Consider the following 284209-nt stretch of genomic DNA (forward strand, 5'->3'; position numbering starts at 1 on the left):
AAGGATGAGCACGCAGCCAGCCACTCTGTGCTGCCACACCACTCTGCTCTTGGAGCGTCCTGTGTGGCCCCCTCTTCACTCTGCACCACTGTCACGGGGACGGACATCAGCCACATTCCAGCCATGTGATGCATTGCGCAGAACAGCCACTATCTCATTTAGTCGAAGAGGGCTTCCCACGTTCTTATCTCCTGGGATGATACCCCACCCTCTCTTCCAGTCACAGCGGACTTGTTCCATTTAGGCTGATCCAGACAGCAGCAGTAACAAGGCCATTCATCCTAACCCAAATCAGACCATCACACCGAGGGGACATGGCTGTATGAAAGGTCAGCAAGAAGCCCGAGCAGAAGAAATGGCCTGAGGGGTCCAGAATCTGCCAAACAGCTGACCAGTGAAATCTAAATTGGCAATGTGGCTCAGTCCTCATTTCAAAGGGGAAATTAAAACCAGGCTTCTTGGGAGGGCAGGTCCCAGTCAGAAGGGAGGTGATGCTTATAGCCATAGCAACCTGCAAACACTAACTTTTCCCCTTTTCCTCCCCAGTGGCCCACTTCCAAACAGCCCTCCTACACTCTCATGCTTTGGAGAGAGGTGTCAAGAGAGGAGGAAGACATCTGACCATTCCCTGAGAAAATCTGAAAGGATCAGGGTGCTCCCACCAAAAAAAGGAAAACAATACCCCCCAAAACAAACCCCAAAAGCCCAAGTTGCTCTGTCAGCAAAGCATACAATAATATCGGAGACCATGTAAGTCCTCCTAGAATGTAGCTACAAAGATCCTTCCTTTAAAATTCAAAATAATGTTCTATAAAAATAGCCGGTGATATCTTACGTTTCCTTGTGGAGTGCTTTACAGACATTACTCTGGGGAAGAGATCAGGGTGAGCAGAATAAAGCCAGACAGCTGGACCCATCCAAGAAGCACCAAACCTCCGACAGAGCCAGCGGTTGTCAGTGCTTATTAAGTGAAGGAACCCAGACCATGCCAGAACCGACCTTGAACCCAGGGCTTCTGAGCCCACGCTCCATTTCCAGCTGTCTTGCTTCATCGAGCGGTGCTGGGTTCCTGCGGGAGCTCACTTCTTTCGCTCCTCAATCCTGTGAGCCTTCGGGGAGGCCCGTTGTGCCAGGCCCCATGTGGACAGCAGACCCACCCAGGACAGAGGTCATTGAGACTGTGTAAATGTCTCAGGCATAATCAGAGTGAAAGGTCAGGCAGTAACCAGGCAAAGGTGAGGAAGGGTGATGCACGGGGTTATGAGGGGTCGCTGTTGAGGGTTGAGATCGTGCCTACAGCAGCGTCTATTAACTAGCATTTCCGGCTGTTATCAGCTTCAGTTTAAGAGCCTGTTAGAGGACTTAGTTTACTATTAAAATACTCCATGGATGGGAAATTTTAACAAAGAATGCACATTTCTCCCACTCTGTTAAGCATGCCAGTGAAGAGAGGGCTTCTTAGTCATGTTAAATGATGGTTTGATTATAATTTTTTAGTCTGTCAACTCTTATTTCTTAGTAAAACAGCATGAGTAGAGCTACCCTCATATTTCTAATTCACCCTGAGCGATGGCCTAGAAAGAACGAACTGCTGACACATTAAACTCTTGGCAAACACTGTTTTCAATTATTCCTATGGGGAAGGAGGACGAGATGAAGGAGGGGAAACAGCAGTAGCAAATCCTTTATTTTTTGAGCAAATTAATTAAGAGCATACAACTAGTTAGTAACGGAACCGAGACTAGAACCCTCCGTCTCAACCAAGTTCAAGGCTTTTCTAATACAGACCACAAGAATTTGCTCAGTCTCACCTGGGCATGGTGAAACATGTCTACAGCCCCACCTCTGGGAGGCTCAGGCAGGAGGATTTCCAGTTCAAATCCAGCCTGAACAGCTAGTGACTTAGTAAGATTTTGCCTCAAAATTTAAAAGGGCTGCGGATGTAGTTCAGTGTGAAGGTCTTGGGTTCAATTTACAGTACTGAAAGAAAAAAAAAAAAAAGAATCGGTTTGGTCTCAGTAGTCTCAGAGCTCATCCATAAGAAGAAGAATTCCCTAAATGGTCTGAGGTTCTTTCGGGCTTTACACATCTATGGTGGAAAACTTTCACTTCTAGCCAGGCTGAGAAACGGCCGTCCGTTCCCTCGGAGGAAGCAGACAGGCGCGCCTCCATCCCAGACTCCGGCCCACCCCAGGCGGCCCTCCCGAACGCACCGAAGCTACAGAAACGCCTGCTGGGTTCAAACTCTGGGACACAGATGCAGACTGAGGGGGCTTTCAGGGTCCAGGGACTTCTGCTCCCCACGCTGTCTCCCCGCCCAGCAACTCCTCAGCCCCAAACCAGCCAATCAGGAGAGACTGTGAGCCCTCAACCAGCCAATGAGGAGAAAGCTCAGGGCTTCCCATGCTCCAGGGCTGAAATCCCCACTTCCAGTTCAGCGCGCCTGCTGCCTCCTGTCTGAGTGCACCCGCCCCCTTCTGCAGAAGTAAACTTTAATCTCTGCTTTGTCCAGTCCTCTTGCTTGCCCACCTGAGCGCATTCTTTCTGGCACAGACAATTTGAGTCTGTGGCCTTATTTACAACACTAAGATGCAGGAACAGAAACTGATCCACTCTCCTATCAGAAAAAAAAGAAAAAGAAAAAGAAAAATACCGAAATTGCCTGGCAAAAGGTATGAAACAGGATTCTTCAAGACAACAGGCATCAGTCAATGAAGAATAAATGGAAAACAAAGAAGGCGAAGTAATGATGCCCCTGGCTGTCGTGACCTCGTGTAAGGCAGGGAAACCCATCTGTCAAGGGGAGGAAGAAATTGAGAAAGATTGCTACTAGATACAGCTCTCTTTGGGGTGACAAAAACACGTTCTAAAGTTAGATTGTGGCTGATTAACTCTGAAAATACTAAAAAGCTGTTGAACTCTACACTCTGAAGGAAGTGTATGATGTGTGAATAATATCTCAGCAAACTGCTTTTATTTTTAAAAGCAAAATAAACTTTCTAAGGGGTGAAAAAAATTATTTCCAACAGAGTTGCACTTCAGGCAATGTTGAAGGAAGTCCTTTTCAGGTGGAAAGAAAATGAGACCGGACAGAAACACAGATGAACACAAAGGAACGCAAAGCCCTGGAGGTGGGAAGTCCATGGGAGTAGCGTGGGCAGTGTCCCCAGTCAGTGATCTTCTCAGCTGAGTGTCTGTCCGCAGCAGAGTTCTGCACCCTAAGTGTCCACCACCGTTACTTACAGCTAGGGAGAATCAAGGCCTGAGTGAGGAGCTCATGTCGAGAGTGAGGAACAACCAGGGAAGTGCAGGTACTGATGGCTGCAGGAGCAATTTTCTCTCCTTTTCTTGGACCACGAGGAAGGAGGAAAGGGGGTGTATGTGGCTGTGTCTTGATGTCTCCCCAAAGCCTCAGTCATAGGTGGGCTTTTTCAGAGGTGGCTGGATGTAGAGTGTGTGACTGATTCCTGGTGCAGTGCTAGACTCAAGGGCAGTAGGATTAAGGGTGTGAGGGCTCCCACCCTAAGTAGTCTGGATGAGATAAACAGGGCAGAGAGACGCAAAGAAGATCCCTTGTTGCCTTTGCTGTCTTCCACCGCCATGAGCTGTTGCCCCTCTGCCATGTGCCACCCTGCCCTGGAGCCAGCCGGTTATGGACTGAACCTCTACAAACTATAAGCCAAATAAACTTTCCTCCTTTAACTTCGTGTGTTGGGTATTTTGTCCTAGTAATGAGAGAAAATTAATTAAGACAGGTGGCAAAGCAGAATGTAGTCAGATCTTCCTTTCTAGATTCAAATTTTTAAAAAACCAAACTGTCAGCAGTCTGCAAGGAGGTTTGTGGGCAAACCTCATCTGAAGTCTTCGAGTCATGAATAAACTAAAGAGAAAAATGTTCTACTCAAGACTGCAGATAAAGTTGGATGTGATGAAAGTAGCAGTTTAGAGCAGTTAGAGTAAGTGAAGGATTTAATTGGACCTAAGTGTTTGCATATCTTTTAGTGGAGGAGCAAGTGATGGAGGTCAGGACAACCAGAAATGAGACACCATGACCTCATGTACCACCCGACGTAACGCAGGGAGAAAAGCACATCACTTCATGAAGCTCACTGAAATGAGTGACTCCCGTATAATTATGAGAAAGTATCAGACAAACTCGAGTTGAGAAGCAGCCTGAGATATAACAGGTCTAGCATCATGGAGGATGAGGGAGAGTGGAGGCTCGCTATGGGCTCGAGCAGAGTAAGGAGGCCCAATGCCCGAGTTCGTTAGGGGACCGTGACTCTGATCCTACACGAGAAGAAAAAAGCATTATGAGAAAAATGGTCCAATTTGGATTGGATCTGTATCTTAGTCTGGTTGTTTCAGTACTAATTTCTTGCTTTTGGTCATTGCGCTGTAGATGTAAGATGTTAAGTAGGAGAAACTGGAAGAAAGTATACAGGGAGTCCATATTATTTTTTGCAAATTTTGTGTAAAAGAAAAATAATTTCCTCATAAAAAGTTTTTTTAAAACTTTGTTATGTATCAAGCAATCAGACAGTCAGTCCCCCAGCCACATGGAACAGAGAAGAGCTCCTGAGTTGAAGTAGGAAGCCTCTGAAGGCTGGAAAATTGGCACTGGCCAAGCCAGGCACGGATAATAACCCCACACACAAAGTTGCTGTGGAGCCTGGACAACATCAGGAGCGGAACCGGCCTTCCCGCCCTGGGCTGGGTTCTTACACCTGGCAGGTGTCCATTTCTCAGCCTTCTCTTACAGGTGGCCCTTGTCCAAAGGGCACAGCGTTAAAGCGCACCAGGAAGTAAAAGCTGCTTTGTATCCTTTCGTCCTCATTCATCCTCTCAGCAAGTGTTTCCTGAGCACCTACTCGTGATCACCTCCAGCCAGGGATGTGATTCGTGTATGTGATTTCCCTGGGATATTTACTTCGAGTCCTTCTAAACTAAAAGTTGGCAAATTTATTCTGCAAAGGGCTAGAAAATAAATATTTTGGGCTTCACAGCCCATGGAGTCTTTGGTTATCCACCCAGTTCCGCTGTTCTAGCACAAACACAGCCATAGGAAACACAGAAGAAAGTGGGCAGGGCTACATTCAAATAAAATGTATGTGTTTTTTTTTTGCTGTTGTTGTTGTTGTTTTTGGGGGGTTTTTTTGGTACCGGGGATCGAACTTGGGACCTTGCACTTGCGAGGCAGGCGCCGGAACCACTGAGCTAAATCCCCAGCCCAAAATGTATGTGTTTTTTTTAAAAAAGATGCTGGAGAAATTTTGCCTATGGGTTGCAGTTTGCTGGCCCCGGTCTTGAACAGTCAGGAAATATGTGATGATTTCTATTTGTCCGGACAAAATGATTCAAAAAGTTCGAAGCAAGCTTGTCCAAAATAAAATAAAAATAATTTAGGTTTCAAACTAGGTCAAATGCTTTATCACACACGTGTGCTTCAGAGTTTCACATTTTCGGATGACCACTAGCCTTGAGAAGTTTCTTTGACACATGAATGTATTGAGTTGACCTCAACCACCTGCTGAAGGAATGCGTGCAACCAGAAGTGAGCCTCAGAGGGCCTCCCTGCCCTCCGACCCTTTGCTGGGCTGAAACTGGCATGCAAGTGACTGGGCTTTGTTCTTAGACATGGCGCTTTGGATGTAATTCAGGAAAGCCACAATTACAGAGTCCGGACCTACTTGACCGGGGCACTTAGGAGTGTGCAGTTATTCTGCAAATAGACAGAGAAGGCCACACGTGGCAATCTGATGTCTGCACTTCCTCACTCGGGAGAGTCACTTGGGAAACCAGCCTCAATGCCACCCCCAGTAGCACTCCTTGCCTGGAGTTTCCTGCCCAGAGAGAGTTTACAGTGCTCCTGTCTCAGAAACATGGGGCTGCCCTCCTCTACAGAGCCAAGGTGCTCAAGGTGGAAGCAACCGCCCCTCAGCCTCCTCCATCTCTAAGGCACCCAGCACCCGACAGTTTCACCTCGGTTTCTTCCCCCAGCCTTTGCCATAGTTTCTTACTCAAGGAAGCATAGCTGCCTCCTGAGAGACTGACAGCAAGTGTTAAGAGGCAGGCAGGGGAGCGCTGCTTCGGAGCCAAGAGCCTCCTCCGATACACTCCTCGCTCTTCAGGACATAGATCTTTTGGTGCTATTTCAGCACCTGTGGTCTTTTTACCCTGAACATCTGCTTCTAGACGGTGTTTCACACATTTGAATTTTACAGACCAATGTTCCTTGACAAGCTATCAATTTATCATGATATACACTTTTTACTTTGCTTTGATGCCATCCACTAAAGAAGAGAGGCAACTCATGGTCTAGTGATGTAAGCAGCATGGAAAAGGAGCACAGTTCACCTAAATTTGGGAGCCTGTCCATTCCAGGGTGCATTCTAAATGTTAAGGCCCATCCTGTCTGTGGTTTAGGACTAGGACCTTCCCAAAGGTGAAGGAAGCTTTGTTCTGGGCTGAAAGTGCACTGAGCAGACATCTGTTTCCTGTTGTCCAGAACTTCTGTCCATGCACTGGACATCAAGTTTAGATGGAGACACGCCCGGAAGAAGACCACAGGGCGAGTTTCCCCAAGGTGGCACATTCTGCAAGACCTTAGTAGTTGCGTGGAGGAGCAGTGTGATGTTCTTGACTGCATTTCACAAACTGCCAGCTATCTGTAGCTGAAAAGTGGCCTTGTTTTTATGCCTTAGGACAAGAATCCCAATGTAGCAGATGATCCAAAGAGACACAGTCCAGGACCATGTGTCTCTGGATCCAGAGCCACCGCAGATCCAAGACCCTTCTTTCCTCGTAGCCACACTTAGCCTGTTGGTTTTCCACTGCAAGGTGATGATTCAGCTGCTGGAGCTCCGAGCCTTACGTGCATATTCCAAGCAAGAAGAAGAAAGGGAATAAAGACGCTTTCCTGAAATGGCTTTTTCCTTTCATTGAGGAGAACTACCCTGGAACCCCCCAGTACCCATAACACCCCATGCACACTTCTCTGGTTTGCATTCTCGCCTGCTAAACATTCATGCTGACGTGGTTTCCCGATGGTTAGCAGTAAGACAACTGGGAAAGTGAACGTGTCAGCTGTCCAACCACTACAATAGAGTGTGACAAAGAAGAAAGGGGTGAGTAGGTGCCAGATTAGCCAACCCAATTGATCTACACAACAGGTTGTATGTATTTTCGGAGTTGTATTTTTGTCTGTTCTGTTGTTGATAAGTGTTTCTTTTATTGTGAAAACAGAATAATTTTAAAAATTTGTTGTTATGATAACTTGATTGTGATTAAAGTCACTTCTTCTAACCCAACCTTTAAATAAATGCCATTAGTTTACAATGTTCCTTCCAATAGCAGTTGGCAAACTATGGCCACAGGCTAAATCGCCCCTAACTACTGGTCCTAGTTTTACTGGGACACAGCCGTGCTTTGTCACTTGCTATGTGCATGCCTGCTTTGGGACCACCTCAGCACAGTTAAGAGGCTGCTACAGAGACCATCTGCCTCTGTGCCTAAGATAGTTATTCTCTGGCCCTCTGCAGGAAACGGTTGCAAACCCTTGGTGGGCAGGACCAGCCCTGGGTGAAGCCAGGTCATCCCGCAGAACCCCGCATTCTCTCTGGGGTCCCCAGGACTGGTGGGATATTTCTCATGAACACTGCATCCCCGCTGTGCTCTTGGTGACACCTGCTTTGCCCTCCCCAGAGGCTGCCGTGGTTCTGCTGTGCTGCACTGGGGTCCCAAGTTTCCCTTTGTTTTCAGTAAGCTCGTCCTAGTGTCCCAGTCAGTAGACGGGCTCAGGTGTAAGCCACCACTTGGAGAGGAGGGTCGCGGAGCGATTTTCAGAATCCCAAAAGCAGTTCATTCACTGGGCTTACCATCATCACTGAACAATAATAAGCCTTCCTGCTTTCATAGACTTTGCAAATAAAAACTTTCTAAGAAAAAATAAATCTCTCCTCAAGCAGGACATAGAGGACACATCCAACAAAGCCAGCTCCGTCTCCCTCAGGAACAGGACCCAGCGCCCTCCGGGCCGGGCGGTGACTCACTTCGCACGTGAGCTCAGCGAATGGCAGTCCTTCCCAGGTTATTCTTGCAACTATCAGCTGAGGCTTATCTCACACTCTGGCTCTGGATAAAATAAAAAATAACCCAGTAAACATGGGTATGAGATTGCAGAATGTTGGGCAGCTGATGCCAACCCCCCAGGTAGAAGCCCAGGAAGGCCCATCCTCGGCCCTCCTGTGCTCCCCGCTCTGCCTACCACGTCAGCTGCCAGGTCCCAGTTCAGAGCTGTGACTGCAGGGCGGGCTTCAAGGTGGTCAGCAGTTGTGGACAGTTTGGCCTCTGCTGCTACTAATTACAGGGGCCATACTTACCTAGAAAGAATGGGTGCTTTCCAGCCATGATGTATGAATTTATTTCTTCAAAGTAACCCAGCGTATGGAGTCTTCCTTTTTTTCTTTTTTGACATTGGATGCTACCCTTCCCTCAAAGCAATGCATTCATGCCAAAAAACAATCTTTGGGGTGAAAGAAGAAAGCAAATCCTGTTTGTGCCTTTCTTTGTTGCTTGCCTGGTGCTTTCCAGACAGTAGCTCAGGCATCTGCCCTGCAGCCGTGAGATCCTCCTCATTTATTTCTTGACTGAGAAACCTGGGAAGTCAAACAACTTGTCCGACGCTCCAAAGATGCTTGGCTGAACTGAGCCTGCATGCAGGCTTGTCCTGCTCCAAAGCCACACTAGGATCCTGAGATGCAAGGGCAGAGAGCCAACCTGTTCAAAAGTGGAAAAGTACAAAGAACTTGATCCTTGATACAAAACTGAACAGAACAGCCATCTGCCTACATCTGCACTTCTTGGTATACAAGAAAAGCAATGCTTCATTTACGAAGTACTCTGAGTTGTGCGTGCTGCTGCTTGTAGCTAGACAAATCCCCAGTTGATATGGTACCTCCGGGCAGGGGCGAATGATCCCCCCCTTTGGAAATGTCCCGTCACCCCTGCCTTGACATCCCTCACAAGCTCCAAGACATCACCACTCGTCCTTAAGACACAGCATAGAGCCCAGTTCGCTCTTCAGCTGACTCTGAGGCCTCTCCCCCTGTACCCGGGCACTTGGTGTTTGTCTGCCTCCCTTGTCACCCTGGGCTCCAGTTGGGAGCCTGTCTGTCCTCCCCGCAGCAGCAGATGCATTCCCTGTCCTGGCCCTGCAGCAGGAACCCCGTGAAATGTGGGAGAAAAGAAGAGAAAGGAGGAGAGAGGGTAAAGGTGAGGGCGAAGGAAGGAAAGGAGGAAGGAAGAAAGCGAGGGCAGAAAAGTAGAGGACCCTGCCATCTGAATGCTGCGCCAGGAAGTAAACTGTCGGAAAGGGCGAGCCTGGCTTCTGGCCTTGCCCTGCTATTCCTGCCACACAGCCTCCCACTGTGGGAAACCCACGGCCATGAGACCCCCCAGCCGCCTTCGCATGAGCCGCCTGATCCTAACTTTCAGCCTCCCAGGCCCTGAGCTGAATAAACGTCTTTCCTCTGTATATAATCTGGCCTCAGGAATTTTGTTCTAGCAACAAAAAATACACTAACACACTTCTCAGAGCAGCTCTGTTTTGATTTGTATGTCTCTCTCCCAGCTTCCATGTGCTTGACTTCTATCTACTTTTGCCTACGACCTTCAGAGAAGCATACTAGGCCACTGAGCCAGCTTTTCCTGTGTGCAGGGCTGGGGTTAAATCCTCTCAGAACAGTGCACAGCCCACAGCTGCCTGGTGCACGCTCCCTTGACTTGAGGACAAACTCTGGGGACATAACTCACTCTCTAGCTCCCCCCAGGCCCAGACTGAGGCTGAAACTGAGCCTGAGCTTGATGGCCCTCTTTCCCTTCCCTGGAGTGCTTTCCTCCTCTCTTTACAGTTTCTCCTGGGAGCGCAGCCTTCACCCATTGCTCAGCACCCGGGCTTTCAGTGCAGGGTCAGCTCCTGAGGAACCCATCCCAAGAACCAGGCCTGCAGGTTACTTCCTGTGATTCTGCATCCTCACCTCCCTATGAATCTGATGAAGGCGATCAGGCTGCACCTCCTCTTTCACTCCTGGTTTCACATCTTCTCCTGTTCTTTCCTCCTTCTCTACCTTTATGTTACTGATTCTTTGTGACAAAGAAAAAGGAAGAGGAAGAGGAAAAGGAGGGGGAGGATAAAGAGGAAGAGGAGAAAGAAAAGGAGAAGGAGGAAGAAGAGGAGAAACACAAAGAGGAGGAAGAGGAAGAGGAGAAGGAGGAAGAAGAGTCACACATTTACTACTAATAAAAGCCAAAATCCAAACCCAGTCTTGATTCTAAGTTCACACTCGGAACCCTTAGAATGCCTACTCTGTAAGTCTACAAGGTAGCTGACTTCTCGTATCCTGACTCTAGAATATCACTTAGAACTCTAATTTGGATTCACTTCTTGGAACTTCCCCCGTTCAAACTCTCCTAAGTCTCCTGATTCCTACCTTCTGGCAACTTAGAACCTAGTGCTTAGGTTCTGTCCTTAGAATCTGTCCCAGCCAGTGTCCCCAGATGGAAAACGTGGTGTCTCACAACTTCATCCTTGCACATGGTATAGAAACACCAAATGCATTCTCTGCATGAGACTATTTGAAACGCTAGAAATAGTGATTATTAAATTGGGGCAAGGAGAGAAGGATACGAAAGGTTCTTATTCTCTTTTCTGACTTTCTTTTTAATTCCTTTTTCCAAACTCTACCAAAAGTTAACATGATACAGCACTTACCTAGCATGCTCAAGGCCCTGGGCTTAATCCTCCCACTATAAAACAAAAACAAAACAAAACAAAAAGCTGTAGGGCTGGGGATTTAGCTCAGCGGCACCGTGCCTGCCTTGCAAGCGCAAGCTCCTGAGTTCCATCCCCAGTACCAAAGAAAACCCCCCAAAACTGTATAATATAAAAACAATGAGCTTTGGAAAGGACAGAAAAGAACTTGGGCTTAAAAGTTCTCCAAGCAAAATACTACCTGCGGGTGACTGGGTAGATGTGTGTGAGGTGACTGCACCACAGCGATTCTCAGCCCAGAGGTGTCCAGGAGACACCTGACGGTGTCTAGAAGCCCGTTTTGGTTATCACAACTGGGGAATGAGGTCCTGTGCTGGTGGGCAGAGGCCAGGTCCTGTGGTTTATATCACAACACCTCTGCAAAGCCTCACGAACTCAGAGGCAGCTATTACAGAAGGTGACTGGACCACGGGGCACCATAGCTGACTTGCTATGGGAGCTTTGCCCTGACCAGAGGCAGCAGGTCACCGAGGCTGTGACCCGGAAGGGCTCATCTTCCTCGTGGCTCCTCCCTTCTCTCTGCTTCCTGTCCCCCATGCCTCCTCCGCCAGGCCCCTCTGCCATGCCTTCCTGCCTTGGAGCCAGCTGGCTATGGACCGAAAACATGAGCCAAAATAAACCTCTCCTCCCCTAAATTATGGGTGCCAAGTATTGTGTGCCAGTGGCAAGGAACGTGACTGACATACCAGGGGTGCTGCCCCCCACAGCACAGAAATGTTTGCCTAAAATATCAGTAGAGCTGCGGTTGAGGAACTCTGCCTCCTGGTGACCATGCCAAGCTCACAAGGCTGAGGTAGAGACATATGAGGCAAGTCTGAAAATCCTTAGTCTGCATCTGAGGCCCCTGCCCTCCTCCCGTGGTCCAGAGAGCCCACATTCTCAGGCCGGGATTCTGCTGGGAAACAGGGGGCCAGAGCTCACGTGGCTCCGCTCCCTAAGGATTCGCTGAAATTGACAAAGCAACTTTTCTCACTTCAAAGGAAACATTCTGTTCTTGCAGTGACAGAGATTAAATAGGTGCCTATCATCCCAGCACATGTGGGGAGGCTGGGGGGTTTTTTCTTGTTTTAAGAAGATGGAAGCCACAAAAAGATCATATAGCAAAGCATAATGGTAACCAGATTTCCTCCTGTGCTGTACTGTGAAGACCACACTGCAGGCTTTGTCCGAGTGAAGAGTGCCAGCAGGACCCAGGTAGGCTGGGTTTGAGGGGCTCTGGGCCCAATCCCGTGCTGTCTGTTCCTGAAGCCAATGGGTCCTTAGCCAAATTCACCTCCTGATGCATCAAGATTTAGAACCTGTCCAGACTAGGAACCTCGAGGCACAGTCGGCCATGCCTGATTAGCGTCTCTGGGTAGCACCAGTCCTGCACGGTGTGGTGGGGCATCCAGCAGCCACAAACGGCTGCTCAGATTCAAGTGAGCACAGGCCGGGAGCCCACCTCCGGGTACAGGATGTGCCTAGTACATGCAAGGCCCTTGCTTTGTTCTTCAGCACACCTGCACACACACACTAATTAAGTTAATTTCCAGATTATAAAAATTTGAAAGTCAGTGTCTCGATCACTAAGCACATCTCCAGGGCTCATCAGCCTCATGGGCTAAGGACCAGCACACTGCTCAGCGGAAATGCAGAAGGGCCTCCTCACTGGACAAGGCTGGATTGGGCAACACCGTAAAAGTCGTGATGTAGTCAACCACACCTAACTTATCTGCACCCTGATTTCTTCAGCATTCAATGGGGACCACATTTCTGCACTCATTCCCTTCCCAGAATTATTAGGAAAGTGAGCTAATGCAGGGCTTGTTTTGTAAAGGTATAAAACAGTGCACAAATGTAAGGACCGTGAAAAGAGCCCAAATCATTCTAACCGAAGACAACCAACCTGGCTTCATTGCCAAGGAAGACAGGAATGCTTTTGTCTGGAGCTCTTCTTTTTTTCTGAATTGATAAATTATTGCTCAGGGTGAATAACTTTCAGATGAGGACCTTTGCTGGGTGCCCGCTTCCCCTTTCTAACTAAAGTCTCTGCTGCTGCATGTGTAGCAAATCCATCAGCCCAGTGAAAGAATTTTGCCACTCACAAATTTTCCTTTTGCCCATTTGAAGCGCTCACTTTTATTTTGCATCTTTTTCTTCTGAAAACATCAACACAGATCCTCAACCCCCGTAGAACGTTCTAGCAAACTCGATGTCCGAGCCTGCGAGAGTCGGAATTTGTCTGACACGGTGTCTTCCAGAGCGAACAGTTCTTTAATGGTCCTCTTAGGCCCCAAGTAGTCTTCGGTGTGAGCTCCGCTGTCAGCTGGGCCGAGTCCACTGAGGGCCGAATCTTGGCTTGTCTCTTGCTTAGACTTGTCCTTATCCGCTGTTGGTTGTAACTCAATGAAAGTGTAAGGCAGTGAGAGGACGCGTGTCGAGAGACGGCCAGAACTGCGTCCAAGCAGGGCACACGGGGCGTCCAGCGGGTCCACAGCCTGGGGAACCATGCCAGTCCCAGGCCTGGCGGAGACCGCTTTTGTCTGGTGGGGCTGCTCAGCCTGGACACGATGACCGGAAATGGGATTGGTGGGCCTGGCTGGCCCCAAGGAAGGCCTGGGCACCGCCTCGTCAGTGTCCCCACATCAGGTCTGTTACTGAACGCCAGGCAGGTGCACGTTTTAAGGAGAGGACTGAAGAGAGGGAGACCGAAAATAACAGTGAACCAACAGAATGCAGCCCATGGATGAGGGGTGCTGGAGACGGGAGGGATACTGGCATTCTCATGAGAGCACACTGAGTGACATTTCAGCAGAAAGCTGCAGGAAATGAGAATGCAAGTCCCGAGAAAGTGCTCCCAGGGCAGAGGAAAGTGCCAAGTACAAAGGCCCTGAGGCAGACATGTGCGTCAGCTCTGACAAACAGCAGCGTACTAGAGTAACGGATGCAAAGTGAGTGCAGAGAACAGCACTGCAGTGGGAGATGAGCTCACAGAGATGGCACCGGCCAGGGACTCTTTGCGGGCTGGGGCAGAGGAGAGACACTGACTTTGGTTATCAAAGCATCTTTCCGGGCACTGTGTGAGAGGTGGAGAGTAGACCAGGAGAGAGGACAGAAAAGCAGGGATGAGAGCAGCTGTGACCCCAGCATCCCAGGCTTCCCGGGGCCCCGCCCTCTGCCAGTTCTTCCCAAGGCCTCCCTTCTGACCCCTCTAAACCGTCCACCACCACCTCCGCCATTTCGTTTGCTATCCAGATGTCCCTGAGAGGCCGCATGCTCTCGGAGACTCCGATTCCAAAGGTAACTGACTCGAAAGAGCTCCTAGCTGACTTGCTGTTAGGCAGAGGGGCTCGGTCAGAAGAGGCGGTCACTGGGGCATGGCCTGGAAGGTCCGGCTCCCGGCTCCCTCCAGGCTCCTGCCTTCTCCCAGCCTCCTGTCCGCCAGGCCCCTCTGCCAGGCCGCCCCGCCTTGGAGCCAGCTGACCACGGACTGAAAACGTGAGGCAAAGCAAACCTGACCTCCTCTGAGATGTGGTGTCAGTGATGTGACTGAGGCATCACCAGGGCCCTCACACAGACTGCAGTCAACTGTGACGGCAGATTCATTCCACCCTTCCGGCCCCACCCACCAGCCCCGTAATGCTGGAGATCGTCATTGTTCCAAAGAACCTGGACCATGACATGGATCAACTGCTTATTTTTAAAAATCGAACACATGTACAGAATAATTAATCATGATGACAGGGCAAGTCCTCGTGTACCTGTATCCAGGGTAAGCACACGGACATCACCCCTCCCTGAGGCATCTACATGTCCCTTCCCAGTCTACTCGCCTTACCCCACCCCAAGAGCTCTCACCCCACTTCTTATGTAAAACACGCCCCGCACCAGCTCTTCCTTGGGTCTCCCCGCTGCACAGAAGGAGCTAAGCAATGCTGAGTTTGGGGCAATGAGGTAGCGGCACAAATGCCACGCTAGACAGGCCCACAGGGAAGCCAGGCTCAGCAGCATAACTAGGTCCTGGTCTGGTCCCAGCTTCCCTGAGGGTTTCCAAGAGCCCTGAGGGGGAGTCACCGGTGAGGTCACAGTGAGTCCTCGGATGCCTGGAGCACTCAGGAAACAACACGCTGTCTGGCAAGGATGGAGCATGCACCGAGCACTAGTCGGACAGAAGGGCTGTACCGGGAGGGCAGCTGCTCCCCGTTCCCCATTTACGTGGCCTGAGTCCATCTCTCAGGATATTTCTGTGGGTGCGGTGAGGGTCCTCAGCTTTCCCCACCAGCGGGGTGTGGGGAGAGAGCAGAGCTTCCCCGGTATCGAGTTAGGACGAGCCAGCCGAACCGTGCAGGGTCCAGGCCAGGCTCTCTAGGACGTCCTGCCCTCAGCCTGGACGGGAGTGTGGCCGACAGTGCACAGTGAGTCAGGTCTGCTGGGATCAGGCTGCCTTTCAGCTGCAGACACAGCCAGCAGCCCGTGGTAACCCTTCCTGTCCTGCCAGGGACTCCTGTCCCTCTCCTCCTGAGCTCCTGAGCCCTGAGCTCCACTACATCCTGTCTTGTCTTTCTCAATTGATGCTTTCCTTTTATGTCCTCCAGTAGTTTTGTGAGAAAATTTTGAGGACTTGAATATCTGGAAATGCCACTGTGGTACCTGAATTATGGCAAATTGCTTTACCAGGTTGATCGTCGCTGGCTGTACATTACGGACCAATTGAACCTTTGAAGATGCTGCCATTGAAAAACCTGAAACCACTGTGATACTCGGTCTTTGTATGTGTCCTATTTTTTCTCCCCTAGAAACTCGTAGTCTTTTCATTTTTGTCTTCAATATTCAGAAATCGCTTGATAGTCCTAGAGCGGATCCTTTTAGGCACCCACTGTGCACAAGGAGGTGACTCTTGGTCAAACTTTGTCCTCCTGTCCTAGGAAATTTTCTGTGATACTGTTTTAACGTCTTTTTTGTTTTTATTTCTAATTTTTTGATCAATTTTTGGCGACTTTTTTCAAATTTATCTTCCAGTCCTTGTATGGAGATTTTCATTTCTGTTCTCACATTTTTAATTCCCAAAACCTTTGCTCCTCTCATTATTGTGGGCCATCCATTCCTAATCTTCATTCATGCCCTCGCTTATCATTCTCAAAAAGAGTAATGAAAGTACTCCAACAACCCAACAAAAGTCAGGTTTCCTCTGAGTTACATTCCTTCCCTTTGCCTGTCGTGGTCTCTGTGGACCCTATTAGACCCCTCCTTACCATCTGGTAATCACTGAGGTTTGTGATTCATAAAACTGGAGAACAGAAAACTCAGTTAGAATGGACTTCATCCGGCCGTGTGGCAAGAGACCCCACCATCAGCCCCTCTCTGTCTTTCTTCTCGGCTCGAGGTCAGAGTCTGAGAGAAGATTCTTGCTACCTCCGGCCTAGAAGCTGAAGATCTTGACAGACTCCACGGTCAAAGTGGGGGAGCAGCCTGCAGATCTCGGCACACAACTGAGCCCTGTGCATGCCGTCACCAGGTCACTGTGGCTGACGCGACGTCTACACTTTAAGCCTGAGACTCTCTTCTCAAAATAAGCCTGCACACTTACGTAAGATAAGTCAAACCTCAAGCAGTAAAACAAATCCCCAAATCCCAGTGGCTTGATGTGATTTTAAAAACAGACTATGGTAAATGTTTAAGTAAAAAAATTTAAAATTTTATTACAGTAAAAGCACATTGTCATTAATCCCCCTTAAAATACTCCTCACTTCCAACACACTTATCCCATTGTTCTTGCCACTTTCTGAGGCGGTTCTGGAAGTCCTCTTTCCTGCGGGTCTTTTCATGCTGCCTATTTTGAACTGATTCAAAATATGTGTGGTAATTTCTGTCAAATGAAAACGTGATGCTGTGTCCCCATGCAGCTTTTTCACCAGATCTGGCACCGTGTGACTTCTGGCTGTTCCCCAAAGTCAAAATGACCCTGAAGGGAAGCATTTTGAACCCATTCAGGACAACAGCTCAACTAAAGACCCTCAGGAATGAGGACTCCAGAGCTGCAGCTAGAAATGTTAAGAACAATGGGACGAGTGTGTTTGAAGTGAGTATTTTAAGGGGGATTAATGACAATGTGCTTTTACTATAATATTGTTTTAATTTCAACAAACACAGTGGTTTCTGGTCACACCTCTTAGCTGTTCTACCTAGGAACAGTTCCCAGGTGGCCGTGCAGAGCACCTTCGGTCTTGGCTCCACCAGAAGTCAGAATGGCTCTGTTTATCTCCAACGTGGGGAAGGAAGGAGGGGATTGGGTTTGAGATATGGATGAGCCAACCCTGACAGTGACACACGTTACTGTGTGCATACAGCCTTGGCAACGGAGCGGTCACATGGCCACATCTAACTGCCAGATGTCCAGGAAGTGTATACAGCTGTGTCCCAGAAGAAGGAAATGAGTTCTGGTGAATGGAGCATTTGCCCCGTGTTACTGTATCTCCAAAGCTTCCATGTTTTGGCCTGAAAGACGGTTACATTGGACAATACCACTCGTCTTACACTGTTACAGAGAAGATAACTTTCACAAAGTGCTTGATCTGGTGCCAGGCATACCATAAACCCTGAGGGAATAATTGTTGTTGTTATTATGTTTTTCTTTTCCACCATTTGTTTATCTTACTAAAACTAGGTATCCACTGAACAAAATCAAATTTTTCATCATTCAGGGAAGGGAAGGAATTAAAAGAACAAATAACAGTATGCAGGAGGAAGACATCACAGCTCCCTCACTTAAACCTCAGCTGTTTTCTGATGGCTACTATGGTTCAGGCCTCATGTTAAAGATGCAGAAATATGGAGATGAGGGAGATAAAGCCCCTGTACTTGAAGTATCGCAGTCTGGCGAACATCAACTTTGTCATTCCTTTGAATGCTTTGGCCCAGTTTCCAAGGGGAAGTTGAAAGATATCCCAGAAATTAAAATAATCTGAAATAATTTTCCATTTGAGTGATGAAATCTCGGACAATTCAAGGTTATCACTCACCTCCACTTGCTTCACCCGGTAGTTAAATCTCAGTCCTTATCCTACTGGACTTGCAGTTGTTTGTGACCTCGTTCTTGAAAGAGCTTCTTCACATGGCTTCTAGGCAACACACAGTCCTGGCTGAGCTTTTACTTCAGCGGCTGCTACAGCTTCATCCCTGGTACTAGTCCTTCTCTACCCACCCTCATCTTTGTACTGGGGTGTCCCAGGGCTCAGTCACTGTACCTCTTCCTGTTACATCTTCTCCCAGAGCAGTCTTGTCCTGGCTAATATCTCTCAGTGCCAACTGAAGTTTCCTCGAATTGCTCGCTCTACTCAGGCCTCCCTGAGCTCCAGATTCATAAATCCAATTGTCCACTCAACTTCTGCACTCGGAGACCTACTAGCTCAGTAATCTTCTAGGCCTTTTTCATACCACATTCAACCCATTTGTTAGCAGTGTTGACACCACTTTCAAAATACATTCAGAACCCAAATCCTTCTAACCATGTCCACTAGCACAGTCCTATTTAATCTACCTTCATATCTCATTGGATTGAGCTTCCTGTTTTTACTATGCTTCTGATCGCCACTGCCATCATTATGCACATGCACGCGAGCACACACGTGCACACACACACTGTCTCTGTAACTAGAATGGAAGCTGTAAGAAAACACTTATCGCCACTGTTACAGCCCCAGGCGCTAGAACATTGTCTGACCTTTAGTAGGTGCTGGGAAAGGCAGACTTCTACAGACAGGTTCTTGACTCCACTGAGCCATGCAGGAATGGTCCATGGGCACGGAATACCCACTTCCTTACTGGCAGACAGAGCCCTGGCAGCTGGAACTGGGCCTCTCACCTTGTGTGGAAATACATTGCCTGTTTCAGACTCAGCGCGTACTCCTTTGTCCTTTGTGGGTAGTACTGGACACTTGGTCGCCTCCACGGCTACATCTGTCCCTATGAAGAGGGAACAGGTTCCCTGGGCTGCAGCACAAGAGGGGCGACCGCTTGTTTTGCATCAGCTTCCAGGAGGAACCTGCTAGCCAGGGAGGCCCCACCCTCACCCCTGAGGCTGGCAGCTCTCTTTTTTTCTCCATATGAGTGGTCCATTATCCCTCCGGTTCTTGGCTATGCTGTTTTCCTTGGCGACTCTAAAACCAGGATGTAGTGGGCAGAAGCAGTTGAACTTCTGCCCCTGATAATTGGCAACAGATGCTCTTGCCCAATAGCATATATCCAATCTATTTGGAATAAATGAAGAGAGGAATGTGGGCACTACCTTCCACTGATCTGGGGAAATTCAGAATCGCCCCTTCCAGCCCGAAAGAAATCAAAGAGCCGGTTTAACAGGCTGTGAGCGCTTCCGCTGCCTTTGCTCCTTTTGAGTTTGATCACGTTTGCGGAAGCCGGGGCAGGAGCTGGGGCTGGCTCCAAGCGAGAAGGGGAAAGCTCAGAAGACTGCAGGCTGCACGCCTGGCCTCAGCAGGCATGGCACCGCCCACTGCTGTTAGGAAAGCAACATCCACACAGCGGCTCCACCTTTGCCACGGAGACTTGCTTTGTCCCCGCCAAGAAAGCGAGCAGACTCGAGGTTTTCATTTCTTGAGTTTAGCCGAATTTTTGGTTCTTTTTTTTTTTTTCTAAAGATAATTTTTCTTTATCCTGGGTTTATCTCAGGCTCTAAGTAAGATTAGTCAAGGTCATCTTATTCTTTTTTTTTTGGTAGGGGATCGAACTCAGGACCTTGCACTTGTGAGGCAGGCGGAGGCACCACTGAGCTAAATCCCTTGCCCTGGTTTTTTGGTTCTTGCAGCAGGTAATGCTGTTGCTCTTACCCCCTTCACATTCCCAGCACCCAGTGAGATCGGCAAGCTCATCCAGCTTTAATGGGCACTGTCCCAGTTTCAAAATTAAGAGATCTGCATCCAGGGAGCCCTGTCAGTCCTGGGCAACCCAAAAGACAGTCACTGCATAGGCAGCACAGCCCCTGTCACCTAGGAAAGCACAATAAATAAGTGTTACGTGCAGCTGGTCGTGTTCCAATCGTGTGCGTGCATCCATCCCACTCTAGTGACGTGTGGCAAGTGTCAGGCCCATATTCTGTTGCTTTAACTGAATAGCCGAGACTGGATAATTTATAAAGAAGTTTATTTTCCACATTGGCAGATGTGGGGGGGAAAGTACGCTACCAGCATGCTCCGTGAGGCCCATCTCTGTGTTTGCCTACACAGCGTGACAGAGTAGGCATGTCACCTCTTCCTCTTCCTAAAGCCACTGTCACCCTTGGGAATTCATCCTCCTCGTCTCATCCAATCCTAATTGTTTCCCAGAGGCCCAACCTTCAGATGCCATTGACATGTACTTCAGGACCGAGGGTCCCACGTGGGAGCTTTTGGGGGGCACATTCAGTACAGTATTATCTGTTATAATGGGGGGAAGGAGAAAATCCTGGGCTATCACTAACCCCTGGGGAATAAAGAAAAGGGAAGTCTACACTGCACGCTGATGGCCACGGCTTATGGCCGCTGAGTTCACCGTCCTGGCTCCTGCAGTCAGGGTGTGTCACGATGCATCTCCCTAGCCTGCCACAGTGCTTAGCCATGTCGTAGCCCCACTGCAGCTGTGGGGTCAGATGTGGTGTCTTTGCTAGACTGGAATTAATAGTCTCCAGTATGGTTCGTGACTATTGAAGTGGCTGATGCATTCCTTTCAATAACCATGAAGAAGGAGACTCAGGAACAGCTCTTATTTACATGGGACAGTTCATGCGTGTGCACATGGGCTTCCCCCAGGGATCGTTAATTACCCTTTGTCTGTCACAATGCAGTGTGAATCATCTGGACATTGTGCAGCAGGCCAGGCGGCTGTGCTGTCTTGATCATATCACACTAACTGCTCCTGACGGACCAGATGCGGTAAGTGCTCTGGATGCCTTGGTGAGGCACATGTGCTCCAGAGAGTGGGAAAGAAACCTACAAAATACTAGTAAGGTTTTGAGACCTCAGGTGCTCTTGGGCATCCCATGGCGCCCTTCCAAAGCACAGACCAACTTACTGCATCTTGCACCTTCTACCACTGAGGGCAGAGCACACTTGGTTGCCCTTTGGGTTTAAAAGCCAGCATAGTTTTTGTTGGTGGTGGTAGTGGCAGTGTTATTATTTTCCTGGAATATTTTTCTGGACCCATTTACCTGGTGAGATGCTGCAGGAGAGGTATCTGCAAGCAGGTCAGCCTTCAAAATAAACGGTCTTGATGAGTGGGCCATGTGATTACTACATCCCCAGACACCGAAGTCATTTTGGTAGACAGAGGCTACATGGAGTCGCCAGCAAGGCCCAGTAGCAAAGCTGCAGGATGGGCTACAAGGTTCTACAGCAAATCCGTGCCTTCCGGGGCAGAAAACTGTACCCATGCAAGAGGTATTTCCTAGCACCAATACCAGGCCCTGAGACTGCAAGAGCCTCCGATCCTGGGACAGCAAGGGGCCATGTAGTCACAAGCCGGCACTGTCAAGTCCACCAAGGTGAGGTAGGTGCAGAGCTCTCCATGGAGGAGATCAGTAAGATTTGAGATTGGACTGCAGCAGTTCCAGAGGGCAGAAGTCCCTGCACACAAACAGCGGGCCTAGCAATTTGCTAATGCTTCCCTCTTCCTTCCCTTTCAGCTCACACCCATGGCCTCATGGAAATTCTTTATGACCCGCTAATACAGGAGAGGAAAACGCCCAAGCTGGGTTATGGGCAGATCTGCTCAGTATGTTGGTGCAGTGACCACTGTCCCTATGCCCTAGCCCCACTCACGGATGCCCCTGAAAGGTCCTGAGGAGAGGTGAAGTCATTCACCTTGGCCATTCACTTTGTGTGTAGAGAGAAGTGGCCCAAGATTACAATATACACAGACTCGGGGGCAGTGCCGATGCCTTAGCTGACTGGTCAGGAGCCTAGGAAGAGAACAACTGAAAGACAGGGGACAAGGAAGTCTGCAGAGGGTGCGTTTGGACGTATGGTGGGAGTGCACACATTTCTGAGGGTCACTGTGCCCCTGTGTAGTGGAGAGCTCCCACCACTAATTGAAGAGATGCTGACAAACAAACAGGTGGACAAAATAACTCAACCAGGAGATGCCAGCCAGCCTTTGCCCTTGGTTGTTCAGAGATCACGTAACAGGTCACAATCCGAGTGGCCTCGTGGCAGAGATGAAGGCTGTGCAGAGGTTCAGAAGCTCAGCCTCCTGCTCCCAAAGGCCGATCTAGCTATTTCCACACTGGATGCCCACGTTGCAGCCAGGAGTGCACAAGGACAGATTCTCAGCGGTTCTGGCCAACCAGCACCCCCGGCCCTGCTTGTAGTTCTCAGGGTCACTACAGACTGCAGGAGAATGCAATGTCCTGAGATGATGAGGAATGTTCTGGAACAGCCCAGGCTATGTCCTCACTCCTCTCAGAACCATGGAAAGAACAATCATTCTTTCCAACTGGGGTTGACATGTGGCCTAAGTATGGGATTGCCTTCCCGGTCAGCAGAGCCTCAGATAACATCACCGTCCAAGGGCTCACAGGTTACCTGACTTACTGACATGGGACCCTGCACTGACTTCAGCAGAGGTGTGGTAGTGAGCAGAGCCTTGGGATACACCACACGCTGCACATCCCAGCACTTCAGGCCTTATCCAGCACTGGAGAAACTCAGGAAGCTCCTCCATCCAAAAGCCATGACTTGGTGCTGTCCTCCACAGTTAAATCCATGGGTCCTAGAGAGGGAGGGGAAGGAAAGATGGTCCTAGGAATCACACTGGGAATTTATGCTTCTCATTCCCATCACTTTAGGCTCTAGGGATCTGAAAGTTCTGATTCCCCCAAGGGACACAGACAGTCGAAGGCCCATTAAACTTCAAGCGTCTGATAACTTTGGGACCTCTTGTGAGGAGCCCAGCAGGAACGTGATTCTGATCTCAAGGAGGAGATGGGGTTGTGCTACAGAACAGAAGCAGGAGGAATGTGTTGTGTGCTCAGATGGTTGGTTGGGTGAGTCCTTTGCTATTCCTGTGCTCAGTTTTGACTGCAAATAGGAAAGTAATCCTGTTCCGATAAAAGCAAGCTGACATACACTTAAGACCCCTCAGAGATAAAGATCATCTGACTACAAAGAGGCGATGGAAGGAGGGGAATTTGTACTGAGTGGTGGAGAAGGGGCTTATGAGCATCAATCATGGCTCCATCTCTCTCCATCACTTCCCTTGCTGGTATTTCCAAGCTCCTCATGACCTAATAGAATCTTGGAGAAGCTGTACTTGGATAGACAGGCACAGTATGAAAGCCACCTGTGTTAGCACCCTGCAAGAGTCCCTTTTCCGAGCTAATAGACCTGTTCTCTGGCAATTGCATGTGTTAGCCACTAAGAACTCACAGTCATGTTCATCTCCAGAGAACTGCTCTTAAACGAGAAGGAACTTCCTGCTCCCCCAAGCCCTGGGCGGCAGCTGGAAGCCAAAGTGATTGATAAATCTGTACAAAAACCCAAAGCCCTGCCTCAAGGACAGGCAGTAAAGTGGTGCTGTTTATACTCCAGCTCCTCACCCTACCCCAGGATCTGGCTGAGGCTACATTTCAGGGGAAATGTCACCTGGGCTTTTACTTTTTCTCCTCTCTATCATTTCCTCCTTTCTTCTTTATAGGTTTCTCTTGAGAGTTGACCTTTAATAAGTCACTTTCCCCGGAATCCATCCATCTTGGTCTCTGCCTTTAGAAATCTGACCTAAGACATGGGGAAAAGATTCCCACGAAGTGACAGATTATGCTCTTCTGTCCCCAGCTGCGTGTTCTCCCTAGTACGGGTATTACACCTTCTTACCTGTATTCCTGGGACCTGGCCTTGGATCATTCAGGAGGAGTAATTGTCCTCCCTTGCCAACTTTGGGCTTGGCCAGGTGGCATGCATGGCCAATGGATAGGAACAGATGCGTCATTTGCAGTATCGGAGCAGAGAACTGTGCATGTGAGTGTGAGGCTAGCTCGGGATTTTATATTTCCACCATTGGCAGTGAACACTGTGTTCCCGACATGGGCACGTCTCCTGCAAGGACTTGGAAGACTCCTGGAGCAGCGCCAAATCCTCCTGAACGAAGCAGAGGCTCAAATCCCACAGCTTACGAACAGATCAATGAGGGAGAAAAATATATGTATTGTTCTGAACTACTGAGATTTTCAAGGGCTGTTTGTTATTGCAGCAAGAAGCTGACTAATACGCATGTTCAAATAAGTTTTTAAAATTTTAAAATAGATTCTTTTCTTGTGACATTGTTCAAATACCTTGTCAGGCTCAGGTGTGCTGTGAGCCTCTAAGACAGGGTTCACAAACTCATTGGCCAGGAAAATTCTGTTTTTAAAGAATCTCTGTGAGATTAATGTTTTACACCATAGTGATGTTACATACTTCATTACCCAAAATATTTACGGATATATTCACATATGCATTGTTCCTTCGAAAAAGTCCACATAATCATTGGGCTCCAGAGGCCCCAGCATGATTCTGTTGCTTTCCTCCTGGAGGAAAATAAGGAAAGCAGTGGTGTACTAATGAGACTATGTCTGCGAATGGAACAGCCAGACCTCGGACTCAGCCCGAGGGCAGTCAGCACGATGAGGCTCACATGCCCTCGCCAGCAGTACTTACAAAGCAGCACAGCGAGGCAAATGAAGTTGGAGAAATAAATGGAACAGTGTATAAAAAGGAAAAGAGTCAGTAATGAAACTGGTCCAATTTAAACAGCCTGGGCCAGGAACACAGGGCAAAACTTATTTTACCTTACATTCCTCTCTGCAAATAAGTCCTTGTGATTTGCTTAGCATTCCAGATGATAAAGAGCAATAAACAGTCGCGTTAAGTGCGCAACACCATTGTTAAGGTCATGTGCCCTGGGATTCATGCTGGGCATGATGTATCAGCAGCTCACAACAAGCTCTGTTCCTTTGGTCTCACTGCCCACAGGATCGGATCGCATCAACAGAAAGGCTCCAACAGCCATGGTAGGTAACCTCCCTTCAATCACTAGGCAAATTAGAAAGGGAATAAATCCAGCATCAGCATTAGTTCCAGAAGAAAGACATTCATTTTTCACTAGCTGATGTTTCCCGCCCCAGGCTTATGTTGTTCAGAAACAATGTCTACTCTGTTCCCTGGAAGACATCTCTTTCACTCTGCCTCCATCTAACCCTTGCTTGTCAGGCACCCTGACTCACACCTGGAAGGGCCAACTGCTTCCTCTCCAGTCTCACTATTACCCAAAGCAGACTTTTCATCAAACTGCTGCAAGAGACTCTTAATTAGTCACCGAACCAACTCACTTGCTATTGGCACTCTCCACACCTCTCCTGGCATTTCTTGTTCAAAAGCCACCAGCAATAGAGTGTGCTACTACCACATAAAGCCACTGCTAATGGCCCCTGTGGGGAGACCCAAGACGGAGTGAGGATATTGCTAACTTCCATGTCACACAGACTTATCCCACACTGTCATTCCCTGCTTGGCCTTCTTGGGAAAGTGATTCACCTTCTTGGGTCTTAGCTGCCTTGACAGAATGAAAATCAGCCTTGACACGCTCGGACTTTGAGAATGCATGGAGGGCACTGGACACCTTCTCCAACATGGTGGATGCTGTAAAAGGTGAGTGTTCCATGCATAACTCCCTCTCACCTTGCCCTGTCTCATGCAGCTCTCTCCTACATCAACCCAACTTTCCTGGCAGATTGAGCTGCCTGCAGGACACATCTGGTCCAAAAATCAGTTTCTTTCTCTATGTCAGCTTCACCAGTTGGTAGTGGCCACCATGGACTCTGAATTCTGAACAGTGACAATGGATTTGTTGTTAAGTGCCGTGACTGACTGATCCATGACAAGGGAGCTGGGAGTGGTGGAGAGAGGCAGACACAGCTCACATTTGATCCAGACATCCACCCACGGGCCCAAAGGCGTATCAGCACTTTCAACACCTGTTTAGACTAGAAGTTTGGTAACTTGCTCTGAAACCACATTTGCATAAAAACTGCCTTGATTTTGCTTAGGTTACAAAGATGTTTTCACATAATTTAGAGGGATGGTGCTGATGGTGAGAGAACTTTAATTCTCCTGCCACTGCCCTTAGAAGCAGAAATATTATGCAGCAATAAGGAGCATTGAATTCAGTGTCTATTCAGCAATGTGACTTGTCATAAACGTTTAATGTTTAGTGAACAAAGAAAACAAAGTGACACATAAACACATGTTTTTATGAAAATAAAAATTGGTGCACAAACACAATAAATTATTATCACATTCCTACTAGAATGGCTTAATTCCACAAAACCATACAACAAACAAAAATCAAAACAAAAACAAACACAACAATACCAACCGCTGGTAAGGATACAAAGCAACAGGAACTCCATTCGTTACTGGCAGGAATTCAAAATGATACAGCAACTTTGGCAGAGTTTGGAAGTTTCTGGTTTTTATTAAAAATTTAAAAATGAAAATTATGTATATTTATAGTGTATAACATAATGTTTTGCTGTATGCATACACTGTGGAATGACTAAATCAAGCCAAATGCAGTTTTGCTCTATGATTCAACAATTATACATCCAGAAGATTTTAAAATGTTCATCCATTCTGTAAATGAATGTTTACAGGAGATTTAACAATAATAAGACAAATCTGGAAGCAGCCAAAAGGTCCTTTAATGGGTGAATGGGTAAACCAACTGGCATATCTGTACGATGGAATTTTATTGGACTACAAAAAGGAACAAACTATCAAATCACACAGACTTGTAGGAATCTGAAATTCCTATGGCTGAGTGAAAGAATCCAGTCTGAAATGACTACATACTTCATGATTCCCTTTATCGAACCCTCTGGAAAAAGCAAAACTATAGTCAGTAAACCAGTAAATGGTTGCCAGGAGTTCGGGGTGGAGAAAAGTTGAATAGATAAGAAACAAGTTTTTCTGAGGGTGCCAGCTCTATCCTATGTGATACTCTAGTAGTAAAAAGATGGTATTATCCATTTATACAGTGCATAGAATATTTTACCGCACAGAGGTAAATCTTTTTTTCTGGTACCGGGGATCGAACTCTAGACCTTGCGCCTGTGCCACAGGCGGCGGAACCACTGAGCTAAATCCCCGGCCCTGGTGAATCTTAATATATACACACTTAAAAAATAATCCGAAGATTGGGATAGAATGCAGAATCTGACAAAATAATCTCTACGTATTTCATTATAATAGATAACCCCACTGAAGGAGGTGAAAGAATAGAATCTGACCAAAGTAACTTTGGAAATTAGTTGAATCTGCAAGGAACTGTATGTGAGGACTGGATTCCCACTGGTAAAGTACTTTCCCTCGGGGGCGTGGGTTAAAAGTTCTGGAATCACTGTCCATTGCCCTGGAATTGGCCATGGAGCAAATGGATGGGAGATGAGGGATCTATGCTTCTTGCTCTCAGAGTGGAGCTGACGGATGAGCAAAGACAGGCCCTGTGATGAGCCATGTGCTCACAGGTGAGAGGTGGACATCAGGATTGACTCATGCTTACCTCACTATCGTTAAGGATTATTACCTATAAGAGTATTGATGGATATCTACATACACGCAGGTCAGTGTGAAAACGTACTTTTCCTTGCTCTGGCTGAGGGGCCATAGAAACAATGACACCAACTGCAGAGTCATGTTGACAGCAGGGCCCTTAGTATGATGAGGTGAGAATGGCGATTCATCCCCTCAAAACACTTTGCCATAGTCTAAGCGTGAGACACAGCAAACTGAGGCACATTCTACAAAATATCTGACTGGCACTCCTCAAATCTGTCAAGATCGTCACAGACAGAGAAGCCTGAGGAGCTGGCTGCAGCAAGCAGAGCATGAGGAGGCCTGACAGCTAAATATCATTTGGTGTCCCAGATGAGATCCTGCAGTGGGAAAAAGAGGCATTACCTGGGCATTAGTTAATTACGAGGTGTCGATACTGGGTCACTGACTGTGGCGAAAGTGTCACATTAATGTAAGCAGTTACGAATGGGGAAACAAGGATTAGGGCAGCATGTGTGGGAAGCTCGCAATTTTTCTGTAAATCTAAGACTTTCCTGAAGTTTTATTCTAACATAAAATGAAACTGAGAAACAAAGCCAAACAGTGCATGCAGAGAAGTAAAGACAGCACACGAAAAATAACACATTTAGAAAGAAACACAACAAACCCAACAGTTGTTTCTGGGGAAGAGAATGAGAATGGAGAATGCAGATAAAAAAGAACATTGGTGAAGGAACAACAGGCTTTACCTGCACCAGATAATCGTCAGTAAGCTAGCGTCTGGGGTACAGCCGGGCTTGCAGCATTACACCCACATTTGCACTGTACCTGCTTACCGTTCCTTGCTTGGAAAGAGTCGCTATGGAGCCAGGACTTCTGGTGCTTGCTTTCTGCACCATGCCCAAGCGTGTTGCTCATGTCAGGTAAGCAGCTGGACAAACACTCTGCATCCTTGCAAACCAAGAGCACAGTTTATGGATGGCCAAGCAGTTTATAAGTACGCACATGAACATGTAAGCACGGACTTTATTTCTCCTAAATTCCTCTATTTTCATTTCCTTGCAGTTTTTGTGGTCTTTATGATACTTGGGGGGGAAAAACTATTGATAAAGGGAAAAAAACCTCATTACTTTTGAATCACTAAGATCTGGGTTCAAATCCAGAGTAGCAGTTAGAGCTGAGCCGACGCCTTGCGTTGTTGCTTCTGTTCCCTTCTAGGTGAAGAGCAATGGTGATAACACTTGGTAGGTACCCAGATGAGCTCTTTGCCCGACAGCAAGCCGAAGCTATCCTGGGGGAGGGGACGTTCTGGACACAGCCACGCTGCGCCTGCTTTGCCAGTGTGGCTCTGGCACTTGGTTGTCTCAGGTAAAGACTACCTTCCTGGGGGCGACTTGGAGGCTGGGTGCTCTGCTCTGTGCATCAGGAGACAAGGTCCTGATTTCAGTTTCATCACTGGCTGTCTCTAGGACCCAGGGCACTCACCTCTCTCCTCTGTGCCTCAGTTTCCCTTCCTCTAAATGTCTTCCTAGTTGGTCCTATGAGGAGACCCTCTGGAGAAAGCAGGTCAAAGCTGTTCTTTGTGTTTTGGGAGCACTCAACTGTGAGTTCGGAGCTGTACCCCTCCTTGAGATTTGGCCCACACAACCCTGAAAGCTGGTGCGGCCATTTGTACCTTCACTCTGTGCCCTTGGGTCAAATTATGAGGAACCCAGAGCTCTATGTTGTAGAGCCTGCTGAAGCTAAAAACCTAGCTTCCAACATTTCTTCCTGTTACTACATTCCATTTTCTTTTATTGGAATGTGCATATTTTTCCAGGCGACCTCCAAGTCACCAGAAACACAATTCAGGTGAAAGTGTCTTCCAAAATGAAACAAAGCACTTCACCTGAGTCTGAGGGTAAAAAGAGTCCTCAGGACAAAGCCATTTTTAAGTGTTCTCAAAATAGATATTTCACAGTTTCATATGAAGGTTCAAGGCTATTTAATTCCAGAAATTTCTACTAAATATCCACCATGAGCCAGACCCGATTCTCAGTCGCAGAGATAGCAGGGGGGCGTTAATAGCTGGAAAGGGACTTAAAAGATCAGATTTGTATTTGAGGGAGAGCACTGTGGGAATGGATTTGGTGGGGAAGATGGGAAGGCAAGGAGACAGGGGAATGTGGAGTTTCATTGAAGAAGCCCAAGTAAAATCGCAGAACGATACTGAGCGGTGAAAGGAAATGGTCAGTGTGGAGAGACTTTTAGTGGTGGCTTGGTTCAAAGAGACAAACGGTGGATGTCCATGTGTCGATGTGTGCACAACCCTGTGGTGTACAGCGTGGGGAGCAGGCTGGAATGCAAACCATCAGATGTCTTGTGCCAGGAGCAGCTGAGGAGCGGGGCTTTTCCACGCATCCTCCTCATAAATCTGTACCGGAGAAAGCAAGAGGCCAAGGAAGAAGGTGCACGTCTGAGTAAGAGGAAAACATGTTTGATCCTAGTAGGGTTGTGGCTGAGGGTGGAGAGGGGAGGAGCTGTTCTGGAGCCACCTGCCCCAGGTAAGGACCGGCTGTGAGGCTGCCTGTCCTGTCTGCAGGAAGATGTTAACGGGGGTGATCAGCTGGCCCTGGAGCAGAGGCAGAAATATGCTGGCAAGGAGCCCAGCACAGCACCGTGTGTGCGCCTGTGTGCACGTGTGCGTGTACCTGCCCCAGAAGAAACACAAGGGTCACTGAATGCAGACATCCTCACGGGGACAAACGTCTGGCCTTGAGATTTGCAAACACCATTGCACAAGACAGACCCCGCGACAGAGTCTGACATTTCTCACCCTGGACCATTTGCATAGAGCTGCCTTCCTCTTTTTCATCTCTGCTGGAAAGAGATCTCTTTCATCTTAAAGGGAAGCCCCTTCCCCAAAAGAAATGACCCACCCCAAACCAATGCACACCCAGGCACACCTGCAGGTGGGCTCAGGCCCTTCTCTGCTGGGAAGGGCTGTGGAGCTTCAGTTTTTCCCTGACCACTACTGGCTGGTCTGTACTTACCCTCTGCAGGGGACAGGGGCTGAGTGCAGTGGCTTGAGCATGTGCTTGGCATGCATGAGGGGCTGGGTTGAACCTCAGCACCACAAGCAATAACCAAACATATTTACACACCTGGCCTATATGTAAGCACGTTCCTTTTTATGGACTAATCCCATGAATAGTGTTCTAGAATATGCTCTACAAGTGTGTCTAGAGCAAGATAGTAAATGGTAGAGGCCAGTGACATCTCTCAGGAGACATTTTACTCTGCTTGGCATTCTTAGTTCGTGTTCTGTTGCTGTAACAGAACACCAGACACTGGGTAACTTACAAAAGGAAGAAGTTTATTTATCTGGTGGTTCTGGAATCAAGGAAGCTGAAGGTCAGGCAAGGGCCTCACGCTCTGCGTCATAATGTGGTGGACAGCGTCACACGGCAGGTGCACAAAGGCGAGAGAAGGAGACAAACAGCTCCATACGCTTTGTAACAAAGCACTGTTCAGGAACTAATCCCTTCCTCTGAGGACCAATCCAGCCTCCGAAGAAAGACACGAGTCCCCATTCAGGCTCCACCTTCCACCACCACCTTTTTGATAACCACACTTCAACCTGAGCTTTAACAGGGCAAATACAGCTGAACCATAGCAGACACCATTGTCCAAGGAGCAAGGAACAGCCTCAGTGTACAGATGGCCTGGAAAATAACCCAGCTTCTAGAAAGCTGAATACCAAGGCCAGACTTGACCTGAGCCCCAGCTTTCCCACTGACCACGACCTGAGACCTCGTCTCTCTGCTGTGTTTCTCATCTGCAACCTGGGAATAACAACCCTGACAGGTACTACTGTGATCTCCATCTACAGATGGAGCAAGCTGAGGCACAAGGAAGTTGTTTCTGGATGAACCAAGCAGTGAGCTGCAGAGTTGAACTCTGAACCCATGAAATCTGCTCCCTCCCTGCCCATAGCCACTATGAGCCTGCAGTATGACACAGAATCTCTTCTTTGGTTCTCTGCTAAGGGGAACTTAGTTACTTAATTCTCTAAACCTCAGCTGCCTCAAGAGAAATAGGCTTTTGTTATTGTTATGAAGGACGTTCGGGGGAAGAGCTGAGGAATCCAAGTGGTGGCATTGGCAGAGTACCTGAGCATGGCGGTCAGGGTAACACCCCATGCTTGCTGCAGTGGTGACACCGATCGTGTCCTTAGAGCTGGAATTATTAGTCCTGGTGCTCAGAATTATTTGATAATGTTTGTGATTTCCTTGAACTACATGTTCCATGAGAATAGAAACTGTCTCTTCTTCATTTTCATTTGGCAACCTAACCCCAGTGGAACATACTCAGGAACATACTCTGCTTCTAATGATATTTATTGTTGAAGCATAGATGGCTTTCTGTTGGATCGTTCTCTCTGGGATTGCTGTGGTGATTAAGAGATAATGTATGTGGGCCGGGGATTTAGCTCAGTGGTTTCGCCGCCTGCTGCACAAGCGCAAGGACCCGAGTTCGATCCCCAGTACCAAAAAAAAAAAGAGATAATGTATGTGAAACGGCTGGTACAGTGATTCCTTGAGAATTCTGCTCAGGTAGCATCTGTCCTTTCCCTTCCACAACAGAACACACTGAGACAAACACTCGAGAATTGCATGGCTTGGAGATTTAAAGATAAATTAAAATAAAATAAGATAAAAGGGATACCTGTGTCTTCTGAGGAACACAGACCTCCCAGCCAGAAATCACGCCCATGTGATCTGGGCACATGCAGCGCAGGGGAGCCGAGCTGGAATCCACAGTGGTGGGCAGCACTGGCCAGCATCCCGGAGAACCAGGCAGCAGCGTGTCTGGAAGTCTCAGGAGCAGCAAAGGGAAGGCACTGGATGTACTGATCAGTTAAAGCTGCTAATGAGGCCCCTGCCTGGTACACACGCCGGCAGCCCTCACGGACTGGCATAACAAGAAGAGTTTGGCAGAGAGACACAAAGCTGTGGCCAAGCCACCCCTAAGGCTGCGTCTGTAAAGGGATCCAGCCACTGGATGGACATCCTAGGACACCCCCAGGATGATATCTGAAAACTCTAAGTAGAAATAGTTGTTCAGAAACTCTAAATAGAAATATAATGGATAGGAAGACAAAAAATCTTCTTGCTTGAAACCAAGTACAGGCAATGGGCAGTAGGAAAAGCATGGCCTTGGACACTTCCCTTCCAGTCTCTGCTCCACCACCTATGACCTGAGGAGTCACCTGACCCTTCTGAGCTTCCATTTCTTCATCTGCAAAACAGGAAATATCCACTTGGCATCCAATGTGGGAACTTACATAAGCAATCTGTATGCTGGGACTGCAAATAACAGATCACCTGCCATCACCAGCACAGTCACCTGAAGGCAACTGTTGCAATTGGTGACCAGGGGCCCACACCAGCTGGAGTCAGGGCATTCCTACCTCCATTCCCAAGTGCTCTGGGGCTGTATGACTGTGTGGTCCGTGTGAGTCGCCATCTATTAGTACAGTATAATCCACCCAGGACTTGTAGCAGAAGTGATGAATAAGGCTTCTGAGAGGGAGGGGACCTGGATCATCCTCAAGTAAGATAAGCCACTCCATAAATAAATACTAGGGCACTGGTGAGTTGGGGGAAGGGGTGGGGATGAGGGGCTGGAATGGACCCAGGAAGCTGGGAGAGGGTGAAGTCTAAGAAAAGAGGGACAGAGAAGAGGAGAGCACGATGGCCAGCCCTGGCTCAGAGCGAGTGAGAGGCAACTGAGAAATGCAACATCATCCATTTTGGTGATTTTCTGCAGGGATCCCACCCATCCCAGCTATGGGAAATTAGCCAATGATAGAGTCAGTAGTCAATAAGCAGCAGCCAAGGGTATTGACAGAGAAAGCAACCAATGAAGAGCACTCAAGGGTGTATTGGCAGAGACAGGAGCCAATGAGAGGCAAGCCAGTTCATGCCTAGAGCCCTGAAGGTTCCCAGGAAATAGAAAGTGGAGGAGTCAGAAAGTGAGCCTAGACCGGAAATGGGGCTGGCAGGGCATCCATGGAAAAGGAGCTCTGGATACTGGAGTCACTACCTACCCTCTGTCCTGTGAGTGGAAGCAGTGAGCACCAGCTCTTGTAAAACTGAACCAGAGAGCTTCTAGACTACCTTCCTAACCCTTGAAATAATTTTCAGGCCTCAAAGAACCTAAAAAGTATTATGTCTGCAATTCCTGGTATATTTGCATAATTAGTAACTTGTAGATCTCAGAGTCCAATAATAATTTGTTGTCATTGCTATTTGGAGGTAGAATATTTTCTGTGACTCTGTTTTGTTGCTGTTGATTCTATTCCATTTTCTGTTTGACCTACCTATTTGTCTTAGTTATTTTTCTCTCATTGCTGAGACAAAATATCCAACACCCAAAGTTAAAGGGGGAAAGGTTTATTTAGCTCACAGTGTTTAGAGGTTTCAGTCCATAACCAGCTGGCTCCAAGGCAGGGCGGTATGGCAGAGGGGCATTGCAGAAGAGAAACAGTTCATGGTAGGCAGAAGGCACCAAAGCAACAAGGACAACTACAGCTCTTTCTATCCCTTATATTTTATCCAGGCTATTTAGGGCAGGTAACACTCACACCCTTATTCCTAGTGCCCTTGATGCTACCATTGCACCATGAATCAGTTCCAGCATCACACACTCTAGATCCAGCCACCTCTGAAAAAGCCCCACCTATGACCACATGAGACTCTGGGGGGACATCTGGACACAAACCCTAACACTATTAATCCTCTCCTGAGATTCCTCCCTTTCCATAAAGAATATCAATTCTAATGCAGGTCAGGAGTATAGTTATTTAGAAATTTTAATCTCTCCTCTTTTTTAACTTTCCATTTAAATTTTTAATTTATTTAAGCAATACTAAAATTCTTAAATTTCTACTACACAAGATATTAATAGTGTGTGCTATATGACATATACAAGAGTAGGGATTTAATTTTCCTCATTTAAAACTAAAAATCCTATTTCTAGTCATACTTTATTGAATTACACTTACATGTTGGCATTAATTTTTCCTTTCCATTGATTTTTAAAACTCATAAGGAAATCACAATACATTTCTGTTAAGCATCGGCCTCAAGACAAAATGAAATTTAATTTTTCTAAAGGTAGGCTTGCTATATTTAATTTAAATAAAAGTTGTAAATTATACTTTTGGGTGCTACTTAAAGCATAAAAATGTACTGATGCTGTTGAATACTTGAAATGTTGATGTTGAAATCATCAACCAAAGCAAGAAAAATTAAAATGTACCCTATAGCGAGTTATACAAGACTTTAGAAAATAAGTTTCTCACTGACATAATCAGGCTAAACTATACACTTACAGTATCAAAAATAATAGAAGTGTGTTGGTTTCTTGATTTCTTATAGGCCTGTGTGTGTGCATTTAAAATGTTATTTATGAAATATAAAGTAAAACTTATCTTTTATAGGTGATTCTATGTTTTTTCCCTCCCTTCCTCTCTCCTTTATTTTCCAGCACAGATACTTAATTCTTGGTCAAACCTGAGATAAACAGAGCTTTTATTTTAATTTTTACTTTATTAGTACCTCTTTGCAGTGTGAGGTTTGCATTCAACTTAGGGAGTGGGTACATATGCATCGCAAACTTGTTTCTTTTTTTAACCTCTTCCCTTCCCCACCTCCTCCTTCCCTTGATTTGTAGTTTAAAGTCTAAATCTCTTCTTCCTGTTTTCATTTTTGTTACTGTTATTCTCAGCTCATGTTTATGACACATAATGTTTGTAATGTTCATGGTGGGTATTTGGTACCTGTACACACATATCTTAAATCTTTCTTCCCCTGCTTCTCTCCTCTCCCTTTGCTGTTGGTCTCCTGGACCCTTTCCCATTTGATCCTCTTGTTTTCTTCTACTCATCTTTTATTTTGCTGTTTATTTGTGCTTTGCCTTACTCACATGAGAGCTATCGTATGGTATTTAAGCTTGTGTGTCTGATTTATTTCACTCAACATTGTATTTTCAAGGGATATCGATTTTCCTAAGAAAGTCTCAAGTTTATCCTTCCTTATAGCTGAGTAGTATTCCATTACATAGAGATTTTTATATCCAACTGAAGTGAGACCATTTCGGCTCTTGACTCTGATGGATGTTGAAGGAATGTTTGATCACATGTGTAGGGAACTGAACACCACAGCACAATCCCTTGCACAAGACTGTTCCACATGGACCACAGAGCCCACCGGGTGCTAAGCAGAGACCCTCATCCTGAGTGTGCAGTCCGACTGCACCTCACCCAATTCTTCCTCTTCTCTCAGAGTCAAGTTCTCGGGGTGAGCAGAAGTTTGAGAAAAGGGATTACTTGCTCTGTCTTTCACACACATCAAGAAGGAAGGGAAGCAGCCCTGCAGACTCTAAGCAGTTTACCGGAGGACTTCAGGCTCCCCTGTCTCCCCCAGACCACGCCACGGTGGAACCATGTCAAGATTTCCTTTTGCAACATGATTTTTTCCAAGGATTTTGTTATTGAAGTGCAGATGTTCTTTCTGAGCCTTGCAGAGATTGTGCCCCAGGCCCTGTGATGGCAGATGCCATCTGGAGGCCACACCAGACCTTCAAAGGTCTCTGCAAATCTTGTGCAGTTTTCTTCAAAGCCTCCCCGCCATTTGCCTCTGCACAAACACCTGTCGAGGACTCCCCTGTGCCCCTGTCCCCAGATCCCTGCGTGAAGTCGGATCGTAGGCTTCTTAATTGTGTGACATGAAGTATGTCACTCAGCCTCTTCGATGCTGCAAAGTGAGAAAAATAATGGCACCCACAAGTGGTGTGAGCATTGAAGAAGAAATTGCAGCATAGTGCTTCATAAATACTAGCTAGGATAATCACATCAGCATCTAAGATACGCACATGGCGGCAACCAAAACTTCCGAACAGTCAGTCAGATGCTGTTCCATGCTAGGATGCGGGGCCGTGGCTGTGTTTTGTGTTCTTTTATTTTTTTGGTACCTGGGATCGAACTCGGGTCCTGGAGCTTGCGCAGCAGGTGACGAAACCACTGAGCTAAATCCCAGGCCTTGTGTTCTTTACTGCTCTTGCTCAGGTCCCCTGTGGTCTGGAGATGGGCAGGCATGGTGCCATCTTGGGGTCCAAACATTTCTACCTCCTACAGTACAAGTCTCATCGCTCCTCACTCTCAACCCGACACTGCTTAGTTAGGAATCAATAGTTATCTGTCGGTCTCTGCTTTCAAAAGGCTTCCACTCCAAATAGAGAAACAGCAGAAAGTGAAACAAAGCTCTGTAGAAGTACAAGCAGACTACAGTGCTCTATTGCAAAATGCTGGTGTGGGTGCAGTCACCATCGTCCCTGAGAAAATGCCAAGAGGAGAAAGAGCCAAGAGGAATCAAATCAACACCTTGGCTCTGGCTGGCCCCATGCTGGGGTACTGGAGTGGCTGAAGGGTGAGGTGGATGGGAACAGTAACAGGCCATTCTTACACCATGTTTACTATGGACCAGACACAACTACCCAAGCGCAGTACATAGGTCTTCCCTTCGACCCCCACAACAGTATGCAGAATGCAGTTGGTTCGGTTCATTATCTGACATTATTATGTTTTCAGGGTACAGAGAAGCGAAGTAACGTACCCCAAGTCACACAGCCAATTAGCGGAAGTTGTGAACTTAGCCTTATTCCGAAGGCTTCTGTAAACCTCGACACAGGACTTCCTGTGGGAGGAAGGCAAGCAGACTGTGCTGGTTCAGTGTCAAGGATGGCACATGCTGGAGCAGACAGCCCAGCTCCCCAAGAGGGACACAGGGAGGTTACTGCTGTCACCCATGTCACCGTTCTGCATGGAGATGTGGAAACCCAGGCCCTTCCTAACGTGGACCCCACGACTCCCCGGCCCTCGGGTCCCCACGTGGTCACCCATGCAGAGGGACCCAGCATCTGAAGCAGAGAAGCCCGGGCTGTGGCTTGGGACACAGAGCACCACACACGGAAGCTTTTCCTTCTGCCCTACGAAGAACAAACTGACCATGTACAGCAAGGCCTTTGCCACAGATCCAGGAGCAGAGGCCCCAGGCTGGAGGCTGCAGGTTTGACCCTGGGAAAGTTGGCCCAGAGAGAAAGGGGTGAGGAGGGGAAAGAGCAGATCTGCCCCGGGGGGTCTGGCACATCACTGCTTCCCAGCAGAGCAGCCGGAGAAGCTGCAGGAGGAGCGACTGGACCACAGGCTCCTGGACCCAGAAGACCCCAAACCACCCCGTGTTCCACGTCCTGCTCCACCACCAAGCTGCCCGAGTCAGACCGCACAGGGACCCAGGTTCAGCTCTGTGCCCTGATCCAGTTTCCCCGCCTCCAGTGTCCCTCGAGGCCTCTGGCAAACGTCTCTGAGCGCTTCGGCAGATGCAAGTGCATTCGCACCATTCTTCACCTCTCTCCCCACCAGCAGAATCCCAGTTTGCTTCGGAAAGTACTGAGCGCCATGAATGCCTCTCCTCCCCAGGCTTCTCGGGAACAGGGCTGACCAGAGGCAGATGTCTGCAGGCACAGTCTCTCTCCTTGAGAGGGAAAGGAAGGAAAGGAGACAAATTCGTTTCCTTGGCTTCTCCAGCTTCTGGTGGTCACCTGTGCTCCTCCACTGTGGCCTTGGCCACCTCCTTAGAATGGACCCAGGCTTCTGCTTCAGCATGTGGGTCCGTGGCTGAGTCACCTGATTGGTGACCTCCTGTGTTTGTTTCCTCAATGCACCAAAAATGCATCGCTCCAGTCTCTGCTTCTACCGCCACGCACCTCCTCCCTGCTTCTTTCCTTTAGAGGCCCAGGGAGTGCATCCAGCCACCTAGGATATATCAGAGCATTCGGTATAATCCCTCCTCATTATCTCAAGGCCCTTAACCTAATCCCATCTGCAAAGTCTCTTCCACCATGCCACGTAACATAATCTCCAGTTACTGGGCTGAAATTGGCCAAGGTAAAGGTGAGGCCACCAGTGTAGGAGCGGCCACTGTCCGGAGGGCCCTCAGTAGACTGGACTCCCAAAGCCAGGTGACATTTGTCCTGGCAGAAAGGGACATAGAAATATTCTCCACTCACCCCAAAGGTGGTTTGATTTGTTCCAAAAGGCACAAGCACGTACATCTATGCATTCAGAGGAGAAGCAGTAAGTAGGACTCCCCGAGGCGTTTCTCTGAAATGTCCCTGGCGAGGTAAAGGCAGCCATACCCCGATCCCAGCCTGCCTGCCATTTCCGGTCACCTCCAGCCTGATGCCGGCCAGAGCGCGAGGCTCTAATCTCCTCCACGAGGTCCCTGGGCAGCTTCCTCTAGTGTGTCACAGGAAGCCGCCTGGCCATCCTCCCTAAGACAGTTTCCACTCCTGCCTCCACTTAGCTCCAGGAAGGCCCCAGCCCAGTCCCAAACCTGTCCAGATCTCCTCCACCAGGGCTTCGTATCTACTATGCGACACTTGTCTGTGCAATGACAACGCTCAGCACAAGGCTGAAGATCCTCTTCTGCAGTTTCCAAGTTGAGATCCATAGAAACATGGAGTTGTTAGGGTCACCCCGGGGACGCTGACACAGACCCGGGCAGCTTTTACCGTCTATGCACTGGATTCCACAAAAGCATGTTCACCTCCACGAAAGAATCCATTTGTATTCCATAGAAATAATTCTTTTATAAATTTGAACCACATCCGCTTTGTCATGCTTTTAGATTTAAAAAGGGGGAAACTGAGGACCAGAGAAGGAAAGTAGCTGCCCAAGGATGTAGAGCAAAATAAAAGCAAACTTAGGAAAGACTGCGGGCCTCCCAGCCCACAATAAAACCTTGTTTCCATCTCACCACAAGCTCCAGGAGTGGGTGGCACCAGACCAGCATAAAACATTGAGACACAACCTTTGAGAGATGTGCTTGTGTTCCAAATTCCCCAAAATTACATACCATCGAGGAGGGATTTGCTTCTATGGGATATAAAAATGGTAAAATGGACTTTAAAAAATAAAATTGGATTATAACAAGGAGCATATTCTTAAAGGAACGCCGAAGGGGCTCGATTCAGTAAACAATCTCCCTTATCATTCCTCTATCCGAAGTCCTGCTGACCGCCAAATGCGTTTTAGTCTGGGTGTCTCCTGCATCCTTCAGCCCTCCCAACCCCATCCACTCTCCTTTCTCACCAGCCTCCTCTTCTTTCTCCAGCAACACCTCTAAAACCAAGGAAAGAAAATGATTCCTGACCCGAGAAGACACAGGACAGCCCTGTACACAAATATCCCCAACTAATGAGGCCCAGCCCAGCCCACAGAAAGTAGGTGGCATCCCATCTTCCTCCCCACCATCCCCAGTGGAAGCAAATCGATCGGCAGAGGGGCCTTGCTGGACTTCTCAGAGGACAGAATCAAGGCTCTGCATCTGCATCTGCGTCTGCGCGCTTAAAACCCTCTGCTCACCAGTTTGAGAGTTGGTGTCAGAAAAGCTGCACGACGTTAGACAGGATACTGGGGCTCCTCATGCTCAGTACGGCACAGCCCCCTCCCGTTTCTTCCCTAAACGAAGCGCTTGCCTTCGGGGAAGCATCCTCCCTTGGCACTGGCACTACAGCCCTACACAGAGCGAGCGTCCACAGTCCAAGATGGCTCAGGGACCTGTTCAGAGTGCCCAAGTCCACATTCACATCGAGGCTTCCAAATCCAGTGCTCCAGTTTCTCCCGCTGGGGCCTGAGCCCACAAAACGTGTAATGTGAAAAAACATGGTCTGATATTTACTGGAGGCTGGCTCCATGCCGGGCACAGTGTAAACGGCTGTCTTTGCCAAGGTGTTAAACACACTCCAGCAAGGAACAGGAGTGGCTTAGGGTCTCAGCCTCTCTCTGTACCACATCCGAGACACAAGAGAAAGGATTCTCCATCTCCAAAGCTCATAACTGATTGGTGTAAGATCCACAGACCCAGACATCCAGCTGAGTGGTCATCTTTCCAGCCCAGCCCCTAGCATTTGGGGCAGAGATGAGACCCCCTTAATTCTTCAGATGACTCCCAGGAATGTCACCTCCCACGCTCTTGCCAGGTCACAGAAACAGATGATAATGTCACATCTACATCACCAGTCTGAAGGTTGACTGTGGGCCACACAGTCATTATCACCCACTAACACGCAAGTATTTGAGGACAGTTCCAGGTGCAGTCTCTGTCCGGTGAAGAAGTGGCCTGTGAAGCCATGCGGGAACCATATGAAAACCCCACAGATCCACCCACAGAACCAGCAGGAGCCTCAGGTCCTCCACACCAGCCTTTCAGCATGAGCTTGAGCCTGAGCCTGCCCTGGAATTGCCGAGTTCTGGCCATTTCAGAGAGCCGGTTCTCCAGCTGCTCCGAGTGAGGCATGCACTCCCTCCCCATCAGAGAGAGTGGTTTCGGGAATCAAAGATCCCCAAGACCGAAGTGTCATCTGTGTCTTGTGAGCCAGCATCTACATAATCACCCAGTGCCTGAGGGGATTGCAGAAGAATTGTTTTCCCAGTTGGCGATAAATATCTAATTTTCCAACCTGGGCCTGCCAAGGCATCTGACTCAGCGCTCTGCAGACCTAAGAACAAGACAAAAGGTGTGCTGAGAAACGGTGGGGAAGCTGAGGACATCCCAGGTTCTGTTCTCTTATACACCTCACCCCCACCCCCATTTGCTACCATCATCACCAAGGACACCACCCACCCTTCAGAGGCCAGCTCTTTCCCAGGGTGCCAGACCTTGGTGTGTTCACGGAGGCGGCTCATGGGAGAGCCAGCTGGAGGAAAGGGGCCACACGTTCTCGCCAGCTCGAACCCCCATGGTATCGGCAAGATTGTCCCACCATCAGCGACTCGTACCACAAGTGTAGAAGTGGGACAATCACGCATGGGACAGTCATGCAGGTGCCCGCAGGCTCAAGCTGCCTGGTGGTGAGAATACAAATGACAGCTCCACTGTGAACATGTTAAAGAGAGGCTGGGACACAGTGAAGGAAGAGCCAAGAGCGAATCAGAGGAGGCTGAGGAGAAGCTCCTTCAGTGTTTCTCATCCCAATCCTGCTACACAGGGCTCTAGGGCTCTGTCCCCCCCACCGTCCTTCTGCCTTCCTGGAGTTACCAGGGGATCGCAAGTCCGCTCAAGAACAGATCCTCCGCACTCTTCACTTCTGCCCCATTCTCTCTGATGCCCCTAAAGCCACCTCGAGACCCCTGCCCTATCACCATCAGCCATGGTCTCCCACCACTGTCAGACACAACTCCCTCCTCTTTATCGCTAGTGCTTGTTTCCCAAGGACCAGAGAACACGTGCTACGTACACACTACACATCTGCCCTCTTACAGCTCTCCCATGCCTGAGTCAAACCTCTGCACCTCTACTCTTTCTTTAAGTGAATCCTAACCCAGAAGTTTCTGTGGTTTCCCTTATAACCCACCCTCTGTCCTTCCCTGTTCATCAGCATGGTGTTTCCATTAGTTCCTCTAATCACCATAGCAACAGCACACAATAGATTGTATAAGCCTTCCTTCCTGATCCTTGGGACCAGACCAAGATTCAACTGTGTCCCTCCAGTTCCAGCCCCTTCCTCTCGTAAGGCTTCAAGCCTTCCTGAGAGTTCGCTCTTCCTAAAGGACCACTTCTCCTAGCTCAAAGTTTCACCTTCTTCCAATTTGCCAGGCTTCTACCACCCTTGAGCCCAACTTAGAGAACCAGCTTTATTGAGTAGAGGAGTAACAGAAAAGACACTTACTTATCACTTCTGCCTGCACTGCTGTCTTTATTCCCTCTTCCTGCATTCCCTCCCACATGCTATTAATGTCCACCATGGCCATCAAAATCACTACCACCCCACAGAGTTGGCCTTCAAGAAATCATGACCAAAGTGTCCAGGATTCTTAGGGTTGCAAGTGACAGACACTCGAGTCAAGGTGAATAAGTGCAGGGGGAAATGTATTAGCTCGTGTAACTGAAGATATTAAAGGTATGAGGATTCAGGAGGCTCAGGGTCTCTCTCCCTCTTGCTCTCTTCTGCTCACCTTTGTGCCAGCTGTGTTCCCAGACTCCTTATAGTAGATGGAATGGTCACTGGGCCCCTCAGCTCCAAACTGATGTCTGTGCATAACAGGAGGAGGGAGAATACAGACACTTGGTATCCATGGGAACTGAATCCAGGACCCTGCATGGATGCTAAAATCTACAGACACTCGAGCCCTTCATATAAAATGCTATAGTATTTGTGTATGATTATGCTTATCCTCCTATGTACTTTAAATCATTTCTGTAATTATAATACCTAATACAATGTAAATGCTATGCAAACTGTTGTTTGACTACTGTTTAGAGAAAAAGTCTATACGTGTTCAGGAAAGATGGAATTTTTTCCAAATGTTTTTTATCTGTGCTTGTTGGATTCACAGGTGCACAGGACAAACTATGAGCTTTTCCGCCCATTGGCCACACAGCAAAACTCCTGGCAAGGCCTCTGGTTGGCTCCGTTTGTGCCATGTGCTCATCCTGCAACCCATCCCTGTGATCAGAGAGGCACTAACTTCAGGTCATGGCCATGCATGGGGACAGGAGAGCATATTTTTGAGGAAACTAAATGGATCATGTCCACAAAGGGAAAAAGGATTCTTTCATCAAAATGAAGGGAAGAATTGCCAGGAATCAAAAGCAACATGGTCCTAAATGGACTTTGTGCTAAGATCTCCATCTCTCTTCGCTCCTTTAGGGTTTCCTCAGAAACTGGGCTAAGAGAGATTTGCCAGGTCATCGACGGACTGTGGCATGAAGAGCCGGACCTGGGAGGCTGTGCCAAGACAAGAGGTGCAGCTGTTGATTCCAGCTCAAACTGGTCTGGGCCAGTCCCCAGTCTACCTGGGAACCTGATCTTCAGTCACCCGCAGGTTGACCTAGAACCCAGAACATCGTTCTTAACTCCTGGCCTCTGGGCTCACCAAGCCTTCACAACTGCCATATGGTCTACCTCAGCATGGAGTATTAGCGATATATTTCCATGATTCCCTTCTTGAATAAGCCCAGATATGAACATTTTAGCAGCTTAAAGGCAGTGCCAGTATTCTCTCTGACAGTTTTCTACTAAAAGGACTGGCCATCTATGCTAAAAGACACGGACCATCTCTTGGAACTAATAAAACCGATCTCCTTTTCAAAGATATGTCTGCACACATGCACACTCCATACAACTGTACAACTTCTCTGAGTTGGACATGATGCACAAAAGTTGCTTCCACTGAACAAGATAACATCAAATCTTTTTCTTCTCTAAAAGCATATGTCTTTATGATTCTGTTAGAAAAAAAGTTTTACATTCCTTTTCTCACTAATACATTTATGGGAAAACTGGTTTGATCATGAATGACAATGAACATATCAATCTATCCAATGCCAGTTTTATGGAATTAAAAGTATGCTGCCTCCTCTTCATACCCACTAGAGCAGCTATAACTAAAAACATAGATCGTACCAAGCACTGGGGAGGGTTGGAACCCACATCTACTGCTGGTGAGACTCCAAAGTAGTGTAGCCACTTTGGAAAATAATCTGGCAATTCCTCAAAATGCCACACCCAGAATTATTGTACCACCCTGAAATGTGACATATGTACATGGAGAATTGAACAGGGATGTTCAGACCAGTATTATTCACAACAGCGTAATGACCTCCTGTTGATGAGCAGATAAATAAATGTGGTGATCCATACAATGGAATATTATTGGTCCATAAAAATGAATGAAGCCCTGATACACACTATCACATATTTTCAGGGTCTTTTGAAAACATTGTGTTAAGTGAAAGAAACCAGCCACAAAATGTCACTTCTGTGAATTGTGCGGAATAGGAAAATCTATAACAAGCAGATTAATTGTTCCAGGGGTTTATGGGAAAGGGGTAAATGACAGTAATGGAATGGGGGCTGGGGGTAAAAGGGCAGCGTGATGAACATGTTCGAAGATGTTTTGTGTTGATGGCTGCATAAAACATCTGTTTGTGAGTGTAATAAAAACCATTCATCTTCACACTTTCAAGGGTGAGTTGTATACAATGTGAACTACAGCTGGAGAAAGCTATTTTAAAGAAAACCACGGGCCGAAGATGAGACTGGCAAACAAATTAATATTCTCGGTTACATTTAGTCACTCAGAGGGCATGTGTCGCCTTTCTTGCAGTTTCCTCTTTCCCTTCTGGCGAAACAGCTGAGATGTGATTGTCCCAGAAGAACAAAGTGCACACCGTTTCTCCATTTGTGCATTTGCTGGGAAGCTGCCTCCATTAATATACCCCTCCCTACTCCAGAGAGGGGACACAGGACCAGGATGAGCCAATCAGCACATGGCTCCCTCGGCAATAGTGATTGGTTCAGAGATCAGCACATGAGTGCCTTGCTGATGGTGATTGGCTGGAAGATCAGCTTTCAGAGAACCAGCCCAGCCCGGAGCTGAAATCAGGAGACTTGCATGGGCTGCTATGAGTGAGTCATCTTTCTGCTGGGTATTTAGTTGCACTTCGAGGGCTGATTCCCTCAATACAAGGCGGAGCATTAGTAACACCTATGAATGTACTCCCCTTATGAGAAGATTTATATTAAGCTAAATATCCGAAGCATTCATGATATTGTAAAAGCCAAAGTCTACAAATGAACAACTGAGGTTTATAGGCAGCTTGGGAGATAAAGCACTTCAAAGGCCTTCTTTGAGGTGAGAAGTATTTGGACCTATTCAGCCTTCGATTTGGGATTTGACTCACCTTGGGGATTTGAGGGATTTGAGCCAACTTTGTCTCATTACACACACACAGCCTCTTCACCACTGATAGCTCTTGCCTAGCCCAGTTTCTAGAATAAATCAGGAAGCCAAAAACTGTTTATTCCCCTCTGAAGAAACCTCTAAAGTTAGAAGGCCTATTCCCTGGCATTCAAGCTAACTCTAGATTATTACCCTTCAGGATATCAAACTCAAACAGTAAAAAGAATGAATAACCTAATGTGACTGAATGGCCCGGGGATGGTAGATCCCAAGCCAGATCCATCCTTGCAACCAGGGAGAGTCTCTGTTTCATTTAGATAATGTGGCTGGGGAACTTGGGTTATAGTAAGCAAAGGAAGTGGGGGGTGACGGGTCCCCCATTATACACACGCAGTTGAAAGCCAGACGGGTGGCACCACTCCTACCGAACCCCTCAGTGAGTTACGTGGAAAGAGGAGAGAGTGGACCTCCAGCCCCTGTCCGGAAGAGCTTGTTCTCTCTGTGGTACAGAAACTGTGCCCCAGCACAGAGGGTACAGATGCCATCCTGTCTTTCCTATGCCTAAGGTTTCAAAGACAGAAACACTCTACCGATACCTAGGGACGTCGAGTACCTGCCTGTGCACCTCATTCCTCAGGAATGGAGTCAAGGATTTTCGGAATAAGCAACAAAAAAAGAAAAGTCACAGGAACCCAATCCATAGACCAGTGAGATCACCCTGGCCAAACAGCAACATAAGACGCAGGGCAGAGTGAACAAAGGAGAAAGTTCCGGCTTGGGCCCTGGGGCCTCTCCAGACTGGAGGGGGAGGCTGGAGGCCAGCACTGCCTTTCCTCTGTTCCTGAGCCTCCGCTAGACTATTTGCATTTCACTGTGGTCCTATGTGATTTAAGGAGCCCAGTGAAAGCCCTTGGATATGGTTGAGACATTCATGCTCCAGTGATAAATAATGTGACCAGTGTGTACGGCCCAGAGTCCCTGAGTTATAAAAGGGCTCCCTGGAAACTGGGGAAACAGTGGAGATTGTTTCCCCCTCCCTGCTGCTTCTTGGTTTGCTCATTTATTTATTTATTTTCCAATCCACTTGATGAAATGATTTCTCATCCCTTTCCAAGTATTTAATGCCATCCTAGGAACCGATATCCGTCCTGTCGTTGGAACAAGACCTTGCCAAATCTGCCTTTCCACCACAGCTTTGATCAGCTGCAGAGCTGAAAGCAAAGCATGAGGGACACCAGGCCTTCTGCATCATTTTCTCCCCACCAACCTCTCTCTCCACAGACATATTCTTCTCCCCTGGAGAAATCTCCCGGTTGACTTCAAAGGCAAATCTTTGTGCAGGAGAGACGATTCTCACGGAGCGGGGAGGGAGAAAGGACGAAGAAGCAGGGAGGCCCCTGGACGGGAGGGGACACAGGGCCTGTGGGAGGGCCGGGGGCCACGCCGGGGGCAGCAGGTTCCCGTGTGGCCGGCCCTGACGGGGCATGCGGCCTTCACCTGGCAGGAGCCGCGGGAGGAAGACCTCAGCCGCCCTGCTTGTGTTTGCTGGCAGAGAAGCCAGGTTTGGACCAACTGAAGGGAGCGACGTTTCCTCGTTTCTGAAAGGGCTTTTGAGCGGCGCCCCCACTGCTGCCAGGGTGTGTAAGAGTTTGGACTCTGCCATCCGGGGTCCCTGTCCAGCTCTGCCATGTTCTGAGTGCTCCCCGGGCAGGCCCAGGGTGAGCCAGGCCTTGCTCCGTGCCGCACCCATCCAGGTCACCCAGGGGTCCTTCCTCCCGGCCGAGTTGCATTCCCCAGGGAGCACAGAGCACCCCATTTCTCTGGCTGTCTCCTTTCCCGCCCCCCCCGCCCCCCCGCTAAAGATACCTCAGTGTGTCAGGGAAAAGCGGGCCAGTGTCCAGGGCGCGGGGCTCCTGAGAGTCCGCTATTGGCTTTCTACAGCCCTGAGGATCCAGTGAGATAGTGGGTGTGTGCCGCACTCAGAGCCATGCAAGACACGGGCCACACAGAGACCATAGCTCACATTTGTATCTCAGGCACCGCACCTTCCTCTTTCCAAGGTGGAAAAACTGGTGCGAAACTCACGTCCCAATGTGTCCCTCCCAAGTGCAAGGTGGCTGCTCAGGACTTCGGCTGGTAGGGTTTTCTTTTCCACTGTCCTGTCCGCATAGAACTTGGCTTTGTCATACGGTAACAGCCCCCTGTGCAGGAACACCCAGCCAGCCACCGGCCGATGGGGCACCTGTCCCCGAGGACTGGTGCTGCTGTCATCCAAAGCCAATGGCCCCATCTACGTCCAGCCCTGCAAAGGAACGATTCCCAGACACCTCTTTAGGGAACCTGCTTCCTGTGTGAGTGCAGTGCAGTCTGAGTCACATGCCAGCTTCTTTTTCCGCTTGTCACGCACCTGGACCTTTCGTCCTCCCCCTTAGCTGGCACGCTGCAGTTCTTTGGCAGCTGCCAACCAGTTTTTCATAGGAGCTCAAGAACAACATCATTAGGAAGGGTGAGTCTGTGACCAGATGTGCTGCTTAACTGCCTGCAGAGCCAAACAGAGGAAAATCAGAGGCGTCTGGGCCCAAAGGCGCTCAGCTACGAGCACAGGGACATGAGCCTCTGGAGCACGCAGGACGCAGGGCTGCCACTGCTGCACCACCAGAAGGCTCCCTGGCCAGGGCCCCTATGCAGATGTGTGTCCCTCCTACCCACCCAGGCCATCAAATCCTCAGTTGTCACTAAAATTCTCAAAACTGGTTGGGTTCTCAGAGGAGCTGCAAAACTACAGAGGCCGACTCCCTTCCCTCACTGTGAGCCCAGCTCGGGCTTGCTGGGCACACTCCTGTCTTCACACCAATCACCTCCTCACCCCCTCTGCAGGCACCGCCCACCCCTCCGGGCCTCGCTGCCTGTGAAAGTCTGTGACCCGCAAACCCCTGAGTTGGAAACTTCACCCCCAGGGCCCTGTGTGAGGAGGCAGGGCCCTTCCGTGCGATCAGAGTGAGCTGGGCCTGGATGCAGGTCCTGGAATCTGAAGCTCCTTCTGCCTTTTTGCCTTCTACCTCTGCTGTCAGGGGGATGCAGTGACAGCCCCTCAGGAGGTCGAGCCACAGGAGCCAAACTCCAAGCAGAAGCTGGACCTGCCTGTGACTTGGTCCTGGCTTCCAGCCTGCAATGCTGTGGGGAATGAAGTTCTGCCCTTGGTGAGTTACCCCATCTCGGGAATGCAGTATGCAGCGTGATAGACCAAGATGCACTGCACAGCCCACCCGAGCCTCACCTGCAGCACCACGCCCACTCCACCAGCGCACTCCAGCCCCCACCACTCTGCTGCCTCCCACCCCACCTGCCCCATACCACACCCTCACTCCCCTACAATCCACGGAGACATGAGCAGAGCAAACAAGTTCCCTACATGGGTAAAACTCAGGCTGGTATCAAACGTCTTAACCACATAAATCAGGGGCCATGCATTCCGAGAAAGGATGGGTGAGCCAAGAATTTATATGCCAAGAACTTGTCCTTCAAATTCAAAGGCAGCAACCAAGCTAAAACACATCCCCTCAAAACATAGACCTGGTAAGAACTGCCATAGCTTTGTCTGTCAAATCCAGTCCTTGGTAAGAAATGCAGTAAACCTGTCTCTCAAATCCAGCTAAAAGATGCATCAAAACAAAGAACTCAGAAAAACAAATTTTAAACTGTTTTTGAAAGGATGGGTCACGAACATTCATATATCAAAATTAAAAACTGAAGCTACTTAGCTACAACAATTACAATTTAAAACTAGGAGGGGAGCTGGATAGAGCTCAGTGGTGGCACATATGCTTAGCATGGCCAAGTCCCTGGGTTCAATCTGCAGCACCAAAAATAAAATAAAATTAAAATAGGATGCGAAAGACAGTCATACGACACAAGTTGTGAAGTAGGCTGCAGATGAAATGGAAACGTTCTTATTCCCTAGGGTGCCTTATGAGGGGATTTTAGATATGCCTAAATTTAAAACTTGTGTTTTAAAAATACAGCAACCTCCACCTGATCACTTCTATGGTCTTCATTTTTGCCTTTGATGAGCTCTTCAGGAACTTAATCAGTGGTTATAAACAAATATTTATGTGATTCCAGTAATTCCCTCCACCCCCTTTACTTCCAAGAAATCACAGATTTTTAGTACTTCCTGCTTTGAACAACACGCACAGAATATTATTTTTTCTACCTCTTCTTTGATCTTATCACAAACATGTATGTGGGAGAGGATGGAGTTACAATTCCAGGGGTTAAGGCAGTTATTTCCATGGGATGAGACCAGGAAAACCCTTTGGTTTTCTTCTTTGTGCCTCTCTGTTATATGACTTGTTTCGATCATTTTGCAAAATTTACAATTTGCATTAACAATGTTATTATAGAATATTAAAATGCCAGGTTTGAACAAAGCCGAGTGCCCTCTCTAGGGCTCCCACAGCCGCCTCGATGCCTCCTCGGTGCCCAGAAAGGGCCCTCAGTGAGGAGCCAACACCCGGGTCAGGGCGAGGACTCTGCTGACTGAGCTTTGTCTCCCTGTACTTCCTGTCTGCGCCAGAGATGGATTTCCTAACAAGGCACTCATCACCTGTCTCCTGCAGGCACCAGCGGGGGCCTGGAAACAGGAATCTCTGCTGTTCTCTACTGCAGAAGGCCCACGGGAGCATAAACATCCATTCGAAAGACAGGGGCACATCGACCGAGGCAGCGCGCAAGGCAGAAGTGGCCAAATGTTTTAGCCCGTAGGACCATTTTCAAAGTCTTCGTTTTTATCAGTCCATGTTTGCCGTAGGTGACGACGGCCTTCAAGGTGGGGAGGGGACCCTGTGTCTCCCCAGCGCATCTCAGCTCTCACCCCCTCCCCTCCTTCCCTCCGTGTCCAAAGATCTTTCTCCCTATTTCCCATTCTCTTTTATTTTGTTTTTATTTTTGAATTATCCAGAACTTAAAGAAAAATAAAGGTTTGGGAAGAAATCAACAAAGGTGAGAGAAAATTCTTTTTGCACAAAATCCAATGACAGCAGAGACCTTTGGGCTCCGTTGTACTGGAGCTGAGTGGAAAGGGCTCAGCATCTGCTCTAGGGTGAGCTCCTGCATGTGGCAGGTGCCCGGATGTCCTGGGCACGGGGAGGACACAGACTCGGGAATGGGGAGTTGAGCCGAGGAGAGGATCGATGCAGAATTTCATAAAGCCCCCATGTCTCCAAGGCAAGGAAAACAGCTGTTTTCTATATGCACTGACACTTCTCAAATAACCTGCCTACATCCTCCTGACAGCGGCGCTGCTGCTGTCACCAATGGAGACGAGGAAACTGAGGCCCAGACGGTGGTCGTGTCTGGCCAAGGTCCTGCAGCTATGTTCAGTGAACCAGGATTTACAAGCAGGCAGGTGGAGAGCTGCTCACCTTGGCGGAATTTCTAAGAGAGACAGGGCAGCAGACCCAATAAGACGGAGTCAAGAGAGGAGCCGATGGTACTCACTCAGTTCAGCTCAGGCAAGTCTGATTTGCGCCTCCAAGTCCCAGAGTCTGGGGGTCTTGGAAGGCACGCAGCAGGTGCAGTGAAGCCCACTTCCGCCGGGGACGGGGCAGGGAGCGATGCCCTGCTCTTTGCTGTGGGCCCTGAGCTCTAAACCCCTATGCAGCCCCACAGATGCCAACCTCTGCAGCATCTTGAGCCTCCTGGAGACTCAGCCTCTCTCGTGGAATTCAACACAGCCCTGTCTTACATGGAATTAAGCTTCACACTCATGGCATAAATGGAAGGTGGCCAGATGCCTGGGTCACGAGGACAGAACTGGTGACTCGGGGCCCCCTGGGAGATGTGGCCCTCAGAGCTGATTTACCCCAAGGCACGCTGCACCTGTTTGCTGTGGCTGCTGTATGTCCACCCAGGCAACCCCAAGCATCTCTCCTCTCTGTACCCAGGCATGAGGAGACCAGCAGCTGCCCCCCAAGAAGATGGGCATTGGTACATTGCCTTGGTGGCTGGGACTCTGCAACTCCAGGAAGTGCCAGCCAGGAGTCTACGACATGAGCGCTGTTCTCAGAGCTGTGTGACATGGTGACCCTGCCTTCCTGCCAGCTTCGGCAAACCAGCGGCATGCACCCTTCCCAGTCAGGCTCATGTGCTGTCCCCTCTCTGAACTCCCACCCCAGAGGTAATGAGCATAGAAAAGGCCATGGCGGTGACTGGCATCTTCTGCACAGCGAGCCACACTCTGCACTTGACACACAGTGTCACACACTGCTGCCATCACCACCTCCACCTTATGGGCCACGGCGAGGAGGCTGGGAAAGCTGGAGCACCCTGCCTGAGGTCCCCAAGCCACTCAGAGCCAGGACAGGAGCAAGTCCAGGCAGAGTCTAGAGCCAAGCGCTTGCCTTCCCACCTGGCACGCCCCACCACGCTTGGCAGCTCTCACCTGCTGCCTGCCACACCATGAGTGCTTGAGACGCAGTCCCTGTGCGATACACACCCGGGCTCCGTCGGAGTCAGGACTTGTGGCTGTGCTGCAGTCTGGTGCCTTCCGCCTCCGCTTACCTGAACACGGGCACAGGGTCTGTTCAAATGAGCACAGATGTCACAGGCCCTTGACATCGTCTCGTCCCAGTTACTTATTAAAGGCAGCCAGGAGGTGTGGACAGTTTGCAGTGCTCGCTCTACCTCCCTATCTGCATCTGGCAGCCAGAGCTGGTCATGTCCTTGGACACCTTCAGATTACGTCCATTTCCCTTAGAAGACGTTGTCTGCAGAAAACCTGCAGGCCATGGTTGGTTGGAAGGACATAATTTCTGGCTGATGCAATGGAAATTTCGAGAAGGCCCCGAGAGAGTTTTCCACAAACAAGACCTTGGCAAGAATCATGAACTTGAACGAGGCCAGTCGCTGAGATAGTACCGGAGTCTTAGGTGGTGACAAGTCTGAACACCCTGAAATCGAGATAATTCTTTGGTTTCTGTATGCTTGCTACATTTTGGCTTTTTACCGCCAATAACTCTCTGTTTCTTGACACCTGCTTTGCCCCAAGAAACCCTATTCCCCCCATGGGTCTGTGAGGCCTTTGGGGATACAACCATAGATTACAATAATGTCACAAATTTTGGCATCAGACAGACCCGAGTTTGGGTCCAAGTTCTGCCACTGAGAATAATATGACCAATCCAAGTTACACTAAGCTAATAATTAGACATTACCTAATGGGACTATTATAAATTAAATAATAAACTCACATGAGGTACAGGTCACAATAGTAGTACATGAACTCAAATGTTAGCTTCTCATTGCCTGATTATTACTATTATTATTCACAATATCATAAGAACAATAAGCTGACACACACCCAAAAAATAGGTTTTCCATGGTACAGTTAAAGAACAACTGATGTTCTCTCACTTCTGATTATCTTTGCCCAGGCTTTCTGGGGCTGAACTAAAAATAATATAAACCACTAACACCTTCTGAGGGCTTCCCGAATGCCAGGTGCTGTTCTAAATGCTCACTCCAACCAACTCCAGGAGGCAGGAACTATTATTGTCACTGCTAGCCTTGCCACTTTGCAGAAAAAGGAAGTAGAACTTAAAGCCATTATGCATTGTCTGAGATTGCAAATCTAGTAATGGTGGGGCCAGGGTTAGAACCAAGGCAGAGTCAGAGACTGGGGTGAGATCTTAGGACATCAGGATGAGTACTCCTGTACTGAGAACAAAAACTGCTCCCATTGCCCGGGAATACCCTAAGATGGTCAAGGCTCTCATCTTTGCCGAGGGAGAGTTGAGTTGTGTGGATTCCACTCTGGGGTGGAAAACAATGCTCAACAGCACTTTGAGCAGTACCACACAAACCTGCTCTGTCCTGGCCCAGTCGGAATCGCTTAAAGTTTCCTTGGAAGAAGAGAATATTATCTGAAAGAAAAATACAGACTGATCTTAGGTATCTAGCGATAGAGCTGTATCCCCAGGACCAGGCAGGGTGAGGCAGAGAACGCTTTCCATTCTAGTGACAGTTGCCAGTTTGCCACCCGCAGAAATAGTGGTCACCAAGTGCCTGAAGCAATGGCAGCCAACACTGGCAACAGCAGAAGAGTCTGATTCCTGCCAGAGGCATATGAGCTACCTCACCTCACCCTGAAACTCCACCAGAGGTGGAGGAAAAATTGGGGGGCTTGAAAAATCAGTAAATTTCACAGGAAGAGCCTCTGAATCCAACAGAGCTGACAGTACCTCCCACCGCTACGATAGGACCAAGGGTGATGAATCATCTTTCTTGGGGTCCTCTCAACAGCACTGTCTTCCTCACCACTGAGACACGATACCCGACAGCTTCAAGGAGGAGAGGTTTATTGAGCTCACCGTCTGTAGCGGTTTCCGTTCCCAGCTGCTGGCTCGAAGGCAGGGCGGCCTGACAGAGGGGCCTGGCGGAGGAGCACTGCTCGTAGCATGGCGGCCAGGAAGCAGTGGGTCAAAGGAGGAGCTGGGGAGGGAGGCGGACCTTCCAGGGACCGACCCATCTCCTGACAACAAGTCAGCTAGGTGCTCGTGATCCAACCGTGGCCCAAAAGCCCCATCTGTGAGTGTCTGATGCTCTGGGGACATCTGGTTCTAAACCCTAACGAACCCCAGAAGGCAGTCACTCTCACAGGTGAGGAAACCAGGACCGGAAGGGTCTGTGGAAACTCATCTCTCTCCGGGTTTCTACCGTGAGTACAGGAGGCACAGCAGCCTTCAGGGAAGGCCCGGGAAGGGGCTTCCCCCTGTCCTGCCACCTTCCACTTCCTCCCTGTCGTAAATGAACAGGGAAAGGCCCTTTTTCTTTCTACAGTTACACATTTCCTTATCACTCTTGATACTCTACTTCTGACACCAGAAATGTGGGCTTTTCCACACAAACAACTCCCCAGTTCTCTGCAGACACAACTGGGTGTCCGACAACTTAACTCCATACTGACACTGTCTACCTGGAGATGGCATCAGATCCCACAGGGATCAATTCCATAGATGGCCTCACACTCCCAGCTTGAAACCCCAGATGCCAGTACAGGTCATTACCCGTGTTTCTGATTGATTGGCTACAAACCAAAGGCTCCCACACCCCTCTCTTCAGGGATGATTATCACCTACTGAGACACTCCCAGTACTCAGGTAAACAATTCACTCATTAGATCACCTGTTTGTTACAAAAGGGCGCAACTCAGGAAGAGCCAGATGGGAGAGATGGATGGGGCAAAGCATCGGAAAGGGACAAGGTCTTCCATGTCCTTTCTGGAGTTGCCAACCTCCCAGCCCCTCCTCCGAGCTATGCTGAAGTTCTCCTGATCTTGTCCTATTGATTTTTTTATGGAGATTTCATTGTGTGGGCATGATTGATTAAATCAGTGATTAATTCAACCTTCAGCCTCTTTCTCTTTGAAGGGATTGGGAGGTAGGGCTAAAATTTCAGCCTCTAGCCACAGAATGTTTTCCCTGACAGCCAGCACCCCATCCAGAGGTGATATAAAAGCCACTAGTCATCTCATTCACATGCAAAAAGCACTACAACTTCCACAACTCCACGGATTTTAGGAGCTGCTGTGCCATGAAACAGGATGAGATCAAATATGTATTTCTTATTAGAATCCCAATATCACAGTATCTAATCATGGAGACAGAAAAGCTCAGGGCATGTGAACTTCATTCCCTCCCAGCTGTGAGATTCTTTCAGAGTATCCTGCCCCACTGCACCCTACCCCACTAAAGAACCTAAATTCTCTACTGTTCCTCGGAATAAGCCAACCACAACCACAGGAAGAAGGAAGCCCTTAGATCTCTACTGCTCTGAACACCTGAGATTTGCTCCACAGATGGATCTGGACATCTGCAGGTCCCGTCAAGCTTCCGGGTGAGTGAATGCCTCCTACTCAAACGGTTCCAACCTCATGGAGGGAGGATGTTCTGGGCACTTCAGAACCCCCCATAATTTCCCAACAATGGGTCACCCCAGGTCAAACAGCAAGGATGTGAGTACATTCAAGATCTGAAGCACGGCAGTCTGCCTCCAAAGCCTGAGCTTCAACTCTGCATTGCCAATAAGGAAGAAACCGAGACCCAAGGAGACAGGGCAGGACTCACATCCCAAAGAACCTCGTGGGACACAGAGGGAGTTTCGATTGTGTCACAAGGGCTACACAAGGAGCCACACTAGTATTTTAGACAAGGGCAGTAGATGTGGCTGTCTGCCCCAGCCTCGAATCAGACGCCCATGGCTAAGACTTCGGGTTAGAATTTTCCTCCAAAGGAAAAGATGCCTGAGAGGACAATGTTGGCTGGAGAATGAGAGGCTTTGTTACTGTTGTTCGTCCTCAGAGGAGAAAGGAACATGTTGGGGTGAGCAGGTTGTTTTGCCTTTGTTCTACTTCTTCATTCTTGAGAAGTCAGGCCGGGTCGCACGGCCGCCAGGAAATGTGTGTGGCCCACCCTGGCCTCGGTACATGAGTCCCATGCAGCCAGATCTCGTTCGTCCCTGCCGGCCCTCTGCCTCATTGAACTCAGAGTCAGGCCCAAGTACAGTTTGATTATTGTTCTAAACATCTCCGTCATTGTTAACAGTTTCCTCTACTGTATGGTGCTCTGAACGCTGGCCACATTCCATCAGTCTGGAAGGCTTTCGTAGCATGCCTAGGAGGAGATGCTATTTTGTTTCCATTTTGCAGATGTGGAGGGAGTTTAACTAATTTGGTCAAGGATGAACAAGGGGAATTGGCAGAGCAGGAATTCAAGCCTAGGTCTGACCCTGCAGGCTCTGAACCACAAAGCCACAGCTTCACCACTGCTAATGTTTGGTGCCAGTGACAGCAGAAGTGATCCATCCACTGGGAGAGGTTAGGAGTGTGACTAGGGAAGGCGTGGCTTTGACAGGAGGAACCTGGCTCATCAGGCCAAGGAGAGAAATCTCCCAAAGGCCCTTACTACGGACAGGTTCACATAGTGACATCTCAAGACAGAACTCAGTGAACTTCCTGTCCTAGCTCACTCCGAATAATGTGGAGACAACCAGAATGCAAGGAAAGGCATTCCGGAGAGGAGGATTTCTCGAAAAGCACAAGTATGGGTGGAGGCGGGCAAAGTACATGGTCTATACAAAGATCTATGAGAAATGTATTATTTCTGAGATGCAGAGGACAGGCAAGAACTAGTACATGTGTAGTGTTCTATTTAACATGAAAAAATCAACTGTAGGACTCCAGAGGCTAGAGAGTTTTAGAATGTGAAGGATCTTTTATTCTGGAATCTGAATTTTCAAAACAATACAATGAGCACTGGACAGGAAAGGCTATGCCCACCTTTACTTACCGTAGCTGAGCACACACAATACCCTGCGCCACCTGAGTTTCTCGGCACTGGGCTCAGACTTCCTGGAACCCTGGACAGGATGTCGGCTGTGCCTCTTCATTCACCAACTTAATCCAGATGCTGGCCGCAGCAATTCCAGCCCACTCTGCTTTCTGTAACAGGAAAGATCTTTGCAGTCTTGTGTCTTGAAAAGCACTATAAATGCTAGCGTGCCTAAGAGGTGAAATTTTGTACTTGAGGCCATTCTCATGTACGAGCAGTGCCTTTGGAAGGGATGTTCACTGGGAGTCTGGTGACTCCCAAGACTTGGGTGGCCTCCCTTTGCACATGCGAGATCTGAAGATGCCCTCGCTGGCCCTGGAGAAAAGGTGGAGCAGAAGCATTGGTGGCTCTGATTCCTGGGCTTTGTGACGTTTCTCCTCTCTTGGTGCCAGAGTAGGATTCAACCGAATTACACAAAGAGCCCAGGGGTGTCCTGGGAAGAAAGGTCTTGATCCCGAAAACTTCTTCCACGAAATTCAAGGCCAGCTACTGTAAATGTAGAGTGGTCCCCACCAAGGAATGTTGAGAAGGAAAAGTGGCCAAGACCCCTCAAAACCTATCAAGAACCAACCCGTCCTTGCCCTCCAGCAGGACTACTTTGGTCTGACACTAGTATCTCTCCTCTGAGTGACTGCGATTGCTATTCAGTTGCCTTTTCCTAGTCCTCTGGCTCAATCCCTGGACTCCAATACTAGTCTCAAGACTGCTGCCAGAGTAATGCTTATATAAATTAAAAACTCAAGTCGCTTCCAGCCACTGCTGGTCAGGTAGAGAAGGAGGAAGGGGCTTACAACGGCCCATGAGGTCCTACAGGGGCTGGGTCCCTTCTCCCAGTGGTTTCACTCCTACTTCCTCTCTTCCTCTCCCTATATTTGTCTGAGTCTCCAGAGAAATGGAACAATAGAAATAGATCCCTAACTTAGAATGTTTTAACTTAAGATTTTTGAACTTATGAGCTTAACTAATTGTGAGCATGTAAAAGGGTACTGATACAACCATCCTGGTGTTCACTTTCAGTACAATATTTGATAAACTACATGAGCCAGTCAGTACTTTACTATGAAAGAGGTTTTGCAGTAGATGATTGACTCAAGTTGGCTAATGTTTTATGTTTTACTTTGTTTTGTTCTGCTTTGTAGTTCTGGGCATTGAACTCAGGACCCTGTGAGTGTTAGGCTCTGTACCACTGAGCTACCCCTCAGACCTCATGTCAGTGTTGCAAGCATGCTTTGGTGGGCTGGACCAAGCCACAATGCCCCGTGGATTTGATGCATTAAATGCATTTTTTACTTATGATATATTCAATTTACAATTGGTTTATTGAGAAATAACCTCATTGTAAGTCAAGGAGTGAGTGTGTGTGTGTGTGTGTGTGTGTGTGTGTATTTCTGCACATGCATGCACATATGTATGGAAAGAGGCAGCAACTGATGTATTATAAGGAATTGGCTCACACAGTTCTGGAAGCTGAGAAGTCCCACAACCCACACTCAGCAAGTGGAGACCAGGAGAGCCAACAGCCCAGTTCCAGCCTGAGTCCAAAGTCCCAGGAACCAGAAAATCCATGCTGCAAGCCCCAGTCTAGGTCTGATGCAAAAGGAGGAAAAGACTGATGTTCAGCTCACGTGCAATTGGGCAGAAAGAGGGAATTCCCCTCACCACACCTCTGTGACAATCCAACACACTCAGAATACTTGGCTAAATACTGGGTGCCCTGTGGCCCAGTTACATTAATACATAAAATAACCATCATGGACCTACCCCTTGCCCATTCAGCACCCATGTGCATCTTTAAGGCAGGACTAATACCCAAATAAAGACAATAACAAGTGTTCAACAATTCAAAATCAGCCAATGTAATTAACATATTCATAAAGTAAAAATGCACGGTTATTTCAGAAGACTCGGGAAACACATTTTTTAAAATACAACATCTATTTACGATTTTCTAAAAATAAAATAAATCTCTCAGTAAACTAGGAATAGAAGGGAACTTCCTTAATCTGATAAGGAGTATCTACCAAAAACCAGCAACTGACATTAGGTTTCATGGTAGAAGATTGGATGCTTCCTGCTAAGATTGAGGCAAAGCAAGGCTGGCAATGTCCTGCTCCTGACAGTCTTTTTCATCATACTGGATTCTGTGGTCAGTGCAAGAGAGCAAAGAAAGACCTGAGGCACACAGACAGAAGAAATGAAACCGTCTCAACCTGCAGACAGCACAGTCATTCACGTGGGAAATCCCAGGGAATCTACAAAGATGCTGCTGAAAACAAGAACTGAGCTCAGCAAGGCTGCGGGTCACAAAGTTCAAAGCCTTGGGCAGGGGATTTAGCTCAGTGGTTCTGATGCCTGCCTTGCAAGCACAAGGTCCTGAGTTCGATTGCCGGTACCAAAAAAAAAGTTCAAAGCCTTTGCTGGTAACAAGGAACTAGACATTGAAATTAAATAAACCATACCACTTTTGTAATAACACCAAACATGATGAGATACTTAGGCACAACTACTAAATATTGCAAGGCCCGTATGTTGAAAATTAAAGTACACTGACAAGAGAAATCAAGAGACCTAAATCAGTGGAGGGCTAGGCTGTGTCCATGGCTCAGAACATTCACTATTATTAGCATAGCAATTCTCCCTGCTGTAGCGACTAAAATATTAGCAGACTTTTTTAATATCAACAAATTGCTTCTAAAAATCTCTATAGAAAGGAAAAAACCTAGAATAGCCAAAATAATTCTGCAAAAGAACAAAATACAACCAGCTACAATATCGGAGTTCAAGATTTACTAATAAATCTATTGCATCAAAACATTGTGGTATAGTAAGTCCCTGACTTACAAATGAGATCCATTCCTGGAGAAAGTTTGTAAGTCGGATTCATTCCTAAGTGTGACAAAGTGAGTCTTATACACCTTTGACACAGATATACCATGTAAAGCATAAAAAACCCAAACACACTCAAAAACATACTGTAAACCAACTATTTTTACTTTTACAGTTACCTTAAAATGGTGGTACAGAGAATGTTCAGAATGCAAGCTCCATTCATATTTGTGAAAGTTCACAGCTCAAATGGTCCTAATTCAAGGACTTACTGTATTGGCAAAAAGACACATAAATCAATGGACCAGAATGAAGGGTCCAGAAATAACCCTATATAAATATGGCTAATTGATTTCTGGCAAAGGTTTAAAGGCAGTTTAATAAAGGACTGAAACAATCATGCCAGAAGTTGGAGTTCATAAGGCAAATAAAATAGATCTCAACCTATATATCTCACACTTTATTCAAAAACTTAATTCAACAAGAAACTCCTTGCAACATTAGGTTAATCAAAGTTCTTAGAAATGACACAAAAAGCGGATCTGGAAAAGGAAAAATTGATAAGTTGGACTTCATCAAAATCAACACTTTACTCTGTGCATGACAGTACTAAAAGAATGAAGAGGTAAACCAAAGACTGGGAGTGAAATACCTGTAAATCATACACTTAATGATGAATTTGGATGCAGAATATATAAGGAACCCTCAAAACTCAACAGGAAGAACAATTAATTTAAAAATGGGAAAAGATGCAAGCAGGCGTTTCATCAAAGATGATGAGCCTGTATAGATAACAAGTACATGAGAAGGTAGGCACCATGATTAGTCAATAGAGAAGCACAAATTACAATGAAATGCCAGCATCTACTGCTGTACTCTGGATCCTGAATGTCCCCAAAGGTGCACATGCTAAAGGCACAGTTCCAGAGTGGTGTAACTGGGAAGTAGAGGAAACTTTGAGAGGTGAAGTCTAGTGGGAGGTCCTTAGGTAGTTGGGGGTGTGCCACCCCAGGGGACTGTGGGACCCTGGGTCCTTCTTCATCCTCCTTTTGCTTTCTGGCCATGAGGTGAGTGGTTTTGCTCTTCCACATTTTCCCACCATTATGTTCTGCCTTACCACAAGCCTAAAGTAATGGCACTGACTGACCATGGACTGGACTCTCTGAAACTGTGAGGTAAAATAACCCTTTTCTCTTTACAAGTTGAGCATCTTGGGGATTTTGTTATAGCAATGGAGAGCTGACTCACACACATTCAAGTAGCTAATATTTAATGTAGTGCCTTGGTCAAAACTTACAGAACTGGCCATCTCAAGAACTGACAAGAAAATGAGGTGATCACTATGGGAAGCAGTTTGGCACACTATGACACAATTCCACTCCTAGGCATTTACCCAAGAAAAATAACATCTATCCACACCAAAACCTGTGTGTAAGTGTTCGTAATGATGTTATTCATCATTGCCAGAAACTGGAAGCAACTCAAAATGTCTTTCAACTGGTGAATGAGTAAACAAAGAAATCTATATGTCAGATTTTAACTCATCAATTAAATACCATGAGGTATTGATACACAACAGCACAGTGAGTCTCAAATGCATCCTGCTCAGGGGAGAATGTGGATGAATGAAAAGGCTCTTTGATTCCATTTATATGACAATCTAAAAGGCAAAGCTATGGGGATGGACGGAGGGTGAGTGGCCACTAGGGCTAGGGATGGGGAGGTTGAGTGAGAGGCTTTGCTGGAAGGGATTTGGGGAGGTGCTGAAATGCTTCAGTATCTTAAATGTGATTGTAGTGCCTTACTCAAACTTACAGAAATTTTAAAAATTAAACATTCATTTTTCGCAACTTAACTTTCCAGTTGATTTTATATCACTCACTCTTTTCCTCCCCTACCCAATTTCTACACACTTTACCCCTTCTGCCTCACTCTTGTCCAAACACCCCTTGCATCTTTAGGCCTCCATTCCTCTGCTCAGATGAACTTCTGTATTGAAATGCCTTCCTCATTCACCACCTCCCTAACCAATCGCTAAAATCCCCAACACAACATCTAACTCCTGGTCCAAATATCAGCTGTTTGCTCTAGTCTTCCCTCACCCCCTGGCTCTTAGCTCTCTCTAAGAAAGCTAGACTCAAGTCTAGTTTCCGCCACCAACTCCATGATCTGGAGCAAGTCACTTACTCTTTCTGTGCCTCTATCTTTTCATCTATAAAATGGAAATAATCAGTTTTCTATTTTGCAACATCATTGGGATAATGGAGAGAAAACATGAAAAGTGCTCAGAAGAGTTGCAGACAGAGTAACAAAATACCAACACGACGGTGATGACGGTGAAGGTGTGATTCTGGTAAGGGTGGTCATGGTGATGGAGATGGTGGTCATGGTGATGCTGATGGTGGTGGTGGGAATGGCGGTGGCGGTGGCAGGATGGTGATTATGGTGGGGTGATAGTGGGGATGATGATAGTGATGGTCAGGATGGTGGTGTTGGGGATGGTTGCTATAGTGACGAGGATGCGGATGGTGGTGGTAGTGATGAGAAGAATGGAGATCATCATGGTGAGAAGAACGCCTCTATTGATGTCAGCTTTCTGGTTAATTTGGATGCCATTTGGCAGAGCCCTTCTCCTGGTGGTCTTCATCCTTTCCACCAAGTGTGTATTGGTGACACGGATGCAAGGAAACCTTGGGTGATGAGTGTCGTCATGCCTGCCTTGCTGCCAAGGCGTGCAGCAAAAGGGAACTGATTATTAATTAGTTGATCTTAAAACATGGAGCTCAGGGCTGGGGATTTAGCTCAGTGGTTCTACCGCCTGCTTGGCAAGTGCAAGGTCTCAAGTTCCATCCCCGGTACCAAAAAATACAAACAAACAGGGAGCTCATCAGGGATTATCTAGTGGACCCAATGTAATCGCAAGCCGAAGCAGAAGAGAGGGGAGAGGAGAGTCAGAGGGAGAAGTGACTACATAAGGAAGCAGTGCTCCTGGCTTTGAAGAGAGTGGAGTGGCGAGGAGCCAGGTAAGGTGTATTTATTTTCTCTAAGAGCTGCAGACCAGAGGAATGGATTCTCCTCCAGCATGTCTAGAAGGGGTTACATCCTTGTTGACAGCTGGATTTTAGTGAGACCCTTATTGGACTTCTCACCCCTAGAAGTAAAAGATAATTATATCTGTGTTGTTTTAAGCTACTAAATTGTGGACACTTATTACAGTAGCCATAGAAAACTAATACCATAAATAAAATAAAGTTCTCAAAATCATACCGGGCACCAGATAAAAGTTCAGTAACCTTATTTTATAATGGTGGTGATATTAGTGATTGTGTCTTCTATTATCAGTGTCACTGTTCTTATTTATTTCTGTATCAAGTCACAGAACCCATAGCTGTATCTCTAACACGCACAGGATACTGGACATTAGCTACAAAATGGAAAATCAGTAGTCTCTGGCCCTGAGGAGTTCACAGTGCACAGACAGAGCCAGGTTTGTAAACAGCTAATTATACTACAAACGTAAGCTCTAACAAGAAAATCCAAAGGCTTAGCTTTCTGGTGTTCCTGACTCCTATTCCTCCAGCACTGCCGTTAAAGGAGGTGTATTGGCTGAGTCAGGATTAACCTACTTGGTTTACCCAAAATATGAAGCAAAAGACAATATCTGTAGTTTCCTGGTATGGTATTTGTGTTTCTCAAGGGGCTCCGGTGCTACATGGGAGAGCTGGAGTGATGAAAACTCAGAGCTGAAATCCAAGCTCAGTGCAAACCTTAAACTTGTTCCAACAAGTGCATTCCGAGGGTCAGGGAGGCTGAAGAACTGGCAGCAGCATGTGTCAGGAGCTAGGAGGTCTGCACCTACACTTTGTTTCTAATGTTTACTTCAAAGCTCCACTATGCCTTCTTCTCCCAAGATGAGGTATAAATCAATAAGTAAAACTAGAAGCCAGAGCTATGGGCAGCAGTGGTGTAGACAGCAAAGGTAGAGAAGGAAAAGAGGTAAGGTGGACCTAAGAGTCCACTCTATGCTTGATGGTGTCTTTGTGAGTGCCGGATTGGTCAATGTGCATGCACGGATACACACACACACACACACACACACACACACACACACACATGCATTCCTTCACACGCCCAGCCTCATCCTCCATCCCCTCCCACATCTCGGCCAGTTCCAGCCTTGTAGGGGAGAAAAGGCAAAGCCAAGAATGGAGGATGCCTTCCGGCTATTTGTGTTCATTCATTCACTCAACCCATTTTCATTAAGCAAGCCCTGGGTCACACCAGGTACAGTGCTGTCTAGGCGCTAGAGACAGATGGCACAGCAGCTGCCTGAAAGGAACCTTCCGCGTGACAGGAAGCAAACAAGAAAGTCACTGATCGTCCCACGAGGCCGGGGCTGAGACTGCAGAGAGCACTCCGCCGCAGGGAAAGATGAGCTCGAGGCGTCTGCAGGAAATGGATGCATCGTGAGACTGTAATGTGAAGTGAAATGAATCAGACACACAGGCTTCAGTATCATGGTCTCTCTTCGATGAGAAACCCAAAGTATAAATACATGAAGAGCAAAATAAAATAAAAGACAGATAGTAGGAAACAGGGAGCTAGATGTTTTGCCAGTGGGAGGAAGGCTTAGAGAAGGAGGGAGGCGCTGGGGACGTGGGAAGAGGAAAGAGGTGTTGGGAGCGAGCACCAGCTCCCCTGATGAACTGGTCATCATCTCGTACTGCAAAGATGAACTGACAAAAAGAAAAGCTAAAAAATAAAAAAGACTGGCGCGAGCACAGCAGCTCCCCAAGGAGACGACTTGGGCGCATCCTGGAAGGACGGGAGGAGCCCAGAGGTGGCTGGGTGTGAAGTCTTCGTTCGCTTTTGCCTCCAAGGTGTCTTTCTGGACTTCAGTCTCCATCCACTTTCCCGAACTGCACAAGGAGCTAAGTGGTTGGGGCGACCAGCTGCGGCCTTCACCGGCCTTTGGTGAGACCATGTGAAGCCAGCCTGGCTTTCCCGGGGTAATGCCGTGGCCGGCCACGAGCCCACTGTGGTGCAAAGAGCACTGTGCAGTTAGCTCCAACCCCAGCTCAGCCCCTGGCCTGTCACCAAGGGCTAGGGATGCCGTGCCGGGTCGCCCACCCTCGGTGACTTCGGTGACCTCGCCTACAGATAAGAAGTCAAACTCAGGGGTCTCACAGCCCTCTCCCAGGCCTGGACTGCCCACCACACATCCAAACAGGAGGAGGCAGAGACGGGCCAGCCACGAGCCTCCTCCTCTGGAGTTCGCAGTCTAAGCAGACATGAGAAACGAACCTACAGAGACTAAATCACAGCACGGGGCTGAGTGTGCTTGGTGCAAAGCAGAAAGGAGGCCTGAGAATGCAGTTCTCCACTAAGTTTGCAGAGGATCGCTCTGAGATGAGGTGGCCAGGGAGAGCTTCTGGTGACAGGTGGACTCCAGATTCTGTTTTGAACAGCAGCAGATCTAAGATCAGGACAGTGTAGCTATAGACACACTCCCAACAAACAAGCTGTTTTCATTCATTAATAAATGCACATTGAGCACCTATTTTATGCCCTCTCCTGGGAAAACGTGAAAATCTCCATGCTGTCTGTAAGTCTTCCAGACAAATACCAGGCTTCCTACTGAAGTAAGCAGAGTCCTGGTCCCTTTGTGTCTTGACCTCCATAATGTAGCCTCTTCTCCACAAACCTCTCCCTACTCCTCCCAGATGCTCCTGGAAGTTTACTTCTAGTGTGCTGTGTGGCACTGTATGTGAAAGGAGACACTTTTGCTCTTTATCCCCAGAATCCAGCAACCCAAGTGGGAGTCACGCACTTGTGATGAGGACAAAGCAAAAGAAAACACACTTGGGTGCACCCATCCTCCCTCGGGCTGCAACCCCTGCCCCAGGAAGAAAATGCAAGTCATTTGTTCTTTTCTCCTTCTTTTCTAAGAGATGTTTGAACTCTTTCAGTTGACTTCCTGGATATTAGTACGTGGGTCACAATAATCAGCGGGGTAGGAATATGAGAAATAAGAGCAAAGATGTTTTCATTGGAGAGAAAGTTATTAGGAAGACAAGGAAAGAGAAAGCCCCACAAGATGGGAAGAAGAGGAAGAGTTACAAGGCTTGAGTTCTGGCAGAGGTTTCAATAAAAACCTGAGAATTAGCATTAAAGAAAGGGTTGAAGATAGATGTGAAGTTTGGGAAATATTAAAAGTGATAGAAATGGTGAAAGAGAATTTGAAGAAACACTGCCGAGATTGAGAACCTGGGTCCCCTGTACTGTTCTTCAAGAGACTCCAGTAGAAGTTGAAACGGCTTCTGTGAAAGCCTGGCTGTTCAACTCGTCCCCTCATTGTGGTATGGTGCAAAGGCCATGCCAGGGCCCCGCGCACCTCTGGGTAACACACGTGGAGAGAGTCGGTGCATGAACAAGCAACTGTCACCAGTGAGCAAGGTACAGTGCAGTCCAGGTCGGGCCAACCACCAGGGCTCATTCCCAACTGTGAGGCAAGTGCGTTTAAGACCAGCTTCCCTGCCACGAAGTGTTCAAGGTGATGTGAGCTCAGGTGTGCAAAGCACTTAGTGCAGGTCCTGACATATGGGAAACACTTAATAAATAATAGTTCTTGTCATTTGCATATGATTGCCATTATTGTCCTGCCACGGTCTGCATGAATATGGGGCCCTACAGGTTTCCTGAGCTTCCTGATCACTAGTTAACCACAACTTTGCCCCCCACACCAATCCCGAACGTCCTTCTGGGCCTATGACAAACCTCATTCTTTTCTAATATCTTGGCAAAAAAAACCCCAAAAACCCATGTCATTCTAAGCCACATCACTGGGATCTGATGCTTTCTGTCAGACTTGCCGATCTTGCTTCTCCCAGAGACTGAAAGCTCCTTTAACCGCATGAGAATCACGCATCCGAGGACCACCCCCAGCCCCCAGCAGCCCCACTGAGCCCCACAACCAGCCTTGGGACATCTTTGGTTGAGTGAAACAGACAGAATTTGGGTGAATCACTTTGTAGACATTTAGCCTTCTCATTAACACCTGTCTCAGCACTCTGGCTCATCCTGACCTAGCCTGTGGCCAAATCTAAGAACCGACTGGAGACTGTCATGCAGAAAGTTCTGGAATGCCGTAAAAATGGGGGCAGGGTGTGCTTACCACTGTAAGGGCTGACTGGCTTCATCCACAGCGTCCTCAGCTGCTGGCTCTGCTGGGGCCCAGAGCCCCAGACAGTCACGCCCTAGCAAGAACACGGACTTGGGTGGGGGCCGTGTGTCCCCCTGGCCTCCCACGGCCGCCCCCTGGCTGTGCTGACAGGTAGATCAGTTCCCACCTTGGAGCCTCACTTTTCTTAGCTTCAAAGTGAGATGGATAAAAACGCCTGCTGCGTAGTCTTGTGGCTCAAACTAAAAGACAGGAGGTGGGAAAGTTCTCTGAAATGGAAAACATGCCGACTGAGCCTTGTTCCTGGGAGCGCATCTGAGAGTCTCCCAGCAGGAAGGTATCTTTGGGGCCTTGAGGCTGTGGCGGGCCAATGACCATTCACCCGGAGAGATTCTGAGGCCGAAGGTATCAGAAGGATAGAGGTCGGGGGAGTCGGGTGGGAGAGGAGCAGCTGGTTAGAAAGAAAGAAAAGTCCAATCCTTTGCTGACAGCAAGGCCCCACTCCGGAGCACAGAGGCACAGTGAGGAGGTGACCCCGGACCAGCTGGGCACCTCGTTAACAAAAGAGTGAACAATGCTGCTTTCAGCTCTCTGCAGCCACCACGCCGACTCAAGCCTTGGGCTGCTGGGACAAAGGATCTGGGGTCCTGCTCGGAGACCCAGCCTAAAGGTCAAAGGTCACTCAACAGTATGAAGCCAGTGGCCAGGAGCCTACTGCTTAAGGCCTTTGTTTCTTGGCTTTGAATTAATCAGTCTCTTGTTCACTCATCAGAGCAGCAAAGAAATCTTTTCTGCAATTCTTTCAAAATCCCCACATCAGTGAAAATAAAGTAAAATCTGTGGTTCTGGCTCAGCACCTTCTTCACATCGTCAAGACCTTCGAAGGACTCCTTTTTTTAAAGCAAGTGTTTATTGAGTGACTGCTATTCAGTCAACAAACAGAGTGCCTACTGCACCTCTGTTCCTGTGCTTGGTTTAAGGAACACAGAGATGAATAAAGCCCAGACCTGGAACCTGAAAAGTTCAACAAGGGAGGTCAGAGGTCAAGGTGGTGCCTGGCGGAAATGCCAATGGCCATCGAGGACACCTGGGGTGAGAGGCTCAGGCAACCAGGGGAGGAAGAGAATGAGTCTTCAGGGAAGGAGCAGGTGGGGTTTCTCCTGGTGACATTATTGACTCACGGTGACCTTGGAGGGCTGAAGGACTGGGACATGCATTCATGCACATCTGTCACAGTGGTCTCGAAGGAGTACAGACCCGCCCTGGGTGTGCCAGGCCCTGTCCTAGGCACCACTCCAGGTGACTCACAGGGGAGGATGCTCTGTGACTGAGGCCCCAGTACCTCTGCTGATGCTCCAGCCCAGGGAGGCCAGAGCAGGGGCTGAGATAGGACTGGAAGGGAGAGGCAAAGGCCTCACCATGGACTCACAAAGACATGCCTGGGGCTTCTGAAGTCCAGGGAAGTGGGCATAGCTAGAATCTGGAGACTGAGGGCCCCATCCTTCGTGACCCCATGTCCACGCTACAGCCCTGCCCTCGGGTGCACTTTTGTGGCTCTGAGGGCAGGATTTGGGCTTTAGATAATAATTGCATAGATTTGCTCAGTAAACACAGGGTAACCATAGGATAATTACATGTTCTTACAGAGATGGGGCTTGGTAATTACCTTCAGTGGCCCCAAAGTATTATTTAACACATATTCTGGTTTATAAGACAGAAATAATGATGAATTTGCTTGGTAATTACACAGCACTTACCCACTACATATCCTGCCAGTAGCTGGTACTTAGCCCGTCATTAGGGGCTAGCCGTTGCTTTGGTAAATAAGAAGTTCTTCTTATTATTGGCCTCTGGGCACATAAAGCGTCATTAAAACACCATTAGTGACATTTTTCCAAAGGGTAAATACACATGTCCATGTGAGAAGCCAAGTTTCCCTGGCCTAAACGCTTTATTTCTGTCTTTCTGACAGGAACCAGTTCTGATCTGAGTGTTGGCCCGCTCTGAGCCACTGCTCGATGAGCAGACGAGCTGAGACCTAGGCTAGCGCGAGGACCAGGGAGTCACCAGTGTTTTCAAGGCGAGGGTTGTTCCCTAACTCACTAAATGGCCCTGCCTGGTTTAGGAGGGGCCCTGGGTCTGGCTCCACCACCCTGCCGTGGGCTGGGTCAGCAGACTGAGTGCCAGGGCAGCTACAGCCTCTAGATGGTCTTATTGGCAGCATCCTCAGGGTCCTCCTAGGCCAGGGCCTCAGATCCCCACCAAGAGCTGAAGACTCTGGGACGGGGGCCATTTGGGGTACACACAGGAAGGAGCAACACATATCAAATGCCTGACTAGGGCGAGGCAAGGCAGAACTGGCCTCCTTGTCCCTGACAAGGGGCCCCAGGGAAAGTGCCCACCCGAGTTAGTCCAGAAGGCAGTAATTTGGGGGCCGTGGCTCAGCTCTAACTGCCCTTGGCTCAGCCACTTGCACCAGAAGAAATCAGCTCTTTGTAATCAATAGGGAGCCCGAGGAGGGTGGCCAGCCATTGTGGCTGGTGGGCAGGACGGGGAGCGGCCCCTGGAGCATCCGGAGCCCTCATTACCATTCCACCCCATTTCAACCCATCCCCCTTCTGGAGGCAGCCACTCAATATCAAATAGGAACTCCACTCCAAATCCCAAATGCCAAGGCAAAAGGCCAGTCCCAGTGGCCTGTTTCTTCCATAATGAACCCCAGGACTCTGACTTTGGCTTGAGAGATGACTTGAGTTAGATGGAAGTCAGCGGGGAGTAAATCTTGCAGTGCTGAGTGCATATCCAGCTGTATTTTAATACTGCATAGCAGAATATGTGCTCTCACTAAATAATATACAATATGTTACCATATCCATCTCAAATATTTCACTAAGTACAACTTCTTTGTGGACTTGTCTAAAAGTGTTGATTCCCTTTGGATCAGGAAAAAGGACAAATCTTGTTGCCCAATCATAAATTGGGCACTACAGGACGATCTTAGGTACTGTACCTACTGGTAACACAGCATAACACAAAGTGACCCCCTTCCATTCCCTAAGGTTGTGTGCTGAAAGAATAAACACAATCGCTTGCAATAGAGATGCTCCCATCTTCAAGGTAAGATGGAATCACGGGAAGATAGTGTTTTAGTCTGAGGTGTTAACATTGGTCCAAGTGTGGTTGAACTGTGTTTTATGGCATATCATCCTGGTGCATTGAAAAGAAAAAGTTTTATATCTGGACTTTAAAGAACTTTCTGGGAATATTCAGGTATAACTTTTTAAATGCTACTTTGTAAGTCATTTATAGGAGTCTCCAAGGAAATTTCCAATTTCACCCCATTTTTGGCCTTACATTCCACCTTGAGCAGCTTGTCCTGCTGCATTTGAGTCCTTTCTCAGGGTCATTTCCAGAGAAATGGAATGCAAATGCCATGAACTGGAAGCATTTGACAAAAATAGCTATTATCCTGCTCAGTCCCCTTTTCAAACAGCTACTTCTGTTGGTCAAGGTCAAGAGACTTGATTACAATGCACACCTCTTGACTCCCAGCTCAAGTGCTGGCGTCTACACAGCAGTTTAACCCAACAAAAACTTGTTGAGTAATTAGGCAGTTAGCAGAGTGCTAGCCATGTGGCATAGTGTAAGGGACACGTAAGGCATAGAGCACTGGCCACCAATGGCCAGCAAGTGTCCCACTAGTGCAAAGTATGGTGGGTCTTGGCGTTCTGCCTGGCATAGGTGATGTTCATAAACCCCATACCCGACTATGAAGAGTCACAATGGTGAAAATGAGGTCCATGGATTGGGCTTCCCTGGAAAGCCAGCATAGCAAGGTCAGAGTTGTAGACAGTAGACTGAGAATGAATTTGACCTTGAGAGGCACATTGTGCCTGTTGACATTCCCTGTCCCATGCTCACTCAACCTTATGCTCATAAGATTCTTATTTTCTTTGGAGAAAGACTACCTTCCCTGGGATTGCTGGGAACATGTGACCTAGGCTCAAGAAATCATGGGCATCTCCCCCTTGACACCAGTGAGTCATTCATTTGTGAGCACGTATGTGTCCAAGATGGCTAACCCATGGCCATCCCAGGACTACAGCCTAGGAAAGAAGCGATGCCCTTCTGTAGAAAGGGTGCTAGGGCCAGCCCATCTGATACCCGCTTGAAACTGGAGCTAAGGTAGAAAAAACAGAGACTAGACCTGGAGAAACTGGCGAACGTAAGGTCCTGAGAAGAGCTAGACCCAGCTATACCTAACTTGAAAATCAAACAGTCCTAGACTTTAGGTTACATTACTCGATAATTTTTAACTCAATAGTTTTTGTTTTTGTTTTTGTTTTTGTTTTGCTTAAAGCCAGATGGAGGTGGACTTCTCTCGTTTGCAGTGGGAAGAGTCCTAACAAATTAGATGGCCACTTAAAGGGAGTGGGGTGGTGACCAAACAGGCACGGAGAATGAACAGCAAAAGCCAAGGCTCGGAGGCAAGGCTATGAGTCTTCAGTCTCAGCCATAGACATCAGGAGCCATGGAGAGTACGCGGGGAGCGGAGGACAAAACTGCTAAGGGAGAGCAAGAGGCATTTGGGCTCGCACTTGACCTTCTGGGAAGCACAATTCAGAGCTGCGAGTGGGGACCGCTTGTCTGGACCCCTGGGCATCTCCTGAGCTGGCTGGTCTCCGTTCTCCGGGGCAGGGAAACCCCCTCCACAGGCCAGATGCTGCACATCTGTGGGAGCATTCTTCCTTTAAAGAATCTCAGGGATTCTTCTCCGGGCAAGCCTCGAATTCTCCTCAGCTGCGGTCGGAGGGCTCCGCGCTCCTTCGGTGAGTTTCAGCTGACAGCTGCTCTGGGGCGCGTCTTCCCCTCTGCCCGCTGGCTTTGGGGGAAGCACACCTGTGTCCCAGGATGACTTCAGAGGAAGAAGAGACAAAGACTGCATCGGGCCGGGCGCCAGCTGCCTCTGCAGACCACGGGGCTGACACTGAGCAGCCGCGCCGAGTGGGCAGTCAGCCCCTGGGAACCCCAGTGGGGGTCTCTTCCTCTGAGCTCCGTCCCAAGACGGCTGGGGTTGGGGGTCCTGACATCTGGGCCCGATTGGACCCCCTCTTCTCCTCTCCGCCGCACACACTGCATTCTTCAGCCACTGCCAAATGCAAGTCGCTCAAAGATGCTTTGATGGTGAAGGTGCAGGGGTGGTGGAGGTGCAGACGCATCGCGCCCACATGTGATGGATGAAAACTCAGCTATGTGTGCTCAGTGAGGGGAAGCAAACACAAGCGAACAAAGAGAAAGGCGAACAGTGAGCACAGACTCGACCCTCAACCCACACCCAGGGCAGCGCGTGTGAGAAGGTGCTGGTGAATCTGTGGTCTCCACAGAGTCCAGGGCCAACCTCTAAGTGGCAGAGCACACGAAGGGCGGATTACTGCCCAGTGGCACATTCACGTCAGCCCGAGGCGCTCCTTGGTGGCCATCCTCTAAGCAGTGACTCAAGAGCCAATGTCTTTGACCTGTGACCTTGCAGGAGTGAGGCCCCCAGATATTTATATTTGGGTGTGTGCTTAGCATTACTAGGCACAATGCGAACAAGGAACGGAGAATGTTCCAACGAAACTTTATTCAAAACAACGAGCAGAGGACCATAGTCTGCCAACTCCTGGACTATAGAATCACATAAGTATTTAGTTTTTTGTTTTGTTTTGGTTTTGGTTTTGGTACCAGGGATCAAACTCAGGACCTTTCGCTTGCAAGGCAGGCGGTGGCACCACTGAGTTAAATCCCCGGCCCCTAAGTATTTAAGAACCAAGCTTAGAAGTGACTCCATCACTTCTATCCATATCCCACTGGCCAGATCCCAATCACAAAGCCCAAATTTAACAGTAAAAGACAGGAAATAGGATCTTTCTGTGCATCTGGAGAGGAAATAAATAGAATTCGTGAGCATCCAACCAGACTCTGCCACGGTGGATTCTGGTGTCGAAAGCCACTTTTCTAACATGACACAGCCCTGAGATAGACCCTGCCTTTTTCCCTATTAATTACTAAATAAATAGGATACACTTTACTTCAGAGGAGGCTCATGAGATTTTCGAGAGTAATTTTCACTATGTGTGGATTTTGCTCCATGTTCCTATTTTTTCTATTGTTGTTGTTCTGTTTCATTTTGTTTTCTTGAGACAGAGTCTCACTGTATGGTCCAGGCTGGGCTCAAACTCACCCTGTAGCTTGGGCTGGCCTCCAACTTGCCATTCTCCTGTCTCAGCCTCCTGAGTGCTAAGTGCTGGGATCACAGGTGTGTGCCTTCAAGCCCGGCTCCCATGCCCAGATTTTTTAACCTGATCTCCACGTGAACCGTGACTCCACATGGAGTGGATAGTGACAAGAGCCACAAGGAGCAATCAGACAGCGCTGGGTTTAGAGTTCAGCTCTGTCTCCATCTCCGAGGTGAGTGACAGGAGTGCCTACTTCCTGTGGTTTCCACAAGAGCTAGAGGAAGTGCCGCCATATAACCACATCACTTCCCAGTCGTCACATAGCAAGACCCCTGTGCCTAGCAAAGGTTTCCAATTCTTCATTAAGAATAAATATGTAGTAGGGGTGATCAAAGTCTTGCCACGGGGACTTTGCACATGTTGCTGCATCTCCCTGACCTTGATTACATCTTCTACAAGAATGAGGGTAATGAGATGGCCTCCAGCAGGCCGGCTTGGCATGAGTAAGAGTTTCTGTGACTTTATAATTAAAAATAAACACAAAATGATAGTAATACTTACCTGACAGGGTTGTTGGGAGAACAAGGTTTATGTCAACAAAAAATGGGTTGTGGCAGTGTTGCAGGCTCTGGAGAAACAAACATGAATAAGATATTGTATTACTTACCTGATGCCCCAGAGCTGGGAGGCTTAAACCAACAACAATTTTATTTTGCATGGTCCTGGAGGTTGCCCAGGTGGTTCTGCTGGTTTTGCCCGTGCTCCCTCACACAGCTGTGTGGTTGCGGACCAGGCTCATCTGGGACAGCTGGGAAGCTGTGTTCCATGAGAGCCAGCCCCGGGGCAGACACTCACGGAAGCTCAGTGTGCCCCGTTGCCAACATTCCATTGGCCAAAACATGTCACATGGCCAAGTCCAGAGTCCGGATGGAAGGAGACCTCAGAAGAACACAAGTACTGGAAGGAGGGTTCCTTGAGAGCCATTGTTAAAATGGCTTGTCACAGCATCTTACCTGTCCTGTAGAAAGCTTCAGTGAAACGTTCACCTTGCCTCGACTGGACTGTCCACTCTCCAGAGCCCACCTTCCCTGGTACAGCCTGAGGAAGCATTTCTAGAACTTCCTGGTGAGCTTGGACAGCACTGTATACATCTGACTTTCCACTCCAAGCATCAGGAATAATTAGATCCGTTTAACATCATTAGGTCATTACTATCCACATTCCAGCGGCCAGAATCCAGTCATGTGGCTGAAGTACAGCTGCAAAGGAGACTAGGAAATGTGATCTTCCGGCAAAACCCAGAAGTGGGGAAGGGCCTGGTCCTCACAGAGACTCTGGATGGTATTTCTGCCTCCTCAGTGGCCTTGGTGCTCCAGAAAGCTCCCAGAAGGCTCCTGCTTTGCCCTTTGGCATGATCGTGTAGTAATGTGGAAATGGGACTGGGGGGTGGGCCAGTGACCAGGCCCAGAGTACAGTGGGTTCAGGAGCAGCCAGAAATTGTACCAAGGTCCCCAACTCCTGGACATGGGCCACGCACATGGACAGTGGATGGTACTGTCCTGCAGGGCACGTCTCCACTTACTTCTGACAGGATGATGTGGAGAACAATCACTCTTGCTATTTTTCTACTAAAGTAGCACAATGAGGGTTGTTCTTCCTTAACACTCAGAGCTCACTAAGATGTGTCACCTCCCAACACACAATGGCCCAGACCACATTTCTTGGTCTTCGGGTGTCACCTCTAGGCCCCTCAGAAGTCTCTCCAAGTGTCCCCCTCGCCCATTTCCTAATTCTCTGGTCTCGCCTGGGTCCACTCAAGCTCTTTCCCATTTGTATTTCTGCTGTTTCCTGAACATACCAACCCTCCTTAAGAATAGGGAGGAGTGAAGGAGATAAAGGAAAGCAAGACCACCAAGACAACACCATAGTGGTTCAGGCTTACCAACCGGTAACTGGTAAAACAAACAGGACTTAGGGATATGGGTGAGACTCCTGACCTTCCATGACCAGTGACCAAAATTTAAAAGGTCTGGTACAAAATGAAAATGTTAAAGTGCAGGGGGAAACCCCACAAAAAGTGTTAAAACATAGAGCTTTTCCACTCTTCTATAGATGCTTTAAAAGAAATCCACTAGAGAGCATAGGTAACGTTAAGGGTTCAACCCGGCTGGCCAGGGACAATGAGAGCTCAGGTAAGCAGCAGAGTCGAGTGCTTTATAAAAGACAGCCAGGGAGGACTTCCTGGGAGAGGGGGCCTTGCAAGACTGCCAGAGCTTGGATGAGGAGCTGGGAAGGCGTGCGGAGGGATGGAGGTCTGGAGCGAAGCTCACCGTCCTCCTTTCTCCCTCCACGTTCTCCGTGCAGGCTCCTTACTTGCAGTCATTTTTCAGTAATAGTCCGAGAGTCTGACATCTCGTTGCCTGTCACTTTCCCCCTGGCCCACACTGGGTGGGCAACAGCAATCCCCTGGCTAGGCCTGGCTTTGTCCGTTCCCCAGCCAGGGCATGGAGGTAAGAAGCTGTTGAGACCAATTTCAAAGGTTCTGCAGCACAGTGTTTCAAATCCTGCCGTCAGTGAGGGGCCCACCTCGAACTTTTTACACCGAAATGAAAGACGGTGGAATAGAAATAGCAGAATTCACTGTAAGCAGTAAGGGTAAAGAGAGCTTTGTCAGTTTTTGCTTCAGCCACATTTAGCTGATGGTGGTGCTCATAGCCCAGAACATGTAAGGGCGCTGCCCTCCCCCTTTAGCTGTGCTGCCATGGCTGCCTTGATGTCCCTGCCATGGTCACGTGGACTTTGGGGAGGAGCCTGAAGTCACGCGGTGCCAACCCTGGCGAAGAGGGTGGGTGAGGACGCATCATGTTTTCACAGCCCCCTTTCTGTTGCATGGCGCTCAGCAGCATCTTTCACCGTACCTTTGATCAGACCTCCCAGAGCTGCTTTGGACAGTGGCAAGAATGGTGGGAGAAGTGTGTTCAAAGTGAAGAGGAGGGCTCCGAGGGGAGACTCAGGGCAATGTGTCTTTTACTGTAATAAATAAAAATATTCACTGGATATTTTCATCATCTTGTATACGTACTTTGATCACTTTGTATACATCTTGTATAATGCTCCTCTTACCTTTCTCTCCGCTTCTATTCCTTCTATCTCTTCTATTCATTGATAGATCTATCAATGCGGAGCAGACAAAACCAGAAACCAGTAGGCTGATGTGCAGAGCTGCTGCGGGGTAGACAGGAATTTGCTGCTCATTGACTCAAGGCGGATCCTTCTCCTGAACTCTGGAAGGGTCCTAAGGCATTCTTGAAAATGCCTTAGTGGTGACCACCTGTGACCTTGAACTGTCCCTCTAAGACACAAACTGATCGCATTGCCATTCCACCCACGAGTGAGTGAACCTGCTTCTTCCTCTGCCTAACCCTCGGGTTCACAGGTGGCTGTGAAACCAGCAGGCTAAGAGCTTTTCAGGCCTCCAGCTCGGGGGCATGGATCCTATGACCCAGCAGCCCCTCAGCCCCCTCCCACCCGTGGACTGCAACCTCGGTCAGAGCCCAGGCTGCCCAGCGATGTCCAGCAGGTCCAGCAGCCACGCCCTGAGCAGCTCAGTATGGGAGGCCGACTTCCTTCTTCCCTAAGAAGCCAGCACTGGGTTTCCCTTATGAGATCCAGCTGTTTCCTGCAGAGGCCTGCTGGGATGGGTGCCCCACGGAGCTGGGAGACCTGGCCCCAGACCACTGTCCAAGCTGGGGCTCAGCGACAAGTCTGTCTCCTTGCTTCTGCCCCTTCCAGGCCTGCATAGAGGCTCCAATGGCCCAGCCATCCTCGGGGCACTGGTGACCTTTCAAGCCGCTCCTCCCAGCTGATGGAAGGTGGGGCCTGGGTAGAAGCTCCCATGGAACGCTGACCCGGGGATACCTCCGTTGTCCTTGGCCCCTAGCCCACCCACAAGTTTCCCAGCAATCTCGCTGCTGCCGCACCTTAAAACCACCCAGCAAGTGAAGCGGGGAGCCCCCTGGTCCTCCCCTGAAACCAGAGCTTGGGAGGCCACAGTGAGCCATGACTCCGTGTTTATCTGTGGCATCTCGTTTGCACAGCTCGGCCCGGTCAGTCTGGGACGGGAGGGTGATGAGCCGTGTCGCTCAGGCTGGAGGGAGCTGCTCCCAAGGGAGAACACAGGTGGGAGGAGCCCCGGGCACGTGAGGCAGGGACCGTCATGGGACACCAGCGGGCCACGTCCAGATCCAGCGGGACACCATGGTGATCAGGGTATCCCTTCCTGGGCGGCTCCTAGCAGGGACCACAAACAACACAAGGGCTCCTCAGCCCCAGTGTGTGACAGAAGCTGGACAGGGAGGAGCTGCCGGCCACCCAGGCACCCATCGGACCCCCACCCGGACCTCTGGAGGCAGTCAGGTGACACTCACGCCTTGGCCACTCCAGAGGCAAGAAGGAAACACGAGAAACATACGCTCCTCGCCGTGGGGGCCTCTCTCGCCTCTCCAGTCTCTCTTCCCTCCACATTTGTGAAAACTGGATGTGTTGCCGGGGTTTACACCCCAGTCCCAGAGACAGCTGGTAGGGTATGGCACGTGTGACAGGCGGAGATGGCCTGGGAGGAGGGGCCGGGGGAGGCGGCGGGGGTCCTGGCAGCGAGGCCTCAGCTAAACACGCTGCCACTGCCACTACCCTTGCAGTCACGATGCTCGGTCCCAACTCGGAAGCCCTGGACTCTTCCCTTCCTGCCTGGAGTCTCCCCGGCCCCAGGCTGCGGCCTGCACCTGTACCTTAGCTCATTCAGAGCCAGGGCTCAGCAGGTCATAAATAATGGTGGAATAAAGACTCTTCCATGCATGCTAATAGTTCAATAAATCAGGCTAATTAGACATCTTCCCGCTCCAACCGAAGGGAGCAGTCGCAGCAGGAACAGCTGTGCCCTGCTGGTCCCAAGAACGGGGGCCACAGAACCGCCGGTAACTGTCCTCTCCTGACACCGCAGTGCAGTCCAGCTGTTCCCTCGGGCTTGGCCTTTGATCTCCTAGCTTCTAATTTTCAAGTCACAGCAGCCCATATGCTTGCTTCATAGAAGAACAGGGGTGCCTGACGCTAATAACTGAACTGTCTTCCTAGGCACCCTGCTGATGCAGACCAACACCAGAGAAGACGGGGGGACAGGTCCACCTCTGTGTCACCGCAGGAGAGGTGCTGAGTGCCTTGCATGGTGCTGCGGCTCGGCCTCGCCTGACATTATTGTGCACATTTCACATGCAAGCCCTGTGAGAAGGGAGACCTGGACCTTCAACACCATTCCTCAGCGCCAGGACAGTGCCTGGCAGAGAGCAGGAGGTCGGTGAGTGTTTATCCTGCGGGTAGATGGGTGTGGAATGGCAAGTGGAGGTCTAACCCAGGCACGCGTGGCACAGACAGGTGTGCACACCCTCACACACCAAGGGGCCGGAGGCCTGCGCGTGCATGTGACAGAGCGCAGCACTGACCTGTGCCTCCTGTCTGTCTTCATGAGCATCTTCGTGGTTGATGCTCACCGTGCCTGGTCCCAGCCTCCAGATGGTGACTTCTGCTCCAAGAGGGCCAGTGACAGCCAAGTCAGCAGCTGGGTAAGAGCAGAGCAGGGCTGGGAGTCAGGCCCATCTGCCCACAGAGACCAGGACACTTTCTCAAAGTCATCCGCCAGCCGTGCACTCACTAAAACCCCACCATGCTGTTATTAACCGACTGCTCTGGGTGTCATCGCCATAACTAAACTAAAGGACCTCCAACTTTACCGTTCCCTCCTCATACTCCAAGAACTCAGTACCAGAACTGCACACACTGCACACACAATAGTTATAGAAACACATCTACCCACTGAATTAATATTGTCGCAGAGAACACAGCCACCAGTCCTGTTCAGAGAAGGACAGAACAATTAAAACAGGTGTCAGAGGAGCCCACCTGCCTGGAAACCTCTCTTTCACAGGGTCAGGTTTTATTGCTCTTAATATCTTCAGTTGTTCTCAAAGGTTTTTGCACCATACTTGTTGCCTGAATTAAGAAAACAATTGGCCCAGAACCTGGGGTCTCCTTGTGTTAAGCTGAGTCATCGTGAGAGACGTTGCTATGCTTTAAACGTCCCTTCCAAAATTCATGCTGAGATGTGAGAGCCACTATGATGGCACTGGGCATGAAAACTTCAAGAGGATCCCGGATCCTGAGGGTGCCGCCCTTAGGAATGGATGATTGTGGTTGTCAAGGGAGTGGGTTAGTTACTGAGGCAACAGGTTTCTGATTTTTAAAATGGGTGAGTTCAGCCCAATTTGCTCTTCCTGTCTCAGGCATGCCCCCTTTCTCTTTTGCCCTGTTAAAATAACCCACAAACCCCTAGCCACATTTGGGCCCCTTGCTTTTTGACTTCCTGGCTTCCAGACCCATGAGCTAGATAAACCCAAGTTCTTTAAAAACTACTCACCCTGTGGTACTCTGTGATAGCAGCAGAAAACACACTGAGATATTTTATCTAGCCTTTTTAAATTTTTGACTGATAGACCCCTTGTGTGATATCAACCATACAGAAAAAAAACCCCAAAGCTCCAAGAAACAAATAATCCACGGTCTCATGGCAACTGGTCCAGTACCTGACCTAGAGTGGGTGCTCAGAAACCAGTTAGAGAACTGTGTGCTTCCATGGTTTGTGCTGTCCTAAAATAGCTTCCAGGTAGTGAGTAGTTTCACTTGTTATCTTGTTTAATCCTGTGTCAACTCCACAAAGCAAGTATAAGTATCCATAGCTCACCAGTAAAGAAAAGGTTTAGGTAACTTGCCCAAGATCCCATTGATACAAGGATCACAAACAGGAACTGAATTGCTCAACTCCAGAGTTTTAGCTGTGATGTTTGATTCCGCTGCCAGCTCCTCTGCCAGACACACCATGTCCATGCACAGCCCTGGGGAGGCCCTGAGCCCCAGAGCAGCTTCTGAGGAGAACTCTGGGACATGCCAGAGCTTCAGGTGCCACTCCGCCTCCTGGCTTCTCCAAGGGGCCACTGATGGAGTCCCCCACATTCTCCTGCCCACCCAGAGACGACAGTCAGGCTCAGGGGGGGACCACAAAAGAGTGGGGAGCTCTTGAGCCACAAAGGGTGCCCAAGACCCAAGCTTTATTCTTTCATTACATAATGCAGGTCCCTTCAAACTATGTAGATGCTCATTTTATTCCCACCTTACAGAGGAAAAGGAGGCTTTGGGAAGTTGAAACTTGTCAGAGTTCACATAACTGGTCATCACAAGAATTGTGTTCTGAGCTCAAATCAACTGGTTCCCGAGCCCTTAACCACTATAGCTTCTTTACGTACATCCTCCAGTGTCCAGGAGCTACCAGTTACAATATTACTGTTAGTACAGTGACTATGATCAGCCATACAGTGGGTGATTCCAGTTTCCAGGCATTATTCTCCTTACTGGAACTGCCAGTGGTGTGAAGTGAGGACCACAAGCCACATTCTACTGACAAGAGAACTAAAGCTAGGAAAAGGTAAGTGGCAGAGCTGGGATTTCAACCCAGGCCCAGCTAATATTCCAACAGTTGGTGCCTCCAACCCTGGTACCCAGCACCTGGTGCTCCTGGCATTCATGGCCTTAACCATAAACTTTCTTGTATTCCTATTTTGACTTTGCCTTTGAGAGTGAACTATACACAGTTCTCTACTCTGTGTCTTCTACTATACAGTTCCTGGAAATGAAGGTTCAGAAGGATTACTGGGAAAATACAAGAATGAATGTCGATGTTTCCAATCTCTGCCTTATAGAGCAGCTATCAACGCCAACCCTGTTTTCCTGCCCCCTTTTTTTTTTTAACAAAATCATCATAATTCCACCCTCACGAGAACTTTAAAATAAACAGACACTGTCTAGAAGTGCCTGCTCCTCTAGAATGCACTGGATTAGAGAAACCCAAACAGGGACCATTGATTCACTACCAAGCTTCATCAAGTAGGGTCTGTTTGAAATCATCCCTCAACCAGCTGCTAGAAAGCAGAGAGGCAAGTAAACAGATGTGCAGAGAAAGAAATGCAGATGTGAAATGGAATGCCCTTTGGCATGTAGGTTTAGACCTCCTCAAATTATATTGCAAAACCTATTTTAAAAAGTTGGAAAATGAATAATTCAAAGAAATGGCTCTAGGTGTTTTCCAGAAATAAGTGTGTGACAGTGTTATCATTAGAATTAACATTGTCAGAAGGAGGCCTGCACGTTAACTCAGCTGGAAAATGCTCCCGAGTATGATTTAAGCAGTCAAGGAATGATAGTAATCACCCTAACATCTGTATGGATTTATGGCATGCAGTTCTTTTTTACATACACTGTGCTCTTTATTCTTACCATAACCCATTGAGATCTACAGGACTTCCAGTTAGATATTTTTTTAAAAACTAAGGGGCCAGGGATTTAGCTCAGTGGCACTGTGCCTGCCTTGCAAGCACAAGGTCCTGAGTTCAATCCCTGGTACTGAGAAAAAAAAACGAAACTACGGTCCAGAGTCTAGATTTCATAGATTCAATTGTCTTCATCGCTTTCTTGTCACTAAGACACAACACCTGACACCCACAATTCAAGGGAGGAGAGGTTTATTTTGGCTCCGTTTGCAGAGGATTCAGTTCACAGTTGGCTGGCTCCACAGCCGGGAGGCACGGCAGAGGACCCCTGCTCACAGCATGGATGACAGGAAGCAGCGACTCTAGGGAGGAACCAGGAGGGAGAGGAGTCCTTCCGGGTCACAGCACCCATGGCGACCGCCTCTTCCAACCAGGCCCCACCTCCTAACAGCAAGTCAGCTATGAGCCCCCAAATTCCAAACAGCCTCCAAAAGCCCCATCCATGAGGGCATGAGGCTTTGGGAGGACATGTGGATAGAAAGTGTAACATCAGTCCTCTGGTCTTCCTGTCACTGTCTAATAATAATAGAAATGAGCTGGGGATTTAGCTCAGTGGTTCCACCGCCTGCCTCACAAGCGCAAGGTCCTGAGTTTGAGCCCCAGTACCAAAAAACAAAACAACAACAACAAAAAACAATAATAATAATAGAAATGAAGGAAATGGCCTGGGAAAGCAGACTATGCCCTCTACAATTCCACCTGGGCCTTGCCTGGGGTACTGGCTTCTTATATTTCATAAGAGATGATGAAAAATTAGTTAAATGGACACGGTTCCTCCTTTTGAAGGACGACAGTTGGATAAAGCATAGAGCTGCCCACCTGAAGAGCAGGAATTTATTCCCCCATTGAACTGACTGAGAGGGGTTTGCTGGGGCACAGAGACTTTGCCTTTCCTGCGAATTCTAAGCTGTGCCTCCCCCTCTGAGCTGATGCGGCCCCCAGGCAGACGCAGCTACTGATCAGAGGAGCATCTCGCTCCCTCTCACACCTCCAGGCCAGACGGCTTTGCATGGTGCATGAGCTGCACAACAGACAAGAGACACCCACTGCAGAGCAGCAGACCCGGATAGACAGCGCGTTACCCATCTAAGAAAGGAGCCGAGACAGGACCAACCAGAAGGTCTGCTCCTGATCTCCCTCTCGATTCCTTAGGGTGAATATCTCTCATTCACAAGGCTGGAAGCACAGTGTTTCTTTGTGAAGTTCTTTTGCCTAATTTTGGGATATTTCCAGATGTCTTGGGGATAGGACCTATATCCGAACCTGAAGTCCACTGTGTTCCATGTGTGCCTCCCACTCACTGCCTGGAGCTCAGTTTATATGACATTTTTGGTGCACCTGTGTTTTCCCGGGTCTCAAGGTCCGATGTGGAATATTCCCACTTGTGTCATCATGTTGGTACTCAGCAAGTTTCCGGTTTCAGAGCACTTCTGAATTTGGACTTCTGGGTCAGGTCCACTCAAGCCGTATTCTTGAGATTTGAGGGCACACAGCTCATGGCAGCCTTTTCCCACCTCAGCACCCACGGAGAGAGAGCAGACGGAACACGCTGCCACTTGGGAATGTGGCTTCAGGTCTGTGGGCCTTATCCTAAGACCTGAGCCACACCATCTCCCACCTGGGTGGCTGCAGACAGCTTTGGGCTGACCCTGACTCCACCCACGCCGGGGACTGCACATGTAAAATGCAACTTTGCGGAAGCCGAACAGAATTGTGTCTTTTCGCTAGGCCACGGAGAGGCCCAAGCATCGGAAAACTATGCATCCATGGAGAGATCCCGAAGCTGAAGGGTGAGGAGCGATCCCGGGAAGACTGGAAGTAGAACCAGCCTCTGGTGATGGCTTTCCACAAGACACAGAAGGGTTCAGAAGGCAGCCATCCGCTCTGCGTGGAGAAAGAGAAAGACTCATTCGCAGGCCTGCAGCAGGGACTCCACAGCGAAGCAGCGGATGCGCATCCCGGCCTGGAGCAGCTTCACCCCGCAGGGAGACAGGCGAGCAAGCACCGTGCTGAGTGAGGCGCTGAGCAAAGGTGAGCAAAGGTGAGCAAAGGAAAAGGAGTCACGTGCTCTGGGAAAACATCACAGTGGGCGAGGAGCCGTGCCGGGAGGGCTGAAAACAGTTTCTAAGTCTTGCTGGGGTGACCAAGAAGTGGGCACTCGGGGACAGATTTGCAAGGAGTGAGGTGCAGGTACGGGGTTTCCAGGGAAGAGTGTGCCAGGCGCAAGGGGCAGGTGGTGCACAGGCCAGAGGTCCGGGAGTGTCTAGATACTGAGCCCAGGCAAGCAAAGAGTCTGGTGTTGGAGTGGAGGAGATGAGGACCGGGGTGAGGCGGCCGGCACCGCTGTGACGTGCAGACGTTTTCCAGGAGGAAACAGAAGACCCCAGCTATGGGGCAGTGAGTGGCACGGGCCCACTGACTTTTGCTTTTTGTTTGAATGCTTCCACTCATTCACCCGTGTAATCTGCACAGAAATACAATGGGTCGGGGAATATTCTGTCCACTCTGAATGTTGCTGTTGCTGTACTGGGGATCACACCCAGGGCCCCTGCACGCCAGCCAAGAGCTCCAGCACCGGGCCATCCCCCGCCCGTGAAGAGCCAGCCTGCCTGTTTTCTCCTTCTTTTGGTGGTGGGGATCATTGAGCCCAGGGCCCCCGAGCCACACCCCGCCCCAGTGTTGTGCGTTTAAAGATCTGAGCTCCAGGTGGGGGTGTCAGGCAGAGGAGGTGAATTTCCAGGTATAAGATGAGTCCGTTCCAGGGCTCTGTTGTGCATCCAGAGACTGCGATTACAAATACGCTATTGCGTGCTTGGAACGTGTGGGCAGCAGAGTGGAAGTGTTCCTGTCACACACGCAAATGCTAACGTGGCGGTGATGACTGTGTTGCTCAGAAGTGGCCCTCACACAGGGTGCACGTGTAGAAAATCTCCACACAGGATGGACACTTTGAATATATGCAATTTTCATTTGTCAAAATTTTTAATGAAAAGCAGTGACATAAACCTTTTACAAGTCACATTTTTAATCAAATAATGTTTTATAAAACATTAATTCTCAAAGCAAGTTGTAATATATAACTGCAAAACAAAAATGCTGTTTTTATTTTAGGCAATAAAGCTAAAATTTCTTAGAGAATGCAACAGCTCCCCGGAGTATAAATCCCAGTAATGAGTTAAAACGCATCCGAGGTTCTCTCTGATTCTCATCTTTCAGCCCAGTTGCTGAGTGGGCCCCCCTCTGAAGAGGCACCGCAAGGAAATCTCCAAACACAGTTGGAGTTCAAAATGCAGCTTTAAGGTAATCCATCAGGCTTTGGTTCTCCTGAACTTACTCATAGATACTGGCTTTTAGAAATGAAGGAGAAGACCTGAACTAGACACAAATCAGAGGTAACAGTCTGAAAACAAAAAAAAACAAACTCAAATGTTGAACATCATCTCTAAGTGAAACTGCAAATTCCATAAAGCAATTAAATGGAAACTATCAGAAATTTATGCTGGGGATTTAGCTCAGAGGTTTTGCCGCCTGCTGCGCAAACGCAAGGACTGGAGTTCGATCCCCAGAACCATAAAAGAAAATAAATTTATGCAGATATAGTACTTTCTAGATGAGGTGGAAAGGGTCAGTTCTCTGATTTATAAGGTTTACTGTTGGGATTTTGGGTACAACAAACACAACAATTTGCAATGGACTGTGTTCCCAACAAACTCACTGTGAACCAAAATGCATTTCATGTACCTAACCTTCAGAGTACCATGGCTTAGCCTGGCCCACCTCAGGTGTTCCGAGAACACCTACACCCGCTACAGTTGGGCACAGTCAGCCAGTGCAGTCCTACGTGACATGCGTTAAGCATGCGATGCGTGGAGGCTCACGGCCTCTCCCCAACATCCTGAGAGTCAAGCATACTGCAAGTCAGCAAACTGGGAAAAGAACAAAACTAAAGATTCAAAGAATGGTGTCTCGTGAAGGCATATGCTTTGGCACCATTGTTAAGACGAAAAATCATAACTCAGCCCATTACAAGTCGGGGACCATCTCCACTGATCTTTGAAGGGGCACTCTGGACGCTGTCCTGGGACTGCTGTGTTGAGGGTGGAAACATTTTGCATCAGGACGGAAATAGCAGGATGGGGAGAAGTAAATGGGATTCCCCGACGGAATGCTCATGGTGTGTGAGAAGAGTCAAGGAAGAGTCCAGAGATTTCGGCCTGAGTAATCATAAGATGGGATTAGTATCAATGGGCTCTGTCTGGGAAGACTTGGGGGAGATGGAAATTAGTTCAGCTCTCAGTATGTTGAGTTTGAATATAGTCCATCTGACACACAAGTGATGTTGAGTGCGCACTTGGACATCTGAGGCTGGAGTTCAGATGAGAGAGCTGAGACAGAGACTTAAATGTCCGAGTTGTTAGCATAGGGATGGAATTGAAAACCACGCGGCTGGGTGGGATTACCAAGCGGATGAGCACAAGAGAAGATGACCGAGTCTGGGCTGCCTGGCTCTCCAACAATAACAGAGAAGGAACCAGCACAGGAAACAGAGGAGGAATGTCCAGAGAGAAAGGAGAAACCAGGGGTGTGGGGCTCTCAGAGTCGGATGGAGACGTCAGTCGAGAAGAACAGGGCTGGGCGTGGAGGCACGTGCCTGTCCTCCCAGCACCCTGGGAGGCCGAGCCGAGAAGATCAGATGCTGCCAGCCTGAGTAACTGGGCAACTTAGAAAAACTCCATCTCAACATGAACACATGTTTAAAGGCTTGAAATGTATGTCAGTGAGAAGGCCCTGGGTTCAAGCCCCAAAAATGAGAAAAAGAAAAAGGAGGAGGAGAAGGAGGAGAGGAAGGGGATGGGGAAGGGGGGAGAAGAAAAAGAAGAAGGGGAGGAAGAGGAAGAGAAAAGGAAAAAGAAGAGGAAGAGGAAGAGGAAGAAAAGGAAAGGAGGAGGAGGGAGGGAGGAGAAGAAATAAGTAATTATCTGTTTAATGTGCAATTGTAGACCAACACCAACCAAGAGCTGACCACTGCTTATGGTCTCAGGGTGGGCACGGACTGGGGCAGTGGCCCAGTAGCTGCAGCGGAATGGCAAGGCAGAATGCACTGGGCTTAAAGAGAGCAGGAAGAGAGGAGACACAGAGTACAGACAGGTCTTCCAAAGAACTTTGCTACAGAAAGAAGCAAAGAATAGAGTAGTTTGGAGGAGCAGCACAAGAAGGTCATTAGTTCCAACAGAAGGGAAAAGAGCCCGTGTGTGCTTATGCATTTCATCTGCCAAAGAGCGAAAACTGGAGATACAGAGGAGGGGTACTGAGATGCCCTTGGATGGCTGGCTTTAGGGTGGAGCCCAGATGGCACATGGACAGTGAGAAGGGGGCAGGCAGGAGAACGGGCTTGGAGAAGCGGGTTACCCGGCCATGCAGCCTGAGTCACCTTCCTTTTTCCTTTCAGGAGACATGAGTCAAGCATGAGGTTGGTGAGTTTGAAGAAAGCCCACTGTGTAAACAAGGACAGGTTCTGTCACCATGTGGTGCCCTCATTGCCACCCGGGTCATGACCACAGGGCGTCCCTGAGAGCTGGCAGTGGGGACATTCGTGCTCCTTCCTTGGACAAGAAACACAAATCTCATCTCTGCCTTCCCCGGAGAGCTGAGCACACACGCACACCACCCAGCCTTGCTCCCTCCCAACGCACAAGCAGCTGTGTTCTCATGACTAGACTGATACTAGATCTGTTTATTTGGGGTTAAGAAGAAAATGTTTATCATTCACAAAGCCAATGAATGGTCTCCTAGCAATGGCGTGTATAACTACTGTGAAATAATACTCTGTCCTCACTGTCTCTCACCCTCCGGCTTTCATCTTCTCTCCCTAACCCCCCAGGGGTCTTTGGTTCTGTTTGAAGTAACAAACAGAATATATTAAGGGCTTGATAAAAACTGAGACTCTCTCCCTGGAACACACATATAAACACACTCACGTTCACTCTCCATGCTGTGTACAACTCAGGGGCTTTCAGAGTTCCCGAGACTGGTTCGGAAGGTGGCCCTGCATCCAAGCGACCCACCGTTCATTGGTTCTCTCCCACACAAGCAAGGGGGAAAGTGATGATGGGTGGTGGTGAGCCCTGCAAAACGTGATGAACTCAGCTCATTTCCAGCCACCTCCTCCACCCGGCCCACATGACACATTCTAATCCCAAGGCTTCTGCACTCCTGCCCGGCAGGATCTGATTTGGCCATCTCTCTCACATTTCCACTTAGCTGGAACTCAGGAAATACAAACACCCTTTCAGAGAAAGTCTGAGAAAATGCCATGAAGGCTGTAAGATGCGCAAAAGCTTTCCAAATCCCAACACCAATGGCCTTGGCTTCCCTCCCAGGCTGAGCATTGGCACCTGTGGGTGCCAGGGAGCCCCCCCGCTGGCCAGGGGGAGAGGCTGGGTCCGCTCCGTCCCCAGTCCTCGACACAGCCCAAGTTGACTTCATTGCTCAGAAGTCCCGGGGCCTCCAGACGGCAGCGGGGCCAAGGGTGGCCTCACATTCCTGAGCTAGGATCGCCCTGTGTCCCTTTCTTTAGTTCTCGTGAACAGTGGGTGCTCCAAGGTGGAACTTGGAGGAGTTGTCTGGTGTGGCGATAAATAGACAACCTCAAGAGGCAGTCGTGGGTTAGAAGCCCAGGCTGACCAGATGCCAGCTGTGAGTCTCGGAGCATTTTGTTTAGCCTCTGTGCTGTACCTTCTTCATCTGTACGTGGAGGGAAATGCTTACAAACACCTCCCCGTGTGAGGTTCGATGAGGCGTCAGGACTCTGGCAATAGTGAGTGCGCAGTAACGAGAGCCACTCAGGTCAGTGTGGATTAGGGACTGAGCGTGGAAGGTGAAAGGACCCTCCCAGGGTGCAGTTCTACCCTGCAGTCCGGTAAGCGATCCTACACTTTGGGGTCAGGACCACTCTGAGATGCTTCCAGCCATTTGTAAGTGTCAACCCTTGAAAGATCATCTTTTTAAAATCAGTCCTGAGGATGCAGTTCATTCTTGCTATGTTCCTCCCCAAAAGGCAAACCCGAGTCTAACCACAGACATGCACCTCATAAGGATGCTTCTTTTGGTCAACAACCATCCACTTACACGACAGAGGTCACGTAAGACTATAAGGAAGCCAAAAAGTCCTCACTGAGTGACATCCTTGTTCACAAATTCTGGTTTATTACAAGTTTACTATCATTTTTACCTGACTTTAGAGGATCCACCTTCTACTTATTTAAACAGTGTTAGCTGTGACAGAGCCCCGGGCAGGTACGTAAGGAAGCATCTGAAGACCACCTTGTTATCCCAGGAAGTGACAGACAGCTCTCTGCATCTCACTGTCCCTGAAGACCCCCAGTGAGACAGGATGTAGAGGTGGAAGCCAGCGACATAGAGGAGCCTGACTCTGTGAAGACTCGGGCTATGCATGCCTGTTCCTTAGCTTGTCACAAGAATAACAGAAATCAAGTTTTTTAAAAAGTTAATGTAAACAGCTCTACTCCCTAGCCTATTTCACAGGGGGCTCAGCCATGCTGCCCCACAATGGCAGTCACCCCCCAGGACATGTCTCAGGACGTAGCCTGATCTCATCAGTGGCTTAACCCACTGAAGGGCTCCCAATTGCATGGACTATTGGCAGTTGGTGGAAACCGTAGGAGGTAGAGCCTAGTTGGGTGAAGCAGGTCACTAGGGGTACGTTCCCGAAGAGTGTACCATGACCCCAGCCTCTCCTCTCTCCCTGTCTCCTGTGCACCATGAGGTGAGCCACTTTGTCCTACAACACGTCCTCTGCCACGATGTTCCGCCACTCCACAGGTCCAGAAATGATGGAGCCCAGTTACTGTGGACCAGACTCTTGAAACCATGAGCCCAAAAAAACCTTTCTTCCTTTAAGTTGGTTTTCTCAGGTATTTTGTCATGGCATTGGGAAGTTAACATACCTATACTCCTGAAAAATCTCCAAGTCCTAAAGAAAAAGCCTGAGGATGGTTCCCTATGGAAAGGAACTGAAGAGATAAGACAACAAAGTTCAACACACAATCCTGAATTGGCTCCCAAACCTGCAAAATGTCTTTCCCTTGTTTATTCAACCAATTGGCAAAATTTGGATATCTGTTGATTAAATAATAACATTATGTCAACATTAGTTGCCTAATTTTGATCACGAATAGCCTTGATTCTCAGGGAAATCCACACAGAATAATTCTGAAGTAAAGTCACATCAACTCTGCAACTACCTCACAAGAAATGGTAACATGCATGGAGAGAGGGATACAGCAGTGATACAGAGAGTGATACATGGTAAAGTGATAACTGCGGGAAATCTAGGTGAAGACTATTTGGGAATTCTCTGTCCTATTCTTGGAACTTTCCTATAGATCTGGAACTACCCCAAAATTAAAATGCCTTGCAAAAGGAAACAGAGCCTCCACCTTGTCATTATCAGGAGCCCCGGGGCATGCAGGCTGCCCAGCAAAATTCCTCCCTGGCTCCACCCACGCACCACTGCCTGGCTGCAGAGAAGGCCCCTGGCCAATGTCAGCACAGCAGAAGTTGCTTCTTCAAGAGAGAAAACCCTCCTGAGCCATCAATTGGGCCTTTTATAGAGAAAGAAAGGCACTTTAAAATTGGAAGACACTGTACCCTCTTGTCCAAGAGGACACAGTGATTCCTTGCCCCTTCCACACCCCTAAAAGAAACGTCCGTCCATGGTTACACTTGGCGTGGACGCCGCTCACAAGCCTGTTTTGTCTGCTGGATCTACACGGGCTTCGAAAGAATGTGGTGACTTTGCTGTTGCTGAATGTGGTTCATTTGCACAAAATTCCTCATCCCCTTCCCCATCCACATTTCCATCATCTGTGCCCTTTTCTCCAATAGGCCATCTGACAACGGCCGGGAGGAGGGAAGGAGTGGACAGGGCAGGAGGGGCTGCAGCCCATCTCATCAGCAGGCTTGCATTTAGTGAGCGCCTACTGTGTGCAGCCAACTGAGCCAAAAAGCATCGGGCAGGGGGCGTGCAGGAGGGGGCAGGTGGGCGTATCATGGAGGGGAGCTGGGCCACACGTGCAGGGCAAGCCTGCGAACTCCACGGGCAAGGAGAACCTCCTCGACCTGGACCATGATTTCATCAGTTAGGTCAGAGAAGGTTGGAGAGGGAGAGGGAAAAGAAGGCTTTTCACTCATTAAAAATAAACACCCACATTTTCTTAAAACAGAAACAGAAAAAAATAAAACAGCCCAGTTGGTGGGGTTGCAAAATGGTTTAACTGCTAGGGAAAATAATATGGAATTCTTCAAAAAATTGAAACTAGAGCTACAGTGTGACACAGCAGTCTCACTCCAGGTGTGGATCCCAGGGAGCTGCGCACCTTCTCCAGGGACTTCGCTGTACCCTGTTCACAGCAGCTTTGCTCCACAGCAGCCTGGTGTCCCCTGAACATGAATGGGTGAATAACAACGAGTCACATGATGGTCAGCATTAAAAAGGAAGGAAATCCATCCCGTCACATGCTGCCTCGAGCGAGTCTTGGGGAAGTTATGCAGGTCACACAAGTCAGCCGCAAAAGGACAAGTGCACATTCTGCTTCCGTGAGGCACAGTCCCCGGGGCAGAAGCAGAATGGAGACTGCGGCTGGAGAGGGGCCTGGCTGCTAGGCTTCGGAGTCCACTGGGAGGTGGAAATGCAGTGCTTGACACTGAACTGCCTGCTTACTAACAGTTCAGGTTTCCATAAGTCCTTGTAAATAGGGAGGGGTGGAGGGGGTGAGGGGAGGGCCGGGGAAGGGGGAAAATAAGAACCAAGAGAGATTCTGTAAAGGTGCCAATGTCCAGTGATGACTGTCACTATAAAATGTACCAATAAACTTAATGGAAAAAGAGAGTCAAGGTGTTAAATTGCTGTTATGGAGAGTTTATTTTTACCTCAGCTTTAAGAGCCAGGGACAATGACCACTGAATTCCTCTCCACCCTGAGTGATCCCCGTTAACCAAGGGAGACAGCAGCGATGGCAGCTGAGAGGCGAGGGCACCGACACTTCTGACCCGGCCCCAGGTAACAGAACCGGCTTCCACAGTGAGGGCCTCAGCACGTCCGTGGGACGGGTTTACTGAACCTGCCAGGTTCCGAGGGCGCTGAGCAGGGAACAGGTTTACTCCTTCAAATTTCCCTCGCAGCTACCCAGCCCCAGATCATGAACCTGTAGACTGGGGTTGGACAAACAACAGCCCACAGGATCAACCCCAACAGCTGCTGCGTCCATAAATAAAACTGTCCCGGGCCACAGCCACACCGGTTCCTTCCATGCCGCCTCGAAGGAGTCCGCACTCCAGCCCTCGGCTTGGGTACGGGTGCCAGAGCCAGACGGCTGCCCCGCTGAAACATTCGCTGCGTACCTCTTATGGGCAAGCTGGTGGCTCTGCCACAGAGGATGCCCTGGAAGAGCCCTTAGCTTTTCTGATTGCATGCTCTGGTTGGGTATTCACTGCTCCATGTTTTAGACAGTAAGAGTCCAGCCCCATCTGCCAATGAAACTTCATTTCTCCTTTAAGTTAGGCTTGAGCTCCTAGCCAGCTCTCCTGGGGTACCCTCGAGCCAGGAGCCTCAGGGCCAAGCAAGCAGGAGGGGGAGGTCTTTCCACCCCTCGGCCCCTCGGCCCAGCCCCTCGAACTTGCTCCCACACACACACATGCACACATGCACACACCCAAGGCAGGGGCAAGGCAGGAGTGGGAGGAAGACTCTGCCCCACTCAGCCAGCTGCCATTGCTCCCTAGCTTTGCAGCCGTCTGTGGCTGTGGAGACTCACCTTGCACGCTCTCCAGCAAGGTGAGCCACCCACGGCTGACTGCGGCCTTCTCTCGGGCCACCCACCCAGGCCCCTCCACGCCTTGGTGTGGCCAGAGACAGGGACGATCCGCTGTGACGGCCCCCGGTCTGCTCCTCGAGACTCCACTCTCAGGGCCAGCGCCCGGAAGCAGCGCTTGGATCTCCTGCTCCATCCAGGCCCCAAAGTCCCCTGAGACCTTTCAGTTCGCTCACCTCCAAGCCAGTGCAGCCAGGGTCTCTGAGTGTGCAGAGGGGCCCTGCGGGGGTGTGCGGGCTGCTTGGCGGGACTCCTCCTCCTCCCTACACCAAGGGAGGGCCCAGGGAGGGTCCATCCATCATTCATCACGAGCCCGGCTCCCAGCTGGGCAGTGCTGCCTCCCTTTCCCGCTGGGACAGGTGACAATGTCAGGAGACCGTTTTGGTGGTCGCCCCTGGAGGCCCGTTAACCGGCATCTGGAGGGGTGAGGGCAGCTAGGTCCCACCGAGTGCAGGACGGCTGCTATGGCTCCATCCGTCCCTTTGCAAAGTCCAGCGGTGCTGGGGGCAGACCCTGGCCACGGGGCTGTGCTTCGGCTTGGCAGTGGCTTCTGACCTGGCAGGGGCTCATCTGACCCTCGCGTGCTCCCTCTCACCCTTGGCCCTGCACCCTCCTCCCTAGGATGCCGTAACAGGGAGGCCTCCTCCAAGGCCCGCACCTAGACGTGGGTCTGCCAGCCCGCTGGAGCCCTGTGGAGCAGCTTCACCTTCTTCATAACTCACCCAGCCCGTGACGTTCTGTTACAGCGACGCACGGCAGCCCCAGACAGCAGTCCTCCCGTCAAGGAAGGTCCGCCCAAACCGCCATCAGTGCCCACTGATGCTTCTCAAAGAGGAAGGTTCAGGATTTTCGTCAAGAACAGAGAAAGTCCATTAGAAATCCTTTCTTATTTGTAGTAAGAGCTCCTGAGCCTGGGCACAGCGCTGCCCGCCCGAAATCCCAGCTACTAGTGAGGCTGGGTAGGATGAGCCCAAGTTCAAGCCCAGCCTGGGCAACTTAGCAAGGCCCTGTCTCACAATAAAGAACAAGGGGCTGGGGCTGGGGCTCAGTGTGAAGGCCCTGGGCTCAAGCCCTATCCGAGGGTAAGGGCCCTGGGCAGGTGATCGGCAGCTCCCCTGTGTCTTCCAGGACCCTCTTGTTCAACTCCTCTGGGCCAGTGCTGACATCCCTGTGCTGGCTCCTGCTCAGCCTGACACCCTGCTCTCCCCACAGGCCTGTTGGGGCCAGGCAGCCCCTGTCACCGTGGGACCAGAGGCACGGAAGGGACCGATGGCCCCTGGTCTGTCTAATGACACTGCCTGCCTCAGTCTCCCTGGCGGTCCCGGCTCACTGGTGACAAGTGGCCCAGCAGTGCCTCGACTGGCTTTCCCCATCACGACCCACCCCGGTGCCCTTCCAGAGCAGCACAGCACCCACTGCCCCAAACCCCCTGCTGCCTATCGGGGTCGCAGGGCCCAGAGGGAGGATGGCTGTTGGTGGGGACAGTGGTGTCCCCCCGAGCCCCCCAGGGTCCCCACTGCCCTTGCAGCTTGGACACCTTGATTCTCACGTAGAGACTCCGGGCAATGGTTCTCCAACCTAAACGTGATCACCTCCACCTGGGGAACGGGGTGTCTGATTTAGGACGGGTCCCCGCCCCATCCTAGCCCGACCATCAAAGGCCATGGATCTCTACTTTCAGCCCTCCCCTGGTCATGCGGTGCACACGAGTGTGAGGATAGCCATGCTGGGAACAGCCGGGATCCTCCGCTGAATGCTGCTGCCGGGCGTCACACACCTCCAGCTCCAGCCTGGCACCCGTGGCTCAGACCTGTGGATCCAGAGCCTGGCTCTGTGGATGCGCAGCACTGACAGCTTAGATCCCGCCTCAGCACCAGTTCCAGGACTGCTAATTGCTACTTTTGCTATTACCACTTTACTTATTGATCACCACATCTACTACTTATTAAACTTTTGCCAGGTGCCAGGTACTCCACTAAACACTTATATCATTAGCCTATATAGATGGTGATGAAAATAAGGTGCATGTTCAAATACCAAAACACAATTATTACAGAAAAGACACACTGCCATTAATCCCCTTGCTTCCATCCTGCTCATCCCACCATTCTTGCCACTGGCTGAAGCAGTTCTAGAAGCCTGTTTCATGAGTGTCTGTACAAGGTGTGATTAAAGTACAGCGGATGCTACTGCCAAGCACCATCCAGGGGAAAGGCAGCTCCTAAAAACACAATGCTGTGTCTGTCCTCAGGCACCTTACTTCCTGGATCTGCCACTGTGTGACTTCTGGCTCTTCCCCCAGGTCAAAAGGACCAGGAAAGGGAAAGATTTTGTTCAATTCGGGACATCAAGGCAGCCACCACAGTGCAACAAAAGAAATTCACATATGTGTGCACATGAACGTATGTTTAAAGACCCTTGGAAACCCCTCAGTGCTAAGAATGTCACTGTCATGATAATGAGCAGCCCTACCTACCCCTCCTTGATAGCTTCAGGCTGGGAGCTGATTCCCAGAAAAATCAATCACTTGTCTAGTGGGCTGGCTCTTTCTGCCCTCTTCCCCAACCTGCTGGATGGAGGGAATTAGCCTACCATGCTTACAATGGCACCCGATTAAAAGGTTCACCAGTGAGCTCCAGAGCTTCCGCGTTGCTGACAGTTTGCCCTGACTTCAGGGCGCAGAGGCCTCTGGCTCTGACCCTGCAGACGCTGCCCATGTGGATCCTACAAGGAAGCGTTCATCATAGAGTAGTGTTTCCCTGCGTTCTGTGAGTTATTCTACTGAACTGTCAAGCCCCTAAATCGGAGTGTGAGGCCCTCAACTGCAACCTCATTGGACAGAAGTACAGATGGCCTGGGGACCCCCAGTGCAGCTGGCATCTGAAGTAAGGGCTCTCTGTGGGGACCTCGCCTTTGAGCTGAGGAAGCTGAGGCTGACTGCAGGTGGCTGGAGTCAGAACTGGAATGGACTGCTGAACACCGCACTGCGGGAGAACTGGTTTTGAAATCTGTCCGAGAGTCACAGCAGCACCTTCACAGCAGGATCATTAACCTCACTTCAAGATGAGAAGCGGAGGCTGGGGGAAGTCACGTGTTCCCACAGTCACATAGGAGGAAGCAGCAGAGCCTGGTGCGCACAGATTTACGTATCTCCAGAGCTGATCTCTGTATCAGGGTGCCAGGTTCACACACCCTGGCGCCTCTCATGATTTGGGGAGGTGTGTGAGGCTCTTGCTGTTGGGAAATGCAGGCTCCTATCGCCGCCTCCCTGATGTTTGGCAGACTTGCCTGATCATCAGACCCACCTAAGGCATTTATTAAAAAGAAGGATTCCCAGCCCCTCCCCCGAAGATTCTGATCTACAGACTTTGGGGTGGGGCCTGGGAGAGTTTATGTCTGACAAGTGCCCCAGTGACCCTGATAATCAGGCTAGTTTGGTATCAGGGCCCTGCGCTGCATCCTAGCCTGCCCTGTTCCCCAGCCTGTCTGGTGCCAGGCTCCCACACAGGAGCCACAGACCCTGCAGAGCTGGAGAAAGCCTTTCCCCATCCCTGCACTGTCCCTCAGTCCTACGCTTGGAAGAATTTTACTGACTCCTACTCAGGGGGGCCAAATCCAAACCCAGCAGTAAACTCATTCCTGTTTCTTGCTCTTCCTCCTACCTGCTCTCAGTGAACATCCCACTCTAGCAGTCAGCTTTCCCACTGCTGAACACAGCACTCAACATCCACAACTTAAAGAAGAAGAGGTTTAATTTGGCTCATGGTTCCAGGGAGTCGGTCCACGGCTGGCTGGCTCCAAGACAGAAATATCATGGTGGAAGAGCGTGCTGGAGCAGAAAAGCAGAGTAGTATAGTCCAAGAGAAAAAGGAGTGAGGGACAGATATTGGCCCAAAGTCACACCTTCACAACCCACACAGAAATGTGCTCCACCCTGAGTGGACTCCAAAACCAGTCAAGTTGACTTTGCACTCACCAATCCACCCAGCACCCCAGCCAGGAATCTTTCATACCTCCTGGCTTCACCCTCTGCCTCACTCCACATCTGATGGTCATTTCTCAGTGATTTCTACTTCTAACATAATACAGATCAACCTCTTGTCTTTTCTCCCACTCTTAAATCCACCCCACTTAACTTTTCACCAAGACCAGTTTACAGAGGACGCCTTCTACCTTCGTTCTTTGCTCCCTCAGCCCATATACTCCACCCCATAGGAGGCAGATCCCATGTCTCAAAGATGGCTGCAATTATACTTGCCATCCTCATGCTTTTCTAGCATTTTGCCCCTACCTCACCAAGAACTGGGGTCATTTCCCCTTTCATAAACATGGGTGTGCTTTTGTGATTGTTCAACCAATGGAGTGTGCACAGGACTAACCTGCCTTCGGCCCTGAAACTGTATGGAGAGAGAAAGAGACACCAGCCTAGCCCGCTGCTGTAGCTCTGCAGAGTTCTAATGCTAGTCAGTCTCTGGCTGTAACCACAGGAGAGATCCAGCAAAGATCCAGCAAGAATTGGCCAGCTGAGACCTCCCCAAATCCCTGACCCAAAGTAATCATGAGAGTTAATTTAAAATGTGTTAAGCCAGGAAATTCCTGGAGTGATTTTATTTTCTACACAGCAATAGTCCATATTAAAAAAAAACTTTAGGCAAAGTAAATTTAACAGAGCTGATTTGAGCAAAAAGTGATTCATGAATCGGGCAGCATTCAGAACTAGAAGAGGTTGCAGGGAGCTCAGTTGCTGGGGTACATGGTCAGCTTTCGTAGGCAAACAAGAAACTAAAGGACAGAGAGAATGTCGTTAGTTATGAGGAGGTTTTTAACCTCTCTGGGGCTTGGTCTGATGGGCTTTTGCTTGTGATTGGCAAGAGCTCAGCTATCGGTCATTGGCTAAAATCCAGCTCTTTGTTACAAAAATAGTGGTGCCTCAGTTCATGAACTCGATTCTCTCCGCAATTCTGGTCACAAACTGAACTGGAGAAGCACCAAATCAAATTTCCCCGTAAGATTAACACCGAACCTAACCACTGAATATGATTCGGTTCTCATCCAACTCAGTTGGCGGCCCAAATTATGGAAATAATCAAGTTTGTGAACTGAGATGCCACTGTGTACTCCCAAATTTGGTTTCTATTTCTTTACCTACAAAGTTAGGTTGCAGTTAGTTCATTAGGAATTCAAAGTACAGAGACAAATTCAGGCTCAAGACCGCCTGCTTTCTTTGCTTTAATACCAATCAGCATGGACATTGGGAAGAAGTACATGGGAGCATTTAGTAAAGCCTTGTTTCGGTTCATATCTAGGGGTCTCCCTGAAGCCTCATGTGATCATAGACCTTTAGGAGGTGATTGGACTATAGCAGTGTTAGAGCTGACTTGCTGTTAGAGGTGCAGCCTGATGGGAACTTTATATTCTCCTTCCACCTCCTCCCTTCTCTCCGCTTCCTGTCTGCCATGCCCTGAGCAGCTTCTCCTCTGCCATGCTGTCCTGCCTTGGAGCCAACAGACTGCAGACTAAAAACGTGAACCAAAATAAATTTCTCCCCCTTAAGCTGTGGGTGTCAGATATTTTATTCTCCCCATGAGGAAAGTGACGAAGACAAGGGTGATTGAATGCTTGTTGAACCAAATAATAAAAAATTAAAATAGACTTTGTTTTGTGTGTATTTGGGCAGACTGGGCTCACGGAGCAGAGGGGTGGCCACTTTTGACTGTTTGGTCGGACACAGCCTCTCTGAAGGAGGGCAGGGGCTGAGGGAGGGAAGGACCACCAGGCAGAGGTAGTGCTGTGAGCAGCATCCCTACCCGATGCCAGAAGAGTGTGTCCAAGTGCAATGTGCTCAGCTAGTGCTCGCCTTAGGAATCTGGCTGCAAATGAACGGATGCCCCTCCAATGGCTTTCACGGCTGCCTTACCCTTCTCCTTACGTCAGAGTGGAGCCAGTGACAATCATGTGTCCTCTTGGGCTGGACCATTTGCACACCAGTCAGCCTTCCACCTGCCAGAACTTGCAACTCTTTGAGTGCTTTCTCCAAAGTCACAGCAGGAAAATCCCTTTGCCCTTAGGTGAGATGACCCTGAGGTGTGTGCCCTGCCCTGGATCCTAGAGTCCTGAGTTGCATCAAGCCCCACCAAGGATCCTACTTGATAATTTGCCCTTCACTGGCTTCTTCCCCTCCCTGTCTCATGGCTCTGTCATTTATGACCTTTCCTGGGATCACATTCCACATAAACTACTTGCATCCTGTGACTCTAAGCAGCGTGAGGAGGACAGGAAGTGGCTGGAAGAGTGGGCAAGGAATGGAGTAGGTATGGAGCTGCAGAGGTCAGGAAAATAGTCTCGAGCATGGAGCTGGAATCAGCCCCTGGCCCGGGCAGCAAGCCTCTGCCCACCTCCTCCAGCTGACTGCCCACCAAGAAGCCAAGAGGCAATCGCTGTGTGGTTGGTGGAGTCCTCAGCATCCATGCGACCCTAATGCTGCAGGGTCGGGAGGTGGGGTCTGGAGGGGGTGCTGGGTGGTGGGGCTCCACCCTCGTGAACAGATTCGTGGTGTCTCCAGGAGTGAGTTCTTGCTTTTGCAGGACTGGATTAGTTACAAGTGCAGTCACTGTGAAGCAAGTCCAGCCTACTGTGTCGCTCCTCTCACCTGTGCCTTCTTGTCCTCCCACTTTGTGCTCCGAGTTGAAGCAGCTTGAGGCACCAAAAGCCAAGAGGACACCAACACCATCCCATGGACCTCCCAGCCTCCAGAGCAACGGGCCTACCAAAACTTCCTTCCTTTGCAAATTGCCCAGTCTCCCATGTTCTGATAGAGCAACAGAAAACAGACCAAGACAACCACGATCTTAAGGTTACCCCCCAAACAAGCTGGGGGATTCTCTTACACGTGACCACACCTGAATGCTACCTGTTGTGGCTTCATCAGTGACACAATGCCAAGCAGAGAATGGGTCCAAAGCTGGGGATATCAGGCCAGATACAAAACAACAAAGACCACAGGAACTGGAGGTGCTTGTCCGATACCTCCCACCAGCCTGAAGTGAAGAAAAAGCTCAGTATCAAGTGGACAGTCCAGCAGGCTCCACCTCGATCTGGTTGTTGTGTGACTGAGGGTGAATTCCTTAGCTTCTCTGTGCCTCCTCTAAACAGAGGTGTGGATATTACCACACTGTATCCCTAGGGAGGGGATGGGAAGGGACACAGAAAGAATTAAGAGGAGTTCTGGGCATGCACCACCTCCGTGATGAGTGCAATCATTGTGCAGTGCAAACAGGGAGCAACTAAAGTACATACGTAAAACAAAATGCACGGCAAGGAACAGTGCCCGGGTCATGCCTACCACACGCCAAGAGCTCAGGAGCAGCCAGTCTCCACGCTCCCTTCTCAAACACTCTCTCTCTCTCATAACAAAACAAAAGATTAAGGAAAGACACATGGGAGCCCACTTGCTTTGCATGATTATTTCCAGAGGCTAATGCCTCATTACAGTAACACTGCACCCTAATACCTGTGGGCAAGTAAACAGAGGCCCAAGGAGCATAAAACCATTACAATCATGGCCCAGACTTAATCGCTGGCTAGTGGGGTCCTCAGTGGTTTGACCAAGAGCCAAGCAATCGTCCAATAATCCAACTGCAGATGTTGGGACAGCAAATCGGCTTAAATTTAAACAGTGGCAGAGACCCAAGCTCCAGTGGGGAGAAAAGAGAGCTGAGGTGGAGCCGAGGCTGCCTTGCACAATGTTGGAGTTTCCCTTCCTTGGCCTTCCTAGTTCATTGGCCCACAAAATAAGCAGGCTTGTTAATGAAGAAGAGGCTCGGGCCTGAGAGGCACCTCGGGCAGCTGTCACTCTGGCCCGGGGCTCTGCTTTCAGAGCTGAAAGGGATCCCCAGGGTGACATGAAGGCGGGGACATTTTGGTCTCCATCCTGCTCCATCCTCCATCCATCCGGACAGGCTCCTGGCTATTTAGAAACAGGATCCTGAGTCACAGGATCAGTAAGGAAAGGGAGAGATGGGCAGACTCACTGGAGTCTGCAGTGGGGCACAGGACTCTCCTATGCGACACCATCTCACAGGAGGGACAGTGCGACCTTCAGAGGCCCAGCCCCGGCCCACGGGTTGGTCATCGTCTGTGAGGGACCCAGAATCCCGGTCCCCAGCTGGGACGGCGTCGCTGTGTGGTGAGCCACCCTTGTGGTACCGTGTTCCACGGCGATGGATGGCCAGCCGGAAGGGGAGCGGAAAGGAAGCTCCCAAGGTCCCTGCGTAGCTGGACGGGGCAAACTCAGGAACTGCACTGCAGTTCGCGCTGCAGCTGCCACAGATGCATCGGGAGGCCTTGGAGGTCATTTCATCCAGTTCCTTGATTTTTAACTAAGGTAAAAGCATAGGCTCTGCTTTAAGTGATAAATACTTATCACTTAATCAACAAATTCTCCCCAGTCAGATGACTTCCTGAGCTGGGTTTAAATGGGTTTTTCTTCCAAACTATTCATTATCCCTCTACATTGGATTTCATCTTTCGCTTGGCCATCCCTCATCTATCTACATGAAATATGTCGATTCCAACTCAATCACTGCCTTGATCGATCTCAGGTTTGGAGCCTGATGCTGAAGCAAGACTGCATGGGGGCCGACGTTCGGGACCCTCGCAGTGAGCTCTTCCTCTTCACCCTCAGGACGGATCACAGTTAGACTTGGAAGGCACCTCGGTGGTCTCTTGTCCAAGGCAGCTCAGGGCGGAAGCTCTGGCCAAGCAGACATGAAAGGAGTGATGTGTGCACCACCCAGAAAGCGCACTTAGAGATCCTAAGAGCGCCCTTCTTCTGCCTCTCTCTCGAGGCCAGGCGGGTGAAAGGAGCGGCTGGTACTACAGCTGTCACCTTGGATCATGAGGTAGAAGTCACGTGTTCAAGACGGAAGGACAAAACATATCTCTTTAAGCAACTGTAATTTTTTTTTTTTGTACCAGGGAACAAACTCGGGTCCTTGAGCTTGCAGGGCAGGTGGTGGAACCACTGAGCTCTATCCCTGGCCCTAAGCAACTGTAATTTTAAATTTGAACTTTGGGCCCCTCGAAACTAAGCTAAACCTAATTCATTTGTAGTTTTACTCAATCTTTAATGTAAGGAAACTGAAATTCACTGGAATTAAGAATAAACCTGTTCATTTCTGTTATGGACCGAATGTTCCCCACCACAACCACCACCCCAAATTTTCTCATGTTGATACTCTTCCCCACAGTGTGACTGCATTTGGGGATCGGCTGCATGTGTGGAGGTGACCAATGAGGTCGGAAGGAGCCGTGCTCATGGGGAAAGCTCCCCTGCTCCGTCTCCCACCGCATGAGGACAGAGTGACAAGGTGGCCATCTGCAAACCAGGAAAGAACCCATACCAGAAAACAGCCCTGACAGACTTTGTCTTGGATTTCTGGCCTCCGGGATCAGGAGAAAGTAAATTCCTGTACTTGAGCCACCGGCCTGTGTATTTCATTAGGACAGCCTGAGCTGACTAAGGCACTTGGACAGTTCATACTTCCTTCGAAAAAGCCCTGAGCAGTATTCTTTCAGGTCTTCTGGTTTTCGTGATAAATAATCTCTCCAGTTTCCTTAGTAATTCTTCATAAGAATAAAATGCTCAGGACCTTTACCAGCTGGGGGGAATCTGTCTAGAACCAAGTCAAATAGACTGGGTCTGTGGATGGGACCTACCAGACACGAACCTATCGATGGCCCTCTCCAGCACTTGAATCCAACACTCTCCTTCCTCTTCCCCAAATGGACTGGACCAGGAGGAAGACAGCCCCCGTGGAGGTGTCAGGCTGCTCTTTCCGGGCTGTGTTCCCAGAGCCTCAAGAAAGAGATAGTTCTGTATAAATAACTCTCAGCGATGGCCCGATTGCAAAGGTCCTTGGAGAGGGGGTGGAGGCAGCACACCCCTCTTACACTCTCATTGCTGAAGTGGATCCAGAACAACAGAAAAGTTGCTTCCCAAGGTTCAGATGGTGACTCGAGTAAGGGGACCCATTTTGTCCACACTGAGCCACCAACTGCTCTTCCTGCAACAGAAATGCCATATGTCTGGGAGCCATCATGGAGCTGCCACGCCCTGCTCCAGCCGCAGGGCTGGCCAGGGATCCGTGCGGCCAGTCAGAGCCACGTCTCTCCAGCTGCAGTGACTGCACAGGGCAGACTTGTGACCTCAGCCAAGCAAATCAGTCTTCCCTGAGATTTTTCTGCTGAAGTCATCTGGGAAGATGGCTTCCTGTTTTGGAGACTCTTCAGAGAATGTGGAGTGAGGACGAGCTAGTGGCCGTCTTTCTCAGTCATACTGACTTCGCCTATCTGTAAGGGGCCATCCGACCAGTGCAGAGGAAGAGCAAGGAGATAAAGGAAGGTAGCTCATCCTGACCTGACAAGGGGAGAGGCCTGGATCCAGCTATGCCTGCCACCTACCTTTGGACTTCCCAGTTATGTGAATCAACAAATTTTACTTTTCCTTAAACTAATCTGAGTTGGGGATTTGTTTGTTTGGTTTTGTTTCTGTCGCTTACATTCACGAGGTGTGATCTGGCAGGGCACATTGGCACTCTCTTGAGGCAGGCCCCAGTTGGGCGGTGGCCTCCCTCAGGCTCCAGGCAGCAGGTCATCGTGCTCCTTTATCTTCTGTGTGTCCAGTCCCAGGGACACGAGGTGTGTGACCATGCTGAGTGGCCTGCCCAGACCTCACACTCCTAGCAGGAAGCGTAGAGTAAGGCCACCCTGGGAAGTTGTGTCCTCGCACCTACAAACTTGCAAACGCAGTCCCTGGGGTGGAGCAGGGCCAGCCCAGTTGCCCTGAGTCTCACACCAAGCAGGAGGAAGGAGGAGGGACAGAGCAGTGCAAGGAGGTCACTTCCTCAAAGCCAACTGTCAGACCTGGGTGTCCGCCTTGGAGAGGTGCAGGGATGGGGCCAGGGCACACACCAGCACCCACCCTGGCCAACACGCACATCCACACACCCACACACACTCACAGGCAGGCTCACACACATGCACACGCACAAAACACCCTCACACAGCAGGCGCAGCCCACAGAGACACGCCCACATTCACAGCACCCCAGCACCCCAAGGCCACAGCAGTCACCCCAGAACCCACGCCTGTGTCCTCCGTGAAGTGCAGCCCCCAGCCTGCAGCTCCCTCTTCTACAACTCCCAGATGCCCACAGTTTCATCCCAGGTCAGAGTCTGGCGCGTATTTAAGTCACAGCCTTTCAAGGCCAGAATAATATCTATCACTGGCAAAGCGGAAATTAGAGGGGAGGGGGTGTAATCCGGGCCTCACTCCCGACACCAACGCCAGACAGTGAGTGAGAGCAGAGTCAACCATCCACAGGCACGAGATGCAAAAGCCCAGACAAATATAAACAGATCGGATTTAGCAGGAGAATGAACAAATGCCAGCGTCATGAAGTAAGGCGTCTACTACTATAACTCACTGCATTAACTCATTCAAAAATATTCATTGTGTTTTTTTAAACACTTGCTCTTTCCAGTGTAGCACTGGCTCAAGTCTGGAGCCGTGGAACAAAAAGATGAACGATAGGATTGAGAAGAAGAGACTCAGAAACAGTCCTGTTCACAGGGGTGTGCTTTCATGATCATGGTGATCACTGAAGCGGGAAGGGAGAGAAGAGGTTTCCCAGGGCGCTATACTGACGAAGCCGTTCATTCACAAAGGAGAAAACAAATTAGGTGCTACTTCGTGGCCTTTAAAAGAGTAGACTCCAGCTGGACAAGATCCAGCACAAAACCCACCCTTGGGGCCTGCTGCAGGGTGGATGGACTCAGACCCTGAGAGCCAGGCATACGCAAGCCTTCCCCTTCCACAGACCATGCTGGAAGTGACAGAGTGTATTTCAGGCCTCGCTTCTAGCATTGCGCTGGGAGCCAGAAATTGGAGAATTTTTTGCAGCCTTGAGACTTGGAAGAAGGCCTCTCACTGAGCAAGTGCAAAACTCAGAAGCCGGCAGAAGAAAGATCGCTGATGGGACTACATCAGTATTTAGGGTCCCGTCAGATTAAAGCCAACAAGCGAAGCTAAGAGACAAAACACCCCAGACAACCCAAATATTTTTCAGTGGAGAAGTCATTAGTGATCATGGTTGTGTAATTTATCGCACCGCCGTTTTGTGGAATTGTAAGTAGCGGTCACGAAGAATGGTGCAAAGTTCCATGTGCTGCTGTGGAAAAATCTCCAAGATACAGAGCTGAGAGTCAGAAATGAGTCACCGGAAGGCTAGATAGGGCGCAGGAGAGGCAGAGGCGTGAGAAGCCTGTATTTGAACCTTACGATGCGACCTCACAAAAACGGGCTTCGCACCAGAGGCGAAACCTTAAAGGGGCTGATGTTAACAGGCAGCGGGGCGGGCGGCTCTCCCTTACCGGAGCGAATGCCTGAGATGGCCAACTTGAAGAGGGAGGGCTGGGAGATTTCTGTCCCTGGCTGGCTACCCCGGTGCCCTCGGGTCACACGGTGGTGGGGGTGTGGCGGGACTGTTCGTCTAAAGAAGGAAGAGGAAGGGAGCTGGGTCCGGTACCCCCTCAAGAGCCCCCGGACTCCGGGCTTTAAAGTCCACCCCCCACCCCACCCCCCGCCCAGACTGCCATGGGCTGGGACGGCCCCAGCACATGGGCCTTCTGGAGGTGCTGCCAAGAGGAGTCCCCAGGGCTCTCCTGCTGTGCCAGATGAAGGCCACAGGCATCGCGTCTGGACTCAGCAGGCCAGGCCATCCTGGTCCGGAGTTACTAGTTAGGTGACCTGGTGCAAACTGCTGTCAAAACAGGATGACAGTGCCTGCCTTCTACCCTGTGAGAGCACTAGAGAAAGGAGGTTACAATACAGAAACAGCGGGTTCAGGCACTCTTCTTCTGGCAAGCAGTTCAGTTCACACACAGAAGCATTCGGCAAAATTTTGCTTCCATTTGCAAACTCCGCAGCAGGTGACAAACACGCCCCCAGCCGTCTTCCCCAGAAAGGTGGAACAAATTAAGTCCATGACCCGAGGTCCCATTGTACAGCTTACAGAGCACTAGCCGAACGCCAGGCTTTCTGAATGCATAATTCCCTTTACAGTGCAGGGCCACATAGAGGCAGCCTCCGAAGGCAGCGATGCTGCCTAAGGTAGTGTCCTGCGTGTTAGGAAACCGAGGCAGAGAGGGCAGTAATTTGCCCAAGGCCGCAGAGGTGGGAAGTGGCAGAGCTGGCGGACACCCGGGTCGCTTCTCCCCCAGGGCCATGCCCATCCGTCCCACGCTGGTCACTCGAGGCCCTTTCGCCATTCTCTCTGTGTGTGCTTATCCCGAGCTGAGGCAGCACCTGGCAGAAGCCTCAGATCCGCTGCAGTGCAGCCCCGGCCTTGACCCGGCGGCGCAGGGGCCAGGAATGGACTGACTCAAAGCCACAGCCCGCGGCTGCTCTCACAAACCATCTAGCGCCTCACATCTCCCACTTCCTGTGAGAGATAACAGCCGCTATTTCCGTCTGCAATGCCACGGGCATAAACACATGAAGAGTAATAAATCTGGAATGCTGAAAACTCCTTGTGAGCTACAGAAGTTGCACCGTACAACCCCAGATCCAGCTATAGCCAGCGGGGATCCCCACTATGGAGACCCCCATAAAAGGGAGAGGGAGAAGAGAAGGTGGTAGAGGGAGGCAGGTTCCCCCCATAAGGGCCACAGGGCCGGAAGCTGAACACATGAGTAGGACCAGGAATGGCTAACTGGGTGCTGTGAATTGTGTGCAGCAGGACACACAGCCTGGTTTCTCTCTGTGAACCTCAATATAGACTCATTATGTGCTAAGAACTGTTGTAAGAATTTCTGCAAATTACCTCCTGATGTGCTAAGCACTGTTTCGGAAATTTCCACAAATTCACCAATTCAATCTTCACTACAAACTAAAGATTATCCCAGTTTTCCAGCTAAGGACACAGAGAGAACACAGAGAGAGAAGTTAGGTGAGCGGCCCAAGGTCCAGAAGCAAGTCACTGACAGGCTCTGGCTGTCTGACTTCAGAGTCCCTGCTTTCAACCACCATGCCGCCCACCTCCCAAACACCGGAGTGGAAGAAGTCGCCGGGAGAAGAAGTCGCCGGGAGTCAGGACTAGAGGTTAACCTCAAGCCAAAAATGACCTTGAGAATCTCAAGGGAACTCAGAAATCTGCAGCTGGGGTATAGGCCGGTAATAGAGAGCTTGCCTAGCATGCTTAAGGAACTGAGTTCCATCCCCAGCATCACAAAACATAAATACACACATATGCAGAGTGATCCAAATATACAGGGAATGTTTAATTTTTTTAAAATGTATCGCAGTAAAAGACACGTCATTAATCTCCTTCCCTTTGAACTTATCCGGTTGTTCTTGCCACTTTCTGAAGCAGTTCTAGAAGTCCCCTTTCGTGAGTGCCTTTGCTATGTGTGATTGTACGGTAAATGCTGCTGCCAAGCGCTAGCCAACAGAAAGGCAGGCTGATGAAAACAGGAGGGTGCATTCCCATCCACCCCATTCACCAGATCTGGCAGCATGCGCCTTCAGGCTGTTCCTCAAAATCAGAATGACCATGAAAGGGAAATATTTTGGGTTTTTTTGTTGTTGTTGTTTTTTGTGGGGTTTTTTTGGTACCGGGGATTGAACTCAGGACCTTGTGCTTGCAAGGCAGGTGCTGGAACCACTGAGCTAAATCCCCGACCCAAAAGGGAAATATTTTGAATCCATTAAGGACATCGAGGCAGCCATAACAGCAAAACTAAAGACCCTTAAGAAAGAGAACTTCTAGAACTGCTTCAGGAAGCGGCAAGAACAATGGGATGAGTGTATTCAAAGCAAGAGGAAATACTTTGAGGGGGATTAATGTGGCAATTTGAGAGTTGGACCATTCGGGGATGGAATGAGTTTGAAGCCAATCCCACCTGCATCTCTGCTCTGCAGCCATTGTCTAGGTTGCTTTTGGTGGACTTGACCTCACTCTGCTTCCCTGGGGGGTCAGGCCTGTGTGTGCTGGGTTTGGCATCCTCTGGTCCCTCAGCGGCCGGGCCATTCTGAAAGGGCCCCATTCTATTTACTCCTTGTCCTCCCTTGGTCATGTTGAGATTTAACAGGATTAATCCTACTACCTCCAGAGCAAAATACACCGGAACTACAAACATAGAAGGAGGAACATAAACTCTCCGCTATTCTGCTGGTGTTGCCTCGTTGGAGAACAGGGCTGGCACCTCCTCCTGGCTGGATGGGTTTCTGGGATGGCCCAACATGGAGCCTGTCCAACAGAACCTTCCATCTCAGTGAACGCGACCTGCGTCTATGCCACTCGACAGGTGCCCACAGCCACGCGGGACTGTTGAGCAGTTAAAATGTGGCTAGCGCAACTGAGGACATGCATCTTAAAGTTTTATTTAATGTATTCAAAATTCATGATGCAGGCTTTCGTGTCTCTTCACAATTGCCTGCCTGATGCTGTAGGATGCACTTCTTTTTCCTACTTTTACTTGGCCCAAACTCACTCTGCAGAACCTATTTTTCTCCTACCTTTAATAAATGTAAAACTTCACCACCATGAAAAAAGTGCAATGTATTAAAATTTATTTTCACTTACACATCGCCATATGGCTAGTGGCCACTGTCCTGGAAAAGCCAAGCCCAGAGCTTGGCAATCAGCACATCTTCGTCACTTTTCTCATCGCTGAGGCACAACACTTGACGCCACAACTTAAAGGAGGACAGGTTTATTTGAACTCAGAGTTTCAGAAGTTTCCGTCCATGGTGGGGAGATTCCAAAGGAGAAATCGCAAGGTGAAAGGGCCTGGTGGAGAAGAGCTGATGACAGCACAGTGGCCAGAAGGAGCGATGGTAAGGAGGAGTTGTGGAAGGAGATAAACCCTCCACGCCACGCCACGTGGCCCCTCCAGCCAGGCCCCGGCTCCTGACAGCGTGGGCTGATCCACTGAGCCAATCACTTTCCCCACACGTGAGGCTTTGGGGGATACCCCAAATCTAACCCTAACCCACACCCCATGAAGAAGAGCCGGTCACTACAGCAACAGGAATGGGAATGCTGCCTGGTGAGTCTACTAGCTTCCTATGGTTGCTGCAACAAAATACCACGACTGGAGTGGTTTAAAGAAACCCAAACTCAGCATCTTCCAGGCGTGGGCCTCAGATATCCAACGCATGTGTCACTGGACTGAAACCATGGTACTGAGGGCTGGGTTTTCTCTTGGAAATGCTAGGGGATATTTTTTCTGCCTTCCTTGGCATGGGGCCCCTCTTCCACCTTCAGAGCCAGCAGCCCAGCATCTCGATGTCCCTCTGCTTTCTCTGTCACATGGCCTTCCCTCTAATGAGGACCTTGTGATTGCATTGGCCCAACAAGTTAATCACCCCCATCTCTGTCACTTTCTTCATCGCTGAGACACAACACTTGACACCACAACTTAAAGGACGACAGGTTTTTTGGAGCTTCCCACCCCAAGACCCTTGATCACACCTGGGAAGCCCCTTTAGTCACCTAAAATCACATGCTCAGAGGTTCCAGGGGTGGGTGAGGACATGCACATCATGGGGACTCCAGAGCCCTGTACTGGGAGAGCAAGAGATAGCCTTTCAGATTCATCTGTGCAGTCTGCCTTGTGCTCGGACCCTCAGGGTCCTACCCTATGGGGCTGGAATTGGAGGACAATCCGGGCCGTGCTTCCTGCTCAACCCTAGGTGGCACCATCTGCTCCCTCTGAGCACATGAAATGCTATGGCCTTCAGTGCATGACCTGAGAAGCTGGGAGAACACCTGTGTCCTGCAGACAGGTCATCTTGATAGGAAAGAGAGGGGTGAGCATGCATATTCAGTTCTCTCTCCCAGCGTGGTCATCACATTAGAGTGCTCTAGCCCTTGTAGGATGATTCAGTGAGCAGAACACAGAAGTACAGTGCATTACGTCCACCACTGGCAAGTGGGGTGAAGTTCTCCCCCGCCCACTTTCTCATGGAAATGTGAAACTAGGGAGAGAAGTTTCTCCTGAAGGACTGTCTGGGTCAAAGCATCTAGCTACGCCCTGGCTGAAGTAAAGATTCTTCCCCACGCTGCCCACGTACCCAACACACCCAGAGCTAGAAGACTCTTAGCCTGAAAGTCCCTCCTTGGCTAAGAGCTGCCCTCACAACTACCCACAAAGGTGTCCTGTGAGAGGAATCAACATTTTTTAATCTCTGACCTGTACCCCACATCCTTTGAAGAAAAGGATTTACAATTTTAGCTACATTCTCCCCACTACCTTGCACTGGTACATTAGTCATCTTTCCCTGAGGCACTGAGACACAATGCCCAACACCCATAACTTAAAGAGAAAGTTTTAATTTGGCTTACGTTTTAAAGGGATTCAGTCTGTGGCTGGCCAGTTCCAAGGCAGGCGCATCACGGTGGAAGGTTGAGGTGAAGCAAGGATGCTCAGCCTACGGTGGGCAGAAGCAGGCACGGGAAGAGAGGAAGAGGCAGGGACCAGACATAAGCCCCGAGGTCACACTTCCATGATCCACCCAGGCACACTCAGGAGTGTTCTTCCCCAGTCCCCTGGGCGAATGCCAAAGCCAGTGAAGTTGACATGCCCACCAACCACAACAACGGGACAAACAGAACTTCTCCGACTCCACCCCATGTGGTTGGAGAATTGCCACTCCCATCAGACTCCTCCCAGTGGAGTCTGGGCTTTCCTGGGGCTCAAGTGTCATCACCTCCAGGTGGCTGTGGACACTGTCTCCTGCTCAGTGGTGACATCTCCTGCCCTCCTGACATCCGAGCCGCCCATCCTGCCCAGCTTCTCCGGTCCGCTGCAGGTTGGGGAAGCTCACCGCTCACTCCTCTCACCCTGCCCCTCTCGTACAGCTACAGAGCTGAACTGTCCTGAGTCACCAGGGTCTGACAAGGGTCCCCAACATGGCTCCGCTCACTAACCTTTCCTCCTACTTTCCCACCAGTTTCCTTCTGGGGATCTGCCTCAAAATGAGGAGTGTCAGGCAGACAGTGAAGCAGAGATGACACTGTGGGACTTGGGAGCGAGAGGAGGGCATCTTTCGTGGTAGAACTGGCATCCTCTGGACCAGTAAGACTGGAGCTAAGGCCTGAGAGGTGAGAGGAGGCAGCCAGGCAAAGGGTTGGGCCAAGAGTGTTTCTGGAGAAGGGGAAGGGTGTGCAAAGACCCAGAGGCCACCACAAGCTGCTTTTATCCAAGGAAAAGAAAGGAGATCAGTGTGACTGGGTTAAGAGAGCAAGGACAGCAGTGCATAACACAAGCGAGAAAATGGAAAGGGGGCAGACAGCCTAGGGCTTCGTCCACAGCCAGACACTGACATGACTCCTGTTGGGGACCTGCAGGCGGCACCACTCACCGAGACAGACGGAGCAGCGGCCGGGTAAGGGACAGGCTTGGAAAGCGCTGTCAGGCGGAGCGGAAAGTTCTGCCTGAGGGGACAATTGGGACAGGTTCCGGAGGTCGGACACTTCCCTCACCCCAAGGAGGACCGTGGTCTTGGTCAGGACCGCCCCGTCCCGATGTCCGGCGTGAACTCGCAGGTGCACTGACGAGAAATTCTCACTGGCTTCACTCACCCCACCCCACACGAAGTCAGCTGACAAACTGTGCCAGGAATATTGAATCAGCCACAGCTTACCTCAGGTGACCTTGGGCTTCTGCTGACAATCTGTTCAGGGTTTCCCATTGCGCTTCGGAAACTCCTTTTCCTTCTGCAAGTGTTAAGAGAACTCTAGTCACCGTATCAAGCACATCCCCAAATCTCACCGGCCAAACCCAAAGAAGTTTCTTTTCCTTGCGTATCTGAATTCCAAATAAAGTGTCCCTGATCCCGGGGCAGCTGCTCCAAGTATTATAGATAGGTAAGTTAATTAGATATCTTGTAGGCAGTTCAACAGGGCCGGCCCTTGAGGAGCCAACATGGAGGATAATCAAGATACATTCACTCATGACCGGCACAGTAAAAGTAGAACTACCACATCCCTGTAAGATGCATAGCAGTGATTGATATTCTAAATAGGTATCAATCACCTGGGTGGGGGACCAAGATCTTCCAAGAAAGATCCCCGACCCACCCCTTACCAAAAATCCTTGCTCATTCCTTGTAGGTTTGCTCTTCGACTTGCTTCCCCTTTAGTTCCCCAGTTAATTAATTAATTACCTAAGTGACTATACTTGTAATCTTATTGGCTGTTCATAGTTTTGTCCACCTTGTGATTTCTCATTGGATCAATACTACCTAAGCGACTGTACTTGTCATCTTACTAGTTGACCATAGTTTTGGCCCACCTTGAGCCTGCTTGGATTTGTCCCATAAAACACCTTTGAGAAGTTGAGTGAGCCTGTAACCCATTTTCTGGCTATGAATAAAATTTTCCTACTCTTCACCTCCATTGTCCCTAGAATTCATTCTTCGATTTTAGAGAACACGAACTTGTGTTTCAGATGTCTAGCATGTTTGGGAGTTACATCTCTTCCCCATATATCACAAGTACAGAGATTCCCACTCCTTCCTGCTTATGGATCCACCATCTTAAACCCATGACTTCTAATGGCACCTTACTGAAGAAACAGTAGGGACTACGGAGGTTGACAGGTGTCATTGGCTAGAATTCAATCACATGACCACACTTGCTGCAAGGGAGGCTGGGAAATGTAGTCCAACTGTGTGTCCAACAGGATGAGGAGGACAACATCTAACAGGCTCTGGCCTTCATGTTCATGAAATCCCACCCAAGGTGACCCCTGTTTACATCTCTGCCTTCAGGGCCTACCTTTCTCGTTCATTCACCACCCTCATCCTTCTTTCTGCTATTTAGTAGTGAGCCTAAGCTGTCCAAGCCTTCCTGCCTTGGAACCTTTGTGCCTGGGAGGCTCACCTCCTGACCTCTCCAGGGCTGACCCCACCAAACCCAGGTCCTATCTTTTCCCACCCCTTACTGGACTTTGGTTTTCCTTTACCAGTGCTATGGTCCAACTTTATACTGTTTATTTGTGCATTTATTGCCTTTCCTCCTATTAAAATGCAAACATCAAGAGTACAGAAATGCAAGGATCCAAGTTTGATTCTCAGTACCAAAAAAACCCCAAGAGTACAGAAAGCTTCCTGGTGTTGTGTCAGGAGCAATGCTACATAATTCTAGGGAAAAATCATTTGAGTAGGCCTAGTTCTCCTGCCTGCAGGCCAGCTATGACATTCCAGACATAATTGCATTTTGGCCTCAGGTCACAACTGAGACCTCAGTGATCCCCAGATTTGGATGCTGTAATCTCCAGGACAAGACCACACCTGCGGAGACGCCAGGGAGGAACCAAACCTTCATCTGCATAGTTCCTCATTGTTCTTAGATTTCCAACCACCCCCCAGTCTTTTTACACCTTGTTTATCCTAATGTGAAGTACTGAACTCTGCATTTTTCACTTGTTATATGTTTCCCCATGGACTGAATAAAAAGTGCTGCAAGCTAGGGGTCTTTGTCTTTGCCACCCAGAGCAGCACTGATCAGACCCAAAGCTCAGCTTCTTCTCAGTCTCATTTTTCTACCTTTCCTGTAATTCGCCTTGTGCTGCTGTGGCTCACGGGAGACTAGGACTCACTGCAGAGGTTCTGGTAACTTCCCCTTCCCCTGTTCCCTACAGTGTTGTTCTCCACTGTACCCTCTACTGGAATGCACAGTAGGGCTTCCATAAAGAAGCACTGAACAAAAGAACCACTCTTCTTGCTGGCTTGGGAGCTTCCTAGGCAGCCTGGGCCAGAGTCTGAGGGTGAGACTTGCTGCTCAGAAGCCAGCGCCAAACCTCACCTCCCGGGCAGGCGGGGTGGGAGTTTGCTCACCTTACAACCCTCGGGGCTTTGCCGTACCTTGCAGCTGTCTTGACCCTGGTCCCTGTGAAGGTCAGAATGATGCCTCCAAGATGGCTGGAACCTCCTAAGCCTCGGACAAGCGGGAGCTGCCTGCCCCTGCAGGCACAGAGAGAAATGAAGGACTCCAGTAAATTACCCTGGAAAAAGGCTGACCTCACCCAGCCCCGGCCTGGGGTGGTGGTCGCTCTTCGTCCTGAGGGAGGAGCTGCTGTCCGTCCTCGGGCACCGATGAACAGGGTGGCCAACGTGAGGAGGAAAAACACAACATGGCCCCCAAACTTGAACTTCAGACCAAGAGAATAACTTCTCAGGGGAAGTGTGTCCCATACATAATCTGACACGCACATACGCTTTCAAAGCTGGAGTACAATGAAGAAAACATATGTGCACTGCACACCTAACAGATGACGGGAATGGCTCAGTAAATAAGGAAAATAAGCCTGGATCCCGGCCCTCAGCAGCTCCTGCCTCTGCTCTCCCTGAGAGCATCAGTCTTCTTGCAAGAACTTTGGCTATAAATACCGGAGTCCTTAAAAATATCCTTATCCTTTAACCTAGAAATTTTGAAAGTCCTCTATATACTGTCATTATTGTTGTTATTTGCATAGCAGGCTACAATTGCAAACAAAGTCAGTATTTGCATCAAGACAAATAGAAAACAAACCATATGGACTAATGTCCTTATCACAGTGACCCTGGATGCCACAGGTTGAATTGTGTCTCCCTCTCTGGAAAAGGAATTCTGTTGGAAGCTCCCCGCAACCCAGGCCTTCCCATGTGTTATGATTTGAAGACAGAATCTCTACAGAGATAACTCAGTTAAAAAGAGGTCATTGGAGTGGGCTCTGATCTGATAAATCTGATCTACCTGTTTTTAAACAACAACAAACGAAGGTCAGAGTTAGACTATCCAGGCTCAATCAGTGCCTTGTTTAAACCCCTCTTGGCTCAGTTTCCTCATTTGTAAATTGGGGATGAGAATAATTTCTAATTTCTACCTCATGGGATTATTATGAGGAGTGAGTGAGCCAGAACATATACCAATGTTAAAATAATGACCACACATAGAGGCACGCTGTAGATATTTGCTCTCACAATTAACAGGGCAGTTCGATCCCACGTTTGTAAAGATAGATAGATCTATAGATAGATGATAGAATGATGGATAATAGAGGTATTTATCTCTATAAATGCTTTTTTAAATCCTAGAAAAATAGACATTGATTCTGGATTGCAGGACTAAAAGTGATGGCTACTACTCTAGGGGAGCCATGCATATGCTTGCTTGACACATTTTTTTTTTTAGTACCGGGGATCAAACTCAGGTCCTTGTGCTTTCGACGCAGGCGGCGGCACCACTGAGCTAAATCCCAGGCCCCTGCTTGACACATTTTAAAGACAACTTTTGTTGCTTTGGAAACCTTGCTGCATCTTTGGCATCGCTCTGCGACACACTGACACGCGAGGGAAGGACCCGCAGTGGGGCCTGAGCCTGGGCTGGGGACGTCGGAGCTCGGGTACACGGGCAGGAATTTGCTCTCCTGTTCTTGGCTTGGGCAGCACAGGGTGGGCAGCACAGGGTAGGTAGCGCACGGAAGGGCAGAGGCCTGCGAGCAGAGGGGACCGACGCTGCCGAGGCGCCTGAGCCGGGACGACGGCTCCCGATGTGACGCACACAGGCTCTCAGCCTCTCACTCGCTATGTTCACCCTCGGCACCTGTGGTCCCCGGACACCCAGGGATTCTACAGTCCACGGACGGGGGCCCGCGACCCTTCTCCACAGGGGCCACTCGGCAGCCTGAGTGTCATGTGACCGTCCTCAGTGACAAGAAACAGCCCCTCCGTGTTCAGTGCAAGTGCAGTTTTCCGAGTACTTTTGACGCGCCCTGGCTTGGCTGCACGGAGGTGCACGCTCGGACAGAAATCGCGCCTTGGACCCCACCAGTGAGCATAACCAATGCACGGTGATCAAAAACTGTACATCGATGACTCATATGAAGTCCCTGCCGTCGAAAGACTCTCGGTGCACAGCTAAAGAGGACGACAAATGCCGTGTTGCGAGTGGTGAGGACACCGGGCGCTTAAGCACGGTCGGTGCCAGCGGCCTTCGCAGGAGCTCCCGGGCCTGTGTGTGGACCCAGATGCTGCAGGCCCTCGAGGCTCCCTCCTGCCCGCGGGGCAGCGACATCCTCTCCCTGGCCCTCGACACAGTCCGCCAGGCGGGTGGGCTCGGGCACTGCAGGACAGGAAGCATTCCAGTCCCATGGGACGCGGAAGTCGCCTTTTCTCATCCAGGTTGAGAACAGAGAGCTGCAAAACACATTTGTAAAGCTCTTTGCAGCATCGGTAAAGGGACTCAAGGTCTCGGCCAGCCCAAGCCCTGCGGAAAGGCTCACAGTGAGCAGTGAACGGGCCTAGCACCCACCCAGGGGCCCGGGGGCCACTGCCTCTGTCATTGTCCTGGGGGCCTCTGCCTCTGTCATCGTCCTGGGGGCCTGCCTGCCTGGGCTGAGTGGCTCTGTCTCCAAGCTCATCCATGGGTTGTGCTCTCTGCACCCCACACCTTGACTTTCACCCAGCTGAGTCACCATGGGGAGGTCATGATGCCCTCAGGGCTTAGATGACCCAGGACAACCTCAGGATCTGGGGGAAGTAGCTTTCCCTCCCCAGGGCCTCCGTTTCCTCTCTGAGAAGTGGGGGCTGGGCTGTTGAATGATTTGTCGTTGTGCTGGGTCATTTCTTGGCTCCCTGGAGTTGGAATCCTCTGGCCAAGGGGACGGAGACACCTGCTCAGGGCTCTGAGTTGGGAGCAATGACTCAGACAAGCAGATGCAGTGGTGGTCCCAGGACCACCCTGAGCCGCAGTGCTGAGCCTCGGCAGCTTAGTCAGCACTCAGGCTCCGTGTCCAGGTAGGGCTCCGTACTTCTGTAGATTCTGGCTACTCTGAGCCTCACCCTCCACCCCTCTGGGGATCCCAGGGTCCCCAGCTTCCTTCACAAATCTCTCTGCTCCTTTCTGTGGTGCCCCCTCAGGGCCCTGCTTGGCCCAGAGTCAGAGCTTTTCCTGCTGTCTTCATCTCCCATGTGTGTTAGTTTGCATCAGGGCCGCCATAAGACAGAGACACAAGGGTGGGGAACCTAAAGCCAGCATCTCTGTGTCCCCCACAGCTCTGTGATTCAGAATCCTGGCCTGACATGACCCAACTCTGCTCAGTGTGCCCCAAGGCCAAAGTCCAGGTGTGGCTGTGTTCCCTTCTGGGCCAGAGCCCACTGCCCAGCCATGGCCTCAGCTACAGAAGCCAGGGCTGTGAAGCCAAGAGCCAAGCTCCTGACTGGTGGCCCTTCCATCCTCAGGCACCGAGACACTGAGACCCGCTCACACCTGCTCATATCTCCAGCCCCAGAACTTCCCTTTGCCTTCAGCACCTGCGTTTGAGGGTTCACAGGTCAGACGGGGCTTGGCTGGGTGATCGGCACCATCTCCAGGTCTTGCAATCAGCCCATGGCCAGTCCAGATGCCATCTGCCAAGTCCCTGTGCCACAGAGTAACGTCACTCCCCCAGGATTAGGACTGCAAACCCTGGGCACGACTGCCCTCAATTTCTCTCCCTCAGTGAGGAATCCGAAGGAGGGAGAGGACAGACTGTGCCCTCAGGGACCTCGCTCAGAGGACAAAGTGCCAGAGGGTGGGGTGGAACCAGACCAGGGACACAAAGGAGGGCTGGGGGCCTGGAGGGAGGGGCGGTGTCTCCCTCTTCCTCCTCCCTGAGGCATAGTTCTGACACCCACAGTTTAAAGGGGAGGCTGATCCCGGAGCAGCCAGGGCAGCAGCTGAGAGGCCATGAAGGAGGAGCTAAGGCCCTTCTTCCAGCCAGACCCTCCTCCTGACAGCAGCTCAGCCGAGAACTCCTCGGGCCTAATCCGCTGATGATGCTCACACCTGGGAGCCAGTCACCCCCAAGCCCTGCCTGCAAGGGGATACCCAGAAATAAACTCAGACAGGAGGAAAAGGGGTGCAGGGAGCCAGCAGAGAGCCGACTGCTCTTCCCAGCTGTCCACACTGGGCATCAGGGCCAGTTCACAGGTGAGAAAGCAAACTGAGGAGGAAGAGAAGCCGGTGGGCTGGGTGGGGAGAAAGCAATTGGAACACAATGACCTTGAGACACCAGAAGGACAAGGGACAGCAGCGTGAAGCTGCACCCATGCCCAGCAAGGAGGCCCAGGAAATGTGGGGCAACTAAGGCTGAAGTGAAAAATCAGGGCCGTGAAGGCAAAGGAGAGAGGTGCAGGAGGGAGGAGGACAGAAAATGGCGCCCAGAGGTCCGAACAGCGCTGACCAGGCTCCATCTGCTGCTCGCTTGCCCCAGCTCCACCTCCAAAGCGTGAGGCCTGCACCTCCTTCGAGCTGAAGCCCACCCGGCCTGCTGTTCCTGCTCCAGAGATGAAGGGCCCTGGGGGCATCCTGGGTTCTAGATGGTGGCCCGGGCTCCTGCCCCAGGGCCTCGTGCTTCCTGGGCCTGGCAAGGCCACCACCCGCCCGCAGTGCCTACCACAGCCCCTCCCAGCCTCCCTGCACCTACCCTCCCTCCTCAGCGCTCCTGCAGCAGTGCAGCTAGGGCCTCTGGAACCCCGTAGGCCCGGGCTGGTTCCCTAACGAGCTCTGGAGCTCTGAGCACTGCAGTTTACCTCTGGCTGTTGCGTTTTGCAAGGGCGATCCTCATGGGAGCTCTGGAGCCAAGCGTGAGGTTAGGCAGCAGGGGCTGGCTGGAAGAGGTGGGGCATGGGGTGACCTGCTGGGTGCTTCTCCCTGCCCTCTCAGGTCCCTCCCTTCCCCCTGCTTCCTGGCCACTATTAGGGAGCAGCTGTCCTCCGGCAGGCCCTTCCCTGATGCCATCCTGCCCTGGAGCCCAAATAAACCTGTCCTTTCCGCTGCAGGTGCCGGGCGTTGTGTCCCAGCGACAAGGAAAGTGACTGAGCCATCCACGTGTGGAATGGAGTCGGCAGAGTCCTGCGTGAGGAAAACACCTGGCACAGGGCCTGGCCCAAGCAGAGCCCAGATGACGGGGCCTTCACCGCCCCTCCAGGGCACACAGGCCCGGGGCACTGCTCGGAGGCAAGCAAGCCCAGCCAAACTCCAGTCAGGGCACTGGGGTTGCAGTCTGACTTCGCCGCTTCTTGCTCCAATCGAGGCCACTGCTACAGAGCCTCTCTGAGCCCTGGTGCCTCATCCGTAAAACAGGGTCCCAGGCTGAGCACCTGACCCGAAAGGCCAAGGCCGGCACCAGACCCGTTTCAGATCCTGGATTTGGGAATATCTGCAGAGACACAACGGGCACCGGGGATGGGGCCGTCCGCACGCCACCCGCGGGCGTCTCCCACACGCCGCACGCAGAGCGGATGTCGCTTCATACAACAGTCCTGACTGTGAGCCTCTCACGTCCAGGCGATGGGTCACCCGCACGTCCCAGGAGGGGAGACGAGGCCAGGAGTCGTCCCCCCAGGCCACAGGCAAGCCGCTGTCAGCCAAGTCCTTCACTTAGAAGTGACAGAAACTCCCGTCAGACAAAGTAAGTCCCCCAAAGGGAATAACTGGCCGCTTCAGGGACCGCTGGACTTGAGACTGGCGATGCTAAATGAAGTGCACATGACACTCACTTTCTTAGTCACACACACGCACGCACACAGGAGGTCCAGATGGTCCCTGGGGCCCTCGTGGAGGAAAGTGGACATGGATGTGACCCCAGCATGACTCAGGAGAAAGAGCCCGCACCTCCGGTTACCTCCAGAGGCAGAGACAGCACGGAGTGGGGCGTCAGCTTCTGGACTGTGAAGCCCACAGCTGCCGGGCAGCGAAACCTCCCTGTTCTCAGGTGGACGCAGAGCTCCGGGCAGCCTCGGCCAGCACAGACCCTGGGGAGCAGTGGGCTTGCGGCTGAGGGAGGCGAAAGAGGCGGAAAGGACGCCCCTCCTGGGCCTTCGGGTCACAGCCTCATCCCAGCACCGAGGCAGCATCACCAGGGTGACCCGAGGCTCCTGCTGCAAAACACCAGCCCCCCCCCCCCGCCCCCGCTGCCCTTCAGCGTCAGTGATCACCCGTCGCCGGCCTCTGAATGGGAGTCTGGGCACGCAGGAGCCGTGTCTGTCGTGGCCTGTCTGCCAGCACAGTGGCAGCACCCACCCTGCAGATGCAGGGCCTCCTCAGCCAGCCGACACGGCGCCATTTCTTCACCCCCGCCTCTGCTCAGAAGCCCCCACTATCCAGCTGCGTGCCCGGATGTTGCACAGGGCTGCAGGAGAATGTCTCTGTCTGTTCCTCTGTCATTTCTTGGTCTTCCAGGCAGTAGCTGGCCCGACGTGCTTTTCCCTCCACCCCAACTCGCCCACCGAAAGGGGAGCGGCTCATTGCCACAGGTGGCATCACGCAAAGAGCCCAGATGAAGCTGCACACAAAATTCGGGGCTCTGTGGAGGGGGAGCACATGCACACGCTTCATTGACGGCAGCAGAAGCCACTGCGTCATAGCCAGCAACCGCATGCTTGGATGCCAGGATAGAACTAGGCCCAGAAGCTCTGGGGTCAGAAGGCCTGAGTTCAAGTCCAGACCATCCCCCTACAGCTGGACAACAGACCTCCAACTGCCCTTCTCCAGCCTCTGCTCCACCAGCGTCCTTGTTCACCTCCAAGGTGTACTGAAAGGTGGCTGCGGGGCAGGCAGACATGAGGGTGTAGGACACCTGCAGAGTATCACTCAGCTTTGTTCTTACTGCGGTGCCCAACCAAACAGGGCGAGGGAGGGACAGACGCCTGTGCAGCTCAGCTCAAGGCAGAGTTTTATCCACCCTTGCCACCATTCCAAGGAGAATGCATTTGCTTTCTCATCCTCTCCCACTTCCAAGAAGCCCACGTGGTCTTCATTCTTCCTCTCAGCTACACTCGTATGGATCCAGCTTGGCCTGACTGCTACCATCTTGGTCTAAGCACCATGGAGGCCACCGGATGCCCATCTCGAGCCCACAGGATGAGCAAAGTCCTTAGAGAGTACTGTGCTGCTCACTGATGTTCACACTGTTTCTTCGCAGACTTTGGAACTGTAAACAGCTTGAGGACAGTAAGATGCAATCCATCAGGCCATGGTCTGCCTTCGGCACCCTTCTTCCTGACTTGGGAGTGCAGGGATTTTCCTGCCCTGGGGCCAACCTAGACACGCTTCTTCCATGGCTTCCTAATAAATCACGCTTTGTGCACTCCTGAATTTGTCTACATTTTTCTTCAGCACCTTCTGCCTCAGGCAGCCAGTTCTCAGATACTGGGTTTTTCCAAAGCAACACTTAATCCCTCTCTCCTGAAACACCAGTGTCTGGCTAACATGTGGTTGCTCCCAAGGGTGTTGGAATTTGTTTAATAGAGGAGGAGAGCCCAGCTGCTCCCCTCACCACCTGAAACCCCCACCAGCGTCCAGGGAGCTTCCCTAAAATGTCACCACCTTGCCTTTCCACACAATCACATTGGGGCGGCAAGTGGGGAGAGGAAGAAGAATGAAGAAAAGGAAGCCCAGTGCCTGGAGAGAAAAGAGAAAAGCCTAGCCCCGGGGACACAGCAGGCGCTCCATACCTAGGGTGTCACGTGTGCATAGGGTAGGTGAACTAATGCGTGAGCGAACAAACAAAGGAAGAGCTGCCCCATACTTCCTCCTCTGACTCACTAGGCAGAACAAGGGAAAGCTAACCTAGGCGGGTGCCCTGAGAAGAGCCAACGGGAACCGAAGCTCCGGCTCAAAGAAGCAGTGTGCTTCTCACACACTAGACCCTCTCCTACCTTCTTTCTAAAATGGGAAGAAAACAGAGCAGAACGGGAGCTTAATAATGCAGAGGGCTCGGGCTTCGGAGTCTGTCTGACCTGGGTTTCTGCCGTCAACTAGTTCCGTGATGGGACAAAAGACCCTCAACTTGGGCTTCTATCCATGCAAAGCCCCCTGGCCCTTCTATCCGTCCTCCACTGTGCTGTTTGTACTCGGCCTTGTGTGTCTGATTCACTTCATCCAACATTATATTTTCCTACAAATGTCTCCATTTTGCCCTTCTTTGCAGCTGAGTAGTGTTCCATTACGTATAGATGCCTCATTTTATTCATCTAATCAGCTGATAAGATGAAAAATACCAACAAGAATGAAAATGGGAAAAGGGGACTTAGAGGAGGGGGAAGAGAGCAGGAGGGCAAAGGGCATTGAAAAACAGACTCAAACTGCGTTGTGTACAGATGCCCACTCCCCAGCACGACTGCAAACCGCATGCACTGTGGACGTGTGCTGGTTAAAAAAAGAAAGCGAAGAAAACAAAACCCTCAGCCCACTGTAACAACCAACTACACCACAGGACAGAAACAACCCTGCCACATCAGGCAACACCAGGGCAGCATCCCTAGGAGAAGGGAGAATAAGGTAAACCCACACTTGCTACAGCCGGACCGAGGAGCAGCCTCTGGAGGTCAGAGAGGCCAGGGCACTGGACCTGGAGACCCGAGGACAAGCAGAGGGGCCATGTGAAGAAAGACTTCTGGGAATCTTCGCGGGCATCCTGGGCCTCTGGGTAAATATGAATCTGTACCTGATGAGGCCAGACAAAGAAGGCAGCCACAGAAACAGGCAAACAAACAAAAAGCCACCAGGAAGCTGCAGGCCAACATCTCAGAGCCCACACAGAGCTGCGACCCCCAGGCTCCCAGGCACCAGGCAGGGTGGGGAGGTGCTGCTGACCGCGCAGGGCATGCGGCGTGGGACTACGTCCACACCTGAGGGAGGAGTCGCATCAGCCACTTAAAATGCCAGGACTGGGGCTCAGAAGAAGCAACTGGATTGCGTGTAATGTAACTCCCCGTCAGTACGAAGCCTCCCACTCCTTTACTCATATATTTAACAGGTATGTGCATATTAACTTTACAAAATGTTGGGCTTCACGTATGATTTATACATGCATGTAACATATTCTGGGCATATCCGTCCCCCCTGCTAACCTCCCTTCTACCCCCGTTTGTTTTCTTCCTGTCTTGTCTCTCTTCTACTTTCATGTCAACTTTGGGTTGTTTTGTTCATTTATTTTTCAGTTGGTTTTTTTGTTTTGTTTTGTTGTTGTTTTTGGGGGGGGGGTTGTTATTTTTTTTTTTTTTGATACCAGGGATCGAACTCGGGACCTTGCACTTGCAAGGCAGGCGCCGGAACCACTGAGCTAAATCCCCGGCCCTGTTCATTTATTTTTTAGATTCTGCATTTTAGGGAAAATATTCAGTACCTGCCTTTCTGAGCCTGGCTTTTTTGTTTAACATGATGATGTCTAGTTCCACCCATTTTCCTACAGATGCTATAACTTTTCTCTTCTTCATAGCTGAATAATACTCCATTGTTCTACGGAGCACATTTTCTCTGGTCCCCAACTGACGGGCACCCAGGCCTCCATATCTTCACAGCCTAATACTCTTTAAAGGGAAATAGCAAAACACAAGAACCAATATAAAGTGCACAATGCCTAGCATTCAGTTAAAAAATTAGTAGATAGGGCAAGAAATGTTGGTGCAAAAGAAGGAAAACCAATCAATACAAAGATATATGCAGTTCAAAAATGAATATCAAATGTAACTTCATTAGATGGAACCAGAAACACTTTAAATAATACTAAAGAAAAGATCAATGAAATTTTAAAAACAAATCACAAAAGCTGCAGACAGAGGCTCCTGGGCTGTGCAGCAACACCAAATGGTAAAGCTCAGATGTCCCTGGAAATCCACATGGTGGGGAAGGAGAGAAGAGAGGAAGAAGAAAACATATTTGAATTCATCATGACCATTTTAAAAATCCAAATTCTGATGAAAACTACAAACTTACAGATGCAAAAAGGTCAATGAAGACAAGGTGGAACAAACAGTGGCAGCGATACTGAGGGAATTCACAATCAAACGCCAGGGCTGGGGATTTAACTCAGCGGTGCCGCCACCTGCCTCAGAAGCACAAGGTCCTGAGTTCGATCCCCGGTACCAAAAAAAAAAGAATGACACAATCAAACTGCGAGAGAGAAAAGGGCTAAGTAGACAATAAGGCCAGCTCACACACGAGAGACATGAACAGCGAACACAGGGGGTCTGATCGCAACTTCACATCAGAAACCAGAAGACAGAACGATGTCTCTGGAGGACAAGAGATAAAAACTGTCACGTGAACTCTGATAGCCAGGAAAAACATCTTTCACAAGTGAAGTTGAAATAAAGCCTTTTTAGAAGTCCAAAGTGGAGAGAAGTTGTCTCCAGCTGACTTCCCAAGGAGAAATGTCAACGGAAGTTCCTCATGTAGAAGAAAAATAGAACTAAGGTAAACTGAGAACACAATGGGTAAGCACACGGCAAACATAAAATTAGGGCTAAATATAAGAGGTACTTCCTTCTTCTGTTTTTAGGATAACTGTATTTATCTAAAATCATTTTAAAGGCAATAACTTAAAATTGTAATAATGTACTGTGGGATTTAAAACATAGGTAAAAGCAAAATGTATGGAAACAACAGTGCAAAGGCTGTGGAGAGGAAATGGAAGCGGATCATTGCAACGTTTTTACAGCATACACAAAGCAGCGTAATATTACTCGAAGGTGGCTTGCGCCTGAAGGTAGATATTGTAACATTTGTTTGTTTGGTTATTGTTGGTACTGGGGATCGAACTCGAGACCTTGTTCTTGCAAGGCAGGCGCTGGAACCACTGAGCTAAATCCCTGGCCCATTATAACCTCTCCTTTTTTTTCTTTGGTACCGGGGATCAAACTCGGGTCTTTGCACTTGTGCAGCAGGCGGCGAAATGTAGGTGGATATTGTAAACTCTAGAGCTGGGGTGGCGAAACTTTTAGAGACCACGTGCTCAGGCTGCAGCCAAGCCCACTCACTTATCACAAGGTGCCAACACTGCCATGGGAGCAGTTATCAATGCTCGGCTCGGCACACCTGCCGAAGGTTCACCACCACTGCTCTCCTGCAGAGCAGCGAAGAGTAGCAACCCCAGAAGAGACCAGATGACGTGGAATACTGAAAAAATATTCAAGTAATTCAAAGGAAGAGAGAAAAATGGGAGCAGAAAAACAAATGGTACAAAGTGAAAACAAGAAGCAAGATGACAGATTCAAATTCAATAAGAACAATAGTAACTTTAAGTGGTCTCATGCCCCAGTTACAAGGCAGAGATGTGCGGATTGGTTTAAAAACAATACCCAACTATTAGAAGCCCTCTCGATCAGAAGCCCGCCTTCGATATTAAGACACAGATCAGACATACGTAAGAACAGAGAGGCTATAACCACGCACACGCTAATGACATCACTACCAGCATGGCCATATTATCAGCAAACTTCTCTGAAAGCACTATTACTAGGTGACAGGGGCACCGTGTCATGACAGAGCTGTCAGTTCAGCAAGGAGCCTCAGCTGGCATAACTGTATGCACCTCGGAACTGAGCTTCAGAATATATGAAAGAACCAGCAGAACATAAGAGAAACAGATAACTCTATCAATAACAGATGCTCCAAAAAGGTTTGCTTTGTATTGATAGAAGACACAGACCAAAATCCAGTGAGTAGACAGAAGATCTGAACAACACTACCAACCGTTTTGACTTAATTGACATTTGATAACACAACACAGTGCCAACTGAGTATGCTTCCTGCTATGGGACACTCACTACAGGGCATAAAACTAGTTTCATTGAAGTTAGGCTGAAATTATACAGCATGGGTTATCTTACTATAGTAGAATTAACTTCAAAATCAGTAATGGAAAGATACCTGGAAAAAAAAACAAAAACAAAAATGGTTTGAAATTAAACCACACAATTCTTAAGTAACCCATAGAAAAAAAGAACAAATCAACAAAGAAACCAAAAAAATATTTTAACCAGATGAAAATAAAAATGAACATATCAAAATCTGTGGGATGCAGCTTCAGCAATTATTAAACAAAGGCATACAGCTGTCAGTGTTTATATTTGAAAAGAAGAAAGAAGAAAAGAAAATTAATGACTTATGCTCTTAAAAATCTAGGGAACAAAAGCAAAATTAAACCCAAAGTAAGTGGAAGGAAGAAAGTAATCAAGAACAGATATCCTCAAAAAAGAACAAATAATTTCTTAAAACCTGATGAATCCAAAACCTTAGCCTTTAAGGAAAAAAAATAGTATTGATAAAATTCTAAAAATCAGATGGAAGGGAAGAGAGAGGGAGAAAAGGAGGACAGGAAAATGATAAAGAAGAAAAACTATTGAGAGAAAAAGAGGGATCATGACTAGAAATCCCACAAGAATTACAAAGGGAAACAATGAAATATCAGGAAAAACTGTCATGCCAAAAATCTGGACATCCTAATTTCTTAAAGACATAAATCATCAAAAGTAACTCAAGAAGAAACAGAACCTAAACAGTCTTACATTAAGTAAAGAGATTAAACTCATGCTTTAAACCCTTTCCACATGAAGGAAATCTCAAATTCAAACAGCTTCACTGATGAACTACATCAAATATTTAATGAAGAAACAACACCAGTCAGACAACAGGAAGGGAGCACTTCTCGGTGCATTTCAAGGTCAGCGTTACTCCAACAACTAAACCAGACAAAGCCTGCAGGAAGAAAAAGAGAGAGCGTACGGTAAAAGCCAGAATAAAAGATGATCCCTCCAAAGACATTTCCCGTCCGTCCCTCTTAGCTTCCCTTTCCTCCTCACCATCCGATGGGGCCCGCAACGCCATTGGCTCTCTCCCCCCACCCAGTAGACTGCATCGCCATGGGAGCAAGGACTGTCCCTGCTCCTTTGCTGCTGAGTTCCCTGCAAGCTGCAAGGATGCTGAGTGACTCGTGAAGCAGGGCACAAAGCATTTCCTACTGGATGGGGCAGAGCATCTCCAACTGACCCTGAAAGCAACAGCAGCCGCGCTGTGAAAATGAGCTGGAATATGTCCAGGGCAATATCCACTTCCCTTCCTGTGGTGCCCGGGAAGCCCAAGGGTGCTGGCGAGGCTCACCACACAAAATCCAGGGTCCATGTTCCGGAACTGCCCGAGCTGGCTGGTGTCAGGTTCATCTCTTGCTATGCAGTGGGGGAAGAATCTGCAGCACAAAAGTAGCAAACCCTGCACATCAGTGCCCCCTCCTGCCCCAGACCCTCTCGGACCCAGAGACCCAGCTGGCGAGCGCTGCCCGGCACCACACCGACAATGGCTAGATGGCCTGGTACTTTTCCGAAACTCTTGCAGCCATGACTGTTACTCTTCAGATGAAGACTTTTCCAGATGCACGATACACAGATGAAATGAACAGGTCAGGGTGGCCCTGGAGCCAGCTTCCCAGATGCACCAGCTTGGGTTCCAGCTCCTCCTCCTCCTTGTTGCAGGTAGTTATCCTTCAAGGTGACCCCAAGGACACAGCTTGAGCACCGCTGCATCCGTGTTGGCCATGTTCCCAGGCTTCCTGAGGTGGAGAAGCTGATTTGCAACCATCCCTTAGGCATTAGGGCCAATAGGGTAGTCTGGCAGGGGTAGACGGTCCAGGCTGATCTAAGGGTCCATGAAAGGACATCGTGACGGTGGTCGCACGCTAGCAACAGGTGTGAGGCTAGAAACAAAGGCACAGCAAGAGTCCGAGGGTCACGACAGCCGGAAGTGGCCTGGCAGGCGAGGGAGAGGGAGGAGGAAAGCAGCAAGGTCTAAGGCTCTGGTTGCCAGTGACGGGTTGGCACCTAGTGCGGCAGCAGGGTCCTAGGGACATCCACCAGCACGGAGAATCGAGGACAGGGAAGCGCTGGCCCCCAGGGGAGGACTTGGCTCTGCTGGTCTGGCCCCTCACCGTGGAACCCTCTTCCCGGGAGACACTCCAACACAGCGGGCGGCTCGGCCCCAACCCTGCGCACAACCACAGCGCTTGGCTTCGCGAGAGGCTCCGGGTTGTTTCTCTGCAGAGCAGGAGCTTTCCCAGCCCACCGTGTCCCCCTGTGTGTGTGAGAAGCCCCTCCCGGGGACCATCCGCCCTGGACCCACCTCCAGACCTTGGGAGCAGACAGCAGGACTGGCTCCGGGCTGCATATGCCCCTCGGCTCTGCACCTGGGCCTCTGTCCGGGCTCCAGCGCCTCTCAGCCAGAGGCTAGGCCTTAGTGAGTGCAGATTCAGACTCACAGACCTTCCTCGGGCTCACTTTTCAGAGCCCCTTTTCTCCAGTGGCCTTGGAAATGAAGCCCCTCCTGTTCTCCCCGACAGTGAGGCATCCCTCTGGATGCCCAACTTGGTCACCACCCTGCAGGGGGCAGGTGCATGCTTGGAGATGGTGCTGCCCTGCTCTCTGCATGCTGGAAGCTGCTGTCGCAGTGCCCAGCCTGGCACCAGATTCCACGTGGCACTTGGGCCTCCCCTGTCCCCGCTAGGGTCCGAGCGCTGAGTGACTGCAGGGCTTGTGATGGAAAGAGGAGCTCTGCCACACCAGCCCCTCCAGAGTGCTGGGGAGACTCCAGTCACTCCGTGGGAGAGGATCTGCTGACCCTGACCTCCACAGGACATGGGGGCGGCTGCTGTGCCCCCCTGTTGGATCCCGGAGGCCTACACCTGGGCTGGTGTCTTCCTGCCTCGTGGCATCTGCTCAGCTCCTGCAGGACAGAGTTGTCCCCACGACAGGGATGGTGACAGGATGGGGCTTCTGAGGCCCGGGGGGCCCAGCTGCAGGGGATCACAGCAGATGGCAACACAGCAATGACCAGCTTGAGCCGGGGCTCTTGGGCAGGTTACTGCACTTTTCCAAAACTGTCTGATCCCAGCCCTAGAGAGGCTGAGGCAGGAGGATCGCCATGAGTTTGAGGGCAGCCTGGGCTACACAGACCCTATCTCCAAACACAACAACAACAGCAGCTAGATGCAGATAAGGGATATTAACAACCATTTCCTTTTTGCAGGACACTCCTTATGGGAAGCAAAAGTAACCTGCAGCTGAGTGTCCTCTGACTGTCTTGTTTTCTGCCCTGCACGTGCTGTAGACCCAAGGGCTGTCCAGGGGGTTGGGTCGGGTCAGAAGGAGTTCCGGCCAGTGGGATGTGGGCCCAGGACCGCAGCTGAGCCTCACCTTGCCCAAAAAGGTTCTGGCCCGTGTGCCCTGTGAGAAATGGAAACTCGAGCAGGCAGAGCCCCAGAAGCAGCAGCTCTGATCTCAGAGCAGCTGGAGGAGGCGCCCTGGGGCAGCACAGCCCTACCCTGACTGCACTTGGCAATCTCAGACATGACTGTTTCTTATGTTCAAGCGCCAACTTAGGGGGTCCATCTGTTACCTCAGCCCAATGCACAAACAGAAGGGAGCCCGCAGCACGGACCAGTGAACCAGCTTGCTTGTGAAGCAGTGGACATTCTCAGTCAGGTAGAGATGGGCAGCACAAATTTTCCAACAAGAGGAAAATAAATTCATCATTAAAACAAAATTAACGGCCACTTTCCCATCCAATGCCCCATTGGAATCAGAAAGTTGTGCTGGTACGGGACAGGTCTGGTGACAGGAAAACCTTCATGCAACATCACTGTTACTCTATTCCGTGCCCAAAGCATTGCATGATTCTGTGGGTTAAAAATATCCTTTCTAGAACTTTCAACAAATTGTCAGTGAAGTCTGCAGCGGAAACATCTCCCATCATAGCGTGTCCCTCGTCTGCGGGCCACCTGCTGACCATTTGTAATCAGAGGACACAAAGTCAGAAACAATCCTGGCCAGACGACGTTAGAATGTGGCCACACGTGTTTAACAAACACCTTGCTCCCTGGACCATGGCTGTCCTCTCCCAACAGACCGGAAGTTAACCCTGCTAATACTGAAGACCCCAGGGCCTTTGCATGTACTGTTCTTCTGCCTGGAATGCTCATTCTTTATACGACTAGTTCCTTATCATCAGATCTATGACCGAAGGTCACCTCCTCAGATACCTCCTCTAGCTATTCTTTCTGCAGGAGGTACTCCCTCTTCTCTGTCTTTGCACCCCACCTATTTCCTTCACAGCACTTATTGTACGTGATTTGGAGAGGTTTAATTTACTTGTTTATTGCCCAGTTCTCCCACCAGGACTAAGTATCCATGAAATCCATCCTACCTTTACATTTCCAGGTATATGAGCTCATAAAGTTCCTGTAGTGCTTAAACAAATTCCAGCTGGACTCTGACATCACAGCTGACTTCATAGTAGAATCTTCCTAACAAGTACATCTCCTCTCTGTAGAATTACCACTGTTGTCTTCACTGAGATCATGTGCATAAGTTAAAAATCTGCTGTGTATCAAGCTCTGGGTTAGGTAGCTTATTTCATGCAATCTTCGTAATAACTCTGAAGTTGGAAATGATGTGATGTTGTACATGAGGAAATGGAGCCTAAAAGGAAGTGATTAACATTGGCTCCTTTCTACTCTGCCTTCCACAAGGCCTGGTACCGAGGAGCCCTCACTCCATGACTCACAAGGGTGGTCACATGATCCACACGGGCCAGAGCACCTCTCCATCTGAGCTGGACCAGTGGAGCCATGTGACCCAGGCAAAGCCAATCAAAGTTCTGCCTTGTTACATAACTGCTAGGACAGTAAGAACCCCCAGATTCCAGGACAACATATTAGCAGGACCTCATAACCCTGCCACTGCCCAGAACTATCTTGCCGCCACATGGAGAATCCTGCCTAAGGCAGAGGCCAGTGCTTCCACATCCTAAGCCCCGAGCCTCTGCACCCAGCTGTGCCTGAGACAAACTCCTTGGACTTCTCAGTTTGTGAAGCACTAAACTCATCCTGTTATATAACATAGTCTGAGTGAGCTGCTGCCACTTGCCGCCACGGAAAGATGCAGTGAGCATGGTGTAGAGGTCCAGTTAGCATTAGTCCTGTCTTCCTCCTGAAAGTGACCACTGCCCATGAACACCACCACCACCAGCTGACGTGTCAGCGTCCACCACCACAGCCACCCCACCTCCCCTCTGGCCTTTATACATCACAGCTGCTCCAGCCTCAGCCACACAATGCTATTTATCCCCTCCATCTGCAAGCAGAGTGCCATCTTCCAAAGGCCTCATTGCTAAGTGAACTTCTACTTGGCCCCTTGCTCTGCAGAGGTCTGACAGCCCTAGTGGCCACCCACTTATTGACGACACAGGGACTGCAGGATGAATCTAGAGCCCTCAGGCCAAACGCAGTGCCTCCAAATGTCTGAATTCAAAAGCCCAAGAGTACCACCCTGTAAAGGGCCACTGTTTCCCACTCACACAGAGGTTTGCACTCAAGGTGAATTGGGAGAAATTCTCATTCCTTCCTCACAGCCCTGAGAGATGCTGAGACAGCAGTGAGAAAAGCTGTCACACAACTCAGGAAACTGAGCCCTGAGGGGCTGAGTCATTTGACTCCATAACCATCCCCAAGTCCAGACTGGAACTGGAATTCATTCTGCGCATCCCAGCCTGAGACGCACCGACATGTTCCACAGAGGGTACGCGTCCGTTCCCCAGCCTTCACGCTACCCAACTCCTGTTCCATTCAGCCAGGTAAGGCCCAACAGATGAGCTGCCCAGGTGAAATACAGGACGCCTAAATCTGAGTTTCACAAAGAGATTTGGGGGTTTTTAAAGCATAAACATGACCCAAATAGTGCACGGAACAAAAAAAAAATTCATTGTTTGTTGCAGAGTTCAAAATTAACTGGGCGTTCTGCGGTTTTATTTGCTAAAAGTGACAATGCTACGTCTGAGGTTCTTTCAGTAGTTCAGAAAGGGTATGAATTGTCCATTCTTAGCAAATTCAGCCTCTTCTTCCACGGACCCCATACGGTACTCTTAGCTGTGGGGTTTAACTCTAATGTACGACAGCTACCAGAGCAGGATTTGATACCTCCTGGCACTGTGGCCAGGACCCAGGCACTCCTCAGTTTTACCCTATTACTCCCCCTTGATCCAAGAGCTTTCCGGGGCCTCTCTTCATACAAGGAACGGAGGCAAAATGGGATTCAAGAAGGCAGAGCAGCAGCCTCCCCGCTAGGACATGGCGGCCAATGGTCTTGAGCCTGACCAACCAGACTGGCAACCTGTCTGCCCTTGGGAAAGAAGCTTGTGGCAGGGAGGGGGCAGCAGGGGGAGAAAGAGCAGGGCCCAGCATGGGCCACGGGTGGCATCTCCAGCCCTGACTGGAGGAACCTGGTCGCCAGTCTGGAACTTACTGAGCGCACATGAGTTTGGACGCTGGGGCAGGTGAGGGTGGGCCCCAGTCAGGGAGGAGAAACAGGAAGAATGCAACACTGTGACCCCAGGCTACTCTTTCGTGCAGACCACGGCGCTCTGCTGCCTGGTACAAGGGTGGCTGCGTGTCCTGTGACAACCAAAGACAAAGGGAAGCAGGAAAGTGAGCCTGGGGCCCTCTGTGACCTGGGTGCTCCGGGCCGGTGTCCTGTGTACCTGAGCAGCGTCCTTTTCCGGGAACTCAGAAGCTTCGGGCTCCAGCCGGCCTGGTCGGTTTCTGCCCCTCACACCATTCATTCCCTCACTTACATAAGAAAAGCAACCAAAAATGAAGAAGCAAGGCCCCAGTTCAGTTCAGTTCATTGCAATTTATTTAACTTAAAAATAAAAATAGAAACAAAAAAAGAAATGAAAAATCATTTTCCAATGAAAATACAAACACTTTGGGTGGTTGTCCAGCTTTGCTTCCCTGTAGGCTGTTCTCAAGCCAATCAAATGAGTGCAAACGAATTTTGATGGGAGCCATAAAGCATGTTGCACCAATTAAATTACACCAATATATTATTATAATACCTTTGAAATGCCTTTCAGACCAATAAATAAAAAAGACAGATTCAAATTAAAAAGTCAACTTTTTATTACCAAAAAAATAGAAATTAAATAAAAGTCACAACACGGATTTAAAAAAAAAATGTGCAGTCAAGTTTCTCTTTCTCTTGTCCCCCTAGGAATGATCCCATGCCAGTAAATCCCTACAGAACATTTCCAGTTTGGCAACAAGCAGTCAGCCATTCACATTTGTACTCAAGACAGCAGGCCTGGGCAGAGCTCGCCTGAATTCCACCCTGCACGGTGCCCCTTGCCACCGGGGTCTTCAGAGGAGGCAGCCCCTGGTCACAGGGATGGAAATTCAGAGGGTACTTAGCATGTTCATGTCGCCTGGGGTCTCAAAGCACTTCCTGAAAACTGATCGTGCCTTGACATTTACCTGCAAAAGCAGTTAATTCTACCCCTTTGGCAGATGTGTAAACTAAGACGCTGAAAGGCCCCCAGAGGCCAGGCAAGGGCCCGGAGAGCTGACGAGGACTCTCCTGCTCCATCCACAGTCTCTCACTTGTAATTCCACGGAAATGATTCAAGCATAATCTCTTTGGCTGGGGATTGCCTGGCAGGGGAGACAGGGCTTAGGAAGGAGCAGAGAGGCTGCTGGGAAGGGCTTTTCCCTCCGTTCCCAGTTTTTCCTGGAAAGCACCATCAACATCACATCTTAAAGCAAAGCAACATCAGCAGAAGGTCAGCACTGAGCAGGGCCCGAGACCAGCGACAGGAAAACAGCCCCCCGAAAAACGCAGGTACCTGGGCCCACAGGCGCCCTAAGGGCAGACCAGGGCTCCTCTCCAAATCTGTCTTCACCACCATCCGATCCGATCTGTGGAGTTGCGTGACAAAGGAGGCCATCCGGTGTCTGGGCCGAGGGAGGAGGGAGTAGCTTTCCTTAAAGGTCAATCCGGACACTGCAGATTAGGAGGGTGGGACAGACCGAGCAGACACAGTCACTCGGCAACAAGGGAAACCCACCAGCCTGGAGGGGTGACCCCCGGGTCACTGGACAGCCGCGGACGGCCCGAAGTGTGGCGGTGCAGGCTGCTCAAGGAGCCGGGACAGCCAGGCCAGGAGCAGGGGCTCCCCCAGGCTGAGGCCCAGAGCAGCCTGCAGAGCCCCCAGGGCCCCAGCGCAATCTGATCTCTACAGATTTTGCTCCCCGTTAGACCCTCTTGAGTTAAGGAAGGAGGTGGAACTGAATGCAGGAAACTGAGCAGCTTCCCATAAAACAGTGCTTGGCTCAAGCTGAGGAATCAGAAGCAGGAGCACCGGAGCCGGCAGCGAGGGGACAGGCGCATCTCCCAACGGCAGGGGTGACTGCACCCTGACACACGTCCTGAGTGCCGGAGAAGGCTGGCTTTTCCAAAGGTTTCCCAAGGCCAGTCCTCCTGTCAGAAGCTGGGCCCCTCAACACAAGGCTTTGGACTTGCTCAAGCCAGTAGAATGTGGAGTCATCCCAGAGGGGCCAGATCCTCCCGGACGCGATGACGTCTCTAAGGCGGTGTTCAGACACTGCATACCTGGTTTCAATACTCAGAGCCCCGCTTCACTTCCTTCCTGCCTCCCCAGAACACATGGCCAACTTCTAAGGAAATGCTCCTCTCCCCCCAGCTTCCCCAGTTCACTCCTGCTCTTCTGACACCCTGCTTGTGGAAACAGATGGAGCTTCCCCTCCCCCACAAGCCCTGCTCTAGAATCCCTGGCTTTGGGCCAGGGCACCTTCTCTCTGATGCTCCTCACCCACCTGTGCGCTAACTCCCTTCAGCAGATTCCTACAGCTCTTCGAGCCCACGCCCGGCGGGGAAGCCGCTCCATCGCAGTGAGCTGGGCCAAGGTTGAGGCCACTGGCCTCTGCAGACCATGCACAGTGCCACACCCCAAGTCCGAGCAGGTGCAGGGGTGGACCCCGGGGCAGCCTCCAATTAAGGCTGCAGCACTGCGGAAAGTGCAGCCTTGCTGGCACAGGCCGACATCCTCTCCGCTGTGCAGGCACCACACAGGGGCGTGTGCGCCTCTCCTGCAACAGCTTTCACTGTCATCACGTCCCCTCTCCACCCTCGGAGGCAGTGCTGAAGAGCAGGGCCGATGTCAGGGAGGAGGAGGTGGAAGACAGCGAGGAGCCAAAGCCCACCCTGGGCTGACTGGTGTCCCTGGCGGAGTTCAGAGCACAATTTCTCCCACCAAGGCTGTGTCTCCCACTCACATGCCACCCTAGTGGCAGAAGGAGTTAACACAGACCCCATGGGCCGCTTCAGCTGATGCCCAGGGCTGAGACAGGTCAGAGATGACAAGGACACGGCAGGAGTGCTACCCCCCCTTCCGATCCCATGGCCGCCATTGCTACTCGATAACAGCACTCTGATGGGCCTGGGCTCCAACTAGCACTCCAGGAGCCAGGAGCAATCGAGTGCCAATTCAAGCTCAGGTTGCTGAAATCACCTTCCAAGCTCCGTGCAGCCAGACCAAGGTTGCCAAGGAGGAGGGAGGAGGGGCGAGCCCTCGGGGCTCATGCAAAGCCGGGGAAACACCCCTCGCCCCAGTCCCTTCCCCACCAAGTGCTGCCAACACCACCTTGCCAACCTCTACCGGGTGTCTGACCCAAGTCTGACTGGCAAGAGCCTGTTCCCCTGCTCGGTGCTGGCTCCCGCCCCACACTCAGCCAAGCCAGCCAGCCCCGTGGTGACAGCCTGAGCGCGACTCTCGCACCCTCCCCACCCGTCCGCCCGTCCCTGCGCCCCTCAGGGCTAGTTGAGCTTGCTGCAGATCTCCAGGGCCTTCTTGTACACCTGAGTCACGTCGTCCATGTCTGCGAGGAGCGAGAAGCTGCTGTCCGCCAGCCGATTCCGGTACCGCTTCAGGTACTGGGGCCGCGGCCGGTTGTGCAACCCCTCGAAGTCCTGGATCTGGAGGAAGTTCTCGGCTGAGACGCAGCTGCGGATGCGCTGGCAGGCGGGCCGGTTCTCCTGCAGGTCCAGCAGGTCAAAGGAGTCGCTGGACAGGACGCTGTCATCGCTGACCACACTGGAGGGCCGACTGCAGCTCCGGGACAGGCCCTCGGCGGGGACGCCGGGCTCCAACGGGGATTCCAGTGTGGGCGTTTCGGGGCTGCCGGCCGCTGAGTACTTGCTGCTGTGCTTCAAGATGCCTTTCCTGTGGCAGGACAGGCTGTGGGAGGCCACCCGGGCTGGGGCTGGGGGGCTCGGGGGAGGCGGGCCGCTGCCTGTGCCGTCGTCCCCATCCAGCAGCTCCGAGGACTCGCTGCGCTCCGGGGAGGAGTAGTAGCCCGATTCTCTCTGCGGAGTCTTTTTCAGAATGCCTTTCTTGGGCATGGTGGCCGACTGCTTGGGGCCGAGTGTTCCCGAGTGTCCTCCCGCCTCAGCCTCGGGGGAGCCAGCCAGGGGCCCGGCGGTCCGGCACAAGTCCTGCTCCATCTTGAAAGCGGTGGGCAAGGCAGGCCCCACGATGCCCTCGATGAAGCCGGCACTGTGGGACCGGTGCTCGCTGTTGCTGCGCTTCTTCAGGATGCCCTTGGGCCGCTTGGAGCTCAGCCTGGACGCGCCCTCAGCCACCGAGTCCGGGCCGGCCTGGCCCAAGCCGCTCTCCTTCTTGGACTTCTTCAGCAAGCGCTGCTGCTCCAGCGTGACCTCGTCCCTCACCTTGGTCTCTGCTTCTGCCTGCAGCCCTGAGGACCGGTGGTGCCAGTCGATGATCCGCACCAAGAGCGGGGACTCGGAGCCACGCAGGGCGTCGCAGTCGCACACACTGCTCTTGTAGCCCCAGTTCACCCACCAGTGGTTGGCGATGTCCTCGATGGTGGCTCTGCGATCGGGGTTCACCATCAGCATCCACCGAATGAGCCCTCGGGCGTCTGGGGGGCGAGAGACAGGAAGAATCAAGCACTGCACGGAGACCGCTCTGTTCCCCTGGGGACTGGAGCAGGAGCCCCAAGTGTGCCGAGTAGGACCGGAAAGCACAGCCACGACCAGAAGGCCACGGAAGGACTCCATGGATCCGCCCAGTTCCATGGAGGTGCACAAGGTCAGGTTACCAGGAAGCATCCACAGCCCACTGACCGGGCTGCCCGGCGATTCCTTTGTGGATATCATTTACCAAGAGGAGAAGCGGGTGTTGATCCCCATACTCCCTGTGCCCCTGGGCACGGGCGGCAGGCAGAGGTGGACAGGAGCTCACCTGTGCCAGGTGTGGCACTCATCCAGCATCCCCAGGAAGGGACAGCTCCTGAGGTCTCAGCCCCAGCTGGGTTCTGCAGCCAGGCCCAATGAGCTCTCTTCCTTCCCCAGATGCCCTAAGCCACATCCAGGCACTGATCTGTATCTGCTACTCGGCCCTCGCAGCTGCTGAGATTCCCCCTTGCAAATTTCAGTGGCCAGGAAATTAGAGGAGAGGCACAGAGGGTGCTGCAGAGGCCCCAGGGACCAAGTGATTCACAGCTGAGACACTGACTCTTGGGATCAAACCGAGACCCAGGTTCCCCCGTTGGGCTGAGCTCTACCCTGGGAAGCTGCCGCTTCCCCTCAGCCACTTCCAAAGGAGCTGTCCTGGCTGCCTCGATGTCCTGAATTGGTTCAAACATTTCCCTTTTGTGCTCATTCTGACCTTGGGAAAGAGCCAGCAATCACACAGTGCCAGATCCGGGGAACACAGTGGAGGAGGGCACCGTCATGTTTCGCCTTTCCGTCACACTCGGCAGCAGCATCTGTCGTATTTTTTATCACACCTCATAAGACACTCTGGAAAGAGGACTCAGGAACTATCCAGAAGGTGGCGAGAATGTTGGGTGAGTGGGTCTCAAGCGAGGGGGAGGATTTGGAGGATTCCAGACAATGTGTCTGTTACTTCAACCATCTGTTAACTAAGATTTGCCATCTACTGCAATCACCCATGTGCTGCCTGGCATACAAAGTGGAGCACGTGAGCCAGGGCGGGTGACTGGCCACCTCCTCACCACGCCGCAGGGCACCCACCTGAGGGCTGCGTGGGCTCCCGGTACTCTCCGCTGCTGATCTGCCGGATGAGGTTCTTGTGGTCAAACCCGTCAAAGGGCATCGTTCCGTAAACAAGAGTGTAGAGCAGCACGCCCAGTGCCCAGCTGTCCACCTGGAACAGCAGGACAGGATACAGAGGAGCTGAGAGCCGGTTTTCAGGAGGCGTCAGCACATTCATGGCACGTGAACAGCCGCCCACCGCGCCCCAGGAGCTGCGTCTAGCACCTGGCAGACAGCGGCCACTGCAGATGACAACGCCAGCAGTGCCCCGGGGCCTGCAGCAGCCCCGGGCCATTCGCAGACTGTCTGACGCAGGCCCTCTTCCTCCTCTTTCTTACACAGTACATTTCATTACACATCTATACACCCACCCTTAAATATTTTCTATAAGAATATACACTTTATCTTCACTTTTAAAAACTGATGGTTTTAGGGCTGAGGATTTAGCTCAGTGGTTCCGCTGTCTGCCTCGCAAGCACAAGGTTCCAAGTTCGATCCCTGGTACCAAAAAAATGATGGTTTGATAAAAGTAACAACATATTCAGCTCCGTTTTTCCTGGAATATAATTCTATTGCCAAACTTTAAACTTTTAAGATTTTCAAGTCATTACTTGTCTCCACATATATTTTGTTCTACTGCATTTTGAAAACTTACTTTACTTGTCTACTTCTTTCTTCTGATTAACTCTATTTGCATGTGTTGAATATGTAACACACAGGAAGCTCAATTAGCTAAAACCATTTTTCTTCTTTCTTTTGTTTTCATTTCAGGATGTCAGGGGTTTTTATTAGTACTATATATTGGTGATACACAGTAACTGTAAACACCCTGGTGACTTAGTAGATATACGTGTGGCATCCTGATCATTTTTATTCCCCCTTCTGCTGCCCCTTCCCACTGTCCTCCCTCTTTCCCAGGGCCCCTTCCCATCTCCACAGAGTCTACCTCCCCATTTCCTACTGTTATGGCTTGTATCATGCATTCATGTGGCTGGATCTATGGTGTGTGACACTGGGAGTGAGGGTGTGTGGTACTAAATTAATCCACTGATTGGTTTAGCATAGTTCTGGGTGTGGGTAATGAGAAGGCCCACCCTGGGTATGGGTGGCACCACCCAAAAGGCTTATAGCCTAGATGGAATAAAAAGAGAAGGAAGGCTCACTGCTTGCAGCCTCCTTCCTGCTCTGCCATGGACTGTTTCTCCTCTGCCACGACTCTCTGTCATGCTCCCCTACCCTGGAGCCAGCCAACTATGGAGTGAAACCTCTACAGACTGTGAGCTAAAACAAATATTTCATCCTTTAACTTGTGGATGTCAGGTATTCTGTCCCAGCAACAAGAAAAGTAACTAAGACACCTACCATCTCTCTTTTATTTTGCTCTTTAAAGCATTTGTACTTTGGGTTTCTCTCCTCACTCTGTGAAACAACAGAGCCTGGATGATTTCCAGCTCCATTTGACTGAGAGGAATACTGAAGCACAAGGCGGGTAAATGGCTTCTCCAGAGGTCCCCCAGTGGGCAAAAATGAGACTGGCATGGGAGGCCCTTCCTTCCTAATCCAGGAACTCAGTCCTTCCTGTATCTTGTTCAAATGGATCAGGGGCTGCAAACTCAATTATTACAAGAATCAGGCAGACAACAAGCATGAACCACACAAGAAAGAACTGAGACAGAATGTGGAGTGCTGGGCTAAGAGACAAACTGTAGAGTGCCTTCCCCCAACCTTGGGCAGACAACTACCCCGGCTAACTGGGGCCACACTGAAATGTGGGTCCAACACTGCAAGGGCTTTTGGGTTTTAAACCAGAAATCAGACTTTTCTGTGAAATCTACCAATTATTACATGTTTGTTCAATTTTTTTACAAAGACAAATGTGGCCAAGTAAAGCATGTTCACTGGCCAGGTCACAGAATGTGAACCTGTAACCTCACACACTAACCCTCAAAGACCAAAAAGCCTTATCTATAACACCTGAAGAGTCAGTGACTTTCCCCTGAGTTTTGTGTTCTTATAATGGGGAAAACCTGAATGCAGTCCAAATCTAGAAGCCTCATTAAATATATTACAATATACTCATACAGTAAGACATTATATTGTCATTGCAAATCATGTTTTACTAATAATGAATTTGGGAGATATCACAATTTTAGGGTAACAAGGCAAAATATACACATGTATGTGTGTTGAAATACAGATATCTTGCCTTTTGTTAACATGATCTCAGTCCCTTTTAGGTGATTCCAATTACTTTTGCACTCTCAATTATGCTTGAAGTGCAGACATGTACACTGGAAAAGTCTAAAAGTCATAAAGATATTCAGTGCTTGTCTCTTGGTGGGACTGCAGGTCACTTCATTTCTCCCTAGGGTTTTCTAATTTTCCAAACGTCCTTCAGGCGTGTATATTATTGCTTTTATAATCACATGAGGACAAGTTTCCTTGCTTCTTTGGGGGTTTTAAGGATTTCCAAGGTCTGGTTCTTGACCTCCCTTCTTCATCCCCAGCTCCCCTCCCTGACACCCCAGGCAGCTTGCTCACCTCTGGCCCTCGGTAAGGCCTCCCGTTGACAATTTCAGGGGATGCATAGAGCGGACTCCCACAAAATGTCTGCAGGAACTTGTCCTTCTGGTACAGGTTGGAGAGCCCAAAGTCAGCAATCTACAAAGAGAAGCAAGACCCAAGCACTGAACTGTTAGAGTCTTCGATGGAGCCGCTCATACCACACAGAGGGAGGGCACCTAGGTCACCAACTTCTCTCCATGACCGCTCAACACAACAGGACCAGTGTTTCCCCCACCACCCACAGCATCCTTTACCAGACCTGTAGACTGCATGCTCAGCTTAAAATTCTGTTTACACTTCACCTGAGGCTCACCCTGAGAAATTACTTCCACAGAGTGGCCATCATGAGGAAACAAAGACTAACAAAGGCTGGCAAGGCTGGGAGAAAGGGAGCCTTCTCCACTATTGGTGGGAATGCACACTAGTACAATCACTATGGAAATCAGTATGGAGATTCCTCAAAAAACTAAAACTAGAGATTCCATTCAACCCAGCTATTTCCTTTCTAGTGTTTTTCCAAAGACTTAAAGACATCATACTATGGTGATCCATGCACAGCCATGTTTATAGCAGCACAATTCACAATTGCTCAATCTTGGAAGCAGCGTATATGCCCATGAACAGATGAACGGATAAAGGAAATATGAAATTTATATACAATAAAGTACTATTCTGCCATAAACAAGGACAAATTCGAGGCATGTGTAAGAAAGTGGATGCAACTTGAGACCATAATGTTAAGCAAAATAAATCAGACACACAAGCTTAAATCTCATATGATTTCTCTCATTTGAGAAACTCAAAATATACATAAATGAAAAAGCAAAATAAAAGACAGAAAATAGGAAACAGGGAGAGGGATGTTTTCCGAAAGGGAAGGGGACCAACAGACGGAGAGAGCAGGGCAGTGGGGGGACCACAAAGAATGAAGGTGTGCCGCATACCAACTCCCCACAACAAATCTCATTGCTGTGCTACAAACATATACTAATAAAATAAAACGTTTAAAAAGGAATCATGCCCACAAAGTCCCCAGCAGAGCCCCCTTACCTGGCCCAGTGGGTGCCTAAGACCTGGGATCGTATGAACCCCATCATTCTGTGGGGTTTTTTCCTATGCATAATACCTCTTATTAAAGTTTAATTTATAAATTAGACACAGTATGAGATTAACAATAATCTCTAATAATAAAATAAAACAATCAGAACAACATACTGTAACAAAATTAATTGCCAATATCACAATTCTTTTACTTTGAGGCCATGGCTAAGTAAAATAAGGGCCATTTGAACACCAGCCCTTTCACACGGAAACTGATGAGATGGTCTCTGAGTGACTGATGAGCTGGCAGCATATACAGTGTGGATACACTGCACAAAGAGTTCCCCAGTGGGTCGAAACAGGGGTTACGAGGCTTCATCACTCTATGCAGAAAGGTGGACAGTTTAAAACAGATGAGCACTTTCTTTCTGGAATTTTCCACTCAATTCTTTTGGACTGCGCTTAACTGCAGGTAACTAAAACTGTAGAGTGGAGCCTCAGATAAGGAGTCACTACAGAACTATGCATTTAAAAGTCATCCCTCTGCGGTCACCCCAAATCGTAGTGCATTCACAGTGGCCCATGTATCACCGTGGAAGATGATGCTACCCATGAAAGGACACCCCCCCCCCCACGCTGAGCAGAGCCATTCTTTTCCTGCGTGTGACCAGGGAGAAGATGCACACAGAGAGCTCTGAGTTATGGCATTTACCCACACTCTGCCATAGGGTGGCTCAGCAACTCTGAACCTCAGTTTACTCACTAGAAAATGGGAATCCATGATCCCTACTCAGCTCTGGCTCACAAGATTACTGTGAGGATAATGAAAAAAGAACTAAGAAAGAAGCCCATGAATGTAAGTGAGCTTCACAATCCGCAAGGTCTGTCCACCTACCATCCTGCCGCTGCACCTGCGCCTCTTCCAGCCCTTCTCTTGCTTTCTTGAAGTGTTTCATTCATCTTCCTTCATCTCAGCATCTTCACACATACGTGTGTCCGTACAGAAGGCACAAGTGCACATGTGCAGTCTTGTACACATCCGTGTGCACACACATCTGCCTTCCCTACAGGCTCTGGGTCCCTGGGCAGCAGGCAGGACTCACATTCCCCCATCTGTGTATCCTCTGCCACTCACCACCTGCCCCCTGGCCACCCTGTCAACAGAACAGGCATCACATCCTGAAAAGCGCCAGATAATTACTACATAATAAAATAACAGTCATTCACTTCATTACTGCTTACTGAATAAGTTCCAATTGCCTGCATTCTCCAACTTAATTCTATCAAAGCTGCATTTATGCACCAATGGGAATGTGTACCCCATGCTACTGAAGTGCACATCTGAAAACGCTTGCACACGGTCAATTTCATTGTGTGATGGATATCTGACACCAATTTTTTTAGAAGTTCCACTTAGTAGAGGAAGAACCTGAGGCTAAGGAGATGAGGCGACTCATGGAAGGAGCAGTAACTGTTAGGCAGTGACGTTAACACCTGTGTCTCTCTAGACTGGACCTGCCATGCTGCGCTGCCCAGGGGAATCACCAGCCTAAGCCTCGAACACTGACCCCCGGCCACCCCAGAAGGGGATCCCAGGGCACCCGCAGGCTCCAACCTGCTTCTGGCTGCTGCTGCACAGACCTCAGACAGGGCGTGTCTGTGACAGGGACGTGGAAGGGTGCACGCAGTGGGCGCACACACGCACACACTGGCACCGGAGCACCCCCAGCCCAGCCTGGCACCTGGCTCGCTGCAGGCACAGCCAGTCTGTGACCAGTGTTTATGTTCTGGCTGCTCTGGGCCTCCAGACTGATGCTTATCAGCCTCTCTGTAAGGCTGTCCCTGCTGCTGACACAAAATGAAAAGAAACCCAGAACCGCTCTGGAACGGAAACGCAGTATTCATCACCGCAGAGTTCTCAAGCCCTCGGCCACTCGGAGGTGGATCAGTGCAAAGATCCAATGCCACCGGAGCATCTGTCAACTACCAGTGAGAGGACAGATGGTCACTGGCCACGAAGCCACTCAGAGCCTCAGTTTCCTCAATCAAATGTGGGTCAGAAAAGCACGGACCCGATTGTGCTGTGGTGAAGCCTGAGCAACACGAGGCTCGTTAAGATGCTCCAGCAGTCGCTGGCTCAGTATTTGCCTCACATTTTTACATCAAGGTAGGTGATGTACTCCATGATCCTCGAACAACAGACTTTATTCCAATACCTGGGACTCTCAGCAGCAAAGGAATAGAGAAGATTTAGGGACAAATAATCACAGAATTAAATAACTTTAAATCACAAAATGAAAAATACGTTCCTTCCTGGATTCTCTCTCAGCACTCAGAACTGAGTCTGGAGCAGGTCTCGCTTCCTCGGCAGCTCCTCACTGACCGTGAGCTCAGGCCTGGGCTCCCGGCCCACACTGGCAACCAGGATCTCACCGGAACTGAGCGATGCTGCTGGGCTTGCATTATATTTATTTTGAGCATATCTTCTATTCATGCAAGGGACACTGATTTTCAATTTGAGGTCATTATTTAGGGCTGCTTTCTCCAATCAATATTGCTTTAGCAAGTGACTTGAACGAAACAAACGTATTATGTCAAGTAGCAGAGGGGATAAGAAAAAGCAAAGCCCAACCATAAAGAGTGAGGGAAAAACTGAAATTTGGGAAATACTGAATTTATGCAGGCTAACAAAAATAATCATCTCAGAATTGGTTTCCATGTGAACAAGCCCTCAAAGATATCCATCCTGCCCTTTGCCCTGCAAATGAAGCTTCAGCAATGAAGGCTGCCAGAGATGGACAGGCACCCCAAACAGCTGTGCCTGAGGTGACTCCCGGCAAGGATGCCCCGGGCCTGGCTTTTAAAGCTGCATTCTGGCAGGTTTCGGAGAGAGGCCCCTCCGGTGTCTCTACAGGCACTGGTGGTTCCCCAGCCCCACCTTGTTTCAGAACCCAACTCGGCCCTGCTCGGCTGCTCTGCTGGGCCTCGACCCCGAGAATCGCGTCCTTCACGAGGAGCTGCTGTTACTACCAATCCTTCCCAGAGGCGCACCCTGCTAAATGGAAGTCACAGTCAAAAAAACAAATTAGGGGGTGATTGATCATTCACACTTTTTTTTTTTTTTTGTACCAGGGATCGAACTAGGGTCCTGGAGCTTGCAGGGCAGGTGGCGGAACCACTGAGCTAAATCTCCGGCTCTATTATTCACATTTCAAAAGGATTAACCTCATTACAACCCAAGGAACCTTGAACTCCGGTGCAGTAAGTGAAATAAACCAGACAGGAAAAGACACACGCTGTCCAATTCCATCCGCACAAGGTTCCCAGAGGGGACAAATGCACAGCAACACAGAAGGGAGGCTGCAGGGGCTGGGGAGGGGAGCAGGAGCCAGCCTAACGGGCATGAGGATTCTGGTTCTCCAGAAATCCTGCTGCAAACAGTCGCACGACAACGCAAGCACACACACCTCGGGAGGGCAAGTTTATGTCAGGTTGTGTATATTTTACCACCATAAAAAAAAGGATTAATCTCAGATTACTGTGAAAACTGAGCTCACCTGGTTTACAAAAAGGAAGCAATACCTTGTTGATCTTAACTGCTGAAGAGGAAGCTGATGACAATGACAATCATCGGCCCACCCAGGAGGAAGTGCGGTGCAGGGCAGATGGGAGGTTTTGAAGCCAGGAGAAGCTGGGGCTCGTCTGGCCTTGTCGTGACCAGGCCATCAGCAGGACCTGCCAGGTGACTCGGTTTCCCCATCTGCAGAAGGGACTCGTGACAGTCAGTCACAGGTGTGGAAGACCGAAGCAGATGCAGGTGAGGCCTGAACAGTCCCACTGGGCCGACTGCACACAAACAAGAGGGCCATCAAGACAACACTGATGGCTGGGTGACCTCGAACCTCTGTCAGGCAAGTGAATTCGAACCCATGGCGATAACCCCAAGAAACGTAATCACCTGTGCACGCAACAGGCACGTCCAGAACGGCCGGCTGCATCAAGGGGCAGGAAAACAAGGGGCTCAGGGGCTCGGTGCTGGAGTCGCATCCTGCTTCCACTTCACCACAGCTCTGACCTAGGCGGCTGGTCATCCCTGGAGCCCAGGCCCCGCCCAGGCCCCACCCAGGCCCCCCGGACAGGAATCTGCATTTAACAAGGGGGCTGCCAGCTTGTTCACCTCTGCTCCTCCCTCGGCTACCAGCCGGAGGATGGTGGGAAGTGCCTGGCCTGCCACCCTGCCTCAGGTGTTCGCCGTGGCCATGTTAACCTCTGAGTCCCGGTTCCTTCGCTGGAGATGGGATCACAGCCGCCCTGATCCAGTCAGACTGAGGCAAGCCAGAGCAGGGCACTGTAAGGAGCCAGGCCTGACCCGTGAGCAACACACAGAGCAGCAGCCTAAGTCCTCCCAACACGGAAGGAGCAGCCCGTTGTTACTCCCATTTTGCAGATGGGGAGACTGAGGCACGAGGTGACCAAGCAGCTGGCCTGAGGTGTCCCCGAAGGGCCGCCCTGGCCTGAGGTGTCCCCGGGCAGGCCCTCCCTGGCCCCTCTCCAGCCTGGGGTTCAGTGGCCTCATTTGACAGCTGTTGTGCTCCTGAGCTGCCCGCAGGCAAAGGCGCCCGGTGAGCAGCAAGGGGCGGCCTCCATCTCCAGAAAATGGAAGTGCACACCCCCAGCTCCTTCCCTTGCAAGGACAGTCATGTTCCTTTCCTTTAAACTCCTGTTTGTCCCCAGGAACCCAGTTCTATCACCGCTTCCCCTGGAGGTTCCTGGGCTCCCAGTCGGGCACACCCACCCCTTCCTGGGCAGCAGTTCCACAGGGGACGAGGAGAGGGAAGGCTTCCTGGAAGAAGAAACATGGAGGGGAGCCCCAAAGAAGGGCAGGTGAGGAGGAGTGGGATGGACGAGGGAGCAGAGAAAAGCCTGGTGGACTTGAGGAGTTGAGTTCAAGTCCCATCGAGGGGCCACGTGGCCCCCGCTAGTGATACTCGGGCCTCGTCTCATGAGGGAGCTTCATCGACAATTAAACCTCGTGTTCGTGCACGGCTGCACCCCAACTGCAAGGCTGAGCCCACGGGGGAAGGACCTGCCCATCTCCATTCCCCTCTGGATCCTTCTGACAGCTCCTCATCGCTGCTGGGTTCCCAGAGCCAGAGGACCTGACTGTCTCCCTCAAGTCCCCAGCACCCAGGACAGGCAGAACTCACAGGAGCACGTGGGGAACACCTGTGAGGAGACCCATACTGCCCGGCGCCGATGTCCGACTGCTGAACGAACACACAGACACAGGGAGGGACGCAGGCTGGCGTGGATCTACGCTCAGACACAGCTACACAGCTACACAGCTACACACGCCTGCACACTCATACACACTCATACACATTCACTCACACAGCAGAGGAACGAACAGATCAGCGGATTCATGCAGGAACACACAGTTCTCACACCCACATAACCCAACCCCAGCCCCGTCCCCAGCCTCGGTCCGGCGGGCCTCAAGCCGGTTCAATCTCTCGGCGGCCTTTCAGAGCCTCTTTTCTGCCAGAGCAAGCTCGCTCCACCACCTCCCTAGACGCTCGGCCCGGCAGAGGCAGATTCCCAGCTCACCCCCCGAGGTCAGCTGACCCGGCTTGGCCTCTCCACGGGACGGGCGGTGTCTGTGCGGGAGCCCTGGATGGGAATTGTCAGCATTCCCTGCTCCCAGAGTGGGCGTGGGTCTGGCCTGGCTTTATTAATTGCAAATTAATGCTCTGCTGGGTGCTATTTCCGTACATGCTTCTTCCACCAGCAGGAATGCAACCCCGAGCTGCGCATTGCTCTCATTCTTTCTGCCGACCAGAAGGGCGAATATTTTTAGAAACCACGCCCTCTGGCAGTGGCCAGATAAGTGGTTTCCAGATGCCAGATGTGCGCTGTGCAAATCCACATCAGGCAGGGCAGGAAGGAGACAGGAGCAAACCACACGGCTCATACCGCCACAGGAGTGGCGCGGGACGAGCCTAGGCCAGGAGCATCTGAGAGCCCAGGGGTGCCCACTGCTTACAGCCACTCAGCCGGCAGCTCATCTGCGCCAGAGCCCCAGGCCTGGGCCCTGCTGAACACAGTGGGCAGCGGCGGCCACGTGGCTGCAGCCCTTGTCAGCAGGCGCCCTTAGCGGACACAGCGGAAGACGAATCGGCACCAGCTGAAACACACTTGAAAGAACCTCGGAAGTACGTGTGAGACGATGAAGGGAGAATTGGCCTGGAAGTCAGACGTGAGAGTCCCAATCCTGGGCAACAATCCGTCACTGCACACCAAACTCTTCAGGCCCCGCCGGGAGCCCCGGGCTGTGAGGACCTCGCTGGGAGACAGGCACGAAGGCCTCCGGATTCCCTTCACCACCCCGAGCACATCGCTTAGGCTTTCAGGGCGCAGTTACTGAAACGAGGGCTGGGAAATGATCATCAAAGTTCTTTCAAGCTCCATGACGCTCAGATCTTAGGAGCTTTCCTTGAACAAGTTCAGGAAGAACAAGGGACTCAGAAAACGGGAAGACTTGATTTCTGTTTGGGACACATGTGCAGGTGCACACATGTGTGTGTGCGTGTGTTTGCGTGTGTGCAAATGCCAGCAGAAATCCCTAAGGAAAGGACAAAGGCATGCCCAAGCCTGACCTATACTCTCCCCTCTGTGCTATTTGCCACCTAACTCCACACGGTCCGGGGCGGGGCTGGGGCTGAGGCTGAGGCTGACGCAGATGAGCCATTCTCCGGCCACTCCATTGTTCCCCGTACCCTGGCTTTCAGAATTCTAACCATTCTTCCCTTCCACCCGGGAACTGTATGACTTGGCAGGAAGCTATGCGCCTTATCACTGCTGCGACTACATCATGGGACACGAGGTCACCCTGTGCCACAGAACCTAATCCCCCAGCTGAGCTCACATTCCAGGCCTTGTAAAGACTACATTCAGTTCTGAGTGCTCCAGGGGCAGGTGGCAGGCAGAATCTGGAGAGAAAGTCACCGAGGTTGATGCATGACACAATCCCTTAGAAGGCCAGGACCCGATTCTCTAGGCAGGGCCCCTCCCCAGCACCCAGGGCAGCCAGCTTCCAGCTCAATTCCCCCTCCTAGGGCCGGCACTGATGAAGGCTCCTGGGGCAGGACTGATGAAGAGCTATTTGCTCTGGGTATACGGTCTCCCATCATCTTACTGATGCCCCAGGACTGGGCATAGGTACACAGCACTGCTTTGAAAATACTCACTGAAAAAAGGGCGAACCAATAAAAAATAAACCCGAGACAGAAACTGGCACTCACCCCTGACAGATAAGGTAACTAAAGCTGAGATCAGTGAATAATTTACCCCAAAGCTGTAGTCAGTGAGAGGCAGGGTGGCAGTGAGGACCAGGCTGAAGAGCTCCAAAGCCACAGCCCTCAACCTTGACCCACTGGTACAGTGCTGAGAGTCTATAAAAACCGAACGGACGGGACATCTCGTAGACCCCGAAGCAAGGCCGGGGGTTGTGCAGCGGAGGAAACAGGGCTACATGGCTTTCTCAATGTCAAACAGCTCTTAGCCAGAGCCCAGAACCTTCTTACTCCTTCTGGAATAATCCACCTTCTCAGCCAGAAAAGAAGACCTGAGACTTCACTTCCTGTTCCCAGGTGAATGTCTCCAATCAACTATCTTGTCCTTACTCCCTGGACTAGGCAGAAACATGAGTGCGATCAGCCCCTCTTTCGGGACAAGAGGGCATCAGGGCACGGCTCGTAGGGGCCTCTCAGAGGATGCTGGGGCTGGTGTGGCTGCCACAAGATCTACAGACAGAACCCAAACACCAGAGGACTCCATCCTCCCAAGCAGGGCAGGGGTCTCCTCATCACCCTCCGAATGACAGCAGCCACCACAGAGAGGAGGAAGGGGCAGGATCGCTCCAAGGCTTTGTCCAGGCACAGGGACAGTCCATTAATGTCACGAGAGGCCAATCGGAGGCTTCCTGTGGAGCTGGGAGCACTAAGCCCATTTCATCATGAGGCCCATGTGGCGAGCTAAGTTTATTTTGAAACCGTATTTGCTTATTTTGCAGACGTGATCAAAAGGATCCTGGAAGTCTCCCCAGGAGGCGTGGGGCCCTGTCGGCCAGGAGAGCTTTCTCCAGCTCCAGCAGCAGCCAGCAATAACACTGGTCCAAAAGTAAACCCCACTGTGCTACTTCCCAACAGCAAACAGCACCTCTTCCACCAGGCTGGAGTGCCGGGGCTGCCTTCAGGGCTGGGAGGGCTGGGGGAGGAAGTAGGAGACTAGGGGGGAAGACAGCAAAGTGGCCAGGGATAGGGCTCTAACTCTAAACTCATTCAGAAGCCCGACATGGTGGCGTACACCTGTCATCCCAGCACTCTGGGAGGCTGAGGCGGGAGGATCCCAAGGTCAAGCCCAGCCTGGGCAACTTAGTGATGTAGCACAACCCTATCTTAAAATAAAAAAAAAATTTTTAGGGCCGGGAATTTAGCTCAGTGGTTTTGCCGCCTGCTGCGCGAGCACAAGGACCCGGGTTCAATCCCTGGTACCAAAACAAAATTTTTTTTAAATGGCTGGGGATGTAGCTCAGTGCAAAAGCCCTGGGTTCAATCCCCGGTACTATAAAAACAAATAAACAACAAATAAATAAATAAAATGTGGTCCCTGCTAGCAAATCCAATATGATGATGCAAACTTGGAGAGCTGGTTTCAAATTCCCAGCTCCACTATTTACTGCTGTGCTGCCCTGGGTGAAGGGTTTCACTCTTCTGTGCCTCTGTTTCCAGCTGTCAGGAGATGTCACTTACAGGGAAGTCAAGCAAACAGGACGTGAAGCACGTGGGAAATATATGGGACGGTGTAAAGACTTTTCTGGTGAGGATTTGGGACTATGAGCTTCCGGGGCAGGACCTGCAGCCCCATCACCTCTCAATCTGGTACGAAATAGGGGCCCAGTTAATGCTTGTTGGATTTCACCTGAACTGAACCGGGAACTCCCACAAGAGCCGCTCTGGAAGCTGCTGGGCAGCCCAGGAAGTGGCTGCCTCCCTCCCAGCTGTACCTGGCTCAGGCTCGGCCACCACTGCCACTCCCCGCTGGCACTACCCAGCGATCTTGAGCCAAGGGCTCACCTTGATGTTGCAGTTGTCATCGAGCAGGATGTTCTCCAGCTTCAAGTCCCGGTGGACCACGGCATTCTGCAGGGAGAGGACAAGGAGAGGTCAGAGTGGATGCGGTGGGAGGGGGAGGAGGAGGCTGAATGGCAGGCGCGGCCGGCATTAGGGGAGGAGGGCACCAGCCGGTGGCCAGGGACAGGAGGGCATTAGTCACTTGTTGTGCGGTTTGGGGAAACGTGACCGGAATCTGTTCTCCCTCAGAGCCCGAGGGACAGCAAGGGGCTTCTTCGGCGGAATGCAACTCCAACTCCGTGCGTGAGCACGGCATCACCCCGGGCCGCAGACCAGGGGGTCCTGTCTGCAAGGGTCCCAGGGAAGGGACACGGCCCTGCTGAGGCACACAGACTCTGTCTGCCTGTCTGTCCACATCCCCCATGCCCCAATCCACCCTGACTCTGAAAGCCGCCCCACCTCAGCTCAGCAAAACCCAGGGCGGGAGGGAGGTGACACAGAGCCATCCGCCTGACCAAGCAGGACGTGGCCGCACAGTGGGACGCCTCCAGCCAGCAGACCGGACAGGCTGGCGGCGGGGCCCCAGGACAAGCAGCCCAGCTCAGGGTGCGAAGGAGCTTGGCCCGCGGCCAGGGGCTACACCGAGCATGGGCTGCACACTTCCTTTCCCTCACCTTACCAGGGCGGGAAGAGCAGCAAGCCCGAAAGAACTGGCTGTTTAGGGCTGTGTGGAGAAAGGGCAGGGTGCAGGCTCTGAGCGCCATTCGGCATAAAGCACATCTGCTCTGAGCTCTGCTCAGCACTGGCATGTTCACAGCCGTGCTTTACTGTGTATTTTCCTCCTGCCTGAGAGTTCCTAACCTCTCCAAAAGCGCTGCCTGCAGAGATGACAACTTGGCATCTCTGCCTCTCTTCTCCTAATCGGAGCCCTGGGGAGGTGTTTTATACTCGGAAACACACACCACTGAGTCTCCTGGCGGACAGCCCTGCACACCAGGTACCTGGTTTGGTTTGGACATTTGTTTGGGTGACATTGTTCCCTTCCTGGCATTCACAGGGAGACGGGAGAAAGCCGCCTTCATACAGAATCCAGTGTTCACACATTGCCAACAATGAAAATATGCTCTGAGGGCTTTCTAGCGACACCCAGATGTGTCACAAAATACTGTCCCCAGAGAGGTCAGAAACCACTTGTGGGTGGAGTCTGGGACTTGAATGATGGTAACTTTCTTCTCCCTCATTTGTAAATCCTCCTGTATAATGAACAGACAGCACTTTGACAACTCGGGAAGCATTGTGCAGAGTCACAGGGCCCCTCGGTGGCCAGGCTGGGCCGTACCTTGTGGCAGTAATGCACGGCGGAGACGATCTGCCGGAAGAAGTGCCTGGTCTCCCTCTCACTGAGGCGTCTGCGCTCGCTGATGTAATCGTACAGCTCGCCTTTGCTGGCGTACTCCATGATGATAACAATCTTGTCAGTGTTCTCGAACACTGAGAGGAAGAAGAGACAAAAAGAGCCATTTATCTGAGTGTGGTGGCAGGAAGCGGGAGGACAGTGGGGATGGAGCAGAGTGGGTGCAGAGGCCGACAGCTACCAGGGGCCGGGGATCACGCTGAACATCTGGCGGACTCCGGTGCGCGCCCAGCCAGGGGACAGTGACGGCCGTGTCTCCTGGACATGTTGTGGCGATGCTAAGGAAGTGTAGTCAAGACCCCTCCTCGAGCCCCCAGCCAGCAGAGTCCCTCTCCTGTAGACACCACAGTGGGTACTGGCACAACCGCCACCTATTAGCCATGCAATGAGGACCAGGCCCCTGGACCTGCCACCCAACTCCGACACCAAGATGGCTGCTATTCTGCCAGGACCACTGCGGCCCCTGGAGCTGGGGCCCTGCCTCCTGCCTGAGGCCCTGTGCAGCCGGCCTCCACACCATGCAGACAGCGCTGTCTGCAAAGCTCGTCAGTGCTTCTCACGCCCTATGCCCAAAGCTCTCCAGCAGTGAGCATCAAACTCAGAGTTCCAGGAAGACACCCAAAGACCAACACGGGACAGAAAAGAGAAGGCCCAGAGAAGGACAGGCCCTGGTCCCCAGAACCACCTCGTGGCAGGCAGGGTGCAGCATCACCTTGAGGGGCTTTGGGAGCCTCCCCAGGGACTGGCGGAGCACACTTCTTACTGTAGATGGCTGGGTCATAAAGGCGTGGCCTTGAGGTCTCCGGCTGGTGCTGCCCCTTCTTCCCTGGCTCCCTGGCCTGCTCTGCTTCCCAGCTGTCGTGACCTCAGCAGCTTCTCTCCACCCAGCCCTTCCGCCATGATGTTCCCACCTTGGACCAGCAGCCATGGACTGAACCCACTGGAAACTGTGAACTAAATGAACCCTCTCTTCCTTTGAGCTGTGGGTGTCAGGTGCTATGGCCAGTGATGCAGGAGCAACCAATAGACAACTCAACCAAAGCCGCTCCACCGGCACCTGTTTCACGCTTGGAGCTCTGACATAAACGTCCTTTGAACAAAGATAAAATAAGTGACAACTGTTTCGTGATTCATCCCTCCCAAGGGAGATGGTATAAAAAATTTGTGGGGCACCAAAGACCGCCCTGCAGGGCCTGTGCCTCCCTCCCTCCGCCTCCCTCCCCCCACGTCCTGAGCTCCTCCAGTGCCCACCAGGGTGGGACTATGTGCCATTTCTCACAACTGTGTGGGGAAACACACACACACACACACACACACACACACACACACACACACACTGCCATTCACCCCTCCCTCTGCCTTTTTATTCCTGCCATTCTACCTGAGAGGGAAACTCAAACTGCACCCAAACCTGCCTGCCTTCTGCCTCTCACCGTACTTGGCCACAGCTGCCTAGTGACACTTTCAAACAGTACCCATGTATGTTCTGGGTTACCCATCCATTTCCTCTGCCAGGACTGTGCCTAGACTGAGAGCCAAACTCTGCAGTCTGCCTGTCCCCGGGCCCCGAAGACACCCTGGAGAAAAGGGTGGCCCAGTCACACGCAGGTAAGATGTCCAGAAAACGGATGGGACATTTCCTGTCCCCTTGTACTCCTAAGCACACCCAGAGGGGCCTGTCAGGCCCAGCCTGAGCACCAGATGCACGAGACAGTGTCTAAGGGGCGAGCTCGGCCGCTCGTTGTCAGGAGGCCAGCTGGTCAGAGAGCAGCCCATGGGGCCAGGCCTGCTCGAGAGAAGAGGTCACCCTCACCGGGGTGTCATGGGTGAAGCTGGGGAGCCCTTTCTTAGCAAGAGGACCCGCGCTGCAGGCCTGCTCTGCTCGAGCAAGCACTCTACACACAGGTAGGCTCCTGCGAGGGTCACCTTCCAGCTGATGGGGACACTGGGTTCAGCCAGGCTGCTAGGAGCCACCATGGCTCACAGGCGGGGACGGGCAGGGATGGGGCCCGAGTGTGGACCCGAACTCTTCCCAACGCCCACATGTGTGGCCCCTGACCTCGCTGTCCTCCCAGGCAGATGAGGCTGACGTTTCCAAGCACAGCCACAGGGGCTCAGAGCTGGCCCTCAACACAGCGTCCCAGCTGTGCTCCATGGATGCTCTTCCCACAGTGACTTCCCCTGCTTCTTGGGCCACTCTGGCAAAACAAGACCCTCGGCTTTCCTCTGCCCGCCAGCATGACTCTTCCCAAACGGGTCATGGCTACCGCAGAATCTCGGACTTCTGAGCGGGAAGGGACCTAGCGATCACCTATCCTTTTTCCAGAGCAGCCCAAGATGTAAAACGCGTAAGAGCTGGGCCTGGGGAAATCACACTGAGGAATGCCAGCTTCTGCACCCCGGGCCCAAGGCTCCATGTCCACGGTTCTGGTCACCATCGGTGGGGTGGCAGGGACATTCTTGGCCATTCTTCTGGCAAAATGGGCTGCTCCCTGTGGGCACCCTGACAACGGATTATTTATAAGACCAGAAATCTCGTCTGTGTTTGTGTTATTAGTCACTAAGCAAAAGCGTATTTTGCAGCACTTGGGAAGGGCTTCCTTTCTGGAAAATGAAAGCCTGCGTCTCTTGGCCAGACATTTCTACCCAGAAGCCCAGTGGCTCCAGAATGGTAAGAATGGTGGCCCTTGCCGTGCCAGGCCTACAAGGAAACTTCACGCCCCGAATAGCAACTTGGCTCAACCTGAGGCGGCCCAGGGCTCCGGGCCAGGCTCATGCGGCGCACAGCCTGGTTCTGAGAAAGGCACCCCAGTCTGCAAAGCACCTACCGGGCAGGGGCAGTGGGACCCTCCGCCATGGCCTCTTTCTGTCACTAACCACCTCCCCAGGGATATAAACCACCCTCTCGTGAACATGCTCAGCGAAAAGCAGAGATGCGCTTTGCTATTTCTGACGTGTTAAAACAACAGCCCACGCACTCGATTCCTGTTCCGGGCTTCAGAGCGCAGCACCACATGTGTGAGCATGAGCTGTGGTGGCCCTGTCGGCGGGGCCTGCCTGTCCCCCTGCTAGAGACCCTCCCGGGTGCGGCTGGGTCGTGTCCTGTGTCCACTCCACTGCTGAGAAGACGCGGGCTGTCTCCTGCAGCACCCAGACACCCCAGGAGAGGGACCGTGAGAAGCCTGAACGGGCCTGAAAAGATTCCTAAAGAAGGCAGCACCCGAAATGACTCGGGTTTTGCTTTAATAAGGTAAGTTTACTATTATTTTGACAAATCCTAAAATACCCACGCTCTTGCCTTTTTCTTCAACAGAAGGGACACCAACTTGAATTACTTCTCTGGTTTTCTGTTTATTTTCCAGTTCAAAGGAGAGTGGGGATTGGTTGCTATAGCAACAGCTATTCTCCAAATTAATCCTGAATTTCATCAGCTGTTCTCTTTGACAGTCCAATTCTGCCTTCTGACTGTCTGGCTTTCACAACCGCACTAATTACCTAGCTCCTAACGAGTCCCTCCTGCTGCTCTCAAGGTTAATGACACAACTTGTGTAATTTGAGAAAATGTGTATTATAAAAACAATGCTCCAGCCTGGGAGAAGCACTGCAGAGTGAGGAGGTCTTGGGGTTTTTAACCATTCACTGGCCATTTCTGAGCCAAATTTGCTAGGCCATTTAGCAAGAAAGCAGCTTGGGGGGAGCGGTGGGGAGAGAGACGGGAGATCAATTCACAGGATGCTTCGGGAAGGGAAGGTTCTGGAAAATGGAGGGTTTCTTGCTGTGGAAACAGAGAGTACCTTTCTGATCTACATACAACCTTGAGGGAAGATGATTAGTTTTATTGCTTTTAAACGAAAAGACCAAGAATTTAGAAGGCCGATCAGGATTCTCTTCATACCTCCGCCTATCCCAACTTTGTTCCAGGAAGTCGCCATTCCTACAATGGCAAAGCGGCATATCCGCTACTGTCCTAAATCACAGGCAGAAGCACCTTTCCACTCCCAAGGGCCTTTCCTAACAGAGGCCAGGAAGAGTCTCACAGAAAGTAGCAGTTTCCACTTCAGAAACAGAGAGATCTCTCCGTGAAAGAATTGTCTGAAGCCTCATTACTGCGTTAAGTCAGTCAATGCAAGATTTGTTCTTCAAAATTTTCCTCCCCAAAACTCAGTTTCAAACATCTCATGTGGTCACAGCTTCACCAAATGGCCCCCTGGTCTCGAGTCTGGAAGCCCAGGGTAGCGAGGGTGAGAAAATCCAACTAGACGGGCAGTTCCCCACAGACAAGGAGGCCGTCAGGGTTGAGTCACTGGGTTTCCTGGTTTGGACAATGGAGGGCTTTTTAATTCACTCATTGTCTTTTCTTAAACCAAAACTCTTTCTGGACGTTGGGTGGCATGCCCAGGAAGAACCTCGGCCAAGCAGGCCACCCACTGCCAGCCGTGGGCTTCACAGAAAGCAGAAGAAATGGAAAGAAATGGGGCACCGCCTGCAAAAGCTGCAGTCTCGCTAAGAACCACTCACTCCTGCCGAGGCCATCAATGCTACTTGGGACCCAGTAACAGATCCCAGAAGGCAGGGCCCATGGCTAGGGGACAGAGTTGTGAGGAGGAGGGGCTCAGGGGCACCATATGGGACTGGCCATCAGGTCCTACCCTTCCACTGCCATCCTGGGGGTGTTTCCATGGGAACGCAGCAGGCTCCCAGCTGCAATGGGCTCCACCAACCACCAGCACACACTCCGCTCCTGACCCTTCCCTCCACAGCTCTGCTTGTTCCTTCCCTTCTCACACACACTCCCAACTCTTCTGGCTATGACAGAAACCTCACCCAATGACCCCAGGCTGCAGCAAGGGCTCTTGAACTTTACACAGTGCGTGCCTAAAAAATGCATGCTCCCCAATTCTGGCAGTGATGGGGCTCAAAGCCCTTCTGGGCAGACAGCCTCAGTTTCCCCTCATGGAACACAGCTGAGGTCTTTACAGAGGGCTCGCTGGACCCTCAACCGTGAGGCAGAGGTGGAAAATCCAGGCCTGTGCTTGTTTATCCCACTTCCAGCTGGAGTCACTGCGGGAGCCACCAGGGACAGCTCAGCCACCCTGACGGGCATCGGCACCCCCACACCCAAGGCTGCTCCACTGAGCACCATCGTGGTCATGCAGCAGTGAAGAGCCGGACTCCTGCAGCCAGGCTTCAGGGTTCAAACTCAGCCGCCGCCACTTCGAAGCAGGGGGACCTCAGCGCACTGGGGGCTAAGCTAGTGAAGTGAGACCCCCGTGCATTCTAAAGACCCTCTATTAATGCAGCACAGTTCTATTTCCCACTTGCAAATCAGCTTCAAGTACAAGTGGTGTTATTTAAGGCACCAGAAAACACTGAATTCCAGGAAACTCACAAGGGCGAGGCAGGACAGCCAGGGAGTAGCATTCATTTTTAGTTGTTGTACTTCTAATCTCTGGCCCCTGGAAAAATGACTTGGGTGTAATCAAACGAAAACAATGAAAATAATACACTGGAAGGCCAAATAGCTAACTTAATAGGAAACTCAATGGAAATGTGGCTGGAAAGACTCCCAGCTGAAGAGCTCATTCCTACGGTGAAACCTGAAGAAAGTGCTGTGCTTGGGGTGCTGGGTCCTCCATTTGGGTCTTGTCTGCAGGGCCTCGTGCAGAGCATGCAGGCCTAGCAGCAACAGCGTGTTACAATGCTCGGCGATTCGCCATGGGTTAGAAGAGTCAACGTAAGCATCACGCAGCACTTCGCCAAGTTCAACAAGCTGTTTCACGGGGCTCTGGGTCCCAGATGAGGGCAGGCCCACATAAACCCGAGTCGAGGTATCGCTCCCTCCCTTGGTGACCTGCTCCTCTCTGGAATCCGCTGATGACAAGTGATCAGACCCAGTCCTGAGAGCAGGGCTCAGCTGCTCTGGGCTGCAGTGAAGTCCATATTTCTTGGCCTGGCCAATTAAACTGGAACCCTCAGGATAGACCCCCAGCCTCAGCATCTCATATGAACTCCACTGATTCCTACAGCCTGAAGCTGCAGGAATCCTGCTCTGATCCCACTTAGAATCTCGGGTGTGGCCTGCCTTTCCCCTACCTCCTCCCAAGAGATGTCACCACTCTGGCCCGAAAGGACACCTCACCCACCCCTAGGTACCCCTCAAAGAACACCTGATCCTGACACAGGGCTCGTCCACAGCCAAGCACTGCACACAGCAATCTCACTCCTCAGCTCCTGAATCCTCCACTCTCATCCACAGAGGAGCCACGCATGGGTCCATTTCACAGATCAGGAAACAGCCTTGGGGAGACTGGTCTAATCTGAGCCTTTGTGGACCATCATCTACACACCTGCCCCACTAGGGCAGTACCTGGAACAGAAGTGCCCAACACATCTTTGTAAAACAATGATGGGACGAATGGACAAATGACTGAGAAAGGAGTGACTGGATGAGAGCAGCAGGGGACGCTGCAGACCACCGACCTTGTTAAATGAACTCAGCCGCCCCTACCTCCCCGAGAGCCTGAACCAGGGCGTGCGAGAGTGCATGCGTGCATGCGAGCCCTGCTGCCTGAGGACCCCAGTCCACACAGCAGAGCCTGGGAGGCATAAATGGCCTCCACTCCGCAGCCGGCACTGCCAAATAACATCACATGCAAGAAATGCAACCCTGCTTTGCCTTCTGACCATCCACCCGGGTGGCTCTCGCTCCTCCTCTTGCATCTGATCCACAGGAGGCCTGGCCCACCCCACGGTCTGATCCAGAAGGTCAGGGTGGGGCCTGGACCACCTCTGAGAACCACTGCTCAGGGACTCTGCCAGGACCCTCTGTTCTCAGGCGGCAGCCACACTTTCTGACTCCCAGGGCTCTGCTGGAGCCCTCGCAAGTCTCTCACCCCAGGCGTGAGCACGGGGTACCACTGGGCTATGGGTCTCTCCACAGCCTCTGCCTCTGACTTCTCTGCACTGTGGGCTTCTGAGAGCAGAGATTGTGAACAGAAGGCAAGAGCAAGATCCCCTTCCAGAAGGATCTACCAAAATTTCGGGAGGCACAGGTAACCTGAAATGGCAGAGTGCAGTGCAGTCTCTGGAAAGATGGGAAGAGCTTCTTCCTGGGACTTCAGAGACTGCCTGACAGGGCAGGGCCAACTCTGGGGCATCTCCAGGGCGGCAGGTGAAGGCTCACGACCAGGGGCTGGGACAGACGTGTTTATCCAGCAGCCCTGTGTGTCTGTCTCTTTAATTTTTTTTTTCAAGTCTGAAGAACAAGGAGAGCGAACACAGCGAACAGATGCCAAGCAGGCTTCCTGCTGCGCACCCACCAGCCAGGACCCCCCCACTAAGCCGGGAGAAGAGATGAAAGGGCGGCGGCCAGCTCTATCCCAGAGCCGATAAAGCAGCATCGCCTTGCACAGCCAGGGAGAGAGGGTGCCAGAAACCGAAGCCACGGCATAAAAGGGAAGCTCAGGCCGCATCTCCCCGCTGCCCCCGTTTGGTTTTCCAAGCCGCACGGTTACCAGATGGGACACAGAGGTCCCCAAAAGCATCGTGTAGCCAAGATGTTCAGTCTGGGTGGTTTTGTAGTTGGGTCTCTTAGCCTCAAAAGGGAAGTAGGGGTGAGAGGATCGCTTTGATGTGTGAACTGGGTCCTGAAATCAGAACCTCAGGCGGAAACTGTTTTTATCTCTTCCATCCCAGGCAGCCAAGTGGGAAGCGCCAGGGTGCACTTCCTCTCCTGCTGTTTTTCCCATCTTGTCACTTACCTCCCTGCTGAGAGCGAGGGATTCCTCTGCCTGGAAAGGGTCCACCTCCAAAACACCGAGTTCCCTCCTTTCCCTTCTCCGATGAGGTGACCCTTACTCTCCCACACCAGAGCCGGCCGTATCCTCTCTTGCTGACTTAACACCAGAGCCAGCTGCGGCTTGTGTCCACCAGAGCTGACAAATTTGAGGGCTACCTTTACCCACAGGTCAACAGAATGGTTACCCCAGGGTCCGGCTCCAGAAGGACACAGTGTTGAGATCTGCTGGACAGCAGAGCTGATTCGGTGAAGTCCTAGATTTCGTGGGTATTGTGAATGGCACCTAAATAACGTGTATTTTCAGTGTTCTAGTTTACAGAACACTGGAACTATGAGTTTACCAGATGAGGGCCATAAACTTCTTCCGAAGATGCTGGAAGAAATATTTTACCTGAAAATAACAACTTGCAAAGCTGGGATTTACTGTCTGAGATATAAGACAGCAAACAGCGAAGGCCAATCCTATGTGTCCCGGGCTCTACAATGACACTTCTGTCTGGGAATAGGACACAGCAGACCACCAAAGGCCTGGTTAGCATCAGAAGGGGCTTCACGGTGCCTCCTCTCCTCCCTGGGATCAACAATCGACCCACTTCTTATTATTCGGAATAACTCTGGAAAATGAGTGTGGCCCCTAAGCCACAGCAGGGGTATTAACAGTTCATATTTCATAAATATAAGGATGAAATAACACATGTATACCTCCTAGCACAGGGTAAACACTCAGTAATTCCTAGCTAATACTAGTATTTTTTAAAGCGTAAATTAAAAAGCTACTTCCTCCTCAGAACCTTCCAGTAACTTCCCATCATGCCTGGTGTAGAATACACTCTCCTTCCTTTACCCAAGGTGGCCAAGACATAGCTGACCCCACTCCTCTCTCCTGCAGCCTCCAACTCACCGCCTCCCTCAGCTTCTAGGTCCTCTGTCATTTTGTGCGGGGAACCTTAATTATGTCAACTCAATTGGCTGGGGAGCCATCAGGGGATTAGCAAAATTTACTTCTGGGTGTGTCTGGGTGGGTCATGGAGGCACTGCCTTGGGTGTAGTATCTGGTCTCTCATTCTGTCCTCTCTGGTGCTGTCCCCTGCTCTGCTTCCTGGCCACCATGAACTAAGCAGCTTTGCTCCGCCACACCCATGGGCCATGACATTTCTGCCTTGGAGCAAGTCAACCATGGACTCAATCCCCTGAAACCACGAGCCAAACCTTTGCTCTTTTAAGCTGTAGGTGTCAGTACTGCGTCACAGCAACAGGAAAGCTGACTAATACATGTTCCTACCAACACAAGCTCTGTCCCTCCCCTGAGCACATGCCCACGCATGCCCTGTGCCTAGAAGACCCAGCTCTTTGAAGGGCTTAGACCCTATGTACCTAGAGACTCAGATCAAAAATCAGTTTCCCAAAAAACATCAGTTCAGAAAAGCTTCCCGGCCACTTTATCTGTTCACTGGTTGAATGCTCGTCTCCCTTCCTTGAATGCCAGCTCTGAGAAAGACGGGGACTTGTTCTGTTTGCCCTTGTGTTCCCAGTGGCTAAGCGAGGCTCCCCACATAGCGGGTACTTCTTAGCACTCTTGCATGAATGAACTGCTTCTTCTCAGGCGCTGGTCTTCCAGTAGCACAGGTTAGCACAGCCTCCCCTCCTCCATGCCCGAAGTTCCTCACCATGCAGGGTTGGGCATGCTGCTGCTCTGCCATGTGGCGGCTGTTGCTGGGCGTGTGTGTGTGTGTGTGTGTGTGTGTGTGTGTGTGTGTGATTACAAAGGTCCTTACTGAAGAAGGAACTGTAAAGTTCTTTAATAGCATCTATTCATTTGGCTAATGTCCAAAGAGCCACTTAATGGCTTCAGCACTTATTCCCACTAAGCAAATGAAGGCATCTCCACACTCACTTGGCTCTAGGTTGAGTGGCCCGCTGACTTGGTCCCTGCCACCACTGGTACCACACCCCAGGGCTGTGCAAGGGCAGCCAGTGCACGGGAGAAAGGCCAGGCGGAGGTGGCCACAGAGCTGGCAACACCAGACACAAGGCCAAACTGAAGTGCAGGACTGCGGCGAGGTCAAAGAACAAACAAATGGAGTCAGGAGGCCTGGGTGTCAGGGCCACCAATGTGATGGGCTGATTTGTCCTCTCCAAGGTCACGCTGAAGTCCTGATCCCAGTGCCTCAGAGGTCTTCACAGAGACCATTAAGTCAAGGTGAGGACCTGGTGTCCTAACAATGTGACCCATGTCCTTGTGAGAGGAGGAAACTGGGCCACCTGCTGTCGCCTTGGCCTCAGACTCCCACCCTCAGAACTCCGACAGAATAGGCATCTGCTGTCTACGCCCCAGGCAGTGAGGCCGGCCTATAGCAAACGAGCACAGGGCAAGGCCTCAGGCTCCCAGGGCCTCAGTCTCCCGCACGGCAGTGGGACATGCTGGCCTCCCGGCGCACGGGTTCGCCTGGGGACTAGGGCTAAGGAGACAGGGTGGGGAGGTCTGCAAACTGCAGAAAGCTCCGCGGGGCTCTTCTCCTACACAGCGGGATCTAGGGGTCCCAGGTAGCAGAGCAGCTGAAGTCACGGGGCGGGGCGGGGGGGGTCCCCAGGCAGAGGTGTAAGCGCTGGAACACAGCCTGGGTGCAGCTCCTGCTCCCAGAGTGGGGAAGGGAGGAGAGCTGCCTCCTCCACAATGACTCAGTGCATGTAGAGAAACAGAACTTGCGTGGGAGAAGGGAAGGGATCAGAACAGAAACTAGGGATCTCTTGAGAAATTCAAAGGGGAAAAGACCCCATTTAAGTCCCTAGGAGTTTTCCAAATAAACACAACTTTTAATTGTATGGAGCTTGCAGGTCACAAAACACTTAAAAGACAGTAAATTCTCTTTAACCTACTGGGGCCAGGAATCCCTCAGGGAGTCTGGCAAAAGCTATGGGCCTTCTCCCCAGAAAGAAACCAACCCACGCAGGTGACATGAAACATAACACAGCAGCACAGTGCAAGAGGAATTTCTGCAGTGATGGAAGTGCTCTAGATCCACTCCGTCCGGTGTGATATCCACCGGCCACACTGCAGTGTCCTCCTAACCCTAACAAAGCAATGACCCCCTTGAGCTGCTCGTGCTGCCTAACCCACCAGCAGCCCTCCTTGAGGACAGGTGAGGTTGCCGAGGCCGACTTGCACAAAATCCCTGGATTTGGGGCTGCAACCCACATCTGTCCAACATGCAGACTCAAATGCTTCCCTGTGCCTTTGAAATAAGTCATTTCTAGTCACCAAGACAACTTGAATCCATGCAGCTACGCATCTTGAAGGCTATAAAGCAAGGCTTCCCTTCTCTGGGAAGCCCAAGCGGCTGGACTGAAGCTGGCCTGCCCTGACTGTGGAAGGTCCTCCACTGAGGGTCATCTCCGACCGGGCCCTGGGCAGTGGCAGTTTCCTGTCCCCGTTCGCCTCAGCCAGTCCCTGCAGCGGGCACAGTGCTGGCGCAGATGCACTTGACTTCCCACTGCAGTGGCCTCTCTGCCTTCCTGGTGGAGCTTCCTGGTCCAGGCCAGCAGCACTCAGAGCAGTGCTTGGACCACGCAGGACCCAGCCGGTCCACACCACATGGGCCACCATCAGCCTGGCCCTCAGGTCTCCATGGTAACCAGGCCACCTGCAGCCAAACCCTCAGAATCCCGTAAACTCGCTTTTGCCCTGCATTCCCACCTGCTCCTTGCTGTAATGTTTAGAAATTCCCCTCGTTCAGCAGCATGTTCAGGTTTATCAGCGTGGAGTTCCATGCTTGTCGACTCTTTCCCCACAAAAGCCTCCTCAATGTCAGCCCAGACACCGTGCATCTCCACGATAACTCCTAAGGCCCGGGCCTCTGGGGTCCTGGCTTCTGCTGCTTACGTGGCTGCGTAATACTTCCCCGCACGGCTGTGTGTTTCCTGATTCCAGAGCCCACACCACATTCATCTTTAAGCATCCTTTCGTGGGAAGAGGGCTTAACAGGAAGCAGACCCTCTGCAGATCAATGATTCTCAAACCTGTGAGGGCACAGACTGCCCGACCGCCCCAGGTTCCCATTCAGCAGGCTGGGGTAAGGCCTGAGAACTTGCATTTCTAATCATCTCAAGCTGACCCAGGGGCTGCACCTTGAGAATCATTGCCAGCGATGTTTGTGAAATGAATACATGTCTGAAGGAATGAAAATGTCCCTTGAAAATCTTATTCCCCAGTGACTCCAGAAATGAGCTTTGGAAAGACAGGGATAAAAGATATGCCAATATTTACTTCTAGATAAGAAACAAAAATAAAAGCAACAAGGGGGGATGGCAAAAAGGATGAAGGAAAGTTAAACACCATCTGGTGTCTTAGCCCTACCTGGTAACCCCTTAGGATCTCCCCAGAAATTAAAAATGGGTTCATTTATCTGACTGTACCACATATGCAAAAGTATCCTGGGAGACACTTGGACTCATTAAGCCCAAGACTAGGAATTTTTTCATAAGAAAATAATCAGGAAATGATACAGAAGGAAGACCATTAAACCCTGTTCATAGCAGCCAGAAATTTGGAACAACTTGAATGTTTGGCGACAGGAATGAGATTCAATAAATTACGGTATGCCCATAAATGAAATACTATAAAGCCTCTTTAAATGTTGTTACAAACAATATTTACTGACATACAGAGAGAAACATGATGTAACATATGAAAAGCAAAGCAAGCTAAAAAGCAGCATAAACAATGTCATCTGATTTTGGGTAAAAACCACATATAAATAGAGAAACAGGTTAAAAACAGAGACACAAGTGGGGTAATGTATGAAACAAGGGGTTAGAAGAGCAATTATTTTTCAATTTTAACATGTGTATTTCAATCACATACATTGCCTGTGTCATTTCTTTGCAGGATATTAAAAAATAATGACAGGCTGTGAGAGATTTATACTCTGTTTCTTCTCAGAAAGAACCAAAAGAGCTGAACTGAAGCAGAAGCATTTTTATAAGCTTTCCCCACCCTGCTCTTTCATAAACACCAGCCACAATTTGGGCTCCATTTTCAGAGCATCTGCAGCCCCGGTTTTTTTTTGTTACTGGGGATCGAACTCAGGACCTTGCGCTTGCGAGGCAGGCGGCGGTGCCACTGAGCTAAATCCCTGGCCCTCCAGTTTTTCTAGGCACTTCCTGGGCCTACTCAGAGTTCATTCCCAACTCAAAGAGCCGAACTTAGAAACTCTTCATACCCCCAGCAAGGTGATCCCGTTGAGGAATGACAGTGACCATATACATAGCTGCTGTTACCTGGTCACCCAGCAAGCTGCCGTCTTCCAGAATCCCTGGCTGTCTTGCAGACTGGCTTTCAATAATACAGGTTGCTATGCAACAGCAGGGACCCGGGAAGATGGAATAGGGGCCTGGCAGAGAGCTGCCCCATGTGTGTCTGGCTGCATGCAAGGTAACCGAAAGAGATAACAGTGGGCTATTTTTGCATCATGAGGAAACATACTTGGCTCCAGCCCAGCAGGGCAATTACCTATGAACGTCTTGGCAGCCCCTGAGGTGTGGAAATGGTAACTGACAGGGGAGTGAAGAGAGGCATCACTGACCTTCATAAATACTGATGATGTGAGGATGGCTGAGGGACGACATGATCTCAATCTCTCGTCTGATGTGAACCATGTCTTGTTCATCCTTAATTTTGTCCTTACGAATGGATTTTATAGCAACCTATAAAGTCAGGAAATGAAACGTTACTTAGAAAATAAAAACATGCAAATCAGCCACGGGGTGGGGGGCGGGTGAAGAATAAAAACAGATGTTACTTGTTGGCAAAACTGACAATCACCAAAACAAAGTTCCGAAACACCCCCATCCTGTCTTTCATTCAGAGCAAAAACATCCTTCCCCAGCAACAGAAAACACCAGCTTTAATAGCCTAGGGTTTAGGGTCATGGGTTTTTCATTAAAACACAGGCTGCCTAATATGGCCAGATTCATTGACTCTAGGAATCCTGATCCTTTGAGAAAAGAAAAGAGGCAAGCTTGGTCTAATGGCTGGCCTTGTTTAAACATGGGTGGGGAAATGTCGACCACATTTCTAATGTGCAGTGATGACTTTTTAAAAGCGTTACTTCCTTGCCAATCTCCAGGCCAGTTCCGCCCCAAAGCTTGGGTTTTAAGACTCCAGCCCGGGCTGTGTGCATGTAACTGCTCCAGACCAAATCTTTCCACATCCTCCCCGCCCGAGACACCTTCCACAGCACGCGGTATAAGACGAACCAGGATAAAAGGGAAGCAGTGGCACCTGTCGGGTCTCCCCGCCCAGCCCGGCAACTTCCAAGCTCTGTGCTGCTGTCGTGTGCAAACCCAAACAGCACAGGATCGCCAGGGCCACTGCACAGCACACAGAAATAAAGGGCATTAATGACACCGGAACCGAACCAGGAAAAACTCCTCTGCCAACAGACCCGTCTTTGCTCGTGACAGGCTGGGCATCTTTTAACCCACTTTGGCTCTAAGGAGGGGAAACTACACGGGAAAGAGGGCACCCACAGGGAAGAGGAGGCCCACTGACCAGTCTGTGCCCCAGCCCGAGAGCCCAGAGGCAGGGAAGAGGCATAGGCCGTAAGCAAAGCTCGCACCCATCACGACCACTCCTCGAGCAGCCAGGGGCTACCCCGCAGCACTGGGACAGGCCCTGGGGGGGGGGGGGGGGCGCTCCAGGCACACATCAGCGAGCAAGGCCGGCCCAGGACTCAGGGGTCTGGGCGACACAGCGCAGGCACCTCCATAAACGTTCCGAGTCAAGACAGCGCCGTGCGCCTTGTAAAACGGCTGCTTTAAACACGGCCACCGCCAGTGTAATGTGTAAACCGCACGCGAAGCCCACACCCCGTTAAAGGTGACCAACTCGGCCTCCTCTGGAGCTGGCAGTTTTCCCTTTTCTTTCCTTTTTTGAAAAAGCACCAGAAAGCACCTGCTCTGCAGCCACCGCTGTGGTGCTGACAGAGGCAGGCATGGGGACAGCAGGGACGCCTCACAGGTCTGTTTCCCAGTCTGTAAGACGGGGTTACAGTCCTGCTGCCGGGCTTCTTGCTGAGGAACAGAAATAACTAAGCGCTTAGCACACGGTAATCGTGCACTGATGGACAGTGACTGAACAAGGCTGGGGACACAGGGACCCAGAGTCGGGCCACACTGCGGTGACAATCCCGCAGCACACTGTATCTCAGGATGCTCCTCACACCCACACCACACACACCCTCGCCCTCGGGGCAAATGCAGGGTAAAAGTAAAACCCAGCAGGGCAGGCCACAGGAGCAGCAGGGAGCATCGGCCGTCTGTGAGGCCTCGGGGGCAGTCCCAGGCCTCTGCCCCGTGTGCCAGCCAGCAGGGGACTCCAGGCCCAGGGCACCTGGTATCCTGCAGGAGTGCACTCAGTCCGCAGGTCTGGCGGGGCCAGGACTCCGCATCTCCAGGTAGCTCTCGGGGACAGCAGTGCAGGGCCTCACTGCTGCGGCGCCCTCTTACCCTGGACAGAACTCTCAAGGGCAAGAGCGACTGACATTTCCATGGGGGTCAGAGGGTAAAGGGAACGCTGAAGTTTATGGTGAGAGGCACACTGCCATGAACCTCCCTCAAAATCCTCCTCCTCATTTCAAACACACTCATCCCATCCTTCTGGCCACTTTCTGGAGCAGCTCTGGAGTCCTCTTTCATGACTGTCTCTATGAGGGGTGATAAAAATACAGTGAATGCTGCTGTCGCATGCCGTCCAGCGAAAGGCTGGCTCCCCAAAACCTGACACTGTGTCCTCACCGTCCTTATTCACCAGATCGGGCACCATGCAACTTCTGGCTCTTCCCCAGCATCAAAGTACTACGAAAGGGAAGTATTTTGAAAAGATTCAGGATGCTGTGATAGCCACAACATCAAAACTAAAGACACTCAGGAGAGAGGACTCCAGAGCAGCCTCAGAAAGTGGCCAGAAGGATGGGATGAGTGTGCTCAAAAGGGGGAGGACCTTGAGGGGGATTCATGGCAGTGGCTTTTACTGTAATTCATTTTTTAAACTTCAACATCTACTGTAGTTTTCGGTCACACCGCCCAGCATTCATTTAGTCCTAACAACAACCTCACTACCCAGGTAACAAAGCCAAGGCATAGTGAAAACAAACACTGCCAGAGTCAGAAAGCTCGTAAAACAGAGCTAGAGCTCCGGGCAGCAGCTGAGCCAGGCCGGGGTACTGGCGACCATGAGGGGCCAACACGGCCAGTGACGAGGATCCTGAAAGAACTCCAGAGCCGGCACGGACACGGCTTCCCAGGCTCCCAGTGAGGTCCCAGACGGCAGCCTGGGGGAGCCTGGGTCACAAACAGGCACAGTTCTCACACCGAGGACAAGCGTGCCTCTTGGTCCTGGCAGCGCGCCCTGCTGAGCTCTGCCACTCACAGGCTGTGACCTTACCCGGGCATGGGGCAGTGGGGCAGCTCCTCCACTGGGACCCTGGACCCTGCAGGGGGACAGGCGGCCCACCTCAAGCAGGAGCCACCTCCGGGCTTCCTGGGCTCCCCTGGGAGCTGGACGGAGTTAGTGTGGGGCACAGAGTTGCTGCCTGAGCTCCCAGATGGCCTGGTCACCGGCCGCGCCACCCAGAAGCCCACGTTTCAGTCAAAGCCCTGAATTAATTCAATGAGCCTGCTCTCCATGGGCAGGAGCCAGGCCAACTCCCCAGGAGAGCAAGCTGCCAGGTCACCCCCGGGGCCTGGGCTGGCTCCTCTTCCTCCCCGCCTGTTGCGTCCTGTCTCTACAGGGGTTTGCAGCCAGGAGTGGGCTGGCAGCCAAGAGTCGCACAAACAGGCTCAGGGGAGAGACAGCGATGCCAGGGACCCCTCCCTCCGAGTGGCATCTCGCCCCCACCAGCCACAGGCAGCCCTCGCTCACTCTCGGGAGGCTCTCAGAAACCTGTGCCTCCCTAATCAGCTCTCCTCCTCCAGAGCTGTGTGGGACGGGGCTGGGGACACCCAGATGCTAGGGCTGGACGTTCCCACTGTGCGGACAGTCGCCCTCACTCTTTGGTCCCCACCCCGCCTGCCCAAGCTAAGAATGTCCCAGCTGCGTGCCCGAGTCCCCAGGAAGGGAAGCGTAGCTAAGAAACCTCGGCAGATGGCGCTGGAGTCTGTGAATAAGACAAGTGACCACAGTCGACCAGGCAAGGACAGGACGGGCGGGCGGGCGGCCCTGCCCAACACGAGCCACGCGCCGGCTGGAGGACACCCAGGTTCTGAGCCGACCATCTGCCACAGGCAGGTAATGGCTCACAGCCCAGCTGCCCGGCCGGGACAGAGGACAGGGAGGTGAAAATGCAGCCAACGGGGGTCGGCGGGGGCCAGATCTGCAATCGCATACCTGATGACTGCGTGTCCCCCTGAGGTCTGCGGCCTGCCCTCCGGCCAGTGTGGCTGGCTCTCCCATCACTGTCTGACTTCACCACGACGCCGTCATACGGCACACCGGGTGCTGTGTTCATGAATTCATGAACTGCCGTCTACACAGAGGGCAAGAGAAGAAACAAGCCATCCCTTAGGCGCCACCGTGACCCAGGTGAAAATGCCATGAGAAGTCTGGCATTTTCCACCATGCGGCCGGGGCAGCTTCAGGTCGTTCACACCAAACTCCGATGGGGCAGAGCAGATGTGTTCACACTGGCAGTGCCGCTCCCCGTAGGGGCTGCATCCCTTACCTTTACTCTTACAAGTCTCCTGAAGCCAAACTCAACACCAGATCGGCATCTCAAGAGCAGCCGCTGTTCCCCAGGTACAACTGCCCTGAGCAGCGAGGGAAAGGGAGGACCCAGCGCCTGAGCTGACGCCTGAGCTGGGCAGCTGCTGGTGGTCCCTGTGCACGGTCTAAGGCCCAGCCACTCACACTGACAGACCTCAGAACCCAGCAGAACCTGCCCGGAGCTGCTCGGGAACCAGCACCAGCACAAGTCTCCCCAGCACCCTCTGAGACTCAGCCAGGCGAGTCCACCGGAATCGAGTCTCCGACTCAGTTTCCCTGGGCAAAGGAAGGTGACAGCAGGGCGGCCCAGGAGCAGGGGCTGGGGCAACAGTGAGTCCTACCCGACTTCAAAACGACAGAGGGCAGGGCCACCGTGCCAGGTCACCAGCAGCACAGCCATCACCGGCAGACATTGGAGCTTCCAGGGCCTTACCATGCTCTGCGCCACCTCTGCACTGGACAAATGGGGAAACTGAGTCTCGGGAGGTTAAAGTGCGGGCCCAAGTTCACAACATGAACAGCAATACTGGAACTGCAACGAGAGGGCCCCAGGTGCCCCTCTTGGAAGGATGAAGGGTCCAGGCAAGGAATCCCAACCGACCGAGTGCAGAGCCACAGCTAGGTTTATTAGCATTTCTTTAAGTGCGCGGGCGGCGGCAGCAGCAACAGACTCCCAGAGCTGTTGCGTTATTAATACTGAGGGGGGGAGTGACAGACACTCCTAGGAGTGCTGGCAAATTACGATAGGCTTTGCTGCAGCCTGGCTCCTGGCTTCACCTGCATGGGATTCCGGGGCCGGGGAGGACGCCCCTCACAGAGCTGAGCAGGGACCCTACATCCAGGCCAAGCCTTACCCCAACTCCTGCACCCCAACTTGAGTTTGTATCGTGTTTTTCTTAATTCACTGCAATTACTGCTTTGTAAATATCTGCTTGGAGCCGCTACTGCAACACTGGCCTTGGGGACCATGGATGAGTGTAAAGGACACCAAAGATCTCAAAAGCCAAAGGGGTTTCTGAAGAGAAGGGAGATGAGAGGCTAGCCCGTCCAGGGGAGACGAACCAAGACTACAAAGTTTCCGATTGCTTCAGATGGTGAGATACACAGGCGAAACAGGAGCCTGGCTTTGCGTGTTATTTTCTCTTTTCACCACGGATGATTGTACAGGCAAGTGAAGGGAGACTCATCAGAAGGCCCTGCAAACCTTCACTCCCTTCCCTGGGAGCACTCTCCGTATGCAGATCGGAGAGCTCAGCGCAGCTCCCTGCCCCAAATCTGTCCAGACGCGCGCTCCTCCCAGTTAGTACTCCACACACCTGCCTGGGACGCCTGCCCGGCAGCCCGAGCCCCGAGGAGTGTGAGGAGCCCAGGCAGGCGCCTCCTGCGGCCCCATCAGGAGGCAGAGACGGATCCAGTGTGCAGCTCCTGCCCTGGAGGAGACCAGGGCTGGGGTCTATGGTCGTCACGGGGACCCCACAGGCAGCCTGGGTGGGGGCAGCGCTCAGGCCTCTGTCCATCGCGCCTTTCACTTCCTCTGCCACTTCCTGTCTCTCACCTCTTCCAGCCGATCAAACCCTCTGCCTCCATCCCTGAGGCCTGGCTGGGCCCCACACCACGGCCCGTGATGCACACTGGGGTCCTCGTTCACCCCCTGGATCCCCACGATCTGTAGGCTTTCCTGGCCCTGAGACCACCACTGTCTTACTCACCGCGGCATAGCCAGGCCTGAGTGGGTGCCTAACACACTGCATGTGGAAGAGCTGTTGCTGCATCGGACCCCCAGTGTTAAAAAGGACTGCTAAAGAAACATAAATCCACAGTGGGCATCTCATTCACCCATCCCAACGCCGGCCACCTGCTGCCGGTTCTTCCTTCACCTGCCCATCTCTCAGGCGCTAACTCCTTCCTGGCTTGCCCTGAGCTTCCCGTCTTCCACATGAAGATAGCAGGGCCCGCTCAGGGAGGCTGGGTAATAATTCCCAGTAACAGCTTAAATAATCATAATAATCACCAGCCAGCGAGCCCTGACCAAATGCCAGGCGCTGGGTACCGCTCCTACACCTCTCCGCCTCTCACTCATTAAATTCTTACAAAAATGACACCATTTCTGCTTTCTCTGAGGGAGGTCGGCAATGGGCCCTTCGGCACACAACCGAGAAGCAGGAGAGCCACATCCTGCTGACCTCAGAGACCAAACTTGCACCCCGTGCCACACCGGCCATGAAGAGCACGGAGCCTGACACGCTGGGTTCCGCAAATACCAGCTGAGCCGACGTCTCTGCAGGAAGGCCTCACCAAGGCCACTCCAGCTGCGTCCCAGCCCATCCTTCCTCCAGCTCCTATTTAAACTTCCGCCTTCAAGAGCACATCCCTGTAGCGTTCCTCACTGCTCTCTGCCCGGCAACACAAGCAGACTGGAGCGTGCGGGAGGAATGTGTTCAAAACAATGGGCCACGCATCCTCTCCCCAGCCAGTGGCTCTGGACAAGACCCGGGCCCTGGCCCAGTCCTGGAGAACAAGATCCAGCCTGCCCTTCAGGCAGCTCCTGATCCAGCGCCCTGCCCAGCACCCAGCGCCCTGCACCGGCAGGCACGCCCCGACCTTGCTCTGGGGACCCTGCTGGCTGTGGTTCCAGCCACCTCAGCCACCCCTGCAACACATGGGGCACAAACTCCAGAGATGGCCGTGGGGTGCTCTCCCTGAGACCCTAAGGCCGTCCTGCCAGGGTCCTCCACAGGGACACAGGCACACGGCCTCGAGCTCCCACGTCCCCTGCACACCCGTGTCCTCAGATACGAAGCATCTCCAACCAGAACCAGAACCGAGTCCCACCCCACACAGTGCCTCGTTTTCCTTCCCAGCAGGAGCTGGGCAGACTCCACTGGCCCCTTCTCAGACCTCCCGACCTCCCTCCAGAGCGGCCCTGGGACACTGGCTTTGACCACCACTAGTCCAAATGCCACCTTCAGGACCCATTCAGGTGTCATTTTTACGACTTCCTGTCAACAGACAAGAGCGTCGTGTTAAATTACTGTGGGGTTCTGCCTGCTGTGGGCGGAAGGATGGTTAAAGGTCATGTTCACCTTTGCACAAAGCCATATTCTCTGCCAAACATTGTTCACACCTACCAAATACCTGTGCACTTACTCGGGCACAATCAACGTGCAGACCAGCAAAGGGGGGCATTCATGGTGGCACCCAGAGGCAGCTCTGTATGCTCAGTGTCGGAAAGGATCGGACCCTGCCGGAGGCCGTTACTCAGGGTTTGCTGAGCTGAGTTGGATCGAGCATGGTCAATTCCATCCATCCACACTTTTGATAAGAATTCCTTCTTACGCATCCATCCACTACCGCCAGCCTGGCCCGGGAACTGACATGCCCCAAGTCACACCATCTTCCTGCAATGCTTCTGCACTGTGGGTAAGACCAGAGCCCATGGGCGCCATAAATGAGCCCTCTGTCCGTCCAACGCCACTTCCCATGACAGCCTGCTTACCCCCCAGGAGAGAAAAATGGAACCCCAAAGGGGAGTTCATTCTCAAATCCCTGCAGGTCCAACCCAACACGACTGCCACAGGCCACGCCTGTTGCCACGTTTCGTCCTATCTATGGAACCCGTGGTGGTGAAGAACTACCCAAGTGCTGACGTTGTGCTGCTTCCGGTCTCTGGAGGCCAAGCCCCGGAAGAAGCAGGCTTGGAGATGGCAGGGTGCCGAAGCTGCCTAGAAGCTGGCTGAGGAGCTGAACAGAGCAGCTGGAGAGTGCAGCTACACAAGGACGCACCCTCCTGGATCCAGCCCTGCCTCGGTGGCAACACTTCATAAGAACCCTCGCCTTACAACAGAGCTGTCAGACCCCACAACCACGGGCCAGAAACATCCCAGTGGAACCCGCCAAGCTGCTTTCTGATGTTCCATACACACAAACACCAATATTCCCCAGATGTTCCCCATGTAAAACATTTGGTTTGAGACATAACTCTTCTCCCCCCCAGAACTCTTACATTTGTTTAATAGACTCGAACAGCTCAGCTAAAACATCCTGGAGCAGACATCTGAAGCCAGCCCGTCTCTAATGTGAACATCCCATCTGCAGAAAAGACGAAGTAAATAAGATGGCCCTTCCCAAGATTTATGCTTCCTGCATCTTCAAGCAGGTCATAAAATGTAAGCTATGCACAGATAATAATAACCCAAGTTCCTTCCAAGTGTTTCTGAGTTCATCTTGGTATTAATCTAAGGCTGATGTTCATCAGAGACGGTCTGGCAGGCTAAAGATGGGGCCAAATCCTGTTTCTTGCTTCCCCCAAAAGAGAAGTTAGAAAATATGCAACTTGAGCAATCTCAATGATTGAGGTAAAGGTAGTTTTTTTCTTTTCTTTTTCTTTCTTTCCTTTTCTGGTTTCAATTATCCAAACATAGCAACAGGTCCTTTATTCCAAAACTGCCTAATCTAACCCTAAAGCACCACAAGTAACAGGCAGCAAAACCGGAAATGCCCTTGGCCTTGAAGCAGGACATCCAGCCCACCCACACGCTTACTAGGTGACACTGCCAGCAAGGTGGCTCCTGCTTTTACCTGGGAGAACGAAATCACTCTCTGCATCCGTTCAGCCCTGAGAGCTACAAGGAAGGGATGAAACCCCAGAAAAGCCACCAAAGAAATGCTACAGAACCCACATACTGAGCTCCTACACACGGTCATTCACAGTTTTCTTACTAATACAAATTTTTTTTCCTTTGTACTACGGATTGAACCCAGGACCTTCACACTGAGCCACATCTTCAGCTTTGTTTGTTTGTTTGTTTTGAGACAGGGTCTTGCCAAATTGCCCAGGCTGGGCCCAACTCCCTCTCCTCCTGTCTCAGCCTCCAAGAATGCCAGGATTACAGGAGCGCACCACCACCCCTGTGTACTAACACAATTCTAACAAGCTTAGTAACAAACAGCAAGTCTGTAAAAAGCTGGAAAAATGGGACTAGAAACTGCCTCAGTGAATCTAGACATCACATGACAACTAACTCTACCTTAGTCTTTAACTTTGCTTTCTTGTGAATGTTTAGCATTGAGCCTGCATCACTTCTGTTACAGGGAAAAGGAGATTTTTGTCATTTAAAAAAGGTCACAAAAAGGAACAAAAGTTGATGAAGGAGAGAATAAACTATAAATAGCAGATATAAAAATTCCCAAATACATTACTAAGGAGCATTACTAAGGAGTTACCCAAAAAAAGGTTTCAACTATCTTCAAAGTACTTAGTTTTAACAAGGCAAGAAAGTGTGCATCCAGCTGAGAAAGATTTCCTGAAGCAATGCCTATGGGTTTTAAGAGGATTGGTTCATAAATGGCTGATCTTTGATAACCTAAATAAATATATTTAGAGCTCTCTATTCAATGCATTAGTATTTCCACTTAAACCAAGCATCAGGCTAACAGGGCTCCTCTCTTCCCTCGACTGGGGCTCGTGGCCAGCAGAACAAGCAGAGGACGCCAGGCTGCGCCCCGTAGCTCCTGCTCCCCCGGCCCAGCCAAGTCATCGCCTCCTCAGTCACAGAAGGCCTCGTCCTCCCCCTCGAGGCCAGGAAACTGGCGCGATCTTATGTAACGGCCCTCTTTTAGGGATGAAAAGATGATCTGAGGGTTACACTTATTCTTATCACAGCCAAGAAAAAGCAACCTGCAGCGAGATAAGAGAAAACACCAGTGGCCCGGCCCGCACACAGTACCGCACATGCGCCCCAGGGCTGGCTGCTGCCATCTTATTGCTGCTAACAAACAGACCTCGGGCGGACGTGGGGGTCAGAGCGCTGCCCCAGGGAGGCCGTCCAACCCCAAGGCTGAAAGGGCCGGGTCAGAGGGCAAAGCGGGCCGGGCTGGGAGAAAGGAAGCAGCTGTCGCCTCTTCTGGGAGGCCACTTCAGGTCACCCCACTAGGAGAAGTCCCTCTAAGTGCACTGCTGTGGCCCCAGGGAATCGGTTTTGCAGGACAGAATTCCTCCCTGAAACAGACAGAGAAAGGTCACTACAACTGGGGCCTGGAACGAAAACGAGTCAGGCGCTGGCTTCCGGGGACCCGGTGACGCAACAGAGCCCAAGGTGCCATCCCAGCCCGGCCTCCAGGGAGGAAACTCTGAGCCAAGGAAGGGGCAGCTGGCCTCCCTGGGAACACCGCCTGGCATGGCCAGGCCAGACGGGGGCCTGGGCATCAGCGATGGCTCTCGCCTCCAGCAGGACGCAGCAGTGGCCTCCCACATCCCGCTGCCTCATTCCCACAGGCCGGCCGATGTCCCTGAGTGAATGGATGACAGACACCCTGAGGGTCGGGGGAACACCTGTAGAGCCCACAGTGTCCACTGTGTCGATCTTCTACAGGGGCATCTCCCACACCAACCTGGACGCAACTCAAGGAAGTGGCAGGAAAAGGACCCTTGGCATCTCAGGCACATACACACAGTCCAGGGTCTACAGGCGGCCGTGTCGTGGCAGTCCAGGGTGTGAATCCAGGGAGCAGTGTGAACCTGATAAGTGACTGAGCTCTCTGTGCCTTGGTTTACCCACCTGTCAATGGGCTGACAAAGGTGTACGCCCCTTCCAGAAACCATGAGGGGAGGTTAGGTCACTGCCACGTGTGCTTAGTGTATCACCGGCGTGCTGCCTGATGTGTAGCTGTTGCTGCATTATTACTTCACGAAAGGATAACAGGGAAAGAGACCTCAAGCTATAGGTACAATCCGGGCAGGAGCCTTGGAGCCCTCTGTCTAGCACAAAAGAAGGTGTGGGCGTGCATGCCCAGACGGGCGCTGCAATCCAGCTTCCCAGGGTCCAGAGCTGGGTTTCTCCAAGCACAGAAGAGCCTTCCCCCAAGCTGCTCGGTCAGAGTGCAGAGGGTGCCAGGCGTCCCTGTCCCACCTGGCCCTATGACCCACATGCTAGCATGGGTGCCAAGCATGACACATTTCAACAGGTGTACCCCCAAGATTCACTTGTCCCCCAAATTCAAAAACCACCAATTAGATCAGCTCCTTAACTGAAGCAGCTGTGTGCCTCTGAGCTTCGTGCAGGGCCTGATTACTGCACACCCAACACACATCAGGTGAATCCAGCCAGTGGCAACTCTGAACATATCCGGTGCCTATTTGTGAAGGTCCACTCTGGGTCGGGCACATGCAAGGCAATGCTGAATCAGACAACTTCATTCATTCATTTGAAAAACCTCTAATGGGTGCTTACTACACGCTAGGTACCATTCCAGACACTGGAGAGACAGCAAACATCGTGAAAGGGGTTGTCAGGGAGGCAGCTTCCAGGTAAGACAGTAGGCAGCGGATGCAACCAGCCCCTGCCTTCAGGAAACTCATCGTCTGCACAGCACTAGTTCTGCCCAGTGGGACTTCCTGCGAGGATGGAAATGGTCCATCCCACACTGCCCGTGGTAGCTGCCAGCCACACAGGAATTCTAGACACTTAGAGGCCATGGCTGAGAAACTGAATATTCCATTTCATTTCACTGTGACTGATGCTCACAACCCCATGTGTCCCTGTGGGACAGAGAGAGATGGGGGCTGCCAGTGAGGAGGCGGGGAGTGAAGGTGTGCAGAGGAGGGGCTCCGGAGCACCGTGTGCTGTCACACGCCGCTAGCCCGACTCCCTGGGCCCTCACAATCCCGGGCATGGGAGTCGAGAGAACAAGGTCAGGCCCACAGCGCTGCACTTGGGCTGGAATTTTCACAGCCGGGATCAGTTGGAGTGGTATGCGGCCGGCCGGGCCCCAGGGACTGCTGCTAAGGAACACGCTGCCACCCTCCAAGCCCAGGCCCGGCCACAGCGGCCAACGAGCTCCCTTCTCCCCTCTCGCTGTGCAGACGGTCACTCTGTCCTCGGCTAGGACGTCCCACTGGGCCCACACACTGCTGATTTTATGACATTTCTTTGCTTCAGCCTAAGTAGGAATACAAGCCTTCTAAATTCCACCGGAAATTGGTGGCTAATCCAAACATTTCACAAAATTAGAACTCACCGTGGGGCTAAAAGGAATTCAGACTGTGCCGCTGCCGCCAGAGAAATGCTAAATATTTGTTATAATTTTTTCCTTTGTGAGCTGTTTTAAGAAGCAAGTGCTTTTTCTGCTTGAAGCAAAGAGGAGAGGAGAGGTTTTTGTATTTTGTTTTCTCTGTGGTTTGCAGAAAAAAAGAAAATCAGCAGACTAAAAAGCAAGGAACCCTGCCTGGCCCTCTAATCCTTTAACTTGTAGAAAAAAATAAACTTTCTCCATCTCAGCTGCATCTTGACTTATAAAAATGGTGTTTTTCCTGGAAAATGGGATTTTTGTTTCTTACTTTTCTTTAACTTGGGTTTTAACACAGCTTGAGAACATTCTCGCCTGTAGGTCACCTGTGCTCTTTGGCCAGGCACTGTTCTAGTAAACAGGTGGTGCACACCTGCGATCCCAGCACTCAGGAGGCTGAGGCAGGAGGACCTCCATGAGTTCAAGGCCAGCCTGGCCCAGGCAGGAGGAGAAACTGCTCCACCTCATCACTGTCTCATCACTGTGGCCTGGGGTGGGGTCTGACACACAGCTGTCAGCCAGTAAACAAACCACAGACCGGAGGAAGGTACAGAGGGACTGGGCTCACGGAACTGAGCTCCTGAAGTGCTTTCTACAGAAGCACAGAGGCGGCTTCTTTGTACTTCCAGCGGTGGAGCCAGGCTTACAAGGAATTCACTGAAGACAGGCAGCCTGGCCCTTAGTCCCAGCTCTGAGGCTTTGGCCCCTCCAAGCTCTACTTCCTATCTGCAAAATGACGGTGACAGTCACACAGGTTCAAAGGCAAGAAGGCACACAAAGGAGTCACAGGCTGGGGCAGAGCTCAGTGGTAGAGCACTTGCCTGGCACCCATGAGTCCTGGGTTCAAGCCCCAGCACTGCCAAGAAAAAATACCCAGTGCACACGGGCCACTGCTTAGGGTGACTAGGAGTATTAGATCCAGGTCCTCCCTCTGCTCTGGGTCCTCACTCACCTGAGACAACGGATGCCGTGTGCACACAACTCTCCTCCTGGGTTTCTGCCACCTGAGCCCTGCACACCCCCATCACTCCGGCCCCCAACTCCCGGGAGCCTCCTGTTACTTTGCACACAAACACACCCAGAAGCCGGGCTCTGGTCCCCAGCCACAGATAAACTCCTTCCCTTCCCTCCTGCTGCCTCTCCGAGCCACGAGGGTCTGCTTTCACCTCTCCTCGGGAGCCCCTCCGCACCCCCGGAGCCTCGAGCAGCTCGCCGGCCTCACTTTAACTGGTTATGAGGAACCCGGCACAGCACACGGGTGTCCGAAGCAAAGTGACGAAGTGGGAAATTGGTCTCCCCCAGTGGACCGTCGAGGAGGGACTGGTGTGGGCCCCAGGGTCAGAGTCCAGGCTGGGCTGTGCCTGATGCCCCTGCCTGCAGCGCTTGGCGCACAGGTGCTCCCCAACACCCAGATACCCCAACCCAGTACCTGGCGAGGCAGAAGGACAGGGCTCCCACCCCTGGGAAGTGGGCCGGGTCGAGCCGAGCTCACACAGACAAGCCTGCACCCTGGCCAGCCCCCCAAGTTGCGAACAGCACAGCCTGCAGCCTCAGTCCCCGCTGTGGCAGAGCGGGGAGGGGACACTGACAACACCTGCCTCGGCCTTCTACGAGTGCACAGTACACTCAGCCAGAGACTGCTAGGGCGAAGTGTGCAGGGCAGGCTCCCTCTCCAGGTCACCAAAGCAAACCCAGGGCTTCCCTTTCTGCGAGACTGCCCTGCGGCTGGCCAGAGGGCCCCTAGCCTTTTCTTGTCTCCATCTCACCTCCTGTCCTGCCCAGGGCCAAGGACCTGAGCTCTCCCTGGGTACTGAGCCCTCATGGGTACTGAGCTCTTGTGGGTAATGAGCTCTCCCTGGGCACTGAGCCCTTCCTAGTTACTGAGTCCTCCCGGGTTACTGAGCTCTCATGGGTACTGAGTCTCCTTGGGTACTGAGCTCTCCCTAGGTGCTGATCCGTGGAGTCTCCACAAAGACCCAGATGTGCAACCACAAGGTTCTGGCCTCAAGGGGACCCGAGGCAAAGCCTCCTGAACTCCTGGGCTTCTAAAGAAAGAGAAGTGACTGTCTTCAGTCACTGGCAGACCTGGCAGAGCCCCACCCGGACCCCGAAAACCACAGCTCACACTCAATGAGAATCAGCACGTCAGCACAACTCTCCCACACGTCCTTTTGTGAATCCTGAGTCAGCCTGGGAGGCCAGCACTGCACTTCCCGGTGACAGAGAGGCACAGCGGGGCAGGCTTCTCCTGGCCCCAGGGCCACCCTGAGATCCAGCCCAGACGGCAGAACCCCGGATGCCGCCGCTCTTCCTCCCAAGCAGGGAGAAGTGGAGTCTGCTTCCCCCAGCTCCTTCTCCAGGTGGGCAGGGACGCCTGGCACAGGTGATGCCAGGGCCAGGACCCAGGTGCTGCTACCACGATGGACAGTGACACGGGGACCCTGGGGGCTCTCTTGAGACAGCTCCTCCCCAGAGCAGCACTTCTGGCCACCCAAGGACCTTGAGCCTCCACAGCTGGAGAAACTGAGGCGCGTGGTCTGGTTCCCCTCGCTCCCTGGCTCTCCCACCTCCCTGCCACTGCCCTGGAGACACTGAGCCGACTCAGTGCCTGAGCACAGCCCAGAGGGCCCACGCTGCCCCGCCACCCACCACTCGGGGCCCTAGAGCCTCCAGAGTGACGGCAGCTCAACACAGATGGAAGGAGGGAGGCTGACTGGGGACACCAAGTCCTAGGCCGAGGCTACCCCTGAGGACCCACGCCCACCCATCCGGGAGGGGGCCAAACCCACCACTGCCACCCATTAGCGCCTTCTCCTAGAGAGCGCTATTAATAACCTGGCGAAAGCAACCCGAGTGGAATTCTTTCCTCGGGTTTGACAGGCAAATCACGACATTGTTTTTCCAGACATACATTAACTCCGCACTCCAGCCAGTTTACAATTCTTAAAGTGCTTGATTTACAACCCGGGGAGAAATGTTTGCGAACTCCGCAGGCGCCTTTGCCTTCTCCGGGCTGCTCGAGCAGGGCTGGTCCCGGCTTCCCGGGTGGGGCCAGAGTGGTGCCCAGGGCTTCCCGCCCTCAGAAGCCGCTCCTTGGGAGCGCGCTGCAGCGACCGGGAAGACAGACAGCACCCCACTTCGGTCCCGACGGGGACGACAGCTGGACACACGCCAGGAATCTGCACGCCGCCGGAAGAAAACCAAGACAGAGCTGGGGTGGGAACAAGGAAGAGGGATTCAGAGATCCTGGCAGGACCCTCGAAGGCCAAGCAAAGGCTGCCCCGGGTCCCCAGGAGCCCACACAGGACACCGGGGCCTCCCCAAAACAGCTGGGTGAGCACCAGCTTCAGGCACCTGCCGTGCACGGGCCGCTCCAGCTTCCCAATCCTATTCCCAGGAGCGACTCCCGTAGAACACCACCCCGTGCAGTGCATCTTCAGACCAGGAAACAGACTCCTGGGAAGCGCACAGCGGCCCGGCCCAGGGTGGTCCCCCAGAGTGGCGAGCTGGCTGTGAGCCGTGCCGACTCACGCACACGCCCGGATTGACCCGCCCAGGGCTGGGTGTCCCACCCTCCAAGGCACGGGGTGAGCCCCCCCACACCCTGGTTTGCTGCTGGGGTGGGAGGAAGCCAGGGCCCACCCAGCCCCTACTGTGCTGTGGGGAAGCTGCAGCCGCCCGGCAGTGTCAGGTGAAGGCCGAGAGGAGAGAGAAGAACCGCGGCCAGGCTGGGAGCCAGTGGGGCATCACCGAGCCCCGGGTGTGGGGGCTGCTTCAGGCCAGGACAGCACCTGCAGACGCATCCACCGGAGGAAGCTTTGCTTACTTGGTGGGAGCAATGCTTCATAATTTTAGGGAAAAGTCATTTGATTATTCCTAGTTCTCCAGCCTACTGGCCACCTATGGCATTTCAAGACATAATTGCATTTTGGCCTCCGGTCACAACTGAGACCTCAATGATTCGGTGATGCTGTGATGCTCCAGGACAAGAAACATCCTGGGAGGAACAAAATCTTCTTCTACTCAGCTCCTCATTGTTCTTGGATTGTTACGTCTTGTTTAAGCGGATGTACTGAACTCTGCAAGTCATTTGTTACATCTGTTTCTCCCAAGGTACAGTAAGCTGGGGGCTTTTGTCTTTGCTGCCCAGAGCAGCACTGATCAGACCCAAAGCTCAGCTTCTTCTCCAAGTCTCATTTTTCTACCTTTCCTGTATAGTAAGTTAAGTGGCCTTGTGCTGCCATGGCTCGCAGGAGACTAGGACTCACTGCAGAAGTCCTAGTAACGTCCCCTTTCCCTGTTCCCTACACTGACTCAGACCAGCGTGCCTTAGACCAGCCACCTCGTTACATTTACTGTGTGCTGGTGCTGGGCAGCAGGCTCTGTCCTGGGGTCTCGGCGTCCTCAACAACCCATGCAACAAGAGCTGCTGGGAGAGTTGGAGCCATCAGAAGAAAAGAGGTGAAAGGTAGGTAGGTAACCAGGCTGAGGTCAGCCAGCTGTCAGGGGAGCAGGTGTGGACACAGGCAGTCTGCTCCAGGGCTGGCTGGCTCTCTGGCGCACGCTCTCTCTCTCTCTCTCTGTCTCTCTGTCTCTCTTTCTCTCTCTCTCCACCAGGGCGAGCAGGACACTCCCTTCCACCTCTTCCACTGCCCAAATGAGAGTTCTGTAGAACCACAGCCTGGCGTCTACATCCAGGCTCCCCTCTCATCCCCATTCCCCTCCCCAAACTCCAATTTTTTTTTTTTAACCAATAACAGCTTCATTGAGTTAAAATCAACATACCACACAACTCATCCACTTAGGATGTGCAATCCAGGTGTTCACTGTGCATCCACAGAGCCTTCAGCCAACATCACAGTGCTAAGCAGCCTGTTGCTCCTAAAAGAAATCCCATACCCCTGGGCGGCCGCGCACCACGTCCTCCCAGCCCTTCCCGAAGCCCTGACAACCAAGCATCTGCTTTCTGTCCCTCTGGACTGGACGTTCCCGACATGTCACAGAAAGGGAACAGGACACCACCCAGTCCTTCATGGCTGGCTTCTCTCACTTGGCCTAATGTTTGCAAGGTCTATCCTGGTCGTAGCATGTATGAAGCACTTTATTTCTTTTTTATTGCAAAATAACGTTCCATAAATATTCCAAAAATAAGACTAAACAATAGGTCATAAATAACATTGCCTAAGAAAAATGGATGCATCATCTTTTGCATCTCACTTCAGCAGGGGATGGACCTATGCACTGCTTCTCTATGGGAGCTCATGAATCCCGGGGCCCCGCCCGTGTGTGTATGAGTTGCCATGTGGACATGTGCTCGCCTCTCCTGGGTGGACCCAGGATGGACCTGCCCAGCCCTGGCTTTTAACACACAGCTGAGCATTTACCGAAGAGTCTCGCTGGGAAGCCAACATCTGGCTGCTGCTGGGCTGTTTCCAGAGAATCTTATCAATCCAGCCAGACTCCGCAGGCCTGCGGGCGGGTCCTCTGGCCCAGCCCCTCCCATGCTGGGGCCTGGGTCTCCCCATTCCTGCACCCGCCGGTGTCGTCTGGGCCAGTGCAATGATAAATGCACTCTGCTCTCGAGCAGAGACTTCACAAATCATAACTTACATTTGCTCCAGCACTTTCATGTGGGGAAGACAAATGGGACTTCTGCTGTCTGACTCCGGAGCCATCAAGGACAGGAAGCCGCAGCCAGGAACTGACAAGCTGGGGTCTGTGTCTCTCCCGAAGGAGCTCAGGAGCCAATGTAACAGAAAAGGAATTTGTGCGGGGCAGATTCTGCCCGTCCACAGACTTCGCTTTGCAACCTGCCGTTCATTTCCAGCCATGTCTCCGCTCGCCAACAAACCCACAGGTCCCGTGGGGTTGGACAATGGCCCGAACTAGGGTGCTGCTCACTCCCTACATCCACTCCAGGGCCATCCTGCGCACCCCTGGTGAACACCCACCGTGTTTAGCACCTACAAAGTGTCGATGCTGCCCACGATGCCATGTACGCGACATGGGGGTACAGCCAAGAGGGCAGACAGGAGACCTCCACACAGCCCTGACCTCCCGCTGCTCTAGAGGGAGTGACAGGAGCTGTCCTGGCAAGGCTGGGTGCGTTTCTGTCTGCAGGCCTGGAAGTGAGCAGCTCTGCCCGGCAGGCCCCTCAGGGGTTCCAGGAACAAAGAGCACAGTGTGCGTGCAGGTAGAGCCCCTGCCCTGATTCCTTCAACACGTTCTGTCCACTGGGCAGACAGCGCCCCAGAAGCAGCTCTGCTGGCTTCTGACCCTTAAGTTCTCCCACCTCAGTCCTGCAGAAATCTCCCTGCTGCAAGGCAGCACCCTAAACCCACGATGTGATCAGAACCAGCACAGCCCCACCCAGAGGGCTGTGGTTACAAGCCCCGGCCAAACCCTGGCTCTGCTGCTGAGTGTGACCTTGGGCAAGCTGATTTAGCCCTTGTGACTGTTTCTTCATCTGGAAAGTGGCATGATGGCAGGCTGCATAGGAGGCTGCCATCAGTGAACACGGACCCTGCACATCTGATATTACTGCCTCCATCCTACCTCGCCAACCCTGTCTCTACCGCACCCTGGTATGAGCACTGCCTTCTACCTTTCCCAGCCCAGAGAAGAATCACCTCAGGGCTGCTCTCTGGTACTTGTGGTTTGCATCTAGATGTCTCCCAAAGCCTCCTGTGCTCATAGGTGAGGCTTTGAGGAGTGACCGAATCCTGGTTATTTAATGCTGGATCAGTCCTCTGATTGGTTTAGCACAGATCTGGGTGTGAGTGGTGGATTTACTGAAGGGGAAGACCCACCCTGGGTGTGGGTGGCACCAAACAATAGGCTTGCAGCCTGCATAAAATAAAAAAGGAAAGAAGGAAGTCACACTGCCTCATGCCTGCCCTGCCATGGACTGTTTCTCCTCTGTGATGCCATCCTGCCTAGGACCCAGCCGCCTAAGGACTGAAACCTCTACAAACTGTGAGCCAGAATAAACCTTTCCTCTTTGAATTTATGGGTGTCAAGGATTTTGTCCCAGCAACAATAAGACAGTACTGGTGGTGAAGGACCATGTATGCATCTGGAGGAACCAGCTGCACAACATCAGGAAAGGCTTTGGTTTGTCCAGCAGTGGGCTTCCAGACAGACAAGCAGCTGGATACCATCCAGCTGTGTAACCCTCGGCAAGTCCTTTCAATTCCATAGGTGTCGTTTTTCTCCGGTCTCCAAATGGCTCTAACCAGTGTGCACACCTCATAATGATCAGTGTTCAGCAAGAGAAGAGGGCTGTAAAGCACTTGGCACAGAGCGACAGCCCCCAAGCTCTGAGACCTCCACTGGCAGTAACAATAGGAACAGTGGTACCACAGGGGGAACAGCTCCTTCCCAACCTCCAACTCTGTTTGAGGAGCTGACCCGCAGGGAGCTACAGCCCAACCTGGCAGCCACCTGTCACAATTGCATCCTGGATGGCAGAGTCACTCAGGCCTTGTAACTACTGACCGGAAGTCCCTCGGGTCCTACTCATCTCTGCCCCCACATGTGACAAGGTGAGTGCCACAGGGGAATAAATCGATGGCAAGCTGAACAGGATGGGTTCAGTATCTGTAGGTACACATCACCTTACTGCGGCCAGACAGAAGTTCTTCAGCAGTGAGGACGGTGTCTTGGCCTAGTAAAGATGCACTAAATGAATGCTCCAAAAATTCCAAACTAAGGATCAGGTTTCAACACAGCTCAGTCACCAGCTGTGCGACCTTAGGAAAGTCACTGATCGCTCCAGTTTCTTAACTTTCCCCATCTCATGGACGGGGAGTCTGGAGAACAGGTTCACCAGGGTCCCTTACACGCTGCAACTGGGTTTCTACTACATGGCACCTCATGGGCCACACACTGGACAGCCACACAGCCTCTGGCTTAGCAGGTCAGCGGCTGATCGACACCCCTCTCCCTCTCCCTGCCATGGGCAGCTGTCCGGCATGAGGATGAGCAGTTTGGGACCGGTGTTAAAACACCCACTTCTGGTCAGATCTCCCTGCTTGGTAAGTGAAGAGGCCTCGCTGTCCTCAAGCTCCAGCTCCCCTGGCTAGGGGCAGTCTGCCCCCGGGGCCTGCTGCTGCCGCCCAGCCCCCTCCCAGAGTCCAAATAACCTGGTGCAGGGCCTTGGACACTGAAGTGGTCACATGACTTCTCTCCCCAAAAGTGGTGTGGGCTTTTCTGGCAACGCTTGCTTGGCTCAAAGAAAGCACAGGCCTAAGATAACCCGAGGGTCACCCCACCCCGCCCCAAGCACATCAAAACAAAGGTTGTGCAATAACGGAGGCCCACATGCAAGACTTCAGAACACTCAGATCCTATCTGCATCTGCCTGATGGGCTCACCTTCCTCCCTAATTACTCTAGCATCAGAATTTAATTACCCCGAAAAGCTGATTGTCTGCCCGACCTCTCTCTGCACAACACAAGGCTAACACTGTCCAATGCATCTTGCCTCTCCCTGGCCTAAGAACTGAAGTCAAATCCTAAATGAGATGGGGGAAAAAAACCTCACTAGAAAAGGAAACTAAAATGCTTCATTTCCCCTTTTGAGGCTTCCTATAGATCGTTTCATTCAACTTCCCTAAATCCAAGAAGCTGGTATTAGGAGAGCTGAGGTTTCCATAGCCAGCCTGAGCCACAGAGCCAGTGAAGCTCAGAGGAAGACGGAACTGGAGCCCAAGCTCAGCTTTGCTGCAGGAGGCTCGGTGCTGGGCCCTGGCACCTCCAGACACCACTTCCCTGTCTCACAGACGTGCTGGTGTGGACAGGGAAGGTCAAGGCAATGCTCTGTCACAGCGTGGTGTATTCACGAGGCCTATCCCGACTCACAATTCTAGCCACCACATTGTGATTTTTTCGAGTTTCTCCTCTCTGGATAGAGCCTCTGCCTCCAGGGATGCTGACTTCCCCGAACGTCCTGGAGCCAGACACCCAGCACGTGACTCCTGGCTGAGGACTCTATCAAAGGAGCCAGTCCAAACCAGGCCCCAAACAGCCCCCCGGAAAGCCACCCGGGGCGCCCCGGCCCTCTTTCCATCTCGAAAGAGCCTGAAAGCAAGCTGTGGAGGCTTCACGCATCGTGGGGACCGGAAGAAAATCCACATTCACAACTCACATGAAACATTTCTGCTGCCCGTGACATACTCCGAGTCCCCCAGCACTCGGCAACATCGACTTGCTGACCCACTGTGTTTTGTGTTCTCTTCTGTCCTGCCAGGCCAAGGACATGCTCCACCTGACGGTCCTGTTCCCCCAGTTCGGTGCCATCTGCTCGCCAGGGCAGCACCAGACCCTCCAGATCCGTCCCCCATCTGTTCCGCCCAGGAGGCGGTTGCTCAGTCTGAGGAAAAACAGTCCCGGCGACACACGAAGCACTTTGGGAACTGCCAATTTCTGGGCCTGGATCTGCTGCCAGCTTGGAAATCTTTACATAATTTCTGAGTAAAACAAGGGATTTTGCTGAAATTATGAGCACAATGGGGAAGGGAACTAAGGGCTGGACAATAACAGAGCTGATTCTTCGCTCGGCTGAGAACTGCGCCTCTCTCGTTCTCAGGGCGCCCCCTAGTGGCCGTGCCACGAAATCCTGACGGAATGTTCACACTGCAAAGAGCTGGGCTCGACCCATCCAAAGCCACAAGCAGCTCCTGCCTCTGCTGCCAGTCCTTCAACATGGGCTGTGACCGGAGCGCTAAGAGAGCACCGGGCTTGGTGCCCCCAGGAAGCTCAGGAAGGCGTCTACCAGGGCATACTTTTAAACAGCTCCAGGGGCTCCCCAGCACCCACGTGTTGGGGTTCCTTTGCAGACAGATCCCAGACACACCCTGTTCCCACTCAACCCCTCGCAAGGATTCCGTTGCAACCTGCGCCTCCAACCAGATCTGGTTTTCATTATGTTGCTTTCCAACTTCCTAGCGCGGTTCTTCAACAGCTATTAAGACGACACGGCCGGGTGGGGAACTACGCTTGGCTTTTCTTTTTCAACCTTCAGCCTGGGCAATCCGGCTGCAGAAGGTAAGTATGAATGAGGTGCATGCTTCTCTGCCTCCTCCATGAACCAGGAGGCAGCATCGCTGGACATCACTGCAACCATCCCTTTAGATTTTCCACCCTGCGCCAAAGGAACCTGCGAAGAGTGAAGTCTGGACTCGCTTGCCATAGAGAGACAGCTTTAAAATAGAAGTGCCACATCCCGAATTTCTAATTAATCAATAATACTTTTCAAACTTACAGGATAAAGTCCTATCGATCCCAACAGTGCATCTCAGGAAAGGGGGGAGGGTCCAGTTTTGCAGCTGTTAGAATCTGGGGGCTGAACTCTGCTGACCAGCACCCCATTCTTCCAAAGAACTGCCCTTGCACAAATGCAGAAGAAAAACATCGACACCAGCACTTCACTGACAGCGCATCTCGCTTTTCCCCGTGGCCATTTGCTAGATTTACAGGCGACTCTGGGCCCAAAGCAAGCACCAGCCCAAAAACAGTGCGCTCAAGGAGCCTCATAATTACTTTCTGACTTTGGCTCTAAATCGATTAAAACACATCTGCTGTGCTTGAAATTAAAGCAACACGCCAGTTCCCCACCACACACCACAGACTCTTTCTGCAGCCGTCAGGCACTCCGAACCCAACTCCAGCCGCAGGCAGGGTGGGTTCCGAGGGCCTGCTCCGCAGAAAGGAAAATAACAACAATCGGTCCGGGGCCAGACAGGGCGCCCGCCAGGCACGCCGAGAGCTCCGGGCTAAGCAGACGCTCGGCACCGGCGGGGCTCGCTGTCACCGGGCGGCCCCCAGCCGGAGACCCTCGGGTCTGCGCCCTCCCGCGAGCCCGCACGGCCGCGCCCCGCTCCCCGTGCCCCGCAGCCTCCGCGGTGGCTCCTCGGGCTCCTTCCCGAAGAACCCGGATTGGGCCGGCCGCGGGGCACCGGGCGGTAGGAGGGCGCGGACCGAGTCTGCGGCGGCAGGCGGGGGCGGGACGGGCCCGGGCCCCGGGAGGTCGGAGCCGGGGACAGCGGGCCAGACCCGGCCCCAGCGCGCACAGCGGCGGCGGACCCGCGGCCCAGGCCCACGCCGCAGCAAGTGTCGCGGCGGCGGCGGGCGAGCCACTCACCACTCGGCCCGAGAAGCGCTCGGTGGCGCGCTTGACTTTGCCGTAGGTGCCCTTGCCCAGCGTCTCCTGCAGCTCGTAACGGTGCTTCAGGTTGTGCTTGTGGTGGTGCCGCTTCACGCCCTGCGGCTTCCGGGGCTCGGCGGGCGCTGCGGTCGCGCCGGCAACCGCCCCCGTCCCCGCGTCGGGGCCCGGGCCCGCGGCGGCGCCGTCCATGTCCGCGCGGAGCCGGGCGGCGGGCAGGCGGCTCGGGCAGCGGCGCAGTCACCGGCGGCGGCGCGCGCGGAACATCGGCGCCGGCGCGCGGTCTGCGAACCGCCGGGGAGCGGGGCCGAGCGGGAGGCGAGGGCGGCCCGGGGAGGGGAGGGGCAAGGGCGGCCCGGGGAGGGGAGGGGCGAGGGCGCCACGCCCCTTCTGCCCACGGGGACGCTCGGACGCGGCGGGGGCGGGGATGGGGGCGGGGCGGAGAATGGGGGCGGGGCGGGGCGGGTACCGGGCGGCCGGAGGAAGGGGGCGGCCTGGACCTAGGAGCACGATCCGGGAGGGGTCTGGGGTATGCGGGGACGCTGATCGGAGGCGGGAATCGGGGGCCAGGGGTGGGGATCGCGGGTGTGGATCCCGGGTTGGGGGGATCGGGAGCCGAGGAGCAGGGATCGTGGGGGCGGGGATCGGGGCCCGGCGTTCCCACCCCGCCGCAGCGCGACTCCCCGGCCAGCATGCAAGGCCCACGAGGCTCTGTCCCGCGCGCTCCGGGCTCCCCGCGTGCGGGCCCCGCGCTCTCCTAGGCTCCTGCGCCCGCCCAAGCGGCGGCGGCGCGCGAGTCCCCAGGCGGAACAGCCGAGCAGGGCGACCAGCAGGCCTTTCGGACCCTTTGGGCTGGGAGCTTTCCTGGAACTGGTAACTGGACCGAGCCCATCCGGGACCCAAGGAGGGCCGCCCCTACCGGGGATCTAGAAAATCAGAAAAAAAAGGCTTGGGGAATGGTTCATGGAATGGTTCTTTTTTCTTTTTCTTTCCTTTTTTTCCCTGGGGATTGAACCCAGGGCCTATGCCCTGAACTACATCCCACCCCTCTCTTTTTTTTTTCCTCTTTCTTTCCGGACGGGTCTCCCTAGGTTGCCTCCGCCAAAAGGAGGAGAGAAGTAGGAAGCTTGTCTGGCATGCTGCGCACGCCCAGGCGCATAGAGCCCTTCCCTCCCAGCGGGCCCCACTTGGCTGCCCCTCAGCATCACCTGACGCTGCACCCGGGTCTGAAGCACCGCATTCATCACTTCCTGCACGCGCACACCCGGCCTGATCCCCCGCTCTTACCAACGCCAGACACTGATGAGACGCTTGACAGAAACCTCTAGGCCCACCTGGCTTCCCCGGTCGCAATCCCAGGAGACAAACAGGGTCCGCGTTTACCCCCACGCTGGCAGGGCCTTCCTGCCCCATCCTGAAGGCCTGGTGCACTGTCAAGGTCTGCAGACGCTGTCTTGTCAGATCCCAGGGCACGGTGCGCGGGTAGAGTCCTGCTCCGGGGAACAGGCTGTGGACCCTGACCAGATGACTTAACCCCTCAAACCTTCAGTTTCCTCTTCCTGGAGTGGTCATCAAAACTGTGCACAAGTGTCCCCAGCCCCTTCCCTGCCTTGCAGTCCCAGCCTGCAGCAGAGGTGAGATGTGCTTATTCCACAGGGCGCAAGCTGTCGCATCCTTTTTCCCACCTCGACTCCCGTGATGGTGCAGCCGAGAGGAGCCAGACGGGGGGGGGGGGGGGGGGGAGGGGCTGGTGCCGCACGGCTTGTTTGCTGCCAGTGTTACTCCCAAGTGCTGCGAAGTGTGCCGAGTGGACAGCCCCTGCCCGTGCTGCCTGCCTTAGGACAAAGCCCTGCTGAAGGGAGCTGTCCGGATGCTTCTTGGGAAGGTTCAGTACTGGCCTGAGGTCACCCAGCTTGTCAGCAGCGGTCCCAGCACTGAAACTCCACCTGTGCGGTTCCGAGGCCTCTGCTCCCTCACCTTCCCTGGGAAGTCGTCCTTCCCAGGCCGGGAGCCCCTCTGCAGCCTGCTGTGGCAGACCACACTCAGGTGCGGCGTCATCTCAGGACACACCTCCTAAAACGCAGGTGGGGCCACTTACCTGTAACCCCTGTGCGGTGGCCACAGTAACAGCACGCGTGACACCGGAAGTGTGTTCTGAGGGCTGACGTGAGGCCTAAGGGGGCCTCACACACTCCATCGCCAGAGTTATTAACGTCACGCTCCATTTTCTTTCTCCATGGCCCCTACTAGAATTCTGGGCAATCACAAGCGAGTCGTCAGGCTGCTTGGCTGCGCTCGGATTCCTGGTTTGGTGCTGGATACAGATGGTAAAACATCTGCGTCTAGGAACCTGACCTCCACACTGCCCTGTGCCTTGTATTTACGTGAGGCTCATCACATGTCCTTTACTGTACATGCTGTTTTCCAAGCAGGAAAGAGGGGATGTTTGATTTCTGGAGAAATCTTTGTTCGGAAAAACATTGTAATACCACTTGTCATTTATCTCATATTTATCATACGAAGTGACACCTTGCTTGTTGAATGGCTCCCAGCTCGAACTTTTCTGGTACTTGAACAGCAAAGTTCGAAAAAAGCCTGCTGGGTGTTCAGGACTTTGCTCTGTAGTTGAAACGAAAATCCGACTTGAGAAAACCTGCAGGGGCTGAGAGTGAGTCACAGGTTGCGTCTCGCCACAGAGGGGAGATGCCTCAGTGCGAGTGACGCTCTCGCTCAGATGCACACAGGGCTTGTGTCGGGGTGTTAAGACATTCCACACTCGGCTTTTTTGTGTGTGTGCTTTATTTGGGTAGAATATCGTAACCCTGGCTCCATGGAAAGTTATGATACCAGCGGTAAAGCTAAGAGGAAAACTGTGGGAACCACGATAGAGTTAAAGAAAGAAATCACTGCGAAACTTGTTAAAGTCCTGGAAAAATGAATTTATAAGTGTAACTGTTGGGCCTCAGAACCAATTATTTGGTTTTCCATTATTTCTTATGGGAAAAATATGTCTGGTTCTTGAACTTGTCGGTGTTTGAACATGAATTTGGAAGGAACTGAGTTTGACAACCAAAGTACCATTGTGTATACTTTATACACACTTTATATAGTTAAAGAGGTGGTACATGTATACATACCACCTCTAATCAGCGTAAAATTCATTTCACTGGTAAGAACGCTGAGTCTCAAAAAGGTCACATTGCCTGTCCAAAAGGAAACAGCCTTTGCCAGGATTTGAACCCATGACTGAGCTCAAGGCTCTGCTCTGACCTCTCCCACGCTGCTTGGCCCCGGCACTCAAATTAATTCACACCTGCGCCTTGCTAGATGCTGCTGTCCCTTGCCCTGGTGAGGTGAGGTTTGGAAAGTGACCTGAGATTGTGACCGTGCTAATGTGAGCGAGTTGCCTGGTGAAAAATGTGTGTTGAACGACCATCTTCCTGCCCATATGGAGGAGGCTGCCTGTCCCCAGAAATCCACGTGCCTCCGTGCAGAGGGGGCTGACAGACAGCAGCCCCAGTGGGCACACATCCCGGCCTCCCTTGACAGAGTGGGCCATAGGATAGTGGGCCAGAGCACAGTGTGGTTTGTCGCTTGCAGGGGGACAGTTCAGAGAGTAAATAGGAGATTGGACTCCAAGGCCCCAGGATGGTGAGGCCACGGATGAAATGACACCACTCTTTGACGAGGACATCAGACTGGCTCATGAGAGAGAAACAGACTATTGTGTTAAGTCCGTGAAGCTAGACGGTTCATGCAGCTAGCGCTGCCCTAATACATGCTATTTACGCAAGCATGTGTTGATACATAAAATGCAAAGTGGAAGACTAAAACTACCATGTGAGACCAGGCATGATGGCGCATACCCATGATCCCAGCACTCAGGAGGCTGAGGCAGGAGGATCACCACATGTTTGAGGCCAGCGTGGCAGCCTAGTGAGTTCAAGGCCAGCCTGATCAAACAGGAGTATTCAACTCCAGTGGAGCAGGAAGAAACTCATTTACTGGTTCGGCTATGTTATTCACCACACGCCTGGCACTGGGGCCAAGGATGGGCTGGGGCAGTATGAGCAAGTCCTCCTGAGCTGCCCATCAGTGAGTGAAAGCACAGTTGTAGCCACCAAGCTTGGGAGAACCTGGGCTATTGCATATGGATTTGATAAAAACAGAAGTTTGCTCCCAAATCATTGTGGGAAGCCATGCTTCTTCCCCTGCTAGGTGGCCAGAGACCCTAAGAACTGTGACTTAGAACACAGACTCATTATCAAAACCACCAGGCTCAAATCCTGGCTCCGCACCTTTCCAGCAGTGTGATCTTGGGCCACTTTCTCTTGGTTTCTGTTTTTTCATCTGGAAAATGGGGAAATTGATAATCCCCACCCCAAGAAGTTGTCATTGAAGATGGCTAAAAGTTGGATCTTCATTGTCCCCAAAGACTTAGACTCCGGTGCAGTGCTATGGGGACACAGTGGAAACTTTGAGAGGTGGGGCCTAGGGGACGCCTGCTGGTCACTGGGGTCACTGAAGGAAATCGTGAGACCCCGGCTCCTCCTCCCCCCTCTAGTACTGGCCAAGACGTGGGCAGCTCTGCACCTCCCACACCCGCCAGGTGGCACTGCTTCACCGCAACTGGGAAGCAAAGCAACGGGGCTGATCAGTCATGGACTGAACTCCCCAAAACCGTGAGCCAAGTAGACCTTTCTCTTCATCGGCTGCTCATCCAGGCATGTGTCATGGTGACAGAAGGCTGACACAGGACTGAATGAATTAATGCAACAACAAAGCTCACAGAGAGCAGCAAGAGCTGTGTGGTGGCCCCAGGGGATGTTGGCACATCCTATTCTCTACCACCTTCCCACTAGGGTGGCATTTTGGGTACAGGAGATACACAAGGTCTGTTTGTGAGGTTGGCAGGTGACATCAGGATACAGAAGTACAGGAGGATCATCCCCAATCCAGAAAACCAAACCCAAAGTGTCCTAAATCTGAAACTCTGAGAGCCCCTCCCTGACTCCCCCCATGGGAAATCCTACACCACACAACCTTTTCCAGGCACAGAATCGCTTAAAGCAGTATCTGACATGACCTCGGCCACACGTAGGGCCCATCTGAAGTGGAAGTGAGTTCTGTGTTGAGACTCGAGTCCCCTCCCCAAGACATCTTGTTAGGTATAAATGCAGATATTCCAAAATCCAGAAACATCAGAAATCCACAGCCCTTGGGGCCCAGGCCTAGTGGATGAGGGACTCTCAGTCAGAGTGTCTGGAACCGGGGAGGCATTTGGGATCCAGCGCTGTCGCCCAGGGCTTCCGGCCCGGGTGATGATGGAGGCAGAGGAAAGACATCGTCTTGGTGCCCACCACAGAGTGGGGACAACTGTGGAATAGGAGACACCTCTGTCTCCAGAGTGGCCCCTATGATGCTGATGCCTCTGGTGCCTTTTGGGGCTGAGGAAACAAACAGCAGGGGTAAATGGGGTGAATTCCCGCCAACAGGAGAGGCACTTGCGGGATCCAGAGAAAACACCTGAAAAGGGGCTGCCCAGAGTTGGAGAGGACGCAGTCCCACACAGGACACGCAGGTCACACAAAGGGCTTGGGTTCCGCTGAGCCTAAGTGGAAGATTCCGGGTGGTTCTAGTGTAAAGAACCCCTCCCTGTGCTTGCTCCTGGGCTGGGTGAATGCAGTGGACGATGCTAACAAGCAGCTTCCCGTGGCCCACTGTGATTGTATTTGGGGGATAAGAAGGACGCCAAGTCCCTGGCTTCACTCAGGTGACAGCGAGCCAGGCACAGTAATACAGTGCTGGTCGGGCAGCAGGAGGGATTGGGCAGGCTAGGGGAGAGGAGAACCAGCACAGTGAGGGAGGCTTTCTGTGACGGCAGTGTGGAAACACAGGCCCCAGGGAAGGGGAGAGGTCTAGGGCTGGGTGGCTGGGAGCAGCCTGGATACTCACAGAAGAGCCTTGCAGGCCAAGGATTGGCCTTTGACAGGCCCTGGGGCAGGTGGAAGAAGCAGTGAGGGGCGCATAGGAGCAGCAGCCATCAGAAGGATGCTTCTGTCTGCCCAGCACCACCCCTCCTCCAGTGACCACCACGGCTCACCCTAAACACACATCGGACCCTGGGTCCCCTCCTCCAGGACTCTGGGTCCCCCACGGCCCGCAGGGCAAAGCTCGAAGTCCTTCTTAGGGTGGCATCCAAGGCAGCGTGCAGGGAAGCAGCAGCATCCGTTAGAGTCCTGGTCCCCCAGCCGCCCGTCACCGGCCCCTCTGACCTTGCTTTGTCCTCTCCCCTTTGGCCTGGGTATTGTCACCTGTGTGCCAGCTCCATGACAGCAAGGATTCTGTCTCGTTCCCTCCTGTTCAGTTCTCGAAGCACACCCAGAGCCATGCCCAGCACACAGTAGTCACTCACCAAAAGTGCACAGAGTCAGGCCGTGGCCCATGCAGGGGCAGGCACTGGGCACAGTGCCCGGCACACAGGGACCCCATGGCTCCTTTCTCTCTCCCTACCTGGCCGACCCCGCGGGACTCTCCTGACTCACCTCTATGCCACCTCCTCCCCCAGGACCCTGAGGTCAGGGACACCTCTCTCTGCCTCACGCCATCGGCCTGGCATTGCTGTGCCAGTGCCCGGGACACCTCCTTGCCTGCCTGCTCTAGGACACACTCATACCGACATCACCTCGCCTCCGGTCCTGCATGGTACAGAACTGGAGGCTCAGCTCACTGTCCCCAGAGCATTCAGCTGCCGGGACTATTATAGCGCTTACCTCATGTGTGACAATGACTACATTGTGTCCAGCCCCCTGACACCCGCGAGCTCCAAAATGGCCAGGTCTAGAACAGCGCTGTCCAACAGAGACATAAGGTGAGCCACCAACACAATTTTAACTTTCCTACAGCCACATTAAAAACAAAGAGAAACGAGAAATTAATTTTAATAATATATTTAATTGCCAGATATGTCAAAGCAGTGTCAATTCAAGGAGCAATCAAATAGACAACTCAGGGATGAGATAGCTTACATTCTTTTTGTGGGCTGAGTCTTCCAAATCCATTGTCTATTTTGCACTAATATCAATTCAGAGCTAAATTTTCAAGGGTTACACTGAAATGTAACCCTACCAAAACAGTAAAGTTGTATTTAACAGAAAAATGTTTTACATAACTTCTGGTTTTTAAATTTAAATTTCAGTTTATTACACAAAATTGTTAGCTTTTGAGTCACATGGCCACATTTCAAGTGTCAATAGCCCTATGTAGCTATCCTAAAAGAACAGATCTAAATCATATTCTTTCAAACAGAACCATACATCTGGCTTATAATGGCCACCTTATCAATATTGGATGGATGGATTGATGGGTGGATGGGTGGGTGGACAAATGGACAGACAGATGGTGGATGGATGGTGGGCGGGTAGATGAATGGATGGGTGGGTGGATAATTTAAGTTCTGGGTCTTTCATCTGCAAACTACGACTCTAGGAAGAGGGTGAACTTCAGATGCTCATCTGTAAAATGGACATAGAAGTAACACCTCCTGGATTTGGTGTGATACAATCTACAGGGTTCATACTAACTTTATAGGACTAATTAAGACCATGTCTTTTAAAGTGCTTAGCATAGTACCTATGGGCATGTACAAAGTACTGACAAAACCACAACTGTGATCACCACTGTTTAAAGGATAATATTATTATTAGATTCATTTTATCAGGCCTATAACAATCATGTAAAGCAATCATAATTTCCCAAGTAATCTTGTTGCAACAAAATAAAAATAGGTCAGGAGCCCTCCTCCCTTCAACCAGCGAGCAGAAGGTGAGGAGCTCAGCCGACCGGAGCAGGACTTTGTCCTGCCCACCCCCCACCTCCCAGCTAGCAGCTTAGCCACGCTGGCACCTGCAGCACCCCCCCACCCCCCAACTCTGGCCTCCTGGCTGTGCCAGTACGTGGTTCCATGTTACAGAGACACAAGGGGTCATAAAGGCCATTGTCCTGAGCCCCAGAAGATAGAGCAGAAGTGAACAGAGAGAGGGCCTCTCTCAGGATCCCTGATGAAAACTGAAGCCCACTGGAAGAGTGAAGAGAATCTCTCCAATAAAGGCACACCAGACCACCATACTTGGTAAGTTGGAGTGATCATCACCTCCCATCGGAACCTGGACTATCTCCAGGGGAAGGGCAGCTGGGACCTGCAGTAGAACCTTGCACAGTTCAACCCTGCAGGAGGACAGAGGCCTCAGCTTGGGACTTGCAGCCAGAAATCTGCCTGAATCTCATGGGTCTGCTACTGGCTTGCTGAGACTCATTGACTTATATCTGCACACTGCTGCCCACATTGTCTACTGTGACAGTAGAGATATACCCTGAAGGAGGCCCTTCCTTTTTTTTTTTTTGGTACCAGGGATCGAACTTGGGACCTTGCACTTGCAAGGCAGGTGGTAGAGCCACTGAGCTAAATCCCCAGCCCTTTATTTTTTGTTATTTCCATTTTTTTCTCTTATTTTTAATTTTTAATTTTTTTTCTACTCTTCAAATTTTTCTTTTTCTTTTTTTTTTCTTTTCTCTTTTCTTTCTTTCTCATTCTCTTGTTCACTTGCTGTCCCACATTGTTCTTCATCTCCCTTTTTGTTCCTGTTCTGGCCCTAATTCAGATTACTTCTTTCTTTTTCTTTTCTTTTTCCTTCTCTTGATTGTCATTAGTTTTAAAGGAAAGTGAATAGTTTCTAGCCTCCCTATTGCTGTTAGGTTGTTCTGTTCACATCTTTGTTCTTTCATTCTGTGTTTTCCTCTTGTCTTCAACAGTTTCCTAGAGTTTGCATGATCTTCCTGTGTCCTCTGGCCTCACTGCTAACCTTCCCCTATCCTTCTACCTATCTATCCCTTCCTCCCCAACTCCTTCTAAGTCCCCATGCCGAAGGGTAAAGTTGCTATATTGAAGAGTTTATTCCCTATAAACATATATTGGGCTGGTCCTCAATTTTTATTTAATTCACACAGTTAGGGCTGGGGATTTAGCTCAGTGGTTCGGGTGCCTGCCTTGCAAATGCAAGGTCCTGAGTTCGATCCCCGGTACCAAAAAATAATAATAATAATAATAATTCACATAGTTAAAGTTGATAGATTAATAACTACCACAAATTATTATTTTCTAAGTTGTGCTTGATGCTATTCTGTTGCTGATTGTATCACTTGGGCTAAGGTGTTGTGATTGGTGTAATCAGTTTTCCTTCCTGGTATAATGAAAATGAGATAGCCTCAGAGCCATTACAGACTCAAAACCTAAACACCAGCTATATCTGGAAGACACCTCTGAGAAGCAATCATTCCATAAGGGTTCTAAATACAAGCAACAAAGATACTTACAATAAGCAATTTCAAAGTATCAACCCAGGAATTAAACCAAGGACAGTACCAAAAACAAAAATGAGAAGACATTTAACAAGGCACAAACTCAGACTTCCACCCCACCAAGGGTAAATTCTGGGGGAAATGAGATGGAAAAGTCTGATAATCAACCACGTGGACACCCTGAACTGATAGCACAGGAAGTAACAAAGCAGATGCATGAGGCTCTAGAAAAATTCAAAACAAATAATTTCCCAGATAAGTGGAGAAATGGTGAGCAGAACGAAAGACATGATTAGAGACTCTAGAACAGGAACAGATAAAAAAATAGATGAGCTCAGGACCATGATGGAAACCATGAATGCCCAACACAGGAAAGAAATGGAATCCATGAAACAGATTCGAACAGCTATCCAGGAGATCAAAAACTCTATTGAAAGCATACACAGCCAACTGAGCCAATCAGAAGACAGAATATCAGATATAAAAGACAGGATGGCTGTCAGTGACCAAGAAAAGAGAGCTCTCTTAAAAATAGTAAGGGACCATGAGAAATCAATCCAACAGCTTCTAGATGATGCAAAGAAGAATAATATAAGACTGATAGGAGTCCATGAAAAAGCAGGAGAAAGTACAAATGGCAAAAAAAAAAAATGTTCACATTGGGCTGGGGATTTAGCTCAGTGGTTCTGCCACATGCCTTGCAAGCACAAGGACCCGAGTTCAATCCCTGGAACCAAAACAAACAAACAAAAAACTGTTCACAGAATTGATGACAGAAAACTTCCCAAACAAAGCAGAAGAATCTGACATACACATAAGTGAGGCATATAGGACTCCAACTAGCCATGATAAAAAAAAAAATCTGCACCTAGACACATAATAATCAAGATCCCGGAAACCCAACAGAAGAACAAAATACTACAAGCAGAGAAAAGAAACAAATCACATGCAAAGGAAAGCCCCATCAAAATCACAGCAACTTTTCAACATAAACCCTCAAGTCAAGGACAGCCTGGAGTAAGGTATTTCAAGCCCTAAAAGAAAAAAATCTCCAACCTGGACTGATGTATCCTGCAAAACTATCTTTCAAAATTGATGGAGAAATAAGATACTTCCATGACAAAGAACACCTGAGAAACTTCATGAATACCAAACCAGCACTCCAAACAATTCTAAACAATATCCTAGAAAAAGATAACGGGAAGGTCACAACTCCATGAGGCCCAACAGGGCAAATTCATCAGGCAAGGCAAGAAATTAAAAGGAGAGGGAAAAAAATAAGAAAGAACCAACAACAGGAAAATAACATGACAATGATAAATCAATACATATCAGTTATAACCATCAATGTTAATGGCCTCAATTCACCAATCAAAAGAAATGGACTGGCAGAATGGATTAAGAAGCAAAACCCAACAATAGGCTGCATACAAGAAACGCACTTAGTTCACAAAGAAATTCATACACTGAAATTAAAAGCAAGGAAAACAGTTCTCCATGGGACAGGAACCGAGAAAAAAGCAGGGGTAGCGATCTTAATTGCAGACAAAGTAGATTTCAAACCAAAACTAATTAAGAGAGACAAAGAAGGACACTACATACTTGTAAAGGGAACAATCCAAGAGGAAGAGATGACAATCATAAATATATATGCACCAAATACGAATGCCCCCAACTATACAAAACAAATATTAGAGGACATGAAAAACCAAATAAGCACTAATACAATTGTAGTGGGGGACCTCAATACCCCACTATCACAAATAGACAGATCATCTAGACAAAAAATGAACAACAAAATACTAGAACTGAACCAAGCTTTTGAACAAATGGACTTAATAGATGTCTACAGAGTGTTCCACTTCACAAAATCAGAATATACATTCTTTTCAGATGCACACAGGTCATTTTCCAAAATAGACCACATACTAGCTCATAGGACATGTTTAAGTAAATGCACAGGAATTGAAGTTATCCCATGTATATTATTAGACCATAGCGCAATTAAACGGAGACTAATAGCATAAGAAGCCACAAGAACTTCACAAACACATAGAAATTGAATAACACTCCTAAACAACCAATGGGTCACAGAGGAAATTAAAGAAAAAATTAGACAGTTTTTACAAAGAAATGATAATGCCATTACAACATACAGGAATCTATGGGACACAATGAAAGCAGTTCTACAAGGGAAATTCATAGCAGTGAATGCCCACACTAGGCAAACAGAACAAGCTCAAATAAACAACCTAATGCTGAATCTTAAGCTCCTAGAAAAAGAAGAGCAAGACAAACCCAAAACTTGTACAAAGGAGGAAATTATAAAGATCAGAGCAGAAATCAATGCAGTGGAGACTAAGAGAACAATACAAAAAAATCAATGAATCGAGTTGGTTTTTCAAAAGAATAAATAAAATAAATAAATTGATAAACCCTTAACCAACCTTATCAAAAAAGGAAAGAAAAGGCTCAAATCCATGCAATTAGGAATGAAAAAGGTGAAGTCACAACACATCCAGCAGAAATCCAGAGGATCATCAATACCTACTTCGAGAACCTGTACTCTAATAAAATGGAAAACACAGAAGAAATGCACAGATTTCTAGATACATATGAATTACCAAAGTTGAACAAAGAAGATATAAAAATTCTAAACATCCCAATAACAATCAGAGAAATTGAAAACATAATTAAAAATTTATCAACAAAGAAAAGCCCAGGGCCTGATGGCTTCACTGCTAAATTCTACAAGACATTTACAGAAGAACTATTGCCACTACTTTTTAAACTTTTCAATGAAATTAAAAGGGAAGCAATACTTCCAAATTCACTCCTGGAAGCAAGTGTTACTTTGATTCCAAAACCAGGGAAAGACCCAACCAAAAAAGACAACTACAGGCCAATCTCCCTAATGAACAGAGATGCAAAAATCCTGAATAAAATACTAGCAAACAGAATACAGAGGGTCATCAAGAAGATCATACACCTTGACCAAGTTGGATTTATCCTGGGGATGCAAGGATGCTTCAACATATGTAAATCAATAAATGTAATACACTATATTAACAGAGTCAAGGACAAAAACCATACGATCATCTCAATAGAAGCAGAAAAAGCATTCGACACAACTCAACAACCATTCATGATAAAAAAAAAAAACCCTGCAGAAAATTGGAATAGATGGTCTTTATCTCAATTTGATAAAGGCTATCTATGAAAAACCAACAGCCAACATCATACTAAATGGTCAAAAACTGAAAACTTACATGCTAAAATCAGGAATAAGACAAGGATCCCCACTATTACCACTCCTGTTCAATATAGTTTTGGAAACATTAGCCACAGCAATTAGACAAGAAAAAGAAATAAAAGGAATAAAGATAGGAAAGGAAGAAGATAAACTGTCATTTGCTAATGATATGATACTCTACATAGAAAACCCTAAAAACTGCACCAATGCCTGCTGCACAAGCACAAGGACTTGAGTTCAATCCCTGGTACCAAAAATAAAAAAATAAAAAAGTAAAAATAAAAATAAAAACTCCACCAAAAGACTTCTAGATTTGTCAGATTCAGTACAGTAGCTGGATACAAGGTCGACACTCAAAAATCAATAGCCTTCATATACACAAATAACAGACTCACTGAAAGAGAAATTAGGGAAACAATCCCTTTCACAAATGCACCCAAAAAATGAAATATCTAGGAATCAATCTAACGAAGGAAGCAAAAGACCTCTACATTGAGAACTACAGCACCCTTAAAAAAGAGATTGAGCCGGGGATTCAGCTCAGTGGTTTCATTGCCTGCTGCGCAAGCACAAGGACCCAAGTTCGATCCTTGGTACCAAAAAAAAAAAAAAAAGAAAGATTGAAGAGGATATAAGAAAATGGAGAGACATCCCCTGTTCCTGGGTAGGAAGAAACAATATAGTGAAAATGGCCATACTTCCAAAACTGCTATACAGATTCAATGCAATCCTGATTGAAATCCCAATAGCATATTTCACAGAACAAGAGAAAACAATTCAAAACTTCATCTGGAACCAGAAGAGACCTAGAATAGCAAAAGTAACTCTAGGCAACAGGGTCATGGCAGGGGGTATCACAATTCCCAACTTGAAACTTTATTTCTATAAAGCCACTGTGATAAAAACAGCATGGTATTGGCAAAGAAACAGACCCAAGGATCAGTGGAATAGACTAGAAGATGCAGAAATAACTCCAGACATACTCAGCTACCTCATCTTTGACAAAGGAGCCAACCATCCTCACTGGAGGAAAGACAGCCTCTTTAATAAATGGTGTTGGAAAAACTGGATTTCAATTTGCCAAAGTTTAAAACTAGACCCCTATCGGGCCGGGGATTTAGCTCAGTGGTTCTGCCACCTGCCTCCCAAGCACAAGGACCCAAGTTCGATCCCCGGTACAAAAAAAAAAAAAAAAAACTAGACCCCTATCTTTCACCATGCACTAAACTAAAATCAAAGTGGATTAAAGATCTAAATTTTAAAACAGAAACATTAAACTTGCTGGAAGATAAGTTAGGTAGAACTCTCAAAGACATTGGCATAGGAAAGAACTTTATGAACAAAACCTCAATACCACAGGAACTAGCATAAAGAATCAACAACTGGGATCTCATCTTATTAAAAAGCTTCTGCACTGCAAGAGAAACCACCAACAGAGCTAAGAGACAACCTACAATGTGGGAAAAAATTTTTACCAGCTGTACCTCAGACAAAGGTCTACTATCTAGAATATATAAAGAACTCAAAAAAATCAGATCCACCCAAATATAAAGACCCAATTCAAAAATGGGCATCTGAAATGAACAGACATTTCTCAGGCAAAGAAGTAAGAGCAACAAATAAACATATGAAAAAATGTTCAACATCGCTGGTCATTTGAGAGATGCAGATGAAAACAATGCTGAGATTCCACCTTACCCCAGAAAGAATGGCTGCTATCAAGAAATCAACCAATAACAAATACTGGCGGGGTTGTGGGGAGAAAGGAACCCTTCTTCACTGTTGGTGGGAGTGTAGACTGGTGCAGCCACTGTGGAAATCAGTATGGAGATAACTCAAACAACTAGGATTGGAAGTCCCATTTGACCCAGCTATTCCCCTGCTGGGTATCTTCCCAAAAGAATTAAAAGAATCATACCACAGCGATATATGTGCACCCATATTTACAGCAGCACAATGTGTAAAACTAAAGCTTGGGAACAGTCCAAGTGCCCATCAACTGGTAACTAGATAAGGAAGACATAGGTTTTTTGTAAAATGGAGTACTACTCAGCCATAAAGAACAAGAAACAAGACATTTACAGCTAAATGGATGCACATTGAGGCCATACTCTTAAGTGAAATAAATAGGACACACATGTGTAAATACCAAATAGTTTCTGGTGTGAAAAACTAAAAGTGTAAATAAGAATCAAAATGTATAATTGATATCGTGAAATAGGAAGAAAATGTCTAAAGGAGTAGGGGAAGTGGGGGGGTAGGGGAAAGGAAAAAATATAAGAAAAGGAAAAACATGGAAACAAAGACTTTGTAAATAGAGAAGGATAGAGGGGGTGAAGGGAGGGCAGGAGAATGGGGGAAAACATAAGAACCAAGATACATCATGTAAAGGTACAAGATCCCAATGAGGAATGTAACTATATTGTATACCTAAAGTGTACCAATAAACTAAATGGAAAAAAATATGGGCTGGAATCTGGCCTGCCTCCACAGTTGCTTATGGGTACATGCACTATTTGTATTTGTTTCTGCCGAACCATGGGAGACAGGTCCTCAGCACCCCTGTCAAGACCTAGGGTGGCTCGGCACCGGCCCTGCATCCGTTATGTTTACCATCACCAGGGACAAAGGTGCTAAAGCAGCCATGAGAAAGGAGACATTCCAGGCCAGTCACTGGGGCAGTGATGCAAGAGCTCTGGGTGGTGTCTCCAGCCCGAGATGGCACAGGCCTGGCAGCTGCCACCTGTGGAGCCGGACTGTCCAGAGACCAGCTGGCCAGAGATGCTGGCTGCCTTCCTGGCAGAGCCGAGCCCCCACGTCCTCAGAAGCACCAGCTGCTTCTCCAGCTCTGTCCCCAGCCTTGCCCCTCGGAACCTTAATTACCAGGCACATTTCAAGCTGTCCCGGGGAAGCCACCTGCTCATGCATTCATTCAGCACACACTTAAGGAGCATCAAAGGTGACGCAGCCCTCAGGGCTGACTGGGAATGGTGGTCCTTGGCCTCATAGAGACCTAACACCTCCATCCACAGTCCACTGTACAGTTCACAGAGCACTTCGCCATGAGTGGTCTCTTCATCCTCAGAAAAAAGATTTCACTTGGGACTGGATGTTTTTGTTGTTCATTTTTCATGAGATGTGCTGAGATTAAGACTCTTGCAGCTTGCAAATGACAAGCTGGGCCCAAGCCTGGTGGCATACGGGGCTCATCCCTGCACTTGGGGAGCTGAGGCAGGAGGATCGCTGGGAGTTTGAGGCCAGCCCAGCTACACAGTAAGTTCAAGGCCAGCCTGCATTATATAGTGAAAGCCTGTCTCAAAAAAATAAGAATAAAATAAAATAAGATCAAATGAGGAGCTAGGACTCAAACTTAGGTATGTTAGCTACAGCACAGCTTATATCCAAACATCACATCCCACAGTCAGTGTAGAAATGTCACCCCAAAATCAGCTTACCAGAAGAAAAAGGCCATTGGATTGTATGTGTAATGGCTCTAAAAGGAATTGACATGTTATACAGAGTGAGTGAAGGACACAAGTAAAAATAAGGAAGACTTCTGGGAAGATGGTGGAATGGTGAACAGCAGAGAAATAGCTTCTCTGAGATTTGGTGTCCAGACCCTAGAATACAGCAACATGAGAAGAAAAGGAGGGAAGTGGGTCCCAGCAAAGATCCAAAGTAAGAACTGAAGCCCTTGGGGAGAGTAAAGAGAGAGACCTCAACACAGCAGAAGGAGGTGGTGTTTTCTCCCTAAGCCCTGACTCATGGCATGGAAAGGGTGGCCTGAACCTGCAGACACATGGTGACTACTGGCAACCCCAGAGGCCTCCACAGAGAAACACACCAGTGAAACAGAGCAATGGACACAGTGGACTGCAATGGCTGGTGTGTTATTTGGGTTCAGACATCCCCGAGGAGAGGGTGACTGGCCAGTAGCCATCTTAGAGAGGGCCCAACTAAGTTTAAAACTCAGAGCAGATGTGGGCTGGCTCCATCTAGCACCTCCCAGTGTCAGGCTGAGGCAAACTGAGTTCAAGTCAGCAGGAGGTCAAGGAGCTTAGTTCAAGCCAGAAGGAGTCTCTCAGAGTTGCAGGCCATACAAATCAGAACAAATATGGCCTCAAAGCCAGAAACCAACCTGAACTTCAACAGAACTAGAGGTGCAGGCTTGCTGGGATTACCCACTAACCCACTGTAAATCTATGACTGGCTCACTGGGATTAATCAACATAGATCTGAGCCCTGTCTGCCCACTCTATCTACAGGGACAGGAGACACACCCTGAAGTAGATTTTCTTTCTTCTTTTCTACTTTTTTTCTCATATTTTTTTTTGCTTTTTTTTCTCTTTTTTTCTTGATTGTTCTTGTTTTTATATGTGTGAACATTGTTTCTAGTTTTCTTGTTGTTGGTGGTGGTGGTGTTGTTCTGTTCTGCTCTTGTTTATATTTCTTCCTTTTCTTTTCCCTTGTCCTCTTCACCCATTTCCCAAAGTTCCAATAATCTTCCTTTGTCCTCTAACTTTGCTTCTAATCTCTTCCTCTTCTTCTATTTCTCTATTTTCTGCTAACCCCCTTTAAATTTTCTTCCTTGAGGGTAAAAATGCCATATTGAGGGTGTATTTACTGTATAGAATTTTCTAGCTTGTTTTAGATTTTGTTATGTAATCACAAACATAGTTCATACAGTTAAAGGTGGCAAATTAAAAGTTACCACAGTTTAGGGGGCCAGGGATTTAGCTCAGTGGTTTCACCGCCTGCTGTGCAGGCGCAAGGACCCGAGTTTGATCCCCGGTACCCAAAAAAAAAAAAAAAAGTTACCACAGTTTAGTCATTTTTCTAGGCTGTGCTTGATGCTATTGTTATTGCTGATTGTACTACTTTAGCCAAGGTGACATAATTGTTCTAATCCATTGTTCTTTCTGGTATACCAAGACTGAAATTGCCTACAGGCCATAAACAATACTATAGGCAAGGCCCAAAGAACCAGAGGTTAGGCCACAAGGCAACAACTTCTCATTCCCAATAAATTGAAGAGGTAGGATCTTGCAACAGACTCAAAATTCAAAAGCCAGTTATACCTAGAAGACATCCTGGAGGAGTAGTCATTTCCTAAGGATTCCAAATACTAGCAACAAAGCTACTTGGCATAAACAATTTACAAACATCAACCCAGAAATTAAACTAAATACAAATGGAAAATGAGAAAACACCTAAGGAAGATCCAAACCCAGACATCAAGGCAAACCAAGGGGACAATGAGGTGGAACAATTTAAAAGCCACTCACTTACTCTCTGAAGTGGTAATAGCGGAAGTAACAAAGAAGATGGATGAGGCTGTAGAAAAAATAAAATCAGAAATCATTTCTCAGACAACTACAGAAATGGTGACCATAATGAAGAACTTGGTTAGTGACTCTAGAGCACATACAAATTTTAAAAATACAGGAACTTGAGAAATTGATGGTAACCATGAATGTCCAACATAGGAAAGAAATGGAATATATGAAAGATATTCAGAAAGATATCCAGGAGATTAAAACTTCCATTGAAAGTATATGCAGCAGAATGAGCCAATGTGAGGATAGAACATTATATAGAAAACAGGACTGCAGTTGGATATCATGAAAAGAAAAATTTCTTAAAAATAGCAAAGGACCATGAAAAATCAATCCAACAGCAGCTGGATGATGCAAAGAAGAATAACATATGATTGATCAGAGTCAATGAAAGAGCAGGAGCTAGTACAAATGACATTAAAAACCTGTACACAGAAGTAATGACAGAAAACCTGCTACACATGGAAAAAGAATTTGACCTATAGATAAGTGAGGCATATAGAACTCCAATTAACCATGATTTTAAATAATACACACCAAGGTATATAATAGTCGATTCCAAAAATTCTACTCAAGAATAGAATATTAAAAGCTGTGACAAAAAAGAAATCACATATCAAAGGAAGCCCATCAGAATTACAACAGAATTCTCAACACAAACCCTGAAGTCAAGGAGAGTTGGAGTGAAGTGTTTCAAGTCCTAAAGACAACAACCAACCAAGATTGATGTACCTCCACAACCTATCTTTCAAAATTGATGGAGAAATAAGATCCTTCCATGACAAAGAACACTTGAAGAAATTCATGACCACCAAACCAGCACTCCAAAATGTTCTGAAGGACGTTCTAGAAAGAGACAACAAGGCCTATAACTCCTTGAACCCCAACAGAATGAACCCACCAAGCAATGCAAGTAATTAAACAGAGGAGGGAAAGGGGGAACCAACAACAGGAAAATAGCATGACAAGGATAAGTCAATATATATGTTATAACCACCAATACCCCACTGTCACAAGAAGACAGATCAACTAGACAAAAAACCAAAAAAGAAATATCAGAACTGACCCAAACCTTTAAACATATTGACTCAGTAAATGTCTACAGAGTGTCCTGCCCTAAAACATCAGAATATATGTTGTTCTCAACTGCACATGGGATGATTGGTAAAACAGACTACATACTATCTCACAGAGCATGCTTAAGTAAATGCAAAGGAATAGAAATTATCCCATGTATATTATCAGACCATAGTGCAATGAAATTGGAAATCAATGGCAAAAGAAACCACAAAAACTTCATAAACACATGGAAATTAACACCCTCCTGAACAACCAATTGGTCACAGATGAGATTAAAGAATAAATTACACAGTTTCTACAATTAAATGATAATGCCAGTAAAACATACTGGAACACAATGAAAGCAGTCCTATGAGGGAAATTTATAGCAGTGAATTCTCATATCAGAAAAACAGAGCAAGCTCAAGTAAACAACCTAATGTTGAACTTCGAGCTTCTAGAAAAAAAAGAGCAACTCAAGCACAAAGCTTGTATGAGGAAGGAAATTATAAAAATCAGAGCAGAAATTAATGCAATGAAGACTAAGAAAATAATACAAAGAATCAATAAATCAAAGAGTTGGTTCGGTGAAAGATTAAATAAAACTGATAAACCCTCAGCCAACTTTATCAAAAAAAGGAAAGAAAAGACTCAACTCCATGCAATTAGGAATGAAAAGAGTGAAATCACAACAGATCCTACAGAAATCCAGAAGATCATCAATACCTACTTCGAGAACCTGTATTCTAATAAGATGGAAAACACAGAAGAAATGGACAGATTCCTAGATATAAATGAATTATCAATGTGGAATCAAGAAGATATAAAAATTCTAAATAAACCAGTATCAGTCAGTGAAATTGAAGATATAATTAAAAACCTACCAACAAAGAAAAGCCCAGGCCCTGATGAATTTACTGCTGAATTCTACAAGAAATTTAGAGAAGTCCTAATGCTGCTGCTTCTCAAACTCTTTAATGAAACTGAAAAGGAAGCACTTCTCCCAAATTCATTCCTGGAAGCAAGCATTACCCTGATACCAAAGCCAAGAAGGATCCAACCAAAAAAGAGTGCAGGACACAGTAATATTGATTATGCCCAAAGCAGGCTGTAAGCAGTGCAGGCTGTGAAGAGTTAACCCCACAGCTGGCTTGTTTATAGAAGTGAGTCCAGCCGAAGCCTATGTGCCAAGGTCAGAATAACTCGCACCCAAATTCCACTTCCACAACTAAAACCTTCTTACTAGAAGGACAATGTTCTAATTTCAACCATATATTTTATCTATTCTGTTCCTAATTCAAGAATGCTTTGTCTTATACTTTGCCACCCTTGTTTACATTTATTTCCATAGAAACTGCATAACTGCATTTTCTTATGTAGTTCTCCCCTTGCACATAGCTCACCTTTACCCCAATTGATTACAAATAGAAATCAGTGGCTTGGATTGGCCAGTGCCTTTGCTGGTTGCACTAGCATTGGTCATCCTGGCACCTCACTTTCTATCTCTCTTAATTCTGTCTTTTAGGGTTTTTTTCTCAGGCCTGCATCATACACTGGGCAGGAGACGAGAGCCCACATCAGAGGTTTCTGATAATGTTTCAGGGGTCCCCAGTAAAGACAACTACAGGCCAATCTCCCTAATGAACATAGGTGCAAATATCCTCAATACTGGAAAACAGAATGCAGCCAATCATCAACAAAATTATATACCATGCCCAAGGAGGATTCATCCTAGGGATGCAGGGATGGTTCAACATATGCAAATCAATAAATGTAAGACACCATATAACAAACCCAGGGATAAAAACCATATGATCATCTCAATGGATTCAGAAAAAGCATTTGACAAAGTCCAATACCTATTCATGATAAAAACCCTACAGAAAATTAGAATAGATGGTCTTTATCTCAATCTGATAAAAGCCATCTATGACAAACCAACAGCCAACATCATACTAAATGGACAAAAACTGAAAGCTTTCACTCTAAAATTAGGAACAAGACAAGGATATCCACTGTCACCACTTTTATTCAATATAGTTCTGGAAACATTAGCCAGAACAATTAGACAAGAGAAAGAAATAGGAATAAGGATAGGAAAGAAAGAAGTTAAATTATCATTATTTGTCTCTATCCCCAGTACCAAAAAAAGTTATCATTATTTGTGGGTGACATGATACTCTACATAGAAGACCCCCAAAACTCCACCAAAATATTTCTAGTTTTAATAACCAAATCCATAGCTGGATACAAAGCCAACACTCAAAAATCAATAGCCTTCTTGTACAGAAATAATAAACTCAGAGAAAGAATTTAGAGAAACAACACCTTTCACAATTATATCCCCCCAAAATGAAATACCAAGGAATCAATCGAATGAAGTAAAAAACTTTACATTGAAAACTACAGTACTATGAAAAAGGAGATCTAAGAGGCTCTCACAAAATGGAAAGATGTCCCTTGTTCTTGGGTAGGAAGAACCAACATAGTGAAAATGGCCATGCTTCCAAAAGTGTTATTTAGATTTAATGCAATCCTGATAAAAATATCAATAGCATATCTCACAGAATTAGAGAACATAATCCTAAAATTCATTTGAAACCAGAAGAGACCTAGAATAGCAAAAGCAATTCTGGGTAACAAAGGCAAGGCAGGGGCCATCACAATCCTTACCTTGAAATTATGCTACAAAGCTACTGTGATAAAAACAGCATGATACTGGCAAAGAAACAGACCTGAGAATCAATGGAACAGATTAGAAGATGCAGAAACAACTCCAGACATACTCAGCCACCTCATCTTTGACAAAGGAGCCAAACACCTTCAGTGGAAGAAAGATGGCCTATTTAATAAATGGTGCTGGAAAAACTGGCTTTCCACATGCCAAAGATTAAAACCTGTATCTTTCACTATGCACTAAACTAAAATTGAAATGGTTCAAAGATCTAAATATTAAAACAGAAACTCTAAATCTGCTGGATGATGGAATAGGCAGAACTCTCAAAGACACTGGTGTAGGCAAAAACTTTATGAACAAAACCCCAATGGCACAGGAATTATCACAAAGAATCAACTGGGATCTCATCTTATTAAAAAGCTTTTCCACAGGAAAAGAAACCACCAACAGAGTGAAGAGACAACCCACAATGTGGGAAAAAACAGTAGCCAGCTGTTCCTAAAAGGACTAATATCTAGAATATATATTTTAAAAATCAGACCCCCCAAATTTAAAGACCCAGTCCAAAAATGGGCATCTAAAATGAACAGACATTTCTCAGATGAAGAAGTAGAAATGGTAAATAAATATATGAAAAACTGTTCAATATCACTGGTCATTCGAGAGATGCAAATTAAAACAATGCTGAGATCCTGTCTCATTCCAGAAAGAACGGCTGTTATCAAGAAATCAACCAATAACAGATGCCGGCAGGGTTAAGGGGAGAGAATGAATGTGTGGGAATCAGCCTATCTAGGAGCAACCTATTAGGACTTATTTGCATACAACCAATCAGAGCAAAAGTGTGAACAGCAGCACCGCAGGAAGCCAATCACGGAGAAGGAATCGCTCACTGGACCCACCCAGGAGCTGGGCAGGAGGGGCAGGGGCCCACACCCCTCGGCCACTTTCCTAGGTGGCCCTGGGGGCCTGGCCAGAGGCTCTTCCAGATGGCGTTCCACAGAGCTCTGCTTTCTACTCCATCTGGTCTGGGGCTGAGGCCAACCGCGTCCATTCCCGGGGCTCAGCGACCCCACAGGCACCTTCTCGCACGGCAGGTACGGATGAGGCTTCTGTCCCAAGGAGCATGCATGCACCGGGCGTTCCGCAACCGTGGGCCGCGTGTCTGTGGTTTCAACCAAACCCGACTGCCAGTATTTCTAAACGAACGCCCTGCCTGCTTTCGTACAGACCCATTCTCTGTTACACAGCACTCACCCTGTGCTGGCCGAGAGAAGTACTAGAGGGAAGTGTGATGTGATTCTATGAGGGCAGGTGCGTAGGTCCAGCGCAGATCACATGCCTTTGGGTTTTGCCAGACAGGGTCTTGCTGTGTAGTCCAGGATGGCCTTGAACTCTCTGTTGTAGCCAAGGCTGGTCTTGAACTTGTGATCCTCCTGCCTCGGCCTCCGGAGTGCTGGCGTGATGGCCCTGTGCCCAGCCAGTACACATTTGTATGTAAGAGACTTGAGCGTCTGCTTGAGGCACTTGGAATTGATATGACTGCCTGGGCTGATTTCTCCTGAACTGCGACGCCCAGGTGAAAGTCCCGCCTACTCGGCACACCCCAGTGGCCCCGTAGTCACTCAGTGACTCAGTGACGATCGGGCCTGGCCTCCGCGCTCCCTCCCTGCCTGTGGCCGTGCCCTCCTCAGGACCTGCGGGACCCTCTGCCGGCCAGGTTTGCTGGGAATCCTCAAGCCGGTGCTGTCCGAGGCGGAGAGCTACTGGAAGGCAGCGGCCGGCGGGCTCTGCTCCGGCTGCCCGGAAGCGGCCACCCGGAGTGGGCGCTGAACTGGAACTGCGCTTTGCCGCGGCCCTGACCCGGCCCTGTCGTCAGGAGGAGGCCCGCACTGGTCTGCGTCGGGGGTCAGCGTGCAGGGCAGCCAGAGGCGAGGCGCCGTCACCATGGCAGAGGGGAAGGGGGTTGGCGGGAGGGACGCGAGCTCAGCTGCCGCCACTCGGAACCCAGCTGCCTCCGGAAGTGGGAGGTGCGCGGGGCCGGGGGAGGCGCCTCTCCCGCTAGCCGAGCTGAGCCGCACGGAGCTGCTCCCCCAGGCCTCTCCCTCTCGGTGTCAGCGCGTTTTACCAGAGGTACGGAAGCCCAGAGGCTCAGTCACACCCGGCCGGGCCGCGCACTGCAGGTAAAAGGCGAGGTCCTGACTGACTGACCCACCGACCCACTGACCCCAGCGTGACAGCTCCGCCGCCCCGAGGGAAAGCCGCTCACCGGGAGCCTTCGGCCTGGCTCCTGCCCGCCAGGCTGGGCTGCACTGCGCGGCCCCACACCCGGCCGGGGGAGAGTAGGCTGCCCGCGTCCTCTGCCTCCTCCTCCTCCTCCTCTTTCTGTTCGTGGTGCGGCTCCTGGCCTTCACCTGCGTCCAGGGCCACCCCGAATAAGGAGCCGCTGCCAGCCCCGGCTCCCAGGGATCCACGAACGGTCCCCGACGGCAGCATCTACTCCCTCTATTGCTCTGGGAAGGTGAATCTGGGGCAAACCACAATGAACCGCCAGGAGAAAACCCAGGGACAGGGGATGTCAGGACCAGAGTCTAACGTCGGCCCTGTCCCAGTACCAGTGCTGTGATTTCACCTCCCCCCACTCTACCTCTTATAACTGGACCACGGCATGCACTGAACCCACTACATTGGAGGGCTCTGCTAACCAGAGACTCTGTTCTGTGATGCCCCACAAATAAATGTGGTGACAACCCAAGTGCGCTTGACCTGATGGTCCCAGAGGCCCCAACCAGCCCCAGTTGCTCAACATTGAAGCCAGTGCTTGAGTCCGGCTGCAGATCCCAGAGCCCCCAGCACGAATCCCACCTGGCCCAAATGAGAGAAGCAACCAGTCCACACGCAGCCCCATGAGCTGAGCAATCGGCTACTGTGTTAACCACTGAGTTCCAGAGTCACTTGTTGTTGGGAGCAATGCTACGTAATTCTAGGGAAAAATCATTTGAGCAGGCCTAGTTCTCCTGCCCACAGCCCAGCTAGGACATTACAGACATAATTGCATTTTGGCCTCTGGTCACAACTGAGACCTCAGTGATCCCCAGATGCTGTAATCTCCAGGACAAGACCACACCTGCGGGAGACGCCAGGGAGGAACCAAATCTTCATCTGCATAGTTCCTCATTGTTCTCAGATTTCCACTGGCCCCCGTCTTTTGTTACACCTTGTTTATCCCAATGTGAAGTACTGAACTCTGCATTTCACTTGTTACATCTGTTTCCCCATGTACTGAATAAAAGGTGCTGCAAGCTGGGGGGGGGGGGGTTGTCTTTGCCGCCCAGAGCAGCACTGATCAGACCCAAAGCTCAGCTTCTTCTCAGTCTCATTTTTCTACCCTTCCTGTAATTCGCCGTGTGCTGCCGTGGCTTGCAGGAGACTAGGACTTACTGCAGAGGTTCTGGTAACGTCCCCTTCCCCTGTTCCCTACAACTTGTTACTCAGCAAAAGCTGACTGATACAGTCTGGCTTCCCACAAGGTGCGGAGGGTGACAGTGACCTGGGACAGACTCTCCAAAGGGTGCAGAGTGAGGCATCCTCAGTGAAGTCCAGGAGACCACCCTGCCTCTTCTTCCCCCTCCCACTCCTGAGCCCAGTCCCACACCTGCTGGCAAGACAGGAAGGATGGTCACTGTGCCTGCCACTGTGAAATCACATGGACAGGCCTCTCCTTTCAGGGCCAGGGTGGGTATGTGAGCTCTCCAACCTGAGAGAAATCTGCTCCACCGGGAAGAGCCTATTGTGCATCCCAGGATCAGCACATTTCAAAGGAATGCTCAAGGGGAAGGCAGAGCTCCAGGAACGCTTATATCATTCAAAGGGGGAAAGCCCTCGCTTTGGCAGTGATGGGGATCTCGGCGGGGACACTTGTCTGCTTGCCGCTGTTTTGTTTTGTGGTTTTTGTTTGTTCCTTTGCTTTGTGGTTAAGGAATCAGCATTTCTAGAAGGGGTGAGAGCCTTGTTCTTCTCTTAAAGAGTCCTGGCTTCTCCACCCAGAGCCAGTGGGCTCTGCCCCAGGGAAGGGACTCTGCCAGGTGGCCCTGGAGCCCAGCCCATGGGAAGACACAGGACTCCTAGACAGAGACAGCCAGGGAAGAGTGAGGCTGCATGAATGCCAGGGTTTGCTTTTTAGGGTGCTGGGGTCTTTTGTCTTGTTTGAAGCCTTCCGGTTCTGAGAGGCTGGCAGTGTGCGAAGCCAGGGAAGAAAGCGTGTTAATGACCGGGACCCACGTGCAGAAAGGCGACAGCAAGTGCTGCTAATAACATGGTTATGCTAACTCCCTTGGTTTTCGTTTTTGGTGATTAAAATACATGCAACAAAAAACTGACCGTCTTAGCCACTGAGTCAGTCAGCTTTCCAGCACTGTGGCAAAATGCGTGACCGTAAAGGGAGGAAGGTTTCTTCGACTCCTGGCTTCAGGGAGCTTCCCCTGCTGCTCTGGGCCTGGGTGGAAGAGGTCTGCTTACCTCAGAGGCAGGAAGCAGGACGAGAAGTGGGAGGGCCAGGCACGAACGCCCCCTTCACAGGCAGAGCCTTGCACAGCTGGCCTCCTCCTTCCAGACTCCTGAGGGTTCTACACCTCCTAACAGCGCCACAGTGCCATGGTGCCAAGCCTTTGGGAGACTCAGAACCCACAATATCTCAACCATTCCTAAGAGTGCAGATCAAAGCAGTGAGATCATTGGTGCCGCACGGCCTCCGGACAGCATCCTGGCCTCCCTGGGGAGCTCAGTCTCCACGGAGCAGGACAGGACCCCCGTGCCCCGAGCCGCTGACACCCACTTTCCCACTTCTGATCTCCATGGACTCCACTCCGCAAGGTATTTCCGGTGGCTGGAATCATACAATGTTTGTGCTTTTGTGTCTGGCTGATTCCACTCAGCATAAAGTCTCCAAGTTTCATCCGCATCTGTTGGAATGCGCTTCCACTCGGAGATGCAGTGGACGCCACTCCGGCCGTCCAGGTGCGGCCCCCACTGTTTATCCCCTGGTCCGCGAAGCTGGGGTTGCACACGAGGACCCCCGGGCTGCTCCTCCCTGTCGGCCATCACGGATGACGCTGCTAAGCACGGGCGTGCAAACATCTCCGGTCCTGCCTCACGTCCTTGGGACACACGAACCCTGGAAGGCACGTTTCTGGATCCCACGGCTCTTCCCTCTGTCACCCTTCCAGCCCTGATGCGTTTCCCACAGGGCCGCGCCATCTTCCTTTCCCACCCGGTGCACAAGGCTCCAGGCGCCGCTGGTGCTCATTCTCTTGTGTCTTTGGCCGTTTTCTTCCTCCCCTTTCTTCCTTCCCTCCCTCCCCTGCCCTTCCTTCTGGGCCTAGGCTAAGGAAACCTCCCAGCGGCCAGGTTCTCAGCGTCTCGGTGAGAATCACACCCTCCCGGAAGAGAAAGGTCAAGGGCTGACCCGGAAGAGAAAGCCCAGAGTCGCCCTCTGAGGTCGCTGGGCAAGGCGGGGGGCGTGACCCAGGGCCGCTCTTCCTTTCCCCACCGGAAGCCGAAGCGCTGCCTGCTGCTCCCTGGCTGTGACCAAGTGGGATGGCAGATGTGGCCGTGCCAGGCCGGAGCGTTCTTCACAGTATCCGCATGTCTGATTCTCCCGACCATTCATCCTGTGCAGCAGGAGGACAGCCTCAGAGAGCTGAAGAACCCGCTCAGACACAGCTGCTCGGGCGCAGGCAGCGCTGACCTGAACCCACTCACGGGGTCTGGCTCCAAAGCCTGCACTGAGCCGTGCTCTGCACGCCTGCAGCCCTCTCCTAGGGTTACAGACGGATACACCAGCTGGGATGATAGTGGAGAGAGGAGCGATAGGTGACAGAGAGATAGTAGAAGACAGATGGTGACAGATGGATGGATGATAGTAGGAAGACAGACGGATGACGGACGGAAGAGAACGGGCTGTCTTCCTCTTCACCCTGCTGTCCCTTCCTCGGGAGCAGCCCCTCCGTGTCCTCTGCCCTGTCCCCTCCCCGGAGAGAAAGCACCTGTGGTCGTCCGTGTGCCCTCCTTGCCCCGCGGGCCCCTGGAGCCAGACCTTCCCTGCGGGCTGCCCGAAGCCAGGCCCTGACCTCTGGCTCGGGTGGGCACAGCCCAGCAAGGAGCAGGGTGACTTTCGCGCTTTGGGAGGTCGGCCCGCCTCAGCCTGTCCATCCCCCAGGCCGCGCTGCCCCTGTGCGCCCTCCCGCCCTGGGCCCTGCTCTCGCTAACGTCCCCAGGTTCCCACGGGCCGCAGGAAGCAGGGGCGTGGCCAGACACACCCAGACGAGGGGCCACAGCCCAAAACCTGGGCAGCTTTTTCTGGGCCACGAGATTGCAAGGGATTGTTTTTGTTTTCTCTCGGGAATTTCTAGATTTTCTGTGATACTCATCGATTTAACTTTTTCCTAATGTTCTTTCATCTTTTTTTGTTTTTGAGGCAGAACCTCATCATGTAGTTCAGGCTGACCTTGAACACACTATCAAGCCGAGCCTGGCCTCCAACTCAAGGCAATCCTGCTACCTCAGCCTTCCTAGTGCTGGGATTACAGGCATGTGCCACTGCAGCTCCCTCTGTTCTTTCTTTTTCTGAGGAATGCTGACCCCCAGATGAGATGGCAGAGCCAATGGCAAGGAGGGTATTTCAGAGGGCAGAAGGTGTTTCTTCTTCCCCAGAAATCACTGAAGAGCAGGGGCCCCCTTGGCCATCTCAGCAGCTGGCTCTCTGCTGGGCCCTTGGCCAGGCCCCCAGCCCTGCCCCACAACTGGGGACAGAGCAGGCCTTCGGAGAGCCCCAAGCTCCTGAAGGCTGAGGCCAAGGTCCCCACAGGCCAGGGGCAGGACCAGCTCCGCTGAGCACCGGGTGGGAAGTCTCCCTTCGCCCAGCCTCCACCCAGCGGCTGATCTGTGGGCGGCCTGCACGGAGAGCGAGGCCTAACTCAGAAAAACAGCCAGAGCACCAGGCAGACCCAGGAGTGGGAGGACTTCTGGGAGCCGCTGTCAGGGATGGAGAGGCTGACCGGGTCTTCCCGGGTCAAACGAAGGCTCAGGCCTGGATGAAAGGCTGCCCAGCTCAGCCCGAGGCTGTCTGGTTTCAAAAGAAAACAGAACTTTGAAAGAGAACGGCTTTCTGTGGAAAATCCCCAGTAACAGGGCCCCAAAGCCCGCCTGTCCAGCGTCCGCGCGCACGGCCAGGGACAGCCATCCACGTTGGGGCTACCTCGCCACCCGGTGTGGACGGGGCCTCATCCACACTCACTCGGCCTCCGCAGCATCTGAAAGGTGGAGCGGGAGCCCCGTGACACTGGGCCCTGACTTAGAAAGGAAGACCGTGAAGCCCAGGAAAATAGCGGAGGTGGGAAGGGGGGACCCGGGCTGCACGGTGCAGGGGCTTCCTGAGCCAGCTGCAAGGGCCCTAGCTGGGTGTAGACAAATAGACGAAACTCCGAACCATGCGCAAAATAATTGGGACCCCGTCTGCACCACACCATGCTCCCTCAATCTGGAAATCTGGGGGCACCAGCAAGACCATCAGTTTCTAGCCAGCTCAACACAAATCCCCTCCAGGAGTCCCTGGCCTAGCCTGAAAACCCCACTCGTGGCCCAGGCACCTCCAGAGTGCTGGGACGGGGACCCTCACGGCTCTAGTATCACTGCCCAGGGGAGGGGTGCAACCCGTGGAAGAGGCTCTCCTGCAATATAAAGAACACGCTCTTCCCTTCATCTCTTACCTCATTTGAGCAGCAAATGTCCTGTGGTCAGTGCTGCCTCGTGCTGACACTGCGCCTGCTCCAGAGCCAGAAGGACTGGCTTCATATCTCGGCTCTGCACCAGATCCACTTCCCTGGCCTCCACCCCCAGAACCGAGACCCAAGCAGGGCCAGTCCAATTTTGACTTTCTAATGCTCAGAATTGACACTCAGGCATCTGGTTCTTTATTGTTGGCCCTTGCAGCAGGACAGCAGATAAAAGCAGAGACTGTCACCATGTATTCTGGAAAGCCTGTGGGAAGAAAACAGGAGCAGAGATGAGAGAACCCAGGGTCGGGGAGAAAGGAAGGAAGGGGGCAGGGAGAAAGAAAGAGAGGAAGATGAGAGAGAAGGGGAGATAGAAAGAGGAGGAGAGGCAAAATACTGACACCTGCAACTTAAAGCAGGAGAGGTTTATGTGGCTCACGATTTCAGAGAGTGCAGTCCATGGTCGGTTGGCTCCAAGGCAGAAAGGGCAATGGTAGAAGGGCGATGGTGGAGAAGAGTTGCTCACATCATAGCAGCCAGGAAGCAGAGAGAGAAGAAAGGAGCTAGCAGTAAGAATATGCCCTTCAAAGCCATGCTCCCAGTGACACACCTCTTCAACCAGGCCCCACCTCCCAGTCACCATTTTGCTATGAACTCATCCATGCATGAATCTACTGGTGAGTACAGTGCTCAGTGATCCAGTCACCTTCCACACACATGAGACTTCGGAGGGACATTTTAGATCTAAACCACAACACTTGATTTTCATGAGACTCCCTAGGACCCTCATGCTGCATGCCTGATCTAAGTCATTTGTTGTTTGGGGTCTCTCCTCAGCTCTCTGACCCTTTTCCTGTCCCTTCTGGGAGATCCGAGGTGCCCCTTCTTCAGATAGGGAGAGGGGAGGCTCAGAGAGATTGAGCATCCTGGCTGTCCCCATCAGAGCCAGCACTATGACCCCAACCAGCTGGTACCCTGGGGAAGGAGCAAGGAGCCGGAGACCGTAGTCAGAGGGGAGCTCTGCCACCCCCGGGGTGGAGGACCTCATCCTGTCACTCAGTCACTGAGCACGGGGCTTGCCTGCTCTGTGAAGTGGCCCAACAGTGGCACAGCACTGCTGCCGGGGCCGGCGAGCAGACTCCCACATGTGGATGACACTGCACCCATGCTGGCCGTGAGCAGCTTATGCCACCCATCCTAGGGCACCTGAAGCTGGAAATCCCAGGCTCGGGACCCTGTCTACTTCAATGTCCCCAGATCGCCTGGCAGGCTGCTGGTCAACAGAAAACATGAAGTCACTGAAAGTTGAGAAATAGCAAGCATGTTTGCTTTCTGCAAGCAGAGAATACGGATTTCACACAGAGTAAATATGCTCAAAAATTAGTCAGTGTCCTAACTCACATTCCCACTTCCTCTTTGGAAATGCTGTTGGATGACATTTGGAGTGATTAACAGAGAAGACATAATTTAGGACTCTGTTGTTGCAGCTCTTAGATATACAACCGAATAGCATGTGTTTTTCCATTTTCTGAAAATCAAGAAATATAGAGCTGTTTTTACTCAAACTTTTCCAAAACAAATTAGCTTTTGTGATAGAAAATGTTGCCCTGAGGAAATTTTTCAGAAAACAATGAAGAGTGAGTGAGAGAAAGCAGGACACCAAGCAGAAGTCCTTGTTAAGGAGAAAGAGCAGCATGGACGTAGGCCTGTGGGCCATGGCCACCTCTCCACTCCTGCGCCCTGGAGCCCACAGTTCAAACCCTGCCCGGCCCTGTGCTGGCTGAGCCCTGGGCATGTCACCCCACCTCGCCGAGACTCGATTTCCCACCAGTAAAGCGGAGATGAAGCACCTTCCTCGCGGGCTTCTGGGAAGATTAAATGAGATTATATAAGTGATGTTTCCAAGATGTCTTAAGCTTTGCACACACAGTCTCCTGTCAGTATGTGGCAGGGTGGTTCCAGGACATCTGTCACTGTGGGGCCAAAATCTGTAGCCACTCAAGTCACTTCTATGAATGGGCTTGCATTTGCATTCAACCCACACATGTCCTTCTGTACACTCTCAGTCATCTCCAGCGCACCTAAGAATCCCCAAGACAGTGTAAGCGCTCTGTACATAATTGTTATGTTGTTTAGAGAATAATGCTATGAAAAAGTCTATACATACGCAGTACAAATACAATCTTTTTTCAAACATTTTCCATCTAAGGTTGTTGAATCCAAGGATGTGGAACCCACAAGTATTGGGGGCCAGCTGTATTGTCATTCTTCTAGTTGTACTCAATATGTGGAATCCCACTAAACTTAGAACACTACCCTATAAATCACCTCCTGGGTCTAGGACCCACCCTAGTGATACCTACTGGAAGATTCTAGTACTTACCGGAAGATTCTAGTCCCCACTAGAAGATTCTAGTCCCTACTGGAGGATTCTAATCCCAATTGGGAGATTCTAGTCCCTAAAATTGAGATTTTAGGCCTCTCGTTCTGGCATCTTACAGAAGAGGAACTGCGTTTAGAAAAATAGAATCATTTTATTTTCTCCTATTATTTATTGTTTAAAGTAACACTGTTGAGTATAAAAGACAGAAAGGAAGCCTACTAAATGCACGTCACAGGCGCCTATGGCAGAGTAAAGAAAGGAGATGGGCACACACGGACTGAGAGAAATGAGGACTCTCACTTCATCCTCAAGTTTCAAAATATCACTGGCATAAAAGTATTTGAAACAAAATGTTAATGGCAATTAAATGTGGTGGGTGCATGGATGTTTGTTATATTCTTTGTATCTTTCTGCATTTTTCAATATCAAAATCATTTCCAACTAAACATGATTAAGTATCATGCCAGTGACATATTTTTAATGGGATGACTTCACCTGTACACTGACCACTGTGGATGTAATTTATATCCTGTCTCTTCACACTGTCCCATCTGTTTCTGGTTGTAGATTGTCAGGGTTGGAGAGGAGCTGCCCTGGGCATGTTTTGGCGGGCAGTTGGCTGGAGCCATGTCAGGGCAGAAGAGACTGTTCACTGCACAAGCAAGCTGGCATCTGTCATCTCAAATGCAGTCAGCCCCACAGATTTTTTTACTTTTCCAACCTGATGCTGGAGTTTGCAAGCTCCCTGACACAACGGAATGTCTTCCTGTGTTAGCTCTTCACTGAGTTCACATCAGCCACTGATTTATGACACCTCTGAACCAGGCCCTATGCCAGGCCCAAGGACAAAGAATAGGTCAGGCCCAGTGACTATCCCGCTTTCTGCAGCCCCCTCTACACAGCCAACTTTGTGTCACTGTGACAAAGCACACGAGATAATCCACTTAATAAGGAAAAAGTTGATGTTGGCTCACGGTTTCAGAGGTGTCAGTCCATGGTCACTTGGCCCTCTGGTGGCACTGTACATCCTGACAGAAGAGACCTGCTCCCCTCATGGCATCCAGGAATCAGAGAGAGTAGAAAGGCCTAGGTCCCAATACCTCTTCAAGGGCACACCCCCAGTGACCCAACTTCCTCCTGCTAGGCCCATTTGACAAATGAGGAGATCGACACAGAGGTTGAGACACTTCTCTCAGGCCACACAGCTAGCTTGTGCCTCTAGCCTTTACTGTTAGGACCAGAACCCACGAGAATCAGCTTCTAGCCCATTCCCCAATTTTCCTCTCCTCACTAAATTCTCCTAAGGTTCACTTCATTCTTTCTAAAAAGAGTCATTCAGACCTGAATGGGAGAGAAAGCAAGTTTTTTGTCCCCAAAAGATCTTATTTCCAACATGCAAAGGACTACTATGAATGACAATGAGTACTATCAAGTCATTAAGACAGCCCTAGGTGAAAGGAGAGTCATTTCTTGGAAACTAGCTTCAAGTCATTTTTCAGAAATTAGGGAAAAAATAGAAACAAGGCAGGAAGATCACAATGGATCCAAGGTGGTGAGCAGAAGGCCCAGGGCTCAGCCACAGGAGCCAGGAATGGCCGATTTCTTTCAGCTACCCGTTTCCCATCCCTGATCCAGACGTGTGCTGTGCTCTCAGCCTTGAGCACCGACCCGTCCAGCACAGGGAGGCAGCTGCGGCCCAGTGAGTGACTCATCCTCTCTCCTTGGGGCTCCTCCGTTCCACTCGCATTTCATTGCCAAAGAGCCACTCATTTCTCCATGTGGTTGCTTTTCATTTTTCAACACCCTAAACTCTACGCTCTGCCCAGTATCCCAAGAAGCCACAGGACTGTCAATGATCTGGGTTCCCTTGGACACTTGGCTCTCTGAGCCTCAACTCCACAGTCTATTAAATGGGACTAATGCAATTGCATGTGACTGATGCAAAACTGAACTTAGATCCCGCTGCATGTAGAGACCAGTCACTCTACATGCTGGGCTTCTCCCCCATGAGGCCCTGGGTGACACACATGTCACTTGTTTAGCTTAGACACATTTTAGCTAACATTTGAAAGTTCTCCAAAGGATTCCAAGACTTAGAAAACACACCCCAGGCATGGTGGCACCTAGCTGTAGTTCTAGTACTTGGGAAGCTGAAGCAGGAGGATTGCAAGCTGCCTGGGCAACTCTGTAGTAAGACCTTGTCTCAAAATTAATAAAATGTTTAAAAAGGGCCGGGAAATGTAGCTCAGTATGAAGACCCTGGGTTCAGTCACCAGTACTGAAAAAAAAAAAAGGGTTAGAAAACACAAAGAGAAAATAATTATTCTCATGAAAATTTAGGTTATAAACTCCAAAGGTTGGAACCCAAGGATCAGTGGAATAGACTAGAAGATGCAGAAATAAGTCCAGACATACTCAGCTACCTCATCTTTGACAAAGGAGCCAACCATCCTCACTGGAGGGAAGACAGCCTCTTTAATAAATGGTGTTGGAAAAACTGGATTTCAACCTGCCAAAGATTAAAACTAGACCCCTATCTTTCACCGAGCACTAAACTAAAATCCAAGTGGATTAAAGATCTAAATATTAAAACAGAAACTCTAAACTTGCTGGAAGGTAAGTTAGATAGAACTCTTGAAGACATTGGCGTGGGAAAAGACTTTATGAACAAAACCTCAGAAGCATGGGAACTAGCACAAAGAGTCAACAACTGGGATCTCACCTTATTAAAAAGCTTCTGCACTGCAAGAGAAACCACCAACAGAGCTAAGAGACATCCTACAATGTGGGAAAAGATTTTTGCTGGCTGTTCCTCAAACAAAGGTCTACTATCTAGAATATATAAAGAACTCAAAAAAATCAGACCACCCAAACATAAAGACCCTATTCAAAAGCGGGCATCTGAAATGAACAGACATTTCTCAGACAAGGAAGTAAAAGCAGCAAACAAACATATGAAGAAATGTTCAACATCACTGGTCATTTGAGAGAGGCAGATGAAAACAATACTGAGATTCCACCTCACCCTTGGCTGCTATGAAGAAATCCACCAAGAACAAATGCTGGTGGGGCTGTGGGGAGAAAGGAACCCTTCTCCACTGCTGGTGGGAATGCAGACTGGTGCAACCACTGTGGAAATCAGTGTGGAGAAACCTCAAAGAACTAGGGCTGGAGGTCCCATTTGACCCAGCTATTCCCCTACTGGGTATCTTTGCAAAAGAATTGAAAGAAACATGCCACCGCGATGTGTGCACACCCATGTTTATAGAGGCACAGTTTGTAATAGCTGAAACTTGGAGGCAGCCCAGGTGCCCATCAACTGGAAACTGGATAAAGAAAATGTGGTTTTTCTATAAAATGGAGTACTACTCAGCCATAAAGAATGAGAAACTAGAGACATTTGTGGCTAGGTGGATGCACGTTGAGGGCATGGTCTTGAGTGAAATAAATAGGATGCATATGTGTAAATACCGAATGGTTTCTCTGCTGTGAGAAACTAAAGGTGAAAATAAGCTTCTAATGGCATAGTTGATAATGTGAAATAGGAAGAATAAGTCTGAAGGAGTAGGGGTGGTGGGAGGCGAAGGGGAAAGGAAAGAAGGGAAAAGAGAAAGTATGAGAAAAGGAAAAATGGAAACAAAGTCTTTGCAAATAGGGAAGGGTGGAGGGGGTGAAGGGAGGGCAGGGGAATGGGGAAAAAATAAGACCCAAGATGCATCATGTAAAGGCACAAGATCCCAATGATGAATGTAACTGTATTTTACACCTAAAATGCACCAATAAACTTAATGGAGAAAAATAAAGTCCAGCAGTTGGGGATGAATACCGACCCTATCACTGTGTGATTCTGACCAAGTTGCTTAACACCTCTGTTCCTTATCACCTCTGTTCCTTATCCCTCATGTATCAACAGGATTTGGCCTCAGAGCCGATCTGAAACGATAAAACGATTCAAACAGGGCACAGCACATGACAGATGCTGGGAAGATGTTAGTTATCACTATTCTCTGCACCAGCCTCATTGCCAAGTGATGCCTGAAAAGTTAAAACTCCCTAACTGCCCTGGTCCTGGGCGGAGGGACCTGAGCCTCCAGACCCACCGAGCCTCTGCTCCCCTCCCCAAGCTTCAGAACCTGGCCCCTCAAAAGTCTCCTAAGACTCAGCAGCCCAGGGGAGGGAGCAAGGCCGATCTCACAGCCACCCCTGAGCCACCCAGGGCTGAGGGCAGCGGCAGGGTCACTGAGCAGACGGCTGGATCACCTGCCCATTCATGGACACCTGGTGCCCTGCACAACCCCAGGCCTCAGGGCCCCCAGGCCTTTGTGAGGCTCCAGTCGTCCTGCTCCGCTGCCCACCTCCCAACCTAGCTTGCCAAGAAGGCCAACTGCCAGTGACAGACTCACTGCTGATCCACCACTTGCTGTCACCTCTCCACTTTCCTCGTGAGGAAATCAAGGCTACCAGGACTGGGTTAAAATGTCACTCTGGCCATGATGACCATGTTGCCTGTCACCCCCTACCAGGGGCATTGGACAGCCCCTAACCATGAAGTGTGTCCATCTGGCCACCATCCAGGTGTTGGTAGCCAGGCATCCACAAGGGGGCAGGACACTGCAGGGAGGAAGAGATGGCGCGTGCATGGGGCTGTAGTCTCAGCTGGGGAAGATGCGGAGCAAACCTGAGGAGCTCCCAAGGGGTGCAGTGCCACCATCACAAGGCCACCTGTCCCTATGGTAGCCACATCCTGCCAGTGGCTGTTTAAATCTAGCTTTGAGTTAATTGAAATTAAGCCAAGCCAGACGTCATGGTGCACGCCTATGATCCCAGCACTCGGGAGTCTGAGGTAGGAGGTTGCTGAGAGTTCAGGTCCTGGACTACATAGTGAGACCATGTCAAACAAACAAAATTTAAACCAAATGAACAACACAGTCCTTCAGCCACACGAGCCACGCATCCCTCAACAGCATGGCTCGTGGCCACCATGATGCCCGGCACTTCCCGCGTTACAGAAGCGTCTAGGGGAGGACACTGCTCGAGGGAAGAGGAGCCAGACTCTGGGATCTGGATGCTCTGATGCAGAGCAGCTTTCAGAGGTGGTGGCATTGGAGACAGAGCTGAAGGACACGGAGATCAAGGGGCTTGCGGAGGGGCAAGCAGAGGGTTGGACCGGGCAGAGGGCTGGGGTGCAGAGAGGCAGGGGAGTGGCCAAAGGCAGCACCTCTGTCCAGCCCCCACTGTCCCTGCTGTGCCCCCTCAGATGAGTCACGTGACCCCTGGAAAGAGGACAGAACAGCACTGCCGCCCCCTGTGTCCTTCTGACCATGGGGAGAGCCTGGCATGGTGTGTGCTCACTGGGACATCACTGGCACCACACGATGTCCGGTGACAAGCCTTGGGGACCAGGGAGGATGCTCGTGTTGATCCCCGAGACAAGGAAGCCAAGGGCACTGAGCACAGCACAAGAGGGGAACCCCAGCATCTTCTCTGACTGGGCGGCCCCAGCCATACCAGCCCAGCAATGGAACAAGCAGAGATGTACCCAGCATGGCCAGGCCTGCCGACTGTCACAGGACTGGAATTCCAGAGGCTTTAAGTGTAAAATTTCCTAACATTCTTAAGTAGGCCCATCATCCCCAAACTTTGAAATACCTTAGCAAGAAAGGTAGCCACCTGCTGGAACATCTGGTCTACCCTACCATCCACAGCGCCTGACTCAATACACCAAAGTCTGTCACTAAAGCCACCTCGCCCCATGAGCGGTGACTCCCAGAAGAGGCTGGCAGAGGGTCTGGAACAAAAGTGAATGTCACAGAGTCTCCAAATTACATCTGAACCAAACTGGTACACATTCAGGCCGGAGGCCCACGGCTAAGGAGCCAAACTCCACCTCTCTCTGACTGTCACCTCTTCCCGTCGGGAGGTAGGACGAAAACAGACGAAGCCAGTACTGCTCTTCCCTCTGATGTTGCTTGTTAAAGTGAATTTTATTCTCATTTTCTCCCTGGAGTCTTTTATCCCCCAAATGACAAGTGATGGGTGTTCTCTTGTTGGGTCGGAGAGCAAGACAGTGAGACAGAAGACTGACGAGATGAATAAAACCACTCAGGCCTGCCCAGGAGCCAGGTATTTTAGGTTTTCATCCCTGGGCTCTGTCCTCCGGGAAGTTACAGGTCACCAGAAGAGAACTGGTCATAGATCGGGGATTCCAGTCACCCCCAAATTAAGGGAAAGAGCCAGCTAAGCAGCTGATGTTTGTGGCAAAGAAAATAACGAAAATCATGACCACTTCCTGCCTTTCATTCCCCCCACCACATCACCTACGTCATCCAGGTGGGAAAGGTGGCCATCGGGTCTCAAAGTGAAGATTCTGCAAATACCGGGGCTGCAGAAATTGCCTCAGAAGCACGAAGCTCCTCGAGTGCCCTGTGACACTGGGCCTCCAGGAATCACACTTAGGAAACAACAGGTGAGAAACAGCAGTTCCCTCAGAGGAGTGTGGGCGTTTTTCTGGTTGGCACCAGGGGTGACACTGACAGAGCTGGGTGAGGTCTGGTCTCCCCACCCCTCCTGTGAGCAGCTGATGGGAGGTGGGCTGGGGCTGCCCTAGGAGCCCAACCCTCTCAGTCCAGCTTGGAGAGAAGCGGGTGAGAGTCACAACACGGAGAAACACAAGGCTCCCAGGTCCCAGACGGGCACAGCGCTGTCGCCCTGCGCTCTCAGACCCAACGGAGGGGCTCCTGGAACTCGGAGAGGAAAGTTTACTTCATTGTTCACTAGCCTCTAACTGAAACGAAGCGGGCTCTCCTATTACAACGGAAGGTAGCAAACCACAGTGGAATGAACAATACCTGTGGCTCCACCAAAAATTGGAATCATGGATATTTTCAGATCACATTTCATTCACGGCAGAAACTTTGAAATAACATTTATGTGGATCACTCAATCAAAGCCATGACTGTGATTAGAGCTGGCGGTGGTGTTATTTTGTGCTCTGTAAAGAAACGTATATGTTGCTCTATCACTAATTTACTTTTTTCTATGGAATCCAAGGCATAAATGGTTTACTGGCCCCTGGGCTAGGAGATTCAGGTGCAGTTTGCCAAAGGACAGGTCGCTTGAGTGTAAGGACGTGAGGTAAAGCAGGTGGAGGCACAGGAAGGCCATCTCGGGCTGGGAACAGCACCTGGAAGAGCAGGGTGTCGCTGTGATGCTCAGGTGCTGGTTTCCCTGCCCGGGAGCCTTCCCCTCTCTTCTGGTCACAGCAGCTTTATTTCTTTGGGAAATATTACATATTCTTAGAGGTAAGGGACAGAGACATGTGACCCAAGCCTGGCCAATCAGTCCACAGAATTCCCCAAGGCACCGTGATTGGCTTGGAGGTAAGCCAATCAAAATAATTTTATCTTTCTGGCTACAGGGATGCCTGCAAGGTTGCCTCACCCCATTGGCCCGGTCAGAGTAAGTCTTGGGACTTGGGTAAACTCCGTTGATGAGAAAGTATCTTTTAAAAACTGGATTAGGCTTACAAGGGTTTAATACTGGAACTTGTAGCCACCATATAAAGCCTGGGAATCAAGCCAAACCTGAGAAGGCCGTGTGGAGAGATGAAATGATGGCATCATGATGATGCTGCACGCCTGGCTGCAGACGGCTGCATCCGTCCTAGCCTGGACACACTCTGCTCTGGACTAGGAACTCATCCCATCCCTCGGGAGAGGAGGATCAGGAGGGTTCAGCACAGAGACAAGGAGACCCAGCACTTCAAAGCTGGAAACTGCCTCGGGCCACTGGTCCTAGGCAACAACAAGGAGCCCAGGCTCCTGCGGCTTCCAACAATGAAGGCTTCTTCCTCCCCCATGCTGGGTGCTGGGTGTGGCTCTGCGTCTGCTCCAGATGTCCGGCACATTCCAGGACCCAGGCTGGAGATGAGTCCCATCTGAGCCCTGGGGTGGCAGCAGCAGAGCAGTATCAGAACCCCATGAAGGCTCTGGCACCTCCTCCCAGTAGTAGCTCCATCAAGGCTGCACACGTGCCACTGACCACAGCAAGCCCGAGGCCAAGTCCACTGCTGGGAAGCCCCGAAGGCCACGTGGCCGTGTGCAGGGCTGTGCACCCCTCTTCCAAGGCCAGTGACTGACTGCGAAGGGTGGGATCCGCTGCCAAGACCTTAGAGGTGATTTGGCTCAAGTGCCTTGGGTGATCACAGGGAAGCTGAGACTGAGCCAAGTTAAGCAACTGGCTCCGAAGCACAGGTCCCAGATGCGGAGCAAGGACGCGGACCTGGATGGCTGCCTCCCAGGCCAGGGCTCTGGCCTGCACCCCGTGCAGACCTCTGCCATCCCACTGGCAAGGGAGGAAGGACTGTTCGCGGGGTACTATTTGTCCCCTCAGTTCAGCCAGCAAAGACAGCTGGACGGCAGTCAGGACAGAGCAGCGTCTCCAAGACACATCTGAGCGAGCGGAGTGGTTTCTCCCGAGGCCTCAGGAAGAACAGAAAGCAGGTTTGGGGTGACTGACCGGACTGTTGGAAACAAGTGAAAGAAATGACAGAACTGCAACATTTCGGACCTAGCGATTCAGATTCAGAGCAGGGAGCTCGGCTCCGTGCCTTCTGATTTGCTGTTTACCAACTTTTAATCCAGCAGAGAAGAAAAACAAGCAGTGGCTGGTACATATCCAGAAGGAGTCAGACACTGGTAGATTTGATACATATGTCATCTTTCACACAGGAATTTTCCTGGGTAATTAGGAATTTTTAAAAATAGTTCTCCAGTAACATATTTCTCTCCACTCTCTACTGATCTCCATTAGCCAAACCTTCTACATAGTGTGCTCCGAACACCAAGTGCACAAACGGGCTGAGGGCACTCAGGGTTTTGGAGACACCACAGTCTGAGAACGCCACACACCCGGGTGACACCAGGCCTGACTTCCAGATGTGGCCACTGTGTCTGTGGTCAGGTGGCTTCCCAGTGCCCCAGGGCTCCGCTGGAGCGAGACCTGCACCTGGCCCAGAGCCACTTCCAGCGAAGCTCCCTCTGCCCCACACTGAATACTGGGCCGGGCAGGACCCTTCCTGTCTCTGTCCCAAAGGAGGGTGGGGGTCCAGTCACCTGGAATGGCGACTACTGTAACCACCCCATCCGTGATTTCAGTTGCCCTCGGCCAACCACAGTCTGAAAATATTCAATGGAAAATTCCAGAAATAGAAAGACCATATCTGCATACCTTTTACTATGGTATGTTGTTGGAATTGTCCTACTTTATCCCTAGTTATGCTCATGCCTCTCTTGCTGTGTTTAATACATAAGTTAAGGGGACCAAGAGGTGGAGAGGGGGAAGAAGACATAAAGAGAATTAAGATGTGTTATGTAAACTTTTAAATTTCGATATCCAATTCTTCATTTATAGCAAGTATACACAGACCTGAATTTTTATATATACCTTGTGTTTTCTAATCCTGCTAAATTCAAATACAACTTCTAGGGGCTCCTAGAGATTTCTTAGTATTTTCTCTGTAGATGATCATTTCATCTACATATAAAGATTTTGCTTCTACCTTGCCAATCCTATCCTAGTTGTGTCATTTTATTGCCAGACTATTTTGGTGGGGACTAGGTTTCAAAGTTTAATGGACAGATGAAGAGTAGGCATATCTGCCCTTGTTCCCCACCTTAGGGAGAAAGCATTATATCTGCTCCATTCATATAAGGTGTTCTCGCTGGAAGTATGGAGTACATGTCTTTAATCTGCTGAGAAGGTTCTGTTCTACTTCTAGTCTCCTGATAGCTTTTACCATGAACAGCTGTAGAATTTAGTCCAATACTTTTTCTCCAACTAGTGACAGGATCATATGGCTGTCTCCTTTCCTCTGTTAAAATAATGACTTTTGGGGGTGGATCTTCCAATGCTGAACCAACACTGCCATCCCTATAGCAAAACCACTTTCTACGTCCTGCCAGATCTGACTTCTAATAGTTTGTTTTGTTAAACAAATTTCTATCTATGTTCATACTTTTTTCTTCTATTATCTTTATCCAGTTTTAGGATTAGCACAATGTTGAGTTCCTAAAATGAGGGAAGAAGTGTTCCTTCTTTTTTCTGCTTTAAATGTTTGATATAATTTATCAGTTAAAATGTTTATGAACTTGGTGTTGTCATATAGGTGGTTTTCAAGCTAGGAATATACTTTCTTTAATAGGTGCTATTCAAATTTTATATTTCCTCCAGAATTAGTTTCATTAATTTGTCTTCCAAGGTACTTCTTAGAAGTTGTCAAATTTATTTCAAAACAGATTTTTGAAATATGCTTTCTATATCCTTTTAAATTCTGTAAAATCTGTGGTAATGTCTCCTAGATCTTGATATTGTAATTTAAAAAATATATAATTGATATTGTGTAACAGGGAGAAAAGGTCTAAAGGAGCAGGGGCAGTGGGAGGGGTAGGGGAAGGGAAAAAAGGGAAAGAAAAAAATATGAGAAGAGGAAAAAAATGGAAACAAGGCCTTTGCAAATAGGGAAGGGTGGAGGGGGTGAAGGGAGGGCAAGGGAAGGGGAAAAAATAAGAACCAAGATACTCATGTAAAGGTACAAGATCCCAATGATGAATGTGAGTGTATTTTATACCTAAAATGTACCAATAAAATAATTTTTTTTAAAAAAGATGTGCTATGCATGTGTGACGACACCCCACGATGCAATCGTTATGCACTGCAACTGCAGTTTAACATATATACATAGACCTACAGGAATGTATGCACAGGGGAAGAACATAGTACACATGTGTTAATTATTCTCCGAAGTTTCAGGCGCCCTGAGAGGGTCGACTGGAAATGTCTCTCCCCTGAATCGGGAGGACAGTTGCAGCTGAAGGAAGTGGGCAGATTCCATGCCCCTGGAGGCCCCGCTGCTTCTTTGCTCTGCTGCTGCCCTCAGACCACAGCCTCCTGTCACCATTTCCGTTCTTCCCCAGTCACCGGAGCCTGTGAGCTCTTCCTTCACCGAAGTCCACCACGACCTCTACTGCGGCTCACCGGCCAGGAGACTGCAAGGCCCTGGTGACCGCCTCCGCCATGCAGGTGGGAGCAGGTGGCTGGACAGGACATGGAACCCCTTTGCCACACGACAGCCTGCCAGACTCGGGAGCCACGGAGGCCCATGCTTGCCACTCACAGAAGAGACAGGGCGCCCACCCCAGCCATGTCCCACGCAAAACTGGACATAAACAGCGAACACCACCAAGCCCTCGAGCACCTTGTTAAAAATTCACTCAGCAAACCGCTGAGCTCCCACTGTGTCCCTGGGGCCATGGTAATTTATAATCTGTTAGCAAAGGCAGACAAATTCACAGGCGTCTCACAGCTCAGCTGGCCAAGTCTTCAACCGTGGTAATAGCAGGGTCAGGAACAGAGGACGTGAGCCACTTTTTCTACCGCTTGCCCTGCACCGGGTTTGAGTGCCGGGGTTCCACTCTCACCAACTCCGATTCTCCCCTGACTTAACGGCACTCCAGAAGCAGGGACCTGCCGGGAGTGTGGCCTGTTCTTTGTGTCTATGGAGAAATGTATTGGAGCAACTCCCGGCCCACGATCAAGGAGACGGTGTGGTAGCAGCTCAGTCCTGGGAGGGTGCAGGGGAGAAGAATCCCCCAAGGCTCTGGAGAAGCCCAGCAAAGACTCTGCAGCCGATCACCAAATGAGTAAAACGAGGCCACCTCCCGGACAGCAAGGCCCGAGAAAGAGTCAGCGAAGCACCACAGAGCCCCGCCCTCTGTGGGCCCAAGGACACCAGCCTAAAAATAGATGCACAATAACACTGGATCTGCTGTCGATTTCACAACTGCTGGCCCAGCACAAAACGTCTGTCTGTGGCCCACTCAGGATGCAATGAAAACCAGCCAGGAAGCCCCACATGACCGGGGTCCCCAGTCACAGACCAGAGCCACCCTCTGTGCCCGGGGCCAGGACCACAGAACACAAACCCTGAGCCCACGTCCCCTGCCTCATGCGCCAACCTACAGAAAGTGGGCCTGCACTTTAGGGACTTCACTTCACTTTAGGGACCTGGGGAAGAGGCACTCGGGGGGCTTTGAGGAAATTAGTGAGCGCGCCCGGGGCTTCGGGATGCAGGAAAACACAACTGTAAGTGTGGGATGTGGGTGAGATGGGATGAGGCAGATTTTAAAGAGAAAATAATTACAAACACATGGCAGGGAGGGAGACAGGCTAGGATGTATGAAAAATAAAATAAAAACAACAAAAAGAGATTTGGCATTCTATTTGTGGGTTTAAACCCGAATTTTAAGGTGACAGTTCCTCTCTATGGGAAATGACTACTTGTGCCATTTACAAGCTCCTCCCTGCTGAGCAGTAGCTCGCTGTCCAAGACCGGGTCATCCCTGACACTGACCACTCGTGGGACAAAGACTAAGACCATTTCCGTTTCCAGATAAAGATGACGTGGACCCTTCCGGCTGGACCAGACCTTGGCAATCCCGTTAGCCCAGGCATGACCTGATCTGCATGTCCAGGAATTTATCTAGGAAACCCTCACAATTGCAGGGTCTGGGGCCTGCTCTAGATCCCCAGGCCCAGCAATCTGTGTTTGCGCCTTGCTTGGCCTCCACCCCCACCCCAGCGACCTCTTGGTTTTCCAGGCCAGAACACCGAGCTCAGAAAATTCTAGTAACAGTGACCAAGGCCAGGACGAGAGCCCAGGTGGCAGCATGGCGCCCTCACTGGAGTCCCGCGCGGAGGAAAGGTGTGGTTTCCTTGTCTCCCATGAAATCGTCCCACTCTTGCCCAACGCTTCAACTCTATTCAGTGCTGCAAAACTAGACCGAACTCCTACTATGAGCTGCACACGGCTGGGCACGAGGAATCCCCCAGTGACAACCAAATGCGGTTTCCTGCCCTACAGCTCCCTCTCCGGCGCGAGAAAAGAACATTGCAAGAGCAGAATCGGCTCACTGAGTGAGTTGAGACCTGCAAAGACTTGACTGGGTCCCAGATGGGTCCCACAGCAGTTCTGGTTGCTCCTGGCTAGGAGAGGAGGCCTCGGTTGGGGGACGCCTCGTAGAATCCCGGTGAGGGTGGGTAATTCCGGCGCCCGGCCGCCATCTCTTGTTCACTGGAGATTGCTGCCATTCTGACCCGGGACTGGCTAGGGCTCAGAAGCTGAGGGAGAAGGGGGCTGTGTGGGCTCCTGATTCTCCCCTCCCTCGCCACTCTGTGCTCTTCAGGCTCCCCTGAGGCTAGGGCCCGGGCCCCAGAGAGCAGGGAGTGAGGAAGAGAGGAGCAAAGGCAAGAAGGCCTCACAGACCCGGGTGTCCGTCCCAATGTCCTCAGTCATGGCAGCTCATGGGTGCTGGTTCTTTCTCCTGTGAGGGTTCCTCCCTTTTCCTCTCTCTGCTCCTGCTGCTGCTGCTGCTGGGATCAGCCTCCCGGACTCCCTGACATAGGCTGTGCCTCCTCCAGCTCGACCCCTGCTTCCTGTTACACACCCTGTGTTGGGGTCACCGGCCCCTCGGCGAAGATTCTCCCCTTGCCCGTACTTGGCCAAGCTCTTCTGAGGCCCCTGTTCAGCTAGGCCTCAATCTTGGTTTGATTCAGCCGACGGCTTGAATATGCCCCTGTGTGAGGGGGCCGGACCATGAGACATGCTAGAGCCATGAGGACTCTGTCCTCCTACCTGGGATCAAGGCCATAAAGAAGGTGAGGCTCAGCCTCCTTTTGCCTCTTTGCCTTTCCACCTTCTGCCAGATGAAGATTAACGCTTCCTCCCCTCTGAAGGACACAGCCTTCAGGGTGCCATCTTGGAAGAACAAGCCCCAAATCTGCCAGTGACTTAATATTGGACTTCGCAGCCTCCATAACTTTCAGCCAGGAAGTATCCATTCATTATAAATTAACCAGCCCCTGGCATTCTGTTACAGCCCCACAAAGTAGTCTAAGACACTGGACCTACAAAAACTACAAGCTCTCAACACAAGTGATTTCAGAGAAGGCTTCCCCTCACCCACATAAAAGCACTGCAGCAAAGATGAGCATAGTTTCTAACAGCTCCAGGCCGAACCCCAGGATGGCCCAAACCATCCATAACATCCTCTTCTTACATAAGAAATTAGAAATTCAGAATGCCAAGGGGATGAAGAGTCAGGGCCTTTGGGGTCAGTTCCCTTTAGCCGCTGAGGCCTTTCCCTTGCATCCCTCTGGAAAGAGAGCTCAGGGCTGTGGAAGGACACTCGGCTTCTCTCTCCCACAGGCCCAGGCCCAGACCAGGCAGTCCCAGTCCCTGCAGGGTCAGGGGTCTCTAGATGAGTCTTGGCCACCTTCTCTGGCTGGAGGGATGGGAGGGAAGCTGCCTCTGCTCTGTCCCTGAGAGGGGAAGGGAGATACACGGGTCTGACAATTGTCTGGGGGAAGCCATACGCTCCCGGGTCTTTCCCAATCAGTCCTCTGCCCTCCATATATGTCTTCCTTGTGGTTGACGGGCCAAGAAATTTGTATATAGAAACGGATTTCACAACTCTTAGCATGAACTGTAACAGACGGCCTCAGCCCTTAGGTATTTTGCCAAAATACCAAAAGTCAAATTTAACATCCTGTTACACAAGAAATGGCAGATGCCAAAGCCCAGGGATGTGCAGAAAGGGTGTGGGTCAGCCCCCCGCAGTGCCTCCCCCTCCGGCCCTCAGGGGGACCCCGCACCCCTGGCATAGGCTCTGTGGGGCCACCACTCCAGAGGTTGAAAGCCCAGGTCCTCCAGTCAGCTGCGGGCCTGGCGGGGCGCCCAGCATGCCAGGGTGCAGCCCGGCCTGAGCACACTGGCTCGGGTCTGAACCCACAGGTGTCTCCGTGGACGGGTGAGGGGATTACAGACCCCAGGGCAGATTCCTTCTCCACGAAACGGACATGAAAGCAGGACGCAGGGGTAGAGCTGGGAGGTGCAGCTGCCTCGCCGGGCCACCTCGGGTTGTGCCACTCGTGCGTGGCACCGTGTGGAGCCCGCGAGGTCCCCCGGGTTCCTCAGGGACAGGTCGCTCACTTACGCCTCGCAGCGCCGCCTGAGCGTGTTCCGCCTTGTCCCATGACCGCGACTCCGTCTGCTGCCTCGTCCTTATCTTCGAGCAAAACCTGGAAAACCTACAGAACGAACACTCTGTGCTCATCTAGAAGAACGCAGGGGGCTGGGGATGTAGCTCAGTGGCTCCGTGCCTGCCTGGCAAGTGCAAGGTCCCGAGTTCAATCCTGCATACAATCCTGGTATTGGGGGGCGGAGAAAAGAATACAGAAATGCTGCTGTTATTTGTGGTGAAGAAAATCAATTTTTTTAGCTTTATTTTTTATTACTCCATGTTTGCATTCTTTGTGTAGAGTTGGTGCACGTGATATCATCTTAATTCCCTTTTCATCCCCCCCCCCCCATTTCTTCATCCTCTTCCCTTCTGGGAAAGAGCTGTCTTCCTACTTCCTGTTATCTATCTTTTACTTTGCTCTTTATTTATAACTTGGGTTTCTCATATAAGAGACACCACACCATATTGAAGCTGTGTGTCTGATTTACTTCACTTAACATTATAGTCTTTTTTTTTTTTGGTACTGGGGATCGAACTCAGTACCTTGCACTTGCTAGGCAGGTGGCAGAACCACTGAGCTAAAGCCTCAGCCCTTAACAGTATAGTCTTAAGGTGTATCTATTTTCCTACAAATGACTCAAGTGCATCCTTCTTTATGGCAGAGTAGTACTCCACTGTGTGTAAATACTACATTGTCTTTATCCATTCATCTGTTGATGGACATATAGGCTGCTTCCAAGATTTAGCTATTATGGATTGTGCTGTTATAAACTTGGGTGTGCATGGATCGCTGGAATATGATGATTTAACTCCTTCAGGATGATACCTAGAAGAGGAATGGCTGGGTCAAATGGAATTTCTAGTTTTAGCTTCTTCAGACTCGCCATACTGATTTCTAAAAATAAAATGATAAATCAAGAAATCAATTTTGAATAACTTATTTTAATCTAAATTAAAATGTGAGTTTAATTTGATAATGCAGGTCATGTGAATAAATTCACAGACATAAATTCCAGTGCAAGGCGGTCTAAGGCTCGAAGATGGTTAAGATGAGGGCAGTGATTTTGGGTCACGGTGATCATCGTGACAGATAAACCACTGCTCTGCCTTCCTGTCCGTCCTGACAGTGCACATCCAGCCTTGCACATCCAATTCCAACAGCTCCCATTTCCATCAACACCGTTCCATGACACGGACTGGTTTATTGAGCACCTTCTCTGCCCCGGGGGGCTCACTGTGGTCCCCAGCCTCTAGGGTGGCTCCCATGACCCCACATTCTGACAGTCACACGCCTGTGGGATCCCCTCCACACTGACCAGGGCTGACCTGTGTTCCGGGGGTGAAGCCTGGTACACGGTGGTGCACACCTGCCATCCCAGCACTCTGGGAGGCCGAGGCAGGAGGATGCAGAGTTTGAGCCCAGGCCTTGACAACTTAGGGAGACCCTGTCTCAAAATAAAAAATAAAAATAGGATGGGGGTGTAGTTTAGTGCAAAGGCCCTGGGCTCAATCACTGGTATTGGAAAGAAAGGTGGAGAAATGACAGTGGACCACTTCTGAGGCCAGGCCATGCATCCCACTGAGCCTTAAGTGGGTGCTGGGGGTCACCCGGGGGGCAGCAGTAGACCGCCATGGAGCCCTCACGGTGTCCCGACATCTGGCCCACAGCCAGACCCTCCTTTTCTGAATTCCAGGGACACTGTAGCTCTGTGAACAAAGAAAGGGCCTGGGAACAGGACCGTTGCTGAGCACAGCCTTGTGGCCAGATCGCTGTTGTCACCCCTCACATCTGACCCACACGCAGCCCGGAACCTCAGGAAGCCACCATGGGGCAGCCAGGTTCTCACCTTCGAGCAAACTGGAGATGCCCATAAAGCCCCGGGCAGGAAGCCCTGGGAGAGGCAGGGCCCATCTCCATCCCAGGTCCTTGATCCTGCGACTTTCGACCCACAGCCGCTTCTCTGGTCTCTCGGGGCTCCAGAGGAGAGCCGGGCACTCAGGTGAGCGGCACCTGGTGCACCAAGCTCAGCAGCAGGAACGTGGAGCAGAGCCCGGCCCAGATTCTGGGCACAGGTTTGCACACTCTCACAAAACTCTGTTGTTCTGAGCCATTCCTCGTTGGGTGGTTTGTTACATAAGACACATCAGGAACATCTGGAGGCCACACCACCCGGAGTGCTGCTGGACAGGATTCAGGAGTCTCTCCATTCAGAGGAAAAACATTACATCTTTATTTTCACTAACCTAGGCCTACAATCTGGCATTTCCCCCATTTAGAATGTAGGCAGCAAAGTTCAGTGTATTCACTGCATCTGGGACTTTGATGTCAAGAGAGATTTATAGGCTTTCCCAAGGTGTGAAATGGGTTCACAGTACACACACACATGCACGCGTGCACACACACATGCATGTGAGCAGCTGAGGGCATAGTGCTGCACACCTGTAACCCCAGTACTCTGGGAAGCTGAGGCAGGAGGCTGTGCCCCCCGTGTCCTCTTCTGTGTCCTCTGTGTTCCCCGCCGGCCACCGCAGGCATCTCAGGTGTGAGCATGGTGACTTTATTACCCAGGGGTCCCCCACCCACCTAGGCCACAGCTCAACGATGTCACAGCCATGAGAGTCACAGCTGCCAGAGACCATAGCCGGGAGAAGCTCAGGGAATCCTTCATCTCCCCTGTCCTCGCTCATTGCTCATTACGCCTTCCGCCCTCATACCCAACCAGAACCCAGCTTGGGCTGGGGTCCCGCCCGACCAGACCCAGCTTGGCAGGCCGGGGAGCACCCGCAGGAATTTCACCCCAGTGGGAAGAACAGTCCCCTCCTCCCGCCTCGCAGACAGCCGTCCCCCTGTGTTATTGTTGGTTTCTTGGGTTTTTCTTTTTTCGCCATAAACAGTGGAATTTGCCTTGGAGAAAGTTCCCAGGGGAAAGTACGAAAGAAATTGTTTTCTGGGATCCCATCCCTGTTCCAGCTGGAATCTGCTAGACACCAAACTTTTCCAAGGAGAGAGCCATCAGCTCCCTGCCATGTGGCTGGCTCTCGCTGGCACCGGGAGTGGCCTGTGTGCAGCCTGGCGGGTCTGGGGCCATGTCTGCCAATGGTGCTCGCTCTCTGCACCCCAGAAGCTGAGGGGGTGTGGCTGGCCAGGTGGCCTGGTGGAAAAGGGATACACTTGTTGGAACAGCCTGGCAGCCGGGCTCCAGGCAGCTGAGCCCTTTTAAGACCGGGGCTATTAAAGTGCAGACTGCGGGAGGGCAGTCATGAAGAAGGAGCCCTGAGGGTGAGGTGGGAGGCCGTGAAGTTGAGCAAAGAGGAAGGGGAACAGGAGTGAAGGCAGGGATGGGGGGCACCATCCAAGCTGAGAGCAGTGTTGGAGGTCACTGGAGTTCAGGTCCTCCTTTTTCGGGGACCCTGAGCCCCGGGGGGGAAGGAAGCCAGGCAGATGCTGGTCCTAGGCAGGTGGGAGCTGCCCACTGGCCGCCTGCTGCCCCTGCGGTGCATGGGGCTCAGGGCAGCAGTGGCCCAGATGCCAGGAGCCCCTGGTCTAGGGGAGCCTCTGACAGCCCCGTGTTCCAATGGAGCAGGCTTACCAGGCAGCACCCAGAGAGCTAAGTTTTGGGTCTCTGGCTCCCACCAGGGAGAGACCACAGAAGGAAAGCTCAGAGCAGTGACACCAGTGACCAGTGACCTCGGGCTGGGTGGGTGAGAGAGGGAAGGAGGAGTTCATGCCCATGACATCCCAACCGTGCCCAATCTTGTCTGGTACCCGAAGCTAGGCAGGGTCAGGCCTGCTTCATACTAGGGTGGGAGGAAGAGAAGACAGGGAAAAGTACAGGAAATGCAAACAGTGTGATGACCTGCAAGGAGAAGGGAAGCATGACAAAAAAAAAGGGTCAGAGGGCTTCTGTAAAAACAGGCTTATTCACATTATCCTTCTCATTTTTATCCTGGATAATGAAGAAAATAAAAGTGATCCCTAATCCTGCCATGAAGAGACACCTTTTCTTAACAGCTTGACTGAAATATAATTGGCATAAATGAAGGGTGTTAGTGAGGTTTGACAAATGGAAGGCCCCCGAAGTGATCACCATGATCCTATAATGATCGGAGCCAGCATTCGAAAAAGCTTTCTCCCACACCATTGGAATCCCTCCTCTGTTGACCTATTAGCCATAGCTTTTGTTCTGTGGTTTTAGCAGGTGCTCTGGGTTTATACGGTGCATCTTTAACTCTCACCCTTCCTCAAGCGCATAGAGCGGCTTCACATAGAGCATAAGAACCTTGCAGCAGAGCCCTTCTCTCTCACACTTCCTGCCTCCTATGCTGTGGTTGGCAATCACGTGACTTCTGCCTGTTATAAACTCCACAGTACATGCTGTTCCTTTCTTTACTTAAACAATTACATTTTACAGAAGTTTAAATAAGGATTTTTACCCACATAATTAGCATTTTGGGGGCTCCTTATTTCTTTGCACAGATCTAAATTTCCACCCAGCCCCATTTTCCTCTGCCTCAAGGACTTCTCTTAATATTCCTTATAGTGCAAGTTGGCTGGAGACGAATTCTGTTCACTTTATTCTTCTTCATTTTCTATGGAGGTTTTCATGAGTTGAGGATGTTTTCTTTCACTGTTTGAAGTGTGCTGCCCAACTGTCCTCTGGTTTGCCTAGTTTCCAGCAGGAAATCTGCTGTCCTCCATATCTTCAGAATGAGATGTTTCCATCTCTGGTTGAACTTTAGGATTCTCTGTTTGCCACCTGTTTTCAGCCACTTGATCATGTGTCTTAGTGCAATTGCTTCATGTCTCCTGGGATTCATCATGCACCTTGGATCTGTGAGTTCATACTTTTCATCAAATTTGAAAATTGTTCACTGTTATCTCTCCAAATATTTTCCTGTCCTCTCCCTTCCTCAGAGAGCCCAAGTACAAGGAGATTAGGCCACGTGTAGTTTTCCCACGGGTCACTATTGCTCTGCCTATTTGGTTAGGGACTGCAGGGTGATGTGGACTTAACCTTCAGAGCAACACAAACACTGTAAGGCTGTAAGCAAAGGAGTGGCACAGTTTGCTCTGGATCTGCATGAGTGAGGGATTAGGGAGCAAGGACACTGGTTTGGGAGCAACTACAAGATTCTAGGCAAAGAGGATGGCAGTTTAGGCTGTGGAGACCAGGAAACGTTTTCAGGAGATCCTTGCCCATAGGACTTGGTGACTGCGTGTGGACAGCGAGAGAAGAGGGTTTAAGGACTTGAACATCTGATATGGGGCCTGGAGAGCTGGGAGAGCCATCTTTTTCAGTCCAGATCACTGAGCAGAAGGCTTCAGAGAGCCAAACAATGAGCTCGCCTGGAGCAGGATGCATTTGTGCCATTCGTGAGTCTCAGATGCAACTCTGCAAAACAACACTGGCTGGAAGGATGTCAGGGCCCCCCTGCCCATCAGAAAGGCCAGGGACACAGGCACAGAAAATGTCCAGGCAGAAGCGGAGCACGGGTCAGGTGGGAACAGGCTGCAGTGGATGTGGTCAGTGCCGTCACCACGCTGACACTTGCAGCCTGCACCACGGACACTCAGTTTCTCCCATGTCACTGTCAACAACTTCCGCCTTCTCCGCACCTTAGAGACTCAAAGCTCCAGGCTGAGAGTGTGGCTGGTCGGCTGAGAACAAGAAGAGAGAATGTGTGAGCCTGCCTCCCAGAGAAAAGGGTTCTCAACCCCAGGCAACTGCTGGCACACGTTTAGGTGTTGGAGCAGAAATGGCAAGTGCACGTGGATTCAGAGCTGGACCAGAATTCCAGAGAGAGGTCTGGCCTGTGGATCAAACCTTAGGGACCTCAGCCTACGTGGGTAACCTGCTGAGCCCAGGGACCACAGGGTCCCTAGGAAGTGTGTAGAGCACGGAGAGAGGAAGGCCCAGGGCCAAGCCCTCAAGTACCGTCAAGGAGAAGGGGAAGCCTGGCGTGGTGGCACACTCTTGTAATCCCAGCACTCAAGAGCCTGAGGCAGGAAGATTGCTGTGAGTTCGAGGCCAGCCTGGGCTACAGAGCAAGACCCTGTCTCAAAAAAAAAGGAGGAGGAGAAGCCTTGTAGATCCCAAGAGAGTGGAGAAAGAAAGGAAGCCAGAACAGAAGGGCCATGGCCCCACGGGAGGGAGCAGAAACCTGTCCCAGCAGGTCAAGGGCAGGGAGGAGCGGAAGAGCTCGGGTCTTGGGCGCCACTGCTGGCGGCAGGAGCCATCTTGTTTTCACCACGGGAGGTCAGAACGGGGGGGGGGGGGACGGAGAGCGCAGGGGAGGCCCAGGGCCCCCTCAGGACAGTCTGCCGAGTGATGACAAGAGGTGGGCAGGGCACTGGGGCGTCCTTCCTCCGGTTTTTCTGAGAGGAACCGAGGCGTGGAGGGAGGGGGAGGAGAGGAGCCAAGGGTGAGAAGAGCGGAGACGCGCTGTGCTCGCCGCTGACTCCCCGTGAGGGCTGCAGACCTCGTACTGCGAGCACGGGCGAACGAAAACCGAACTCCCAGCACCCCCAAAGCAAAACTGTCTCTTAACAACTGAACGCCCAGCTAAGCCTTTGGGGGTCCGGGGGACACCTTCTCAGGACCCCACTGTCCCAGGGGTTCTGAACCCAAAGCAGGCGGTTTCGTGGCTGCCTGAGCCGAGCCCAGGAGGCTTCTCGCCGACTCCTCTTTCCGTCTCTGCCAGGGGACGCCCGAAGCCGCCCAGCCGCTTGTGCCGGGAATTTCCACCACAGAAGAAAGCGCGCTCTGCGGCAGCCAAGAGCGGCACTGGGCCAACCCCGAGACCGGAGACCGGCGTCTGGGACTCAGATTGCTGCTTCGGGGTTCAGCCGAGGGCGGGAGCAGGCAGAGACGCTGGACCGAAGGCCTGGAGGCTGCGTGAAGGCTTTTCCCTGCTGGGTTCCCTTAGAGACCTGAGCCGCAGAGGGAAATTCCCAGCCCAGCCCTCCCTTCTGGCTCCTGCCTTAGAGCATACTGGGGATTCTTGGCTAATTCAGTGCTCTCCTGTCACAGCATCAGAACTCAAAGGGACCATCAGAAAAATCTGGGCCAAGCTCTGCATTCACAGGTCACAGCTACTTGCAAGCCTGCAGCCTGGATTCCGCCTGTCCTCTGCAATACGCCGCCCCCTGCTGGCTGCAGAGGGGATGACCTCTGGGGGGCGTCCTGCATCTCCCACACCTTCCTAGCAGAGAGGGGCAGATCTCTCCTCTCCTGCACCTCTTCCTACCTGGGGCGGGGCGGGGGGGAGTCCCGGGCCCCTCCTCATTGCAGACCTCGAGAGAGCTACCGAGAGCTTGAAGCTTCCACTTCTCAGGGTGACCATGTCCTCTCACTATCCCGGACACTGCAAGGATCTGAACCCGAAAAGCTAGCTCAGCTTGTCGTAAGGGCCAGATCAGAGCCCTGGGTGGATTAGGAAGCAGATGGGAGACTCCGGGGGGGCCCGGTGCAGGTACGCGGGCCAATCCGCTAGCCCAGTCCCCCAGCCCCGGCCTCTCGCCAAGGATGAGTAATTTTAACTGAGCACCTTCTACGCCATAGCACTGTGCTGAGCACCTTAGATGCATAAATCTGCCACTCGACACCCCCTGAAGCAGGTGCTGTCCTAAGCATCACCGCACATACAAGTGGGGAGCCAGAGGCAGGGAGGACTTCAGGGACTCTTCCGGGGGCACGTGGCCCAGACGCAGGGTGGCTGGCTCCTGAACCGCAGTGGGTGAACGCCAGCATCGCACACCGTGAAGGACGCAGACTTGTGTCCCAGGACGCACGGGAAGCTGACTTGATCACCGTGGGAAAGGGAGTGTGGCTTCGTGGACAGAGTCGGAAGAGCAGTGTAGTGGTGCTCACCCATCGTCCCAGCACGCTGGAAGGCTGAGGCAGGAGGATGGCGAGCTTGAGCCCCGCCTGGGCAACTCAGCTACTTAGTGAGAGCCTGTTTCCCTAACGGGGATGTAGCTCAGGGTGAAGGGCCTGGGTTCAGTCCCCAGCACCACCAAAAATAAACAAAGAGTCACTGCCTACCTTTCTGCAGGAGCTGGACCTGAAAGGGTAAAGCTCCTACCGAGACTCATGTTATCATCTTAGCTTTTCAAAAGAAGTCGCTGGCGGAGGGCATATGACAGGAGCGTTTACATACACAGAGGGCTTTTAAACGGCTTTTTCCTAATGCGTTCAGGGGCATGGCCGGCCGCCTTCTCTCCAAAGCGGGAATTGAAAGGAAACCTCGCTCCTGCGATCCCCAACTCAGACACCAGATGGCGCCACGTCCTCGCGTCAATCGCACTTGCTTCCCGCGGCCACCGCAGCGCTGGCTTGGGGTGCTCCTGAGCACGGGGCTCAAGGGTTGAGCTGCACCTTCTGAAAGCGAACAGAAGGGAGTCACCCAAGAGGGGCACCCATCCCAGCCACCGACCCCACCCCACTCCTCCCCAACAAGCGCGAGCATCCTTAGAGCCCTGCCCCTCAGCCTCCCGCCACCCAGGGGAGCCCAGGGGAGCCCAGGGCAGACATGCGCAGAAAGGGCGACTGTGTTGCCCCTACTTCAGACAGGAGGACAGGCGGAGGCCCAGAGGGAGGCAGAGCGTCCCGTGTGACTCAGCCTGGGGACCAGCACCAGGCCCAGGTCCCCTCCCCATGTTTTTAGAGATGGTCTCGCTGTGCGCTCAGGCTGCCCTCCAGCTCACAACGATCCTCCTGCCTCTGCCTCCTAGTGCTGGGATCACAGGCGTGAGCCACCACGCCCGGCTGTGGAACCAGATTCCCAATCCCGGGTCCTTCCCACCTTCCCACTGTCCCCAGTGAGAAAAGGCCTCTTAGCTGAGCTTCTGGGAAGAGTGCGGAGACCACACACGGTGGGAATGAGGGTTTCAACAGAGCATCACGGGGTTCAGCGCAGGGCCGAGGACGCTGCGGCCCCATTACCCAGCAGGCCGGGCTCGGGTGGCCAGGCCCCCCAGGCTGGGCCCGAACCGTCGCCCTGGGGCTCCCGTCCCAGCAGGTGCCTCCCTCGGGGCTCTGCTCCGAGCCTGCTTCCCGGCACCTGAGAGCTGGGTGCAGGCCTGGGGCGCTGGCTCCGCCTCCTTTGCCAGCCAAGCCAGTGAGCATGGGGCAGCAGCTTTGCCCCCGTCTGTAAGAAGGCGGTGGTCAGGCCATCCAGCAGAGCTGTCCCCAGCCCACCGTGTGGCCGGTGAGCTGTCGCGTTCATGTGGACGGATTTGTCAGGCGTAAGCAATACAGCAGCCCGGGGTATATGAGGGTCAGTGTCTGCTGTCTGATCCAGTTCAGTTTTTTAAAATCTGAGCTCTTCCCTATGTGTCCCTTCCTCAGAAAAAACAACCTCTGAAATATTCCTAATACACGAAAAGTATTCAAAGGCATGGGGCAGAGGTCATGTGGTTAGCAAACAGCAGAACTTAAGAGCCCTGAAGCCTTGCAGTTTCTCCCAGCTTTGCTGTTTGTCTGAATTTTCACCGTAAAGTGTTGAGGAGGAAAAAACACAAATAATAATAAAATGGACGCTCCACTCACCCGGACGTCAAAAGGCCTGAATTTCGATTCTGTCTCCTCAACATCTGCTGGAACACCCTGAACTCTCACCGAAGCCAGGCCAGGCGGAGTCTCCCACACAAAACTGTTTCAGGGTAAAGTGCTACCACTCGGGCAGGTAAGTGTGTTGCACTGAAAGTAACAACAGCACTGGCAAAGCTGTGCGAACCTCAGTCCTTGCACACTGGGCACTGTGAGCGCCTGCTTCTGCATGGCCACACTCCTGAGCTCTGCGGTTCCTTCTCCCCTCGGTTTCCAACCCGCTGCTCCGGCCTGGTTTGGTCCCCGCTGGTGGAGGTCGCCTTAGGCCCTGTGGCTTTTGTCTCCTCTGTATGCTCGGTGCTCTGGAGGAGGCCGGGAGGCCCAGGGACCACGTGGACCACCGAGCTCCGACCAGGGCCTCTGGTTGCCCGAGGTTGGTGTCTCGCATGGCCCCACAGTGGGACCCTGGGTTCCTGGGCCCGACCGGGCTCTTGGGAGGATGAGGCCACCACTCAGCTCACAGCCGTGCGGGACGAGAGCCCCGCAGACACCGGGCTGGGCTGGGCCACTGCCCCACCACCAGGCGCAGTGCGGTTCTCAGTGAAGCTGTTGCTTTGTTTGCAAAGGAGCACGGGCTTCACCCGGTGTTGTCTCCCGAGGGGTCTGATGGGTTCCCAAGAGGAGACGGGGCCTCCCACCCCTGCCATAGTGGGCTTTAGTCTGCACTGAAAAGACCTGCAGGCTCTCGGGAGGCCCAGGGATCCCTGAGGCTGAGGCAGGGGGCATCGCAGCCTGGGTGGGGTCTGCATGGGCGCCGGGCCTCGAGGGCCTGTGGTCACCGTCAGCTGGCCGGGCCAGTGCCCAGCCTGGGAATGTCTGTCTGGTTGTGGCCCTGCGAGCCGAGCTGCGGAATACATGGGTCATTAGCCATCTCTGTTGGCCCAGCCCACCCGGGGTGACTCCACTCCCGAAATCCAGGCACAGGCGCATGGAGCCTGGTGTGCAGCCAGACAGCGACCACACCGGGAGTAGGGACTGGGGCTCAGGACGCTCCCATGGTCGGGAAGTCCAACGTCCTGATCCAGGAGTGAGAATGCTCTGGCCTGTGCACCTTGGACAGGAGCAAAGTTAGCCCAGAACGTGCTGCATCTTTATTTTAGTTTTTTAGTTTTTTAGTTTTTGAGACAGGGTTGTGCCGTGCATTCAGCATGGCTTTGGACTCTGAGCGATCCTCCTGCCTCAGCCTCCCATGCTGGGTCTTGTTAAATGAAGAAAAGGAACCGCCTAGACTAGAGCAATGCCGAGCATAGATTTTTGACTCAGGCTGTTGAGTGCTGAACTTGGCTTGACCACTTCCCAGCCAGGACAAGGTACTGAACCTCTCTGTGCCTCAGTTTCTCCACCTGAACACTGGGGGTGATGGTGACGCTCACCGCTGGGGCTGCTGCGACAGTCGGATCGGATGTGTGTGGCCTTGGCAGACCCTGCATGCGGCTGTGATCCTGCTGTTCCCCAGGCGTGGCCCCATTTCCGTGGAGAAAGAGTGGACACCATGCTGCCCCACCGGAGGGCGCGGTCACTGCAAGGCGGGCACGCAGGGACCCAGTTGGGGCTTCGGGCGCCGGGGTTCAGTCCACGCTCAGATTCAGGGAGACGCAGGTCCGGGTCGGAGGAGGAGGAGGAGGAGCCACACGGGTGCGGAGGTAACAGGATGGGGCACCCACCCGGGTGATCGGCCAGGAGCCGAGGACCGAGGCCGGGGGTCGGAGAGGAGCTGAGGGTGCTGCTCCCGGTTAGCAGGAAGGACCAGGTGGGTCCGATGGGCTGGAGAGAGGCCTCGGGTGGAGCCAGGCTGGGGACAGAAGGCCGGGGAGGAGGCTGCGCCCACCCTGGGCTGTGGGGAGGGGACAGCAGGGGCCAGGGGACTCCGCTGTGGCTCACACAAGGCGGGCAGAGGCTCCGCTTCCTCCGGTGCAGGGAGAGGGATGACTTCTGTCTGGAAGAGAGTGAGATGGGTGGGTGGTGCCCCCACCTGTCACCCCAGCACTCTGGGAAGCCGAGGCGGGAGGATCGCCTCATCCTAGGCAACTTAGTGGCTTAGCAAGGCCCTGTCTCAAAACAAAAAATAAAAAAGGGCTCAGGACAGAGCTCAGTGCAAGGTCCTGGGTTCAATCTTCAGCACCAGCAAAGAAAAAAACCGCAGGGGGAGTGGGGTGGGCGGGGCATCCGGATACAGGAAACAGACCTGCAGGCTGGCTGAGCCCGGAGGTCCCGTTCCTGCTGTTGGAGAATTAGCGGAGAATCTCGTCTGCACAGCGGCCGGCCGGGTCCCAGCATTTCACGTCTTCACAGATCCTCGTCACAGACTCACTATGTACAATTCTGCGTTTTCTTTCCAGGCTCTCTGCCTATCACTGCCGCCCCTCACCTCCACCCAGGTAGGAACAGATGTGCCTGGGCCAGGGTTTTAGAGCCCCCTGATCCCACTGGAACCATCTCCACCACTGTCAAACTGTGGCCCTCGGCAGCTGCAGCAGATTGGCCTGGCCCTGCTAGAAACACAAATTCTTTGGCTGCCATCAGATCAAATAATAATAAATGCTGGCCAGGTTGCAGGGGTAAAAAGGAGCTCCCTGCATGGCCAGGGGAATGTATGGTAGCTCAGCCACTACGGGATCAGTGTGGGGATTCCTGGAAATATGAAACTAGGAATTCCATTCTCCAGCCATTCTCCGTGTAGGCATTTTCCTCAAAGACTTAAAGTCATCAGATTCCAGTGATCCATGCACACCCGTGTTTATAGCAGCACGCCTCAATAGCTCAATCTTGGAAGCAGCTTCTATGCCCATCAGCAGATAAATGGGTGAAGAAAATGTGGCATTTATATGCTATGGAGTGCTACTCAGCCATGAAGAAGGATACACTTGAGTCATCTGTAAGAAAATGGATGCACCTTGAGGCCATAAGGCAAAGTGAAATAAATCAGACACAGAAGTTAAATATCACCTTTTCTCTCATATGAGAAATCTGAAGTCTAAATAGAGAAAAATAAAAGATAATAGGAAACAGGGAGACAGATCTTTCGCAGACGGAGAAGACCAAGAGATGAAGGGAGGTGAGGCGGGAGGGACAAGGGCACGCAGAGAGCGAGAGGAGGCGCCCCGCACAGGGCCCAGGGCCACGGGGGCAGTGATGGCCCCTCCTCAAGCGTGGTGGCTCTGAGGAATGCACAATCACAAAGCCCAAAGCCACGCGAATTCCCCCATGCTCCCTGCCAGCCCAGCCGTCCCAGTCTTTGGGGCGCAGCAGGGTGGCGTCCAGGGCCGGTTTAACACGCTTCCCAGGGTCTTGGGCTCTCAGAACTTGTGCCTCGGGTGTCGATGACTGCACCTCTGATGGATGAGGAAAATGAGCCCAGGGAACTGGAGGGCGGCCTCGCGGACGCTGGCCCAGGCAGCGAGGGGCCTAAGCCGGACATCTGACGGCTGTCACTGCGGCTGAGGCAGCAGAGCGGCTGCAGGTCCCTGGGCACCCCGTTTCCGTTTCAATCTTTACTTTCTTAGAAACTGCAGTTGGCGATGCCCACGTCCCAGGGAGCCGGCCCGAGCAGGACAACTCTCCGTTCTTCCTGGATCCCGTGAGCATCTGCTCCAGCCCAGCCCTGCCCTCCCAGTGACGGTCCGGGCGGCAGGAAACCAAGAGGAGTGGCCGTTTTGTCAAAAACTGCTTTCCCCACCGGCCAGCCAGCTGCCTTCTGTGAGGGCAGGGGCCATCAGCAGGCAAACCTTCAAGTATCATTTGATTAGGGAAACGTGGCTGAAGACTGACGCCTGCGTGACACCGGTACACACACCCAGTCCAGGCTGGAGGCTGAGACAGGAGGGTGCGAGTTTGCGGCTGGCCTGGGCTACGCAGCAAGACCTCGTCTGGATAAGACTGGATCACTGGGCCTAAGCATGGTTCACTCCCTGCCTCACTCAAAACCCGGGTCAGCGTCCCACAGGTGCAGAATAAATCCTGACCCGGAGGGCAGCATGGGGCCCATCAGCACGCATGCTGGGACAGGAGCAGCGTGCAACCCTGGGAGACGGGCAGGGCTCTGTACGGTGCCCTGCAGGAGCCCCGAGCTCACCCCCCCCAGTGACCGCCCCTTCCTGCGGTAGGAGAGAGGAAATAAAAATAGGCAGAAAGAAGGCCAGGAAACCAGGATTTTAAAATCGTACTTTTAAGACAAACTGCAGCTTCAGGACACAAAAGTTATACAAGCCCTTTTCCCTTCTGAGAAACTCTCAAAAAAATTCCTAAGGGTATTATACGAGGTGGGCCGCTAACCCGGGCTCTGGGCCTCTCGCCTGCAAACTTCCCCCACCCTCTGGGAAGCAGCGCTATCAGTGGGCGGCAGAGCTCAGCTCCAAGCTCCGGTGGCTGTTTGCATTCTGCCCAGATGGGTGACCAGACCGTCGGAACACACACCCCGATCACCCCTCTTGGAGACACCCCAGGGCCCCATAAACATTCCAGCCACAGGTCCCCATGGGTCTCAGTTCTCTGAACGCCCACACTCCACGCCCGACTGGGAGCCTTTACCTCTGCCTACAGAACCCCACCCCGGCCTCTTGAGGACCCACCTGGAAATTCTATTTCTGCAGCAGGAGGCGGCCAACCTGCAAATGCTCTGTTCCTCCTCATCTCACCTCCTGAACCTCTCAGACCCAGTCTGGTGACATTCAACCCTCACAAACGTCCCGTTCATTCTCGTTAGCATCATAACCATCTCCATCCCCCTGACCACCATCTCCCTCCACCACCACTCGTGGTGACTCGCCCCAGGCCACACGGGAACTGGTGGCAAGGCCGCGCTCGTAGTCCTGCCTGGGGGATTTCTCGCCTGTTGCGGTTTCTTCAGTAACTTGTGCCTATCCTCTGTCCAAAGGGCAGAACCACCAGACATTTCCCGAGGGTTCCCACCACTCACAGAAGCATTCCACAGCACAACCCATGGGCCTTTGCAACCGGTTCTGATCAGTGCTGCCCAACCCTGGCACCACGGGCTAGTGCCACCACCACCCACTACCGCATACCGCACCTGTCACTCCTCGGCACCTGCCAATTTACAAAACCCACAACTGGACCGTAGGACCTCTGAGGGCAGGCTCCTGTCACAGCCATCTCTAGGTCACTGGTGCTCAGCAGAAGGTCTGAGCCGAGCATGGTGGTGCACACCTGTTATCTCGGCAGTCCGGAGGCTGAAGCAGGAGGATCACTGAGAGTTTGAAGCTACCCTGGGCTACACGATGGGTTCAAGGCCAGCCTTGAATACACAGCAAGACCCTGTCTCAAGATTTAAAAAAAGTTGAACAAATAAATAAGCAGACACCTGAGTAGACTGAATTGTAATTTACTTAGGGTTAAATGGATCTTAACTTCCCTGTCATTAGGGATTTATTTTCAGCATTTTATTACTTACCTGATACATGTGTATCTTCTTCCATATTAAATGACAACCTATTAAGCCACTCCAGCCTGCACTTAGGGACTCCAGAAATTTAACTTTCTCCACTCATGGGCACCCTCCACGTGCGTGAAAGTAACAAGGGAAGCATGCTTACCCACTCCTGGACTTCCAGATGACTGGAAACTAAAACTATTTATTTTGAAGTAAAAATTTAAAAGGACTTTAAAGTGCAAATAGAAGCAACGTGAAGGGCCCGCCCTGATTTACAAACTGGAAAACCACCACACTGTGCTGTGAAGTCCTAAGGATAGGGCCTAGGGCCCCAGGAGCCAGAGTCCAGGGAGGAAGGGCGCCCCCTAGGGACAGAGAAGACCCGAGCCAGGGTGGGCCTGCCTCTTCCTGGGACCTGGCCCTGCCTCGGCAATACACGGAGGGACAGAGGCCCCCGCAGCTATGTTTTATGAAGAGCAGTCGTCACCAGGTGGCGTGGAGGGGCCCAGGGCAGAGGTGCTGTGTGGCCCAGTGGCCGTGCAGCCTGGTCCGGTCAGCATCACCGCGGAGGCTCCCACATGCCCAGCCTCTCCCTGTGGGCAGGGCCCACGCTCCTCCTTCAAGGGCCCCAGAAGACCGAGCAGGGAGGCCGGCACCTCTGCTGAACTGGGGTTCAAGACGAACAGCCCACAAATCAGCCGAGGGTCTAGCAGGAAGCCCAGGCCTGGGACCAGCCAGAGTGGTTCAGAACTGGCAGTAAAAACAGCCTTAGTTGGAGCTCAAAACTTACCTCTTCCCTAATCCTGAGTGCTGGGTGCTGACGAAATACATCAACTATGAAATTCTCAAAAGCAACCACTCTGGAAAAGTCTTAACAAAGCTCAAGAGTTTATTAAGAATTAAAAATATTGTAAATAAGCCATACAGTTCATTTCACAGTAAACTAAACTATTTTCCCCCTTTCTTTTACTTTTCAGATTTTTTGTTTTCTTTTGTTGTTTTGTTGTTTTTTTGGTTTTTTTGGAAGGGCAAGACAGCCATTAAAGAACGACACAGCTCGAAGGGAAGGGGTGCAGGAAACACTTACAGAAACGCAGGGGTCTGCTCCGGCTGCAGACCTCTTCGCCCACACCGCTGTCAAGATCCGGAGACGGAGACTGGAGAGCACTCGGCCGCTTCCCGAAGAGCCACTCTCCTCCCTGGGATTCCGGCCGCTGGCCCGGCTCGGCGACCAGGGACTGAAGGGACCAGGGACGGGGCTGCGCTTCCATACGCCGCACTCTGCAGTTACCCTGGATGGCACCAGAGGGCTGGGGAGGGACAGACACCCAGGCCACAGGGGCCTCGGCAGTGGCCCTCAGGTGGACCCACTCAGAACGGAGGAGAGCCCACCCACTCGCTGACCCCCAGGAGCGCCAACCACTCCTAAGAGGAAGACAATGAACAAGAGACATGTCCCCAAACACTGGCCAGAAGTATGGACAGAGTAAAAGTAACGTTTCTCAAAGACAATTAGGAAAGAAGTGCCTGCCCCCCACATTTTTTTCTAACTTGAAATCTGTCAGCCAGACAGGGTTTGTGAGGTCGGCGTTAATCTGCTGCTGCTAATCCCCAGCTGGGCCACGCCTCTCCCTGACACCAGGCTCCAGGACACCAACCACAGGGAGGCGCAGAGGCTGAGGACACCAGGCGTGTGCAGGTCACTGCGCGGAAGTGAGCCCAGCAGAGCCGCACAGCCAGGTGCCAGAAGCGGGGCACCCACATGGGAGCACACGGAGCTTCCCTGGTCGTGAGAAACCAGCCTGCAAATGCTCACCCTGCACCCACGATTCGCTAGATCCTTTCGTAAATCTTTTCGACTTCCACAAACAACCTGTCCAGGTCTTCCCTCAGGCCCTGAAGCAGAGCGCTGGTGGATTCCAGGTTGTTCTCGTTCCTTTCAATCTTGACCGAGTACGCGACCAAGCTGTCCACAGCAGTCCTGAGCATCTTCAAGTCCAACTCGGCCTGGCTCACCGAGGACCTGAGGCTGTCCAGCGAGGATAGCTTGTCCAGCAGGTCGGGGGTCAGCGGCCGGGCGGCCGGGTCCTCCTGGAGCAGTGTGGTGACCTGCTCACGCACACGCTGCAACGACTCCACGGCACCGGGCAGCTCGCCCATGCTCCTCTTCAGCTCCTCCACGTCACCATAGAGCGCCAGCTGCGCCTCGCCCAGGCTCTGCACGGTGCTGGCCAGGCCGTCCCGGTCCGCCTTGGGCCCCAGGCCCTGCAGGTGGCCGTGCAGCACGGCCAGGCGCTCCTCGTGCTCCTGGCCCCTGGACAGCAGTGACTGCAGGCTCTCGGCCTGGCGTGCGGAGGCCTCCTGTAGGGCATTCATGCCCGACTCCACACCCTGCAGCCTGGAGTCCAGGGCCCTGCCCTTCTGCAGCAGGGCATCGAGGGCGTCCGCGTGTCCGGAGCCAGCGTCCCCCTCCGGCCGGGGAGCCTGGACCCTGAGCTGGCGCACCTCCTCCTGCAGCCCCCTGACCTCCTCCGGGAGGTGCGAGGAGGCCTCCTCAGAGTGCTGCAGCTTCTCAGTGAGCGCCTGCAGGGCCAGGCGCTCGGCCTCGGCCGCCTGCTTGAAGGCCTGCTGCTCCTGCTTGAGGCTCACCAGCTCCCGCACCTCGGCGTAGACCTCGGCCTCCAGGGCCTGCAGGGAGCTCCGCAAGGCCGCCAGGTCCTCGCCCCGGGACTGGGCCGAGCCCTGCATCTCCCGCACCGAGGCCTTCACGTCGTCGATCTCCTCCTGGCTCCGCTTCTGCACAGCGGTGAAGACGGCAATGTTGTCGTTGATGGACTTGGTGAGCTCCGTCAGCCTCTCCTCCACCGTGTGCTCCAGGGAAGTGAAGTCCCGCTCGCGGGCATCCTTCACCACGTGGATGCCGTCCGACAGGTCCTTGAGGATCTCATCCTGCAGCTTCTGCAGGACCTCGCCGATGCGGCCCACCTCGCTCTCCCCTTGCTTCACGGCTTTCTCGGTGAGGTCCTGTTTGTGCTGGGCACTGCGCAGTGTGGACTCCAACGTGCCCAACGTGGCCTGCAGCGACTGCACCTGGAACCAAGAGCAGAGGTCAGCCGCCGGAGGCAATGGCATGGTTACGCGGCACCGCTGCTTTCTGTGTTTCCATCTGCCCAGCCTCCAGAATGAGCTATAGCTCTTTCTAGGGAACCCTCCTTCCACACAAGGCCACTCGACTGGCAGGGACGAACTATCGGACCCCGGACCCCATCAGGCACCGAAGGGCCCGGCCAATCAGCACTTTCATCCACTAAACCCAGCCCAGGATGGCCAGGGGCTAAGGCGGATGCGAGCAGGGGAGGTGGTGCACACCTATGAGCCCGTACTCAGGAGGCTCCAGCAGGAGGACCCCGTGGGTCCCTGGCCAGCCCGAACTAAGAAACAAAACCATCAAACTAAAAACCTTAATAAGAAAACCCTAATGATAAGAAAGCCTTATTTTGAAGCACCTCCAGCACCTGGAGATCCCAGCACCATCTTCAGCCCCGGGCCAACGGGCAGGGCAGAAACTGAAACTCACCTGCAGCCCTGCGCTGTGGGCGAGATGACTGCCCTGCACCCCGCTCTGTGAACACCCTACACACCCTAATACCGTCTGCCCCGACCGCCTGGGGAGCCAGTTCAGGGCGCTGCAGCGCTATGCAGTCTGATGATCCCTAACCCAGCCCCACCCTGAGGTGACACACAGGGCTGCAACACCAGAATAGCGGGCAGGGGCTGCCCCTCCCGGCCCCTAGGTCCCGCCACCGAGTCCAGAACAGCAGAGAGGGGCCCTGAGCGTGTGGCCAGGCAACTTGCACTGTGGAAACTGCAGGCCCTGGGCACTGACGCTCAACAGCTGCTTGGCACTGCAAAGGGGTAAAGACAGGAAACGACTACACCTTACAGACTTGAGGGATTTTCTTTTGTATAGTATGTGGATCTCTAGACTCCAATACGCAATGATATCCTTGAAGAATCGGGGTCTGGGGATGGACTCGGGGTTACAGCGTTTGCCTCCCACGCACGAAGCCTCAGGTGCAAACCCCAGAACTGCAAAGCAAAGAAGGGATTAGCACAGGGTCCACAGGCAGAACTCAGAGCCTCATCTGGACACTTCCTGCTGTGTCCGGAGGGTCCTACACCGTCCTCACTGCACACCGAAGCACCAGACAGACTGACACTGGGGAGGGGACGTGGACAGGTGCCAGGAAGTCACGCTCGTTGTCCAGGAGCCAGGCTCTCTCGTCCCTTGTGGCTCCATCAGTGACTTTATGGGAGGAGAGTGTGGGTCTCAGGGCTCCAGGACAGGAGACAAGGTCCCTGCCTGACCGGACAGCCTGAGTCGCAGGACTCAGGGAGAAGGTGCAGAGAGCATGTCTGGAAATGCGCGATTCCCTCACGGCCCCTGCCAGTTACACACAGGTGTACATGTGGTGCCCCCTGAGAGAAGCGAAGGAAGACTGTCATCCCTGGCTGTCACCTCTAGCCTGAGGCAGCTCTTACAAAAGGGATTTGATGAGAAATTAGGGACAAAGCCCCGCACTATAAAAGACCAGTGTCCCGTCTGAGAGGGTGGTGAGTATCCATCTTTATGTGCAGACGACAAGCACTGGATCTGTGTGTCCTCCCAGCACCCGTAAAGCCCCGGGGTGGAGGCTGGGGAAGGCACAACAAAGGCTGGAACAGGGTCCCTCCCTCCCTCCAGGAGCTCCCTGGGGAGGGGCGGGCTGGGTGGAGGACAGGGTGCCATCGCTGGCTGACCAGGACCCGGACACTCACTGTGCACCAGGAGCTATCAAAACACTGTGTCAGGGCCAGGCATCACAATCCCAGACCATCTGATTGCAGAACCTGAGCTCAAGCCGTTCTGAGATGGCTCAGGCAGAAATGCAGGTGAGCTCAGTGCACTGGGTGCCGGGAGAGGAGCTGTCGACACCAGAGTCCTGACTCCAGGCAGGGTCCAGGCAGGAAACAAAGACAACTGGAGACAGACTCCTCCCCTGTTAAGCCACGATGCCCGCCTGAGCCCCCTGCAACCCCTTCTTGTCACCCTGGGTCTGCCAGGGCCACACGGGGCCCCGAGCGAGCTGCACCCATCTTCCCAAGCCCTGGACTCCCTTGTGCCCAGGCTGCCCTCCCACACGGAGAGCGCTAACAGCAGAGCCATGAGGGCACCAACTCCAGGGGTCCTGACTCAGCTTCCCTGTCCATGCCACAGTGCTAGAAGTGCTGCCCGCCTCAGAGTGGCCCGGAGAACCTCAGAGAATCAACCACGACCGCTTCCCCGGTGCAAGATAATTCCCTTCTGGCCACCTCGGAGACGCAGGCAGAGCGGCCTCATACTGTTGCTTGCACTGGGTTCCAAGTCAGTGGAGCAAGTGTTTACTGAGCACCTGCTGCGTTGGAGGAAGATAATGAAATCAGCAGCCACATGGTGATGAGGCTTCCAGGAGTTAAACTGCACTTTGAATCCTCGCCCTCCTGCTCCCTAGCTGTGCTGTGCTGGAGGGCCAGTGGGGTGAATTCTACACTAACCTCTCGGAGCTGGGCTGTGGGGCAAGAGACAGCTCAGCACTGGCACAAAGGAAGTACAAGACACGGGCAATGGGTAACAGCTGGATTACACCACCGCCTGCAAAGAAAGTCGCCACCATGTCCACCGCCTCTGGACAACTACGTGGAGCCTTCCTTTCACACCTCGGGAGGGAAACTGAGGCCCAAAGAGGAAAGTGATCAGCACCTATCTGTGCCGGAGGAGGGACTAAGGCAGAGGAAGGAAGGACACGCAGGGCTCATTTCCCAATCCTGTCAACCTGGATTCAAGACGCCCTCCCTGTGGGCCTCAACTTCCCACTTCCCCTGGCATTTCCTGGACATAACTGCCACTTTCGGGTCCCGCCTGTGGTCCACATTCCCCCTCCTCGATCACCAGCGGGGGGGGGGCCCTGCCCCAGCCCCCCAGACACTGGGAGTCCACGCCCTCCCCCTTCCCCACCCATGTAGGTGCTCCCACAAGCTCCACTGCGGCTCCAGCTCCTCCCCGCCCTCCGTGGGCCACGGCGCAGCCATGCGACTACCAGACTTCAGTAAATATTATGACTGATCGCAAGGAGGTGGAGGAAAGGCAGGAAGCAGGCTGGTGCTCTGACTGCGGTGGGTGGCAGGGTTTTGAGGATGATCTGACATCCAGAACAGGCAAAACAGCAAAGCCTACTTCTGCCCCGCCAGAGTCCCCTCCCTCGACCTGAGGCGATTCGCAGGCAGTCCTGCTCCTGCACACTCCACAAAGCCGGGACTTGGCAGGCTGGGAGGCCTGCTGGGAAAAGAAGGCAGCGGTTCCGGGATCCGAAGTGGCGGGATTTTTTGTTTCCGTCTCACAATCAACTTTCCTTGTGCAATGACACGCATGCAGGGTGGAGGGGACAGGCTGCGCTTAGGTCTCGAAAAACCACGTAACGAGGCGGCCCCGAGCTGGGTTCATCCATACCTGAAGCAGGCCCCGGGGACCCTCCACTGGGCAGGGCCCTGAACTGCTAGTGCAACCCAGCCGTCCCTGGCTAGGGCTTCCTCAGTTTACCTGCTCTCTCTAAACCTCAGTTTCTGGTCCCCCTCCGGCCTCTCCCCCAGGGTGCTCTGAGGATCAGCCCGCACAATGGTCTAAAGCACGTCCCTGGCCTTTCCTTCCTCCACAGTGCAATGGGCTGGCTCCTCCGCAGGCCCACACGGGCCACCGGCCCAGGGCAGGACCAGGCCTCACGCCTGCCAGAACTTCATCTCGTCTCTGCAAAGACCTCGGTCCCGGCTCCCCGCTCGGGCGCAGGCTGAGACGCGGCCCAGACTCCCCTCCCTCCCCCTGTCCGCTCCATCCGGAGGGAGGGGGTCCTGGGCGGACTGGCTCCTCGCAGGGCACCGCTCGGCCGCGACAGGCCCGGCCCCTCCCCGCCGGCCTGCCACCCGGGCGCGTCCGGCCCGGCCGTGAACAAAGGGGTCCGGGACGGCGGGGCGGTTGGCACCCACCTTCTGCTCCACGCCACGCAGGCCCCGGCCCAGCTCGTCCCGCTGGCCGGCCAGGTCCTGGTGGCCGCGCTGCAGCTGCTGCACCTCCTGCAGGAGGTGGTGCGCGCCCCAGCCCGCGAGCGCGGCGGCGGCCACGAGCGCCAGCCAGCACAGCGCGCCAAGCGCACGGCCGAGCGCGCGCGGGCAGCCTCCGGGGCCCGGGGCGGGGGGTGCGGGCCGGCCGCCGCCCCGGGGACCCCGGCCGGGCGCGGGGCTCTGGCTCTGCGGGCGCGCGGGCGGCGGCGCGGGCGGCTGCGGGGCGGGCGGCGGCTTCCGCGCCACGTCGTCGGCGCCCGGCGGGTGGGCGACCCGGTCGCGGTCGGCGGGGGTCGCGGCGCTGTGGCCGCCCTTGGGGCCCCTTTGTTTGGCCGAGGGCATGGTGGCGTCCGGGCCGCGGGGCCGCGCGGGCGGAGAGGAGGCCGGAGAAGCGGAGCGAGAGAAGGAGTGCGACGAGGGAAGGAGAGGACGCCCGCCGCGCCGACCCCGCCCGGGAGCGCCTGCCACGCACGCGGCCAGCGCGGGGCGGGGGCGGGGCCGGCAGGGCGGGGCCGGGCAGGGCTAGGGGGCGGGCCTCCGAGATCCAGGGAGTGGATGGGGAGCGGGACGGGGAGGGGCGTCACGGGGGCGGGACCTAGGGGACCCCGCCCTAACGACTCCGTCCAGGCCCCGCCTCCAGGGAGGAAGGAAGTGGGCGGGGCACGGCAGCCCCGCCCCCAGGCTTGCCGGGCGGAACCGACCCCCTATTTCCGCGGAGCCGGGGTACCCCGCACCTCGCACTCCGAGCCCGCCCGGGCGGCGCCGGCTTCTCAGGGGGTCGGGCGGGGACCGTGGCCACCAGGCCTGTTCCGAAGCCCCGCCTCGGTCCTCTGAGGATCTCGCGGGCTGTGGGCGGAAGCCAGCCGGGCAGATGGGCGCGCCCCTCTTGTGCAGGCGGGGCCTTCCCACGCCTCGCAGCCGCCTCCGCCGTTTTGGAGCGGGAACCCAGGCGAGCCCGCCCACCCCTCTGATGGGTTCGACCGAGCTTGAGCCAACGCGGCGGCGCGGGCCCTTGCGGGTGGGGAGGACCCGCCTGGGTCTCACACCTGCCGGCCGGGCGGCCCCGCGTCCTGGCGCCCCGGCAGCAGGCGCGGCGGGACCGGGCGCGATGCCTGGTTTCTCCGGAGCCGCTACAAAAGGAAACTTTAAAACTTAGATGTCCAGCGGCGCCAGACCTCCCCGAGCCTGGGCAGAGCCGGCTCCCTCTGCTCCACCCCAGCCGGGCCGGAGGGGGCAGCCCCGGGCAGCCGCAGGAGGACGCGGAGCGGGCCCCAGAGTGCCCACGGCCCACTTTTCCCCGACAGCCTCCGTCTCGGGAGAGGCCCACACGCCCTGCCCGCCACGGGGACAGCGGAGGCCCGGGGCGCCCGCGTCCTCGGAGCTCGCTGCCGGGAAGGCTTTTGCCCTCTGCGGGGTAAGCGGCCTCCTTTGACTGGGTGGCCGTGCGCCCCAGGAGCCGGCTGCACACCCGGGCTCGCTGCTCTTTGCAGCTCGCCTCGGGACACTGCCAAGGTCCGTGACCGTGACCGGAAAGAGGCCCGCAAGGAGTCCGCAGGCAGAGCCCTGAGAGGCCCCGACGTGGAGACCGCCCGCGTGGACGTGGACGACGAGCGGCGGCTGCCGCGGGTACAGATGGAGGAGGGCGGGCGTCCGCGCCCAAGTGGGCTGAGCCGGGACGCCCGTCCACACTCCCCACGGGCGGGTGTGAAGGGAGCGGGCCTCGGCCTGTCCAGGGCGGCACAGTGGGGGCGGCACAGGGTCCGGCGACCCAGGGCCAGTGGCGGAAGCCTCCTGGTCAGCGGGGCCGGACTCAGCCTGCAGCACAGCGAGGAGAGCAGGCTCGGACTCCTCAGAAGGCGCCCAGAAGAGACCGGCTCTACACCGGCAGCCAGGCACGGGGGTTGGGGGGGATGGCAGGGGTGTCAAAACCCCTGGTGCGCAGAGCTTGCTGTCTTTGAAGCAGTTACCTGTGTAGGGCCAGAGGCAGCCGTAATGCCTAGAGTAGCTCGCCCGGCCTGGCCAAGTGCAATCTGGAGGCAGGAAATCTGCGCCCAGACTGAGCGACCCAGAAACAGCCTCTTCTTCTTTGTTTATTGCGTTTGAGACAGGGTCTCACTAAGCAGTCCAGATTACCCTTGGGCTCACTGTGTAGCCCAGGCTGGCCTCGAACTCGCAGCAACCCTCCTGCCTCAGCCCACTGAGTGTGGGGATTGCAGGTGTGCGCCACCACACCCAGCTATCATTTTCAGTGCTTCCCTCTCACGCTCCTGCTCTGGGAAGCAGTGAATAGAATGATGAAGACACAGGCTCACCACGGTTGGTGGCACACGTGTGTAATTCCAGCGCTAGGGAGGCTGAGGCAGGAGGATCACTGTGACTTCAAGGCCAGCCTGGGATACATAGTGAAACCCTGTCTCAGTACCTCTCCTACCCCCCAAAAAGACACAGGCTGTAGAACAGACTGACTTGTGTTCAAATTCAGCTGCAGCCTGCAGAGTGACCTGGCTGAACCCGAGTCTTTAGTGAAGACAGGAGGAGGTCCCTGCCTGGCCCTGGCAGGGATCCGTGAGGAAGGGACACAGACGCGGTTCAGAGTCACAGTTACAGGCCGGAGTGTGGCCTCACAGACTGCTGTGTCTGGCTGCATCGGGGAACGGCGTCTCCCAGGAGAGCGGCCACAGCCCTCTGGGGTCACCGGCCCCTGCCCCCTCTGAGTGGACGCTGCACACTGAGGACCAAGTCCCTTTCCTTCTCCCGACCTCGCCTCACCTCCCTCTTCGCCTCCTCCCAAAAGTGCACCCAGTGATGAGATGTGGGTGGTGGAGCCAGAGCCTGCTCTGTGCAAAGCCCGGCCTGCCAGATGCAGATTAGTGTTCAGTCCCCCTTGCACGCAGGACTGAGGTCGGTGCCCAGTGGGTGGACGCTGAGCTGCGGGCCCAGGGCTCCACAGTGGGTGTGGGTCTGTCTGGGCCTCCTGTGTCGCTTGGTTTAGGGGAGCTGGGATGCCCCTCTCTCCCACCTCCCCTGTCCACTGGCAAGTCCTGCTGGCCTTGCTTCGGGTCGGGCTCACAGCCAGCGTCTCCCTGCTCCGTGAGCTCCCACCCAAGACAGAAGGCAGCAGAGCTCACCCTTGGGTCAGCCAAGTGGCCGTAGGGCAGGTGAGCCTCCGCTGATAGCCTGGCCCTCCCATTGTCTGTTTTGAGCACAAAAGCCAGAAAGTCCCCCTTAAAATGTAAGTCAGGGCTAGGCGTGGTGACGCTTACCTGTAATCCCAGCACTCAGAAGGCTGAGGCAGGAGGATTGCCATGAGTTCGAAGCTAGCCTGGGCTAGATAGGGAGACCCTGTCTCAAAAAACCAAAAATAAAATACACTGTAAGTCAGGTCATGGCACGCCTCTCTCCAAAACTGTTCGATGGTGTTCCAAGACAGAGAAAGCCAGAGTCCATAGTGGCCTCGCCACGCCCCCTCATCCGGGATTCACCCAGGCCGGGCCCAGACCCTGGGCACCACTCCGCTCTCTCACCATGCCAGGTGTGTCCCCCTCAGGCCTTTGTGATTGTGTCCCCCATCCGTGACACCCTGGTATCCACTGCATCGCCGTCACCTCAACTCAGGTGCCACCCTGACTGTCCTGTGAAAACAGCGCTGCCCCGCTGGAAACTCTCTCCTTTATCTGCTGTTCTCTCTCAAGGATTTGTTCTCCTCTGACATGCTACATATGTTTTTTTCCATAATCAAGGTAGATTTCTTTTCTTTTCTTTTCTTTTCTTTTGGTTTTTTGAGACAGGGTCTCACGATGCAGCCTGGGCTGGCCTTGAACTCACTGTGCAGCCCAGGCTGGCCTCGAACTTGTGGTGACCCTCCTGCCTCAGCCTCCAAGTGCTGGGATCACAGGTGTGCACCACCACTCGGCATTTTTTATTTTTATTTTTTGGTACCGGGGATCGAACTTTCGAGGCAGGCGCGGTGCCACTGAGCTAAATCCCTGGCCCTCTCGGCATGTTTTTAAAAAGCAAAACCTTTATTAGATTATCAGATGTACATAATGATAGCACTCATCACAGGGAATTTGTACCTGTACATGATATATCCTGCCTCTTCTTTTTCTCCCATTCCTCCTAAGCTCCTCTCTCCTCCCTGTGCACAAAAGCTTTGTTTCCAGTTTTCCTTCTATTTTCACTTTTTTTCTTGTCCTTTCCTTCCTTTCTCCCTCCTGCCTCCCTTGTTCCCCTTCTCATTTGAACATTTTCTTCCCATTTCCCAATATTTATCATACATTTTAGTCCTTATTTACACTTTTGGCTTCTCATATCAGAAAAATAATGTGGCATTTAAACGTGTATAGGATTTATTTCACTTAACAGTATGGTCTCAAGGTCCATTTGTTTAGCTAGAAATGTCTCAAGCTCAACCTTCTTTATGGCAGAGTAGTACTCCCTTGTATAAAAAAAACCACATCTTCTTTAACCATTCATCAGTTGATGGGCACTTGGGCTGTTTCCAAGATTTAGCTATTACAAACTGTGCCGCTATGAACATGGGTGCACATATATCACTGTGGTATGATTCTTTTAATTCTTTGAGGAAGATCCCCAGTAGGGGAATAGCTGGGTCAAATGGGACTTCCAGTCCTAGTTCTCTGAGGTGTCTCCACACTGATTTCCACAGTGGCTGTACCAGTCTACACTCCCACCAGCAGTGGAACAGGGTTCCTCTTTCCCCACAGCCCTGCCAGCATTTGTTATTGGTTGATTTCTTGATAGCAACCATTCTTTCTGGAGTGAGGTAGAATCTCAGTGTTGTTTTAATTTGCATCTCTCAAATGACTGGAGAGGCTGAACATTTTTTCATATGTTTATTTGCCATTTCTACTTCATCTGAGAAATGTCTGTTCATTTCAGATGCCCATTTTTGAATTGGGTCTTTATATCTGTGGGGTCTGAGTTTTTGAGTTCTTTATATATTCTAGATTGTAGACCTTTGTCTGAGGAACAGCTGGTAAAAACTTTTTCCCACATTGTGGGTTGTCTGTTAGCTCTGTTGTTGGTTTCTCTTACTGTGCAGAAGCTTTTTAATAAGGAGATCCCAGGTGATGATTCTTTGTGATAGTTCCCGTGCCGCCGGGGTTTTGTGCATAAAGTCTGCCTACATCAACATCTTCGAGAGTCCTCCCTATTCTGTCTTCCCCCAGATTTAGGGTTTCTGTCTTAATGTTTAGATCTTTGATCCATTTTGAGTTTGGGTCAGTGTGACTTGCTGCATGTCCACTCGGTATTACTAATGGCAGCTCCGTGGCCAGGAGCTTGATTCAGCTGGGTGCTCTACCCAGGCTCTCAGATGACGCTGGCATACAGTAGGGGCCATTGTCAAACCCCTCTGCACTGGGTCTCCCTTTCATAACTGCAGTCTCGAGTCATTCAAATCCTGGTACCAGGGTCTCCCTTTTGTAAGACATCCACCAGGAAGAAGAGGAGAGGGCGGGAAACCCAGGGCAGATGGCCTTCGCTTCCTGAAGACGGGGATGAGGGCGGTGGTGGTGACAACGTGACGATCATGGTGGCGGCGATGGAGATGATGGCCATGATGATGACTGTTGTGGCTGTGTCCAGATGTCCCCAAGGCCTGATGCGGTCACAGGCAGGGCTTTTTCAGAGGTGGCCAAATCCAGAGTGTGTGATCGATTCCTGGTGCAATACCAGGGTTATGGGTGCTGGGATCAAGGGTGTGTGGTTACTAATTCAGGCCACTGATTGGTTTGGCCCCACCCTGATACCAGTAGCCTGGATACAAGGACAGGAAGAAGCTTGTCTCCTTCCTGGTTGCTTTGCTGCCTCCTCCCCACCATGAACTGTTTCTCCTCTGCCATGCTTCTGCCACCCTGCCTCGGAGCCAGCCGACTGTGTGCTGAAACCTCTAAAAACTGTGACCAAAATAAACCTTTCCTCCGTAACTTTGGGTTTTGGGTATTTTGTCTCAGGAACACAATGAGAAAAGTAAGGCAGAATTTGGCACCAGAGAAGTGGAGTCATTGATGTGACTATAGCTGACCACATGGTTCAGGAACCTTTGGGAACGGCTTGTGGGGAGAGTTTGGGAAGGTTTGGAGATGCTGGCCAAAAAAGCAGAGCTGGAATGCCTTAAGTGGTACCTAGTGGGAGAGTCTGCTCAGAGCTCAAAAGACCAGAAAGCTGATAGAAATCCTGCCAGTAAAGACCAAGCTCGAGAGGTTTCTGCTGGGAAGAAGGACTGCATTGGCTGTTGGACTCCAGACAAGGTGTGTTATGGCTGGCAGAAAGTTTGTCTGTGTTTTGCTCATGTCCAGAGACTTTGCCTGAGACTGAGATTAAGAGCAGTGGACTAATTAATCTTGCAGAAGAAATTTCAAGACAGTCTAATGTTGAGGCTGTGGCATGGCTACTGTTGGGGGCTTTTAGCCAGATTTATGTTGAGAATCAACATAAGAGCACAGCAGAATGTTTCAAAACGTTGTGAGTTTGGCCAGAAAGCAAGCTCCAGTAAAGTTGTGGCCTGCAAGATAGAGCAGAGCAGAAATTGATCACTGAAAAGACTTGCAAGAAAAAGCCAAGTATTTCAGAAGATGACAACCCAAAAGATGTCCTGAGGGCATCACAAGAATCAACAGGACTCCACCCTTTGGAGTCTCAGAGCTGCAAAAGTGAAAGAGTTTGCTTTGAGAAGAGAGCCCCAGAGCACCATGTTCCAGAATGGTGGTGGCCTAGGAAAGTTGTTCCTTGGGATTTGGTTCATAGGCACTGAACCCCCACAGCCAAGTGAGAAGGAAGCCTGGCTACTGCTCCAGCTGGCAGCAGACCTTGGCGTCATCCACGTGGTGCTGGCTTTAGGCGCATGCAGAATGCAAGAGCTGTCGGGTCAGGAAGGCTTCACCCAGATTTCAGAAGGCCTGGGAGGCCGGGTAGGGTGCCCCCGAGGGGGCAGTGTGCGAAGCGGTGAGTGTGAAGGCAAAGGTGCAGTGGAGACCCCAGAAGTGTGGAGAAGTCAGGAGCATGAATCATCTGAGGAAAACTGCAAGGAGGGAGCAGAGCTGGCCCCAGAGAGAAACCATGGGAGCCACAGCCACCAGCAGTGCCATAGGGCGGAGCCGCCCAAGCCCTTTGGAGTTCACAGCTTGCCACAGACTGCCTCACATGCTGGATGTGGAACCACAGGACTTCATATTTGCCCTGCTGGATTTTGGACTTGCTTTGTTCTCCTTTGTAGCCCCTATTTGATACCTTTTGGAATGGTAGTACTTATTTTGTGCCATTGAATGTTGGAAGTGTTTAACTTCTTTTCATTTGCCCAGGGCTCACAGCTAAGAGTTTGCTTAAACCTCAGAGGAGACTCGGGACTGGGACTTTGCAGCAGTGCTGAGACTGTTAGGACTTGGGCAACTCTTGGAGAAGGACTGAATGGCTTGTGTCTAAAGGGGTGTGCGTGAGTCTTTGGGGACCGAGGGAAGAATGCTACGGCTGTGTCTAGATGTCCTCCCATGTGGTCACAGGCGGGCTTTCTCGGAGTGGCTGGATCCAGAGTGTGTGACTGATTCACGGTGCAGTGCTAGGACCAAGGGTTTTTAGGACTAAGGGTGGGTGATAATGAAGTCAGTCCACTGGTTGGTTTGGCACTGCCCTAACCCCGGCGGCCTGGATATAGTATAAGGGACAGGGAGAGCCTCGTCTTCTCCCCTGCTTGCTTTGCTGTCTTCTCCCTACTGTGAACCATTTCTCCTCTCCCGGGCCCCTCTGCCAAGCCACCCTGCCTTGGAGCCAGCAGACTACAGGCTGAAACCTCTACACGCTGTGCACCAAATAGAGCTTTCCCCCTTCAACTGTGGGCACTGGGTGTTTTGTCTCAGCGACGAGAGAAATAACTAAGACAATAATGATGATCATGGTGATGCTGGTGGTGGTGATGGCAAGGCTGAAGCCACAGCGGCTTTGGCAAGCAGTTTGGAGTTTCTGCAAGGGAGCTCACTGCACCCCTCATCCTTACACAAAAGAGGAGAACGCAAAGGCTGTACCTACCGAGAGGCCTGTGGGGGTGATGGGGAACCCCCCTCATCCTGGGAAAGATGGCCTGGGAGGACAGGCTGTGGCTGTGTGAACACGGACGGGCCCCAGTGCAGGTCCTTGTATTTATTCCCGATTCCACAGTGATGGGGAGTGGGGACACAGGTCACTGAGGGACAGTCTCTTGTTTTTAGGGGAATCGGCGGCCTGGGACAGTCTCTGGCCCACGGAACACACGCAGCTTGTACATACTCCTCTTTGGGAGCAGAAGGAAGGACAGTGAGACAAGACACCTCCTTGGACAGGCGTGGACTGTGCCAGGCGCGGGGAAGGACTGGTGGCCATGGCTCTGCACTCCTCAGAGAGGGACAGAGGCCCCAGTGGCTCTGAGCCCCTCTGTCCTCGGGTGCGGCTCTCTCTCCGCAGCAGCTCTGTCCGTCCCACTGAGCCCAGGCTGCCCACAGGGGCGGGGACACCAGGTCCTGGGGCAGCCAGCAGCCTGATGGGGCTCAGCAGCCGAGGGAGTCCCAAGCACCCGGGCGGGGCCAACTGCAGGTCAGTCCTGCTGAGAAAGAGAAGTAGGCCCAGCCCAGCCTTGCACATGCCTGACCCCGTTGACAGCAGGTTGTAGAAAACGCAAGCTTTCCATGCCAGGAGGCAGCCCCGAGGTTGGTTGCCTGGTGAGGGGCCAAGAAAGGCAGGCATGAGGGGATGTTTCTGGGATGTCACACACTGGCCGTCACTGTAGTGCTGCGCCTCAGGCGTGGAAACGCTGTGTTCCAGAACACGGGAAAGTTTAAACGCGTCCAGTGCAATGTGGGCCTCACCTCAGTGAGACGGTCGGGCCACAGACGTGCACCAAACCCCAGAGCGGTGCTGAGACCCCAACCCCAGGCCCATGGGGGAGGCGAGGTCCCAAGAAGCCCCTTTCCGCCTCCCGGGCCTCGCTTTCTGTCTGAGGCGTGGGCACACAACGTCCCCAGGGAGCCTTCTCCCATCAGCCTCGCCCTGGGGCCCGCTGTCTTCAAACACACACCCGACCCTCAGAAGGCACCCTAAGCAAGCAGCAGCCTTTCGGGGAGCGCACAGGCCACTGTACCGTCCGCTCTCCAGCCTCAGGTTTGGTGGCTCCCTTCCGGCTCCAGTGGAACCTGCCCTTGCAGAGCCCTGAACACACAGCATGGCTTCAGACAGCCTCACCTTGTACCTGCTACCGGCTCTCCTTGGACTGTCACTCTACCCACCCCTACTCCACGATTGCGTGATAAACCCCTATTCAGCCTTCAGAGCCCGCTTTACAGGTAAGCGCTGTCTCTTGGTCCTCGTTTTCACCCAGCGTCTCCCTCGGTGCCCAGAACCCAGGAAGGGGAGGCTCAAACAGATAAAATGAATGAACCCATTCGTGGTCTGGAGGGAAAGATTCCCCATGCCTTCCCTTTCCCCAGAGCTGGCAGTGCTGTTGGTCAGGATCCAGGAGTCCAGAGGCCGGGCGGGCAAGGGTCTCACTCCCCATCACCCACACATGGCGCAAACAGGCTTGAAGGCCAGGCACACGACCCTGAGCTGCCCTGCTGCCTGCCTTGGGGAGGGCCATCCTGGGGAAGGGGCTGCGGCTCACAGGAGGCTCAGGGAAGAGCTTTTCCTGGCTTTCTTCTTACTTCCCCAGGAGAGGGGCTAGGGGGCCAAAGTGACCCCACAATGCCTCATTTGGGATCCAAGGAAGATGTTTTACCCTTTCATTCACTCATGCATTCATTCAACAAACATGTTTCGTTTTGCTTAATTTTTGGTTTTTCTGAGACAGAGTCCCACTGTGTAGTCCAGGCTGGCCACAGACTAGAGGCGCTCCTCCTGCTTCTCTGAGGCTTCGATCACAGACCCTGGGGAGAGGTGTGACATCAACACCAGACAGAAGGTGAGCAGCCGGCAGGCCCCCATGCTGACCATGGTGGAGCTTTGAGAACACTGTGCGTTTTTGGCATCTAGAGGTCGCTTCTTCTCACTAACTTCAAATATCACCCAGCTAAGAGGGAAGGAGGAAAGGGACCCCACGTGCAGGGTATGCAGGGAGTGCAGGGTGTGCATGGCTGCACCTGTGACGTGGAGGAAGGCAGCTGGCTCATTAAGCGACGCCCTTTGCAAGCCCACCCCCGGTCCTGGGGCTGGCCACAGGCAGGGCAGACTTGGCCCCTACCTTCCAGACTCTGCAGACTCTGCACTCCGCGGGAAGAGCCCGGAGATGAAGGGGAAGGCAAGCCACAAAGGGCGAGTGATCTGCTCCGGGTCACTTTCACTCCTGGGATTTTATTGTTCTTTTCTGTTTACACTTTAAACAAATATCTGTTCAGGTCTCTGGGAGCAGGGACAGATGGCACCCAGTGTGGGGTGGAGGCTGTAGGAGGAAGGGATGCGTGGAACCTGGGGAGGCGACATGCAAGGCAGAGGCCAGGCAAGAAGCAAGAGCCTGTGGGTAAAGCAGAGCCCAGTGCGGGGCACTGACTTGGGAAGCAGGCCTGCAGGTCCCACACCCCCTACACCCCCTGCGGAAGTGGGGCTCCACTCCTCCGAGCAGGGCTGGCCCTGGCGACAGCTTCTCCCTGAAGAGCATGCTGCAGGTGACGCCGGGGGCTTCAGAGAGGCAAGAGAGGCCACCCTGTGTACTCTGGCTCTCGTCCTCAGGACACAGATGTGGGGGCCACACAGGGTGTCTCAGCTCCTCTGAAGCCACCAGGCAGGGCAGATCATGGGGAGATGTCAGAGCCAGAGATCCCCAGGCCCCCACCACAAACCACCAGACAGCACAATTCTTTATTCTTTTCTCTTTTTTTGAGACAGAGTCTCTCTATCTATTTCAGGCTGGGCTTGAACTCACGATGTAGCCCAGGGTGGCCTGGAATTTGCAGTGTCCTCCTGCCTCAGCCTCCAGAGTGCTGGGCTTACAGGCGTGCGCCCCCACGTCCCGCAACTAAGGGAGGTGGAAAGGGTTACTGCCTGCCTGGAAAGGCAGATTTCACACCTGCTGTCTCGACACAGGGCGGACAGGTGCATCTGGAGGGGGGAACCTCACACATCCCTCAGACAAGGGCCTGTCACCCCGCTTCTCCCGAGAGTGACGCTGCTGGGAAATGTGCAGTCATAGCCCAGGGAGTCTGGGAGTGATGGCCACAGTTGCTGTCATACTGGGATCTGCACTGCCCAGCTCAGGAGACACAGGTGCCCGGCAGGGAGAGGTTGGATGCTGGCACTGCACCTCCTGCTGAGGGGAGAACCCCCAAACCCCAGCCCGCCATGGCCAGACAGCCCAGATGAGCGGCTAGCGCAGTCCTCAGACAGCCAACTCTGGGTCTGTAGTCATGGACACGAACCGAGTCATGAACTACATCCAAGAGAGACCATTTCTCGGTGCTGGCACCCTCCTAGGGCTCAGGGGTCTGCACCGCACGCTTCCACACCTGCCTGCGTCTGCTTTTGGATCCGGCCAAGCTTGGCGGATTTCACCAGTGACAACCGTGCCCCACACCCTAGTTTTTCCTCACAGACAGTACAGGGCCCACAGGGCTGGGAGACTCAGCCCTGAGTGAAATAGGTCACACATGAGAGGGAGGGACGTCGGCAGCACTCACACCCGAGTCCCTTGGAGCTGCGATGCCCTTCCACCCTTCACTCTGCACACATCACTTCCGCTTGTCCAGTCAGACCCTGATGGGCCCTGCCTCCCACCAGCAGGAAGCAGCCTCTGGCTTGCATGGTGCCAGAGGGTGCCATCTGCTGTCACTCACAAAACACTGCAAAACCACCAAGGAGGTCAGTTAACGAGTCCAGACCTCCAGCTAAGGAATGTCGAGTTTCTCTCAAGTCGGTCATTCCAACACCAGCTTTATTTTTAAACAACAAATTTGAGCCCGATACTGTGTCTGCGAGCCTGCGTCCGATCTGTTGCAGTCACTCGGGAACTGAGGTCACTGCGTCCGATCTGTCGCGTCCTTCCCGAGTCTCTGCTTGGACACTGCTTTCCCTGGGCGGCCCAGCCTGGCCCCAGGTCTTGATGACACGCTCCCCCTGCACGGCACCATGGATTGGTTTCTCTTTGTCCAAGTATAACTTTTAAAGAGCTAAAAACATGACCCATAATAAAATGGAACAAACACAGGTAAAATGATTATTTTTTACCATTTCATCAGTCAAAAAGGAAACCAGCAAAATGGCAAAACCAGTCTAAGTGGGACTGAGGAGTAGGGGTTTATATATCTCACCAAGAAATGCAGTTGTTCAAATCTGCAGATAAGATTACTGGAGAAAGAACTGCTACTGTCTCACAGGGTAATGGACACTAAGCTTCGAGGGCATCTTTCCATGGAACACAAATAGCCTGTGTTGGCACTGAATAAGAATCACTTGCACTGCGGTCAGTTTTCCATAAGTCACACTGGCTTTTACATGGCTGTAAAATATATGAACCAAGAGTCAACAGCAAGTCCTATGGAGGGCCGCAGACCAAGAGGCCAGTAAATCTTCGAGTGGAGCTGCCACTGCACCGGACCACCACTAAAGTGCATCCCACAAAACTTTCACCTATTTCCAGGTGATTGGGCAGTGTGTGGACACTTATCAAGCTTCTGGAAATTTGTTCTTAACCTGTTACATTCTTTATTATTAGTTAATAATAGTAACAATTAGCATGTGTTCAGTACTAACCGTGACCCTCCCAGACTTGGTTAGGCACTTACATTGCTTCATGTACTTTAATACTAACAGGAAGATTTAGTACTAGCCCATTTTACAGATTGAAACTGAAGTTTAGCTGAATTATCCTTCCTCAAATCACATGACTCATGAGAGGCAAAGTAGTGAGAGTTCAGAGCTGAAGGGCAGTCCCGAGGTGGAGGAAGAGGTCGCTGCTGTGTGGCTTTGAAGGTGTAGCCTATCCTAGCCCCTTCCTCTCTCTCTCTCTCTGGCTGTCTTGCTATTGCTGTCTGCTTCCTGACTACCATGAGGTGAGCAGTTTTCCTCTTCCTTGCCCTTCCGCCATGATGTTTCTACCGTGGAACCAGCTGACCATGGACTGAAACCTTTGAAACCATGAGCCCAAACACATCTTCTCTCCTTTAAGTTGTGTATGTCAGGTGCTTTGTCCCAGCAACAGCAAGGTGACTAACACCTTAGTGGGTAACCCTGGATGGAGGGAGAAGGAAGAAGCCCCCACTCTGATCCCTCCTTCTCTCTGCTCCCCCCTTGACAAAGCGTCTCTGGAAGCAGCTGGTCTCCTCTGTGGTTCTCCCTACTGCTCACTAACTGGCCCTTTTTCTGTGGCCTCATTTGCTCCGGGATGATCCTGACTCCAAACTCCACCTTTGTGCCTTTCTTCCTTCAGCTCTGGGGATGGTGGCAGCTTCCCACTGATTCTGTTACCTCAGCTCTTTCACCACCCCGTGATCGCACTTGTAGCTTGTCTGATGTGTGGATCAGCTGCCCTCCCTATTAAACTCCCTCTCTTCAGTGATCTGGAACGGCCTCTTATTTTCCTGAATAGATTCTGACTTACTGACCTAAGGGACAGAGAACAACAATATTCACACCAACCCGGATGGTGTGGTGGGCTCGCTTATCAGCCAAGAAAATGGCTCCTGTACCATTGTCAACCGTCGGGTTTCAAGTTATTCCTTAGCATGGTTTTAAAGGATCATATGTCAGAGACCTCCAAGTTGCTCAGGACCTATCGATACTATAAATGTTACATCAATAAAGTACCAAGCATGTCGTAGACAGTAGCTGTAGTTTGTTTTTCCGTACATTGTGCCTGGCATTTTGATCAACCCCTTACATGCATGATCTCTTTTAATTCTCCTACAAACTGTGGGCTATTTCTTCTAGTCAAGTTCTTAGAGGTGAATAATAGACACCTTTTCTGAATAGACAGGAAGGATCTTGGAGCTCAAGAAGTTAGCTAATGAGTGAACCTAACCTGTTTTAGGCTGAAGAACCACAGGGAAAGAACTAAAGGGAGCCAGGCAGAGCTGAGGCCATGTCACATAACTGATCTGCTGAGGGTGTGGTGGCTGTGGCCATCAGCCCTGGACCCCAGCGCTGCAGGCCCTGCGAATCATCCCTACCTTCCTGTGGGGTTCGGCACCAAACAGAACCTGCCTGGGGCCTGTGCCCATGCCCAGATGCCAGGGTCTGGTGAGAAAGGACTTATCAGCCAAGGCAATAAACTGTTGGTGGAGTTGCCACCCCAGCCCCACATTGGTTTCCACAGTGGAGATCGTGTGATCACGCTTGGGCCACTGGACCACTGCTCCAGCTTGGGTGTGGCTTAAGCGTGTCCCCAGGGTTTCGTGTATGGAAGTTTAATTCCTATTCTGAGCTACCAAGAGGGTAGAGCCATAGTCCAACTTCGGTGGGGCCTTTGGGAGGTGATCAGGATTAAAGCCATTAGGGTGGAGTTCCTAAGAGTAAATCTTCTCTTATAAGAAGAGAGAGAGAGACCGTCTGGGAAGCACACTTCCTGTCTCTTGCTATGCAATGGCAACATGAAGCCCATTATCGGATGTGGCCTCTCAACTTCACACCGAGAGAACCATGAGCCAAATTCAACTTCGTTTATAACTTATCAAGTCTGTGGTATTGTGCTGGCAATGGAAAATGGGAAAGCAGCAAACAGTTTCCATACCAGCATGCACTTCAGGTTCCCCTTGAAGATGAGGACATACACACACTGGGTGGCAGCACCTGGCTACAAACTCCTGGTTCTGTCTGAATTCAAAATCCATCCCTCTTTCCCCCATAATGCAATTCCTCCTAATTGCTTCATTCTTTCATTTTTTTAATTTTTTTTAGTTTTGAAAGAAATGTTAAGGATGGTTTATTGGACTGAAAAACAAGCTATTTAAACCACAGCTTATATCATCTTTAAGAATGCTATACAAGATTCACTTGGAGGGAAAAACTGACAAAAGAAACTAACAAATGAAAATGTGAAAGCTGTGTTTTGTTTGGCTTTAGAGATACTCTAACGTAGTCTGTCTTATGCAGTGGAGTATTTTGAATAGTGCTGATGCCACCTACGTTGTGAAGTCATTTTGAAACCAATCAGTGTATCTGTAGCTTTTTTTAAGGTATTGAATGATTTAAATGCACCTGTGTGATGCTCTTTAAAAGGAAAAAAAAAAGAGTTTTCAAACTACAAATGATAAACTACCTATGTGTTTTAAAGGGTAAATTACTTCATTGTATTGGTAGCAGCACAGATGATAGCTGAGCAACCAGAAAGCCATACACATCATACTGCTGAAATATCTGCCAGATGGAAGGAAGAAATAGAGTAGTTCCTGTTTTAAATATCACAGCAACTTGTCATGTTGGAGATTAGTTTATAGACATGAAGTTGAGTATATTACACCTCACAAATGAATGAATAGAAAAAAATGGCTGGACTTGTTACTGTACTTGCATTTTCTGGGCACCAACTAATCAAAGATACTCCATGTGAATGCTTGGCCATAAAGACATATCCTCAAATTGTCAAAATGTGGAATGACTTTTTAGTCTTGTAATTTGTCCTGAACAACTGTATGTTGACATTTGTACTGTTAAAAGGCAATAGCAGGTAAAACTGCAGGCACCTTAGTAAAAATAAAAGAAGCATAAACTACTCATTTTTCATGGCCACACATTTGTATTGTAAATCATAAGAAAAAGCCAGTTTCATGTCAGAATGTCCGGTGGAAGCCTTAAAATTATTTTGTTAAATGTGGATCCCCGAGTACGTGCTTTTTAATGCGAGTGATGAAGTGGAAAGTTTGCATTTAGCAGCACTTAGGATGATGACTACTCTGAGAAGACACAGCGGCAATAGAATTACAAACTAAATGTCAAGTGTGGTAGTGCATGCCTGTAATCCCAGCACCCAGGAGGCTAATGGCAGGAGGATTACTGTGCGTCAAGGCCAGCCTCAGCCACATAGTACAAGGCTAGCCTGAACTGCATAGCAAGATCTTGACTCAAAAACAAAACTGACTTGACTTTTGTGGTGCACCATTTTTACTTGAAACAAGAATGATAAATTTTTTTAAAAATGATAAATTTGCCCTGTGGTACACACCTGTAATCCCAACGCTTGGAGGCTGAAACAGGAGGATGGCCACAAGTTGGAGCTACACAGTGAGATAGCCTCAACCCAAACAAAGGCTGCTGTGTCATAATATACACGCAGGGTAAACACTCAGCCTGGATGACTAAGATGACGGGCGTGTTAGGGCAGGAAGACTTGTGAAGAGGAGCGTATTTTAGGGACATTGGAGCTGAAGACTTGAGAGAAACTAAAATACCTTCGTCTTTTCTAATAAAAATTGTTTCTACATAAATCTGTCATTAAGCAGCTTATAACTTAAAGTGGTTAGCAAACGTGTTAGCCTGGTGACACGCTAAGCCTGTTATAAAGAACAACACATTTTTTCAAATTGTGCACATTTAAAATTTTGGTATGCAGCCGGACGTAGTGGTGAATGCTTGTAATCCTAGCACTGGGGAGGTTGAGATGAGGATCACCACTAGTTCGAGGCCTGCCTGGGCTACATAGTGAGTTCAGGGCCAGCCTGAACTACAGAGTAAGGCCCTGTCTTAAAAAACAAAACTAAAATTTTGGTATGCAGACTGGTGTTTCTTCTAAACATAAAAAAAAAAAAAAAAAAAAAATACCAGGGCCAGGGATTTAGCTCAGTGGTTCTGCCGCCTGCCTTGCAAGCGCAAGGATCTGAGTTTGATCCCCAGTACAAAAAAAAAAAACAAAACACCAAAGTCCAGTAACTACAATGGCTAGAATTTTCAAATGTTGACCATTCTGCCACTGAGCTTCACACGTGACACCTTAAACTTCTTGGAAAATGTTACCCTGATGATATTTCCATTTTCTATGCCTATTAAGCCCATGCTTTACTGTACTTTAGGTTCTTCACAGACATTTCACAATATTTTTGTCAGTCTTTAAATTGTGTTTTGGTCCTTGAAGTGGACACCTGAGCCATTAACAGGTGAGAGGCTACAGTTTCAACAAAGTTTTCTGAAAGCCTATTGCCATTTTAAAAAAGCAAGGTCCTGAGTTCAATCCCTGATACCAAAACAAAAAGGTAACCAATCCTCTTTTTAACTATTTTAGCACAGTGTTATCCAGAGATAACGCCTCTCATTAGATATGTAAAATTTTTCCCAATTTTCAAAATTTTTGCCCCCAAAAATATACTGACTCATTCCCAATAAGAGATTCTCTTTCGTATCTTTTCACGTTATCCAGGAGGCCCACTTCCATGGTTAAAAATCTACAACTCAAGTGCAGATCTTCTAAGTCTTGCTCATTTCCTAGTCTAGTCACCCTATCAGCAAAAGATAGTGAGAAAGAGATGCCTACTACCTATATTCATCATCTTAAATCAGTCTGTTAATGTTTTCAGTGCAGTATTTAATAGAATTAAAGACATGATGACTGGAGCACAAAACTGATGTATTTCTGTAAAAAAAAAATCCCTGATAATATGTAGAAATAATAGTTCACTGGTTCAGCAAATACTGAATGGGTACTGTGTGGCAGGTACTGTGTGAGGCACGTGGTAGAAATGGTCCTTGGTTCTGTGGACTGCTCACTGACCCCTATTTAGTTTGAGGTTTAAATGGTTTCATGTGTCATAGGTGAAAAGTTGTTTTTGTACAATAAATAATGCAGCTGTGAAATGTCATATCCAGTTCATTCTCAAATGGGGGGTAAATCTGAAAGAAACTAGATTAGGATCGCTGAGTATGCTGTGAATGGGAACTCTTACTCTTTCCTTTTATTCTGAATGGAGACATTAAAAAACAGTGTGAGTGGCATACTATCTATTAGCATGATATAGAAAATTTAAACTGAGCGCAGCCAGACACTCAAGAATAAACCAAATACTATAATGTAAATTCCACATAAAACCTCAATGGTTCTAAAAAAAAAAAAAAAACCTCAACGGTTCTTTGGCCCAGGAAAGCACCATTTTACAAAGACGGAATATTGAGGTAATTTCAGGACTGGATGCCACAAGAAAAGCAACTGAATCTGAACAATGATCCAGGCGGAAATAACAAACTTACATGACTCCCAAATTAAGTTTTCATTCAAAGATACATCAGTTTTTTCTCTCATCTTTGACCAACAACAACAACAAAATATCTGACAGGTTCTTGTTTAGCAACACATGCCTTTGTGTACTGAAAGAAAAATCTACTTGGCTTATTGGTCCCATACCTCATCTACCAATGTTTCTGCTATTCTTTTTTTTTTTTTTTGGTACTGGGGATTGAACTCAGGACCTTGGGATTTCAAGGCAGGTTGCAGAACCAGTGAGCTAAATCCCCAGCCCTGTTTCTGCTATTCTTTACAAATAGAAATGTCCTGTACTAGTAATAACTTTATAATCCCTTTCATAAATCTTAGTCGTGTTTTAGATCTCTGTGTTAATCTGAATAAGAGATGCCTATTTTTGTTTTTCTGTAGACCTTGTGAAATTTCATCTTGTCCTGGGGCAAACAATCACAAAATGTAATTATGCCTTAGTTTTTGAGGGTGAGATAAAGAGAACTTAAAGAGCAAAGCTGCATGGACAATAGGAAGTATCCTAAGATCTTATGATTATGTTCTCTGCCTTTTATATAGGCCAAGGTGGCTTTCTACTTGACACAACAGAGAACAGGCCATAAAGCCTGAAAATAAAATGTTCTAAAATTAGACCTCAGAGTGTTTTCAATAATCATCTGTAAAGCCTTTTAAGGAAATTACTAACCTGGAGGCTGAGGCAGGAGGATCACAAGTTCAAGCCCAGCCTTGACAACTTGGCAAGACATGGCCTCAAAAATAAAAATAAAGCCAGGTGTGGTGGCGTATGCCTGTAATCCCAGCACTTGGGAGGCTAAGACACAAGAATAGCTGCAAGTTCGAAGCCAGCCTGGGCTACATAGTGAGTTCAAGCAAGACTTTGCCTCAAAAAACAACAAACAAACAAAGAAGAATAGAAAGGGCTGGGGGTATAATCCCAGTACTCCAGAATAAAGGCCTGGAGAGAAAGCTCATTTGCCAAGGTCCTGTGTAGAATTCCTAGTATGGAAAAAAGAACAGGAAAAAGAAAAAAACTAATTGCCAGCCACCCCCATCAAAACAGTTTCAAAGGCTCTGAAAGGCTCTGCTTCTTAAATCTTTAAATTACATCATATTGTAGTCACATCTTTTGCTACACTAGGTGAAGAGCTTCAGGCTGGTTAAAATACTGCAGACCGCATTTCTGTTAATATTTTTCTCTCTTCGTGCTGACATTTCCAGTGTTGGGAAGCAGGATTTGTATTACCAAGGTGTCCCTCTTTCTCCATCTTGCTCTGAAGAATGAACAAAAGCTTGAGGTGTTTGTTTCAGAAGATAAACTGCAGCATGCAGACCCCCAATATTCACCCAGACCATATGTACCTTTCGCCATACATGTCCCATTCCAGATAATGCCTTGGCAAAGCACTTCTTGTCCTGGGTAAGGAGTACGGCTCGGCCTGTCCCAGGTCTACAGACACGGCTCATCTCTCTCAGGCAAGCTGGGTAAAGATCCCAATTTCTCTTTTTGGAGCCCATCCTTTTTCCAAATGGCATATCTGTTACAATGATATCCACAGAGCCAGTTCTCAGTGGAAGATTGCAGCTATCCCACTGAATAGCATCAATGGGCAATCCCCAGGAGGATTTGCTTTCTTTAATTTGGCTCTTGGTCAATAAAGATGAGATATTATTAGCTGCTCTTTTTACAGCCAGTGGACTATTATCACCAGCGATATGATAACAGTTAGACCATTCAGTAGCCCCCTCTGTGGGTATTGCCCCTGTTCCACACATTGGATCAATTATTATATCAGTAGGTTGAGGTGCACAGAGCCTGAGCATCCCATATGCAAGAGTTGATCTAAGAGTTGTTGGTCCAAAATGTGTAATATTTCTGCGGTGGAGACTCTCCTCAGTCAATGCAATACCCACAACCATTTCATTATCATGGATAGTCAAGAGAACCTCTACATCAAAGTTGCTCATGTCAGCCTCCACTTGAAATGATCCTGAACAGCACCCCAATGTCTCTTGCAGCCTCATCTGAGGTAAAGCAATGTTTCTCTCCTGCCCTGTTGCATGTGACTCTAAACTTTAGCACCTGAGGCTCAGTTTCTTCTTTTGAATGTTCATCAGTCTCATCTTTGGAAGATGCCAGGTCATCACCTACTAATGTTGATATCTCCTCTTTGATGGCTGGGTTTTCCTAATCGTCTAAGATATGTGACTCTAGAGCATTGTCAGTAAACCCTCTAATATCTCTCTCATCTAATTTGTCTCCTTGTCCGTTATCAATTCTCTCTTTATTTGAATTCTGACTCATCTTTTTGCACTTCGTTTTTTTCTTCTTGAAACATGTGTTAACTTCCCATACTTTTAAAGGATCTGACCATGGGAGTTTTCCAGCCAAGTCTTCAAAATCTTTCAGAGCTTCTTCCTTAGTTTTTTTGAACTGGAAATCTTTAAACTCCTCAACAACCACAAATAAGTTATCCACTGATCTCAGACAATGAACCCGCAGCTGTTTGCTCAAAGCCAGTGGGGACAGTGGCCCCAGCAGTGATGTGAAGATGCTCAGACTCATTTCTGGTGCCACTTTCTTCTGTCACTGGTACAAATCTCTGGTTCTCATGAAGGTTCACATCCAGAAGTTTGTTAGTAGCTTCTTGAATGTCAGGCATTTTGGCAATGTTTCCGAGATCCCTAATAAAGTCCCCGGCAGGATCCGCGGTCAAAAGAAATCTTGGGGAGCGGCGAAGGCCAGAGAGAGGCAGCGAGACGGCTCCGCGGTGGAGCCAGACTGAGTTTCGACCCCGGGGCAGGACGAAGGCAGGCCTTTCCTCCCACTGCCTGGTTACTGCCGCCACGACAGACCCTTCGGGCTCCAGCACCCTGTGGTTACCCGAGTTCTCGGACCACGCCGCCGGAAGCCGCTCGCCATCTCCAGAAGCGGAAGTAAGGCGGCAGCTACCTGCTTCATTCTTTTAAAAATGTAATTATCTATACTTGTACATTAAAGAGTCCTTTAAAAATTACATGTATGAGCACAGTAGAATTCAGCTTGAGCATTAAAATGCACTAGTATACTTAGGTTGTACCCAGCCTCAGGGGTTTTTCAGATGTACCCTAAATAGAGACAGGGTCACAGCCTGAAATCTCCCTCCAGGACTTGGCTAGAGATGTCTTGTGTCTCTGAAGGTTTTCTAGGAGTAGAATCAACTTCCTTTCCTTTCTCTGACTACTGTGTGTGTGTGTGTGTGTGTGTGTGTGTGTGTGTATACACACAAGGGACACTTGAACAGCTTCCTGTTTCGGTAGAGTTGACTGCATTCCATCCTCCTCCTCGCTTGCTGGCAGGTACAGCCATGCCAGTGCCTGGGCTGGGCACTTGCTAGAGTAATGGAACGTGATTATAAATACTTCAGGCACTTAGTTTGCATAGTGCTGGCATGCTTGTTGACATATTCTTATGGAAATTGAGTAATTATACCAAAAGGTAATACTTTGCATTTGACACTGCATGCTACGTGTATTTGTGTGTGTGTGTGTGTATGCGTGGAGGGAAGCCATGAGATGAGTTATTCTGGTTTCTATTCTTGACCTCACAACTCAGTGAGTCATCACCGAGCATCTTTTAGTACAGTGAGTCACAAGCCCTGCTCTCGGCTGACACTGTCCACTAAAGTGCTCAGGACCTCAGGCAAAAGCCACCATGCAAGTACCTGCGTGTCCAAAGCTCTCAGTTTTCCATCTTCAAAAGCAAGAGGAGCATCGAGGTCCCCCACCATTCTGGGAAATATCTTGTCCAATTTATCGCCAAGAAAGGAAGGCCTGCAAAGTCAGAGATTGAAACAAAAATGTTTAAAATGAAAGCAAACTCCATGTACTTTACTGAGAATAGTGCTTAAAGAAAACAATCTAAAAACTGAAGATCAATATTCTCCCGCTTGCATGAATAGTTTTGATGTAGCAAAGAGAGGAGTCTTTCACAAATCCATTATGTACTTTATATGAAAAGCTCCATTTGCTATCATGATTTTCTTAAATATGAATAAAAATGTGATGGGAATGTTATCTATTGCACAATGTGAATAGCCCTCCACTAAGCTATGAAGTGTGATCAAAATATACAGTGAATATGTAATTTTAAAAATTACTACAGTAAAAGGCGTATTGCCATTAATCCCCCCTGAAAATCCTCCCCCTCATTTCAAACACCCTCATCCCACTTTTTTTGCCACTTTCTGAAGCACTTCTGGAAGTCCTCTTTCATGAGTCTTTTCATAGCTGTTCCAACATCCTGAATTGATTCAAAATGTTTACTTTTCATGGTCATTTCAACTTTGAGGAAGAGCCAGACATTACACGGTGTCAGGTCTGGTGAGTAGGGTAAATATAACACATTTTTAAAATTTTTAAGCATTCATTGTATTTTTTATCACACCACATATTCAGGAACAAACATGGGTTAGAACTCAGGAGCAGAAAGACAAGCTAGCTCCTGTTCCGGTGCTCACAGCCCGAAGAACAGAGATTTAGGGTACTGAGTGACACCAGCCTCAGCTGCAGGGGGAACTTGGTAGAATGCAAATCTGTAGGCTTAGTCTACTGATCAGAAAGCTGAGGTCATCTTACCACGCTCTCCAGGTGATTTTATTTTTGATCTAAGGTAAAAATTGGAGAACCATCTTGATACCAGACAGCAAAGAGGACTCCGAGGCACCAGAGCCAACGTGGAGAGGTTTGTCATCTATATGCCACCTTCCTGGTCCCTTCAGCTGGACTCAAAGTAGGGTGCTCTCCGTCCTTCACCAAATCATACCTAAGAGCATCCCATCCCTGTGAGCAAACTGTAAGAACCTGCAGTGGCAGAACCCCAACATTCAAGGTGAGGGGATCGATGGCAATGTGTCTTTTAGTGTAATGATTTTTAAAAATTTAAACATTTGCCATAATTTTCCATCGCACCTGTATCATTAGATGGCAATGTGAAATGACACTAATTCACTCTCGTTGTTAAGGAAATAAGACCCTGGAAGGTACATAGGCCGAGTCAGGGGCCTTTCCCAGCTCAGCCCCCACGGAGTCTGCAGGAGTCCTTCAGCCCATCCCCCACGCGTGTTGTGCACCCCACGAGCACACACTGGCCCTAACGTGAGTCTCTCGGGCATAGGTGACGTAGTCCAGCGAGCACTGTTCAGCAAGAGACACGCTTCAGGGACAACCTTTTCTTACATCTTCTGAGTTTTGCATCTTATTTTGGAAGTGCTTCTCCACGCAGGGAGTATTCCACTTGATTTGGAAATGAGGACCTAAATCTTCATCCATGGAGGCACTAACGGAGCACTCACCTGTTGTCCTGGAGGTGGGCTCGGCAGAGGGGCTGTCCCGTCCCGTCCAGGGGGCTGACCCATCTGTCACCCTCTGACCTCAGTAGCGGCTCCCGGGCCCTCCCCCTCCCCCTCCCCCTCCCCCTCCCTCTCCCTCTCCCTCTCCCACCTGCTTCCTATGGAGCTGTCCACAGCTCGTTCTCATTCTTTTCTTTCCCTTCCCAGGAGAGAGCTGGGGTTCCAGGTTAAGTAGAAGGGGCCGTGGAGGGGCTGGGGAAGCAATAGGATGTTTGTCTTTTAGTGCATAATGGGGTCAGGGTCTGTGGTGGACTAACTAACGGTCAACTTGGAACTCCCAGCTGAACTGAGTCAGCGTGGCTCTGGGCATGGAAGACCCGCCCGAGGATCGTTGCCAAGGGCCCAAAAGAACTGGAGGGGAAGATCAGATGCTGTTGGGTTTTCCTGGGGAGGCTTTGCCGTGGCTGGTTTTCCTCATACAAACTCAGCTGTTCCTGTTGTCAGAGGAGCTCGGGTACTCGCTGTGGCCAGGAATGGCTGCTGTTCTCGTCAGGGGAGCTCTGGTCTTTGCCTTGAGCATCACTTCTTGGTTCCAGTGCAGATCTCTCAGCCTTGCAGCCCAAATCCTTCACCCCACTGGTGCAGGCTTTCTGGCTTCCACCACTGGCCCTTGGGCCTTCCCGGTGCAGATGCTGGATGTGGACTTGCATGAGACATCGCCGTGGGCTCTGGGCCTCTGGCTGGACTCGTGGGGACACTGCCTTGGGCTCTAGGCTTTCAGCCAGACTTGTGTGGGACATTGCTGTGGGGTCCAGACCCTGATCTCCTGCACTCCTCTGCATCTGACTTTTTGGGTGAATATTATAAAATAATCCTATAAAGTATGTGTCCTGTATCGAATCTATTCCCTTGCAAGCCCTGACTACAGCAGGGTCTGAGCAGTGTCTAAGTGTGGGGGTACAAGCACCTGGAATGAGAAATAACCTCCAGCTTTGTATTAATTCAGGTCAGCGGTAATGGGAAGAGCTGGTCTCAGGGCTTTGGGAAATCCATCACTGAATGACAGTCAAATTGGTCAATGATTTAGGTCTGTCTTCTCTTCCAGGACAAAAGAAAGAGAACAATCAAGTATCCCAAGGAGGCGTGGCTAAGGGTTTCAGAGAACTTCCTTTTGCAGGGCAGTTTTCGGCTCACGGCAGTGTGGGCAGAAGATCTGCACTTGGCACATGAACACTTGCGACGCTGACCTGTTTTCTGGATGAAGATTTGCCAAATTCTTTCCTTCCTTCTGCTTTCAATTGCCTGTCCCTTCCTCTGGTTGAATTTCTTTAATACTTTCTATAGCACCTTAAATTGCAAAAAAGATAAGATTTCATTTATTTTTCTTCTGTTCTCACAACAGGGTCACATCTCATGTGAGGGGCTGGGCTATCCAGGGAGAAAGTAAGAGTGAAATCGCGCTCAGTCAAAACTTGACTTAAAAACTGCTTACATGATTATAAACCTGGGAGAATCCCAAGGGTTGGATTTCTGTCTTTGTTTTCTGTTTTGTTTTCCTCTAGGGTTGAAACAGATACATGTTTCTTCAACTGAATATTAGATGAAATACTAGATGTGCTGTGGGGCCAAGTGAAGGAGGAAAAAGTGCCTTTAAATATTCAGCTTACGCTCTGTATGGTGAGGTCGGGAGCAGTCACATGATTTGTGGGACCGGTGGAAATGAAAATGCAGGCATCTCTCGTTCAAAGAGCACCAAGATGCACTTACTTCTGTTTCTGTATGTGTAGCACATATACAAAAGCATCAAGAATTTCAAGACAGAGGCAGGGAGCGTTGACCCAAGCGGGGCCAGGCGCACCTATGTGGGTGGGTAGCGGCCCCCGGAGCTGGCCTGGAGGAGGAACCGAGCCTAATGAGCAGCCTGGCAATCAGAGCTGCACCAGGAGAGAAGCCTGGGGACTGCTATGGGGAGAGACGGGGCAGAGGGGGCTGGCGGTGTCCCATCACTCCCTAGGGCGGCCAGCACTTTTGCCCTCAAGGAGCGGTATAGCTGAATTTGTGAGGCATTTAATCACCACACAACACAGTTCCATCAGAAAAGGTAAATGGTGGAGAGGTTGCACACTCTATAATCACGCTTTTGGGTTTTTTCTGAGTTTTCTTTTTTCCCCAAGAATTCATTGTAATTTTTTGCTTTGTTTGTTTGTTTGAAGACAGAGTCACACTATGTAGCTCAGGCTGGCCTTGAACTCACTGTGTAGCCCAGGCTGGCCTCAAACTCACGGTAATCCTCCTGCCTCAGCTTCCCAAGGGCTGGACTTACAGGTATGCACCACCACACCCTGCAGTATTTTATTTTGTAACTGTTTTACACAGCTTGTTTTCTTGTGGGACCTGCCTTATATTTCAGAGCCCTATGTTTTTTCCAAGTTCTTTTATTATGCACAAGCCAGGCTGAGAGCAGCCAGTCGGTCAGATAATTCACCATAGCAAGTTATTTAACATCGGTGATGGAAGATTGAGTTTCCAGGATCTTTTCTCAACTCACTTGGGTTCCTGGTGTTACCCCACCGTGTCCACAAGATTCTCGCCACAGACGGAAACCCGACTCACCTGCTTTCACAGAAATTGCTTCCTTGTGGCTTTGAGTTACATATTTGAGCATGACAGGAAGTGTTCCGCCGAGGGTCAGGAAGCTGGATGGGACAAGCACCCTGACTCATGTTCACCTGTTCCAAGTTGTGTCACAGCACAAAACAACACTTCAGCTCCCACAGAACTCACAAAGAAGCAACGTCGCGATGTGTCACTGCAGTCGCCCAGAGTTTGGGGGATATTTGGGGTTGATCTTCTCATTGTGGGTGGTGGCAGTCGTGTGGGGTTGTTTTTTGGCAAGAATTGGAATTGGAGAATTCTGTTGTCTGTTTATTCCTCCAACACAAGCTAAGTGAGGACGTGTTTATAGGAAAGGACTTGTGTGGCAACAGCATTTTCTTTAATATCCATGTTGACCCGTTTCGGGTCGCCTATTTCAGGAGAAAAGTGACAAAAGAAGACATAGACACAAATTCCTACAAATCAGCAGCTACGTTGTCCAGAGTGGTTTGCCAAGGAGTTTCCACACACAGCAGCGGCTGAGTCTTCACTTTGCACACTGCTAAGTGTTCCTGGGCTGTCACCTTACCCTCACCACAACCCATCTCTCTGGAGAACGTCAGAGCCAGGGCTTGACCCCAAGATGAGGCCCTGTGGTCACCACTGAACAACTGGATTTCGGTCCCACTGCACAGCGTTGCCTGTCTGGTTTTTGTTTTGTTTCATTTCTGCCCTAGAACAGTAGTGGCCAATTTGCCTCCACAATCCAGACGTGATTTCAGCACTAATCAGAATTTTCGTTCTGTAGAATCTTCCTAGATTCCTGCAGCCAGCAGCTGACTGGCAGAAGACAGCGGCTTTCGCCTGCGGCCAAGGAGAGCGGGTTTGGCACAGCCTGCAGCCGCTCCCAAGGAGGACTCAGCAGCAGGCCTGACCCCACAGGCCCTGGGGATTGGTTGTTTACATTGGCCAACGTCAAACCTTGTGCAGATCTGCGCTGCCAAAGCGCCCCAGGGAAGCAAGGCCTCTATCTTCTGCTCGCAGGCCAAGTCTTCCAGAGCCTGGGTGGGTGTGGCTGCCAGGAGCTAATCGGCCGTCCAGGTGCAAATCTGGACCCATGTTTTCCTAGAGTAGGAGACGCAAATGTGAGTGACGCGGTGGATTGCTAACAGGCCTGGGGAAGCCCACTGGCGAGCTGTAGGTCGCTTGTTCGTGTACGTGTGGACGTGGTGAAGGTGGGCACCCAGCTTTCACTGCCCTGCTGGATCAG

At 51.1% G+C, this 284209-nt stretch overlaps 3 protein-coding genes, 2 long non-coding RNA genes and 1 pseudogene across 13 annotated transcripts; 1 reads left to right on the plus strand and 5 right to left on the minus strand.

Moving 5' to 3' along the window:
• Nucleotides 1–26282: 26282 nt before the first annotated feature.
• On the minus strand, nucleotides 26283–131487 carry LOC110349161 (uncharacterized). 7 transcript variants are annotated; one of them, XR_015443591.1, is made up of 9 exons: nucleotides 126078–131487; nucleotides 113036–113134; nucleotides 110813–110885; nucleotides 110531–110603; nucleotides 110097–110263; nucleotides 109512–109597; nucleotides 108660–108731; nucleotides 107748–107954; nucleotides 26283–78394 (listed from the first exon to the last, which is right to left on the minus strand). XR_015443591.1 is itself a non-coding variant. In XM_087192757.1 (7 exons), the coding sequence occupies exons 1-7, from the start codon at nucleotides 126134–126136 to the stop codon at nucleotides 78388–78390; spliced, it is 564 nt and encodes a 187-aa protein (XP_087048883.1). In that variant the 5' UTR covers nucleotides 126137–131487; the 3' UTR covers nucleotides 26283–78387. The 7 variants fall into 7 exon arrangements, 1 of the variants encoding a protein (XP_087048883.1); XR_015443590.1 differs by having other exon boundaries at nucleotides 107748–107968; XR_015443592.1 differs by lacking the exons at nucleotides 107748–107954; nucleotides 108660–108731 and having other exon boundaries at nucleotides 26283–73411; nucleotides 78279–78394.
• A 408-nt stretch (nucleotides 131488–131895) lies between these two features.
• Nucleotides 131896–188108, minus strand: Nuak1 (NUAK family kinase 1). 3 transcript variants are annotated; one of them, XM_087192755.1, is made up of 8 exons: nucleotides 187807–187890; nucleotides 168226–168364; nucleotides 164423–164543; nucleotides 150968–151119; nucleotides 149632–149697; nucleotides 139433–139552; nucleotides 136871–137003; nucleotides 131896–135753 (listed from the first exon to the last, which is right to left on the minus strand). In XM_087192755.1, exons 2-8 carry the CDS (start codon nucleotides 168289–168291, stop codon nucleotides 134630–134632), a joined length of 1782 nt encoding a protein of 593 aa, XP_087048881.1. In that variant the 5' UTR covers nucleotides 168292–168364; nucleotides 187807–187890; the 3' UTR covers nucleotides 131896–134629. The 3 variants fall into 3 exon arrangements, with proteins under 3 accessions (XP_087048881.1, XP_004845125.2, XP_087048882.1); XM_004845068.4 differs by lacking the exon at nucleotides 168226–168364 and having other exon boundaries at nucleotides 187807–188108; XM_087192756.1 differs by lacking the exons at nucleotides 168226–168364; nucleotides 187807–187890 and adding an exon at nucleotides 185812–187767.
• A 173-nt stretch (nucleotides 188109–188281) lies between these two features.
• LOC147823622 (uncharacterized) lies at nucleotides 188282–190320 on the plus strand. The gene is made up of 2 exons (XR_015443595.1): nucleotides 188282–188356; nucleotides 188919–190320. It is a non-coding gene; the product is annotated as an uncharacterized LOC147823622 (long non-coding RNA).
• Nucleotides 190321–190887: 567 nt separating this feature from the next.
• On the minus strand, nucleotides 190888–211528 carry LOC147823623 (uncharacterized). Its single transcript, XR_015443596.1, has 3 exons — nucleotides 210767–211528; nucleotides 194601–194726; nucleotides 190888–193274 (listed from the first exon to the last, which is right to left on the minus strand). It is a non-coding gene; the product is annotated as an uncharacterized LOC147823623 (long non-coding RNA).
• A 39081-nt stretch (nucleotides 211529–250609) lies between these two features.
• On the minus strand, nucleotides 250610–257356 carry Ckap4 (cytoskeleton associated protein 4). The gene is made up of 2 exons (XM_004845067.3): nucleotides 256795–257356; nucleotides 250610–252828 (listed from the first exon to the last, which is right to left on the minus strand). The coding sequence occupies exons 1-2, from the start codon at nucleotides 257209–257211 to the stop codon at nucleotides 251572–251574; spliced, it is 1674 nt and encodes a 557-aa protein (XP_004845124.2). The 5' UTR covers nucleotides 257212–257356; the 3' UTR covers nucleotides 250610–251571.
• A 17087-nt stretch (nucleotides 257357–274443) lies between these two features.
• LOC110349119 (tRNA (guanine(6)-N(2))-methyltransferase THUMP3 pseudogene) lies at nucleotides 274444–277974 on the minus strand (annotated as a pseudogene).
• Nucleotides 277975–284209: the final 6235 nt, after the last annotated feature.

Source organism: Heterocephalus glaber, unplaced genomic scaffold, assembly GCF_053883595.1.
Source record: "Heterocephalus glaber isolate CG9 unplaced genomic scaffold, H.glaber_assembly_v1.0 deba00001572, whole genome shotgun sequence".
Taxonomy (NCBI): Eukaryota; Metazoa; Chordata; class Mammalia; order Rodentia; family Bathyergidae; genus Heterocephalus; species Heterocephalus glaber.

What these genes read in the sequence shown, in the direction of transcription:
- LOC110349161 (XM_087192757.1), bottom strand. Translation starts at nt 126,136, where the DNA reads ATGAACCTGACACCAGCCAGCTCGGGCAGTTCCGGAACATGGACCCTG. An exon ending in TGGACCCTGGATTTTGTGTG is followed by an intron (nt 113,135 to 126,077) that starts GTGAGCCTCGCC and finishes CTGTGCCTGCAG; the next exon opens with GGGCAGGCAGCTCCCGCTTG. An exon ending in GAAGCCCAAGGTCACCTGAG is followed by an intron (nt 110,604 to 110,812) that starts GTAAGCTGTGGC and finishes TTGTCCCCTCAG; the next exon opens with GCAGAACTTTCCGCTCCGCC.
- Ckap4 (XM_004845067.3), bottom strand. Translation starts at nt 257,211, where the DNA reads ATGCCCTCGGCCAAACAAAGGGGCCCCAAGGGCGGCCACAGCGCCGCG. An exon ending in TGCGTGGCGTGGAGCAGAAG is followed by an intron (nt 252,829 to 256,794) that starts GTGGGTGCCAAC and finishes TCTTGGTTCCAG; the next exon opens with GTGCAGTCGCTGCAGGCCAC.
- Nuak1 (XM_004845068.4), bottom strand. Translation starts at nt 188,019, where the DNA reads ATGGACGGCGCCGCCGCGGGCCCGGGCCCCGACGCGGGGACGGGGGCG. An exon ending in CCGTGCATTACTGCCACAAG is followed by an intron (nt 149,698 to 150,967) that starts GTACGGCCCAGC and finishes CTCTCCCTGCAG; the next exon opens with AATGCCGTGGTCCACCGGGA. An exon ending in ATGACAACTGCAACATCAAG is followed by an intron (nt 139,553 to 149,631) that starts GTGAGCCCTTGG and finishes TTCTCTTTGTAG; the next exon opens with ATTGCTGACTTTGGGCTCTC.